Source organism: Mesocricetus auratus, unplaced genomic scaffold, assembly GCF_017639785.1.
Source record: "Mesocricetus auratus isolate SY011 unplaced genomic scaffold, BCM_Maur_2.0 Super-Scaffold_100009, whole genome shotgun sequence".
NCBI lineage: Eukaryota > Metazoa > Chordata > Mammalia > Rodentia > Cricetidae > Mesocricetus > Mesocricetus auratus.
Window position 1 is genome coordinate 42,474,426 of NW_024429193.1, and position 288,358 is coordinate 42,762,783.

The following is a 288,358-nucleotide window of genomic DNA, read 5'->3' on the forward strand; positions in this document are numbered from 1 at the left end:
CCTCCAAAACAACACAGAGAAACCCTGTCTCGTAAAAAACAACAACAACAAAAAAAAGAATAACCATGCAACCACAGATGGACATTAAGTTTGGTATATATTTGCCAGGGAATTCTGTGATATGTGTTGTGAGACTCCATATTGAAAACTTTCAAACTATTGCCATAAAGAAGAAGTATTACAAATATTGTTTGGAGAGCTTTAGAAACATAAAGGAAGAAGACATATATTTCACTAAGATGTTATGATGACATTTCACTCTTTGAATGAATACAATGGAAAACTTTCAGAGTGTATATCTCTCTAAACATTATTGGAGTCTATCTCTGGAAGATTACAACCCCTCTTTATCATGAAGATTTAAATTTTTTTCACAGTAGTTGACACAGTGAAAAGATAGCTTTCATATTTTGTTGCAGTCAATTTCCACCAGAATTTAAACACATGAAATCCAATGTATATGTTGACATCTATGACTCTTAGTTCCAGAGTGTGTATTATTAGGTTATAAATAAATAATTCAATTACTAATTTTACTGCATGTCAACTACTCATTCATTTCTGTACTTTATGAATTTATTATGTATTTTTGGAAAGTCTTGACATAGTACAGTATTTATCCATCTGAATTATAATACAATGATATATTGTGGCAACATCTTAAACATTTTAAAAATAGGTGTCAGCCCTTCTTGGTAGGGATTGATTTTAATGATTTATTCTTTTAATTTCATTTTACATGTCAACAAAAGTTCTTCCTCCCAACCCTAATTCAATCCCCTACCCTCCCCTGCAGCCCACCCCAGACTACTCCTCCTCATGGGTGAGGGCTCCCATGAGGAGTCAACAAAGTCTAGCACAATAGGTTGGGGCTGGGCCAAGACCCTCTCCCATTCATTAAGGCTGAGTATGGCATCCCACCATAGAGAATGGGCAGAGAATGATATTTAATATTTAACTGTATGTGTATGCTTAGTTTAACAGCAAACTTTTCCTAGTACTGAGATACCCATGAGAACCTCTCCATGTGAAATGAGGTGATTCATGTCTTTAATTGCGAACAGTGTTATAAGTTGGTTATACCTATCACTGTTGACATGCATTCTTGATGAACACGTTTATGTCATTTTCAGACAATGCTCAATAGCAATGAATATTTGTGAAACTTACCTAGAATTGATAAAAATATCTCCAAAGAGAACGAGTTTTGTATATCCTAGTTGACCATTTTGGAGGCAAGGCTGAATCTGAGTTGGATGAAAATGTCTCTAAGTTTGATGCCATGGATCAAATCAATCTATGTAGCATAAACTAAGCATTGGTTATAGATGAAATCAACTAGGTATGTTAAGTTTGAAAGAGAAATATTCATTTGGATAAATTGCATAACCAATAATATTCTATTCATTATTTAAGAGACTTTCATAAATCAAATCTACAATTCCTTAGGAATGTAATGGGAAGCTTGTTTTCTTCTATAAACTGATTTTTAAAATTCATGTGTATGTCTGGGTGTTCATAAGTGAATGTGAGTGAAAATGCCAAAGATGATAGATTCCCTAGAGATTGAGTCATATGAGGTTGGGAGTCACCATATTTTAGTGCTAGGTATTCTGCAAGAGAAGTAAGTGCTCTTAACTGTTGAGTTGTTGAGCCATCTTTCCAACTTCTACATATTTATATTTGCTTTTATTCTACCTTTTAGTATATTTTCTATAAAAACATTAGAAGTCAGATTTTAAGCCGGGCGGTGGTGGCGCACGCCTTTAATCCCAGCACTCGGGAGGCAGAGGCAGGCGGATCTCTGTGAGTTCGAGGCCGGGCTCGACCGATAGCCTCGGAAACAATACAGAGAAACCCTGTCTCATAAAAAAACAAAAAAAAAACAAAAACAAACAAAAAAAGAAGTTAGATTTTATTTAATCCCAAATATTCACTGTAGACCATGTTAATGAATTATTTTTAACATTTATGTCACATTAAGTTAATTTTAGAAAAGGAAAACATTTCAGGGTCTTGATCCAGTAAAGATACAGTTTACTGAACTGAAGGATGTCCCGTGAGTCTGGGTGTTTTAGAAGTTACCATTTCTAACTGTAAGAGGTCATAGATTGAGGTTTCATAGCATCTTTGTTTAATCCATGTTCCAAACTTTTAGTAAAAGGTAGACTGCCTTACTATATAGCCTTTCTATATGGTTTATATGTGAAATGATGTATAAATTGACTTTAACATTGAGTGTTCCTTGATAATGTCACAGAAACTTAATTTGTATGTGTGAAAAAGAATATGTGGTGATGCAGTTTTTGATTGTGCTCTTTTATAGCAAAATGCAGTTTTGATTGTACTCTTTAAACTACCCAATTTCTGTAAGGTTTAGCTATATATTCCATAATTTCTCTAATCTGAAGGTATACTTTTTATTTCCCCCCAAATATATTCTTATATATCATTTCCAAAACAACAAGTTGGTGATTATAGAGCTAAGAGTTAGTGCTACTTTTCTTTTAGGAGATTCAAACTTCAGAATTAGTCCATGTACACCACATCTTGCTAGGAGAAAATTCTTTTTGTTGTGATGGTAAGTAATTCACAATTTTATGTGGTTATATTTCAGGAATAATCACTCTGATTGTAAAAGTTGTACTCAGAATTTCGCAGTGACTTTAAAACCTGATGACATGGTTGTGCTTGCTTGTTAATTATATGTGACATCAATACGAAATAATTATTTTCTTAGTTTTTATCACCAAGAGTTCTTTAAATTATAAAGAATTGAACGCAGTGGAGATAACAATCAGGGCTACTGAGTTTGTGACAAAACAAGGCTAATCACTCATGTTTTCTACATACACTGCATCTGCTTCTTCTTTCTCTTATTTCTACACATTGTTAATGCACTGGGCATTACCATTGTGTGAACTTGTAAAAATAAATTTAGATACAGGTAATTAACTTTGTGATTCAAGGTCCACAAATAGAAATAACACATCAACACAACCTGACCACGGACATATTATTTGAATTACACAGATTACTTTAATGATCTGATTAATTTAGAAAATACCAGTTACATAGTTCACTTCAGATGAGGATTTTCTGAGCTTAGATTCTATGAATAACTTTAAAATATGCATTATTCTACTCATAAAATTACTTTATTTGCTGGAGATTAAAAAGGAAACAGTGATTAAGTTCTTATTTATTTCAGGCACAAAACTGAACATAATTTATTAAGGAAATGCTCCTCAACTGTAAATGTTTAATGCAAGTCATATTTTAAGATCATGTTACCCCACTTCTGGTGACAACAAAATCTTATCTTGTTCTAACAGCACATACACTATATATTTGATAGGTGATGAAATCATACATAGAAAACAACAAGGCTCTGTACAAGATGCACACACCTCACAAATAAGTCATGGTCATCCATATTTTAAATGTATGTGATACCACATAACATAACATGAGTGGTTCCTATTAGAGTCTGTCTACTTAAAACTTGATTCATTTCTAAAGCTGACATGATTTTTACCTTATACAGATTGCTATATAAAGTATGAACTGCTTACTTTTGTGATATGTGTAGTTTGACAAATGAATCTCCTAAATTTTCTGACTCTCCTTTGTATACAGGAACTTATGTAAATGTTTGAGAACAGAAGACACCATTATTTAAAAACGCAGGGTGACTGTCAGATCATGCGTATGTTTTGTTGACAAAAAATAGCTGCTACATATTTAACCTTGAGTTTCAAGATTAATTAATTACATTGTCCAATTTTGACGTAATGATATATGAGAACTCTTCACTTGCAGAATTTGAAATGAATTACTATAAGCATCACTATCTGTCTACAGAGTGCTTTGTCTTCTTTATCTTATGCTTATTTTAAAATGTGGTGTGGTATTATATGTATGACACAAAAAGTTAAACTTTATGCTATATGCTATATTTTAGATTATATTTTTAAAATTTTAAAATATACCCTTATTAGTTTCAATAAAGCTGCCTTAGGGGATTTCTTTTTAAAATATAGAAGTTACATTTAGCTCATTGGTTTTATCTTCTGTAGAATTAGTAATATGAATGCTAACAAATTTTTGCTTTTCAGTTTTTTTTTAATTTTGAATGTACTGTGAGACAAGGTTTCATTTTTCTGAATTGATTACTTATACATTTGATACCAAAGGTGACTCCCTGATTCTTTTCATCATTTTCTTTTGTGCAAGCTTACCAATAACACTCTAGGGTTCATAATTTTAATATAGAAAAAAATTACATAAATTTTCTTTCCTTAATAAACTTCATGTGCTTCATATTTTTTATAAGAAATGACATCATTGAAGGTTGTATGTAAAATATGTTAAAATACTAATATGTATGCATATATATAATAACACTAGCAATGATAAATGAATAGGATCAAATGCAGTCTATAACACAGACACATATTTTACAAACAATTTTGTGGGCTACTTCCAGGAAACTGGGTATCACTACATTGAACTGGTGCATTCAATTGGTGAATTTCAAATTCAGAGTCAATGGGAGAATGAACTTGGGACAAAACAGAGATTCTGGATACCTGACTTGATTTTATTTCTTTAAGTTATAGTGCTTATGTGAAAGGGTAAGCCAAAAAGATCTTTCTTGGCCACACTTGAAAACTCACTTGAGTAATTGCTGAGATTAAATTTTAGTGCATTTTATAAAAAATATTACTTTCACAGAAGTGAAGAAATACAATTGTAAGATGGTGGTTACAATGATAGAAATACATATTGCCAAGAAAATGTCAGCAAGACATTTAGAAATGACTGCACAGCACCGCGTCAGAGAATGTGGTTACAGAAATATGACTGATAGTATTTTTCACATAAATAAAATCTTCAAATCTTTTTATAGAAATAAATTTGGGGAAGTGCTTTTCTTTTACCTTAAGTCCTATGAAAATATTTCTGGATGTAGAGCAAGAGACAGTAAAAAATATTGACAGTGCAGAAAAGAAGACATTCATGCATTTAAGCCACAATTAGTCTGATTCTAATACAAGGTAGATCATTAATCTTTTGCAAAACTATGACTCTAGCCACTTAAACTCTTTTTAGTGCTTTGCATGACAAGGGCATGATAGGCCCTATAAATTTAGGTGTTAAGATGTATTTCCAAAATATTAGCTTAGACAAATACTTTTTGAAACTCCAAATATACAATAAAATGCTTTGCTTTGGAGAAACGATGACATGTCAGCCAAGGAGTAAAATTGAACACATATAGGGTTCTATAGAGTTTATCATAAATGACAGTGTAGATAGATTTAAAAATGACGTTTGCCTATGTGTCATCTTCAGTCTTAATTATGTGGAATAAGGTGACATTAAACAGGACCTGGTGACCATTGTTCCAGGCATAAAGAGCTCTATCTCTTGCATTGTAGTCAAGCATGGATATGTGGAAGTATTGATTATGGAAGGGGATGTCCGTGTACTCATATGTGGAAGTTTTTGTGGAATAGGAATAATACACTTTGGCTCCAGTGAGGTGGGAGTTGGTGACATACAGAGTCCCACAAATCATGAAGGATTCCCCTGCACTTCTCTTAGGGTAGCCGGTACTCCAGCTCTTCATCACCTCTAAGGTATCTTGATTAAGCTGGCTGATGACAATATTGCCTGCATTTTGGTTAGTTGCATACACAGCCCACAGGCCAATTTCATCAGCCATTAGGTCGATGTCAGAGAATCCACCCCATGTGTAGGGGTATACGTTGTGAAAGCCAGCATACTCCAGGCTTCTTTGGGCTAGAACTCTCCCTAAATCAAAGCTGTACTTGATGATGATATTACTCTGATACTTGTTAAAATAGAGTGAGCCATTGTAGACAACATGGTTAGTTCCTGCCCACTTGAAAGGGAGGTTGTATGTCCTTGATTCAGCTCCACTGACAAAGTCTGCAATGGACTTGTATTCACGTACTATTTTATTGTTAGTGTAACTGTCCATATACCAGACCTGAAAACAAGGGAGAAAAGCAAATGAAGAAATTAAATTCTGGACTTTTATAAAATTCTCAAATAAATACAGTCAAAGTTACAGACCTAGTTTCAAGGTTTGGATGTCAAATATTCTTTCTTACCCGTTTAAATGTGATAGAATTGCCAGTCCTTTTAAAGACTGGCATGTATGGAGGGCCAGCAAAATGGCTCAGTAGGTAAAGATGCTATCAAGCTATCAAGTTGAGTTCAATCCTCCCAACAGGAATGTTAGAAATCAAGAATCATAGTGGTCCTCTGCCCTCTATACACACATGTAAACATGCAAACACACACAGATACATTAATTTTTTAGAAAAGAGTATTTGTATGGAAAAGAAACAGCTGAATTTACTCCCTTAAAAATTAATTTGCTTTTTCTTTATATTATCTCTGGCAAGTTGGTGCCTATTACTGACTAAACCCATTAAATGTTATTCCAAAGCAAATCTCATGGTATAACAACGTGACCAATGTCAACTATAAGGCTTTATGTTTATTGTGCCCCTTGCCCTAAAAATATGTCTATTTTGTTTTACATGCCAGACCTTTGGTTACTTTGTGGCTACCACAGAACCTTATGGTAACTGCTATTCATTGGATTATCTTGCAAATTTTAGTGAAATCATTGCATTAATTTAATAACATACATCATTTGGATAAAACTATTAAGAAACTTAATTTATAATGAATTCATAAATATGTAGAATTACTGTATTTATTTGCATAATACAGATTTTGCCAACTATGCAAACACTCTCAATAGCTTCAGGTGAATGCCTTTTACAATTATCTCTAGCAATACACTGATTTACATAGTTAATTGGTTCACTACTCAGCGCTTAGGTGATTTTTAATATAAAGACCCTATTTCTTATAGAATATTCAAGAAAATTCATATGCAAGTGATTCATATATTTCAAGCATAAGCCAAGACTAAATTCAATGACAATTAGACTAGATTACTCTGATGAATTGTAAGAGGATCTTATTACTAAAATAGGTTTGCTACACACATTAGATATATTAGTAAGAACCCATATTATGAAGAAAAGGAATGGCCTGGGAGAAAATAGTGTAAGAGAAACCTAATTGTAAGCAAAAGCATTTGAAGAAGCAACATACTCTGTTATGTTTTTCAGATGCTAAGGGATCCGTCATCCATGCACCAAATCGAGTTCCAGATGTCTTGACTGTGATGGGGCCTGTGATCTTCATCAATTTGCCACATGCTGAAATTATAGTAACATAAACATGTTTGTTGAATACAGCCAAGGAGTCTAACACACAAACTCAGAAGAAAGAAAAGGGAGGGTGATCCATGAAATGAATGTCACATGTTCTGAACAGAAGATCATCATGGTGATTATAATGTATTTAACCCTCAAAGGAGACATGGCTTGTTATTTAAATACTCTAAATGTAAAGTGAATTACTCTAGGAAAAATGGTTCATATGACCTAAAAAGAAATAAAGGAGAAAAGTCATTATTGTTATATCGATTAATCCCTGCTGATTGTGAGTAAAAGTTTTGGAAACATTGGCTTCTTTCTTTTCTTTTTTTTCATTTCAAAACTTTATTTTCATTGAAAGACACTCATTCTTAATTGGAAATAGATTCTTCATTCATACAATACATCCTGACCAGTGTCCCCACATTCCTCTCTTCCATTTTCCATCTTCTCCAGTTCCAGCCCCTCTCCATTGTCCTTCAGAAAGCATCAGGCCTCCAAGCCAAATAGAACAAAACAAGATACAGTATAACAAGGTGAAAGTCCCCCTCTCTTGTGTCTTATGGTCATTGAAAGTATATAAGCTAGACAGAACTCTGATGTTTATTTTTCCATTGAACTATATCCTTATATAACACAACAGTGAAAATTCAGTAACAGACTCCCTGAAAAGTATAGAGTTTTGAGGGGCCCAATATACAGATAAAAGAGCTTGATAGCACAGCCATGAACACAGAAAGAACAAAACCTTCAAATTTCAGGTTTTCAGACTTGAAAAGAACTTGTAATAAAAGTTTCAGGAACCCAATATATAAAGAACAACATAAATTTCATGAAAAATATTTTTGTGTATATATATATATATGTAGTCATTTTGGGTTATGAATAGGTCTTATGAATGCTGAAGTTTCATAAATGCCAGAACCAAAACCAAAGGACAAATATTTTTTGTGGATTTTAATTAGCAGAATTTAGCAGTAATTTATCTTACACATTATCAAAAACAATTTGACTATAACTATTTTCCTCTGGTCCAAAAAAAGAAATAAACTTAATGTCTATTTATTATTTTTTTCTTTCTATTTTTTGGGGATCTCATTTCATATTTTTCTGACTTCCTATGGCTAATGTAAAAATTGATAAAAGTCTAGTTCATTGCTACTGGTGCCAATGTCTTTGGATGAAAACACAAAATGCTCCAGGCAAATCATGGGCAAAAGCAACCTACCTTGCAGCATATTTTGATTCATATTTCTTACTACATGTTTCTCATAAGAATAATTTGTAATTGGCAGGATACCAAGGTGCCTAGTTAGGAAGATGAAGTATGGGGACATGTTTGGCTTTGTTATTGCAATAGTAACTACACATTCTATAATCGCTAACATTTTTGGATACCTGAATTTGAATCATGTTCCACTTTCTTTGAAATTACATGTGATCCCACCTTTGTTTAGTTTATCATTTTACATACTCCCAAACCAAGTTTATCAAGACTGGGCTAGTGATTCATGAGATTGCATCCTCTCTCTCTCTCTTTCTCTCTCTCTCTCTACCTACCTACCTACCTATCGTCTCTTTCTCTCTCCCATATATATATATATGCATGTGTGTGTGTGTGTGTGTGTATACATATATATTGGAGAGGGTTATATGTTTTATTTCAGTCTATGTACACTGGAAATATATACATACATATTGCTTATATTGATTGGGTTAAGCCTAATTGGAATGAGAGAGTTCAAATTGTTATCAACACACAAAAACATATGAGCTAAGTATTATCCATCTGAAGTAGAGAAATACAAATATATATTGAATGGACATAGTTCATTAAATGATATGAATATATGGTATGTGATAGTGATGTTTAAAAATGCCACACATAAACATTTGTAAGTGAACAGATGAAAAGACCATGAAATTTTCCATTGTCTGAAGATTGAAATAAAAAGGTGTATCCCTCTCCAATTATACATAGTACAATACTTGTGGCTATTTTATTTTCCCTGAAAGATGAAAAATAATTCTGGCTTGAAATGATGGATTAATATATGCCTGTATCTCCTATATTTTTTTATTTCAATGTAATTACAGTGGAGTACGGCAATAAAAACATGTTTTAAAATTCCAAAGACAAAGGAAAGAATAAAAAGAGCTACTTGTAGAGAACTTTGAACACGTTCTTCAAAGGAACAGATGATGGAGATTGTTCATGGGAGATTAGAACGAGATATGTTAGCGCATGCACGTGTGTGTGTAAACATAATTTTTCCATTATGTTAAATTTGAAGATTTTAATACCAGTTAAACTAATTGTTTTTAAATGACTTTGATCTTTAGACAGACTTCTATTTTTCAAAAAAGATATATCTACTTTATGTGTTTGGCTGTTTGCATGTATGTATGCACCACATGTGAAGTATCCACAGAAGCCAGAACAGGACATTGAATCCCAAGGAACTAGAGTTACAGATGGTTGTGATCCAGAATTAAGTGTTGAGAACTGAATCTGTTTCCTCTGTAACAGTAATAAGTATTTTTAACTGCTGAGGCATCTCTCCAGCATAAGACTGAGACATTCAAAGAAAATTTGGATAGATGAAGACAATGACTTAAGTTTTAACTTCTTGAGACTGTGTCTTGCTAGCTTTGTAGCTCAGTCTGTCCTGGAATTGACTATGCAGAACAGGATGGCTTGAATACAAAGAAATCCCCAAGTCTCTTTTCCCCCAAATGTATACAATATTCCATCTGGCTTACTGTTATATATTTAAAACAGATTTTATTAAATGGCACAGATATTATGGTACTGGATTTATAGAGGAAGAAATTATGATAGAGGACAAAATTATGACTAAGTCCATCACTTAGCTTTCAAGAAAAAATATAACATGATAATAATATTACAAATATTTACATTTAAACTAAAATTAATCAGCTCACAATCAAATTACCTAATAATTAAATGGACACTCAGCTCTGTGATGAAGAGACACAGTTTATCTAGAGATAGCAGAAAAATATACAGTTTATAGTGTCAAGAAATACAATTGTAATAATAGATGGAGTATGGAAGAGTTACTGTCTCCATCTTTAAAACAAGTAGAATTATAAAGCATTTCCCCAATAAAGATTTTAAAAATCTTTGTCTTGAAGTCACATGCATTTTGATTTTGGTAAATATTCATGAGTTTTAATAAAACATATTAGATAGAGGCATATAAAAAAGAAACACAAGCAGGAGATGGTATCTAGATTTTCTGCTAACAGAGTATGAAGTCATTAAACAATGCCTATGATTAACTTTTAAAAGTAGAAACTAAATATTTAAATTCCTAATTTCACCAATAATATGCCCTATATTTAAAATGTTAAATGGGTTAAACTCCGGGGAAAGGAACTAAAAAGAGAATGTTGCTTTCCATTTCAAGCCCTTTAAAAATGTTAAGGACACACAGAGCTTCCCATCCTGGCAGGAGCCATGCAACCCAGATCCCAGATCTTCTCTTCTACCAACTAGACCAGGGAACCAGCTGGTCCAAGTAAACAAGGCCCCACATCCAGGCCTGCCTTCCAGTGCCTGGGGACTGCCTACTGACTGACACAGTACCTCCCAGTCTAGCAGGAGCCAAGTACACCAGATCCCAGGTCTTCTCTTCCACCAACAGGACCAGGGGACCAGTGGGACCAGCAGGACCAGTGGGACCAGTGCCTGGGGACTGCCACAGAGCCTCCAATCCTGGCATGAGCCATGCACCTCAGATCTCAGGTCTTTTCTTCCACCAAAGGGACCAGGGGACCAGTTGGGACACTAAGCACCCCAGATTCCTGGGCTATTTCTCCATGCACAGGACCAGGGCTAGGACCAGGAAGAGAAGAACTATCAGAGTATTGGACTTGCTTGCACCCACTGAAATGGAACTCTGGTCACCTAATCACCAGACCAGTAAAGGTATCTTTCTGCACCCACCAGAAGAAGATATGGGAAAGAGACAACACAAAAACACACTCAGCAACAGAAAAACAAATATGACACCTCCAGATTCTAGAGACTGGAAATAGAAAAGCTGGGCAAATGGTCAGGTACTACTGATACAAGCATTACCAACAGAATACAAGAGATGGAAGAGAGAATCTCAGGTGTTGAAGATACACTAGGAGAAATGGATTCATCAACCAAAGAAAATCTTAAGTCCAACACATCCCTAACACAAAACATCCAGGAAATATGGGACACCTTGAAAAAACCAAACCTAAGAATAATAAGTATAGAAGAAGGTGAAGAAAACCACCTCAAAGGGTCAGAAAACATATTCAACAAAATCATAGAAGAAAACTTTCCCAACCTAAAAAAAGACATGCCAAAGAAGGTACAAGAAGCTTACAGAACACCAAATAGAGTGGACCACAAAAAAGTCCCATTGCCACATAATAATCAAGACCCCAAATATACAGAATAAAGAAAGAATATTAAGAGCAGCTAAGGAAAAAAGGCCAAGTAATATATAAAGGCAAACCTATCAGAATTACACCTGACTTGTCCATGGAAACTCTGAAAGCCAGAAGGTCCTGGATAGATATTCTACCAACACTAAGAGACTATGGAGGCCAGCACAGACTACTATACCTGCCAAAGCTCTCAATCACTATAGATGGAGAAAACAAGATATTCCATGACAAAACTAGATTCAACCAATACGTATCCACTAACACAGCCCTACTGAAAGTTCTGGAAGGAAAACTCCAACCTAAGGAAGTTAACTACAACCAGAAAAATATAGGCATTAGATAATCCCACTTTACTGACAGCCAAAAGAACAAAGAACCACCACCACCAATTCCAAATCAAAGAGGAATGAGCAATAAATGGTCATTAATATCCCTCCATATTAATGGCCTTAACTCACCCATAAAAAGACACAGGCTAACAGAATGGATTCGAAGACAGAACCCATCCTTCTGCTGCGTACAAGAAACACATCTCAGCCTTAAAGACAGATATTACCTGAGAGTTAATGGTTGGGAAAAGATTTTCCAATCAAATGGACCGAAGAAACAAGCGGGGGTAGCAATCTTAATATCTAACAAATTAGTCTTTAAAATAAAATCAGTCAAAAAAGATGAAGGAGGTCATTTAGAAAGATTTCGAGCTTGACATTTAAGCAAAGACATAATTGACAATGACGCAGTCACCTATTGGCTCATGAATTGAAGGGTTTATATGTAGAAGACCAGCTGGGGAAAGGTAGTATTTCACAATGGTGTGTATGAGGCTGTAGGTTAAGTATACCACCTGAACTTGGATCTGGATCATATCCTTACTCATTTAGGACCTGAGTAATTTCTTAACCTTTTATTGTCTCATGGGTAACAGCAGTAATCAAATATCTCTTGAGGTACAGTTGAAAAGATTAGATAAGTAACACATGCTAAGTATTTAGAATACTAGTCAGTACATAGAGAGACGCTATAGGTATATTAACTGTTAAATGTGTTCCTGGTATGGATCTAAGACTGTATAAATTGGGTGTATTTGGATATCTGATTTCAAGGGTAATCTGTTGATGGGAACAGACTTTGGTTTAGATGTGAAGATGGAAAAACAAAAATAAATAAAGAATAATCTAGTGTAACATAAAAATGTATGGCTTTCTCACTTGGGCAGATTTTAGTGCCATCTACTCAGACAAAGAGACAGAGAGGAAAAGGAAAGAGAGGAAAAAATCAGGATTCCAGTGAAGATGATTTTAAGCTGTGCATGGCTTAGTATCTCATGGGAAAGTATAATGATGAAGAGAGCGGATGCCCCTGTGAAAAATGATTTAGACATTTGTGAGTATGGTGATAATAGTGAATGTCTGAGGATGTATTAACTTCATGAAAGACATATGTAAAGACCTGCATGTTCAGAGGAACTCTGCAAATAAAATCTAGGAGGCCCAGCACAGGAGTTCTGGGAGAAGCTATCAATAATACGGAAAATATGAGGCTTTATGAACTCCCAGTTGTGGGAGTAGCTTTTTCTGAAAATGCTTCTTGCCTTCAGAAACTGAACTTTGGCCCAATCTTGCAACTGAGTTAATAATATACCTTGAGACTTTTAAAACTATGTACTAAATCTGTTTTCCTAGTGTGTATTCAGCCTGTTTAAATTGTCTTTAATAAATCCATGTAAACAACCTTACTATGTCTTGGACTTCCCATTACTCAGTTTATTTTCATGTAAGCTAATATATAGCTTCAATCCTATAATACATACTCCTCTGTGCCCCTGGATCAGAATTGTGCTGTGCTGTGTGTGTGTGTGTGTGTGTGTCTGTGTGTGTGTGTGTGTGTGTGTCTGTGTGTGTGTGTGTTGTGCTATTCATTGGCTGAAAGCAGGCATAAAGTTGAAAGGAGCTTAGAAAATAGTAGCAACTATAAATATAGAAAGAACTATGTGAATATGGTTTGGAAACACCTACTTGTAGTTTTGAGTTCTTTTGGGGTGGGGCATAAAGATTTTCCCTGTATACTTTGTTAAAAATAAATTAAAACAAGCGATGTCTTATTCCCTTTGCATACCATACTTTCTGTACTGTTCATTCAGCATAGGAAAAAGCCATTTATTAGGGACAGATGGAAGACAATTGGGAAGAAGTGAAGAATTCAAACTTAGGTTTGGAGTTGGTCTAAATTATCCAAAGAAGATGACTCTTTTTCTTTAACATGGCACCACTAGATCAAGCAAAAAGTTCTTCAGAAGAATGGTATGTCCTGTAGAGAATATCATCTTGTTGACTAACAAGACACTTTCAAAGAAAATATCTATAGTATTTAGTGGAAAGAAATTATTGATGATCACAAAACTTATGTAGAAAGTGAGAAATCATAATTTGAATGGGAGTTAATTTGAAAAATGCTATAAATCAAATGGCAGCAACAGTAGTTCCTTTTTAGGAAAAAGAGGGAGGGAGGGAGGAAAAGAAGAAAGGAGGGAGGGAAGGAGAGAGAGGAAGAGAAGAAGGGAGGGAGGGAGGGAGGAAGGGAGGGAAGGAAGGAAGGAGAGAGCGAGGGACAGGGAAACATGTGGTCTTAAGAACTCCTCCACTGCAGGTGGGAGTGTCAACTTGTACAGCCACTTTGGAAATCAGTATGGAGATTCCTCAGAAAAATGGGAATAAACCTACCACAAGACTCAGCAACTCCACTTTTAGGCATATATCCAAAAGATGCGTTCATAGCAGCATTATTTGTAATAGCCAGAACTTGGAAGCAACCTAGATGCCCTTCAACCGAAGAGTAGATAGAGAAAATGTGGTACATTTACACAATGGAGTACTATTCAGCAGAAAAAAATAATGGAATCATGAGATTCGCAGTCAAATGGATGACACTAAAAGAAAATGTCTGACATTTTGTTATATTGGGGGGCAACGGGGAATTGAATTTCATTCAGGTTCAAGATGTGTTTATATAGTGATGAAGAGAAAGTGGTATCTGTGGTCATGGTTCATCCAATAAGCAAAACATAGGTAAATATCAAGTCACCACTGTGGTCCTGTGATAGCCCTCACTGTACTATTAGCATCAGATAGACAACCCCAGGAAGAAACCAACAATGAAAGAGCTCTTTGTGTTACTTTCCAGGAGAAATTTCCTTTAAATTGGTCATTGATTTCCTAAGCTAAAATTTATCTTGTGAAATAAAATCAGGAAAATTTAATTGGCACATATTTATGAAGCTGGCTGCTTTCCCAGTTTCAATTTTGTAGGTTTTGGTGTCAAGAAAACATAGGCATTTTCACATTCTAAAGGGACAGAAACATAGGAAAAACAAACAAACAATAACACTCATTATTGTTTCGTGACTTCACCTAACTAGCTTTTGCTGAAATGAATCATTGTCTTTCTCATTTTACTCTCACTTTCTAGAGGACAAAGGTAGGTAGTCAGGAAATATAATTTCCTCAAATACCTGTGAGACAAATGTTCCTATAAAGGTGTATGGCAGCAAAAGGGGGGGGGGGTGGAATCTTGCCTCATTGATTTTGCCAGCTACTCTTCTCTGTCTTCAGGAGACCCATGGAAGTATCAGAATTGATAACATTCTACATTCAGAAAATACACTGAATAGGTTATTGAGTAAAGTGGCCATTTTATTTCTCTGATGATTTTATGCATTCCTATTCTATTGTCAGTTACCACCCATCATTGCCTATCATTAGCTGAGGAAAAGGTACCATTTAGGATGCAACATGAGGAAGCTGTTTGGATTATTGATGCATAAAACACATCTACCCTCTTTACTTAGTTCTTTAGCATATGAATGTACTTTATTGTAGTTCAGTCTAATAGCTTCTAACTTTGGATCCTTAGGCCAAACCCATTCATATAATTTAGATAGAGTAGGGAATGTATCTATGGACAGAAATTATGTCTTTCTTCTTAAGGCCAATGGAGAACTCATGTAATAAAGAAATACACATGATTTGATTTTATACTCAATCCATTAAAACTCCTATAAAAAGCTTATCTCTACCATACTTTGGAAGCTCTGTAAAGTTTCACTTATATTATTTAAATGCTACCTTTATGTCTTGTTTTGTCAATTATGCTGCTAAGGGACAGGATTGGGATAGTCACACTGAGATTTTGTGGAGATAGCAACAGTTAAATGTGTATGTAATATCTCATATTTTCTCAGAAAACACAATTTTACTTTCTGAGTCATTTAAGAAATTACTTCAATTCTTCTATTTACCTTTTCTAATAAATATTGAATTAAAATATATCTTAAAGGAGGATTCTACCTAAACTTAAAACTAAATGGACAATACTGTAATGAAAGCCCTGGTAATTTAGAAATTTGATATTTCTTCACGGAATATAGTTGTATCCTTAAGAGATTTAAATATAGTTATAATTTAAGAGCATATAAACATATGGAAGACTAATTATAATCAATTTGCAGTAAACTTGAGTATTTACTGAAATGCTGGGTAAAATAATTTCAGTACAAAAGATCGAAAGAAATTGCCTCAAATGTATGGAATTGGAAGCAGTGCCATTTTATGATACAACTTAAAACTTTGGGGATGTTTGTGACATAGTCTAGCAAATGACTTCAAAGGATTTACTGGGGATTATTTCAATTTAATCTAGAGACATTTTCTCAAAAACTGTCAACAGATTTCTGATTAAAACCTCAGTTTTCCACACCAGAAAGTCAGAGTCTTAATTCTTATAGTCTCTGAGATTTTTGGTGTCTATAGAGTAAATTATTAGGTATTTTTCATTGAAATATCTAAATTGCCCATGTGGAAAGAACATTACCTAGAAACAACACATTGCAAAAACAGGTGAGAACTGATACTGTGGTTTGGTAATCTGCATTTTCTAAAAAAGCTTTCTTGCTTATGAGAGACACTATGTACCCTCCCCCCCACACACAAACCACATATATGTACATGTACACACACTCACACTCACACTCACACACACACACACACACATACACACACACACACACCACCACCACCACCACCACAAAAAAGCAATGCATTTTCTCTGTAAAATGTATAAATAAGCTTAGTGTCCTGGGAGAGTGAGAAAGGGTTGAAGGAACCATGCCATGGGAATGAAACTCTTACAGGAACAGTCAGGGAATGCTGCCCAAAAGTGATTACTGGAAGGTGTTAGGGTTCTAGTAGTTAAGTAGGAAGAGTGTTTTGGGGGAGGGATAAAGAATTAAATGTCTGGGAAGATTAGAATAGACAAACGAAATGAAAGATGAGAATGTTCAAAGCTTGGTGCAGAAGAGTGGTGTATGCTGAGGACTTGGAAGGAGAGGGGAATTGTGCAGTATCCATGTTACTAACATACATCATTCAGAAGTGACTGGATTCAGGTTTAAAGTTAAGTGCCTCAAATACAACTGTAACATGCCCCAATTAGTGCTTGGGGAAAAAACATAGAATAAATACTGAGAACAATAGAGAAGTTCTATCTTCAGCTAAACCAATTAGCAAAGGGGATACTCATTGCAGATTCCAACTGAAACCTGGTGAATGAGGTTCTGGATTTGGGTGGTGAAGATTAGGATGCAGAAAGTTCTGAGAGATGTGCAACGGGAGAATAAGAAGATGTGGTGACATGTGGTAGAAAGGAATTCCAGGGTAAATGAAGAAATAACTGTCTCTCATACTTCCTTCTGGCCACACAGCTGGATGAATGAATGGAGGGTAGTTTTAATAATTAAATTGTATTTCCTGGGTTACATAAACAATTTCTTTTCTGTTAAAAGTAGTTTTACAAAAGGATGAAATATAAACAAGTACCTGCTTTGGGCATGTATTTAAATACGTATACATGGTTAACAAACTTATATTCTCATTAAATGTTTCATTGCATGATAGGTAGAAGACACCACTACTTCCTTGAATGAGGTGCTCTTTCTCTTGTAATTAGCTTATGTTAAAAATCAATAGTAAAATTGTTTTATGGCAAAAAGGGTATCATGTGTAGGAAAGTAATCTGACTTTAAATTAAGGACTTGGACTTAATTTGTTATAATCTTTATATCTAGGGAAGTTTAAGAAATTTGAGAGTGTTTCGTTGCATCAAGGATTAAAACCAATATGTAAAATAGTTGGCATATTACCCTTCAAGCAGTAGGCACCCAATCTTACTGCAATTACCAATTTCTACATTTGCTAATCTTGCTTAAAGATGAGCATGTTTACCTCAGAGAGATGGTCTTTTACACTTCTTGGCATTCAAATACCCAACAAAGTCTTTGCCAGTACTTGTCATGGAGTCAAAAATTTGTTGCGTATAGAAGCATGTATACTGGCACAATGAAAAGTTGGTTTTCATTGTAAAGAACAAATTATCCAAACCCTAGTAAGACTGGTCTCATCACCTTGACCTCCAATGGATGATTTAGTAAAAAAAGATGCATCCCTTGTTTCACTAGAGGGCACCAAATCATTGCCCTAAAATGAAAGCAGCAAGAAGGAGTGGAGTGGTGAAGGGGTAGGGATAGGGGTAAGGTTGGCTATAATCTCCATCAAATAGCTGTTGGTGATCTCAGGGGGTGTGTAAGAGTTTTCACCATGCTTTATTGAACAAATTTTCACAAGCATATAATTATATTCTGCATGTCTTGAAGTCTGATACGATTTAATTAAACGCAGGGGACTTTATTCTATTCAGTCTCTCAGAGGAGAAAGTGAAATAGTTTGGAAAAAGCATCATTGTACTTCACTCAGGCCACAAGGGTGCATTGCTGTGGAAGCTTTGTCTAGTTTCTACTCCCTGCAAACCTTTAATTCTTCCATAGAAATAAACTGACTATTGTCTTTGTAGCCTGCAGGACTTGTGATTCCCTGAAGGCCTTGCTCACCATTTGGGAGTGTCCTTGAAACCAGGAAAGCTAGTTTAATTTTCAATCTTCAGGTTTATGTACTGTACCTTGTGACATTTTACTTAAAACTAACTCCACTGGGGAAGAAAATTGAGGGAAATGCATTTACAATTGTTGCAGTTTGATTCTCACTCCCCAGTTCATTTCTACCCTCTGCTAATCAACTATGTGGTTAGAGGCTCCTGCGAAGAATAGAATGCTAGAGACGGATGAGACTTTTTGCTCATTATTCTATATTGTAATCCCTTCTCCCTTCTCTCTCTCTCTCTCTCTCTCTCTCTCTCTCTCTCTCTCGCTCTCTCTCTCGCTCTCTTTCTGTGTGTGTGTGTGTGTGTGTGTGTGTGTCTTTCTGAGCACTGTAGCAAGTTGGTTTTAGAAGTTTTGCAGTGCTGAATCCATGATATGACCCCCTCTATCCTTTGTGCTAATGGTTCTGTTGTTAATTAACTGCAGTTTTTCCTCCCTCCCAAAATTCTGTTTTGATATTCTGGTGTTTGGAAGATAACAATGATTATGGAGTTAAAAGGATTCTCAGAGATGAAATCATCCAACTTGTACCAACACCAAGAAACGTAGATACTAAGTCAAATATATTTTAATCAAACCCTAACCCAGTGACACCTTAAAATTATGTGCTTTGGTTTCTGTTTCTCTGTACATCCCCCACACCCTATATTTATACAAGTATCGTCTACCCATGTGTGCTTCCACTGGGTGTCTATGTCTGTATTTCTATGTCTGTCTGTCTATCTATCTATCTATCTGTCTATCTCATCATCATCTAACATGTATATCTATCTGCCTTCCATCTATGTTTTTGATTTTCTATTTAAAACCTGTTAAATGATACTCATTAAGTGGCTAGTTGATCTAAATAGTGAGGAGTACAAAATAACATTCTTTTTGAGACAAAACCCATAAGTTTAGTCACTGGTCATTATGCTTACTGACTAGGGGACAATGATTCCTGATAATTGGAAAGAATTCATGAAATAGTAGAACTATGGGTTTCATACATTCAAGTTCAACCAACCAGGAATAAGAAGGATTTGGAAAACATTTTCATCTATGGTAAACATGTATAGACTAATTTTCTTGTCATTTTTACGTAAACCATATTTACATTGCATTTGGACTGCACTGAGCTGTATAAAGAATCTAGGGATTACATAAAGCATATGAGATAGTGTTCATAGGCTATAATTAAGTGCCATACTGCTTTAACAGTTATAAATTTGGATATTTGTGAGGGCTACTAAGGCACTGCTGAGTTTTCAAAGTTTTATTGATACATCTCAGTTAAATAAAAGAACAAGTACCTTTTTAAGTAAGAGAGATGAATATAAATGTTATTGTTTGATTGTTTTAGTCTCTTGGCTGATAGAATACATGTATCAGTGTAGTTAAATTCAACGCATAAATTGTTCTGGGTTTGATTCTCAGGACTAAAAACTAAATAAATGAACACAAATAAAAGAAAAGAAGTGTTTGTAGCTGCTTATTTTCAGCAGACTACTTATCTGAAATCACAGAGCCTTGGCATTGTAGAAACTTAAACAACAGTTCTTAGACATGCTTAACTGACTAAGGAACACTTGGTCTCATGTCTCTGGCCTGACTCCCTCTAACTAGGCCCTTCCGTCTGAATTCCTTCAGTGTAAGGACACTGTCTTCAAGGAAACTGAAGCTCATGACTTTAGAAACCCAAAGAGCTCTACTCACTTAGCTTTTTCATGCAGTCACGTAGCCTGGTCTCTAAGCTGAGGACCCGTTGGTGCAGTTCTTCATAGTCATAGGCACCGATTTCCTCCTGAATCCCAGTGAGTACTGAGGACAGATTCCGAATTTCTTCCTTGAACTGTGTGATGAGCTTGGCATCTGTTTTGTACTGCTCCAACACTGGGATCAGGGGCAGTAGCTCATCCATTTTCTCTTTCAGTTCCTGTGGGAAGAAGGAGAATGTTCCCAAGTCTTTCAAAGAGAAAAAGCTTCTACATTCACTGCATTATAACATGTAAAGGAGTTCATCGAAACAGCTTCAAAGTTCTTCATTGCTTTTTTTTATTGATGTCAGGTAAGCTTTGATAATGCAAGTGACCATGTGACAGTAATAAATCGCCTATCTCAGCTTATCACATAAACTTCCCTTTAAGAGATTACATGCTTCCATATAAAATAAACTGATCCTTATCATAGTTAGAAAAACTTTTTATCATAGAAATTATGATATTTTGTGTTATCTTATTTTTTGCTAGTTTTTATAAAAAGAACAATACATCATATAGTTTGGAAACAAAGACATGATCCCTTTCTCCAATGATGCATTGACTGGTTATAATTGGAAGAGATCAAGCATTCTACTAGAGGGTTGTGAAAATGAATTATCCCACTACTGACTATCCATCCCATGGAACTACATGCAAGAAAAACTGATTCTATGAGTGTTTTCCTTGAACTTAAGACTATTTCTAGCCTTGGCCTTGTACTCCTTTATCTTTTATTTGTGCTCAGGTATTCCTTATCCTTTGGAATATCCTTCTTAGGAAAACTTCAAGGATGGTAAGTTCAACTACATGATAAATCATACAAAACTTCCTAGAGGTTGAGATATACACTGCTGCTTCCATTTTGAATTTTAGTCACACTCCGTTTCCATTTGTCTTACAGCATAGGTAATTTAGGTGTCATTATAAAAGGCAGAGTTGCTTACCCACTCATGTAGTGAATTAACTCCTTATGGGAACAAGGTGCATAGCTTATATAACAGTTGGGCCAGCTACATAGAGCTGTTCAACATTTAAACACTGATTTTTTTGTCAAGGGACCAAGCAATGTATGTTGTCAATCAGTGTCCTCCATTCTTAATCATCACAAGACTAGGCCGCAACTTCATCTTTATCTACAACTTCTGCACTTGTCACCCTTAATCCTTTCCCTTTAACTTGGTAGCTGCTGTGGACAACAATAGTATTGCAGGAGCTTGATTCAACTGTGAATTTATTGCAGATGATGTCATTGGTTGAAGGAGTTCCAAACTTATGATCATTCGAGAATAAACCATAGGTGCTGTCAGAAGCATACTGTATAATTATTTAAGGAACTGAAAATTGCATTTTTAAATTACACTTAGAAAATGTTATTACTATAAATACATCCTAGAAGCAGAAGCTCCCATTGTTGCCCTGATTAATGGGCTTGTGTTTCTTGTTGGGGAATTTTTATGTACTTTATAAATCTGGAAATGTTTGAATTTATCTACATGTACACATTAAATTGGAGGATTAAAAAATCTTGTAATGGAAAAAATTCATGACTATTGACTATTGCAGTCAAAAGGCAGAACTGCAGAACATTTCTCATTTTAGGACTCATCTTGAAATAAGTCCATTAGTTTAAGCATCTTTTGGTACCCCTAAAGAAAATGCAATTGTTTCATTACAATTTTAATGATGAGAGCTCTGCTCATACCATTTGCTGCAAATTATAACAACCACCACAATGAAAGCTTTTCATTTTATAGGTGGGTGTATTCAAAGGAGCAATCTGATATCAAAGTTTTGGAAGTTTCTTTGATGAATTACAAAGGTTTTTAAAAATCTCTTCAAAAAAGTACTAGACATTGACTATTAATTTTGAAGCATTGGACATTTAGTAGAGGGCCAATGATCAGACTATCTTGCCAATAGTTGGTCTCACTGCGATGGGTAGCTTAGCTTTCCTCCTCAAAGATCATAGAAGCAAAAGTTAACAGTGTCATGAGATAAAAATTTCGCAACAAAAGAGAGTTTTGTAACAGAGTATTTTCAGCTTAAACTTGTTTTAGAATGTTCTACTTCTAACATATGTTATCTCGGTACCTAGAGGGAAATGTGATGCATGATGTAATTCAGTGAAGAAATGTGTTTCACTAGCAAGTGCTGAACCTCTAATTATTACTCTGATTTGGGTGCAGGAGGATGAGCTCATAAATGTGGGAATTTGGCCATGTGTACTGGTGTGCATGCTGTATGTTTGTATATGTATGTGGATGTATGAGTATAGGCATGTGTGGGTATGCATGTCTGTGTGAGTGTGTGTGTTTGTGTGTGTGTGTGTGTGCATACACATCATTATGGAGGCCAGACTGTGATGTCAAGTGTTTTTTTTTCAGTCATGCTTATGTTTTTTCCTAAGATAGGGGCTCTCTCAATGGGTAAAGAACTCACCTACTAGGTGCTGGGTGTGGGATAAGACCTGGGAAGAGGCAGGTCTCTCTCTCTTGGGGTTCCAGTTGGGTTTTGGAGAGCAGTGGAGACTGTCAGAGTGCTGACCCTGAGTTATTGGTTTTTCATGTGATTTCTCCCGAATAAAATAACATACAACATCCCTATCCCAAGTATGGTAATCTTCCTCTTCTATAATATGAACAGAAGATTCGCCTCACTTAGTCGATTACTTGCAATACAAGAATAAGGACTTGATTTCAGATCCCCAGAATACACAAAAAGTTGGCAGGGTTTGATGGATGCACACCTGTATCCTCTGCATTGAGAAGTAAAAACAGTCATACCTTGAAGCTCATTAGCTAGTTAATTTAACTTAGTAGGTGAGTTCTTTACCCATCTGCTAAGGATAAAAACAAGAAAACAATGCTTGCCTCACCGAATTGGTCTGATTATTGTAAATTAATAAATATATGAATGTGTTGTGAACTTTGTCATGAATATGTATGTTCAGAAAATGGTTATTGTTGTTTTATTACTGATATTTAGATTTGGATTTCAATATTTCTAACATATTATTTGATTATGTGGACTGTGAAAATCAAATCACAATCACATGGTACTTCCTGAAAATTCTATTTTCTTTTTGGCATCATGACTTTTGCTAAGCAAAAAAACCCTGTTCACTAGGACAAATTTTTTGGGTTCCTTTCACCTTTATTTCTTTGTTTCCTGCATCTACATCCCCAGTCATGCTGACCCAGGGAAGATTACAGGGTTCTTTGGTTCTACCATGTCCTTTGTGCTTTGTATCCTAACATGAAGCATGAGCTCCAGCTCTCTTGTTGCTCTTCTTCCTGGGATTGATTCTCTCTTCCACCTTAGTATTTACAACCTTCTACTTTGATAACAACACAGCTCAAGGTTGTAGATGAAGGTTTCTGTTCTGCCTGGTCCAGCAGCCATTTAGTCCCAAATAAACACAAGGAGGCTTATATGAATTATAAACTGGCCAATGGTTCAGACATCTTATTGGCTAGCTCTCTTGTAACTTTTAACACATTTCTATTAATCTATTTATCCCCACCTTGTCTTGGCTCACTGGTGAGCAAGCACTTCTTCCACCAGCAGCTATGTGCCCTGCTCTTAGCAGTTCTTCTTCCTCCTCCTCCTCTTCCTCCTCGTCCTCCTCCTCTCTCTGTCTCTCTCTGTCTCTCTCATTCACACTCTCTGTCTCTCTGTCTCTCTCTCTCTCTCTCTCTCTCTCTCTCTCTCTCTCTCTCTCTCTCTGTCTCTCTCTCTTTCTCTCTCTTGCTCTTCCCAGTATTTCCTAGCCTGGTAGCTCCACCTATAGTTACTTCCTGGCTATTGGCTAAAATAGCTTTATTCATCTACCAATAAAAGACAGCATTCAGAAGTACACCTCCTATCACCAGGTTCACATTGTTACTTGACCATCTTAAGCATTAAAAGTAGACACTGGGACTCTGTGAATTTCTAGATCATCTCTGGAATTTAGTATCTGGGGAAAGGAGGTCATATCCAGCATGGTTTTCTTAAACACTGTCAAATCTAATTCTTTAGTAGATCTCCAGTAGACAAATGGATAGCACTTCTGTTTGTGCTCTTACATGATGCTGAGGTATCATTTGAGACCAGTCTTTTTTCCTATAGGTTGCCTTTCATGGGGAGAGCTCAGGTTTCATTCCTCCAAGAAGTACCTGATCCTGCCTCACAGAGAATATATTTTAAATGCATTCTAGTTGACATGGATTCCGGTCTCAAATCTTATCTTCCTCTCTGTTTATTATTTCCCCATGCTTTTTTCCTGTTAATCTAGTTCAAAGTTTTATTTCCTATAATCTTTAAGTGCATTATGTCTTCTATGACTTGCTCTAACTCTTTTATTCCCCTTCTGGTCTAGTGTAAGTCTCTCTTCACCTTAAGTTCCATGATTCAACCACTTCAACTTTCTCTCTTGTCAATATCCTCAGCTTTTCTATCTTTTTTTCCTTCATTTGAAATTGATTGTGTATTGATGTCTGTTTTCTATACCTCTGTCCTTAATTTTCAGAGGCTACAAAAAAAATCTAAAACATGATGATTTCTACATCATTAAAATATACCTGGCAAGGATCCTGTTTGACTGTGACTAACTCGTTTGTAGCATGAATAATAAAAACCCAGAAACAAATACCAGAGCTAAAGCTGAAAATCAGAGAAGCAAAGCAGCAGCCTCTGGCTCTTATCTGTGACTCAGACCTAAGGGGCAATCCTGTCCTTTGATTGCATCTCCAGACTCAACTGCTCCTCCTACTACAATTTTCCTCAGACTTTGTAGACTACATCTCTCTTTTGTCTCCTCTTGCCTTAAATTTCTCTCTCTGTCCAGATATATCACTCCTGTCTCCACTTCCTTAGTGCTGGCATTAAATGTGTGAGCTCTGTTTCTCTTTTAGACTGATTCACTTTCATGTAGCCCAGGATGGTCTTGAACCAACAGAGATCCACCTACCTCTGACTCCTGAATGATAAGAATAAAGATTTGTACCACCACTGCCTGGCCTTTGTGACTGTGGCTAGCTTTGTACTCTAATCTTCAGGCAAGCTTTATTTGCTAAATCATAAACAAAATATCACCACACTGTATGTCACCACTATGCTCAAAATCCTTGACCACATGCTTGAATTCAAGTCATTCCTTTTATACTAGGGTTGAACCTCACTCTCTAATTGACAGAGGTAAAAAGATGTTACATGTGAACAACTTTAATGATTTTGAATCTCTGCACTAAGCTTTTTTTAAGACAGATAAATTATTTTAATGGAGGCTCAAGTGTCATTATCAGACCAAGACTTGTTTTTAAATAAGTGACTTGGTTGTATATAATTAATAAAGTCTGCACAGCATGCTCAACACATTTTTCCCATTTCTAGTTTCTAGACAATTGGTATTAAGACACATGTAATCTTTAAAAAGGAAATTGTTTGCATAAACTTAGAAAACTATCCTTTTAAAAATCCTTTTACCAATAGCATCATTTCTTTCTTTAATAATTTACATCTTCAAAAAATTTTAAAAATGGGGGACAGGGGAGGAGGAGAGGGAAAGGGAGCTGGGATTGACATATGAAACAAGCTTGTTGCTAATTTAAATAAATTAAAAAATTACATCCTCCACAGTTCTTATTTCAGCAGTGCATAAAATCATTTTAAAAAGCTTTGATGACTTAATTACTTATTTCATGGGGATATCCTTTTGTTCTAGATGGCAAATTTCTTGTAAATATACCCAGAATCTCCACATGCTTTGGGGTGGGGGCAGGCATTTTTTATAGCAGTTTTCTATGTGTTCCTAGATGCTAATGGTCACTTTTTATTGACAAGACAGCTGACTCCCCAGTGAATCCTTAACTTTGTATACATGGGCCAAAGCATAGTTATTTTTAGCTGAGTGACATGCTAACTGCCTATGGCGCTGTGTTGACAAGATTGGAGGACTCACACCTACCTGAAAATGCTTGGTCATTAGTGTCTTCCGATCATCTTCAATCTGCCGAAACTTGGCCTTCAACCCTTTCATTTGGGTTTCCATTTTTAGGACATACTGGAAATCTCTCTGAGTTCTCAAGTTTAAGACTTCTATAGACTGGGACATATTCTGTACCTATCAAACAAAGTCATTAGTTGTACATCATTTTCTGTTAATGGATGCATGCAATCTCTACTAATTTATCAAAATGTTATTAGCATGAAGAACAGAACTGCCAAATCTATAAATGCATGTCTGCCTGTCACACGTTAAAAAATATTACTTAAAGTAAACATTCAAAAAATAGAACCAAAGAAAATTATACCTATGCATGCTATAAAAACTGGACATGTATTATTAGAAATGACCCCAAAAGCAAGAAGATAGTAGATTAGAAAAAAAAAGAAAAATTGGTTTCATTCCAAGGCCTCATAAGGTTATAATACCCCAAGGTGATACACATTGAGATAAAATGTGTCTGTAAATGCTGTTTCTTACCTTTGAAATATCAGGGGTACTTAGATACAGTGTATGGTAGTAACAGATCCAACAGAGTTAGAGTTCAATCATTTTGAGGCCGAAGAATAAGGAGGAGAGTGAGATTGAGACTTTGTAAAGGATGAACAAAAGTAAATGAAATAAACCACTTGGCAGAGAGAAAGGCTGGTGCCCTCATTCTCCACCACTCAGTTCCACCATCCCAGCAGGTGCAGAGCATCCTCAGACTATCTGAAGCTTCTCTATTGTTTGTTATAATGCTAGCATACATCCCAGGGTGGAGCTTTAAAATGCTAAGGACAAACACAATGCATGAACTATTTTGCAGAGCTGAGTGCCACAGAATATGGGTAAGAAATCCTATACAGATGCAAATGAGCCCCAAATGCAAATGCTTCCAAAAAGCCCAGGATGTAGCACAAAAGCCGGTATCCTTTGTTCAGTGAGACACATAGCTACTGAACTCCCTCCCCCTCTTTGCTCCAAACCACTTCCTCCCTTGAAAACATATATTTTCCTAACAAACCATTTTCTGCCTCTGCTGTATCATGGTGTCTCTTATCAGTTCTTTATTCTAGAACACAGGAGCCTGGATTCCCTCCAGATGAGCTCATTGAACCTCGATATCAACTCATGTTGATTTTAATGCAGTTACATCGTGATGGTTTTTCTAAAGTACTCTGAAGGGTGACACTTGAGTTGGATCAGGACAAGTACCTTGTTGGAACACTTTCTAAATTGCATAGCTCGTGTTTGAGGGACTGGGGAAACGGCAACATCATAAACTTCCTTATAGATAGAAACACATGTAAAGCTGATGGCACTGACCCAGGTTCATTGAGTCCCAGGCTAATTAGAAATAGGAAATAGGTGACCTAGAAAGAATGCAGAGATGAAAGAAAGGCTGCTCTAATTTTTGTGTTAGCAAAAACCTGGAGCAATCTCTAATAGAGGGAAGCACTTGAATGAAGAATTGTATAAATATAAACTATTCTAAAGACTAAAATAGATCACTACACCTCTGGTATTTTAGTACTGTCTTCAGAGTAGCAGCTTTGTCTTCACTCGGAAGATTGTCAGAAATGCAGCATTCCAGAACTATCCCAAAGAGACTCAATTAGTCTGCATACTTATCAAGATTCCCATGTAATTCCTACAGCTGACTTTTAAAGCTTGACATGCATTGTTCATCTAGACAGGGATTCTACATGAGATAAATGTAATGTGATACAGAATTAAATCTGTTGTCACGAATAAAATACAGCCACACATGCAAAAGATAATATAATCTACTAAGAAAAAATTGTGAAGAAATGCACATGGAATAATTAGAAAAATAATTAAGTCTTAATATTAAATATCTAAAAGAGGAAATACCGTTGGACACATGTGTTATACAGTGTGTATATAACATTTTGGTTAAATGGTATTTTTGTTTTCATAGGTTAATACACCAAGAGATGAGCACAAAAAAAGTTGATAGGATTGCAATTATTTCTTTGTTTTAGGTTGTGAATATTTGTTTTCATTTATATCTAAGTGAATATGCACTACTTCATAATTAGTAAAAAGCCAGTTTAATTGATAAAATAGTGAACTATAAATGGATAATATTTTCATACATAGACTTTTCTACCAGGTAAAATTACTAAGATTAATGCACGCACCAGTTACCTATAAAGAGAGCCAAGTTGACAGATTCCTCAGACTGTCATTTTTAGAAAAGCCAGCGAGTTCTGGTGCCCTGGCTTGCCTCAGTTCTTTACCTCTTGTCAGACAAGTCAATTTTTCTTTATCCAAAGTTATCTCCTATGTCTATCCTGTCTGTTTCAAGCATGTCATAGTCTGTCTTACATTAAAAGTCATTTTGCAATGTGTGCTTGGACAATGGTAACAAAAGGCCATTGGTCTCTAATCCTCATCGGAGATTATATTTTACATCTTTTACTTTCAAGATGTTACCCAGAACCAGACACAGAATAAGTATTCAATAAATGTTTCCTGAGTAAAATCATCTTGGGTTTCAAATAGTATAATGGTAATTAGGATCTTAATATTTTAGGGAGAGTTTTTCTATATATAACTGTCAGACACAGCAGTATATGAATACAAATATTTCTTAATTTGAAATTATTATTATATTCAGAAAGCTTTATGTAGAATTTTTCAGTGTAGTATGAAATTAGAGACGGCATTGAACTCATAGAAACTTCATCATGGATGAAAGCATTGCTTTCAACATAATTTTCTAGCCTCACTTAGAGTTTAAGCATGAATAAAGAAAAGCATTAGCATTAAAGAGCCTGGCTACCTATTTAAATATGTAACAGTCTGTGAAGATACCTGTCATTAGCATGGCTGATATCCTCCCAAGAATTTTCTGTGCCTAGCCATATTCCACACAATTAGAAGATTATGGGCAAGAGGAAACATTTTGAATGGAGTTAGAATAATGTCTCTTATTTTATGTTCTATTCTGACATCGAATTTAAATTTTCAGCTTAATTTGTGTTATGGGAAAATGGAGGGGAGAACTTTTGATGAGACTTGGTTGTTGTGACTACATATATTATGAAACCTTGAATAATTATAGGACTACTTCTATGTGTAAATGGACAGGATTTGACTCTGAGTTGCATTTAGCTCTTCCTAGGAAGAGCTTCCTCCTATTGATGGAGACTCACTTGAGCAAGTTTCTTGATGATACTGGGCACTGACTCCATTGTTTGTCTCCAAGGAAGGAGACCTGTCAGTTCTGTTTCTTTTTTTCACTCTGCTACTCTCTGAGGCCACTCTGCAGTTAGGTTTTTACATTTGCTTGGCATTCTGTTATATTTTGAACACTAGATGGCACCTACAAGGTTTGATTTTCAGATTATGGCAATATTTTAAGGCGGTCTGGAAATTTAAGAGGTGGAGCCTAGCTGGAGGAAGTTACTAAGAGTATATCAACAAGGAGTGTGTCATGTCTACATTGTTTCAGTGTCCTCTCTCCCTGATTCCTGTGTGCTGATTCACTCTATCACATGTTTGCATCCATGACATTCTCCTTTGTCACAGCCAAGGAATAACAGGGCCAAATGACCATGAAATAACATTTCTAAAACCATGAGCCAAAATAAATTCTTCCTCTTACATGTTGTTTTTCTAGGTATTTGCACAACTATGAAAATCTACTAAACAACTTCTATAGTGTTTGGCAAGGTCATCTTCTCCCATCTCTGGTAATCTTCTTTTGAACTATTTAAACTGTTTTATTTTTATGAATAAAACACACGAGGTCTTTCTGAATGAACATGAAAGTATTTTTACTCCCAGTTACAACTGTTACTCGGACCCACTTTATAATAAAAAAAATCTATGACTCAATATGTTTGTCTAGCTTTGGTTCAACAAAAGATAACAGCAGTTCCTAGATTGTGGGATGTTTCAGGAAGTATTGTGTTACACTGCTTTTGAAATCTTCAAGGTGAAGTACTGTGTATAGTGTACTGAATTGATTTTATTGTTGAAGATGTTGCCCACATCCTAGTCCATAATTATGTTTTAGGAAATATTGACATAGGCAATGCAGGATACCTGTAGAAATATACAAATCCTTGTAGCTAACAAGTAAATTTTTAGGTCACCAATTTTATTTCTGGTGCATTAAGATACAAGTTATTAAATTAGCTGTATTTTTCAGTAACATACATATTCGTTAATATATCAGACAAAGATAGAATTCCTTAATTAAGTGTTGAGACCACTAGTGATATGGAGAATGATATAGAAACAATATAAAAACAACCTGATATAACTCTACAGCATGCTGACTAAGGCACATTGAAAGACTCATAAAGGAAAATATTTTTATGCAAATTTAGAAAATGAATCATGTCTTGTATAAGGATTGAATAGATATGAAAAAACCTTAAGAAGCTGACATCAAAAGACCAAATAGTCCAATTTTAAAAAATGGGGTACAGATTTAAATGCCCTCCCATGATGGTGAGAATGATGACTACCTTATATGTCATCCTAGAACTCTCATCCAGTGGCTGATAGAGGCAGAGGCAGACACCCACAGCTGTGAACCAAATTGAACTCCTGGAACCTAGTTGCAAAGAAGAGTGATGACCAAAGGAATCAAGATCGGGATAACAAACCCACAGAGGCAGCTGACCTAAACAAGGGGGAACACATAGACCCCAGACTGATGATTGAGGGAATAGCATGGAACTGATCCAGACACACTCCCCCCGAACCTGGGTAACAAAGAGGAGGCCTTGGAAATCTGGGAGACCTGGGAGAGTGGAGCAGTATTTATTCCAGGCATACAGAAGGACTTTGGGAACCCATGCCACGTGGAGGGATGCTCTTTCAGCCTGGACACATGAGGAAGAACCTGAGCCCTTCCTGGGATGATGTGACAGACCCTGAAAATCCCTCATGGAGGCCCTTGCCCTCCTTGGGGAGTCAAGGAGGGGTGGAGTGGGGGTGATGGGTTAGGAAGATTGGGGGTTGGGGAAGGAGGGGGAGGGAGAGAGAACTGAAAGTGACATGCGTAAAAAGTTAAATAAAAAATATATGTAAAAAATGGGGTGCAGATTTAAACAGAATTCTCAACAGAAGAATCTCAAATGTTCAAGATACACTTAAAGAAATGTTCAGCATCCTTAACCAACAGGGAAATGCATACCAAAATGACTCTGAGATTCCAACTTTTACTTGTTAGAATAGCTAAGATCAAAAACATAAACAACAGCTTATGCTGAAGAGGATGTGGAGCAGGGAGAACACCCCTCCACTGCTGGTGGGAATTCAATCTTGAATAACCACTTTGAAAATAAATATAGTGGTTTCTCAGAAAACTGGAAATCACCTACCTTAAGACCCAACTATACCACTTTGAGTCATGTACCCAAATGATACTCAATCGTACCAGAAGGACACTTGCTTAACTATGTTCATAGCAGTTCAACTGAAGAATTAATAAAGAAAACGTGGTTTATTTATACAATAGAGTGTTACTTAACTGTTAAATGACATCAGAAAATTTGAGGGCAAATGGACCAAACTAAAAAATAAATCATCCTGAGTGATGGAACCCAGACTTAGAAAGACACACCAAATCACATGTAAGTGAATATTATCTGTAAACTAAAGCATAACCATGCTATAGTCCTCAGACACAGAGAGGCTAGGTAACAAGGAGGGCATAAAGAGGCATACATAGATTTCCCTGGGAGGGGAATTAGAAGGCATCTCACGTGTGGACTGGAGGTGGGTCGAGATGAGAACTTGAGGTATTGGGTGGGGAGGGTGGATGGAAGAGGAGTGTACTGAAAGAGATGATAGAAAAGAGGGTCTTTTGAGAGTTGAGTAGAAACATAATGCAAGGGAAACTCCCAGGAATCTGCAAGGATGACCCTAGCTAAGACTTCTAGAAATGATGGTTGCATAGCCTGAACTGGCTATCTCTTCTGACCTGGGGACTTCTAGTGGAAGAAATGGGAGACTGCCCCAGCTACACAAACTTGACCTACAGTCTTTCCTGGCTATGGGGTGAAGAGGGGTAAGGGTTGCATGGAGATTGTGGGCATGGCCAACCATTGACTAATCTAACCTCAGACACATATCAGGAGAATAAACATACTCTGAATAATGCCTGGAATGTTAATATCCAGAGGCTAGATGGCCCAGAGACCTAGGATAGAACCAAACACTACCAGAGAAAAAAATGTCAACATAATGATGCCTAATAATATTTTGCTCTGCTAGCAGATAGGTAACAACCTCAGGTGTCATCAGAGAGCCTTCTGACAGAAACAGATGCTGAGACCCACAGCTAAGCATTGGCTGAGCTCAGGAAATACTGCTAAAGAGAGGAAGAATTGGATGAGCCTGTGAGTCAAGGACATCACAAGGGAACCCACAGAAACTACTTACCTGGCCTCATAGGAACTCATAGAGATGAGCCCACAGCCAGGGAGCCTGCATGGGATTGATTTAGGCCATCTAAATATATGTTTGACAGTTGTGTAGCTTGGTCTTCTTGTGGGACTCCTAGCAGTGGGAGAAGGTGCTGTCCCTAATGCTTTGGCTGACTTTTGGGAACTCATACTGGGTTGCCTCTCTCAGTATAATATAAGGGGAGGAACTTAGGCCTACATCAACTTGATGTGTCATGCTTTTTGAACACACAATAAGTAGTCTGCCCCTTTCTGAACAGAAACAGATGAAAAGTAGGTGTGAGGGGACAGAGAGTATATGGGAGAGGGGATAGGAGGAGATGAGGAAGGAGGAACAGCTGTTGAAATCTAAAATAAATTAATAACCTTGATTAATAAAAATAATTATAAAACAAAAACAGGTTACCTCTCCCCTGCCCCAATGCTCCGAGTCTGCTCAGGAGACCTTGCCTCATTCCCCTTCTCTAGGTTATCATGCATATCTCTCTTGAGAACTTCCCTGTTTCCCAGACTCACTGGCAATGAGATTGTAGGCTGGCACTAACCTGATTCATGTCTAAAATCCATATATGAGAGAGTACATACCATGTTTATATTTTTGTGACTGGGTTACCTCACTCAGGATGGTTTCTTCTAGTGCCATCCATTTGCCTGCAAATTTCAAGACTCCATTGCTTTTTATTTCCACTGAGTAGTACTCATTGTGTAAATGTACCACATTTTCTCTATTTACTCTTCAGTTGTGGAGCATCTAGGTTTCTTCCAGGATCTGGCTATTACAAATAGTGCTGCTATGAACATAGTGGAACAGACATCCTTGTTTTATGAATGGGCATCTTTTGGGTATATGCCTAAGAGTGGAATTGCTGGGTCTTGTGGTAGACTGAGTCCCATTTTCCTGAGGAATCTTCATACTGATTTCCAAAGTGGTTGTACAAGTTTGCACTCCTATCAGCAATGGAGGAGTGTTCCCCTTTCTCTAGATCCTCTCCATCACAAGCTGTTATTGTTGCTTTTGATTTTAGCTATTCTGACAGGAGTAAGATGATATCTCAGAGTTGTTTCGATTTGCATTTCCCTAATTGCTAAGGATGTTGAACACTATAAGTGTCTCTCAGCCATTTTAGACTCCTCTATTGAGAATTCTCTATTTAGTTCTATATCCTACTTTTTAATTGGATCCTTTGGTGTTTTGGAGACTTGCTTCTTGAGTTCTTTGCAAATTTTGGAGATCAGCCCTCTGTCAGATGTGGGGTTAGTGAATATCATTTCCTATTCTTTTTGTCTTGTTGACTGTGTCCTTTGCCTTACAGAAGCTTCTCAGTTTCAGGAAAAAAGGGGAGGGGCAGATGAAGGGAGAGGAAGACATGGGGGAGCAGGAAGATTGAGTCATGGGAAGAATAGATGAGAGTTACCATAATAGAGGGTGTCATTTTAGGTTTGAGAAGAGAGCTGACACTAGTGAGATTTCTACAGTTCTACAAGGATGACACCAACTGGCAACTAAGCAATAGTGGAGAGACTACCTTATATGCCATCTTAGAACCTTCATCCAATGACTGATGGAAGCATAGGCAGATACCAACAGCTAAACACTGAACTCTTGGACCCCAGTGACAGAGAGGGAGGAGTGATGAGCAAAGGGGTCAAGACTGTGAGGGTGAAACCCACAAAGACCTGACAGAGGGGAGCTCTTGGACCCTAGATTGATGACTGAGAGACCAGCAGGGGGCTGATCCAGACCCCTGAATGTGGGTGTCAGTCAGGAGGCCACAGCAATCTCTGGGGCCTTGGCTGGTAGATCACTGTTATGGCATGTGGATGAACTATGGGAGTCCATTCCACATGGAGGGATGCTCTCTCAGCCTGGGCACATGAAGGAGGGCCTAGGTCCTGTCCTGGATGAAATGACAGACTCTGGAGATCCCCAAGGAGGGCCTCACCCTCCCTTGGGAATGGTGTGGGGATTGGGGGGGCTGGGTAGGCTGATGGGAGGACATTTGTTTGTATTAGCAAGCTAGATGCTTTCATTCTCCCGGATATCTCAATTTCATCCGTGCAACTTCTTAGTGTCTGGAGTGTGTAATCATGAAAATGATGGGAGATTGAGTAAAGTGGAGAGCATGGTGTCCTCTACAACACATACTTTTGAATTCATCTCTTTCTCTCCATGATACTTAAAATTCAAACATGTTGTTATCCTTGCATCACTCTGACCATCCCAGCTGTCCTACTGTATTCAGAACCCTGCACAGTGCCAGTCTGAATGGGGATCATTGAAAGAACCATTCACTGGTTTGCCCCCTCCTAAATACACATAGACAACCTTTCATGAGCTGACTCCCATCTGTAAAAGGGAACAAATCAAGGGCATTCTGCGTTTGATTGTTGGGGATCCAGTGTAAGTAAATTGTGGAGAGAATGCCATTGAATGGAACTGAAGAGCTTTATGTTCAAAGGAATGATTTAGAAAATGATGATAAATACTTGGAATTATTCATTATCAGTCCAGATAGCTTGCATACTTCATGTCATTATTTTAACTTCCTAGCAAGATGGTTAATAAGAGTCTAGTGTATGAGCTCAAAGAGCTATTTGTGATCCATAGAGCTGAGACTGTATTGATAGCATTGGAAGAATACTCCCTGCTTCCTGAAATTTTGAAAGAGAAACTGGCTGGATGGTAACACGTATGGTAGAAAATCTGTCTCAAGAAAGAACAATTACGAAAGGTAAAAAATGTTTCATAAATGAAATAATATAGCCAGAATCTTGAAATACCTCTTTCAAAGAACAGGAAATGCTTGTGTTTAAAGAGAGCTAAAACCAGGGCAACCACATGATATTCACCAGTCATAGTCCTTTCTAAAAATTATAAATTTCAATAAAAATATGGTCAGGGAACACCAGTCACATACCTTTTCCAGAAGCTGGCGAAGCTGTCTGCTTTTGGCATCTCGGGAACACAGGTTTTGTTCTGGAGCCACCACTGTACAAATGCATCGGCCATCAGGGTCCTGTGCTGAGCTGTACACTTGCCACCCTTCTTTAGGGCTAATCTGAGTCTGGGGGAAACCAACAGCAAACACAAAACAGATTTTCACTATAGAGTAAGAAGACAGATATGTAGTAGCATAAGGAAAGATTTAATTATCTTTTAAAATAGGTTTTGTGTCTTTGTGGGGATTGTTGTTGTTATGTAAGTGTACATGTATACATGTGTGCAGCTCTGACAAGCCCTTGTCTACTCATGATCTTTACACCTTGTGTTGGAGACAGCTTCTCTCACTGGTCTGGAATGTCTCAAGCTAGCTGGCCAGCAATCCACAGTGATCTGTTAATCTCAGCTTCTCCCACAACTGCTTTCTATGTTAGTGCTGAACAAATTCAGGACATCATTTCTGTATAGCAATCAGTTTCCCTCCTCAGCTACTTCCCTAGCCTTTGATTCTTTGAAACTGGAAGAGAAAACATGAGCAATTGACACTGGTAGCAGCTTTATTCTGTTTTACCTTCTTTGCTAATGTCACAATGGAGTTTGTGGTCTCAGATACTTCACTCTTTACTGTCTTTGTAACTCTATCACCATATTTTGTGCAATTTTAGATTTGAACTCTATGTTTAGGCATTTCTACTAACCACTTCCTTGGATCTTACTGGTCTTTCTACATTAGACATGCTATTTTTTCCTTCACAAGAGGAATGTAATTAATAGTATATACTATAATGCATGTTTGATATTCTGAAATAAAGCCCAAAATGGTCTTCTGAAAAAAATCGACATCATACTCCCTTAATCACTGGACATCTGGCTTAAAAAGTAGTATTGTTGCAATCTAATCTGCTTCCTATTTACACTGATAGTTTTACCTATTGCACTGCCCAACAGTAGCCTTCACTCCAGTGAAGTTGGTTTATGTGTGTCTGATCTATTCCTCAGACATTGAACTGCATCATATAGTATTACTATTCATATGATAATTAGCTTATTCTGTATAGAAATGTGAATATTTCCTATTTTTCTTTATAAATCTATTCTATCAAGTGCAAAGAATGTGACAGTTTTGCCTCACTATTGTTTTCTTTTTTCAAGACAAACTTCTGTAGATTAAAATAATGTATATAGACAGAGCACCTCTTCATTCTATGGCACTGGAAATGTCTTTCCTTGACTAGTTCTGAAGCTGCATGAACTGGAAGTGTCTCTGTTAACAAACTTGAATGCTCCAGTTTTCCACCTTTATTTCTTTCTATTGTGTGAGAAGTATTGAGAATGGCTTGGTGTGCCTTCTAGGCACCGTTGTCCCACTTGCTGAGAGCATTAACGATTCTTCTCTAATTGTGCTTTGCTTTGAGGATTTCCTTAACTGAAGATTGATTCCTTGGTGAATTCCACTGGGCAGCTAGCCCCACTGACTTACCGATACAATCATAAAAAGAACCAACAAAGAAGCAGAAAGTGCTGCTACTGCTATTCTTTTCACAGAATGGGGTGTTGATTCCAATTCTAATGTCCTACGTTTCTTACCATGGGCCATTGACATCTCCTACAAAAAGTCACACACTGGGAATGTTGTGAACATATATTGGGAGAGACATAAACTATAAACTCAAGAAGCTGATAAAGATACAACAAGCCTTGTCTTTGCTTTTTGATGAAAGGAGTATACCACCAGACCTATCCTTTAGTCTCTTCATAGTTAACAGATTTTTTTTATTTTTATTTTTAAATTTAAATTAGAAACAAGGTTGCTTCAGATGTCAATTCCAGATCCCTTTCCCTTCCCTCCTCCCATGCCCTCCCACCAACCCCTCTAATATCCCCTCATTTCCCCAGGGAGGGTGAGGCCCTTGGGAGTGTCCATAGTCTGTCATTTCATCCAGGGCAGGGCCTAGACCCTCCCCCAATAGTCCAGGGTGAGAGTGCAATCTCTCATTGTTGTATAGACACCCAAAGTCCATTTGTGTGCCCTGGATAAATACTGATCTACTACCAAAGGCCCCATAGACTCTCTAGGCCTCCTCACTGACACCCACATTCAGGGGATCTTGATCAGTCCCATGCTGGATTCCCAGCCAACAGTCTAGGATTCAAGAGCTAACCCTTGTCAGGTCAGCTGTTTCTGGAGGTTAAACCAGCTCAGTCTTAATAAACCAGCCCAATCTTAACCCCTTTGGTCATCAGCCCTCCCTCTCTGTCACTGGATTCCTTGAGTTCAGCTCAGTGTTTAGCTGTGGGAGTCTGCCTCTGCTTCCAACAGCCATTGAATGAAGGTTCTGTTTCCCAGACTCTCTGGCCATGGGATTGTAGGCTGGCACTCCCCAGATCTATGTCTAAAATCCATATATGAGAGAGTACATGCCATGTTTCTCTTTTTGTGGCTGGGTAACATCACTCAGGATGATTTCTTCTTTTGCCATCCATTTGCCTGCAAATTTCAGTATTTCTTTGTTTTTTTCTGCTGTTCCCCTTTCACCACAACTGCTCCAGAATAAGCTGTTATTGTTGCTTTTGATTTTAGCTATTCTGACAGGAGTAAGATGGTATCTCAGAATTGTTTTGATTTACATTTCCCAGATGGCTAAGGATGTTGAGCACTTTAATAGCACTGAATACTCCTCCAAAGGTTCTGAGTTCAATTCCCAGCAACCACATGGCGGCTCACAACTATCCATATGTAATTAGATCTGGCACCCTCTTCTGGTTAAAAGCATACATGCAGGCAAAATACTGTATATATAATAAATAAATCTTTGCCGGGCGTTGGTGGCACATGCTTTTAATCCCAGCACTTAGGAGGCAGAGGCAGGCGGATCTCTGTGAGTTCAAGGCGAGCCTAGTCTACAGAGCTAACTCATTTTTTAAAAAGGCAATTCCTATGCTATTTTTTATTCCTGAGTGGACTGACTTCTTAATATAACGTCTCTTTCTATACATCACTAATCTTTTCAAGCTCTTACTCCTGCATATCCAGTTAAAGAAAAAGATTTCTTAGGATCGTATATTACTAAAATTAAGTAATATATCAACAAGAAGTTGTTTTAGTTTTAAGAGATTATCTACAGAATGAAAATAGAAATGACTTAACAAAGTAGGTTTTAAGATTTAATTAATTGAAGGCTTAAATTGAGCAGTGATTTGGGGTTAATGTCTCTGGACAGAGCCCCTTTGGGCTTCTTTTAACATTGAACACAAATCTCAAATATTCCAGAAAATGAAAGCTTGGCTCTAGAATAAATGCAGCTTTGGACAAAAGAGCAGGACCACCCATTTGTATTAAAATATTTTAACAGCAGTGCAAATTCTGATTATTAAGGTGGTCAGCATTCATATTGATGTGTCCTTGCTTAGTTCTCTGTAGCAACAGTGCACCTTGTCACATAGGGTCATGGGGTAGTCATTGTCTGTTATTAACACAATTGGAAAGGTAAACAGGGTTTGATGTTTATTCAGTGTTGTCCCCTGCAAACCTCTATTTAATATCAGTAAAGTCTCCAGCCATATTTATTCCTTCAGTTGTCTTCTTCTAAAAATTATTGAAGAGTAATGCCTAGACTGCAGCAATTTTGAATGATTTAAAGTATATACTCTCACCTTTGTGTTAAGAAAACCAAAGTGCCCAGCAGTTCTATAGGTTTTTATACAAACCCCTGTTTTGGGGACAATGACAAATGGTGAATCTTTGTAAGTATTTCTAGCACTCTCTTTTAGGGTTCCAAGCTAGCATTGAAAAGACAACCAAAATAAAACCAACTGTGATCTCAGGTGGAAGGACACATTTAGATATTTTTGGATAGCCAGGACAAAGACATGCTCCAATTCTGACTTACAATAACAATTATTCAAATGTCAGTGAGACTCATGAACCAGGAAGATCAAGCTTTTGTGGATCTCTAACTGCTGTGGGGAGGATTGTGCAACTTACTTTCCCATAATATCTTGATATTTTTGAATTCTAGGTGATATCATTCTGACCAGTCTTGCAACAAAAATGAATTTTCTCACAGTCCCTCAGAGAATAATCAGGAGAATTTGGGTTTGACCATGTATAGTCTGGTCACAAAACATGAAGTTTAAACACTGTATTGAAATATCAATGATCTCAGTCTACCCTAATACATGATGCTGTTCACCCAATACATCATTTATTTGTATTATAGACTAGAACAACAGTTGGACCTGTAAATTGATTACAGTTGATTATGAATGGCCCAAAGCATCCACACAGAGCATCCATTACTGATGCAGTCTTCTTTGAACTCTTTGTGTTAATTAGAAGAACTAAATGAACTATTTAGCAGTTTTTAATATTACAACACTCATGAAATATTTAAGGGATACACTAAATAAGAGAATTAAAACAATCATTTAACAGTTGTATCTGGTTGAAAGTTCTTTGATTATAATTTAATTGCGATCTATGCTTTATAAACATAAAGATACACCTGAGAATTCTCCTGAACCACAGGGATTTGTGTCAGGAAATGTGTATCCCAAGAAACAAAAAAAGAAGATCAATATACATTTAATTTCAATGGAATTTCCTTGTAACATCCCTTCTCTTGTAATTGGGTTCATTTCTTTAGAACCACTTGCCCTTAGAAACAGACTGTGTTTGATGTTACCTACAAGGAAGCCACAATATAAAGAACCTAAAGCAATTTTCTTTCAAGCCACCGTTAGTACCAACATTTACATGTTTTCTACAACTTTCAACCCAGAATTCTCTGTGTTCATCTGCTATAGGTAGATCAGCTATGCCCATTTACTGACAGTCCTATGCCCCCAACACCTGCAGCTGATTCTCAGCATATCACAGGCATTACCTTGTGTGGAAACATGCTCACTGTCACTTCAAAGAAGCAGCAAGGTAAGGGCTAGGCAAACGCATTACTCCAACTGGAGGAACTGCAGTCATTTCCTAGGGCCAAAACAGCATAGAAGGCCAAGGGAAGGATCCCACCGCTTTGAATAGAAGTAAGTTGGCAGGTTGATCATTATTAGATTTTGCATTTCATATTCAATTTGTAGGTACTTCACAAAAATCAAGACAATGCAGAAAGAAATGAGAGTTCAAAGTACCAAAAGTGGGGTCTGACACAGCAGATGGAAAGTAGAAAAACATCCGTTCCTTAAAACCTAGATTTAAGAGTGGCACTGAGTCATGAAAAAAAAAACCCATAAAATTCCTATCTAAGGATGCATCTGGTTGTGGAGAGTGAAGTGGGGTGGAGTACATTAATGACTTTGTTTGAAAAGAAAGGGAAAATGTGAGGACAGGAATTAGAGAGAGGTTGAAAGATCATGCTAGAAGCTATGCTGTGGAGGATGTGTTAATAAAGACGTCACTCTGTAGCAGATTTCGTGCTATTACTTAAAGAATCTTTGGGACTGAAATAAATAACTATTCTTCATTCATGGAAACCTCCAGGTTGAAAGGAAAACTTTCAACCATGAAAATTAAAACAACAATAGAAATAGCAAAAGCATCCTCAACTTTAGGGTAGCCATCTCTGTCTATATTGCTTGAAAATCCAGAAGAATTGGGAGTTGTGAAGGGCTATAGAAGTTTTATGTCATTATATCTTTCTCTAGAATGGAATTTCAGGTAAATGTTTTTGTGCTTCCTGTTGATCTCTTCATGATAAGGACTTGGTGTTTCATGTACAGCTCTCTCACTGCGGAAAAATGAGGGCTGTGATTTGAAATTCTCTCTCCGGAAATTTTCTTATTAGTCCCTACTTGCTTCAGACTCTTAAACCAGAATAAATCCACTCTTGTCTTTGGATGATACTTCTATAAAAAGGAAATTACCATATTTGCTGTTATTCTCAATATTTGCTATTCTGAGCTTCAATCCACTCTCATTTGATTAGTTGTCCTATCACATAACAGACATCACATAATGTTTTGGGAGACAAACAGTCATATTAAAAAATGGAAATTTAACATGTACAACGCCCTGGAATCCTTCTTTAGCAATGCAAAACAAAACCAAAAAAAAGAAAAATCCAACACCCCCAAATTAGTAATAGCTAGTAAAATTAGACATCATCATTCTAAACTACAAAATCATATTTGTTATTTTAGGATAAGTTCCTTGGAGGATTACGACACTATGTTTCAGAGTAGAATAGAACCTTAAACCAACTATTAATTAGAATAGTTGCATTTGGGGAAAAGCCAGATAGATGTCTGAAAACAGTGAAACAAAGGGCTTTTGCCCACAAGTCCATTCAAGTCCTCCTCCAACCACAGCAGTAAGGCTGATATTTGGGAACAGTATCTGCTGAACACTCTCTGCTTTTTTAATTACTCTTTTCCAGGCTATTCTTGGTACGGTTTCCACAGCATGAGGGATTTTTCAGAAGCTGAGCCTCCAGAGGAAGTGACTCTTCATCAGAGAGAAATGTCAGAGGGGGGCTGAGCCTGCAGAGACCTGAGGCAGACTCTCTCAGCTTCTCCAAAGGCTGTGGGCCCATCCCAGTGTGTAGAAGGAGAGGAAAACTCAAGCAAGAAAAATAAGAGTGGTGTCAACATTTGAAGCAAAATAAGATGGCCTTAATGACTTAAACAGTTGTATCTTATTAGTTCTTGGTAACAGCCTCCTGTGAATTTGAATCCCCCCTTAGCTCTTGAAGCAATCACACACTTTCTATTTTGTAGGCACCTGCTTAAACAAATTTAGCTGTCTCTTAACATTTCAAACTTTGAATTTCTTGCTTCATTTTTGGGTCATTTGCAATTGTTTTTTATTAAAGAGAAACTATGATAACATTTGCATAACTGCTTTTTGTTTTTTCTTTCTGTTACAATAATGTGCAAACTGAAACATATTTGAGACTTGTGTGTGTGTGTGTTTATGTGTAGGTGTGTGTGTGTGTGTGTGTGTGTGCTTGTGCCTATGTATGGTATGTGTGTAATTTCTACGCAGTTGCAGGTTAATCTGATTCATGTTAATTGACATAGAGGTAGAACATAGGAGGGGAAAAATTGATGAAGACAGCTGACCTACTACATTTAGCTGTGCGTACTGTACCAAAGAGTGTGTCTCCTTCATCTAATCAATCATTTGGACAGAAAGCTGTGTGGAAATAGAAGCAATGATTCCTTATGGAATTATTTGAAAGGAATCTGGGCACAGAGGTGGGAAGGTCCTTAGGCAAAAAACCCTCTTCACTACTTCCATGATGTCTATAATGCCACTTAGGAGTTTCTTTCCTTTTTTTACTGCAAGAATTTCGAGAACGTTAGGTATAAAGTTCTGTTACATAGCTTTTTTTCTTACTCTATGAGGTCTTGGAGATGAGAAAACATATTTTAAAGGGTAAGGATGCAGGTATGTAGGAGATGGATAAAGGAGAGTCTAGGAACATGAGAAACAGTTTGAGCAAGACAGGGTGAACTTAATAGACATTTGAAGCTGTAAAGGCTGAGGCAAGTGAGATCCTGAAGACATGGCATGCTGGACAGAACTGTGGCCTTTTGGTTTGTTTCTATGTGTTTACTATAGAAATCCCATTTTTCATGTACATATTTTGAATCAGCTGTCCCACCTGTAGAGTGAGAATGTTTGATTATCACACTTAGAACTCAAATTAAATCCCATGGCTCTAGGTTTCTGTGGAGTATCTTCAGTCGAGCAAGGGTTTGACTGTGTGGGTAGCAAACTGATGGTAGAAGCCCAGCTTATGTTTCCCCATGCCAGTTACTTGACCTATAACCCCTTTCACACATTGTATTTCCTCTTCAGTTTTAATTGAAAAAATACTCTTCATGTAGCATTTAAGATTTAATTTTCAACGTAAATAAACAAGTGAAGAAAAAAATGAAACTGCTAATGACATTATGAACACAGCCAGGTCAGGCAGTTTTAAAGGTCTGATAAAATCGACCAGCATCAATTTTCAATTTTCTTTCTTTTGTTTTTTTTGGTTTTTTGAGACAGGGTTTCTCTGTATTGTTTTGGAGGCTGTCCTGGAACTCGCTCTGTAGACCAGGCTGGCCTCAAACTCACAGATATCCACCTGCCTCTGCCTCCCAGGTGCTGGGATTAAAGGCATTCACCACCAATGTCCTGCTCAGGATCAATATTTTATATTTCTCTAAAGATGTATGGAAACACTCATTCTTCACTAGGAAGATTCTAAGATATGAGCAATCATCTTGAATAATTAGGTAATAGACACTAGTTCTCTTTGAAGAATCAAATGGGATAAAATAAATTTTTTGGAATCTAATATTTCTTCATTTCAGGAAATATAAGAATATCATTTACTGATGTGTGATTTTGAACCATAATGAGATCTCCAGCATTCTCTAAATTTTTCTAAGTTTGTTTGTGTTTGTCAAGGATGAGCAACTAAGGTGAGAAGTGACGTATTGGGGTATATCTTTATCTATAACAGTGCTTCATATTCTGATTGACAAATTATCAACAAGTCATCATTCACTTTGAACTGAAAACATACTTGAAATCCTTAAAGAGAAAAGTGTGACTCTTGGAAATTTGGTTCTGTTCATTTAATAACAGTAGAAAGCATATAAGTTGGTACCTATATATATAAAAGAGTATACATCATGTAGTTATTTTGCCAAATTTGATTTTAGCCTGTTGTTTGTTAAGAATAATCTTTCTAAAAGTGTTAATTCAACAATTTGTTTTTAAAATAAAAATCCCTGGAACTTGGAAACAGTTGCTTCAGTAAGTATTAAATAACTCAAAGTTTTTTTTGTGTATAAATGCAGTAATTACACATTGTACTGTCTATAGGACTGTAAATCAACTCTGCTGCCAGGCCTTGCTATGCAAGTTATAAAGAGACACTTCACACAGAAGACATTAAGGTACTGTGAGGGACTCTAGGAAAGTAAGATGGGAAAGGCAGGTCAAATCTAATTCTTATGTACTTCACTCGTGCCTTCATACTGGGAGAAATTGGCAAATTATGTAATTAATTCAGTCACTACATGGTTAATTGTACATCGATTGATAAGTTATTATTAGAAACTGCAAACAATTACTAAAATGGAGGTTTTCTTTTCTCTGCATGTTCCACTAGGATGATGTACAAGATACAAACTTCAAATAAATTATATATATTTTTCTGGATGTCTTATTTGATACGAGGACATTTTTTTAGAATACGTCTTTTATTTTAAATTTTACATTTTCATTTGAAAAACTGGTAATTTATATTTATTCTTAACATATTTATGGCTGTGGACAACCACAAAAAATTTCAAAATACCAGAGAAGACGTTACTAAAATATGGAAAATCAGTACTTACTAATTTTATATGGATAAAGACTATAAAAGACAGATTTATGCCATGAAAAGTCTGTTTAAAATATTAAATAACACAGGAAGAAGTTTTTATGAGGTATGTTTTCTGTGGCTCACGCTCCTTCGTTGTTTTAAATATCTTTTTGGCAGGTTTTAAATTGCTGAGGTCATTTTATAATTCATTTATGCTTAAACGGTGTTGGCTTTTCTGACTGAATTAATTACAAACTGCCAAAGGCATTGCATTCCAAAAGAAGAGCCTGCTGTGGAAAAAACAGATTAGGAAGAATATTCTCTATAGTCTATTCTGTAGGAAAAATTACAAAGCTCTCAGATATTACACGGAATACAATAGTCAGAAATAAAGCATACTGAAATCCTTCAAAATCTCAAGTGAATTTAGTAAATACATATAATTCTTAAGTATTTAATGAGACCATCCCTCCTTTTTATAGCTAATTACCAAGCAGTTGCCTTGCCTTCGTTTCTTGGTGTAATTTTAAAGTCTTCATAAATATCCATGAATAAAGTTATCACACAGATTTTCTACCTTTGAAGTCCACCAATAAAGAGAGCAGCAGACTCCCAGCCTTTGAAATTTACAATGCCCACTGTTTTAATACACTCAGTGTCCCAAGATGGCCAAACCCAACAGAGAGACTTACTAATGTATCTGGAGCCGACAGCCTTGTGGTGTTCAGTCCTACCAGGGATGGGAGAGTTTGGGACATCCAGTTTGAGATCATTGCCATGGTACTGAGCACAGCGCCAAGCTTCAGCAGTGGAGCACTCATTGCTGTGGAGCTAATGAGTTTTCATAGTGACTGATTAGGATCCCGGAGCCCGGCTGGCAGCGGGAGGCGTGACTGCAGCCAGCCACATCTACAGCATGAAAAGAGATCAACAGCCCAGCTCTAATCACCAGGCAGATCTGGAAACCTCCTTGCCCCACCCTCATGGCAAGTGCCTTGCTTCCCTTCTCCTTCCTTCCAGGACACTTAGCTGGACAAACAAAGTAACTTGCCAGGGCTTGGTTGGTAATGCTCACAGCAGAGGTTGGAGGACAGCCGATGGGGAGCTTTTCCAGTCCCACTGTGCTTTTATCGTGAACAGAGTCGTCTCCTCTGGGTTTTCTGTATAATCAGTTTCTCTTCATCATATATAGCAAAGTCAAAAGCCTCTAAATGGGGTTCTGCCAAAGTGCACATTCCAAATGCCAAACTTAATTTATACAGATTTTTCTAGGCAAGACCAAAGTGCCTTCAGAAGGGCAGGAAAACAGTCTGTGAGTAATTTCCAAGATGATCAAGCAGTGCGAACAGGAGATCACTTGTTCAAACAGCAACCTAAAACTAATGTCATCACTTTAAAACCACAGCCAAAGATTAACAGCTACTGCCTGTGTGAATGTTGCCTCTAGGTACCTTACACCCGAACAGACAGAAGAGCCCGCCTTGAAGAAAAACTTGTGTTGCAAAAATTCCTTGTTTCTAGTTTTGCCTTCCAGAGTTCATGCTTTCCAAATCTCCTTTGGAAGATTTTCAGTCCTTCATCAGACCTAGTTAACTCTACTTTCACGTTGTGAGGTATCCCGGAAACAGTGTTGAAAACTGCGACCAGTAAGAATGTGTGATCTATTAAAAGTGGGTACAGGAACTGTGAGAGTTTGGTTGTTGTTCCCTGCTTACCAGCAGCGAACCTAGCTGGTGTCATAATTTTCCTTGATTTTAGTCTTTTCCTATAAAACACAGGGGGTAAGTTTCAGGCTGAGGCCCTTTCCAGTTCTGAAATTCAAATATTACGTGGAGTTTCGTTCCATTCTATCTGCAGATACGACAGGCTACATTTAAATGTTGGGTTCTGGATGGAACAAGTTAGAAGTCACTGTATTATTTTTTATCTGTTTATACATTTTAAAATAAAATGAAAAATGCATCAGGGGAAATATGGGTGAATTAAGATTAAATGGGAAGAACTGAATCATAGAAAGAATAACATCATTGTTATTCCTTGGGCTAATTCTATTGTTTGTATATAGATTTTTAGTCAAATATCTATATCTATATTGATCTATCTATATATCTAGATATAGATATGTGTGTGTATTTTGACAGTGTTAACAGAACAAATAAAATATTTTATGAAGTTGAAAGATATTTACAGCGTGTGTATGCTTTAATTTTAAGGAACTTTAAAGTGGGGTAGATGCCAAGAACCTCCAAATGTTCCTTGAATCCATTATCTTGCAGTCTATACCATATTCATTTCTCCTCAAAATGCATCCAAATAATTTCATTTTGTCTTTGTGTTTTAAAAGTCAAACTCAGAAAACCAGATACTATTTCTTTTTGTCCTTCAAAAGCAATGCCATAGCCGGGCGTTGGTGGCGCACGCCTTTAATCCCAGCACTCAGGAGGCAGAGGCAGGCGGATCTCTGTAAGTTCGAGGCCAGCCTGGTCTACAAAGTGAGTTCCAGGACAGCCTCCAAAGCTACAGGGAAACCCTGTCTCGAAAAAAACCAAAAAAAAAAAAAAAGCCATGCCATCTGAGAGATCAATAGGGATTAAGCTAATCAGTCTATGTATGAAGCAACAAGGAATAATAGTAAAGGGAAGCAATGTGACCTGTTACATTAGTGTTACAGCCGTATAATGCATGAATACAAAATCGCTCTAGAAACCTAATGTTTTGAAAACACACCTGGAACTCAACCAGTTTTAATAAAGGAGAGGATGTCTATAGAAAAGCTTAATATCCACAATTGAAAATTAGTATACATGCAATTATGGGCTAATTTAAGAGGCAATGTGGCAGATGGTAATTGTACTCATTAATGAACTATCAGTTTAACAAATTTAATATCATCTTTTGAAGAATATAGAATTGAATGTCAGAGAAGAATGGCTCTTATTTACAAATGACAAAGAAAGGGAAAATTAAGAAAAGAAACACAAATGGAATGTTGCTTTCAATTTCTCAGAGATGAAAACAAGTGAACCCAACCCACCTACTGAAAAAGAACAATAGTCCAAGTTTATGATTTAGTCATGTTTAGGAACAGCATAATCACTAAAATGTGTCATTATTACAAGAGGTTTAAGTGCCATAAGGAAGTAGAAAATCTCAAATTATAATAAGTATTAATTTTAAGAAATAAAAATAACTTCAATTTGCAAAGATCTATATAGTTTGCAGTACTCTCATAACCTATTAAAGTTATTTCCATTTTAAAAGTTAGCTCTAGTTTCCACAGGGACACTGGGATTTTTATGTGTAGAAGTAAGCAATTTGTTTTCAAAAGAGGAAACCCCATGGTTTTAGAATTTCCATAGCACTTTGTTAGTGGTAATAGAATAAATAGCCAGAACTGCATCTAGAAACAGAAACTGAGGCCAGATCCAAGGCTTCAGAGCCATCCAAATATGTCTAAACTTTATCTACTATACAATGCTAGAGAGGCATAGGTGAACTTTCTCTAGAATGCACCCTTGCTAGTGAGCCGACATTAACAGTATCTCTAAATTTACGTATTCTCATCTATAAAATGTGGAAGGGCTGTGTGGAATGGCTATCCAAAAGACTGGAATAAAGAATGCATTTGACAGTGTCTCTAACATGTCACACTCAGTATATGGAAACTTTTACTTGGTATGAAATGATAACATTGAGAATGACTGAAAAGGGCAGCTGAAAAGAGCAGCTGAATGGACAATGCCATTTAAAGAATCAATGCACAACTTTGCAGACAATCTGAGTAGAGCCTTTAGGACACAGTGCCACGCATTTCAGTCACTGTTGGTGAAGAAAAGTATACAACCTTCCTGAGGGCCATCAAGTTCCACTGCAGATATATTCATAACATCTATTAACAAAGTAGAAGAGAAGGACTAAATGATGTGATTCTTCCAAATCTGATAACCTGTAGTAGTTATGTATTTTTTGTCCATAGCTGCATCATCTTTTTCCATATACTCAATCAACATTTTTTCCTTCTGTCAAAGATATGTTTCTGTGCTCCTACATTAACCTAACTTTCCCCTTATTCATAAAGTCATTCAATACCTTTCAGTTTATTGTCATAATTTCTCAGCCATTTGATAAAGTCCAGATTCCTAGGTGCCAATAGAAGAGTATGAATTAGTTGTAGCAAGAACAAAACAATTTTTATTTCTTACAAGTTCCTGAACAATGTTGATGGTCTTGTATTGGTTCGGTGTTTGGGTAACTACTGCAGATCTCATTGCTTTCCTCTTGTTCAAAGAAAACTATTTTGATTATTTCCTCTTTTTCCAATGTCAGTAATTTATTTTTCATTAATGGCTCATTACTAGAGGCAGACAAGGACCATTTTATGTCTCTTAATTTATGTATGAACTTCTTCTTCAGTGCAGGGCCTGAAAATAGGGCCCATTCAAGACAGACGAGAGCTCTACCACTGCACTACTTCATGAAAACTTTTAAAAATTCTTGAGCCTCGTTTTTCTCAAGTAATTATCTTATCTCTTATCTTTATTAGTGTATCCCCTTGAGATAAGTGTTTCCATTCATCATCTTCAACTTCTGTCTCCCTAATCAGACAAATTGTTGGCATTTTCCTCTTGTAGCACCAATGCAATGCAGCACCAATACTACTCTTTTCAAGCTTCTGATCCAACTTTGCTAAGTGTAGCAGTTGATTCTCAGACTTCAACTTTCTTTACCTTCATCAATATTACCTTCTTTTGGGATGCTTGGCTTCCAGAACACAATTCACCTAGCTTTCTTCCAACTTCCTGACCTCTCTTTATATTGCCTTTGCTGATTCTTCTTCATCTATATGCTAATGACTCCCAAATTCATTTCTTCCTCAAAGACCTTGCCTATCAATTCAGATGTGCATTTCCAATTATCTACTTGACATCTCCACTTTCGATGTTTAATAGGCATATTTAATTGAGCATGTTATAAATGAGCTCTTCATATAGCTTCCTGACCGTGAGCAAACAAAACTAAAGGAACAAAACAAAAATTGCCCAAATAAACAACAATGCCATACTTATACATTATATCTACAAACCTTCCCTTTTCAGTTGTCAGGCATGTCTGGGAACTTACATTCCACAGTTGTATAATCAATGATGAATTATTTATGCTTCAATAGATAGTTCCCCACTCCTGCCCATGAACACAGCCCTGCTTAAACCCAGTGAGTCCCAAAAGAAAAAAATATGAAATTGGGATGAGGACTTAGTGGGGGAAGGGAAGGTGTTTCCTGAAGAGAAGGTGAGGAAATGAGAGTGACAAGGATGTGTTAGATATATGCATTAAATTTCCTTAAAAGACATAAATTATTTTTTCATTTTCAGCTATAACTATTTCCCTCTATATTTCTTGACAGTTTTATTGCTAACCTAGTTTCTACCTTCCAAACATAACTAGAATTCAACATAATCACTTGATTATTATAAGATCAACTATGACCTGAAACCACATAGTTCATTTATAAATTCCTAATCAAAATAATCACATTAAGTCATAATTTGGATTGTGTAGTTTTGCTAAAAAACTAGTAGATTTACACTGGATTAACAGTAAATAGCTTGAATTAGAAAATTATATTTAACACAATTTCTTACAACTCTTAACTGACCTCTTACTTCTCACGAGCTTTCCTTTGATTGCTCCCTGGCTGATCCACAGAGATATAAGGTCTACCTTTGTGGTCTTTTCCCTTTTATGTCTGCTATGATGCATTTTTCCTATTACTATCGCACTTGCTTTTTTTGGTTTTTGGTTTTAAGTTCAGGTCTTTACTGCCATACTATCTTCTCATTCCACCTGCTTGTTTGCTTCAGTCTTTTGCCATTCCCTCTCTCCACAGGGGCTAGTTAAGTATTAGGTAGTATTTTTCTAATTGTTTATTGTCAGTTTGTTTCTCCATAAATCAAGCTCCATGAGGGCAGAGGTACAATCACATTTCTTTCAATTCTTGGGGAATTTTCAGTGTAAAGGAAAGGGTCAGGCATATAGTTCATTCTGAATAAGATATTATTGACTATGAAGATAAATCAGGACTTTATCATTTTGTTTTAAAGAGAGATCACTTTTAGAGTCGACTAACGGCAAAGTCTAATATGGCAAAGCCAAACCAACATAAAATATTAAAGTGTTCCACTTTACATGGGATTTTGGATTGGTGATGTGTAAGATGTCTTTATAACAGTCAAAGAATCAAATATTACTTACAAGTGAATTTTTTTCTTCTTCCAGTTTACAGATTTAGAATGCATGCAATTGTCTTTCAATACAAAACCTACCAGTAAGTCTTGTTCCATTTTCTGTTGATAATCCCCAAGTTTCCTAAAGCCATAACTACATGTAAATGTAACTCTAACTCCTGCCTTTGACCTGTCAAGTTTCCTCTACCACAGCAAATGTGGAAGGAAGTGTAAGTCATAGAAATGGTCTATTATTTAAAAACAAACAAAAATACATTATCTTCTATATGTCTATCACAATATCATATAAATTTTAAATGTGTATGTTAAAATATTGAATAAAAAGTATGATAAATTGGAAATAAAATGTGTTTAATGATCAAGGTCTCATTCATATTTGCCCTTGAAAACCAGAGGTCACACTTTGTTGCTAAAAATCATCCTTAACAACCAACTAGAGGCCACACTTAGCTCCTGGAAAGCTGTGTCTTCACAAGCAGTCAGAGGCAATACTTTGCATCTAGAAGTCGCCCACTGCTCTTCCTGCCTTGAACTTTTAGTATTGTTTTAGAACAACTCAGTAAGGAAAGACTGACTTTAGACAGAAAACATTAGTGTTGTTCTTTGGAGCAGGGATTTTTGTCTTCTCATCTTTGCCTTCCTCTGTGAAGCTGACTGATGCTCTATAAGTTCAGGAGATCCTCCTCTGTCATCTGCTGCTACTTCTTCAAAGGAAAAGAAAATGGGTGTGTGAGCGAGAAATATATTCTGGACTTTAAGAAAAATATTAAGACATTGTAAACATAATTGAAGAAGTAGGGAAATTATGAATCCAGAATTAAGCTAGAAGGAAAAGGAAGACAGAATGGTACAACAGAGAGACCCTTGGTGGTCACTGGCTCTGGGTCTTAAATTCTTCATTCGGGAGATTAAGGCATTCAGGTGAATTAAGTCCCTTCCATACCAGAGTGGCACACTTCTTCACTCTGTGTTGCCACTGTTAAATCTCTCCAGACACAGTTTCCCCAGGTGTAGCCCTTGATGACAGTGAGCCTCCAACTCTTTTGGTATTTATGACGGTAAAATAAACTGTTGTATAAATGTACTCACCGCTGGGCGGTGGTGGTGCACGCCTTTAATCCCAGCACTCGGGAGGCAGAGGCAGGCAGATCTCCGTGAGTTCGAGGCCGGGCTGGACCGACAGCCTCCAAAACAATACAGAGAAACCCTGTCTCGTAAAAACCAAAAAAAAAAAAAATGTACTCACCACAGGGCCAGGAATGTAATAAGCTATAAATCAAGTTTTATCATAGGCACTCCAGGGAAAACTCGATAAGTTGTGTCTTTATTTAGCCCATCGTGGAGGAAGGAAGAACATAGGTATCTTTTTTATTTTATTTTATCCTATGTGAAATAAGAAATCAAAGGCCTCCAAATGTATAGAAAATGGCAAATATAGAGACTTATCTTTTTAATGTGTTTGAAATTTTAACTTTGGGTGTGCAAAATATTCAGGTTTTTAGTATGTGTTGTGTCTAAGGACATTATTCTGGAAACTGCAGGAAACACACCCATTACAAAAGCTTTCCTTTAGGGGTTTCCAGTTTAATCCTTCTGTGTATAATTCTATGGACTTTGCATATGCAACTCCTTTGGAGGGTGATTGCTAATATAACTAAATTATCAGTAAGAAACAAAGCACCAAGAGACAATCACCATAACTAAGCTCATACAGCAAAGATGTGCAAAACCAGAATTAGAACGTGTAGTTGCATTCTAGAAGATATGTTCATAGAAATATGTCTTGCTGACAAGAGCAAACTTAATAACAATATTATAATCTGTGCCAGATTTAAATTTTTCTTTGCAAAAATAGTCAGAATCCTTTGTGAAAGTGCTGAAGTCCAGCTATTGCATTTCTCTCACCTGAGCACAGAACATATTAGAAGCAATCAGTTTCTCTTTGTAAATTTATCCTTAAATAACACAACAGACTCACCAGGGAGACACTGGCTCTCTGGTAAGGTTTAATCTCTGCCTCATTTTCATTGGATTCTAATTTGAAATTTTCCTAATTCACCCAACTCACCAGGGCAGATTCAAGTGTTAAATTATTGCCAAAAGCATCTCAAAAATTGTTTAGAAAGAGAAATCTCAAAGAGTTTGGGAAATTGCCTGGTGATCAGAAAGAGGACTATTTCAGGGCAAGCGTGAAAGAACAAAATTGGATCTTCAAGTGTGCAATTTTCTGAAAAGTTGTTACAAGTTGTTCCATAAAGCTTATCTCCCTCATGGAGATGTGAAATGTGTGTTTTGTAGGAACTTAAAAGTCAGATGGTAGTAAACAAACCCAAACATCAAAATAAGAAAGGGAATTACATTTGTAGCTGCATTTATCAAATTTGCATAAATAGCAGGAGCTCTGCTGAGTTGGTTTTGTGTATTGGCTTCTGCTATAGAGTCTGTCATTACTGTCCCTTCATCAATATGTAAGGTTAAGTTTGCCTTTTGATTTGAAAGCTCTGGGTAGGTAAACAGAGTTCCTTATGAACTTCTAAAAGCCTGAACATTGAGTGAGTTAGACATGCTATTCTTGGAAGTGTCATGAGAGTTGTGGAGTTTTGCAGAAGTTCATCAAACGAGTTTGAGCTAGTCAGCTACCACAGCACTATACAGATGCAACTGTGTGAGCTTGCCTTTAAATTTCTTCTTGTATTTCCAAGTAACCTGACTTAAAAATAAATCTCTTTTGTGAATCCTCATATAACAGCACTGTAGCACAAATTATAATCAGTCTTTTATTTTTCTGAGACAGGGTCTCTCTGTGGCTTTGGAGGCTCTCCTGGAACTAGCTCTTGTATACCAGGCTGGTCTTGAACTCACAGAGATCCGCCTGCCTCTGCCTCCCAAGTGCTGGGATTAAAGGTAGGTGCCACCACTGCCCGGGCCTCTAATCAGTCTTAATAATTAAAAACTCAGAATCAGATATAGTAGTTAATGCTGGAAGATCACAGTAGCAGAGCAGACAGCAACTAGAGAATTCTACCTCTACCAATGCTCAGATCAAAAAGGTGATACTGTCCTCAGACTACCTCCTCAGACTGCATCCTCAAAATGGCTGCTTCAGACTTCTGCCTCAAACTGCCATGAGCTCCTGTCTTCTCTAGCTTTATATTCCTCTCTCTGTTTAGCTTTATCACTCCTGTTTCCATCTTCTTAGTGCTGGGATTAAAGTCATGTCACTCCAGATGCTGGGATCACCTTTGTGTGAGCTGTTTTTCCTTTAGACTAGATCAATTTCATGTAGCCCAGGATAGCCTTGAACTAACAGAGATCTGTCTGCCTCTGTCTCCTCAGTGCTGGGATTAAAGGCGTGTACCACCACTGCCTGACCTGTATGGCTAACTATTTGCATTCTGATCTTCAGGCAAGCTTTCTTTGTTAGATCATAAACAAAATATCTCCACACATCATGATAGTGACATAGAGAAATAAAGCAAACAATGAATAATATGGGAAAGTTTTCACAAAGGTTGCCTTTTTATAAGTTGCTTTCACTTTTTTACATCTTATTCTTACTACTTTTTAATGTTCAAATTTTACAGCTTAACTGTGCATTGTTTGCTGTTGATAGAAAAGCATTTGTAGAACTGTTTCAATTTCTTTTAAGGATACCAGTGCAGTAAACATATTAACCCTTATTTTACGTCATCAACTTACTCTGCTGAGCATCATAATACTAACATATTTGTTTTTGATTTTATCTTTGTACATATGTGTGGGCATATTCAAGGGTGGATGTGCTAAAGCATTAGTGAAATGGTCAGAGAATAACTTCAAGTATCTATTTTCACCTGCTACCTTGTTGAGACAATGTATCTTGTTTACCATTGTCTGCATCTAGAGTTAGGTATCCTATGATGTCCCAGCATTATCCTGTTTCTTCTTTATGTGTTGATACAGGCAGAAATGCTGCATTTGCAGAGACACACTATTGCCTCTGCCACTCTTTACATGGATTCTGGTGATACAAACTCAGCTCTAAAGGCTTGCATAGCATACCCTGGAAGAGGATCCTGCGAGGACCTGGTCCATCCTGTCTCTTTAATACTTCGAGTCATGGTGTGAATAAATTTGTTCCATCAAGGGTTTCAACCATTGCTGTCTTGCACCAGTGTACACATTGGTAAGGGCTATGTACACATTGTTCTTGGACTGGATTCTCTGGAACTGTGAGTTGTAGGTTATTGCCTTGCATATATCACTACTACACAAAAATGACTAATTCAAGGAATGATACCAGGTAAATTTGCTAGACAAAGGTCAGTTAGAAGTAACAATGTAAATATTGAAGCAAAACTAAAGCACAAACATGATAGCTGAGAGAGCAGTTAGGTAGCCATGGCAGTGCTTGTGTAGGAATTAAGAGAAAAAAGATGAGGTATAAGATGGGATCTAAGTTAAGTGTTATGAATTTATTTCATTAGCTGTTATTGCACACAGTGGTACCAGAAAGTCTATTCCCAAAGAAAAGAAGAAACAAGGCTGAAAACATGGCAGTGGAAATTATGTGTTTAGACAATGGTTCAAACTGAACCTTGATAGTGTTCAAAATGAGCAATGCTCTATGAGAAGCATTTAACATCAGGTCTGGGTTGCAAAGTGGACGCGGGATTCTGTTTCCTTGGCAACTACAAAGTTAAGATAAATGTTGAATTGTGTGTCTGAAAAACCCTTATCTGAAGCTTTGCACCTGGATTGAAAATTGAGGCTGCTTCTTGGTGTCAAAGTGACTCAAATCCTCCAGGCAAAAGTGGGCTATTCCATTTTTACTGATCTGGATTCAAAAGGCAAAGTTTCTAATAGTCTGTGATTTTAGAGAACAAAGTACCTTGGTTCTCCATCCTCTGATAAAGCAACAAAAGCAGTATGTAGAGGTTAACCTCATAGACTGGTTGTACAAATGAAATGGGATGAAGCATACGATATGCTGGGCACTGTACCTATCTTATAGGCAAGTGTTATTGTTCTTACCTAGCTGTTCTTTGACTTAGAAAAACCCTAATAAAGTTGTTTAATAGGAGCAGTGCTCAAGCTTTGCATAGTCCAGAGCACAATTTCTAATACCTAACCAGCCAGTAAAGGGATGCACCTTAGGAACTCTGTGCTTTGAAGAGTGGTTTGGCTATAGTTCAATCACTTTTGCCTTCGATAATAAAGATATCTTGACCACATTTCACCAAAATGTCATCTAGTTAATAGGCTTGGAGGGCACATGTAATTGCGCCTTTTACAGGCTCCTGATTTTCACCTGCAACTGAATTTCAGGACACTCCTATACTCAAAGAGTCATGGAGAAACATTATAGGATCCAGCTACTGTTCCCAAATGATGAGGAGAAATTTCTATCAGACTGTGGCTAAAAGGCTGTCCAGTAAAGATTTCATATTATACTACATGCTCTTTGTGACATCTCTAATACATTAATTTTCAACTTGAATACTTTCCATGTTAGCAAAATTCAATACTATGCAATTGAGTCCTTGGCCATTGGATATTTCCAATCATAAGCATGCCCTTGATGCATTCATCCTCTGTTAGTTTCCCTAATCCTGTTTTCCGGTGGACCACTCAAAAGTTACATTTCTCTCTTTTCTGTAATCTTCCATTAGGTATCAATATCATTAAAGTATCTGTTTCTGTGAAGAAGATTCATGGATTTGACAGTTTTTCTGTTAAAATGCTTTAAAGTTTTATACATCCTGGTTATTCTCATCACACTCATTACCTTTGGTCACTATTGAAATGCTTGGAACAAACTGATTTCTTCCATACACCCGAGGTTTGTTTAAATAGCCTGATTTGTGTAAGTACACAAATGAACATGGCAATACACATTTGCTTTTGTAGTGTTAATAGCAATCACCACAATTTAGACACGCCACTCTCACCCTAGGAAGTTACAATTCCAATTGACACACAGGAACATTTCTGTTCTTTTGGAACAAAAGCTGGCTGTTAATGAAAAGGTCCAGCTGCTTTCACTTACGATAGTATATGCTTCACGATTTAGGTGATTAAAATATTCTTATCACTATGCACAAAGACTAAAGATGCTTGATATTTTTACATATCATTAGATATTTACTACCCCAGGATTTCCCAAACAGCTATTGATGCTTACAAAATTCGGTGTCATACAGAACTGATGTCTGAGCTTTTGTTTTTAAAGTGAGTGAGCCTCTGAGAAGCACAGCTTAGAGGTCACCAGTGTTGTTGTGTGTTGTGCTTTCAGGCTTTGAACTCAGGTTGAGATTCAGCCCTCTTTCTTTTGCCTGGTCTGCTGACAATGATAAGCAAGCTCAATTAGTTCATATACAATTGACTTACTGGAAGGGAATGATCATGTCCGTAAATTTATACTGATAAATGCATATTTTTAAATCATTAGTATTTTATACCTAAGTAAAACATAAGCAGGTGTACTATGAGAGCTTATTGTAGCCAGCCTGGTTTTTACACAATGGTAATGTATCTATCTGACCTTGCTTTAGGCTCAGTGTACTCATACACATTGCTGGTTTGCTTACGTAATGCAATCCTCAACTCATCCTTTGCTCTTGTTTCTATAGCTCAGCTGTTTCAGTATTAGCTTCCACCTAGCAAGCCTCAGTGTTTCTTCACACTTAGAATTGCATACTGAAGTTCTTTACTTGTGATCTATGACTGACATAATTATGGTATCACGTCATATTGATTAGATTTCATTCTTGACTCATCTTCCATACCCTGTATTCCTATGGCTTCTCTTGATTTTTATGCATGGTTCAGGAAAGCACAAGGTTCTCCTATAGAATTTGCATTTGCAGTTGTAGAGGGAGCTTAGTGAAGACAAGGTCATCTAAACCTGTTAACTTTACTTAAAGATTTGTCACCATCCTCAATATGGATGTTAACAAGCCTCATTAAAAATGAAAATTTGGCTGCTGACAAAATGGTATACTTATTTCACATTCCTGGATCTTTAAGACTACAAATTTCAGAAACTGGGCAATAAAAAAATTTTCCTGATGATTTTCATTTCTGTTCCTAGCTGTTTGACCTCTAACTCACCATATTTAATATAATCCCATGAGTTTGCCTTATCTAAACTGAAGTTTTTAACTTTTTGTCTGAGTGTGGGCAATTTCAAGGACAGTGAGCAGGAATTATGCAAAGGAGCTGTTTGTCTTCCCAAAGCACAGGAAAATTACAATATCCTGTTTCATTGGCTAAGAGATTCTATCAGAATGCACAGTTGTAATGACCATTCATTTTCTATTTTAAAATATTGATGAAGTTAATAATCTGTGATTTCTAGAAAGTTGTGACTTCAACCAAAAATATTTATGGAAGCATGATTTTTGGTTATTATTTGTACTACAGAAATGTTACTGACCTGCTGCAATTAAATTGTTATACTTGAAAAACATGTTTGTGTATGAGAATTTTGACTGAATGTACGTATCATATGTGTGCCATGTGCTTTTCATGTGCCTATGAAGAAAAGAGGAGGGTGTTGCCATTGGATCCCCTGGAGCTAGAGCTACAAAGAGTTGCCACCTTCTGTAAGGTTAGTGGGAACTGAACCCAGGTCTTCTGCCAAAGCATCAGGTGCTCTTGGCTGCTATACCATCTCTTTAGCACCAACATCATGACTCCATCTTAGTCAATACAATTATTTTAGAATAAACACATTATGGTTTCCTTGAATTAAATAAAATTTCTTTAAATGTGTATATTCTTTATTTTACCAAAATAAGCTACATTCAATATTATTGTTTAAATACTATAATTATGTTGAAAAATAGGTAGCAAAAAGTATAAAATACTTTATGCACATATTTTAGTTCATAGTTACTAGTATCTTAATTTAAATGGTTGCTTTCATAAAATGATAAGTAGTTTGCAATTTGTAGAACATATTGGGAATGTAATTTGTGATGTAAGATCTGACGAATGTTAATTAAAAGTAGCTATAATGAAGATGGAAAATTAAAGAATATTTAATGGTACTTAATAAATTTAGCTAATTATGTAAATAAGCATCTATATTTTCACATTGTTTTAATGCATGCATTTGGGATACTTTTTGCAAGTTATATGAAAATTGAAATGTGTAATGATCACTCATTTATTCAAATATATGAAATTATTTTTCATTTATTTTTACCATAGTTTAGTAAGGAATTTTGCTTCAATTAAATTCGAGTTTTTTTCATGTCATTGAACATATATGTCTTTGACTTTTTACTAAAGATTATGCCAGAGAAAAATCAATATAAAATAATATAGACAGTATATTAAATTTATATAATTTTCCATAAAATACAAATAATAAATAAATAATAATACAAATGATAATATTAATCTCTAGCTCATTGCAATCATGGAAAATGCTGAGTTGCTAGTCTGCACTAATATCAAGTATAGACAGCATTTAGATCATACACTTAGAGAAAACTTCATTTTGTATGCTCATATGAATACTCACATTGCAGTACATCAAACAGACTTTTATGGTCAATTCATATCACAAAAACCATCTTAATGATGAGTAACTAGACACAAAATAAATTTAAAACCATGAACCATAGTCAAATGAAAATATAAAAAATATTTTATCTGATTTATCTAAGAGAGAGTTATGTTTTTTTCTAGTCATATTATCCTAGAACTGAAGACTTTTCAATATTAAATCTTATGATTAACCTAAATTCTATGACTACTTGAACATTCCAAGTGTGCCATGCTCTTCCGGCTACAGTTATTCTGCTATGGGGAATGTTACTGTAGGATCGGTACCTTCCTTAACTTAGACACTGCATATAGATAATGCAAATTCACACTAGAATATCATTGCTAACCCAGATGCTTCTATGCTCTATGGTGCTCTGCTTACTGAATCACATGATGGTGGTGGTAATGTGTCGAAAATGGCACTGTGATTAGGGATGAAGAGTGTGTATTTTCCTTCAAACTTAGAAGAACATTCTGGCTCTACTATCTAACAGCCCTAAGACACCAAGCAGGTCCTATGATCAACAAATACCACAACTACATTATGTGTCCTATATGACTGAAGTACATGCCTCATATTTATCCTGTGAGTTATTAAGAGATAATTGGACATCTGAAATAAATGTTTAGTGTAGTGTCTAAAATGAATTAACATTCATCAGTACATGTTACTGATTTTAGCAGCCCCATCTTATTTTTGGTAAGTATTCCTAATAAGTAGAATGTAGTTCAAGGATAATTATGAAAATATATCTTGTTAATTATGAAATGATTGCCTAACCATACAGATATTATTTCTTTGCACCTGTAAATTTTAAAGGCCTCAGAGATACCAGCAGTTCCAGGGATGTTTTTTATTATGTGTACAATGATTTTATAATTCATCAACATCATGCTCATGTTTGTCTCTGAGTAAGGTTGCAGCTAGAGTGCTTGTCAGTGACTGCTGATGTCATGTTCCCCTAGTTGGCATCAAGAGTGTCATGTGTAAAATAATTGAGTTTCTAATTAGCTACACAAAGCATATTTTCCAAATGATACCAGGATGTGAATTTTTCACTTTTTCATTTGTACTCTTTGACTTGCTCTCAGTTTCTTATTCATGTGTTCCTATCTCAGCCAAAGTCATATTCAGGTCCTACACATCTCATGTCTTTATGCCCTTTGAAATTACTTGCTTCTCACAGAATACTAGTAGACTGCTTCCCTAAAAAATTTCAACTTTAGGTTTATGTATCCCTGAATATTTCCACAACTTTTAATATTCTGCCAACTGAAGGGAGTAGGAGAGAGATCTTTTTTTCTTTCATTTGAGTTCCTTTGAAAATTTGTGTTAAAATGATCATATTTTAGAAGTATATTTGACCCACATGTGCTGAGTCCAAAAATATATAATACAAAACATTTCCCATATTCTTTAACAGCATACCCAATACTTTCTTTTCTTTTGACCCTATAGAGAAATATTGATCTTGGTCTTATATTTCCTATACCTACCTGGTTAATGTAAGTCACAGTTATTTGTAAATGCTTCTGTGTTTGTCAACTTCTCTGCACCCTTGAAGGCATATATTTTGTGTCCTTTTAATTAAAAAATTGCAGTTCCAACCACCTGATGGAAATCAGCATGTTTTTATATGGGTTTATGAATGAATGAATATATTTTAGCATCATGTTCCCTAATTATTTGTCACTAAGCTATAAATCTCAGGTAAAAGAATAAAATGCATGCATTATTTTGTTGTTGTTCAGTCAGAGCAAACAGCCATAAAAAGAGAGTCCAAATATTTCTCTTTGTAACAAAGCACCTGGTTATCACTCACTATCACCATGTGTAGAAATATAAGTAAAGTATAAGGTAATAAGGTTGTTTTTGTGTGTTCTCACAGCAAACTGGCTTTAAAATCTGTGGTTTTGGTTGATATCTTCTAAAGAAAGATTTGTCCTACACACTAAGTTGACAGGCTATCAGTTGACATAAACACTAAAATAGACACAGATCCTAAAATAGCTACACATCTTCACAGACATGTCACTCAAGAGCAATAGAGTAGGACAGAACACCCAAAACCTGTATTTATTATGAAGAAGTTGCATTTAATGGTAGATTATTTTTAAAGGACACTAGAATAAGCTTGGCATATAGCTAATACCTTTAATCTCCACACTCAGGAATTAAAGGCAGGAAGATTGCAGTGAACTTTAGTGATCTTCAGCTACATAGTAATTTCTTGGCCATCTTAGACTGCAACATGTGACTTTCCCTCAAAAATCCTAAAAAAAAATGGGCCAAAAGATGAATCTTCAAAGAAAGGTGCTTTCTTCCAAGCAGGAAAAGAGTACAAATCTCCAGAACCTATGTGGTTGAAGGAAAGAATAGACTCACTCCAGTTGTTTTGTGATATACATAACTACAATACAGCATAAGCATTCCCCCAAAGCCTAGAGAAACATTGAAAACAATGCATAAGAGCATAGATGCATATGTATTGCTGAGTACTAAGCACATGTAAAAAACTACATTACAGTTATTTTACAGCTGTGGGTAGAGCTCAGTAGAGCATGATGTAATGCCTAGCAGCATAAAAATGTAGAATAATTTAGTCTGTTTTGTAGAGGAGCTCAAGCTGTACACAGAATACTGCAATTCTGCATGTACAAGATAGTATAGGAAACCCTGTGCTTAGAAAATGAATGCTTGTTGGGGGTTCTCAACAGGAAGAACTTACCTTAAGCAGAGTAGTTATGAAACACAGAAGAGAAATGACACTTCAGCTGACACTTCTGATAACTGATACACTAGGGGCTGGTTCCAGGGAGGAAAATATCAGATCAAAGAGAACACAGAGATGGAAAGTTAGACACTCATTGTCCTCAGGGCATTTATAAGTGAGATTTGCAGATTCAAGGTTAAAGATTTGGAGTGCTATGTAGGAAATCGTGAGTATATTTGAATTAAAGTGACTGACAATAAATGTACTTCTAAGTTTTTATAATGATAGTGGCGTGATAAGATTCATTTCTTTGTTTATTTCGGTCAAGGTTCCAGTAGTTGAATTGAGAGTGGATTTGTAATCAGTAATATGTTCGTGACAGTAATTCAGCAGAAGTATTTTCAAAAGCTAGAAATTACTGTAAAATACCTGAAGAAATCAATAGCCAAGTGTAACTGCTTCATCTGAGAAATTTGGGTTAGAGTTTTGAAAGCCTGGTGGAGAAGGACATTGAGATTTAAACACTATCACTCATGAGAATGGACACACACCCCTGAGAAAGAGTTAAAGAAGGATAATGGGGGTTGTTACAGATAGAATGTGAGAGAGTGTATGATTTTGGGATCAGCAGAAGCAGCAGCATGCACAGGTGCAGACAGGGGAAGCTAGAAGAGGATCCCTATACCAGAAGAGCCATTGGTTACAGTTGTGGGAAATTAACAGCTCATGGATGTGTCAAAGGGTGATGGCATTGTTAAATCTCATTTCTGCAAGAGACCATGGTCTAAGTCAGAAGTGGTTAAACTATATGTGAGGCTGTATTTGTCAATTATAGACTGGGTGTTTTCCATGTCAAAGGCTTTCCAATATACTTTACTATCCTGTTAGAATAACTTAAGTATGTCTACCTGAAGGTTGGTATTGCAATTTTCCTTAGAGGGAATTTGTTTGTAAAATTAAAAATTAGCAGTTTACTTTTCACCTTTTAAAAAATAGTGTCTGTAATTATTTATTAATCCTCAATTGTTCTTATTTAATCTCATTTCTTTGGAGGTGACATTTTCCAATATAAACAATGAATAATTATAGCATAATGAAACATCTACTTGGTATGAAGAACCAGGCAAAATAGAATGAGTATAAAATTTTTCATCAGATTATTGTAACTTAGTGTTTGAAATGAACAAATTTATAAATTCCAATCCTTTGTCATTTTTACTAGAGTAGCAACTCTGTTATTTCTCACTAGGCTAATCAATATGATGTAAAACCAAACAAGTCCTAGAAAAACATGAAAGAAAAGTTATTGATTTTAAAAAGGGATGCTTTAACTATTATAAAGCTATGGGTGCCACTGAGAGACAAGTTTCTTAAAAACGGTGAGCTTAAGAACAGATCATCAATGAGTGTTTAGAGAATTTATATGATACAATTTAGATTTTCACAAATTCACAGAACTGATAAAATTTTATTAGGTCTTTCAGTGTGTTACCACAAACTATAGCTACTTTAGTGTGAATAAATGTGACACTGTTCTAATTGGTCTCATAGGCTCTGAGATTAAAGCTTGAGCAAGAGAAAGGTAACCACTTATTGGAGGCTTGCTTTCAATTCCTCTCAGTCTGAAAATGTGAATTAATTGATAGGTTATAGGGAGAAGAAGGCAGCCGCCTCAAGGGAATTCCTAAAATTGGTTATTATTATATTTCTGTTCTTTCATACAGTTTTATTTTGTATAGGAAAATATGTCTTTGTAAAGTGATAGGCTAATAAACCACCAAATTTTATATTAAAATTAAGAAAATTGTTGGCATTTTAATATAATCATGCATGCCATGTACCTCATTTTCTTTATCCACTCTTCAGTTTAGGAGCATCTAGGTTGCTTCCAGGTTCTGGCTATTACAAATAATGCTGTGATGAACTTAGTGGAACAGACATCCTTGTTGTATGAATGTGCATCTTTTGGCCAGAATGCCAGAATTGTTGGGTCTTGTGATAGATTGATTCCCATTTTCCTGAGGATTCTCCATATTGATTTCCAAAGTGGCTGTACAAGTTGTCACTCCTACCAGCAGTGGAGGACTGTTCCCCTCTTTCTACATCCTCTCCAGCATAAATTGTCATTGGTGTTTTTGATTTTAACCATTCTGACAGGAGTAAGATGGTATCTCAGAGTTATTTTGATTTGCATTTCCTTAATGGCTAAGGATGTTAAGCACGTTCTCAAGTGTCTCTCAGTCATTGAGAATTCTCTATTTAGTTCTGTAGCTCATTTTGTAGCTGTTTTGTAGACTTGCTTCTGGAATTCTTTGTAAATTTTGGAGACCAGCCCTCTGTCAGATGTGGAGTTAGTGAATATCTTTTCTAATTCTGTGGGTTGCCTTTTTATCTTGCTGACTGTGTCCTTTGCCTTACAGAAGCTTCTCAGTTTCAGGAAGTCCCATTTATTAATTGTCAATCTCAGTGTCTGTGCTACTGGAGTTATGTTAAGGAAGTGGTCTCCTGTACCAATTCATTCAAGGGTACCTCTCACTTTCTCTTCTAAGAGGTTTAGTTTGTCTGGATTTATGTCAAGGTCTTTGACCCATTTGGACTTATTATTTTTTAAGTAACCTATCAAATCCATTTTTTCTGTGTGTATACTCATGGGTGCAAATCATTCCCTTCATCAAAGAAGACCTAATAGGAGCCCCCATATCCTTAAAACAAAAGTAACTGTTACCCTGACCAATCAAATATCAATAGCTCCACACTGAGGGAACACGGTTCATTTGTCCCTTCTATATCCCGGAGTGTTGACTGGACTGATCTTGTTCAGGCAACCACAGATATTAGGAGTTTTTTTTTTTGTCTTCAGAATTCCTATCATGTTCAGAAGACACTGTTTGGTTTCCATCATCTTTCGACTCTGACTCCTAAAGTTTTCAGCCTCCTCTTCTATGAGGGTCCCTGAGTTTGGGGCAGAAGGATTAGGATAATATAGATACCTAATTTTTGTTTTTGATTTTTTTTGCCTGAGCTCCCCATTGGTACTTACTCAATGCACTTGGCCTGCTGTCTACTGAAAAGATAAACATTTCTGAGAGCTGAATTGACCTATGGGACTAGTGATATGAATTTAGTGAACGTTTGATAGCATATCCATTAGGGAAACCATAATGGTAGGTTTACCCCTGGGGAATATGGACTCTCTGGCTATAGGTTCCTAACAAGATTGATAGATAGTATTAGGCAAATGTTTCCTCTTAGTAAGATGATCTTAAATTCAACAGAAGGTAATTGTTTACCCCTATAGCATGTGTGTCACTATTTTACCCAGTGGCATAGTTAGCCAGGCTAGTCTTTATTGTAGTTTACATGTCTCACAGACAGTTAATTGTAATATGTAGTTTTTCTTTGCCAGCTGCTTTGGTTTGTCCCCTGCCAGCCGCTTGGGCTCTGCTACAGTTGTAGTTCCCAAATAACACACAGGAGGCTATATCAATTATGAAGCTGTTGGCTGTTTGCTTGTTTCTTACTGGCTAACCCATAATTGTTCATCTAAGTATTTCTCTTACCGGAGAAAAGGGTCCGGATATCTTACTTCTCTGGTGGGCTACATTGTCTCTGCCTGTGTTTCTCTTTCCCAGAATCCTCCTCGACTCCTAGTCCCACCTATCTTGCTTCCCTATTGGCCAACAATGCTTTATTGACATATACACAGGACTTCCCAATCAGTTAATACTATTGATAACTTCCCACTTACCCTCAGTAGCCCACAAAGCACATTCCTATACTATGAATATTTGTCAGGTCCAACTTTAATTTTTCTTTCCTGTAACCCAAATGTGCCTTTTGTAATAAAGAGATCCAAAGATGTTCAGATATATCATTTTAGCACTTTTGTCAAACTTCAGGGAACAATTGTTGTGGCCAGTTTCTTGTATGTTTAATCTTAGAAGCAGTGTTAATGATGTTATATGCTAAATAATTTGATCATTGGGAAATTAAGTGAGGCAAATAATTCTTTAATATGTTCAAATAAGGAATGTGAAATTCAGTGAAATTAACTACCTCATCTAGGAGCCCATCATGTGTGCTACAAGTATTCTTGCATTTTTTGATAACATGTGAGATATTGAATGGAAGGACATATAGTCTACCTTCAACAAAAAGGAATGCAGACCTTGTCACATGTTTAACTGCCTAAGTAGCTGCTCAAAACTTTCCATAGTTATTTAAATAAAGAAATAAAATTATATTGACAGTCATTATACAACTGTAAATCCCAGCTCCTCCGTTTTACAAAATAAACTTTCTTAGAATGACTATGAATGCCTACATGAATAATAATTTCATTAAGCAAAATTATTTCTGACCCCATAGTTCTGAGTAAAATTAATTTAAATAAATTAGTTTATGAAAGATAGTGATTAAATTCACAGTGAATGAAGAAAAAATGGATGCCTCTATAGACACCAAAAGTTTTAAGCTATCTCCCCTAGCCTAGAAGGCAGGACGCTGAGATGATTATAAATAATTTGAAAAAGCAATTAAGTTCATCTCTATTAAGTCCCTCAAACTAGTCTCTATGATACTGTAAGGATGCTTATACACATTATGCTTTACTCTGACTGGATGCAATATACTACACTGACTGTCAACTCCAATGTCAATTGTAGTTTTCAGTTAATACTATGTCAGTAACATACCATATAAATATGCAATGTCATCAAGAATAGTAGGAGCCGATTCATGCAAGCTAGAAGAAGTATATGAGAACACTCATATTTCTGAGCACTGTAGCTTTCTTTTATGATAAAACTTTTTAAATAAAAAACATGTTTAAGACACATAATAGATTAAGTGAATGAATATAAAGTATATGCAGGAAGTAACACTCTACAAATATTATGTTTGCAGTATATTTTTTAATAATTTGGTTTGTCATAGCACTGTTCCCATGTTAAAGGCAGAGAAAAATATTCATAAATGTATGAATAAAGACAAAATTATCATAATTTTTCACACATGTCTCAGGTGTCTATTCAGAATGGCTGTGCCAATTTTGGAACAATTGCAAGGAAAGATTTTTCTGCAACTGTCTTCTTACAATGGGAACCACCTGCTCAGGGCAGCCTTGTGCTTAGGGAAGTGGAGGGCGTTGCCAAGTGGCAGAAGGCAGTGGTGTCAAATGATAGTCGGATTTATAAGTTCCCTCTTCTGTAATATAAACTTCAAAGCATCTGGCAAAGAATACTTTCATGGAAATGAAGATGTCTGGCCACTCCTCATTGGTCTACTCTCCAAATTACTTTTAAAGTTGTCACTGGCTCTCAGTCTGAAGGAAGGCTAATGTCTATAGTGTTGCACACAGACATCTCCAGTGTCTGCCAAACAAATCTAGCTCTATCCTCCATCTTGTATATCTTTGGTTTTTAGACTGAAATGAGCTTAAGTTCGACAAAAGTTAGAAATATTTTTCAAAATAAAACATGTTATATTATTATTAATTTAGCATGTGTGTCCTTCCATATTTCTTGTGTTTAGATTTCCTTTTCATCTTACTTTAGTTTTGTGTGGCTAAAACTTTAGAGAACAATTTATCCTGATTTCAGTATCACCTGTATGATAGCATATTAATTCCTGTGTCTGTCTTCATACTGCATTGTAGTGGCATTGACTTTTGGACAGATAGACGCCAGGTGTAAAATTATCTAGTTTCTGAAGGAAATCTGTCCACTCACTAGATGTGTTGCTTTTGTAAAATTTTCAGATTATTGTCTAAAAATAGGAGAATACAACCTCCTTACACAATATTTGAAATATAATTGTTGGTGAGTAAATCCTTCATAAAATTATTTTGAATGATACAGAAGTTTATGTATGAAAGTTTTTGTAAAGAAAATAGTGATGTGCATAAATTAAGTACTAAGTATGTAGGTGATTACAACATTGAAAGTAATATCACAAGACAAGACATTGCTATTATTTAATTTGTTGATCATTAGAAACATCTTGAAATTGTGTCAAAACATTATAAAATATAGCTTGTCATTCATTTCAAATAGATGTCAAAGATTGACACCATCAGTATTTTGTGTATAAAACCATATTCCTCTCCAACTTCTTCCTCCTCACTCCCAAAAACCCTCCTGAATCTGGTTATAAACCATTGATCTTTTGTTGTTTTTTCAAGACAGAGTTTCTCTGTGTATCCATGACTGTCCTGGAACTCACTCTGAAGATAAGGCTGTATCTGAACTTATAGAGCTCCACCTGCCTCTGCCTTCTGAGGGCTAGGATTAAAGACATGTGTCACCACCACTCAGTTTAGTCCGCTGGACTTTAATTTTCAAACCTGGGCCCAGAAGATGAAAGTATAGAAACTATATTTTGCTCTGATCAAATATTATCTGGTTTCTTTGAGTTGTGTATTAGAAACTAATTTTTCAAGGAATTGTATTTCAAAAACAATATTATATAGGACAAAGCTGCAGCATAAGGATGACCTTTGTATATTTTAATTACTTGAGAAAATGATGTCTAAATATTTGCAATATTCAGAAGAAATGATAAATATTCAAAATTTATTCAAACATACTATTTTTCATAACTGGTAGTGAAAATTTTTATTTGCATAGTATTATTAGTATGTCATCTTTGCCTAGCATTTGAACATAAATTAGGTTACTACATGACATTGAGCATTGAAATTTAGTGAAAAAAATGGAAGATTTTCTTTATACACTTTTTATTAAGGTAGGTTGATGTTTGATATCATTGTAATAAAAATTTAGTATTATTCTCTAGAATCCCTCAGAGTGTACGAGAAAAGAGTTTACTGTTTGATAATGATGGCATGAGGTATTCATACATGGTGGTGTTGATTTAGATATAGTTCTAGAGCTGAGAGGACTTTATAGGCGTGGTCTCATGGCAGAGTAGGATTGAACTAAGTGCCTTCTCAAGTGCAAGCCATAGAGAAACTACAGTGGGATACCATGATTTTCATTCCACTGCAGTTAGAGGAGACTGTGAGAAATGTGGAAGTCTTTGGAAAGACACAACTTGGATTTCATGTCTTAGAAGAGGCACCATGAGAGAAATAATGGTAATGTTTCTTGAAAAAGAGATTATGTAGAAGATTGCTCATATCATGTTATTATGTTAATAGGCATAGACATTTTGCAGAATTAGGTGTTTTGCAGTAATGCTGTGGTTGATATCTCCGAACAAAGTTCAACAGGGTATTATCTATGGAGTTTCTTCAATGCCACAAGAAAAACATGCTGATTTATCACATAGGGCACAATATACATGGGTATTTACACATGTTTAATCAAAATATTAAATCATCTCATCAGTGGGAAACTATGTTCCAACAGTTCATAATTGTATATTCTTCTACAATAATGTCATAGTGTCATGTGCAGCACTAATATACTGACGCTTCTCTCAGATTGGTGACTGTTGGCAGTATGGGGGTTGATATAAGGAAGGCAAGATTCCTGTGTCAACCTGAACAGTTGCTGGCTGCCATTACTTGTGAACTTGCCTTATAGCAGCAATGCATCCTCTGGCTCAAAGTTTTGGTAAAAATATTGCAATGTAACTTTAGAACACAAAACAATCACTGTCCTGAAAAGATGATTCAGAATTACTTTTGGTGTAAATTCATGTACATTAGGATGATCAATTGAGGTTCAATTAACATTCCACAGTTATAGAAATAACTTTTGGGTATGCCTCTTCACAACTTTAGTTAATTAGTAAATGTTGTCCCTCAGAGGAACCAAATAAAATGCATAATATGTATGTCTGAATCCTCTATGTTGAAATATTGACCATCAATGATTATTAATGTAATGAAGAATCTCAACAATAAAATCAAACTGGACAAGAGATAGTATTGTATAAAATATATCAGTACTTTAGTCTTGAGATTCTAATGAAGTCACAAAGAACTGTGAAACTTCTCTAGAGAGGAGCATCAAGTCCCACTGAGTAACAGTACAATTCTTTTGTCAAGGACTAATAAGAAACTTGTTTTGTCTAAAAGCCAGAAAAAAATGTGATTCAAGGCTTATGAATTAATCACTTAAGTCTTCCTTTCTGCAGCAGTTTTGCAGAGTTTTCTGTGCATGCTTTTGACTTCACAACATAGTTTGAATGACGAGTTTCCTATTTAATTCGCAGTTCTTCCTATCTTTGATGACATCTGCACTTCACACAAATGTGGAACTATTCTTTAAAATAACAATCTTTCAATTCAAGATTTTAGCTGCATTGATGTATGCTAAATTATGTGATGCTATGCTCTTAGTATTTTATATTTCTTTATGAAATACTTTGATTTTGTTATAAAGCCATTTTACATTTCTTTGTAGTTAGTTATTTGCCTTTTGATACAGTATATTGAGTCTTGGTTCCAAATCTTTTTCATTTATCTTACATCATGCCTGTAATATTGCTAACTTACATAAGAAAGGCATATTTATATACAAGTCTGGATTTAACTATGGACGGATAGAATTCCCCTTCAATAGAAAAGAATCTGAATAGACATCTAAATAGCCATCTTTTATGACGTATTCAGAAAAATTAAATTCTCAGAATGCTGAGGAAAGGTTACTCTGTAAATGTATTTAGAAAGTTTCTTCAATATTCTCAGAATCAGAAGGCATTTCAGATATCTGTAACATGCCTTAGAAAGCCCTACAACTTGTTTACCCTACACTGTATTTTTATTGAAAATAAATATTATATAGTGGATTTGTTTGAAAATCCGACAAAATCTCCTGCCATATCCTAAAATATGACATTTTACAAAGAGAAGCAGATACAATAAGTATTCATATCATCTACTGTCAGAAATGTCCACTGTTTTTATGGATTTTGTCTAAAGGTTATATTTACATTCTGTTGATTATGTGCAAAACCTATTAACTGTGTCCTCACTGATGGTCGATTGCCTTACAAACCACAGGAAAATTAATACTAGACAATATAATATCATTTGTCTCATTTGCCAAGCATGAATGATAGTTAAATGATACATGATATATGAATATACATATAATGTGTGAATTGTATATATGTGTGTATGTATGTGATAGTGTCAAGTGTTTATGTACATGTATATAGGAATGTTAATTTCATTTAAATTAACATTCCTACATAATGCTATATATATAACATTCCTATATAACTATAGTCCTAGTGTTGTTTGGGAGGCCACTGTATTAAATGTAAATATTGGTTGCATAATCATCTAATTTTCAGAAATATTGTACCTAAGCTATGCTTGTAAATACCAACAAAAGTACCAGTATATTGTTTTAACCATTATTGTTGTTATGTATACATAAATAAGTTTTATATATACATGCAAACATAAAGCATGCATAAACTTTAAAATGATTAAAAATGCCAAGCGAAAAGTTGTATGTGCATGTTAATAGTCATTTCAGTGTCCTGATCCTGAAGCTGTGTGTCTGTGTAAATGGTAACATTGCTTGGCTCTGTGAGAACTCATGGAACCAAGAGGGCTACTCTGCCTGCCTTTACACCAGTTGAATAAATCTGGCATGGCATGCAGAGACACAGTAAGATGATTGCCTATGTGTTTTACATGTGATTCAGGATTTGTGCAGAAGAAAGCAATCTAAACCCCTAGACAGTACTGGATGACAATGACCAAATACATTTGCCAAGAGACAGTACTATTCATGTCTAACTAATCTCAGAAAATCAGAGATCTCTGCCAATGATGGTGAAACTGTGAAGTTATCTCTGGAGATTTTTTTTCCAGTACAATTCCCTGGAATTGAGTCTTTTCTCTGCTTCTACAGAAACAAGACTCAGAAACTGTACTTAACAGATGAAACTGAAGACCACATATCTTTTTGCAAATGTTTAAATAGCAGTAATATCAGTCCCTGACCCTTCAAGGAAGAATAAATAGCCCATAATGTAAGAGGGTAAAATGGGCACAATTTCTATTTATTTATTATTTTCATTTTATGTAGTAACTCCAGATCTTCCTCCCTCTCTTTCACCCTCCTCCCCTACTTTCCCAGCCCCATGCATTCCTAGGAGGGCCTAATGCCTCCCTTGGCAAGTCAACAAAGTCTGGCATACAAAGCTGAGGCATGACCAAGTCCCCATCACACCCTATATCAAGGGTAAGCAAGGTATCCCACCATAGAGAATGGGTTCAGAAATATCAGTTCATGCCCCTGAGAGGATGAAGGATTGGCACTGGCTTTAGACTAGCACAAAAGTATTCATAAATATCTGGAGTATGTTCCTACAGAAACCATAACAGGGCCAAAATTACATACCATCTGTTTATAAGTTGCTGAAGAACATGAAATCCACCAAACAGATGTTTTTGTAGTTGTTTTGTTTTGTTCATCTAGGAACCCAAGAGACAGAGTATAGGCATGGAAACTAGTTACTCAAGACAAAGTAGAAAAATGAAGGAAACTGCAATCACAGATAATATTTCCTTGCCAACTACCCTGCATTGGTTGTGCCTTGTCCTTTATATGATACCCTGGTCATCACTGATGGCTCAGAATCTCAAGCTGTATTTGCAGATGGAAAAGTGAAGTTTCTGTTGTTGAGTTTCTCCATTTTGATATTTTGTTTTTAATATATATATCTTTCAAAAAATGGCTAGAATTTTTCTGGATAGGATGCCTGTATTTGGGGTCTTGAATGAAGTTAGCAAAAATAAACAGTGAAGATCAAAAGGGCCCGCAGTGGTTTGCTGCAGCATGCTCTGTTACAATGTGAATCTCTGGGGCCTATATCATTGCAGTAGAAGAGAGAATGCATGAATTCTATATTGCGGTTAAAAATAAAGCTCCTATTAGTGTTTTCCCGTGGATCCCATATTACCTATCAAGAATAAAAAATGAATGTTTACTAGCTTTACTTATTGTAAATGTAAGAGTGGATTTTGTGTTTTGATTTTTAATGAAAGCTAAAATAATTTAGTTACAAAAATATGTCATGGCATTTGTTAATTTGCTATGAGCTACCTGACTTCAATGTATCCAGGGGAATAGAGTCTATTGTATAGTAGGAATTCCATATTCTTCAACATGTGTCAGATAAATGCTTCTTATACAATAAACAATGCTCAATTACAAATTTTATGGTGTGCCCACAGCACAAAAAGGGATGCTCTCAGCCTGGACTGTTAGGGGAGTGCCTGGACCCTACCCTGAGTGAAATGACAGACTCTAGATATTCCCTATGTGGAAGGAATTGGCAATAGAGTGGGAGGCTGGGGGGGATGGGGGAGTGTGGGAGGAGGGGAGGGAGAGGGAACTGGATTGACATGTAAAACAAGCTATTTAAAATTTAAAAATTTTAAAAATTAATAAAAAATTAGGAAACAAAAAAACAAAAAACAAAACCAAATTTTATGCTGTTGACTTCAAAAGACATGTTAAGTTTATTGGACTTTTCCTTCTGTGTTACATGAAAATTTTTAAATTGTTATCATTTTATATTGGCAAGAGCAGCAAATAAATAAGAGGAGATATGTAATTATCTAACTAAATTTTTATTTCTCAAGTATCTATATTTTTAGAGTTACAGGTTGCAGGCAGAAAGAACAAAATATTCACAAATACAATTATGACAGTATGTATGCTTTATATATTTATCCATATATCATAATCTTTCTCTATGTATATATAATATAATAGATATAATGTATATACATGGAATACATATGTATATATAACAAACACCAAAGGGCAAGGGACAAGGAAAAAGGACATTTAATCTTTGAAAGGGTAATACAAATGCCCACTATTTTTCTTTTCTCCTAAACTATATTGTCTCTTTGAATCTTTGTCGAGATATCTAATAGCCACCAGATGATTATTAATAAGTAGGAAGCCTACATTTATTGAATAACAGTTTTACAGCATCAATGATTGTCCAGAAGATGATTTTTCTTGACTTTTTAGGTATCTTTCATGTGTCGATCCATATGTTCTTCCTGGAGTCTAAAATTCTCCATGCTTTCTTTACTTGCTTAGTCCCTTTCACAGTTCCCCTTTATGTATTCATAGATTGAATGTCTCAATGCCTGTACCTTAATAATGTAGTTTCTGCTTTTGGATTCTTGGATAATTAGAATGATCACACAATTTCCCCTTGCTTTATATACAGATACCAAAGGCAAAAAAAAATAAAGGAGACTGTGTAAAGACTATTCTTGCAAGAGGTGATAATAATACTTTAGTTGATTTGTTAACCTTTAAGCTGAAGCTGCACTGGAGGCATACGCAAAGCTCAACTCTACGGAGTAGGACTTGTTAGTTTTCCTTCCTGAGTGTATTCAAAACAAGAAAGAATTATTTTCCAGTTGATGTTTGGGATGGAACTTAAAGAGAGGTGAGGGAGAGGAAAAACCAAAAGTGTGTGACAGACATATGAAAGTGAAGCAGTAAAACTTAAAATTAATGACATGGCTTTCAAGTTTAAGTGGCTAGCCCTATGCAAACAAAGCACAATGTTTGTCTCAAGTATGTGATGATCCGGAAAATTTGAGTATGGTGTGCTTGTTATAGTGCAGTAAAAAAATCATGGCAAATGCCTTTATCAGTTACTAATGAGATCATGAGATCATGCTTTCTCTTTAGTAAGTTTCAATTCATTTCAGCAAAAGTTTATTAAATGTCACAACAGCCTCTAAGTATCATAAAGTAAATATCACATTATGTATTTTTCTCTTTGGTGGATCTCTCAATTGTAAATTTTTACTCTCATTGTAAAATTTTCCACAGAAGAAGAGTGAATGAATATTTTAAGATTTAGTTTTTCCCTTTGTAGTGTTATTAATTTTTATTTTACATACCAGCCCCAGGCTCCCTCCCTGCCCTGCTCTGCTCTCCCTTTACCCTCCCTCATCCCACCCTATCAAATTCATCTTAACAATGAAATTTCTACTTTCTGCTTGACAGCTTTTATCTTTCCATCTTTATATGAAGTCAAATAATTTTAGCCTAACTAAATATTTGGATAATTGAAGAATCTGATTTAATAATAATGAACTTTGCTCCAATAAACTGTTAGTGGTTCATTATTTTTCAGAGTAATTTAACTAATTTATCCTCATAATTCCTCTGTTGAACTAGTGTTAACACCCTGCACAGTTCTCAGTGTAAAACAGCATTCCTTCCTGCTCTCTTTCAGGGGTTAGGAGGATGTCTCTAGACTTTAATTTTGTATTAGTTAATCACTTCATGAATAATTAATTTAGCATGCAAAATTTACAGTGTCTATTTGTTGGGTTAAGCAAAGCAATTTAAAATTTGCAGAAATTCAAAGAAGAATTTTCAAAGTGCTCAATAATTTTTGAAGAAAAAATACTTTGTCAATTATTCCATGTGAAAAGAAAAAGATGCTATATAAATAACATGATAGTTATTGATTGTTAAATAGTAAGTTAAAAATAAAATATAAATACCAGAAAATACAAACATTCACAAATTATTAACCCTGTTTCTCATAAGTGTATATTTTAAATACATATTTAAGATAGATATATATTTTGAATGAATGTGTACTTTTCCACCTAGGTTCACAAACCCACTCAATGATTTCATGATGTGATAAATCATAGAAATCAATATGTATGTACGTGAGTTCATCTATATAGTGTCAGTTTCATTTTTATCAGGCTGAGATTGTTTTTATTTTGCCTGTGTGGAGGTATACATGTGCTTATTTATTTATATGCATGGTATAAATGCATGTGATTGTGGGCAAATTTTATGCATATGATTTTAAAGGGCAGAGATCAACTTTGGATACTGCTCCTTAGGTCTATACATTTTGGTTTTGAAATAGGTTCCCTCACTGACTTAGAGATAATTAAGTAGTCTTGGCTCCCACTTCAGCTGGCTCTAGGGATGTGCTAGTCTTCATGTCCAAAGTCTTGGAGTTAGAAGAGCATACCATTATATCAGCCTTTATATGTGGATTCTGTATCTTGAACTCAGGTCCTCATTCTTGTACTGCAAGCACTTTACTGTTTGTGATGTATCACAGCCTAAAATATGTCTTTAGCTGGTAGTGGTTGAATCCAAAGAAGACATGCAGAGCTACCTACATTTAATATTCATTACCAGTATTTAAAATTTCAGGTTTGTTAAGAAAATTGGTGTCCATAAAGTTATAAGATGTAATTACATTTTACTATGCTTAGATTAAGTGAAATTATCCACTTTTGAAGACATAAATGTTGAATATGACCAATTTGATGAGGATTTAAATACTTATTTCTTTCTGAATCTCAAATTTGACTTCATTTGTACTATGGAAAGTAAAATTAGGCATGGGTTTTCAATTTTTAAATAACGACTTAATGAATATAATAAAGCATTTTAATATTATTATACTTTCAATTCCACAACCATTCAAGCTTCATATTTTCTATGATCCCACCAGGGAAGAATGAGAGTCGATCTTCAATGAGCCTCTACTATTCCTTTACTACTATCTGTATGAGCATGTTTGTGAAAGCACCTGTGGAGGACAGCAGAGCTATGGATCCCCAGGAGCCTGAGTAGTGGGTGAGCATGGGTTCCCTAACTAACATGGCTGCTGGAAACTGAACTCAGATCCTCTGCAAAAACAATAAGAATTCTTTTTATAACTGAAATAGAATTGTTCTGTTCAAATATTATATTTTGATTTTTGTTTCCCCTTGCTCATTTCCTTCTAGGTTCTTCCTGTCTTCCCACCCATCCTACACCATGCCTTTGCTCTTTTTTGCTTTAGAAAACAATAAGCAATCTTATAGAATCCAGAATAAAATAAAACAAACAAAGAACATGAGAAGTATATACATATACAGAGGCACATGGGTCCTCAGAAAACCCATAAAAATATAAATTTGGAAATCATAATATATAAACAAAAGACTCTCAATTGCTGAGACATCTCTTTAGCACAAACTGCAACTAATTATTTATTTACTTGTTTTGAGAAATCACTGAAAGAGACAGAGCTTGTTCACAGTACCAGGAAGGTAATAGCAGTATGTACTCCCCACAGGACTTCTAACAGGAAGATGGGCATAAAAGAAAACAGTAGGAAGCCAGAACCAATGTATGCTACCATTCAAAGACACAGTGTACAGAAGTGTATGGGCATCATGTACTGAAATGTGACTAAAATCTGAAGTCTCACATTTACCTAACAGTCAACTTTTTCTAAATTTTCTTGTTCCAGGACAGTTTATAAAATATATCGGTCATCATAAACACAAACTGTGGTGTGTACTCACTCAATTATGGATTTTAGACATGCAACAGGGAATTGCCAGCCTACACTCCCACCGTCAGAGAGTCTGGGAAGGAGGGAGGACCCTAAGAGAGATATGCATGGTAACCCTGAGAAGGATTATGAGAGGAGATTTCCTAATTGGATTGGGAGAAGGGGAGAAGAGGAGGAGAGAGGAGGACACTGGAGAGCAGGAAGAGAGGAGAAGAGAGAAGGATGAGGGATACCATAATAGAGGGAGCCATTATAATTTGGAGGAGAGATCTGGCACTAGTGAGATCTTCACAGATTTACAAGAATGACACCAACTGGCATTAACGTTACCTTAAATTCTCTTCCCTGATAATGAGATTGATGACTACCTTATATACCATCCTAGAACCCTCATCCAGTGGAGGAAGCAGAAGCAGACACCCACAGCAAAATACCAAAATGAACTCCTGGAACCCAGTTCCAAAGAGGAGTGATGAGCAAAGGAATCAAGACCAGGCTGCCAAAACCCATAGAGGCAGTTGATCTAAATGAGGGGGAACACATTGGTCCCCAGACTGATGCCTGAGAGGCCAGCATGGAACTAGTCCAGACACTCTCACCCCGAACCTGGGTATCAGGGAAGAGACCTCTGAAATCTGTGGGACCTTGGATAGTAGAACAGTAGTTATTCCTGGCATACAAATAGACTCTGGGAGCCCATTCCACAGGGAGGGATACTCTCTCAGCCTGGACATAATGGGGAGGACCTAGGCCCTGCCCGGGATGATATGATAGACTCTGAAAATCCCTAATGGAAGCCCTTATCCTCCCTTGTGAGCATAGGGGGGATGGAGTGGGGAGGATGGGAGGGAGAGGGAACTGGGAATAATATGAGTAAAAAGTTAAATAAAAAAATAGTGGTCATGCTTTATTCTTGAGTTGATTGTTTTTCCTTCTCCTGTCACTTTATTTACTGTCCAAGACTATTTGGAATAAATTTTTAAAAAGCCTACTGGTAACTTTTAAAATAGTGGAAAATTAAAATCCAATATGTATGCAGTCACCATTTTGACTGGCATCCAAATTCTCCCTTCCAATACCCTGGAATAACTTCAAGCATTATCATTGCTTCAGCTAAGAAACAACAGACATGGTAAACATCACAAAATAATCTGTTTATAAAGATCTATTTACTTGTTCTTTAATGATCTGTTAGATTAAAGGCAATCCTATCAATAGATTAAGATCATTCTGCTCAGCAATTTTGTCAAAGGTAACAGAAGGACTTGAGTCATTTGTTTGTCTTCACATATTCATATGAGCATATAAACACATGCATGTACATGCACATTGAGCCATCTATGCTGTATTTTTAAACAGGGTATCTAATTGGGAGTTGGAATTTGCTGATTAAATCATACTGGCTGTTCAGCAAGCCCCACATCACTATGTGTCTACACACCCCAATACTGGTATATATGCTTATGATAATGCCACCTTGCTTGACTTTTCTATTTGTGTTTGAGGGATTTACCTCAGGTTTGCATGCTTGTGGGACAAGCTCTTTATGAATTTAGTTATTTGCCTAAACTAAGATTTGAGTTTTTCTAATCAGTACAGTTTTATGATAGGACTTATACTTATTTCAATCATTGATTAAAAAATCATTGATTTCACTCTGCTGCTAAATCTTTGTTTATCAGAATGTAATCTCTTCTGCACTTGAAGTACTTTTAAAGGTCCGTGTAAGTCAAGTTTTCTGTTTCAAGGAAGCTGTTAAGCTGTCAGGATGAGATGAGTGTGGTCATCAAACCATTCTTTATTTTGTCATGAAATATATTTATATTGTATGTTGAGAGCTTGTCAACACAATCAAGCTACAAAGAACCATAATCATAAACTAAATAGAAGGGTAAAGCAATTATTTCCAATTATCATTTTATATTGACAAAAATCTCTTCTGAGATGTTTAAAATATATATTAAGACCCAGAAAAATGGCATATATACTTACTGCCTTATTTAATCCAGATAATTTAAACTATGTGACATAATTTTTCAATTTATTTATTTTATGCTATGTCAATTCAATTATATAATGGTTTTCAGACCACATTACAATTTAAAATCTTATAATTTCAAAGAAAAACATTTATAGAATAAGCAATGTCTTTGTATTTGTCTTGTGGCAGCTCAAGCTTCTTTTATATTCATTGAAACTATGCTTCTATGCTCAGTAAATGTAACTACTACAAATTGCAATGCTCTTTCTAAACTTGAACTGTTTCTTCCATAATCCTGCAAATTCATGGATCTTTAACACTGACCCAAGTAGTAGGAAGGAATGTAAGAACCTGAGCATAGGAGAGAAAACTCTATAGGACAGTACTCTGCACATAGCATGGCTGCTGTACACGACTAACTCACAGCAGCTCCGTCTACTTGCATAAGACCTGCACAAGATTGTGCTTGTTAAAAAAAACCAGCAAACGGGAAGATTGGGTAAAATTATTCAAGGAGATAAATGTACTCATTTTCATTTGGGTGTGATCAGGTTATATAGCAGCTATTTATAACCTCAATTAATGGGTTTATTACTTTGTCTATTTTATTCTTGAACTTAAATAAATTTATCTATCTGTGTTGGGACTCTATTGATTTGTTCCAAGAGAGTCTACTAGAAACCCGAACTTTCTTTCTAGTTGCTAGGATAGTTTGCATAGCAACCCAGTCTGACCAAGTTTCTCTCTGCCTAAATTATAATTTTTACTACAGACTAATGTATTATTCCATATTGGTAAACCTCAAAAATATTTTTGACTTCTATTAAAATAAAAATTCCAGTCATCATTTTAAAGAAATTTGCATTAGTCTAATACATTGACAAGAATTTTAAAATGATTTTACATTTTATTGTAAACTTTATCCACAGGGCTTAAGTTAGACCTTTGATCCATGTCAAGATACCTCACAGGTTAGTACCACAACTATGCTTTACAAATTCTGTCACTTCACTACTGTGAGGCTATATTAAATGAACTTAGTAGGCCATGGAAACTGCATATCCTGGACAAAAATAGAATACAAAATAGTACATAAGATTATAAATATATATAAAATTATAAACATGCTAATACCTACAAAATAAAAAGGAACAGTATCTATATCAATTCATGCCTGTTAAATGTACCAAGAAAGAGTAACAACTGAGTGCTCAGCGCTAAGCAGGATTTTATTATATACCTCTTTAAAACTTGGGATCATGGCAGAAAGAATGTCAGAGCTGGCAATAGGGAGAAAGACTGTGGATTACTATCCTCTGCCCAGCCTGTGCAGTTATGTGCCTGACAAGAATGAGTCCCCATTCTTCTAGGCATTTATTTTCTTACTAGTTTTACATGAAAAAATAATCCTAAAGAAGGTAGTCACTTTTCCCTAATATTTACCTATAAATAATGATGTTCTTTGATTAAAAATATTAGGGATATTACTTTCAGTTTTCGGAGTTTATTTTAGAACATTGAAAATAGGGAATATAGGATTAGATGTAATGTCTCACTTTCTTCACTGGAAGAAGCTTTCAAGTTGAGAAACCTTGCACTAGTACCTTGGTGTTATTCTACTTGCAGAAGAGTATCACCATAAGCTGGATGTTCTACGTCCTGTTTATAATTTAAAAATAATGGATCTCATGCCAACAAACAAACAAAAAAACTTTGCCAAGCTTTGCAATGTTTTTTCCAACAATTCCAAAACAGAAACAGACCTAGGATAATCACAGATATTTAAAAAAATAGTTTCACTCCCACCAACAGTGGAGGAATATTCTCCATACTGCACATCCTTTCTATCATAAGCTGTGCTCAGTATTTTTGATCTTAGCCATTCTGACTGGTATAAGATGGTATCTTAATGTCATTTTAATTTGGATTTCTTGATGACTAAGGATGTTGAACAATTCCTTAAATGTCTTTCAGCCATTTGACAGAATTTTCTGTTTAAATCTGCACCGCCTTTTTAAATTGGATTATTTGATATTTTGCGTCTATTTTCTTGAGTTCTTTGTATATTTTGGAGATCAACCCTCTGTCAGATGTGAGGTTGGTGAAGACCTTTTCCCATTATGTAGCCTGCTGGTTTTTCTTATTTGCTGTGTCCTTTGCCTTACAGAAGCTTCTAATTTTCAGGAAATCCCATGTATTGTTTGTCAATCTCAATTCTGTGGTACTGGTGCTATATTCAGGAAGTGGTCTCCTGTACCAATGCATTCAAGGCTATGTCACACTTTCCCTCCTATCAGGATCAATGCAATTATGTTGAGGTCTTTATTCCACTTGGACTTGAGTTTTTTGTTTTTTTTTAATTTTTAATTGATTTTTTTTAATTTTAAATAGCTTGTTTTACATGTCAATCCCAGTTCCCTCTCCCTCCCCTCCTCCCGCACTCCCCTTCCACCCTCCCTCCCACCCTATTGCCAAATCCTTCCATATAGGGGATGTCTAGAGTCTATCATTTTACTCTTGGTAGGGTCAAGGCACTCCCCTAAGAGTCCAGGCTGAGAGAGCATCTCTCTTTGTGCTATAGGCACATGAAGACAGATTGTATACCAGGAATTGACACTGATCCACAGCTCAGAGCCCCATAGGTTGTCCAGGCCTTCTCACTGACACTCACATTTGGGGGGTCCAGATCAGTCCCATTCTGGCCTCCCCACTGTCGGTCTGGGGTCCAAGAGCACTCCCCTGTTCAGATCAGCTGTCTCTGCTGGTTTTGCCAGCCCATTCATTGCCAATTTGCTCATCATTCCTCTCTCACTGTCACTGGGTTCCTTGGGTTCAGTTCAGTGCTTAGTTGTGTGTTTGCCTCTGCTTCCATCAGTCCCAGGATGAAGGCTCCCGGATAGTTATAGACATCAAGTTCATTATCAGGAATGGGCATTCGAGGTGGTCCTTCCACTATTGCTTAGCTTGCCAATTGATGTTATACCTTTAGATCACTCGAGGTCACTCTGGTGCCTGATCTGTCTTCGATCCTATGATTCCCTCTTCCCCCTATTCTACCCCCACCCCCTCAACTTCCTGTTCCCCCATGACCAACTCCCTTCCTCTTTACCCCCTCTATTCTTCCCAGGTCCCACTACCCCCTCGCCCTGTTCCCCATCCATTCAGAGGATCTTGTCTCCATCCTCTTCTCTTGGGTACTATGCATATATGCATATCTTTTAGGTTCTTTCCTGTTTCCCAGACTCTCTATCTGTGGAAGTGCAGACTGGCACTATCCTGATCCATATCTAAAATCCATATATGAGTGAGTACATACCATGTTTGTCTTTTTGCGACTGGGTTACCTCACTCAGGATGGTTTCTTCCAGTGCTATCCATTTCCCTGCGAATTTCAAGATTCCATTGTTTTTTTCTGCTGAGTAATACTCCATTGTGTAAATGTACCACATTTTCTCTATCCACTCTTCAGTTGAGGGGCATCTAGGTTGCTTCCAGGTTCTGGCTATTACAAACAATGCTGCTATGAACATAGTGGAGCAGATGCCCTTGTTGTATGAACCTGCCTCATTTGGATAAATGCCTAAGAGTGGAATTGCTGGGTCTAGTGGTAGATTAATTCCCATTTTCCTGAGGAATCTCCATACTGATTTCCAAAGAGGCTGTATGAGTTGGCATTCCCACCAGCAGTGGAGGAGTGTTCCTCTCTCTCCACATCCCCTCCAGCATAAATTGTCTTCGGTGTTTTTGATTCTAGCCATTCTGACAGGAGTAAGATGGTATCTCAGAGTTGTTTTGATTTGCATTTCCCTGATGGCTAAGGATGTTGAGCACTTTCTTAAGTGTCTCTTGGCCATTTTAGCCTCCTCTACTGAGAATTCTCTATTTAGCTCTGTACCCCACCTTTCAAGTGGATCCTTTGGTGTTTTGGAGACTTGTTTCTTGAGTTCTTTGTCAATTTTGGAGATTAGCCCTCTGTCAGATGTAGGGTTAGTGAATATCTTTTCCCATTCTGTGGCCTGCCTTTTTGTCTTTTTGATTGTGTCCTTTGCCTTACAGAAGCTTTTTAGTTTCAGAAGGTCCCATTTGTTAATTGTTGATCTCAGTGCCTGTGCCACTGGTGTTATGTTTAGGAAGTGGTCTCCTGTACCAACTCGTTGAAGAGTATCTCCCACTTTCTCTTCTAAAAGTTTCAGTGTGGCTGGATGTATGTTGAGATCTTTGATCCATTTGGACTTAAGTTTTGTACAAGGCGATAAACATGGATCTATCTGCAGTCTTCTGCATACCAGTACCCAGTTATGCCAGCACCATTTGTTGAAGATGCTTTCTTTTTTCCACTGTACAGTTTTAGCTTCTTTGTCAAAAATCAGGTGTTCATAGGTGTGTGGGTTAAAATTAGGGCTTTCGATTCGGTTCCATTGGTCTACCTGCCAATTTTTGTGCCAATACCAAGCTGTTTTCAGGACTATAGCTCTATAATAGAGCTTGAAGTCAGGTATGGTGATGCCTCCTGAAGTTCCTTTATTGTATAGGGATGTTTTGGCTATCCTGGGCCTTTTGTTTTTCCATATAAAGTTGATTAATGTTCTTTCCAGGTCCTTGAAGAATTGTGATGGAATTTTGATAGGGATTGCATTGAATCTATAGACTGCTTTTGGCAAGATTGCCATTTTTATTATGTTGATCCTACCAATCCAAGAGCATGGGAGATCTTTCCATTTTCTGGTATCTTCTTTGATTTCTTTCTTCAAAGACACAAAGTTCTTGATATACAGGTCTTTCACTTCCTTGGTTAACATTATCCCCAGATATTTGATGCTGTTTTTGGCTATTGTAAAAGGTGATGTTTCTCTGATTTCTTTCTCAGTCACTTCATCATCTGTATATTGAAAGACCCCGGCCCAGCACAGGTGGCTGAGGCCTATGGAAAATTCCTTTCCCCCACAGCTCAGCCGAATAGTCATTTTTTTTGATCAGAAGGAAGCTCAGCTCAAGGTCTTTACAGCTGCATAGTCACTACTATCTCTGTCCAGATAGGGGCCCAGGTGTCTATGGTCTGCACAGCCAGCCCAGAAAGATTGGGCAGGCACAGAAACCTTTGTTCTTCAGATAGGGCCAAGGCCGAGAATTGAGTTCTGAGAGAAACCTTAATTGCCTCTCTGTCCAGATGAGAGAAACCTTAATTGCCTCTCTGTCCAGATGAGAGAAATCTCGTTCTGAGCCCCAGCCTCATTTAAATTACCCAATCAGGGTCCCGTAACTAGGCTTCTCGCTTCTGTACTGCGCTTTTTGCTATAAAAGAACCCCTGAGTCCCCAGCTCGGGGCTCTCAGTTCCCGAGACTGAGACGCCCCCGGGTACCCGTGTATTATCAATAAAGCCTCTTGCTGTTTGCATCCAAGCTCGTGGTCTTGGTGTTCCTTGGGTTCGGGTCTCCCTCCCGTGAAAGTCCCCCGCTTGGGGTCTTTCAATATAATAGGGCCACTGATTTTTTTGAGTTTACCTTGTATCCTGCCACATTGCTGAAGGTGTTTATCAGCTCTAGGAGTAACCTTGCGGAGTTTTTTGGGTCACTTATGTAAACTATCATATCATCTGCAAATAATGAAAGTTTGACTTCTTCTTTTCCTATTTGTATCCCCTTTATCTCCTTTTGTTGTCTTATTGCTGTAGCTAGAACTTCAAGTACAATATTGAAGAGATATGGAGAGAGTGGACAGCCTTGTCTTGTTCCTGATTTTAGAGGAATTGCTTTGAGTTTCTCTCCATTTAGTTTGATGTTAGCTGTTGGTTTACTGTATATTGCTTTTATTATATTCAGGTACGTTCCTGTTATCCCTGATCTCTCTAGGACCTTTATCATGAAGGGGTGCTGGATTTTGTCAAAGGCTTTTTCAGCATCTAGTGAGATGATCATGTGGTTTTTCTTTCGCAGATTGTTAATATGGTGGATTACATTGATAGATTTTCTAATGTTGAACCATCTCTGCATTCCTGGAATGAAGCCTACTTGATCATGGTGGATGATTTTTCTGATGTGTTCTTGAATCCGGTTTGCAAGTATTTTATTGAGTATTTTTGCATCAATGTTCATGAGGGAAATTGGTCTATAGTTCTCTTTCTTAGTTGTGTCTTTGTGTGGCTTGGGTATCAAGGTAATTGTAGCCTCGTAGAAAGAGTTTGGCAGTGAGCCTCCTGCTTCTATAGTGTGGAATACTTTGACGAGTATTGGAATGAGCTCTTCTTTGAATTTCTGGTAGAATTCTGCACTGAAGCCATCTTGGCCTGGGCTTTTTTTGTTTGGGAGACTTTTGATGACTGCTTCTATTTCATTAGGGGTTATAGGTCTGTTTAGATTATTTATCTGTTCTTGATTTAGTTTTGGCAAGTGATATCTATCCAGGAAATTGTCCATTTCCTTTAAATTTTCAAATTTTGTGGAGTACAGATTTTCAAAGTATGCCCTGATGATTCTCTTGATTTCCTCAGAGTCCGTTGTTATGTCCCCTTTTTCATCCCTGATTTTGTTAATTAGCATGTTCTCTCTCTGTCTTTTGGTTAGTTTGGACAGAGGTTTGTCTATTTTGTTGATTTTCTCAAAGAACCAACTCTTTGTTTCATTGATTCTTCTCAATGTTTTCCTGGTTTCTGCTTGATTGATTTCAACCCTCAATTTGATTATTTCCTGGCGTCTGCTCCTCCTGGGGGAGTTTGCTTCTTTTTGTTCTAGAACATTCAGCTGTGCTATTAATTCTCTAGTATGACTGTTCTCCAGTTTTTTCATGTGGGCACTTAGTGCTATAAACTTTCCTCTCAGCACTGCTTTCAAAGTGTCCCATAAGTTTGTGTATGTTGTGTCTTCATTCTCATTGAAATCGAGGAAGTCTTTAATTTCTTTTTTTATTTGTTCCTTTACCCAGGGATGGTGCAATTGTGCATTGTTCAATCTCCATGAGTTTGTAGGGTTTCTGCAATTTGTGTTATTGTTGAATTCTAATGTTAATGCATGGTGGTCTGATAAGATGCAGGGGTTATTCCAATTTTTTTGTATCTGTGGAGATTTGCTATGTTTCCTATTATGTGGTCAATTTTAGAGAAGGTTCCATGTGGTGCCGAGAAGAAGGTATATCCCTTTGTATTTGGGTGGAATGTTCTATAGATGTCTGTTAAACCCAGTTGGGTCATAACTTCTATTAATTCTTTTGTTTCTTTGTTAAGTTTCTGTCTGGAGGTCCTATCTAGCGGTGAGAGCGGAGTGTTGAAGTCTCCTACTATTAGTGTGTGAGATTTTATGTGCATTTTGAGCTTTAGTAATGTTTCTTTCACGAATGTAGGTGCCTTTGTATTTGGGGCGTAGATATTTAAAATCGAGACTTCGTCTTGATGTATTTTTCCTTTGATGAATATGAAGTGCCCTTCTTCATCTCTTTTGATTGATTTTAATTTGAAGCCTAATTTGTTAGATATTAGGATTGCTACGCCCGCTTGTTTCTTGGGGCCGTTTGATTGGAAGATCTTTTCCCAGCCCTTTACTCTGAGATAACGTCTGTCTTTGGTGTTGAGATGTGTTTCTTGTATGCAGCAGAAGGAAGGGTTCTGTCTTCATATCCATTCTGCTAGTCTGTGTCTTTTTATAGGTAAGTTGAAGCCATTGACATTGAGGGATATTAATGACCATTGATTGGTGATCCTTGTTTGCGCTTGATTTATTGTTAGTGAAGTTATTTTGTGTAGTTTCTCCTCCCTTTTTCTTTTAGTGTTTTGTAAAGTATGATTCTATATTGCCTGTGTCTTTGTGAATGTAGTTATCTTCCTTGGCTCTAGGTTTTCCTTCTAGCATTTTCTGTAGAGCTGGATTCATGGATACGTATTGTTTAAATCTGGCTTTGTCATGGAATATTTTGTTTTCTCCATCTATGGTAATTGAGAGCTTTGCTGGATATAGTAGTCTGGGCTGGCATCCTTGTTCCCTTAGCGTTTGTAGGACATCTGACCAGGATCTTCTGGCTTTCATCGTTTCCATTGAGAAGTCAGGTGTAATTCGGATAGGTCTGCCTTTATATGTTACTTGGCCTTTTTCTTTAGCTGCTCTTAATATTTTCTCTTTGCTCTGTAGGTTTGATGTTTTGATTATTATATGGCGAGGTGACTTCTTTTTCTGGTCAAGCCTATTTGGTGTTCTGTAAGAGTTTTTTGTATGGTGATAGATATGCATCTATTGGGAGAGATGCGATGGTGGTCAGGAAGAGGGGAGGGAGGTAGAAGTGTTTGGAAAGTAAAATGAAATTAAAAAATAATAAACATAAATGAAATTTAAGAAAATAAAAATAGCTGTTTGATGTTTTCAGACTATAACACAAGTTTTAAATAATTCTTTAAGGAAACTAGTGAATTATTCCATTTAAATATAGGGTAATTGAAAGGAAATTTATATGCTTTGCCCTCTGCATACTAGAGAAAACCTTGTCAGTTCTTCCTTCAACTCGACAGGCCTCCAATGAGCAAATAAAACAGTTGAAAATGAATGGTTTCAAGTGTTTTGTGATAATTCAAAGCTTTATGTTTCTAAATGAGTTATAAAGGTCCTGTATAATTGTATTAATGAAATCACTATGAACCATGTCAACCAGAATGCAGAGCACAGAGAAAATTAGAAGAATGAGCCTTATCTTCAAGGTTTATAAAAGAAGAACCTTCTTTTTCAGAATGTGCTCAGGGAACCTAACTATTGGTAGAATACTTTGGTAGTTGCTTTGAAATATTAATGCACTTAATCTTTAAGAAGCCTCTTGAGGTAGGTAATATAAGGTCATTCTAGTGGGTTACAAAATCAGGGTTTACAAGGTCAAGAACTCACCCGAGGTCATATTCTACTAGCTGGAAGTTGTGTGATTTGATTTGGGGCTGATTCATAACACATAACAATAGCAATATTGTTTGTGAAGTCATTAAAGATTTTCTGGTTACTGTGAGAGACTGACTATAATTCTAAATGGCATGCTGACTTCATTTTTCCATGTTTAGGTGAATATCCTGAGCACTTTGGAGAGCTTTATATCAGTCAGTATTAGCTTCACAGAAAGGACAAAATTAGATGGTTGCATGTAGATGCCATAAAGAATTAGAAGAGAAAAACAAACTATGCTATGAACTGGTTTCTGATGAACAATAAAGTCCTAATTTAGAGATACTGTGACCACCATTCCAGACTAAGGCAAACAAATAAACTATTACAATAAAGTGAATCTCCTGACATTTTTTGTTTTCCATACTAATTAAAACTTTTTCCAATACTCTGGAGTTTATTAGGTATGCTATTACACCATGCTTTGAGACCTACTATATAAATCACTAAAAATATTATATTTCTACAAATGATCAATGATTTCTTTGCTGTGAGAGGATCTTGCTTTGATCCTAGTATCTGCTGACTGATTAGTGAAAAGTGAAAGTCTCTATGCTATTTCTGAAAATAAAAACAAAGGCAACAACATTTGAATCAATGACTGCTTCTTCTTTATGTGAAAGATATCTCTATAACACATAATTCTGTGTGATTGTATTTTACACACTGCAGAACTCCTTTCAAAATTAGAATAAACACTTCCAGACTGTGGTGTTGCCTCAGCAACTTACTTTACCTAATAATCTGAATCCTGTGTTCTTATTTCAACATTTTTTCTTTTTTAGTCTTTCGATACAGGGTTTCTCAATGAATTCCTGCCTTTCCTGGAACTCACTCTGTGGAACAGACTGACCTTGAACTCACAAATATTCACCTTCCTCTACCTCCCAAGTGCTAGGATTAAAGGCCTGTGGCACCACCATTCACAGCACTTTCCCTAGGAATAGATTATATCTGTTTGATCTGCTATTCATTTATGTATGTTCATCTACAAGATGTAACTCCTAGTGTTCAAGTTTTTCATTACTATGACAAAATCACTGACAAAAGAAAACCTTAAAAGAAAGAAGGGTTAATTTTAGCTCCCAATTTGAGGCTTCAGCTCATCATGGCAGAGAAAGCATGGAGGCAGTTACATGAAAGATTTGGTCACATTGTGCTCACAGTCAGAGGATGCTGGTGCTTGGCTCCTTTTCTCCTTTTTATTTGTTCCTGTGCCTTGACCTATGGAGAAGTGTTGTCCACATAGGAAGCACCTTCTCACCTTCACTAACCTAATCCTTAGACTCTCTGAAATATTTGCTTAAATGTCTGTTTCCATAGTGAGTGTAGAAGTCCGGAAAGTTGACAACCAATATAGTTTGTCACATTATTCATTCCATAAAATTTGATCATGAGATTATTGCCTCAAGTTGATTACCTCTTTAGGCTATATGATTAATTCTAGTTCTCTTTCTGCCACATGTGCAGTCACTGCCTTCCCTGAATTCTAGATGGCCCAAAGTCACACATAAAAGAGAATCAGTTTCTTCTAAATTCCTATTAGTGCTGATATTTTGATTCCCTCTGTTTAAACATGAATATTCTTAGTACATATGGCAGTGAATTCTCTCTAGAAATTTCTGATTAACTTTATACATATCTCTGCAAGGTGTTACTACCTAAGACACTGACAGCCTTATGGATATGTTTATTACACAGTGAATATTGAAGGTTCAAATTATATTAGGATTCCTGTCCTACACATGGGCATTATTTTAATAGGTATGAAAATAATATCAGCATCTATGATGCTTAATCTCCGTGACAGACTGAACATTTACCTGTTAGCTGAAGCACACATTTCTCCGATTTATCATGGTAACAAGAAAAATGATTAACACAATTGTGTTGTTTATTTTCATCAGACATGCTAGTGACTACCTGCATTGTCAATAAGTAGCATTATTTCGAAAGATATGTTTTGGCTTTATTCATTTCTGATTTTTAAGTCATCAAATCAATCTTAAAATGTTCAGTAAACCATACTGGATATTCTCACCAAAGACTTGATATTTATTTGTTATACACTTAAAAGACTTGATATAATTCTTAAGGATTCTCTGATTCCTAGTTGACAAGTGAGTGATACTCCAACCTAAAATTCGTAACTGCATTTGACCACCACAGTAAGTTTTTCCTGCCCTGTGAAGCTTAAAATCAGTCCTTCCAGATGTGACATCTTCTAAAGTAAGGCTGTTTTGTCCTCATTGAAACTCTACTCCTTAGTTTAGTCATTTACCTCAGTCATCCTTGTTGGATAGATATTCTTGATAATTCACTGCAGCTTTGATATAAACATTTGTTAACACACTCTTGCTTTTTTTACATTTTAAAGAGAGTTTTTTCCACTGTAAGTTTTGGAAGTCAACCTTCATTAGCCTCCAACACTCTGACTGAAGCTTTTCATTGTCTCAATCGTCACAGAATTAAAAAGACTTGATCTGTAGCTATCTATATCTATCTATCTATCTATCTATCTATCGATCTATCTATCTATATACATACATACATACATACATACATACATACATACATATATTTTTTTTCCTGGATTGTGCTTTGGCTTCAGAGAATGTTGTGGTTGATTTGATTTTATTTTCAGACCACTAAAACTTTATCCAAAACATGTTGACAAGTTACTCTGCCCTTTCCCTCCCTCTCTTCCTTCCTCTTTTATATTTTTGGTTGTGAGCCTAGCCTTTAACGGCTGAGCCATCTCTCCAGCCCTCCTTCCTCTTTTAAATCAGTCATGCATTCATTGGAGTACCTTGGAAATAGGAAGGTCCAAGGGAAAGTAAGAAGTAGCTAGTCAGTGAACCAATACTCTGGGCAAGACAATCTTCAACCAATCAGAACATATTTAACATTCACTAAGGTTTCTGTCTAGGCAGTAATGGTTCATGGCAATTTCCCCAAATTATTAAACATCAAATATCACTGATCATTATTATAATAGCTATGATAATCTTATGTTGAAATATGAGGAGATTTTTCAATGAGTCAGAGACATGTAGAGAGAGCACATACTATAGGGCAATAGACACCAATGATCTTACTGTGTGAATGATTGCTACAAAACTTCAGTTTATAAAACAACAATGTGTTCAGTGCTCAAAGTGTAGGGTATAAAGAATCTTAATTTTAAACAGGAAACATTTCTTATATCAGAGTTTCTGCATCCAGGAATCGGGGCTCAGCTCAGGTAAGTGCCTCTGTCTCAAGGATTCTAAAAAGCTATGTTCAAGACTGGGGTTTTGGTCACATAATGCACAATTGTGGAAAGGTCTGCTTTGGAAACATCCAGGATCTCTAAAATTGTTAGATTGAATGTACTATTTCTCTGTTAATTATTGGACAAAGGAAGCTTAGTCCTTTGCGGTATAGAAATTTCTTAGCAAAGCTTACACCATGCTAGAATCACTTCACCAGATAAGAGGGCTAATAAGGGTAGAAAAAAGGGAGGGATCAGGAAAACAACTGCATTCAGTTTGTAATATTGTCAATTTTGAATATGCTGGTTAATGAACTGATAAAGTTTATATTGACCATCAGTGTTAGCGGCAAAAGTTGCTTGCAAATGCAAGTTAATAAAAATCTATTTGAAAGCCATTCAAAAATGTGAACTAAATAGAGGTACTAAGAAGTCAGAAGTTTGTTACATAAGCTAATTGTTAAACTTGTTAACCACATTTTTTAATTGAATTGAAATTCAAAGTTTGGTTATGACATTTATTGGTGTTTCTATAACCTTTAGTTCTGCTCTACTTTGACTGCATTCTGATGCATAAGTTCATTTTCAGATTTCAATTATTTTTTTAAATATGAAAGAATAAAAAGAAAAGTAAGATAAACTATCTTCTTTTAATACAAGTGATTAGATTAACATTGGCCAAGACAAGCATAATCATCAGAGGCACTTGCTGTTTAGAATATGCTAAGAAGGCAGTTGTTATATCAACTGTAAAGACTTGGGTGCTTTGGAAGTTAGTATTTGAGTGGGGTTTTGTATAATGCACAAAATTGTAGGATTAACATAGTAAAAATGGCAATCTTGCCAAAAACAATCTACAGATTCAGTGCAATCCCCATCAAAATACTGGTATAATTCTTCACAGACCATGAAAGAACAATACTCAGCTTTATATGGAAAAACAAAAGACCCAGAATAACGCTGTACAATAAAGGAACTTCCGGAGGCATCACCATCCCTGACTTCAGGCTCTATTATAGAGCTATAGTCCTGAAAACAGCTTGGTATTGGCACAAAAATAAGCAGACCAATGGAATTGAATTGAAAACACTGATACTAACCCACACCCTATGAACACTTGATTTTTGGCAAACAATTAAAATTATACATTGGAAAAAAGACAGCATCTTCAACAAATGGTGTTGGCATAACTGAATGCTGGCATGTAGAGGACTTAAGATAGATCCATGTCTATTGCCATTCACAAAACTTAAATCCAAATGGATCAAAGACCTCAAAATAAATCCAGCCACACTGAAACTCTTAGAGGAGAAAGTTGGAGGTACCCTTGAATGAACTGGTATAGAAGACTGCTTCCTGAGCATAACACCAGTAGCACAGACACTGAGATCGAAAATTAATAAATGGGACCTCCTGAAACTGAAAGCTTCTGTAAGGCAAAGGACACAGTCAACAAGAACAAAAAGACAACCCACAGAATGGGGAAAATATTCACTAACCCCACATCTGACAGAGAACTGATCTCCAAAACTTGCAAAGAACTCAAGAAGCAAGTCTCCAAATTGCCAAAGGATCCAATTAAAAAGTGGGGCACAGAACTAAATAGAAAATTCTTAATAGAGGAGATTAAAATGGCTGAAAAACACTTGAGAAATGGCTCAACATCCTTAGCCATCAGGGAAATGCAAATCAAAATCAAAGCAACTCTGAGATACCATCTTATTCCTGTCACAATGTCTAAAATAAAAAACACCAATGAAAATTTATGTTGGAGAAGATGTGGAGAGAGAGGAACACTCCTCCACTGCTGATGGGAGTGCCAACTCATACAGCCACTTTGGAAATCAGTATGGAGATTCCTCAGAAAAATGGGAATCATTCTACACCAAGGTCCAGCAATTCCACTCTTAGGCATATACCCAATAGATTCACTTTCATACAACAAGGACATTTGTTCAACTATGTTCATAGGAGCATTATTTGTAATATCCCGGACCTGGAAATAACCTAGATGCCCACCAACGGAAGAGCAGATAGAGAAAATGTGGTACATTTACACAATGGAGTACTATTCAGTGGAAAAAATAGAATCTTGAAATTTGCTGGCAAATGGATGGCACTAGAAGAAACCATTCTCAGTGAGGTAACCCAGTCACAAAAAGACAAGCATTGTATGTACTCACTCCTATATGGAGTTTATGCCTGAAAATAGGGGAGTGCCAACCTACAATCTCCAGCCAAAGAGTCTGGGAAACAGGGAGGACCCTAAGGGACATATGCATGATACACCAGAGAAGGGCAACAGGATAGAATCTTCTGAGAGGATTGGGAACACGGGGAGGGAGGGGGTTGAGGAAGCTGGAAGAAAGGGGGTGAAGCAGAAGGGAGAGGAAGACATGGAGAGCAGGATAGTTGAGAAAGGGAAGAACAGAGGAGAGGATGAGAGATACCATAATAGAAGGAGCCGTTATCGGTTTGAAGAGAGATCTGGTACCAGTGAGATGTCTAGAGACCTACAAGTATGACACCAGCTGGCAATGTAACCAGTACTGGAAAGGCTACCTTAAATGTCCTTCCCTGATAACTTGATTAATGACTTCTCTTTATGCCATCCAGTTACTGATGGAAGCAGAGGCATATACCCACTGCTAAACACTGAACTGAACTCCTGGAACACAGCTGCAGAGAGGGTGGAGTGATGAGCAAAGCGGTTATGACTTGGCAGGTGAAACCCACCGAAACAGCTGACCTGAACAAGGGGGAGCTCATAGACCCCAGACTGATAGCTGAGAGTCCAGCATGGGACTGATCCAGATTCCCTGAATGTGGGTGTCAGTGAGGAGGCCTCAGCATCCTTTGGGGCCTCAGGCTATATATCATAATTTGGCCCTGTCATCCAGATGGACTTTGAGAGCCCACTCCACATGGAAGGATGCTGTCTCTGCCTGGACACATGGGAGAGGGCTTTGGCCCTGCCCAGATCATGACAAACTTTCAAGATCCCCCATGAAGGGCCTGCCCTCCTTGGACAGTGGAGTGGGGATTGGAGGAGGGGTTGTGGGAGGATTGAAGGGAGGCAGGAGAAGAGGGGAGGGAGAGGGAGCTGGGTTTGACATGTGAAACAAACTTATTTCTAACTTAAATTAAATTAAAAAAATTAAAAAATGAGGTACAAAATATACCCCCAACAAGAAAAAGCTTGGAAAACAACCTGACAAATATTTAATAAAGAATGAAGAGTCTACATGTAGTTTGTGAAATTGACATAAAACATGTGCCAAGATTCCAAAACAAAGTAAGACAAGGAGAGAATGAGTGCACAGTAATAAAAATGTGAGTGTAGTAAGACTACTGACTCTTTTTTAATTATTATTTTTAATTAAAATTGGAAACAAGCTTGTTTTACATGTTAATCTCAATTCCCTCTCCCTTCCTTCCTCTACAGCCCCCATACCAATCCCCTACACAATCCCCTTTCTGCTCCCCAGGGAGGGTGAGGCCTTCCAAGGGGGAATATTTCAGGTCTGTCATATCATTTGGAGCAGGGTCTAGACCCTCCCCCATGTGTCTAGGCTGAGAGAGAAGCCCTCTATGTTGAATGGGCTCCCAAAGTCCATTCATGTACTGGAGGTAAATACAGATCCACTACCAGAGGCCCAATAGATTGTCCTGATATCCATTGTTCATGGGTTCTGGAACTTTCCTGTGCTGGTTTCCCAGATATCAGTCTGGGGTCTGAGCTCCCCCTTGTTCAGGTCAGCTGTTTCTGTGGGTTTCTCCAGCCTTGTCTTAACCCCTTTGCTCATCACTCCTACCTCTCTGCAACTGGATTCCAGAGTTAGCTCAGTGTTTAGATGTGGGTGTCTGCTTCTGTTCCATCAGCTACTAGATGAAGGCTTTAGGATTGCATATAAAGTAGTCATCAATTACATTATCAGTGAAGGGCATTTAAGGTAGCCTCTATATTGTTGCTTGGATTGTTAGTTGGGGTCATCCTTTTAGAGAACTTTGAACATTTCCCTAGTGTCATATTTCTCTTTAAACTTATAATGGCTCCCTTTATTATGGTATCTGTTTTCTTGCTCTTTTCTATTCTTCCCCTGACTCAATCTTCTTGCTCCCTCTTGTCCTCCTCTCCCCTCCTCTTATCTCCTTGTTGAACAATATTGAATGTCAACATTTGAACAGATTTGGAGGAAGAACACCAAACTAAGAGGCTACTGCAACATATCCTGTCTGAATTTGAATATATGCAAGAATTTGTGACAGAGGATTTGGATGTGTTAAGAATATAATGACAAGCTCCTTGAGTTCTTCGTATAATTTGGAAAACTGTCCTCTGTCAGATTTGGGGTTGTGGAAGATCTTGAATCTTTAACCAGTAGCTGATGGAAGCAGAAGCAGATACCCACAGCTAAGCACTGAGCCAAAATCCTGGGATTCAATTGTCACAGGAAGGAATGATGAGCAAAAGGGTCAAGACCATGTGGAGGAAACCCACAGAAACAGCTGGCCTGAGCAAGTGGGACCTCATGGACCCCAGTCTGATAGCTGGGGAACAAGCATAGAAGTGTACCAAGCCCCATGAACATGCATGCCAGTTAGGTGGCATGGGCAGTCTATGGGGCCTCTGGCAATGGAATCAATATTTATTTTTCCCTACTGCACAAATGGTATGACAGACTTTGATGATCTCCCATGGGAGACTTCATCCTCTCTGGGGAGTGGATGGGTGGGTGGTATGGGGGAAGTCAGTGGGAGGCTTTGGAGGATGGGAGGGAGAGAGTACTGGGATTGACATGTGAAATAATATTCTTAGTAATTTAAATAAAAATGTATATAATGAAGAATATAATGATTAGAGGAAACGATAAGCATGCAGTTGTGGGGGCACATGGAGAGAACACTGTTAAATGGGGTGTAGGGGCAGGGCTGGGAGGGGGAAGGGGGAGCTGGGATTGACATCTGAAGCATGCATGTTTCTAATTTAAATAAAAAAAGAAAAAAAGCTGAGTTGCACATCAAAAATGTGAGGATACTGATACCTAACAAAGGTGGATTCTCAATTGGAGAGCACTATGCATGCTGAATTTTCTGTTTTCTGATTTATTTGAAAATGTTAAATATAAAGAAGGAAGGTTCAGTATTTTAATTGATTTTAAGCTTAGAAATGCTGGAGTGAGATAATAATTAGTGCTTGAGTTTTATGAAAAAAGAATCAAAATTTTCAGAGTGGATAAAATAATCGGTTATGGCAAGACAGAAGTAAAACTAGAAGTCATCTTGGATAAGAACATTTCTATTGATGGACTGAAAGAGGAAGGTGATCCAATACTGAAAGTGGTCAAAAAATATTTACAAAGAAGGGAGGTGCATGAATTGGGTCCTATGGTAGGAAGAGGAGAGACTTCGAGAAGGGTGTGTCTTGTAACAGGCATGTCAGCAGCAGTACTGAGACAAAGATTTCAAGGTACTATTAGAGACTATTTTCAATACAAGAACCACTACTCCTGTTTTATATAATAATCCCAGACTGAGCCGTGAATTTAAGGCTTAAATTTGAGAAGTAAGAAATTCTAAGATAGTGGAGGCATCATAAGATGATCTATTTCTACAGGTTTGGCATCAAAGTAGGGAACAGATGGCATGGAAGCTTGAAATAGTAGACTCAAAGAGAGGAAATGAATAAATTGAGAATTTGTCACCAAAAAGTAAAAGGACTCTGAGAGAAGGGGGGTTGGTGTTGAATATAAATGAAACTAAGCAGTATATGGAAATTTAGAATAGGCAGGGCCAAAACCACTATTAAAAGAGAAATGTTTGCAAGAAATCATCAGCCATCCTACATACAACAAGAGAAAGGGAAGCTCCAGGAATAAGCAGAATGTTAAGGAAACACCAGTTGGTTGGTTCTAATTGTAGCAATCAATGGGGAAAAAAGACTACTGTTTGTTTAAAGGCTATTACTTGCCAGGACCCAGATTAGTGATTTACTTGTACAAACTCATTTGAACTTTTGAAGATGTCTGTGAAGTGAGCATAGTAAAAGATCCTACTTTAAATGCAGGAAATCAAATCAAATGTTCAATTTCCAGTGAGAGGGAGTTCTCAGAATCCATCCTGTTTCTGGTTCCTTGCCCCATGCTGTAGGCTACAACCCTGGTAGGTGTATAAGACAGAGATGGAACCATGGTGGGACTATGAGCTTAGCTCAGTCTAGGAGGTAAATAATGTCTCATAGCAGCAGTGATGATTCATTTTATGTTTGACTTCAGAAGGCATTTTATTTAGTATGCTCTTGTAACTTCCAACATAATTTAAAAAAGAAGGTATTAGAGAATTCTAGGAGTTATAAGACCAATATTTTGGAAGAACAAAGTGAAGAAAAATCTAATGTGAAAGTAGATATTCATTTGAAATGACTGATAATAGAGTTTAAATTGGAGAATGAAAGAAGGGGTCCTTATAGAGAACAGCTAACTGGATGCACAAATAAAGCCAGAGTGTCTCAAGCACAGAGACAAATAATTTGGTATGAGAATATATGGAAATACACTGTGAGGAGTTTCACAGCTTCAAAAATAGGTGTCACTGTAGTAAGCACAGCAATAGAAAGGTTAATTAATCCTGGTACAGTCTGACAGAAAAGGTTGAATGTGACTGAAATAGAATGAAGGTGGAGTCACTCCCATCAGTAAGCTAAGGAACATGAGGCCAAAGAGACAAGAATGTCAGCCAGTATAACACGTTAACTTCTGAGTTGTTAAGCAACTGACATTAACTTCAGACTATGGAATGGAGTTTGCTCTTGTTATCTCATAATCTTTTCTATGATTCCTGGTACCTAACAACTGCTTGCTTTTAACTCCTGTTTTAAAATCTCTGATTTTTGGCATGCATAAAGAACACATTTTTAAACCATACTTCGAATGTGTGTGTGTGTGTGTGTGTGTGTGTGTGTGTTAAGGAAATTAGATTCCCAAAATATCCTCAAATCAAATATATTTTAAGCATACAATTTTCACAGTGGTAATACTTATGATTCTATAAATTGTTCTCATGAGTAATGAAATGTAACAGGAGCATAGTTACCATCTAGAAATAAAGGTTTGATTATAATTAAGAATGGTGTTTCATATACTAGCATGATGATAAAGACTTCACTCAGCTTTATAAATTAGGATTCAATTGGCTTTCAGAAAACTCTGGATACAGAGATAGGATATGCCTTTATTTCTAAAATCCTTAACTATTTTTAAACAATTAAAAGATTATTATTTATGTATAGAATATTGTGAATATAAGTGCACAAGTGTGGAATCCAAAGGCCAGTGTGTGACATCCTGCTGTCATCATACCATAACGTGGCCCTGGTGATAAAACTCAGGTTATAGGTATTGTTAACAAGTGTCTTTACTCTCTGGGCTACTTCACTAGTCTCCAAAGCTTAACTTTTCCACACTGTTCTTACCTTCAGTTGATTCTAGATTGCAGTCATCATCATCCATTCTGAAGTAAAAAACTCTTATTATTTACCAGAAACTGTGGGCAGCTGTATTTTTTGCTGGCTTGTCTAAACATAGTTCTTATCTAATAAATCTACCATCACACACTTACTTGAAGGAACCTTTTAAGATGATCAAAATTAAATGGAAGAAGCTAGAAGGAAATTTTCTTGAGTGATTGAAGGTGGGAGAAGTTATGATTAGAGCAGTTTGGAGCAGAATTTCAAAACTAATCATGTCAGACAGGAAAGAAACAGAAGTCTTGACTTTATTTTAGGAACTAGTAAGAAGGAATGTGTAGCATTTATCTGGATGTGAGAGCAGAGGGAAGTACATTTGTTATTTCTGAAGATACAGCTGTTGTCTGTTGTAGCTTGAACATGGTCTATAATGTTTTTTGGAAGAATGGGTAAGAACGAGTTTGTTAATCTTTAAGTAAGTCAGAATGCACTTTTTATGAGTAGAAGAAAGTTAAAATATTTTTATATTCAGATTCATAGTTGATAAATACACAAATTCTGCAGCACACCAAAATGTGGTCAGAAATGCAAAACCAAATGCATAGCAACATAATTCAATGATGACAACACATCTGATTTTCTTATGGGAATTACTTCTTGGAAAGTTAAAATTAATGACAATAAAATCAAGGCAGGCAACTTATCTCCTTGCCATTAAAAATAATCATCATATTTTTAGAAACCAGCTGCTCAGGAAACATGAAGTTGCTATAACAACTTCTCCTGCTATCTGTTTATCTCCCCAGTTCCAACACCAATGCTTAGCTAATGTCTCTAATAGGCTCTTTTCATCACTTGGTAGACTTAAATAAAACTTGGAGTCTCGACAGAAGAGAAGGTACAACACAGGGAAGCCTAAGTTAGTGTTTGTCAAATCATCTTGCTCTTGGGTAAGATAAAAGCTGTCTAGAAAATGTGACAAGAGATTTGATTGTCATGCACTCATAAGTACCATCTCATTTGCTGCAAGTGCCCAATCCATGCCTCATTCCTGGACTCTCTACATCTCTGTGCATCCTTCCATTCTGCAAAATGAATGTGACCATGGAAGAGAACACCTCTCCTGCTGTAGAAAGAGTGAATAATCTGAAGACAAGAAGCTTTCATTCGATTGCAATTGAGTCAACTAAACTTCCCGGAACATCAAAATCTCATTAAAAACTGCCATTGAGTAAGAATGTAACTTAAGATTCTCTCAATTATGGATTTGGGCCAACTGTAATTTAATACTCTGCCTCTAGACTGGGTGAGGGAAACTGTTAACTCACACAGGCCTGTACAATATTACACAAAGAGTTACTTTATATATATTTACTAAAGGAAAGTGCCCTCCTGTTTGATCTGTAAGGGTTCCCTTGCAGATTTAAGAAAAATTATAAAGTGAATTTACCAGTGAGTCACTGTCCTCAAAGTATTGGTTTCACAAAAATCATTCATAATGAACTTGAAGTGTTTCAGGAAGTGCTCACCCTGTTTTAGCCCCCTGACTTAGCAGCCTTGTGTCCCAGCGCATGGCCTACACACCTTGCCCTAGGCATGCTATTATGTCTCACACTGCTGCCAGATGCTGTATGAAGCACCCTAACTCAGATCAGATATCACTGTATGCTATAAATTGTGTGCTTTGCTGGACTTTCAAAGCTGCTTATTTTTATGGAAATGTAATGGTCTATTCATAAAAAAATCCACTTTCAATATTTTCCTACCATAGTTACTTAACACACAGCAAATTAACATGTCTATATTGTCTTAGAATGCTTGTTCATAAAACTGCTCTTTAAGTTTCAGATTTCAGAGTTTGATTAAAATAATCTTCAATGAATTTTGGCTTGGGATTGGGAAAATTTTCCAGCAATTTCTGAAATAGCTTTAAACATATTTCTACTGCTTTGTGCTATTTATGTGAAGCAGCATTTCAGCATTGAAAATTACAAAGCCAAAATATTAATCAACTATGAAAACATGGAAGAGGCTTTACATCCCAAAGTATAGAATAGTGAAACAAGATTTAATTATTTACATTAAAAATAAGCAAGCATGCCCCTCTCATTGGTGTGTAAATTTGACTTAGTCTTTAATACGTGGCAAAATTATATGGGGGGAAATAATTTTAAATTTTTATTAGATTTTTTTAATTTTGTGTGTACATGTGTATATGCACGCACTGAATGTGGGCACACAAGTGCTACATGGCACGTGCGAAGATCATTTTTCCCTTGAAGCATATGGGGTGGTGAATGGATAAAGTTTAAGAAGGCCTGCCATATTTTTAATCATTTTAAAATGTACATCTTATTTTTTTTAATTTCAGGAATGCTCAAGTAATAGAAACTCATTGTTTATATGTTTGTGTATATTGCACATATTCCCGTGTTATAGCAATAATAAGAGGAAAACATGCTATGAACTTCAAAACAGAGATTAATATATGAGAGACTATAGGGAAGATACCTGAAATTGGTGGATGAAGGAAAAGTGGGTTGGGATATATCCTATTTCAATTAAAATATATTAAAAATAAGGTTTTGAAAAGAGGATTTGGGGTTGGGGACACTGTTCAGTTGACTAGGCACATGCATGCAAGCTTGGGGATTTGAGTTCATTTTTCCTGTATTCATTTCAATTGATGCAAATGGAGATGTGCCTCTGTAATTCTAGAATTGGTGATGCCCAGACAATATCTCCAGGGTATGTTGTTCAGCCAAGCTAGGTGAATTGGTATGTTTTAGTTTATATGAGACAACCTGTCTTAAAGAACAAATTGGAGCAATATTACCCAATGTTGACCACTGGTCTCCACACAAACCCATATACACACATACTCATATTCACATGAGTACATAAATATACATGTGCAAAAAATATCTTCACTATAAAATAGTATGCCATATTATGTTAACAGCAACCTCATACATTCATGTTTCTCTATCCTTTATTGTATTCTTTTTTCCCTCTGCTTGATTTAATCTCATATGGTTTTATTGACTATGGCCTTAAAATCAATGAGTCAGGTATAAATATAGATAGACCTCTAAGTCTCAAGTAACTGAGATTCATAGTAGTCTCTTAACTAGGTTTGTGTAGGTATACTGAATGATAGTGACACAGTATAACATTAACCCAGCAATGTCCTACTTAAATCATTTTTATATCCCTATTCAACATATGATTATATCCAATCAGTTATAACTGAATATTACCATACATATGTATGCACATACATAAACACATAGGCTTGTATACATGTTTGAAATTAAAATAAGATTCTAAATATTTTCATATTCACGTATCCTACCCTAAATTCACTATTTTGAAAGAAAGAACACTCAGTTTTATCTGACAAAGTAAATTGTATAAATTGAGCGAAAAGATGGTTTTTAGCTATTTGGCACACGATCTTACTGTAGGATTATGCTGTAAGTGCAAATGAAGATTTTGGAATCTCTTTTGATTTTAATTTCGCATTGGGATTCAGATAAATCAAAAGCAGGTGCTTTCTCAGTGATAAGTGTGCTTTCAACTAAATGTGGCATCCTGAGATGAACCCTGAAATCTTACATGGTGGAGGGAGAAAGCCTAATCTTGCAAATTGCTCTATGATCTGCACATGTGCTCCTATACACATAGATACACAGATTAAGGAAAGAAAGGAAGAAAGGAAGGAAGGAAGGGAGGAAAGAAAGAATTAAGGAATAGTTTTAAAAATAATGACTGCCACTGAGTTTTCCCCTCCCCACAGGAGTCAAAGCACTCCAGCTTCCTAGCCTCCTTCTCCACCCACAGGACCAAGTCTAGGACCAGGAAGGAAAACTACCAGAATTTTGGACTTGCTTGCACCGACTGAAAGGGAACCCTGGCCCCCTACCCACAAGTCAAGGAAGAGTCTCTTTCTGTACCCACTGGAAGGAAGGATGGGAAGAAGACAATACAAAAAAACCTCAGCAACAGAAAAACAAATAAGACACCACCAGAGTCTAGAGACTCTACACCAGGAAGACTCCAATATTTAAAAGCAACTGAAACAGAAGATAATGACCTTAAAAACAACTTCACGAAAATGATAGAGGCCCTTAAAAAGGATATAGGAAAATCACTAAAAAAGATTTAAGAAAAAACAAACCAAAAAATCCAAAAAAATGGAAGACATGGAGGAAAAGACAAAGCAGGAATTGAAAGAAACAATTCAATCAGTGCAAGGGTTGAAAGGTGAAATAGAGACAATAAAAAAACACAGTCTGAAGGAATGCTGGAAATGGAAAAGCTAGGTAACCAGTCAGGAACTACTGATACAAGTATAACTAAAAGAATACAAGAGATGGCAGAGAGAATCCCAGATGTTGAAGATACACTAGGAAAAATAGATTCAATGACCAGAGAAAAATCTTAAGTCCAACAAATCCCTAACACAAAATATCCAGGAAATATGGGATACTGTGAAAAGATCAAACTTAAGAATGAAGAACCATGTCAATGGGGCAGAAAACATTCAACAAAATCTTAGAAGAAAACTTTCCCAACCTAAAGAAAGACATGTTAATGAAGTGAAGGTACAAGAAGCTTACACAACACCAAATAGAGTAGACCACAAAATAAAATCCCCTCAGCAATACTAATAAAGAACGCAAATATACAGAATAAAGAAAGAATACTAAGAGCAGCTACGGGAAGCCAGGAATTGGTGGCACATACCTTTAATCACAGCAATTGAGAGGCAGAGACAGGTCGATATCTGTGAGTTTGAGACTAGCCTGGTCTACAAGAACTAGTTCCAGGAAAGCCTCCAAAGCGAAGGAGAAAACCTTTCTTGAAAAACCATTAAAAAAATCAGCTAAGGAAAAAGGCCAAGTAACATATAAAGGCAAACCTATGACTTCTCCATGGAAACTGAAAACCACAGGGAACCTTCTTAAAAATCAACCACATACTTGGCAACATATCAAACCTCAACAGGAACAAAAAATTGAAGTAGCTCCATGTATCTTATCAGACCAATTTGTGTTAAAGTTAAAATTCAACAACAATCCAAATTGCAGAAACCCTAGAAACCCATGGAAATTGAATAATGCACAATTGCACCATTCCTGAGTCAAAGAAGAAATCAAGAAAGAAATTAGAGACTTCCTAGAATTCAATGAGAATGAAGACACAGCATACCCAACCTTACTGGACACTTTGAAAGCAGTGCTACAAGGGAAGTTCATAGCACTAAGCGCCCACACGAAGAAACTGGAGAACAGTCACACTAGAGAACTAACAGCACAACTGAAAGCTCTAGAACACAAAGAAGCAAACTCACTCCAGAGGAGTAGATGCTAGGAAATAATCAAATTGAGGGCTGAAATCAATAAAATAGAAACTAGGAAAACAATACAAAGAATCAATGTAATGAAGAGTTGGTTCTTTGAGAAAATCAACAAGATTGACACACTTACCAAATGGCATAGTGTGAATATGCAAATTAACAAAATCAGAAATGAAAAGGGAGCCATAAAAATGAACCCTGAAAAAAATGCAGAGAATCATCAGGTCATATTTTGAAAACCAGTACTGCACAAAATTCCAAAATGTAAAGATAATAGACAATGTACTGTATAGATATCAATTGCCAAAATTAAATCAAGAATAGATAAGCTATGCAAATAGACCCCTAAGGAAATAGAAGCAGTCATCAAAAGTTTTCCAACCAAAAAAATCCCAGGTCCAGATGGCCTCAGTGCAGAATTCTACCAGAAATTCAAAGAACAGTTTAAACCAATTTTCCTCAAATTATTCCACGAAATAGAAGCAGAAGACTTTTTGCCAAACCCTTTTTAGGAGGGTTCAATAACATTGATACTCAAGTCATGGAAAGACACAACTAAGAAGGGGAACTAGAGACCAATATCTCTCATGAACATTGATGCAAAAATACTCAATAAAATACTGACAAATCAGATCCAAGGACACATCAGGAAAATAATCCACTATTATAAAGTAGGTTTCATCCCAAGGATGCAGGGATGGTTCAACATACAAAAATCCATCAGTGTAATCCAACAAATAAACAATCTGAGAAGCAAAGTTCTTATGGTCATCTCACTAGGTGCTGAAAATGCTTCTGACAAAATCCAACACCCCTTCATGATAAAGGTCTTGGAGAGATCCAGGATAACAGGAACATATCTAAACATAATAAAAGCTATATATAGCAAACCAACAGCGAACATCCAACTAAATGGACAGAAATTCAACATAATTCCTCTAAAATCAGGAGCAAGACAAGGCTGTCCACTCTCACTATCCCTTTTCAATATTGTACTTGAAGATCTAGCTAGAGCAGTATGACAACGAAAGAAGCTCAAGGGGATACAAACTGGAAAGTAGAGTTTAAACTTCCACAATTCGAAGATGATATGCTAGTTTACATAAGTGACCCAAAAAACACTACCAGGGAACTCCTACAGCTGATAAATTCCTTCAGCAATGTGGCAGGATACAAGACCAACTAAAAAAATCAGTAGCCCTACTATATACAGAAGAAAAAAGCTCTGAGAAAGAAATCAGAAAACATCATCTTTTACAATTGTCACAAACAACATAAAATACCTTGTAGTGAGGCTAACCACACAAGTGAAAGATCTGTAGAGCATGAACTTTGAGTATTTAAAGAAAGAAATTTAGGAAGCCACCAGAAAATGGAAAAATATCCCATGCTCTTGGATAGGTAGGATCAATGTAGTAAAAATGGCAATCTTACTGAAAGCAATCTACAGATTCAATGCAATCCCTACCAAAATTCCAGCACAATTCTTCACAGACCTTGAAAGGACAATTCTCAACTTTATATGGAAAAACAAAAGACCCAGAATAGTCAAAACAACCCTGTTTAACAAAGCAACATCTGAGGCATCACCATTCCAGACTGCAAGCTCTATTACAGAGCTATAGTCCTGAAAACATCTTAGTATTGGAACAAAAATAGACAGGTAGTCCAATGGAATAGAATTGAACACCCCGATACTAACCCATACACATTTGAACACTTAATCTTTGACAAGAATCTAAAATTACACAATGGAAAAAAGAAAGGATCTTCAACAAATGGTGCTGGCATAACTGGATTCTGACATGTAGAAGACTGCAGATAGATACATGTCTATTGCCATGTGTAAAACTTAATTCCAAATGGGTCAAAGACCTCAATCTAGTCACAGTGAACCTCTCAGAAGAGAAAGTGGGAGGTACCCTTCAACGAATTGGTGCAGAAGCCTGATTCCTGAAGAAAATAACAGTAGTACAGACACTGAGATCGACAATTAATAAATGGGACCTCTTGAAATTGGAAAGCTTCTGCAGCAAAGGACGCTGTCAACAAGACAAAAAAGGCAGCCCACAGAATGGAAAAACATTTTCTAACCCCACATCTGACAGACAGCTGACCTCCAAAATTTACAAAGAATTCTAGAAGCAAGTCTCCAAAACACCAAAGGATCCAATTAAAAAGTGGTGTATAGAACTAAATAGAGAATTCTCCATAGAACAGTCTAAAATGGCTCTTAAATGAGACACTTAAGAAAGTGCTCAACATCCTTAGCTATCAGGGAAATGCAAATCAAAGCAACTCTGAGATACCATCTTACTCTTGTCAAAATCGAAAGCACCAATGACAGTTTATGGTGGAGAGGATGTGGAGAAAGGGGAACACTCCTTCACTGCTGGTGGGTGTGCCAACTCGTACAGCCACTTTGGAAATCATGCGTGGAAATTCTTCAGGAAATTGGTAATCAGTCTACTACAAGACCCAGCAATTCCAATCTTAGGCATATACCCAAAAGATGCCCATTCGTACAACAAGGATGTCTATTCCACTATGTACATTATTTGTAATAGCCAGAACCTGGAAGCAACGTAGATGCCCCTCAACTGAAGAGTGGGTAGAGAAAATGTGGTCCATTTATATAATGGAGTGCTATTCAGAAGAAAACAATGGAATCTTGAAATTCACATGTAAATGGATGGCACGAGAAGAACCCATCCTGAGTGAGGTAACCCAGGCACAAAAAGAGAAACATGGTATGTAGTCATTCATATATGGATTTTAGACATGTATCAGGGAAGTGCCAGCCTACAATCCCACTGCCAGAGAGTCTGGAAAACAGGTAGGCCCCATAGAGAGATATGCCTGGTACTCCAGAGAAGGAAAGGAGGCAAGTACTCCTGAACAAATTGAGAGCATGGGTGGAGGGGAGAGGGAGCCAGGGAAAAAGAGAGGGTGTGAAGAGGAGGGAAAAGGCAGACATAGGGGAGCAGGAAGTTTGAGTTTGGGGAAGAACAGAGGAGAGCAGAATTAGAGACACCATAATAGTGGCTTCATTATAGGTTTGAGGAGAGATCTGGCACTAGTGACGGGATTTCCAGAGATCTACAAGGATGATAACAAGTGGCAAACTAAGCAACAGTGGAGAGACTACCTTAAATGCCCCTCCCTGGTAATGAGTTATTCGACTTCCTTATATGACATCCAAGAACCTTCATCCACTGAATGATGGAAGCAGAGACAGACACCCACAGCTAAACATTGAACTGAACTCCTGGAATCCAGCGACAGAGAGGGAGGAGTGATAAGCATAGGGATGACTACTGGGCTGATTTAACCCACAGAAACAGCTGACCTGACCAAATGGGAGCTCTTGGATTCCAGACTGATGGCTGAGAGGTCAGCTTGGGACTGATCCTAACCCATTGAATTTGGGTATCAGTGAGGAGGCCTAGGCAATCTATGGGGCCTGGGGTAGTAGATCAGAGTCTATCCCTGGCATACAAATGAATTTGGGTGCCACTCGAAAAATGAGGGATGTTCTATCTTCCTGGACTCTTGGGGGCAGACCTAGGACCTGCCCTGAATGAAATGACAGACTCTGGAGATTCCCCCATGGAGGGCCTCACCCTCCTTGGGGAATGGAGTGCAAATTGGGTGCTTGGCTGGAGGGACTAGCAATGGGCAGGGCAGGAGGGGAGGGAGAATGACCTGGGATTGACATGTGAAGCATCTTGTTTCTAATTTAAGTAAAAAATATCTTAAAAAAATAAGCTGATACCAATAGATATATCAGTGCTTAATGTGAGGAAGGAAGAAATTACAAAGGGATTTTTCAGGTTTTTACTCGTGCATAGAATATACATTACACATGCATACACACATATGTACTCTCTCTCACACACACACACACACACAAATCAACACTCATGTTTAGGAATCTTTATACATGTCAAAATGAGAAATCATCTCAATAACAATTCTGTATTTAAAGACGTTAAATTATTTTAGATCATATTAAAGGCTGACTATGGGACATTTGGTTTCAAACTACACCCTGTTCTGTTAACTGCTTGTCTTTACTTGATGTTGCCAGTGCTGGTTACAGGAAAAAGCAACTTGGGTCATTTTAGTTTTCAAATATTTTTCTATGAATTAACAAACAGAATGTTGAAGTGACCTATGGTACCAGGTGGGCATATATGTTTATCAGAGATAGATCACATCTTTCTTATATTCCTTTTATGTTTCCTCTTTCCCTTCCTTCCCTTTCTCTCTTCTCTTACTTTTTGTTCCTTTTTCCTTACTTCTCTTCATTCTCTGTTTTCATTACACTATCTCTTCTGTTCCCTTCCTTGCTTCAAACCTCCCTTTCTTCCTACTTCCTTCTTCTGGTCTGTTCTTTCTTCCACTTCCCTCTCCTCTGTCTCTCTATTTGTGTCTGTCTGTTGTTGTGTGTCCCTCTCTGTTTCTCATTCTCTGTCTCTGTGTAATGAATAAGTGTAATAGAGTTCAAAGAAGTTGGGAATAAAGATATTTATTGGGAAGTCACTCATGAATACCAAGGTAGAGAACTGCTGAGGTCTTCTGCCCAGAGGCACTGGAAGTAGAATTCCGATCTGCTACCACCACCCAAGAGAGCAACCTTGCTTCTGTTTGTCCTTTCCCTGTACACCTGAGACCACGACTTAAGGGGTTGGTACCCCAAAGGCCATTGTCTGAATGAGTTCCCACATCATCTCTGTCTTTCTACCCATACAGGGACTCCTTCTGTAGTAAGGCTGGCCTAGAATTCTAGAACTCACTATGTAGCTCAGGTGGGCCTCAAAATCACAGCAATCCTGCACAGGAAGTTTCTTTTTTGGATCACATACCATTGGCATTGCCATAGTATGGAATATGTTTTATGTACTGTTTGCTATAACACTGACTTCTAAGGACATGTGGCAAAGTGTCTGATCATTTGGGAAGTTTTCTGGTTAAGTTCTTGGAGATCAGATGACTCCTTTAGCAAAAGGAAGAAGGTAGTTGGATATTTAAAAATTTCCTACACATCTATAAGTTCTTCTTTTTTGACCACCCCAAATATGCTATTTGAAAAGTGTTTCATGAGATTTTAATTTTTAACTTATACACCATTAATCCACTTAGAATTATTTTCCTCATCAAATAGAAAAGATTCAAAATGTAGCACTCTAATCCAATTGTGTTCTACTCATAAAGAGATTTGCATCCTTAATTGCTGCTGGTTCTCTCCCCTTCCTCATTTCATGTTCTGGGGTTCAAACTCAGGTCTTCATTTTTAAAATTTCTATCTTAATGTTACAGTTGAGAAAATACATTATAGAAAATATAGATTTAGCAAATGATAGGATTATATTCTATTTCAGTAACCTCATTGCTTTTGTTTTTCTGTATTATCAATATCAGAAAATATTTACAACTTAAAACACCATGGGTTCAGAATTTTGAGAAGAGTATATTCAAAATAAACAACAGTGGGAGGTATAAATGGTTTGCTGACTAATGAAGTGTGATTTGTTTTCAAACAATATGTGAAGGATAATCCCCCTGAATATGAGAGTCAGTGAGGGGGCCTGGGCAACCTATGGGGTCCTGAGCAGTGGATCAGTGTTTATCCCTCGAATACTAACAGACATCGTGTGTCCATAACACAAAGAGGGATGCTCTCTCAGCATGGACTCTTAGAGGAGTGCCTGGACCCTACCCTGAGTGAAATGACAGACTCTAGATATCCCCTATGTGGAAGGAATTGGCAATAGGGTGGGAGGATGGGGGGAGGGTCGGGGGTGCGGGCGGAGGGGAGGGAGAGGGAACTAGGATTGACATGTAAAACAAGCTATTTAAAATTAAAATGAAAAATGCAAAAAAAAGAAAAGAAACAATCCAATATAAAAAACAATGAAAATGACATTCTGAGTGGATTATAAATAGGTTAGATGAAACTTTGTCTCCTCAAATAACATGAACAGCAGACATTCAAAACTATACATAAAACCATGGTTTGCTGTGTCAATTTCCCTGCTTTTTGTTCTGGTTAGTATTTTACAAGTTTTTTTTTGTAATTTTGCTTGCTAGTGTTTTCTTTGATGGTGAAGTCCTTAGGGATTAGGATCATATTTAAATAATTCTCTTTGTACAGACCTTAATGTAGCACAATTGCAGAATTAGTACTTTAAAATTCTTTTTGATGAATGAGTGAAGTTATGTTTAAATTCTTGATAAAAATCATCATGTTTCTAAATTACATAAAGGCTATGTTTAAATCTTCTAAAATGGGACAATTAGTAAAATCTAAGATCCAGAAAGGCCTTTGGGGAATTTACAAGTATAGTGAGCATTTTTTCCTACCCAAAATGAATGTTTATTTTGCAGATCTATTGGCAATATAACATTAAAGGGTTTGAAAGGAAAACAGTAGAATGGCATACCTATTCATAATGGTAATATTTTATGAACCTCATTATTTTTTCATGCAGAGGATCCTTGTGACTAGAGATAATTTAAATCATGCAGTGATTTACTGGGGAACAACGTGGGTATCCTTTGAATAAAACTGAATCAAATATCTCAAGGGCAAAGTCATAATCACCAGCAATTGAAAAGAAATTCATTTGGAAAGATAACAATAAAAGATTAGTGGTATAAGTGGCAGAAAGTTAGAACAAAATTTGTATTTAGACAAAGAAAGATAATAGTATTTCGAAAGAAATTACATCCAGGAGAATAGCATTCAAGTCTATACTGAGTTGAGGTTACCTGGGAAAATCTTGGTCTATGGTAAATTAATTGGGTAGAGCATCAACGGCTCTAGACCTGTTGCTGGTCATAAAAAGGAGGATTTATTTTAAGAAGTCTGATGATGTATGTCACTCTGTAACATTAGCATACCTGGAAAAAGAGAAGTAAAGATAGCAAGCTCTATGCTTATAATTTCAAGAGTTACTCATATTTTAGCCAGATTTATGGTTTTTAAGACAACAAATGTTATTTGAGTCTAAAAGCACAAGGAAAACACCATTTTGTCTTGAAGAGAAGATGTTTTCATGTGATTCAATGCATTTCTTTTGAGTCATCACATGCGTATTAACTTCTAACATGTCAAATTACTTTTTTGAACCCCTGTATATCTTCAATCTTTAATGTCACTTAACTGGATAATAAAAATATCTGTGTAAATTCCATGCCCAAATTTTATTATTCACATTAACTATGTAAGTTATTATTATTAAAGTTGTTACAGGTATTGAGGTTTTTGTAATAAGACATGGTAGGTCCTGAACCAGGGAATACTGTTTTCTGTGTATCCTTATCTATGGCTAAAAGTCTTTTTTCCTTCACACTTATAGTTATTGCTTTGGAACTAACTAATCTATACAGTTATACATGTATAGCATGTTTCCTGACTGCATCACCTGACCTTTAGGATTTATATTTTGGTATGTGTCTGGAAATCTGCTAAACTATTCGTCCTCGTGTATGCCAATCTTAAAGGGGTTTGCAAATCTTAATCAGTGGGAAACATGCCAGTCAGATAGTTGCTGAAAGATGGATCACCTTGTGCTGCTCACTGAATCTTTACAAGTCTTTTGCAGTAAATTCTACTATTGTTGTTTCTACTTTAAACATGATAAGATCAACCTTTAATTATGGAAAGAGAAATGTTCAGCATCTCTTAATCAGAAATTTGTAGTATGAATTTCATGCTTATACACAGTACTTTCTACCCACAGCCTCTGTCAAATTCATCTATGATTGCTCTTTGTTTTCAGTTAGATATTTTTATGAGACCTTCAAGATCTTTCCAAATAAAAATTTGGAAATTATTATGTTAGTCTATAGATTTTGGTTGTGAGCCTTGCCTTTAATGGCTGAGCCATCTCTTCAGCCCTATGTTAATCTATAGATAGTATATAAGTTGTCCACTATATGAAAGAAATAGTTTTAAAATAATAAAGTTAGGTACATAAACAGACACACAAACGCACACACACACACACATACACACAATCATAGAGAAGAAACTCATCAGAAAGAGAGCTGTAACATCAAGTTTCACTTTCAACTATTTTCTTTAAAGTTCTTCCTACTAGGAACTATAAATGACATGAAATTTCAAGAAAACAAGTTTAATTAGAAGGAAAACCTTCTCATATGAATAGTCTTGAGAGTATTTAAGGGGCAAAGCAACTTCCACAGCAGCACTCCAAGTTTAACTTTCTAACTGTAGTAAGGATCTAAAGAAATATTTATATATCTGGCTTAGTCATAATTGCACCATCTTCTTTTTCATTGAAGGCTACAGATTATGTAACTACAGTTATTGATTTTTCTACATCAGACATTCTAATTGAAAGGTTAAAAGTAAGCTGCATCAGCATAGTTAGAGGTTACTAATTCTGCATTAAATAATTTGAGACATAAAGTCTATCACTAGACAAAAGGCTAAGAAGATTATAAGAAATATTTCACTTCTTGGAAATGGAGAATTGCTTTCGTGAATAACAGATATAAATTTTAAGAATGTAGCAAAATAAATGATTTGAATTCCACAAATTCTTAGGTTATAAAAAGAATGTTTAACTATTATTTATTTCTGTGCATGTTTGTGTTATAGACCACACAAGATCTTACTGCCACTTTGTTACTGGTATTATTTAATTGACATTGACATCTGAGATAATAAGATTAAGTTGATGTCAAGATGGTCATTATTAGCTATTGGCATCTAGAAGCTACGTTTCAATCCTCACTCCTAAAACTCTTACAGAAAGAAAAGATCAATACTCACTATTCAGATGTCAACAATTACTGTTACTCCCAAGGCAGATAAGTAGCAATAGAAACTAATAACTCTCATCACGATTAGGGTTGAAAATCATCTAAAAACTTACCATGAGAATGGCGGTGCTGCAGGGAAAGGCATGAATTGCACAAACACATATGAAATGACAGGGACTAGGAAAGATCAAACATTATTAAGTCTAGACCTTGCTCACAGAGCTTAATGTGAAACTCCATGAATATCCTAAATATATCGAGTGATTACTGCTATGCTTGAGCTACAAAACAAAATTAAACTTGCAAAACTAAATATTTGCTGTGGAACTCGCATAACATTCTAATTATTTTTGTCAATATTTTCCAAGTAGTTTGTATAATACTTACATTTTTCCCTTCCAGAAAGAACTGGGACATGCATAATTAATCATATAAACCTTTAATTGTCAATTATACAACACAGGGAACCAACATCTTTTGTATAACTGTTCTTAGGAAAACGTAGGCAATTATACATTCACCTGTGATGGGGCACCAATGACAGACCATATCAGATAAATGATTCCTGAAAGTCTATCCCGGTGAATCAGTGGGCTTATTAAAGACACTTCTGAGAACATTGATGAAATTTTCTCTATCATAAATGACCCAAAAGCAGGTATTTTGTCAAAATGTCCACCTCAAGATAGGGGATACCTCATCAGAGCTGCATCCCTGGAGTACCCTGCCCAACTTGTAGGCAGTTCATCAGTGTCTCCTTTCTTCAAATAATTTATTAAAAGGGGACCGTGTTAGTCTTTGTATTTTCTAAGCTTCCCAAGTCTTGTAAATTTGGGGAGTTTTAAACCCCTCAAATTAGATTAACTTCCTGAGTTTTCAAGCCTCCGTCTTACTTCCAGGATAGATTATGCTTCAATTTAGTTGAACTAGCGATGCAACACGACCAATAGGTCTTTGTCCACCCGAAAGTTTGCAGTGCAGAAAAATTGGGACTTCTTTGTGATAGCTTAGTGTGAACTGGCTTCTCTGTATTTGCTACCACAGTGTATGGTACACATACAATGTTTTCGGGTATTCTACAGTGTTTTTAAAATGAAAGCTCTTCTTCACTGCCCTTCCAAACTTTGTGGCAACTGTACAATGTTTTTTTTACTATTTTTCATAACTCTCATTCATAGCAGCATTGTTTGTAATAGCTAGAACCTGGAAGCAACCTGGATGCCCCTCAAATGAAGAGTGAATAAAGAAAAGGTTGTACATAAACATAATGGAGTGCTACTCAGCAGTAAAAATCAATGGCATTTTGAAATTTGCAGGCAAATGGATGGAGCTATAGGAAACCACCCTGAGTGAGGTAACCCAGACGCAGAAAGGCAAACATGGCATGTACTCACTCATAAGTGGATATTAGACATAGAGCAAAGAATAACTAGCCTACAATACACAACCCCAGAGAAGCTAGGAAAAAAGGAGGATGCTAAGAGAGACATGCATGGACCACCAAGCAAAGGAAAGGGAGCATGAGGAGAGGGCAAAGGAGGTAGGAGAAAGAGGAGGAGAGAAGGGGAGGGTGAGGAAAACATGAGGGATCAGGAATGTGGAGTTTGGGGAAGAACATTGGAGAACAAGGAAAGATATTCCCTTAATTGAGGGAGCCATTATGGGCTTAACAAGAAACCTGGCACTAAAGAAATCATCAGGGATCCACAAGGATGACCCCCACTAAGATTATAAGCAATAGAAGAGAGGCTACCTTAAATGCCCTTCCCCTATAATGAGACTGATGACTAACTTAAATACCATCACAGAGCCTTCATCCAGTAGGTGATGGAAGCAGAAGCAGAGATTCACAGCTAAGCACTGAGTCAAACTCCTGGAATTCAGTTTCAGAGAGGTAGAAGTGATGAGCAAAAGGGTCAGGGATATACTGGGGAACCCACAGAATCAGTTGACCTGAGCAAATGGGAGGTCATACACTCCAGACTGACAGCTGGGGAAACTGCACAAGACCAAACTAGGCCCCTGGATGTGGGTTTCAGTTCGGGGGGGCTTGGGCAGTTCATGAGGCCTCCAACAATGGATGCATGAATGGGCTTTTTGGAGACCATTCTCTATGGAGGTATACTGTCTCAGCCTAGATACAGGGTGGCAGGGGGGTGGTGGGGAGGTGGGAGAGCCTCAATCATGCCCCAAATGTGACAGAGTTTGATGATCCCCCATGGAAGGCCTCACCCTCTTTTAGAACTGGATGGAAGGGGTGGGATAGGGAGATGATTGCGGGAGTTTGAGGACTGGAGGGAGAGGGAACTAGGATTAGTATGTAAAATAAGATTTTTTTAATTTACATAAAAAATTAAGAAAAGGTGGTTCTTTGTTTAACAGGAGCAATTTTGACATTTTAGCTAATGTTTGTTTATCAGTTGGTACTATGAGTGTATTTCTATTTCATCTTGATTTCATACCATATTTGGTCTATGCTACTTCAAGTAGTGCTAGATAATTAACATTGCAAAGATCTAAAAGGCACACACATTATGAGAATGGAGTTCAGTCTATGCACCTTCCTATGTGCATTAATTGTTCATGATATGTATTGGGAATGACATCATAGCATCTGTTAGAATACAAAGTTGCATACAACAGAGTCAATTTGATGTGTCACTGTATCTAAGAAAATACCAACATTTATCTACATTAGCAACATAATTCTCTCAAGATAAAAATCACTTGATTTTTTGTGTGCTGTTTATTCAAGCTTGTGTTATTACATATAAAATAATATGAAAAGCTTAGATCTTTTATTCTTGTAAGTCATCTCTGCTTTGAAATATCCTTAGCATTTAATCTGTTAAAATATTAAAACAGTAAAAACTACCACCAGACAGTTCTGCTGTTTCAAAGTAAAGAGGAGTAACTGAAATTATGAAGAACATTATCAAAAATTCATAATTATTTTAAAAACTGGGTCTTAGCAGCTTAAAGACAATGATAGTTATTTAATAGAGCTAAAGCACAATAAACAACTCCTGTTTGATTAGAGGAAGTTAAATCTCCCTCCAAGAAATAAGTTGGCAAATGTTCAGAAAATGGAGAAATGGATGAATGCTAAAATAAAGTAGTAATTCTCCTTGCCAGGTAGAATGGCTTCACATTTCAGGGCTGGAAACCACACAGAACTGAGGACATTCCCATTTTTGGCATTCTTTCAGAAGTTTATTTCTAGACACTTGCCAAATCACTGGGAACTTTCTCTCCCTCAAAATAGATCATTATAATGTCCTCAGTAAGAAGAGCCACTATTGACTTAATGCCAGACTTATCTTTGGTTTTAAAATTATTATGAGTGTTAACACAGCTATTAATAACCCACTTTGCAGTTTTCAAAGACCTTGCATTTGTATTGCTCCATTTAATTCTTTCAGCAACTCAGAGACACTTAAAGACTGGCATTATCATCCTTATTATACTTGTGAGAAACTGAGTCACACAGATTAAATTGAGGGTGTCAGTTAAATATATTAAGGTGGAGTTCACACATCAGGAATCTTTTCAATTAAAAAGGTACTGAAACATATTTCTTTAAGGTTTTTAACATTTGTAATTCTCATTCATAATGTGTTTCTGTGCTCTGTATATACACTTTGTCTTATTTAATTTTCCTACCTTACTTTTAATTAGTCCAAATTTTGGAAGTGGGTCTTTTAAGAAGTTAGAAGAAAGAGGGTGATGAATGTGATCAACATACAATGTGTACATGTGCTAAATTCTCAATAATTAACTAAAACATTAATGAAAAACAGAGAAAACTTTTAAAAACATAACTTTTTCCCTCTGCCTTTTCCAGGTGAAGTTACAAAAATCCATAACAGTGAAGAAATTCACTTTTACCTTAGATCTGTCTTGTTTCCAAGCTCAAACTCTTTCCTGTAGATACCACTTCATTTAATCTTTATACCTTCACTATGAAGCAAGTACAATGTCTTTCATGTTTATAGTTTTGAAGATGACCTCAAAAAGGTAACATCATCAAGAAAGAGAGGTTGCATGCTTAACAATCTGGCCGGATGGACATCCAATTTTGTTGCCAGTGACAATACTCTTCAAGTACACTAGTAAACTTCCTATCTCAGGAAAAAATGATTACATAAATACATTTCGAGGTTTGATCAGAAGTTCTTTCAATTTTAAAGTACCAGTTTTTAAAAATTTCCCTGTGCTTATAGGGTATATGGGAAAGGTAAAAAGCTGTATTGTGTATTAATTGACTGTCATAACTAAATAAATGTCTTTCTATAAACAAACACTTAACAATGGATACTTCTATGACTACTGGAGTATTCTGAATAATTGACTTATTCTTATGCTCTTATTATGAGTTAGTTACTAAGCAACACATTGAGATTACCTATGTAAAAGGGAAAGGCTTAGAGTAAAACAATGCAGAAATTAGATTGTTATAATTACAGAAGCATTACACTATCTGTAAATTATCAAGGTATGCCTTTTGTATTTAATCTTGTTTTATGTTCAGAAACCATAGACAGGAACACCATTTAACAGATTCACATTCTTTGTTAAATAAAAAAGAATATTTGGAGCTTGCTGTAGTGGTGCATACCTTTAATCCTAGCATGCAGGAGGCAGAGAAATGTGGATCTCTGTGAGTTGGAGGCCAGCCTGATCTACACAGTGAGTTTCAAGACAGCCAGAGGTACATAGAGAATCCATGTCTCAAAGGAATAAAAAAAATTGAATATTTTTCTTTTGAGCTATTTTTAACAATTATGATTTCAATTGTGGATTATGATTCCCTGTTATATGCCAAGAGTTCTTGTAATGAGAATATCAGAGTTCAAACAAATAGTAAAAACTTAATGATTTTTAAAAATGAATCCCTAATTTCAAGTTTATCTACTTTAGTGCCCAAATTGCATCAAAGAATTGGAATAACAGCATGGTTCAAGAACATAGTAACAAATGTAGTAGATGAAAAGAGAAACTATTTAGCATATAAATATATTTTCCCTTCTTTTTTGTTTTTTGTTAATAGAGCATTCTCCTTTTTTATTTTTAAATTTAAATTTAAATTAGAAACAAGGCTGCTTCACAAATCAGTTCCAGGTCCCTCTCCGTTTCCCTCCCCTCCTATATGTTAATAATAGACTATCATTTCCTTCTTTTCTTTGATGCTGCATGAAAAAACAAAATAAAAATATTAAGCAATACCATAATCTACAAATAACAATCACCATTTATGAAATTGCAAAGAAACAATAAATTGCTGTATCATTGATTCCTTTTTTAAAGTATACAATATTAGAATATAGTTCATGTATAAAACTTTTAGAAATCAAATACTGAATTTCTGCTGATGTTGAGATAGTCTGAGTGAGAATGATCACATAATTTATAGTTGCCTACAATGACTTTTGTTTGTGTTTGAAAATCCATTTATTTTAGGAAGAATGCTGATGTTAAATATCACATTTCATCGTTCTTCCCTTTAGGGTTTCCTTCTACACAGACTTTTAAAATAATTAGTGTTCTGTTTTTGGGTACAATCTTTAAATATTAATTAATTTTCCAAAGAAATTCAACAACCATGTATTGAATAATTACCACTGACATGGTTACTTTGGGGATCCATAAGAAATTGGGGAGGGAGAGGGAACTGGGATTGACATGTGAAACAAGCTATTTAAAATTAAAATAATAAAATAATAAAAAAGAAATAAAGAGACATGGCTGAAGGGGGCTACAGCTTCAGTAACCAACCCCATCTTTTATTCTTTTATTTAAGGCTCACTCCATGAGATTACCATCAGTGCTATGGTAATCAAGAACCTGAGGTTCTAGGTCATGGGAATAGAGCAAGCCTGCTACTATAGTTTTGTTAAAGGAACATAGCAGTGCAATTACTTTTAATCATAATGAAAATGAACAGCGTTACTCAACCATCATCAGAGACTTTGTTATTGCAGTAAATGATAGGGAACAAGGAGATCTACAAACACAATGTACAGGGACTGAGAGTCTTTGGAACATTAAGTCTTAAATGAGATGTGTTTACCGAACCTGTCCCCTCATGGCTCTGGGATATGTGCAGAAGAAGAAGCAGAAAGACTGGAAGAGTCAGAAGTCATAGATGACCCCATAGAAACAGTGTTTTCCAGACACAGTAGAAATGATGCACATTCTAACCCATAGAGTCTATGATGGCATGTACAAGCCCTAGCAGGTTCAAGGCACAGGAAAGCCCAGCACTGAAAGGGGAAGTGTACACATAATGCAACCATAACCAAAAAGCTATTTGCAATTGAAGCCTGTTTAGAGGGGGAAATAATTGTTTTTTCCAATGAAGTATTACTGGGTACTCTCAACCACATATAAGGGCTAGCTCCATGCCCAAGAGTAGTTGGCCAAAACAAAATAGACTCATTTTCTTTTCCTACTTTCCTTTCTTCCTTCCTTCCTTCCTTCCTTCCTACCTTCCTTCCTTCCTTCCTTCTCTCTGTCAGTACTTTTTTGTATGTGCTTCCTATTTTGCTATGTTTGGGTATATTTTGTTTAAATAATTATCTTCTCTTTTTAGTTTCTTTTGGTTTTCTTTTATATTTCCCTGTTTTATTATATTTTAATTTAGAGAGAAAGACAGAGAGAGAGAGACAGAGAGAGAGAGAGAGAACAGAGAGAACATGAAGTAGAACACGTAGGATGAAGTTGGGTAGATAGTTAGATAGGGAGGATCTGGAAGAAGTTGGAGGAAGGACAACAATATGATAAAATTATACTGCATGAAAAAGTAAAAAAAATATATTGAAAAAGAAAAACATAATGTGAAACCCATCTTTAAAGGCACATAGTTTGCAGACAAATACATCAATAACTCTAGCTTGTGGTTTAGTGGTTTTCCATCTCTATCATAAAAAAATGACCATAAAATCAGTGACTTGCAATTCTTCAAGTGAGAAGTCTGAAGTCTCATGGGAAAAAATTCATAGTGTTGATAGTAGGATATGATTCTAATTCTGTTTTAAACAGAGTCTCACTATGTTACTTAAATTTACTTTAAATTGAAAGTCCTCTTGCCTCAACTTTTCTAATTAGAAGCTTCCAACACCATACCCAGTTAGGGTTGTGTTTCTCATGAATGTTCTGTGAAAGGGCCTATTCCTTGCAGTTTTCAGCTGCTGGAGCTTGCCTGCTATGACTTCTTTTTTCAAAGATGCTGTGGCAGTGCTCTCACCATACATCCATAACTCTGTTGCCTTATAATTTTACTTATAAGACCTTTGCAATTGCATTGGATCCAATGGGATAGTATGGAATGAAATCTATGTCTTAAATCCCTTAACTTATCACATGTTCACTTCACATGGTGAAGTAAGGATCTCAGGTCTTGGCTAAATATGCTCAAAAGACTGTTATTCACACTTCAAATTTTATTAGTAAATGTTAATTGTACAAAATGATGCGTTTCATTGTGATGTTTTCATGCAGGCATATAAACAACTTTGATCATAAGCACTACTTATTACTCTTTTTTGTCTCCCAAACTGATCTGTTTGGCTTCTTTCTTCTTTCCAAATGGTCTCTTTTTTACTATGTGTATTTAATTTATTTTATGTGCATAAGTGTTTGTCCACATGTGTGTATGTGAACCATATGTGTGCTTGTTATATCTGTGTAGGTAAAAAGGGTAAGAAGTAGTCCTAACCACTGAGCCGTATTTCCAGCCTCATATAGGTGCTCTAAATCTATTCATATTAAAATGGCTTAAATGTTTTAAGTGTTTCCTGAAAAACTCTGAAAGCAAAAGCATAACATATTAAATGATATAAGCAAGAATAAATTCTTCCATGTTATGTTTTCAAGCAAAGAAACAAAGTTATTTATAAGGGACTGAGTATGTTAACTGAAGCACATACATATTTTCAGATTACTGACATATGTCAATTAACCAAATTTACTTTAGTTTTATTTGAAAATTCCTATGTCCATGGGCCAAACCAAGTATGATAGAACTGTAACTAGATTTAAAATAATAAAATAGTAGACTTAAAAGGAATTTCAATTATTAAATCCCTCAATAAGTATTAAGATGTTTTGTAACCATTATTTAGTTGCACATATGATCCTCAGATTTTATCCAATGTTGACCATATCTAACCTGAAATATAACATGAAATAAGCCATAGAACTCACTCTTCCACTCAAAAGGTATAATGTCAGCAGAGGAGTTTATGTTTTCTGCTCATGTTTATTAATAGGGTCCATGGATATTTAAAGACTTCATAATGGTTAGCAGCTTGATGGAGTTTTTCACTAAGGATTCTTGAGACAGATGTTAGAGATATGAGGTCAGATGCATTTCTGTTCATATTCTAGTCAACCTTTGGTATTTTCTATCCATGAATGAACTTTTGCAACAGCCAAACCAGAGTTGCTCATGTATTTCTATAAATAACAGGGACCATTTACTGGACCCTTCCTTGTTGACAGGCCAACTGCTGCTAACATCCAGTAGGTAGTTCCTATTTGATGCCTACTTTTTAGTTTTGTATGGCTGTTTAAATTCCTAAACCTACTGCTTTCTTTTCTATGTATTATTTCTATTACACAGTACTCCATGAAATTTAGTTGTTCATACAACTAACTATCTTCTGTCCATTGGAAATTTTCACATGTAGATTATCCATATGCAAATACTCTTACTGGTAGTTGATCAATTTTTATCCCTAGTACACGAATGGACTTTGGGAACCCACTCCACTTAGAGGGATACTCTCTCAGCCTAGACACCCAGGGAGGGTCTAGGCCCTGCTCTAAATGATAAGACAGACATTGAAGATCCCTCCATGGAAGCAGAAAGGGGATGGAATAGGGGGTCGGTGAGGGACAAGGGAGAAGGGGAGAGGGGGAACTGGGATTGACATGTAAAACAAGCTTGTTTCTAATTTAAATTTTAAAAAGGAAAAAAAGAAAAAACTTCAATTTAGGTATAGTTATATTTATGTATATGTACACATGCACACACAAACACACATCTCTCTCTCTCTCTCTCTCTCTCTCTCTCTCTCTCTCTCTCTCTCTCTCTCTCTCTCTCTACATATCCCACATATCTCTTTTTGGATTTTTCAAGACAGGGTTTCTCTGTGTAACAGTCCTAGCTGTCCTGGAGCTCATAGTCCAGTCTGGCCTCAAACTCACAGAAATCCATCTGCCTCTGCCTCCCAAGTCCTGGTAATAAGGGTGTGCACAGCCCCTTCCCCAGGCTTTTCCACATAATGTTAATGCCATTAATCTCTCCTAAGACAGCTAGCCATCATCCTTTTTTCTATAGAAAGATTTTTTAGATGTCAGAAAATTTAAGGGTAAAAAATTTGACTTGGACAAATAAACTCAGTGGCCCATATACCAAGGAAATTATTTAGAAAAACGGGATGGTGCAAGTATTTGTCTGTCCTCCATACGTGAATTGTTACACGGCTGTGAAGCAACAAATCACAGGAAGAAAGTATAATTAAACGTGGTATCTTTTATATTTTGGTTATGAAGACTAGCTTCAATGACTGAGCCATTTCTTTAGCCCATTAATGAGAAGGCAATCACAAGGCCTGTATGAGGCTGCACTATGTCTTTTTCTTATATTTCATAGCTGCTTGCTTGATGTTATTTTGGCATTCCTAAGAATGGGAGTGGGTGTGTCTATGACTCTTTTGCCTGCTCTTGGGACTCGTTTCCTCTTATTTACTTGCCTCGTCCAGCCTTGATATGACAGCTTTTACATTATCTTATTTTATCTCATTTTGTTGATGTTTCTTTGAGTGTTTTTCTTTTCTGAAGGGAAACAGAGGGTAGGGGAAATGGCAGAAGGTAGGCGGCACTAGGAAGGGTGGAGGGAGGTGAAATTGTGCATGGGATGTATTATATGAGAGAAGAGTCTGTTTACAATAAAAGAATTGTCATCTTTGAAGGGAACCTTACTCTAAATTCCTTTGAGTAGAACTGATGTTGGAACCCTCAGAGACATTTGGACAACAGAAAATGCCTATATCCATTCACTCGAGATCAGTGGTGCAGCAAACAATCTTTAAAAATCTATAAGCCAGTTAAATGAATCCAGATAGTACAGTTTTTGACTGCAATAAATGCATTAAAGAAGTTATTGGATTTCATCTCTACAAAACCCTATGCAAACTGGAAGTCAAGTGAAAAAATTCTGAGTTAAGGAGAATCCACTAAAATTCTAATACAAAAGAGGACATGGTTTCCACAACAAGACTTCCTGGAGGGGAACACAGATTCCATTTCCTATTATTTGTGCACCTTATAAAAGTTTTAATGATTCTTTGTCTCATTTTTACCTCTCTATAGTGAGTTGGTCCATGTAAGCCAGTCTTCGTTGTGTTCAATAAGTAAAACATGAGGCTTTTTACTTCATTATAGGGATTAAGACTTAGACATTATTGTCCACTGTCAGTCTTTTAGGAGGATGCATTTGGTCATCAGCTGATATCACTGTTAGCATAGAACAAGTGTATCATAATCTAGAGACCAGGAACGTCATCAGTTCACGACTCTGCCTAAGCAGGCAGGTCAGTTTTGCCCCCATCACACTTTGCCTCCACAGTTCTGACAAACTCATTTATTCATGCTTTCTTTGTATGAAGTTGCTTACAACCAAGTATTCTTATGAATTCCTTTATTTCTTATAAAAACAAAACAAATAAACAAAAACCCTTCCATATAGTAAAAATTTATAATGCCTGTAGTAAACTACATCACACTCTGACAAAGTGCTATTTGATAGAATGTTATTTGTAATGCTTTATCAAGCATAACAATGGATCTAATAGCAATGCTCTGAATCAATGCTGTAAAATTAAATGAGAATTATAATTTCTATATTTAGAGAATAATATAAGAGAAGCTACCTTAAACAGCTGTCACAGACAGAAAGTATCTAAATTAGTAGTTTGTAGAGCTCTAATATTGTTAATATCTGGGCCAAAAGAGTATAAAGTCCCATGGCTTAGACAAGGAGGCAGGTGAACTCTATACAAACATATTCCAGATACGTGGCACCCTTGTATACCCGGTAATGCCCTTTATTTCCTATGCATGTTACTTTAAGATGACTGACTTGAATCTGATTGCCTCAGTGAATGGTAATTTTAAAATTTACACAAGAATCTACTTCCAGTGAGAGTATTCTTTTGCTTTGGAATATTTTCTCCTGAATATCTTATAGGGAGACCAAGTAGAAAATAAATATTTCAAGATTCTTCAGTGCCCATTTTTAAAAATCTGTACATTTATAATCTCAATCCAGTTATTTACTTTTACCTTGTATTTTTTGTACAGCAGGGATTTGAAGACATATTTGTGGCCCTGAAATCTGAGAATTCTGGAAACACTGATGTAGCAGCTGTATTCTTAGCCTCACTTTAGTTGTGGAGTAATTAAAATGAATAAAATCTATTGAAAGTTTCATGGGATTAGTAAACCAAAGAAAATCATCTATGTAAATCTCAAAAATTAAATATGTGAATTCTTTACATATGCACAAAAAGTAAAGAGAAAAAAAATGGGCTAATTATAGAAAAGATTGAAGTCTCCAAAGTCTTTGCTGATCTGAATATCTTCAGTTTGAACATGATTCATTCCTGTGATTTCCTAGTGGAGTTTGCAACAGACTTAATGCATTTAATCAGATACAGTCACATTATTTCTCTTATTATTGGTTTTATCTTTTGTCATAGAATTACATTTCCCCCTTCACTTTCTTCCTTCTAAACCCTCAGACTCTCGTTGCTTCCTTTAAATTCCATGCCCTCTTTTTAGAAAAATTATTTTTACATTAACACACACACACACACACACACACACACACACACAGAGACTCTTTCCTAAATATAACCTGTTCAATCTACATATGTAGTTACTTGTATGGATATTTTAGGTCTGGCCATTTGATATTGTCATTTCTCTGGGAAGCATTAGTTTTCCCACTCTCATAATTCTTTAGTAACTTGTGGTTCTTTGTGTAGTACTGTGGCTTGGCAGTCTTTGGCCAGTCCACTTTATCATGTTCACTATTGTCTTTGTTCAGCTCATATGTAGGTAGCCAACTTGGAGAGACTTAAAACATGTAGTTGCTGACATTATTAGGATAGTGTCTCAAGAAACACCAGATGGAGATTGTTACATAAAACCAGAACAAAATCAAATTTCAGAGTTGTAGAGTCCCGTCCCAATGAATTAAAAACACCTATGAAATGTTATACTGCAGAGGATTTTGAGAAAGGGGAATAGTCCTCCACTGTTGTGGGAATGCAAACTTGTACAGTCACTTTGGAAATCAGTATGGCTCTATCTAGTGAAAATGGGAATTGATCTACCTCAAGACCCAGCAATTGCACTCTTAGGCATAGACCCAAAAGATTCATACTCTTACCACAGGACATCTGTTCAACTCTGTTCATAGCAGCATTATTTGTAATGGCCAGAACCTGGAAGCAACCTAGATACCCCTTGACTGAAGAATGGATAAAGAAAATGTGGTATATTTCTCAATGCAGTACTACTTAGTGATAAAAAATCGGTTTCATCCTGAAAATCTCAAGCAAATGAATGGAACAAGAATAAACTATCTTGTGAGTGAGGTAACCCAGGCAAAGAAGGACAAACATGTTATGTAGTCATTCACAAGTGAATATTTGACATAGAGCAAAGGATAACCAGCCTATAATAAACAACCCTAGAGTAGCTAGGAAACAAGGAGAAACTTACATGAACCCCCTGAGAAGGGGAAAGAGACAAGATCTCCTGAGTAAATTGAGAGCACAGGGGAGGGGAAAGGGAAGTAGGAGAGAGAGGAGGGGGAAGGGGAAGGAGGAGGAGAACATGAAGGAGTAGAAAGGTCAAATTAGCAGAAGAACAGAGGAGAGCAAGGAAAGATATAGGGAGCCCTCATGGGCTTAATGACAAACCTAGTACTAGTAAAATTCCCAGGAATCCACAAGGATGACCCCAACTAAGTATATGAACAATAGTAGAGATGGTATTGTAAATGCCCTTCCCATATAATGAGATTGATTACTAACTTAAATGCCACCATATAGATTTCATTCTATAACTGATTGAAGCAGAGCAGAGTCCAAAAAGCAAAGAGGTCAAGACTACATTGGGAAACCCACAGAATCAGCTGTCCTGAGCAAGTGGGATCTCAATTACTCCAGACTGACAGCTGGGGAACCTGCATAAGACTGAACCATGGCCCCAAAGAGTAGGTGTCAGTTTTGTGGCTTGGGCAGTCTATGGGGATTACTGGCAGTGGATTCAGTATTTATCCCTAATGCATGACATGGTTTTTTGGAGCTCCTTCCCTATGGAGGTATACTCTCTCAGACTAGATGCAAGTGGGGAAGGTCTCAGTCATATTCCAAATGATGTAACAGACTTTGGTGATCCTCATGGGAGGCCTCACCCTCTCTGAGGAGTGGATAGGGGTTGGAATGGGGAGATGGTGAGGGTGTAAGAAGACATGAGGAAGGGGAAACTGGGATTGGTATGTAAAAGAAGGTTGTTTTGAATGTAAATAAAAAGGAATCAGTTTTGGGAGGGAAAGAGTGGAATATTCTTGTGGTTATGTGACATAGGGTGCAAGTGATGGTATATAAAAGTACATCAATATTGGATAACCTAATTGGTACACTCTTCCCTGGGGGCAAAGTATTTCTCCCACTCTTAGCATTTCTTAGCTTCCTTTCTCTTTGTATAGGGTTGAGGCCTCATGCGCTTTCCACAGTCTGCATTAGTTTGCCTATTGGTATCATGCTTGTTCATCTCATGTTGAGGTGATCATGTTGGTGAGATGCTTTTGGTGTAGCTTCTTACATTCCTAGGAAATATAAGTAGTTAGTCCTGAAAACACATACATGCAAGTAGCATTTAGTATATTTAGAAATATATACATATATATGCATATAACAACAATTAATGAAAAGACAATATGAATCTGAATGAGAACAAGAAGGGTTATTTTAGAAAATTTGAAAGGAGAAGGAGAAATTATGTAAGTATACATCATCTAATACAACAAATTAAATATTTCAAAAATAGATTGGTAAATATTGTCTTGCTGTGGCAAACATTAATAGTTTTTATTACACATACAAACATACAAACACACATTTATCATCTAAAAAGTATAAGGAAATTAATCTATAGCAAATAAGCGTATTGAAAGCTATATATAACTTGCTGAGGAGTAGTCAGTGGTAGGAAAGGGGGTGTTCAGAAGGGGGAAAAGGGAGAACAGGGGGAACTGGTGTTGGTATGTAAAACGAAGAAAAAATTTTTGAAGGAAAAAAATAAGCTAACAGAAGAAAAGAGAAAATCTCATCATGTTTTCATATTGGGTACCTTTCCCATACTGTCATATTGCATAGTAACATGTACTAACGCAATAATAATAAAAAACAGTATTATAGTAAATGCAATAATAATTCTTTGATATGCTTCAGTACTTAGCTGTGACGTACACTATGAGTAATGTTGGAGAGATGTGAGTCAGAGAGTAATCACTGAAAATCGCAGGGTCTGGATTTGAACCTTGGAGAAGTATTTTGCAGAATTTCATGAATATAGTTATCTTTGTTGAAAATGAGCAGCTTATTGATGAAAGACTTATGACATTTTAATATAATTAAACTACACACAAATACTCTGAACTACTTGCCCATCCATTCTATTTCTATAGCAACAGAGATGGGGCTGATACAGTAATGATGTTTATCTAGCATCTAATTTGTATCTGATAGCGTAATCTATATCAATGACACAACCATCTGATTATATCTTAAAGTTCTTAGCTTTTACAATATAGTTCATTAACCTAAGTCATTTCTATTTATTTAAGTCATCACAGTATCAATTTAAGGTCTTGATGGATGCACACTCCCAGGGAGATTGGTGTAGTAAGAGGATCCCTGCATTAAGATAGGAATCTTGTGTAGACCTGAATTAATCTGCCCTGTGAATTTGAAAAGAATTACTGTAATTTGTTATCAATGCTAAAGATTTCTAATTGATTGGTGGACTTGAATGTAGTATATTAAATACCTACATAGGTAACTGGAATGTTGAAGACATTGAACTTCTCTCTAATCAGTGTTTGAATTTCATTACTTACTAAAGAGGGAGGCTGAGTTATGTTTAATACTGATGTCATCATGAGTGTACAATCCTAAAAGGGTGGATTATAAGCACAGTTCTCTGCTTCAAATAGAGTAGACAATTGTATCTCAAATAATACAGAACATAAAAAAACAAGAACCATGTGAATCCTTCTAATATAAGATGTTAGAAAGTGTTTTGTATTCCTAGTGCATTTCTGGAAGGAAGTCCTTTGGTAGTACCATTGCATTCCTAAAAAAGTACCAGCAATAAAGGAACTGGAGAAAATGTCCAACCACTTTTGCATATCAAAAGGAAAGACTCAGTATTGCCTAGGCTTGAAAAGTACCACAGAGAAATGGAACTTGAAATCCCTTTTAAAAAAATAATTCTAATTTCTAAGAAAGAGTGGATATTACCTTTTCCAGATAGCCACTTTCACATCTTATAAAAGTAGAAGGGACTGCAAATAGCAATGTTCTATAACCCTATGCTGTACAGCCTAGAAAGGAATTGTGAGAAAAGAAGTTGCTGCCTGAAATGGTTTGATATAAAATGGCTTTTTCCCCTAAAATGATTTTCACTTGTCTTACATATTTTAAATGAAATAAAAAGGAGACACCTTCCTATTAATCTATAATATTCCTTTATCCTTCTTTTAAAAATAATCCAAAGATGTCTTCCAGTATGGTGGAATACTTTTCATGCTACTCAAAAGTTTCCCTCTGAAGTCCTGACTGCTCAGGTCAGCCCAACTTTTAAGATGTGAAGAATAATGAGTGTTTGGTAAGAGGATAATCAGGTTAAAGCTGGCAGTTCTGTGAAAATTTCTCTTTCATGAGTCTCCGAAGGCTACTTGGCTTTCTAAAGCATTAAGTCTGCACCAATCCTCTTTATTTTATTTTTAATTTCCCTCTTTCAACTGACACATAAAATTTATGTGTAATTACAGGATGTGATTTGTAATTTTGTAAATGTATGCATTGCATAATGTTTAAGTTAAAATAAACACACATATGTATATATATTTATATACCTTCTTAAATATTTGTCAATATAGCTGAGAAAAAAAATCACTGGAAGTTTTCTTTTAGCTATGTAAAGTATGCAGTATGGTATTGTTCAGTATAGTCACCCTACAAAGTGGAACTTATTTCTCTTTTTTGACTATTCTTAGTACATGATGAGAAAACTTCATTTTAAATTGTACTTAATTCAGCACCTACAAACATTGAAAAGAACTGAATTTAGGGTTGAGTACTATTATTAATCATTATGCTGCACACAAAAATAGTGGCAATTACATTTTTAAAAGAACAGACAGACACACATATATAGGCACATACATTGAAAAATTGGAGATAATTAATATAGCGTCTGTGTGATCATTTGGGGCTGAAGTGGTGGTGGGGCCTAGCCAGGCCAGACACGTTATGTAACAGAAAATGTTTAATAATTTCTTGAATAAATAAATAAAAGCATTAAGCAATTAGTGACAAGCAAGATAAAGACATTTTAGATGCTATTTAAATCTTTACTCAGTGTGAGAATATTTACATTGTTAATTTTTTTGGCTATTGTCACAGAAAAGTGCAAGTTTGCACACTGACAAGTGTGTGCCTTTGGAAATGCAGTGACTGGTTGGGAGATAATGAGAAGAAGCATGTTCATTGTTAGCCTACTTTTTTGCTTGACTCTATGAATTTACTGTGCATGGGAACACATTTTATTCTGGGTCTTCAGAGTGAGAGGAATAGAGCCTCATTCATCCTATCACTTGTCATCCTTTGGGAGAAAGTTTTACTGGGAAATCTATTCAACAATGTTTCTGCAGGATATGTTTTCTTCTGCATATATTCATAATCTCTTTTCCCTTCCCAGCACAGAGGATTAAGTGAAAGCCACTGAGACCTAGAATTTTAGGGTCATTTGTTGAAGTGTTTTCAGGCAGAAGAATTCTAAAAGTATGATGTGTATTAAAGTCAATAACAAGTAATGTATTATGAAAACCATTTATGTAGCTGGCACTATAAAGGTTTTAATTTTTATTCACCTGCTTTTTTTGCATATGTGCATATACATTTGTAAGTACCCAATGCTCTGTCCATATACAGCAAGGGAAGTAGTGGGTGTTGGGTGTCATTATCTATCTCACTCCATATATTCCTGTGAGGCAGGATCTCTCCCTGAATCTGGGGCTTGTATTTTCTCTTAGGCTGGAAAACAGCAAGTTCCTTCATTTGTATGCTACACCTGGAGCAAGGAATAAGCGTCTATGAAGTACTTGGTTTGTTACACAGGTGATCTCATTTCGTAGCCTAAATGAACATTTTAAGAACAATAGTTTCTATTTTTTAGATCATAATAAATTTGCATTATTCCTCCCCTTCCCTTTTGTCTCTGTAATGCCTTCCATGTACTGTCTTGTTCTCCATGAAATTCTTATCCTCCTTCTCTGTGGTGAAATATTGTTTAAGATTTTTTAAAGCTTGCCTGAGGATTCAGAAAACAAAGTCAAGCACAGGCAGTCGAAGCCAGGCACACACCTTTAATCTCAGCAGTTGGAAGCTAGGAGGTGATGGTACATACCTTTAATCCTAGGACTCAGGATTAAGAGGTAGACAGATCTCTGTGAGTCCAAGATTTTCCATATCTACAGAAGAGTGAATAAGTCTAAAGCAGAATTGTAGCTCACACCTTTAATTCCAACATTTGAGAAGTAGATAAGATAGAAGCAAGGCCTAAGGAAGGATATTTTTTGGTTCTACAGCCCCACTGAGGAGAGGCAGCCATCTGAGAGTTGGTAAAGAGCTAATTCATGGATCAGCCCTTTCAGCCTGAGCTAGATGTGAAAGCTTACCGCTGGATGCTTTGCTTTACTGATATTCAGCATGAAGCCTGAACCCCAATATCAGTTTCTGGGTTTTTATGTTTTATATTACACTTCTATTTAATTATTTCATATGTATGTAAATATATAATACAACCTGCTTAGTCTGAATATTACTTGTATGCATGTACAGATTATCAAGGAGAATGAGAATAGTCTTCTCCAGAAAAGAGCATAACAATTGGTTAGCCAATATCAAATGATTAGTTCTATATGCATTAAAATTTAGACTCATCTATAAGAAAACTTCTTAGGGTAGTTACTTTTAAATTCAACTTCTGTTTTATTGAGGCCTGGAGAGATTATGTTTAGATGGAAACGGCTGACCTGACATTCAGATTTTGGTTGCTGCAGATCTAAGTGCATTTGATATTGGGGATGTTTTATTTTGTAACTTTACTACACACTATCCATTGTTACAGTGGCTTCACTTGCCAGTTTCCTCTCCAATACACGAAAGGTTCATGTCTCAGAAATTCTACGGAAATTATAATACAATTCTAAAATGCCAAGCCTCAGATTGTACTCAAACTGTCACATGCTCTCTTGCTGTGATACATGGGTCTGAACTAATTAGTGATAGATTTCTAGTAGCAGCAACCATGCAGGTAAAACTTCTTAACTAAGCAGGTATTCAATCATCACAGCACTGGTAAATGTCATGAGCATTCCCAGTATAATCATCTTTTCATTATTTTGCTACATTTGGATAGGTGAAATCAGAAAGCATTAGAATAATGCCAAACCCCACCAACTATACCCTACGGAATGAGGCTATTTTTTTTTTAAAACCTCCTTTTGTGTTACTGATTTTTCTGGATTCTGATTCTTTAGTGTTAAAGGGTAAGGGACTTGCAGTAAGGTTCATCTGAATTTAGAGGACTGAGTGGTAGAGAAATGATTTTCCCTCTTCTCTCCAGTCACTCACAGCCTCTCATCTGTCTGAATCCCTCAGGCTCCAGGAGTTTGGAAACCTGCCACCTAGCAGGCTCCCTAGACAGTGTAATGAAAGTTAATGGACCTCCAATACAGGTAAATCACATGAATTAAAAATAACTTAGGAGACCATTTAGGGCTCTATAAAATCAAATTGAAAACTCTATGTGCAAAGGTCAGAATGGATCATTTCAAGCATTCTGTCATATAAAATAAATAAAATTTATTTGAAATACCTCAAATAATCAGAAAGTAAGAGTAAGAACAGTTCCCCATTTATTACATAATTAATTGTTTCTACATTTTCTTGCTTTAGCCTTTTCTAAAGGTTTTAAGATCTTAATTTAAATGTATTTATAAAATATAGAGAATATATAAAGAATATCTTTTCATATAATAATTTTATTAAAGTTATTTTTTGATTTATAATAATTTTGTGGAAACTAAAATACAATATAGAATACAATAGGAAGGGAAATGACTTTTGTACAGAAACCACTTAAAATAAGTCAATGAAGTGACAACGAATTTTCTCTAGAAATGACATAATCTCCATGCTTGGACCTTTTAATTCTCTTCTTTGTCAGAAATGGAGCTATGTTTAAACCAACCCTAGAGACTATTGCCACCTCCGTAGAAAGATACAATTCTCACTTCTTCACATGTCTATTTGACTAGAGAGTATACATTCACACACAAAGGTCAGTAATGTGTGAGTTTGTCTTCAACAAATCTGCACTATTGTCCACGGTGAGGCAATTACCGACATCTCACACGAAAGGGAGGAATTATAGTCTTGGCCACAGGCAATGTATGAAAAATTCCAAGAGTTTTCTAAAAGGAACTGACATCAAAAGGAAGGCTGCCTGGCTGAATGTAAAAAAGTATATAGCTGAGGTTTTAATCCTAGGCTTGCCAACTTCTAGTATTTGACCTTTTGGTATTTAAGCCTTCTTATCTATAGAACAATAGTAAAATAATACACTGCAGTGTTGTTTTGTACACGAGTTCTTCACTCAGAAACTCACCAATCCCTGTTTTGGAAATATTTACTGTTCAGTGTTTACCCATATGTCAATATATACAGCCTGAGGAGCAGGTAAGGGTCAGAAAGCATGACTTGTATTAAAATTGAAAGAGCTTGTAGGTTAGACCTGAGTCTTGAAGAATAGTCAATACACCTTAATGGGGCTCTAGGTGATTTGCTTGGAGGACATTGTCATTGCACTTCTTATAAATGGAGAAAATGAAAAAGCAACATTTGAATAATTGTTGCAATGGTGTAAATGGATGGTCCAGACTACAGTATTTTATAGGAGGGCATCAATTCGGTGTTAGTTTTGAAAGGGAGTATCAAATAATCAGACTTAAAGGGATCATATACACCAGTGAGAAGATGCATATTGCAGCATCTCAGGGGTTTGTATACACAGTGGTATTTGATTTGTAATCATGCTTTGCAATTAATAGTGATATATACAAACTCAAAAAGCTGTGATGTAAGGCATATTTTTATATGTGGCTGCATTAATAGGTCTTTTGTTTTCAGATCATTTTCATGGATTTCTGTCATCAAATTATCTCAAGGAAAAGAAAATACACTATTTCTGTTTGAGTTTTAAATTCTCAGAGACTAGAAATTTGGCTAGGTGGGTTAATATCATCTACTGATCTTGCAGGACATCTCCATTCAGTACATGGCACCTATATTTGACAGCTCATAAACACCTATACCTCCAACTCCAAGGAACCTAACACTGGGGAAGGTTTCTCTACATTATGTATGACTTAGTGATTCTCTGTTTCATTTTGTCTCCATCATCAATGTAATAACAGTTCATGCATTTCCTCATTAGCAAGCACAGAAAGAATACACACTATAGTCAAAGTGAGGTTTCACAGAGAAAATGAGGGAAAGATACTGATAGCCACTGTGAACACATTCCTGGAATTTAGTGATTCATGGGAAAAGTGATTTATGCACCAGTCCACCTTGTATGAAAGCCTCTGAAAGACCCTCATAATGGAAACTTCCAAATTCTTGAAGTGCCTAGGAACGCAGGCTCACGATACTTTTAGAAGCTTACTGGATATTAAATTAAATTAAATAGAACCAATATATAGCAATTTCTCCTTGCCAAAAAGTGTATGTTACCACTGGAGATGAATGTTCCTTCATTTATTTATTTATTTATTTGGTATTCACATGGCCAGATAATTTATTTATTTATTTATTTATTTATTTATTTATTTATTTGGTATTCACATGGCCAGATCATACTTCCCTATATTCTGAGGTGTAATTTTTCACCAGTTGTAAAAGGAATCTCATGGGAAAACCTGCATACATGCATGCCTGAAATTATTTCATTCGCAATATGTATGAAAGAAGGAAGGGTATTTTGTTGTAGTTGTTTGTTTTGATTGACTGTAAGGTTTTCAGAATCAAAAACTGATGTTAAACCTTTCCTTTGTATACATCTTATATTTTGTCTGTTGGTTAGGACTTTGGAAACTTTACTATGTACAAAACCTCCTGTAATCTTCACTAAATTGGAGATCAGTGGGTTCACCCTCATGTAATTTCACTTAGTAAGGCCACCATCAATCTCAAAAGTTTTTAGATGTTTTCCTTTTCATTTTACTTTCTTTTCTTTTGTTTTGTTTTCTAAACAATTTCCTAATTTGAATCCTGGCAGCCTCCTTAGTGAAGGATTCCAAGAGTGCAATGTCTGTCCTTCTAGCAATATGAATTTTAAACATGATCGTGAGACAAAAATTATAGATATGACTCTCAGCATCCTAGGCATTGCAGAGAACATTAAGTGAGATAGTAAGCAATTTCTGTGCATAATGTCTGCTTAAGAGATTCATATATATATATATATATATATATTCTATATCCTAATCATAACTACTCTCTGATGTTGGTACTACTGATATTCTATTATACAGGTGAGGGAACAACCATTTCATGTTATTGTCAATTATTTAAAAATATCACAATTAGCAAACAGAGATCCAAAGCCAGTTAATCAGGCTCCAAGACTGGAACTTTATTTTTCATTTGACAAATCTTTGAAAACTTCTTATTATCATGCAATTTTTCCACATACTTGGCTAGAGTTACCCTAAGATATTTTATATTATTTGTGGCTATTGTGAACATTCTTGTTTCCCTAATTTCTTTTTCATCCCATTTATCTTATCTATTGGATAGCTACTGATTTTTTTGAGTTAATCTTGTATCCAGACACTGTTCTGAATGTGTTTATCAGCTGCAGGAGTTCCCTGGTAAAAATTTTAGAATTGCTTATGTGTGTAATAAACAATATGATACCATATGTCATACATGAAAACAATACCATATATCATGTCACTTGCAAATAGCTCTACTTTGACTTCTTCCTTTCCAATTTGTATCCCCTTCATCTCCATTAGTTGCTACAAATTCATGTACTATATTGAATAGATATGGAGAGAGTGGACAGCCTTATCTAGTTCCTGCTTTTAGTGGAATTGTTTTAAGTTTCTCTCCATTGAATGCAATGTTGGTTATATGCTTTCTGTAAAGTGTCATCATTATGTTTAGATAGGTCCCTTGTATCCCTGATCGCTCCAAGATTTTATCATGAAGGGATGTTAGATTTTATCTAAGGCTTTTTCAGCATCTAGTGAGATGATCTTGGTTTTTTTCTTTCTGTTTGTTTATATGGTAGATGACATTTACATATTTCCATATGCTGAACTACTGCCTACTTGATGATGGTGGATACTTTTTCTAATGTGTTCTTGAATTCTGTTGGGTAGTATTTTATTGAATTTTTTCATCAATTTTCATGAAGGAAATTGATCTATAATTCTTTTTTTGTTGGTCTTCGTGTGATTTGGCTATCAGGACAACTTTGACCTTATTGAATGAATTTGGCAATGTTCCTTCTGATGCTATTTTATGTAATGATTTGAAAAGTATAACTATTAACTCTTCTTTGCAAGTCTGGTAGAATTCTACACTAAAACTGCTTGACCTTGGGCTTGTTTTTGTTGGGAGGCTTCTCGTAGTAGAACAAGGACCTCAATTCACCCAGGAAACTTTTGACATACAATTTGTTCTGCCTACAAGACAAGCTGGAGTAACGGTGGCACAGAACTTTTGGGAGTGGTCAATCAATGACTAGTTCAACTTGAGACCCAAGTCTCAAAGGAGAACCCATAACTAACACTTCCTGGATTTCCAAGAACAAGAGGCTGGATAGCCCAGAGACCTAGCATAGAACCAAACATAATTGGCCAAAAAAGTCAATGAAAGATTCCTATTGTCATTCTGCTATAATTATAAATTTGAGCCCAGTCCATTCAATCATCATCAGAAAGGCTTTATCCAGCACCTTTTGGGAGCAGATGCAGAGACCCACAGCCAAACATTAGGCAGAGCTTGGGAAATCCTTCAAAAGATGGGGAGAAAGGATTATAAGAGCAAGAAGAGTGTAGGAAACCAGGAGAACATAGCCCACAGAATCAACTAAGCAGGGCTCAAAGGGGCTGACAGAGACTCATTCAACAATCACAGAGATTGAATTTTCTTGAGCTAGATTCTCTCCATATATGTTACAGTTGTGTAGGTTGATGTTTTTGTGGGACTCCTAAAAGTAGTATTTGGGGTATCTCTGACTCTTTTGCTTTCTCTTAAAACCCTTTTCTTCCTCACTGGGTTGTCTCTTCTAGCCTTGATATGAGAGGAGGGGACTTGTCTTATAAGTTGTTATTCTGTTTAGGCTGGTATCCTTGAAAGACTGGTTGTTTTCTGAAGGGGAACAGGGAGGAATGGATCTGGGAGGAGAGAGAAGGTAGTTGGGAGGATGACTGGGAGAAGTGGAGGGAAAGTAAACTGAGGTTGTGATGCAATAAAAAGAAATAAATGATAAAACCTTTTTGCACCCATTTTTTATTTGAGTGTTTATGGTCAGGGTTTTTTTTTCTAGTGTGTCATGGTCATGTGTGTGTGTGTGTGTGTTTGTGTGTGTGTGTGTGTGTGTGTGTGTGAAGGTCAGATGACAATTTGTGTGAGTTAATTTTTTACTTCTGCTATGTGTAACATGAGGATCGAACTGAAATCATTGGCTTTGTGACAAGTGTTTATGAAGAAGTTTGCTAAACCTGTTTTTTTCACTGTATCATCTATCATGCATTGCACAGTTCATAAGGAATAATTACATTTAATCAATATTTGCTGTGAAAATGAAATAATTATAAAACAGATTTGTAGTCTGAGTTGAGAATTCTTTTTCCTTAAGCAAAATGAAAATAAAAAAGCCTCGTTGATGATTAGTTAGTGTGCTGAGGTGCTCAGAGTGCTGAAGATGCATAACAATCGCCTTTACCCTGTACTTTGCTCACAATTGAAGTTTCCTCTTGCTTTTTTATTTTATGATGAAGAATGAGAGATTACCTGAAAATCTTTCCTATGAAATCTCGATTTTATATGGCTCTTACATACATGAGCGCCGGAGGATTGTTTTACAATCAATCTACCCTCGATCCTATGAAAATGCAATTATTAGTTAGGTGTATGACAAGTGATTTCATATTTTAAATCTATTTCTTAATAGGAGTCACTGAGTAGAGTATACCAGAAACTCTGGAAAGTGTTCAATTTACCAAGAATATAATTTAGGAACATATATATATATATATTCCTGTATATAATTATATATAGCAGAACCCAATAACTCCAGAATTGTTCTTCTTCTTTTTTTATATGTAACACAGTAAAAATTGTATTATGATAATTAACTGCTTAGATTAAATCTTTGTGCAATTTGTTTCTAGGGTATATCTTTATTTATTTATTTTGTTTTGCTTGTTGTTTTCTGTTTGTTTTGTTATTTCCACTAATATTGTAGAATTATTCTGTATCATCAACTATTTGAGTGTATTTTCTGAAATGTTTTTTTCCTTCACGGTTAAACACATTGGAGCTAAGATTCTATTATAATATATTATCATTATTATTATGATTCACTTTCTCTAAATCATACTGGGAAATGAGAGTTTACTCAAGCTAGGGAATGTTATGGAATGTGTTCTTTGCATAACATAAAAAGAAATAAAATAGTCTTGTGAAATCAGCTATCATCCAAATTTTCATTTATTCTCTATTTCCTTCCTTTGGAGATTTTGTTGTTTTTTGCAATATTTTGTTTTCATCTTGATGTCACCTTATAAGATCCTCCATTCTGCTCATGTACACTCTAATTCCTCAAACCCTTTTTCTCTGGACACCAGGAGTCAGAAGACAATATCAATTTTACACAGTCTTTTGCCAAGATTTGTGTATTTAATTTATTTTTAACATTTAATTATATATAAAATCATATCCTGCTGTTGAAGGATGTGAGTTAAAGAGAAAATAATTATATGTCTTAGATATGAAGGAAACTTATGATATGTTTACAGTGATGGGGATATAATAACTACTCAAATCTGAAACTGAATGAATAGATGAAAAAATGGATGAGAGGACTTTCTTTTTAACAAATAATCTTACTGAATTGTTTTATTCAGCTTATTGACTACAAAAAGCTTCATATTGTTTTAATTTTGTATCGTGATAATGACATTGACATTTGGCAGTATTCTGAAATGTCCACTAAATACAAAAACTTTAAATGGAATTACACATTGTTACCCATGAAATACTAGACACTGTTATTATTCTAAATTAATCATATAAATACAGAACGTATAAAACACACAGTAACAAACTTTTTATTCAGTGCCACTCATCTAATAAGTAACAAAAGTATTGAAGCGAGCGATCCTGGTGATGGAATCTTTAAAATTTCATATATGTTTTATAATCTTTATTCACAAATCTGTCTTATGCTTTTCAAATGTAAAAGTTAGTATAACTATTCATTAAATGGTAAGTTGTTGTGTGAAAAAGGGCATTTGAAAAGCTTAATTGCACAGACTGCAAACGCATCATTTACTGTTAGTAGCTTGCATGTGGTTTCCATTTTCTGCTTAGATGTGCCCTTATCATCTACTATAATGCATGGTATGTAGACAATATAATGAAAACATCTTCTGAACTAAAATATCAAGGTCATGATGCATTGACCTGTGCAGAACAAGACCTTTCTTTGTCCTTTTATTTCTAATCCCTAGAAATCATGAATAGATTCCTAATGCATTTTAAACTCAATTCATATTATCTTATGTTGACTTATGTTATTCTTTTCTGCTGGGACTCTGCACATATTCTTTTATTCTTAACAACTAAATCATAATATTTACGAATTCATTAAAATAAGTTTTACTCTTTTTATACTAGATGTAACTTTTTATATTTTATTTCATGGCCCTTTTTAGCAGAGAAATTTCAATATCAAGTGCATGTTGAGGCTGGAGAGATAGCCCAGTAGGAAGAGCACCTGTTGCTCTTTAAGAGAACTTGGTTCAGTTCCCCCATACATATGTCACACCACAACTACCTGTCACTCAATTTCCAGGCGTTTTGACATTTTTAGCCTCTGTAAGCACAGCTATGTATGCTGCATACACATATAAATACAGATAAGACACTCATACATATAAAATATTTTAATTACACATATAGCTTATTTAATATGTTTTACAGTTACCAATGTTATCATTGCTTTGCTGGACTTTATAAACTTTTCATAATACATTCCACAAAACCATGTTTATAGGTTTAAATCCTTCAAACATTTCCTCTATTTTCACATATAAGAGACTTTTCTCTCTTCTCTTCCTCCCCAGCCACACCTCTATCTTAAAGTTCAAGTATTTCATTGCTCTTAGTGGGAACTGTCCCACTCAGAATAATCTCTAATCACTGTTGAGGCTCTACATACTCTCATCTGCTCACTGATACCAGGGGCTGCATTACTTCCTCCCAATTCCTGGCCTAGCAGTTATAGGTAATATAATTTTTCCATTCCTAAAACAGAAAGAGTTCCATTTGCACTGCTTTGCCCTTCTCTAGTCTTGGCTAGGAAGGTTGTATCTCAAATAAATGAAGATTCACTTTTTCCTCTTCAGATATCAAATTTTTTCTTATTATAGTTATATTTTTACTTCTTTAAAGATTTCTTGGTTATATTATCTCTCTGTCAAGTAGTACATATCATATACTTCTTTTGTTCACTTCTTTGTTGTCTCTTTCTCCCTACTCTTATGTAAACTCTTGAAGGGCATGATTTTATGAGTCCTATTTCTTGCTGATCCCTCACTTTCTTGACCTCTGTTTAACACTTAGTAACCACTAACTACTGTGCAATAAATATAAATATTTCCCTTGAATTTCATAATAAGAGGGAGCAATAAATGTAAGTTCTCTTTCATTGTTATTATTTAACATATCACTACAACACTCTTTGGTGTATTGTGTACAGTCTTCTTTTTATACAGTCTTCTTTATTAACTATAATTCTCAAACAATGTATAATATTAGACTTTTAATTTCACTGAATCCACTTTACATTTATTGCTACTTACATGAGCTTTGAAAATAAGGTACTTCTGCCACAATCTATAGCTAAATATAGTCAGTAGAAAAATAAGAGCCCTTTAGTTTTCTTTACATTTGTATGTATTCATTGTGTGTACTTGTATACATGTGTATGCACAGAGCATATCTTGATTATCAAGGTCAAGTTACAGGAGTAATTCTTTTTCTCCATGTAGAATCTGGGGATTAAACCATGATGGTCAGCCTTGGCTACAGTTACTTTTACCTAAGGAGTGGCCTTACAGTCCCTTAAGTCTGTATTTCTAAGCAAGTTATCTCTGGGATCACCTTAGCCTGAAGCAGATGAGTCCTTGGGTGAGCTTCCAGTGAGCTGTATTTGTTTGTCTTCTGAAGGCCTTCCTTGTCACTCAGACTTTTTTGGGCACTAGGTGATGACTTGCCTGTGTTTGTTCCATAATTAATCCCAGCACAAATGTTCCTGTATGTTGTACATCCAGCACATGCTGTTTGTGTTAAGGAAAGGAGCTTTGGTCATCTAAGGCTAAAGATTGCTGTGTTCCTTGCTGTTCCTCCTTCTCACAGCTTTGGTAGTTGCTCCCTAGCACATAATAGAAGGGGCCTTTTACTAGTCCCACCCTATCAGATTGTGTTGCCTCTGTGGTGGCACTGGTAACAAGTTCCCCTGAGACTCAAAAGAATTGGAGTGCCTCCATCAAGTATTCACCCAAAGGATGCTCCCATGCTGAGAATCTACACATGTGCCAGGAAAGAATCCCAGATGGCTCATCTCTCTATTTGGGATGAATTTCCTGCCCACCTGGAATTTTTGTGAAGAGAGGGGGTGGTTCTGTTTTGTTCCACAGTCCTAATTTCACTTCCTCTCATAATGCCAAAGTTGGCCTCAATTTGCAAAATCCCAGCAACACTTAAGAGATTCTTTAGGAAAAAATGCATTTCAAATGGCATTAAGTATATCCTCATTAATAAAAACCCTGTCAATTTAGATATTAAGTCGTTGGTAACTTTTGTGACTAAAAAGCTAATTATATGTTGCTTATTTTTTTTTCATTCTTACATTCCCTACAAACTAAAACTGTTTAATGGAATGATTTCATATGGGGAAGCAAATAGCTACATGAAAATTCTATTCAGAAGTTGAAAATTGCGTATTCATTCAAGTGTTCATCCAAAAAAAGTGTGCATTGCTCATTAGTGATCAAACATGTTGCATATGAAAGTGCAAAATATACTGTCTGTATACATCCTAAATCTAAGTCATATATTTTGGAAGACATCATGACATACTAGAATGGCCTTTATGAATAGGATGACTCTTGAGAAATTATCAGGGACAGTTGAGGGAGATGGAAATACTCAGTAATCACAGAGTATCAGAGGGTATCTGTTGTCATGATGAAAGATTTCCTTGTGACATGACAGTAAGTTCAGTACCTGTTATTTCAGAAGGAAAAATCAGAGAGAAGCAACACTGAGACCACTAATAGAAGATGTATCAAGCGGACTGTAGCCAGATTTTTCTTTGGGAAAATGCATTTCACAAATACTGACACAGACTTATTATTGATTATTAAAGCTCAGCCTTTTGCTTAGGCTTTTTCCAGTAGCTCTTGTAACTTAAATTAACCCATTTCTATTCATCTATGTGTTGCCATGTGTCTTATGACTTTTACCTCTCTTCCTGTATGTCTTGCTCCATCTGTGTCTAACTGTTGAATCTGCGTTTCTTCTTCCCAGAGCTCTTCAGTCCAAAAGTCCTGCCTATACCTACTGCCTAGCTATTGGCTATTTTGGTTTTTGCTAAACCAATCACAGTAAAACATCTTCACACAGTGTAAAATAATATTATTTCCTTAAGAATTATAGAACTCCAAGATGTAGGTCATCGGAAATCTTGAAAGTGCTGTTTTATTCTGTATTTCGGCTAAGTTGTTTTATATATTTGGATGGTCAAACTTCATGTTTGCATAGTATGTCACTTCTCCAATTTATATCTCTTGCATTATTTCCAAAATATAATTTTAATCATAGGTGTAGTAGAGATGTTATTTTCCAGTTGAAGTTTGTAAAAGTTAGCATTTCACTGGGGTCTCCTGGTAATGTGCTACTGGGAAGAGAATGAAAGAGATAGGACTGAGAGACCATTAATGTATTTGAGGTCAGCAATTTCAATAGAATTTCATTGTTGTTTGTGAAAGAGGCTAGAAGAGCAATTCTAAGTAATCTCTGTTACTACAGCAATATATACAAAAACCTACTGATGAAGAATGGAAATTCAGAAATGTTGAAATAACAAAATCCTGGGATCATTTCTTCCCTTTTCAGGAGCATGTGACATTTGATTTGTTTGTTTTGTTTTGTTTTTTTTTGTTTTGTTTTTACGAGACAGGGTTTCTCTGTATTGTTTTGGAGGCTGTCGGTCCAGCCTGGCCTCGAACTCACAGAGACCTGCCTGCCTCTGCCTCCCGAGTGCTGGGATTAAAGGCGTGCGCCACAAGTTGTAATCTGCTGAGAGGTCAAGTGTCTCCTACATTACATAAAAGCTGCTAAGAAGAAGTCATCTCAGTTCAGACACCCAAGGCACTGACATCAGATAACCCAGACTTTCAGACTACTGGTAACATTCCTCAGTGTATAGACCAATGAATAATCTACTTCACGCTGAAGAACATGGAGTTAAAAATTAACATTGGCAAGACATTTCTAATCTACAGAGGAGACTCATATTAATCATCTCATTTATTACTATTGCTGAATTTATTTATTTATTTGCTTGTTTATTTTTGGTTTTATGAAATGGTAATTCTCTGTGTAGTCCTGGATGTCCTGTAACTCACTCTGTAAACCAGGCTAGCCTTGAATTTACAGAGTTCTGCCTGCCTCCTGAGTGCCGGAATTAAAGGTATATGACTGTTGGGCCTAAGAAAGGCTTGGATGTGAGGCCCAGTGCAACCTCCTGAGCCTGGTTGGAGTTAACGACCTGTCTCTAACCTGTAACCTCCATGTGGGGGTGATTCAGCCAGATCTGATGCAAGATTGCCCCCTGCCTAGCTACCTGCTTGCTTGGTGGAATACTATTGGCCCTTAACTCCTCACATCACCCTCCCTATCCCAAGATTCCCATCCCCTACCTCAGTCAGTCCTATATAAGTTCCTGTGTGTTGGAATAAATCGAGATCCTGCTTCGACAGACTCCAGACTCAGTGTGGTTTTTTCTCCCTGGTAACTAATGGGGGGGGAGTCGTCAACACTCACCATCCTGCTCAGCCCCCAGGAAGAGGCTGGCTGGACCGGCCCTTCCACCACCCCCACCCTCACCCCCCCCTGCTCTACATGCAGGGAGGACCCTGCATATGACACCACCTCCGAACTTTATTACTATTTTCTTTTTTAAAATTATTTAATTTAGAATCAATCTTATTTTACATATCGATCCAAGTTCCCTTTCCCTCCATCCTCCCATGGCCCCAGTTAGCCCCCATCCCCCCCTCATCCCCCCCCAGGGACGGTGAGGTTTTCCATGGGTGATCATCAAAGCCTGTCACATATTTTTCCATATATCTGGGCTAAGAGAGTATTCCTTCATGGGGAATGGACTCCCAAAGTCCATTTGTGCTCTAGGGATAAGTACTGGTTCCACTGACAGAGGCTCCATAGACTGCCCAGGCCTCCTAACTGGCACTCTCATTCAGAGGGTTTGATTCAATTCAATGCTGGTTCCCCAGATTTACAACTGTCAAGTCAGCTGTTTCTGTGTGTTTCTCCAGCATGGTCTTGATCCCTGTGTTCATCCATCCTCCCTCTCTAAAACTGGATTCCAGGAGTATGTTCAGTACTTAGCTGTGGTGGCACGGATAATGATTCATGGGACTAGGCTCAAATATAGTTTAAATATAATTTATTTGGGGGAGAAGTCATTTATAGAAGAAGCAGATAGCCACCACAGGTTCCTGCTCTAAGGATCCACACAGGCTGCTCTATGTGACCTGACAGACCTCAAGATAGCTAGTGCACCCGCCCAGACCCCAAACAGTCATGGTCAGCGCTATAGGTTCAGGCAGGGTAGAAATCTGCTTCTGCTTCCATCAGCTACTGGATGAAGGCTCTAGGATGGCATTTAAGGTAGTCATTAATCTCAATACGGGAGAAGGGTATTTAAGGTAGCCTCTCCACTATTGCTTAGATTCTTAGTTGGGGTCATCCTTGTGGGTCTCTGAACATTATTACTATTCTCAAAAATATTTATATTCTAATTTTAGTTACAAGGAAGTTAAGTTCAAAGAAATGAGACCACATGAACTTTTAGGCAAATTATTGAGTTCTGCTTAGCTATGACTACATAATCCCCACTTTACCTTAATGATTATAGGGTGCTGCATTTTTGAGAATCTAAAGCAAGTGATAATCATTCTTTAGAAGACTATAAAAATATACAAAAATGTACCAATGTAATATTCTTTTAGAAACACACCTAGAATATTCAGAGATATTTTGAATGTTTAATGTCTCGCAGTAACATATTGAGGTGCTACAACAATTATGTTTCAATTTTTTTACTAAATGTATGTTTATGTTCAAAATAAAACATCGCAAAGTTTTTAATTTTGTGATTACAATATCACACCTAGAATTCTTGGTTGTTATTAGTAAATATTTCCTCTTACTGTTTTATACTTTTATATTGTATTGTGATGTTTTCTATGTAATTATTTCTTTTCTTGTGTGACTAAAATATATTTCTTATTTTTCTATTCTTACTGACATATCCATCTTGCTGCTATTTGAAGCAGTCCTTTACAGTTCTATTATTTTATGAACTTCTTAGGATATTTTCAATTATGACTAGACAATTGCCTGTCATGATTGGTAGCTATGGGCTGAATTGTCCTTTGATGCATGTTATACAGTATGAGGACTTTCAAATTATTTTCCTCTCACAGTTAATGAATAAATTACTGGAGAGTGATCTTTGAATAATAGAACTGCAATAGAGGAAGCTACACTTCTATCATTGCTTTATTCTTTTTAAAACAAAGGAGAAAATAAAAAATGACCTTTTAGCCTTACAATAATTAGATTAAAATCTCCTCTTTGGCTGAAGACAGTGACTGCTGTGAACAATTATTTACTACTCTCACTGTTTGTGTAGAACCTTATGGTGAAATGATTGCAAATGCCAGTTTAGTAACATACAAAACTGTTAATTCCCCTCAGTGTTCTAGTGTCAAATACCATAACCAAATGCTGAGGCACTGAAATACACTACTGGTCAAACAAATATGGCTGCTTCCACAATGGTTCACTTAAGTGTAGATGTAGGCATTGGTAAACTATTTTGAAGACTTGATAAAACTTCATAATCAGTTGTTTGAAGTAAGACACTTATCCAATAGTTCAGCTGAGTCCAAATCAAGTCACTGAAACTCTGCTAAATGCTTCCTCCCTTCCCAGGCTTCAGTCTTCCCTTCCTGATAATTTGTTCCAAGACAATTATTTTAAAGATGTCTATCATAGGCTTTTTGTTGTCTGTACTTAGCACTTCCTGGTGCAAGGACATGTGTAAATATCAACTGAAGTAGAGAAGTTAGTTCTGGTATACTATTTTATCCATCAAAAAACATTACAGCATAAGGACTGTGCCAAAGTTAGAGAGTAATGTGATGATTCTAAAATATTGAACTGTTCCAGTCTAATAAGGTATTATTTAGATGTATGGTTTTTTAATTATTTTAATGTGCAAATGTGGAATTTATCCATTGTATTGATGGCATTTTCTTAAGTAAACAAGAATGTTTGCAAGTATGTATCTAGGAATGCCTGCTTATGTTTATCACCTATTATAAGTCTACATCTGCATATAAGAATTTTCAAAATGTATTTGTGCTGGATTGTGAAAGAGAGAATTACTGTTTTTATTAGTAGTATATTTTACAATGCCCTATATGATTAAATTAATAAAAATTCAGAAATATAATATATTTATCTCAATTATTATTAGTTTTGAACTGAGATATAAATCATTCCTTCTTTCTGCATCTCTTAATAATGCATGGTAAAGTAAATATCAAAACATGTTGTAAAATCTGTTATTTCAGTATTCATGTTAATAAGAAATAAACTAGAGTTTTCATATATAATATGTAGTAACTTTAAATATAATTTAAATTAAATACTAATATATATGATTTCAAAAGTCATATATAGTAACTTTAAATTATCCATGACCACTACTATTGTATGAAAATTATTTTCATTGCATAGATGATACTTCCTAAATTTTGAAATGCGAAGGACTATTATTATACATGTTCTTTTGAAAACTCAACTGAGAAAAGAATGCAGGTTTTTATAACACAAACAATTTGCAACATTGTTTAGCCAAACTCTTGGAATCCAGTTGTAGAATGGAAGGAGTGATGAGAAAAGGAGTCAAGACAACACTGGGGAAACCCCAGAAACAGCTGACTTGAGCAATTTGGGAGCTCACAGACCGCAGTCTGACAGCAGGTGAACCAGCATAGGGTTAATCAAGCCTCTTGAACATGGGTGTCAGTTAGGAGGCCTGGGAAGTCTACGGGGCCTCTGGGAGTGGAACCAGTATTCATCCTAGTATAGAAATGGACTTTGGTGGCCCTTTTAATATGAGGGACTACTGTCTCAGCCTAGAAACACAGGGGAGGGCCAGAGCCCTGCCCAAATTATGTGAAAGACTTTGATGATCCCCCATGGAAGACCTCACTCCCCCTGGGTAGTCGATGAGGGGTGGGATGGGGAGGTGTCAATGGAGGACATAGGAGGATAGGAGGGAGAGGAAACTCGGATTGATATGTAAAATAAGATCGTCTCTAAATTAAATAAAAATATATATGTTCTTAGTTATGTAGTCATCTGAACATTTATTCCATACTGTATTTAATATCTAGTAATGTATACTTTCAGTATTGTTATTAAGACCTCAGATTAGCTGGCCTTTGGTGGTGCATGCTTTTAATCCCAGCACTCAGGAGACAGAGGCAGGGGAATCTCTGTGAGTTCGAGACCAGCTTGGTCTACAAGAGATAGTTCCAGGACAGCCTCCAAAGCCACAGAGAAACCCTGTCTTGAAAACAAACAAAGAAACAAAAGAAAAGGAAAACAAGAACAAACAAAAAAGACCTCAGATTGAAGAGATGAAATACACATCCCTATATGCTATAAGGTCATAAAATAATATGTGCATACAGAAATAACGTGCTGTATTATGTTACAGTAAGATAGAAATTAAACACAATAGTGACAGTGCATAAAAGTAAAGGCAGAGAAACAAGCAATGAAAGAGGGAATAGGATAGGGCAATAGGTGATCAAAATATACTATAAATCATATGATAATCTCACTGGATGCTGAAAAAGCCTTTGACAAAATCCAACACCCCTTCATGATAAATGTCTTGGAGAGATCTGGGATAACAGGAACTTATTTCAACATAATGAAAGCTATATACAGCAAACCAACAGCCAACATCAAGATAAATGGGCAGAAACTCAACGTGATTCCTCTAAGATCAGGAACAAGACAAGGCTGTCCACTCTCTCCACACCCCTTTAATATTGTACTTGAAGTTCTAGCTAGAGAAATACGACAACAAAAGGAGATCAAGGGGATACAAAAGAGGTCAAACTTTCACTATTTGCAGATGATATGATAGTTTACGTAAGTGACCTAAAAAACTCTACCAGGGAACTCCTACAGTGATAAATATTTTCAGCAAAGTGGCAGGCTACAAGATCAACTGAAGAAAACCAGTAGCCCTACTATATACAGACGATAAAAGGGCTGAGAAAGAAATCAGAGAAACAACGCCCTGTACAATAGCCACAAACAACATAAAATACCTTGGGGTAACACTAACCAAACAAATGAAAGACCTATATAGCAAGAACTTTGAGTCTTTAAAGAAAGAAATTAAAGAAAACTCCAAAAGATGGAAAGATCTCCCATGCTCTTGGATAGATAGGATCAACATAGTAAAAATGCCAATCTTACTGAAAACAATATACAGATTTAACACAATCCTCCTTAATATCCCTGCACAATTCTTCACACACCTTGAAAGAATAATAATCAAATTTTTATGGAGAAACAAAAGATGCAGGACAGCCAAAACAACCTTATTCAAAAAGCTACATCTGGAGGCATCACCATCCCTGACTTCAAGCTCTATTATAGAGCTGTGTTCCTGAAAACAGCTTGGTATTGGCACAAAAATAGACAGGTAGACCAATGGAATCGAATTGAACTTCCTGATATTGGCCCAATAAATGTATGAACATCTGATTTTCAACAAAGATGCTAAAAATATACAATGGAAAAAAGAAAGCATATTTAACAAATGGTGCTGGCATAACTGGATGCTGGCATGTAGAAGAATGCGAATAGATCCATGTCTATCACCATGCACAAAACTTAAGTCCAAATGGATCAAAGACATCACCATAAATTCATCCACACTGAACCTGTTAGAAGAGAAACTAGGAGGCACCCTTGAACGAATTGGTACAGGAGACCACTTCCAGAACATAACTCTAGTAGCACAGACACTAAGATGGACAATTAATAAATGGACCCTCATAAAATTGAGAAGTTTCTGCAAGGCAAAGGACACAGTCAGAAAGATTAAAGGCAACCCACAGATTGGGAAAAGATATTCACTAACCCAACATCTGACAAAGGGCTGATCTCCAAAATTTATAAAGAACTGAAAAGGCAAGTTTCCAAAAAACCAAAGGATCCAATAAAAAAATGGGGTATAGAACTACATAGAGAATTCTCAATAGAGGAGTCTAAAATGCCTGAGAGACACTTGAGAAAGTGTTCTATCCATCAGGGAAATGCAAATCAAAACAACTTTGGGATACTATCTCACTCCTGTCAGAATGGCTAAAATAAAAAAGTCCAATGACATTTTATGCTGGAGAGGATGTGGAGAAAGGGGAACATTCCTGCACTTCTGGTGGGAGTGCCAACTTGTACAGCCACTTTGGAAGTCAGTAGGGAGATTCCTCAGGAAAATGGGAATCAGTCTACCATAAGACCCAGCAATTCTGATCTTAGGTATATTCCCAAAAGATGCACGTTCATACAAATGTCTGTTCTACTATGTTCATAGCAGCATTATTTGTAATAGCCAGAACCTGAAAGTAATCTAGATGCCCCTCAACTGAAGAGTGGATAAAGAAAATGTGGAACATTTACACAATGGAGTACTATTCAGCGGGAAAAAACAATGGAATCTTGAAATTTGCAGGCAAATGGATGGCACTAGAAGAAACCATCCAGAGTGAGGTAACCCAGTCACAAAAAGAGAAACATGGTATGTACTCACTCATTTATGGATTTTAGACATGAATCAGGGAAGTGCCAGCATACTATCCCACTGCCAGAGCGTCTAGGAAACAGAACCTTCATCCAGCGACTGATGAAAGCAGAGGCAGATACCCACAGACAAACACTGAAATAAACTTCTGGAATCCAGTGCCCAAAAGAGAGAAGTGATGGGCAAAGGAGTTAAGACTGGGCTGGTTTAACCCACAGAAACATTTGACCTGAACAAGGGAGAGCTCTTGGACTCCAGATTGCTGGCTGTGTGGAAAACATGGAACTGACCCAGAACACCTGAATGTGGGTGTCAGTGAGGAGTCCTATTTAATCTATGGGGCCTTGGATAGTATTTATCCCTGGCACACAAATAGACTTTGAGTGCCCATGCCACAATATGGGAGGCTCTCTCAGCATGGACTCTTGGGGGAAGGCCTAGGCCCTGCTCTGGATGAAATGAGAGTTACTAAAGATCCAACATGGAAGGGCCCACCCTCCCTGGGGATCAGAGTGTTGATTTGGTGAGGGACTGGAGGACCTGGTGTGGAGGGTGGGGGTGGAGGGGAGGGAGAGGGAGCTTGGACTGACATGTGAAACAATATGGTTTCTAACCTGAATAAAAAATAATTATTATTTCAAAAAACATGTGTGAAATAGCATAATAAAACCAATTATTTTGTACAGCTAATAAATATTAATAAAATGGAAAGTAATGACTATACTAAAATGTAGGTATATTGGCTATAGTGAGATATAAAATGCAGTTATTCTGATATATTAATTATAATGTACTTTTTATATTAGTAATACATGATAACTTATTTTTATGTGCAGAAATCATGGCTGATTATCTATGTCATAACCACACATTCACATGGCCTCATTTGTTCTTAACACACTTACTAATATGTTGGTAGACTTTTGTAGACTATTATGTCTCATTTTTACCATGTTCTCAAAGGTGAAGTCTTATAAATCTTATGAATTACCCTAGGAATGCTTTGCTCATCTACTTTAATGACTTTGAAAATTCTATTTGCTTAAAATATTTCTCTTATTATATGATGTGAATGCTACAGAAGAAATTAAACTTGATGATTTAAACAATTTCATTTCCTTTTTTCAGTAGGTATTATGGAGTTTTCACAACAGGTCCAAAAATTCATATGAAAACCAAATAACTTATGTCCAAAATATACAAACAAGTGTACTAAAATATGAACCATGCAAATTTTTAAAGTGCTGAAACTTTCAAAGGAAGCTCAACAGAATGTATCAAAGAATAAGAATGCAGAATTGAACAAGAATAGATTTTATATCTGTTTATCATTGTCATGTGACTGAGATACATAGTTTAAAATTCTTTTAGTATTATTTTATTTACCTTCAATAGCATATGGTGTTGCTTAAATGGACACAAAGATTGGAATTTGGTAATTAATTTCATTCTGATAACTATTTATCCTTTTCTTTCTAAGGAAATTATTAATATTTTCTAAGGCAATAGGTCTGCTGTCTTTTTTTCTCATTTACATTTGAGTTAGAGTACTGGAGATATGGCTCAGAGCTTAAGATTACTTGTTACTGTTTCAGAGGACTGCTTTGGATTCCCAGCACCCACATGATGGTTCCTAAGGAATCTGACACCCTCTTCTGAAGTCTGTTGGCACCAGGAATTCACATGGAACACATACACACAGGCAGATAAAACACTCACACATATAAAATAAATAGATATTTTACAAAATGATTTTAAAAGATATGGCTGGGGTCATCCTTCTGAATTAATTTTATTTTTGTTTTTTTTTTTCGAGACAGGGTTTCTCTGTATTGTTTTGGAGGCCATCCTGGAACTCACTCTGTAGACCAGACTGGCCTCAAACTCACAGAGATCCACCTGCCTCTTTCTACCCAGTGCTGAGATTAAAGGCGTTTATCCTCACCATTAGGACATGAGTTATATCAGACATGGTGATTTTACCTTGTAGCTTCTTAATTTGTGTTAAATAAAGGTTTTTACATATAATTCATGACATTTCTTAAATTTTAATGCTCACAGTTCACTTTAGAATTGTTTATATTTTCCTAAATTACACTGATAAGTGTCTGTGTGCATGTCTTCAGTCTGTTTCATTGAGGTGAGGCCTAAGACAACTCATTGTCCAAAAACGTATTTTTCCTTCTTTTGAATACACATTTCAAGACCTTGATTAGCATCAGTATAAGGAAAATATGTCTTTTGTCTCAGTAGTTATTTGACTATATATACAAGTATTTCAACAACAATGAAACAAATAAAAATACTGTCATTATAATATTAAATATGAAATGAGGATAGAAAAGCTTATATGCTAATTCTACTACCTAACAATATATGTTTATAAAACTGTTTTGTAATTTATTTCTCTTACTTTAATTTTAATTTTATAGTCTACAACAACACTACTATTACAATATTATCTAAATTGTGGCTTCATTCTAAACATTGAGAATTGAGATGTTCTAAATTATTTTCTCTGTGTGGTTTCCAGGACACCATTAATTTTTCCCTCTCTATTCTATTACTCATTCTTTCTCAACTTTGTTTTCTATTTTCTCAGTTCTTTTCATCTGAATAATGCAGTACTCAATTCTGAGCCTGTAAAAGAACATATCGCCAATTTATTTATTTTTTACTTTTTTAATTTAATTTAGAAACAAGCTTGCTTCACATGTCTGTCCCAGCTCCCTCTCCCTCTCCTCCTCCCCAGTTCCCCCATTAGCACCCCCAGCCCTCCATCCAAAGTCCCTCCATAGGGGATCTCCTGTCATTTTGTTCAGGTCAGGGCCTAGGTCCTTCCTCAATAGTTCAGGCTGAGAGAACATCCCTCATTGTGGGATGGGCACCCATAGTCCATTTGTATGCAAGGGATAAATCCTGATCTACTACCCAAGACCCCATAGATTTCCTAGGCCTCCTCAGTGATACCCACATTCAGGGGGTCTGGATCAGTCCCATGCTGGCCTCTCAGCCATCAGTTTGGGGTCCAAGAACCCCTCTTGTTCAGGTCAGCTATATCTGTGGGTTTGTATTATCAATTTTTATTTGCTGTTTCTAAGCAGAAACATGAGTTTATCATATAATTTTAAGTGTATCATACACATTCTGAGGTTTCCACAAGTAATCTCATTTCCATGAAATCTATTTATGCGCCTTGCAAATTACACACTGCTTCATAAAGTAACTGATACTGGTCCAGAAATTCCTATGTTAATATACACCTTTACTTTTAAAAATAAATGTTCATTTACATGTTTGTAAATGTTTACATTGCAAACTGTCTTGTAGATTCTGGGAACTGAATTCAGGTCTTCTGTAAGAACAGCAAATACTGGGCCATTTCTTCAGCCCTTGCTTCTAATTTTTTGTCTCCCCACCTCCCATATTTTATCTACATTTTATGGCTTACAAGGAAATTAGGGTAATATTTGTAGACCTGATATTTAACAGCTGTAGGTTTGCAATTTATATTGATTTCGCCTCAAATCTTACAGTTTTAAAGGTACTTTTAGAGTTTTGTCTTAGATCACCTCCTAATCCTGAACATTCTCAAAACTCCACTGAGCTTTCTACCTCTTCTTGTTCTCAAAACAAAATAAACCTAAAAGGTTTTGCCTTTCTTCCTCTTAGAATACACCCTGCCTTGAATCCTTCACATTTCCACTAGAATGTCATTTTTAAAGAAACTAGTCATGACCTCAGGAGATAAAATCACACACCAGCTACAATCTTCACCTTTAAAAGATGACTTGTCCTCTCCATATCCATTTTGCTAGGAATAAATATACTTGTGTTTTTAAAACTGCCTACTTGAATCTCCCAGAAGAATAAGAACACTGCTCATTTTGTTGACTGCTTAGAAAAATGGAAAGGTCAGGAAATGAAGCCAATAAGTATTTATTGATTGGACAAAGAAATGAATTCTAGACCTTCAACTTAGAGCACACTTGAGCAAGTTACATAAACACACTGCATTACAGTTACAAAAGGAAATCTAAGTTGCAACATCTACTAATAATGAAACAGTGCTACATATACATGGATAGCAGTCACTAAATGTGTCAATTAATTGAGAAAGATAAATTCTGAAGTAAGCTTGGATGCTCTGTATTTATAGTTTCTTACAAGCTTTTAATGAAATAGTATTATATAAGGAAAACGGAGGCTTTAATCTATGCTGTAGCAAATATACATAAAGAAACACAATGTATGTTTCTCATTTCAAAACTCTGACTATATGCCATTTAGATCTCATTAGAGACTAGACTGACTTATTGAATCATTAATGATTAGTTTAAACTAATCGTCATATTGATCTGAAGTCGCCAAGGGTTCCAGATGTAAAAGAGAATAATCTACTCCCTGTAAGTACTTCAGAATTCTAAAGACTTTCATTCTTTTTTATCCCCCTCTTCAACACTTAGTCACTCTGCAGCCATTTATCTTGAAGAAGTCAAAAAACTGAAAGGTCAGCCATATTCAAGATTTCAAATGCGTCATTTCCTCTGCAAACTTGCTGTCTTCTTGATAGATCTTGAAATATTCTGCATCAATAAATAGGTTTCTCTCCAAATCATAAATTACAGCATCCTCTAGTTTTAAAATAAGGGCATAGTCAGGGACTGAGTCAGCAAAACGATCAGAATTCAGTTTTAGTTTTCCAATACCGTCAAGTACTGCCTTGACTGATAGGATACCTAAGTTTGATTGGGATGATAGTTTCTTATTCTGACCGTAATGAAGAGGCAGTTTACAATGGAAAAATATGTAGTATACTGGAGTAAAGATTTATTAAGCAAAACCAAAATATATAAATATTTAAAGTTTTTCAACAGATCAGAAAAAAGAACCTTTAATAAAAATTTTGTTCCTAGATATCTCTTTCTATTTCTTTTGTTTTCTTTATTTTTATTGTATCTTTTTGACAATCTTAATAGCATCTTTTATTAGTAGTTCCTATTCAAAGAGTTCCCTGCTTTTCCCAGAAACAGTAGCTTCAGAATGAAGATTCCAAAAGACTATCTCTCTAAAGACAGCAGGAATGAGTGGCTTCCTCTTCCTTTACATGACTAAATTATTTATGTGTCAATTTTCTTGGCTAATTTGTGCAATCATTTCAAGTTTTAAGGATCCTGGTATTTAAAAGTACTGCGTTAGAGTTAATGAGTTATTTTAGAGCCATACGAGACATTTTGTGACTGGATGATAATACACTGACTATGACATTTTTAATGCTTTTCTGAAAAGGAACACAAACATTTTCATGAACAGGTGATAAGCATAATGACTGTATTTATGTTGCAGGCTGAGCAATAACAGTTTTTGAGTGTCTTTCTAGGAAGAATAAGAAAAGGTATACAGAAGAGCTGTATAATTACAAGCATATACAAATACTTTTTTCTCTCAAATCTTTGCTTAGAAAATAATAAAAATATGATGTTTAATAAAATATCAAGTGAAGGATGATCTGTTGCCTTACCAGCTATCATTCATTCCTAGGCACACTTTCATTCATTACCTCACAGGTAATGTTAAAGGATTTTGTGAGGAAGAGCTTCCAGCATATGCCTGAGGATATCTTCTGAAATATTGGAGAACTGAAAAAACTCTGGGCTCTGGCAATAGAAAATTGACTACTCTTATAATCTATTTTATAATCTAGCTTCAGAATTCAATGTGATAACTGTCAGTCAATAGTGAATGTCAGCCCCTGGCCTGTACATAGTCACGACAGTGTTGTTGTTATGTTAAATACTTACAATTCTCTAAGATGGTTCTTATTTGTTTATTTATTCACTCATTCATTTATTGTTTATTTGTGTAAGTGTTTTGTTTGCATGTATGTCTGTGCACCATGTGAATACAGGGTGCCCTCAGAAGCCAGAGAGCTTTCAGATTCTTTGAAACTGAAATTGCTAAAAGTTATAAGCTGCCCTGTCACTCTGCAACTGTAACATATCTCAATAATATTTTCATTAATAGCCACTAAGATGATGGATGACCTGTAGGGCATATGAGATAACATAGCACAGTTCTAAAAATCTTTATTTGAACTTTATATTGTGCTATTAGAAAATGGCATACAACACATGATTCTTTTGCTATATAAATATTGAATATTCATTTTCTGGGGCAGAAATTGGCAAAATGATTTGTAGCACAGATTCAACCAATTTCCAGATTTTGAAATGAAATTATCTTACAACAAAATTGTGTTTAATTATGACTTGTATTTTCTTTTTTTTCCTTTTTTTTATTTTCCAGTTTAAATTTAGATAAGAAACAAGGTTGCTTCACAAGTCAGTTCCAGGTCCCTCTCCCTTTCCCTCCCCTCCTCCCGTGCCCTCCCCCAAACCCCCCATTATCCCCTCATTCCCCCAGGGAGGGTGAGGCCCTCCATGGGGGTGTCCATAGTCTGTCATTTCATATAGGGCAGGGCCTAGACCCTTCCCCAAGAGTTCAGGGTGAGAGTGCACCTCACATTGTCCTATGGGAGTCCAAAGTCCGTGTGTATACTTGGGATGGGTACTGATCTGCTGCTCAAGGCTCAATAGATTACCTATCCTGCTATTCTGCTCCAATGGCAGAAATATGGAATACTGACAGATACTCTATAGATACAAATCCTAAAGCCATCAGTATCTGGTTCTTAGAGGAAGCTCTGTCCTCTGCAGACTGCTGCTCTAGAATCTTATGATATTTTGGATTGCTTGAACATCTGCACTACCACTTTACTATGAATTGGACAAACCTCTTGGGAACATTCAAAGTATAGGAGAAAGCAGACATTTGGGTTTATCTAACATGACTCTTTCTATTTTCAGTAGCAATTCCTGAGAATCACAGATAAACCAGAGATTATTGGAAGAGAAAAGATTTTTCAATGGGCAGTAAGCTACAGTCAGATGGGGGTTATAAATGCTGATGTTCTGGTATTTCACACTACAGTGACTCTAGATTACAATAATGTTGATGCATTTTAAAAAGAGAAGCAAGGGTGTGATTATTTTCAACATAAATACTTGATAGTCATTGAGGTCATAGATATGTTTAACTTGATTTGAACTTTATGTGAATTTTGCAGGCTGTTTTGCCTGGCATTTTGGTAGCATGTACAATGTCTATGGTGTAGTGTCACTTAAAGAATTTTTAACTTAAATGTAAAAGATAAATAAAAATGTCACAGCTGTGATACATAGGATAGAACAGCCTGCTTAGGTGCTGAGCTACAGATGCCTTGAGGGAGAGGAAGAAGAGTGTCTTAGATAAGAAAGAAATGAAATAGTTCATTTTTTTGGCTTTTTCTGCTTTGTTCTGCATGAATTACAGTGCTAATATTTTATTTACAATTGTGGGTTTGTTCCTAAGATACGTTCATATTTTTTTGATACGTTCATATTTGATTGTAAGTATTATAACATGGATCCCAGAATAAATTTTACATAACCTTTAGATTATGCAATTAAAATTTGTTTAAAAGATGTGAATATTTCTTGTATAATTAAGAACTGTCCAAATTGATAATTCATTTAAATAGAATTATTGCCAAATATTAATTCTTTACTAGCATTTGCTATGGAATTAAATGTATTGGATTGTCAATTTTCATTGACAGATTTACTTCAAATTTAGCTATAAGAAGGCGTAATTTCTCCTATATGTAATATTTATTTTTAGAATAATATAAATAAATGTATAAAATTTCATAGACAGAAAATAAGCATACAAATAATTCCACAATAATACATATCTTTGTTGAATCAAGTAGTTTCTTTTCAATTCTGGTTATAGGATACATTGTTTCTCATTTATATTAAACATGTAGAATAAATCCTTTCATTTAGGTTTATAGTCATGGTATTTTTATTTATTTCCAGAAAGTACTCACCCTATCAATAATGGCTCTGACTAAAACCCACTGTACTTAAACTCCATATAAGTCACATATGTGAGGGCTGCCCGAATGAAAAGACAAGCAGGAGTCTATCTACAGATTTGTTCTCTGTTCCTATACTCTGTGAGCAGGTTTGTCTTCCCATTCTGCCCTAAGCAGGGGGAATGATGGTGTAGGAGATTACAAACTGAAAGTATGTCATCAGTTAAGGGGTGACATATTGGACCGCTCTCAGGAAGCTCGTTTTGTGTGTCTACTGTGAAGGTTGATCCCTTGCGAATCAAACTTTGGGTCAGAATACATTATGTTGTGGGGATATATGGTGGTTTTCTTTATAGCATATAAACCTGTCTTAATGTTGGAGATGACTGATATTGGTCCTTATAGAGTCTCTACCTGGCTAATTTTTATATGAAAATATTTATGCTGAAACCTCAGGTTACAAAATAAAAGTATGAGTCTGTATTTTTCTGCTGTGACACATAATTTCTGTTAGGTTCACAAAAGACAAAAGAAGAAAATAACAGATAACAATAGGAATCAGAGATCTCTTGTTGCTAAGCAATAAATAATAAGATAAAATTAACCTATCCACAACATAGACTGTCTCTAACAGAAAGTAGCATCAATCTGGACATTTTAACTCCAATAACAATAATACAACCATAGTTCTTGGTACAAAGAAGATTTCAATGTTTTATAAGATAGTTTTGTTGTATCTAACTTGTTGTTGCTGTACAATTGGAGCAGTTTAAATTTTCTAACACCAGTCATCATATTGTTTGATGGCAGGTTGTGGTTTTCAAACATGACTTGACTGCTGCACAAACTTCATAGGTTCAAGTTCTGAATAATTTTATTCTTTATTTACTATTACTGATTAAGACGATGATGCATTCTGACTGGCTTTTATTTTTGTGTTCATTGGTGCTCAGTTCTGTTTGCTGAAATTTTCTCCACATCTGTCTGTTGCTGATACATAGAGTTGGGTTTTCACTTTTCATTTCAACATAAGTGTATGTAGTTTTTCTCATTTATTAAATGTTTTCAATATCCTTCAGTATGCCGATATCCATTAGATCAACATTGTAGGTTTAAACTCAATATAATATATTTAATTGCTTCTTGAACACACCTCAAGGTCTTTAAAAACTTAGGTATCAGGGTCTGGAGAGATGGCTCAGCAGGGAAAATCATGTACTGCTCTGAAACAGTACTGGAGTACAATCTCCAGCACCAATATCAGGTGGCTCACATAAATGTGGGTAAAAAAATAAACCTTATGATTTCTCATTACTAACACACTTCAATTATATTCTTTTTCCTTTACTTTTATTTCAGAAATATTTATTATATGTTTTTCAGTTCACACATTACCAGTCACCAAACTGATAATTTTGCTTCTTGATTCTTTTTACTTCCTACTGTCTGTCCTTTAAACATAATTGCACTTGTTAAATATTTTCAGAGCTTTCCTTTCTGCTACTCATCTTATACTTATTCTTATATACTTATGCCATAGTGATCTTACTTAAATGAAACATATGTAAAACTTTCCATTTGCCCTTAAACATGGGATGTAAATTCTAATGTACCATATCCAGCCTTTTTGCATCAGTGTCTACATTCCATGCTTGTCAGTTTCCCACCTCACCTTGATTCTGATGCTTGGAGTCACTGATTTTTGGTGTCAACTATGTTATTTTTCTCTTGACCTTCAAGCCTTAGTTGTTTTACATCCTATTATGAAGCTTGGCATACTAACCTCAAATTTTCTTCTTATGGAACACATATTTTTTTGTTTTGTTGTTTTGTTTTATTTTCACATATTTTATTTTTAATATGTAGTAATTGTGGGGTTTTTTTGGTTTTATGAGACAGGGTTTCTCTGTATTGTTTTGGAGGCTGTCGGTCCAGCCCGGCCTCGAAGTCACAGAGATCCGCCTGCCTCTGCCTCTGCCTCTCGAGTGCTGGGAGTAAAGGTGTGCGCCACAACCGCCCGGCGTAATTGTGGGTTTTTTCTCACTATTTTTACCAGGAATGCACATAGTGCATTCCTTATGTTTGCAATATATATACATACATATATATATATATACATACATATGTGTGTGTGTGTGTGTGTGTGTAGCCTTGGAAATATTGGAGCATTTTGGCATTTTGGCAGTAGCTAGTAGTTTATTCATTCCACTAAGTTTAAAGCCCTGGTGCTGTACATGGACCTTAATGGTTCTTCAAATGTCTATTTTGTTTATTTAGCAAGGTAATAGGCAACTGTACTTTAACAGTTTTCTGCAGACACGACCTACAGGAAATAATATTGGGACCAGAGATCACAGTGCTGTGCTCATATATACATATAATCTGTTCAGGCAGTATAGCATCTCTTGCTTTTTCCTCTATCTTCTCCACTGGAGAAGGTGATCCTTAGCAGAGATTGCTCATGTTAGGCCTGTGGCTAGCAGGGGTAGTTTTCATTTCACATGCTGATGAGAGGGCAGGTTAATACTGAAAGTGAATCCCTACAGGAAACTCAATTGAGAAAGTAACTGGCAGTGCATTTTTATTCTTTCACAATACACAAGGGCATCCCTGTCTCTCAACAGCAGTTTGTCTCACAATGATACTCAGTGTTCACAGACAGGCTAGGCAAATAAAAGCAGTTCCAGTTTTCAATTACATGATATATTTTGGGATGTCTACATTGGATATAATTTTAGAGGCCAAGTTTATCTCTCATGCACCCCGCTCTTTCATCCTTGTACTAGGAATGGATCCCAGGACCTTACATATTTTATGCAAGTATGGTGCCACTTAGAAATATTCAGGCCTTTTATTTTATTTCTTTTTTTGACATAGGATCTTAACTAAATTTCCTAGGCTGGCCTAGATCCATCCTCCTTCGTTTGACTCCTGAATACATGCAAGTCTAGGCATGTATCACAATGCCCAGTCCACTGTCTAATCTTTTGCATCTAGTATCAAAGGGTTGAGATTCTGTGACTGTTTAGCATCATGCCCAATTTCATTTTGCCTTATTAATGAAAACCTTATAATGCCACTCATATTGCTCCTTACATTCTACTTATTATCTTTAGCTCATACCTGCTAACTCACTGTAGTTATAGTATTTCATATTAAGAAGGATGAAGCAAATGTGTAAAGCAATGAGAGAACTCAGGAAATTTAGCAAGTAAAATAAAATACTTAACTAAAACTTTATGGGAGACAGTAAATGACCAAAAATCAGCTGATGTAACATTAATGTTTTGAACAACTAAAAGGGTGCAAATGTTCACTAAAACTTAAAATATTAGGAAAAGTATATGTTAATGCTAGAAACTAGAAATCCATGTATGTTTATTTGAATGTACTAAATTTGAATTATTCAATGGAGATGTAAAAGAGATTTTTAATAAATGTAGGCTTATAGCTCAAAAACAGACCAACAAACACAATTAATTAATTAATGAGTCAGTAGTTAAAAAAGAACATTACTATATTTGAATTAAGTTTTTGATAATGATTAATACTGAGAGTTGATAATACTAGGATTAGAGCTAGCAAAAAAACTTGGCTACATGTTACTTGGCCTTTTTTTTAGCTGCTCTTAATATTTTATCTTTATTCTGTAGGTTTGATGTTTTACCTTTCCGAATTACAACTGACTTCTCAATGGAAACTATGAAAGCCAGAAGATCCTGAACAGATGTTCTACAAAGGCTAAGGGCACAAAGATGCCAGCCCAGACTACTATATTCAGCAAAGCTTTCAAATACCATAAATGGAGAAAACAAAATATTCCATGACAAATTTAAAAAATACGTATCCATGAATCCAGATCTACAGAAACTGCTGGAAGGAAACCTAGACCCAGTGAAGATAACTACACTCACAGAGACACAGGCAATAGATAATCCCACTTTACCAAACACAAAAAGAAAAAGGGAGGATAACTTACACACAATAACTCCACTACCAATAAATCAAGCACAAACAAGAATCATCAAACAATGGCCATTAATATCCCTCAATGTAAATGGTCTCAACTTGCCTATAAAAAGACACAGACACAGACAGAACCCATCCTTCTGATGCATACAATAAAAAATACATCTCAATGCAAAGAAGGACGTTACCTCAGAGTAAAAGTTAGGGAAAAGATTTTCCAATCAAACGGACAAAAAAAACAAGCAGGTGTAGCAATCCTAATATCTAACAAACTAGACTTCAAATTAAAATCAATCAAAAAAGATGAAGAAGGACATTTCCTCTTCATAAAGGAAAAGTCCATCAAGATGAATTCTCAATTTTGAACATCTATACCCCAAATACAAAGGCACCCACATTCGTGAAAGAAACATTACTAAAGCTCAAATCGCACATAAAATCTCACACACTAGTAGTAGGAGACTTCAACACTCCACTCTCACCGCTAGACAGGACGCCCAGACAGAAAATTAACAAAGAAACAAAATAATTAATAGAAGTTATGACCCAACTGGAATTAACAGATATCTATAGAACATGCCATCCAAACACAAAGGTATATACCGTCTTCATGGCGCCACATGGAACCTTCTCTAAAATTGACCACATAATGGGAAACATAGCAAACCTCACAGATACAAAAAAAATTGGAAACCCCCTCGTATCTTATCAGACCACAATGCATTAAAATTGTAATTCAACAATAACACAAATCGCAGAAACCCTACAAACTCATGGAAATTGAATAATGCACAATTGCATATTTCCTGGGTAAGGGAAGAAATAAAAAAACAAATTAAAGACTTCCTGGAATTCAATGAGAATGAAGACACAACATACACAAACTTATGGGACATTCTGAAAGCAGTGCTGAGAGGAAAGTTCATAGCACTAAGTGCCCACATGAAGAAACTGGAGAACAGTCACACTAGAGATTTAATAGCACAGCTGAACGCTCTAGAACAAAAAGAAGCAAACTCACCCAGGGGGAGCAGACACCAGGAAATAATCAAATTGAGGACTGAAATTAATCAAGTAGAAACCAGGAATCAATGAAACAAGGAGTTGGTTCTTTGAGAACATCAACAAAATAGACAAACCTCTGTCCATACTAACCAAAAGACAGAGAGAGAGAGCATGCTAATTAACAAAATAAGAAATGAAAACGGGAACATAACAATGGACACTGAGAAAATCCAGAATAATCATCAGGGCATACTTTCAAAATCTGTACTCCACAAAATTCAAAAATTTAAAAGAAATGGACAATTTCCTGGATAGATATCGCTTGCCAAAACTAAACCAAGAAAAGATAAACAATCTAAACAGGCCTATAACCCCTACTGGAGTAGAAGCAGTCATTCTAAGTCTCCCAACCAAAAAAGCCCAGGCCCAGATGGGTTCAGTGCAGAATTCTACAAGAAATTCAAAGAAGAACTAATTCTAATACTCCCCAAAGGATTCCACACAATAGAAGCAAGAGGCTCACTGCCAAAATCTTTGACGAGGCTACAATTACTTTGATACCCAAGCCACACAAAGACACAATTAAGAAAGAGAACTATGGACCAATTTCCCTCATGAACACTGATGTAAAAATACTCAATAAAATACTAGCAAACCAGATTCAAGAACACATCAGAAAAATCATCCACCATGATCAAGTAGGCTTCATCCCAGGAATGCAACATTAGAAAATCTATCAATGTAATCCACCGCATAAACAAACTGCAAAAGAAAAGCCACATGATCATCTCATTAGATGCTGAATAAGCCTTTGACAAAATCCAGCACCCCTTCATGATAAACGTCCTAGAGAGATCAGGGATAACAGAAACAAACTGAACATAATAAAAACCATATACAGTAAACCAACAGCTAACATCAAACTAAATGGAGAGAAACTCAATGCAATTCCTGTAAAATCAGGAACAAAACAAGGCTGTCCCCTCTCTCCATACCTCTTCAATATTGTACTTGAAGTTCTAGCTAGAGCAATAAGACAACAAAAGAAGATCAGTGGGACACAAATAGGAAAAGAAGAAGTCAAGCTTTCACTATTTGCAGATGATATGATAGTTTACATAAGTGACCCGAAATACTCCTCAAGGGAACTCCTAGAGCTGATAAACACCTTCAGCAAAGTAGCAGGATACAAGGTTAACTCAAAAAAATCAGTGGCCCTATTATATACAGATGATGAAGTGGCTGAGAAAGAAATCAGAGAAAAATCACCTTTTACAATAGCCATAAACAGCTTCAAATATCTGGGGATAATTTTAACCAAAGAAGTGAAAGACCTGTATATAAAAACTTGGAGTATTTAAAGAAAGAAATCAAAGAGGAGCCAGAAAATGGAAAGATCTCTCATGCTCTTGGATTGGTAGAATTAACATAATAAAAATGGCAATCATGCCAAAAGCAGTCTACAGATTCAATGCAATCCCTATCAAAATTCCATCATGATTCTTCAAGGACCTGGAAAGAACATGAATCAACTTTAAATGGAAAAACAAAAGGCCCAGGATAGCCAAAACAACCCTATACAATAAAGGAACTTCAGGAGGCATCACCATACCAGACTTCAAGCTCTATTATAGAGCTATAGTCCTGAAAACAGCTTGGTATTGGCACACAAATAGGCAGGTAGACCAATGGAACCGAATCGAAAGCCCTAATTTTAACCCACACACCTATGAACACTTGATTTTTGACAAAGAAGCTAAAACTGTACAATGGAAAAAAGAAAGCATCTTCAACAAATGGTGCTGGCATAACTGGGTACTGGTATGCAGAAGACTGCAGATAGATCCATGTTTATCTCCTTGTACAAAACTTAAGTCCAAATGGATCAAAGATCTCAACATAAATCCAGCCACACTGAAACTTTTAAGGAGAAAGTGGGAGATACTCTTCAACGAGTTGGTACAGGAGATCACTTCCTAAACATAACACCAGTGGCACAGGCACTGAGATCGACAATTAACAAATGGGACCTTCTGAAACTAAAGAGCTTCTGTAAGGCAAAGGACACAGTCAAAAAGATAAAAAGGCAAGCCACAGAATGGGAAAAGATATTCACTAATTCTACATCTGACAGAGGGCTAATCTCCAAAATTTACAAAGAACTCAAGAAACAAGTCTCCAAAACACCAAAGGATCCATTTAAAAGGTGGGGTACAGAACTAAATAGAGAATTCTCAATAGAGGAGGCTAAAATGGCCAAGAGACACTTAAGAAAGTGCTCAACATCCTTAGCCATCAGGGAAATGCAAATCAAAACAACTCTGAGATACCATCTTACTTCTGTAAGAATGGCTAAAATCAAAAACACCAAAGACAATTTATGCTGGAGAGAATGTGGAGAGAGGGGAACACTCCTCCACTGCTGGTGGGAGTGCTGACTCATACAGCCTCGTTGGAAATCAGTATGGAGATTCCTCAGGAAAATGGGAATTAATCTACCACTAGACCCAGCAATTCCACTCTTAGGCATTTATCCAAATGAGGCAAATTCATACAACAAGGGCATCTGCTCCACTATGTTCATAGCAGCATTATTTGTAATAGCCAGAACCTGGAAGCAACCGAGATGCCCCTCAACTGAAGAGTGGATAGAGAAAATGTAGTACATTTACACAATGGAGTATTACTCAGCAGAAAAAAACAGTGGAATCTTGAAATTCGCAGGTAAATGGATAGCACTGGAAGAAACCATTCTGAGTGAGGTAACCCAGTTGCAAAAAGACAAACATGGTATGTACTCACTCATATATGGATTTTAGACATGGACTTCCACTGATAGAGAGTCTGGGAAACAGGAAAGAACCTAAAAGATATGCATATATGCCTAGTACCCAAGAGAAGAGGATTGAGACAAGATCCTCTGAATGGATGGGGAACACAGCGAGGGTTGGGGGGGAGTGGGAGCTGGGAAGAAAAGAGGGGGTGAAGAGGAAGAGAGTTGGTCATGGGGGAACAGGAAGTTGAGTGGGTGGGGGTAGAATAGGAGGAAGAGGGAATCATAGGATCGAATACAGATCAGGCACCAGAGCAACCTCGAGTGATCTAAAGGGGTAACACCAATTGGCAAGCTAAGCAATAGTGGAGAGACCACCTCGAATGCCCATTGCTGATAATGAACTTGATGTCTATAATCATCCAGGAGCCTTCATCCTTTGACTGATGGAAGCAGAGGCAAACACACAATTAATCACTGAACTGAACCCAAGTAACCCAGTGACAGAGAGAGAGGAGTGATGAGCAAATTGGCAAAGAATGGGCTGGCAAAACCAGCAGAGACGGCTGATCTGAACATGGGAGACCTTTGGACCCCAGACTGACAGTGGAGAGGCCAGCATGGGACTGATCTGGACCCCCCAAATGTGAGTGTCAGCGAGAAGGCCTTGGCAACCTATGGGGCCCTGAGCTGTGGATCAGCGTCTATCCCTGATATATAAACAGTCTTCGTGTGCCTATAGCACAAAGAGGGATGCTCTCTCAGCCTGGACTCTTAGGGGAGTGCCTGGACCCTACCCAGAGTAAAATGACAGACTCTGATATCCCCTATGTGGAAGGATTTGGCAATAGGGTGGGAGGGTGGGGGGGGGAAGGGGAGTGCGGGAGGAGGGGAGGGAGAGGGAACTGGAATTGACATGTAAAACAAGCTATTTAAAATTTAAAAACAATGATAAAATAAAAAAAATTTATTAAAAAAATAAAATAAAATAAGGGCCAAAGAAGACATTTACAGATAAATCCACTTACAATAAATCCTCAGCACTGTGGGAAATGCTAAGTGAAAGTCAAAGAACACCACATGGTAGCATCAGCCTAGAGTGGAATGAAGACTCAACAGGGAGGAATAAACAGTACCTAATATGAAAAATGGGAAACTGTAAATGGTTATCTGTCTCTTAAAAATTTGTTTCAGAGTTTACTAGCTGCTGAAATAAAAGTAAAACTTGTCTTTAAAAAAAAAAAGAAGTGCTCAACATCCTTATCCATTAGGGAAATGCAAATCAAAACAACTTTGAGATACCATCTTACTCCTGTCAGAATGGCTAAAATCAAAAACACCGAAGACAAATTATGCTGGAGAGAATGTGGAGAGAGGGGAACACTCCTCCACTGCTTGTGGGAGTGCCAACTCGTACAGCCATTTGGAAATCAGTATGGAGATTCCTCAGGAAAATGAGAATCAATCTACCACAAAACCCAGCAATTCCACTCTTAGGCATATATCCAAAAGATGCAAATTCATACAATACGGACATCTGCTCTACTATATCCATAGCAGCATTATTTGTAATAACCACAACCTGGAAGCAACCTAGATGCTCCTCAACTGAAGAGTGGATAGAGAAAATGTGGTACATTACACAATGGAGTATTACTCAGCAGAAAAAAACAATGGAATCTGGAAATCCCCAGGTAAATGGATGGCACTAGATGAAACCATTCTGAGTGAGGTAACCCAGTCACAAAAAGAGAAACATGGTATGTACTCACTCATATATAGATTTTAGACATGGATCAGGATAGTGCCAGTCTGCACTTCTACTGACAGAGTGTCTGGAAAACAGGAAAGAACCTAAGAGAGATATGCATTTTACCCCAGAGAAGAGGAATGAGGCAAGATCTTCTGAACAGATTGGGAACATGGCGAGGGGTGGGGGGAGTGGGAGCTGGGAAAAAGAGAGGGGGAGAAGAGGAAGATATTGTAGGTTATGGGCGGACAGGAAGGTTGATTTGGAGGTAGAATAGGGGGAAAAGGGAATCAGGGTAGAAGACAGATCTGGCACCAATGAGAATTCTAGTGATCTAAAGGGATGTCACCAAATGGCAAGCTAAGCAACAGTGGAGAGACCACCTCGATTTCCCATTCTTGATAATGAACTTGATGTCTATAACCGTCCTGGAGCTTCATCCAGCGACTGATGGAAGCAGAGGCAAACACCCATAGTTAAACACTGAACTGAACCCATGGAACCCAGCGACAGAGAGAGAGGAGCGATGAGCAAATTGGCAAAGAATGGGCTAGCAAAACCAGCAGAGACAGCTGATCTGAACAAGGGAGAGCTCTCAGACCCCAGACTGACAGCTGGGAGGCCAGCATGGGACTGATCCAGACGCCCTCAGTGTGAGAGTCAGTGAGGAGGCTTGCCAACCTATGGGACCCTGAGCAGTGGGTCAGTGTTTTTTCCTGGCATACAAACAGACATCGTGTGTTCATAACACAAAGAGATATGCTCTCTCAGCTTGAACTCTTAAGGGAATGCCTGGACCCTACACTGAGTGAAATGACAAACTCTAGATATCCCCTATGTGGAAGGAATTGGCAATATGGGGGAGGCTCTTGGGGATAGTGGGGGGTGGGGGAGGAGGGGAGGGAGAGGGAACTGGGATTGACATGTTAAGCAATCTATTTAAAATTAAAATAATAAAATAAAAAAACATGGCTAAAACAATATTACCTTTCCAAGTGCAATTCAGACAGGCAGACAGACATACTAGAATTAGGAATTAGATGCTGTGAGGCTATGTGTAAAAAAAGCAAATCACTGAATGGTGAGCTGAAATTTTGTGAAGAGAAAAATGTTAACAGAAATCATGAAATTGTAGCGTCTTCTGGCAGGTATATTGAGCAGTGTTATTTCTAATTGTGTAGAATGTGTAAGTCCTATAAGGTATTAAACTTCACAGAGCACTTAAGATTAACCAGTGGTCCCTTGTGAGAGGAATAAAGCCTGGAGAGTAGAGTCTCTCTGTTTCTCAAATCAAAGCAGAAAGTTCTATTCCTCCCTTTTGTTTCTAATAATCTTACAGTTTATATTTTGACCTCTTCTCTTATGATAAAAACTTATGTTGATAAACTGCTAGACTCAATTGTGGCATCTATTGTCCAAATGATGTCTCTGCAAATATTCTCTGGCTTTGGATGCCTGAATGGATCTGATACAACATTTCAATCAGTTTGGGAACCTTGTTAGCATGGTTCATTATTCTCAGTAGGCAATCTTTGAATTCCTGATGATGTATGTGTACAGACAGGCATTTAAAAGATGGCCTTAGCCGGGCGTTGGTGGCGCACGCCTTTAATCCCAGCACTCAGGAGGCAGAGGCAGGTAGATCTCTGTGAGTTCGAAACCAGCCTGGTCTACAAGAGCTAGTTCCAGGACAGCCTCCAAAGCCACAGAGAAACCCTGTCTCAAAAAAAACAACAACAAAAAAGATGGCCTTAGTACTAATTGGTGTCCGATGAAATCAGTAACTTGCATTAACAGATAATAACTGTTACCAAGTACCACACTTGGGGGTTATCTCTGATACGGTGAACAGAGTCTTTTACTCACAGGTTTGACTAGTGGAAAAAATAAGGCATTTAAAGAACGCAGAGCATGAATATTCTTTTAAAGTATGTTATCAGAGTGGCAAAGGCAGCAAAAATCCTAAGTAAAAACAAAGGGATAGTAGGCAAGCTACATGGAATACTTAATGCAAATCAAATCACCTTAACCTTCAAAATAAATGGAAAAAACAGATTAAATTAAAACTGGAGGAAATTAGTCTAAAAATAAAAAATGCCAACATGATCTTACCAAAATATATTTGGAAAAATTGTAAATCATATAGATTTTATGTCTGGATAGTTTGGATGTGTGATCTTTTTATTTATTTGGAAAATAATTTTATGTTATTCTTTTTGTTTTGCTTTTTGTTTCTTTTCCTTGTTTATTTTAAAATTAGAAACAAGCTTGTTTTACATGTCAATTTCAGTTCCTTCTCCCTCCCCTCCTTCCTTGCCCTCCACCAACCCCTTATCCCATCCTTCTCTGCTCCCAAGGAGGGTGAGGCCTTCTAAGGTGGATCTTAAAAGTCTGTCATATCATTTGGAGCAGGCCCTAGACCCTTCCCCTTTGTATCTAGGCTGAGAGTGTATCCCTCTATGTGGAGTAGGCTACCAAAGTCCATTCCTGTACTAGGGATAAATACTGATTTTCTAAAACCTAGTTTTTGATAATTAGATTGCATTGCTTGATATACTTGAAATCATAACATTCAGTTAGCTAAGGTAACAAGCAATGGCCACAGAAATCGAAGGTCAGCTAATGAGTCAAATGTGAGTTCCCTTTCCTTCCTTGAGAATTATAAAGATGAAATGATACATGAATTTTTCTCTGTGGAATGAAACTTAATAATTAGGAAGTGATGGAATTGCATTTTGGTTCTTAAAAGTTTAGAGACTATTGAAACTGACAAATCGCCAGATCTGAGCATCATATATCAGGGAATGGTAAGGAAGTGAGAATGGAAATTGGAGAAAATTTAGACATTCCTTTCTCCCTAAGTGTATTTAATTCAGGAAATACCCCAGGAGAAAGATAAGGTGGTAACATATTGCATGCATTTAAATGACAACCAGAAGAAAATGCCAGCCCACAGCAGGAAGGGAAGCAGCAACTTTGGAGTGTGTGATGATTAATGTGTATAAATGAGTGAACCAGGGGAGTCACATCCAGCAAAAGTACTGGTAAGTGAGAATATTAGATGACTTACTCTTCCTCTATTTTTCATATTTCCTGCTTTCCAGGAACACTCCTAAAAAGACTAAAACCTATTTGCTTTACTTAGCAACGATGGTTCTCACTACATTTTCAGCATGGTAATTTTAATTTGCATTAGAGTATAATTGGCATTTTACAGTGATATGGAGCATTTTTGGAGTGTGACATACTTATTTTTTTCACCTAAGAATGAGGATGTTTCTGTCTCTGTGAAGTGACAGGGATGTCTGATGTCACTGGTTGTGTTTCACTAGCAGTAACAAGTTAACAATGTCTGATGCTTTACTGGATTCACACAGCTTAGATTACACTCCATGCTAGTTCATGAATTCTATAACATTACACTGTATAGTTGAGACTAAGCAGGGCACAAGATTGGCTTTTCCTCTAGTTTTCTTCAGGAAATAGTAGATTTTTGCGGTTGTACCTTGGGGGACTGTTTGCAGTCATGCTGGTGATGAAGAGCACACCTATAGAAGACACGGGAAGAATTTTCTAAGTGCAGTGTATGTGCAGGAAAGTGTACTGTGGAGAAAAAGCAGTAATTTTTTCCCTAGGAGTATAAGAATAGTCTTTTAAATGACCTTATTTTAAAATTATCTTTAATGTTGGCAACTAATCAGTTTTGAAATCATACATGTACCACCAACAAAGACAGAAGGTTTTGTGGGTGTGGCTCCAAAACAGTAGCTTCTGAGGCAATGTAAGGAGAAAATCTGCTCCATGGTGTGTGTGTGTGTGTATGTATGTGACACACACACATACACACACACACACACACACATATATATCACACACACATATATAAATATATATATCATACATACATAAATACATATATTTATGTTTTTAACAATGATAATCAAATAAAAAGTGGCTGTCAACTTAAGAAGGGGCATGGAAATATTTTGAGGGAGGATAGTTAAGAGTGTTTGGATGGCAAAAAGGTGAGGGAGAGAAAGTGATCTAATCGTATTTCAATTGAAAACTACTTTAAAAGAGAAAAATATTTAAAAACAGTATGCCTCAGAATTCCTAAGAATATACATTTCAAATATTATCATTAGAAACAAAATGTGAATGTAAGGTTATGGATATGTCAAAGACATTGATCATCAAGACTCATACTGTATATATTCCATAAAATATATATTGTATGCTGTGTACTTAGTAAATCTCGTATTTGGAAAAAATAGCTCTCCATTTATCCTATTCTCTTGGCCTTAGACTTATTATTGGCATGCAGCTTCTAAAACATTATTTATAGCCCCCTGAGGGGTTCTGAATTCTCTATGGGTGGCGTTGGAGGCTACCATACACAAGAGTTTTATACTTGTTGCCAGTTTCCTCTTTAAAAATACCATAGCATGGGATTTTGTAAATACTCCTTAATACACTATTACTTTGAGATTTAAATTCAAATTAGATAAACTAGATTCTCTGAAAGAACAACCTTCTAAAAATGCAAATCCACCTTTCCTACTTTCTCATCATGCTTTATAAAGCCATCAAATTTGCAGACATATAGCTGGAAAAGGGCAAGCACATCCAAGACTTTCTCTTCACTTTGAACAATAATGTGTATATATAATCAGGTGACCTTTGCAGACCTATGCCTTTGGTGTATAAATGATTCTATCATCAAGGAAATTATATTCAGAGGCATTAACTGACTTACCCAGAATTGTAGTTTGTAAAATATCTGACTCCAGAGGTACAATAGGGGGAGTGGGAGCTGGGAAGAAGAGAGGGGGAGAAGAGGAAGAGAGAGTAGGTCATGGGGGAACAGGAAGGTTGAGTGGGGGGGGAATCATAGTTTGGAAGACAGATCAGGCACCAGTGTGACCTCTAGTGATCTCAAGGGATGACACCAATTAGCAAGCTAAGGAATAGTGGAGAGAACACCTCGAATGCCCATTCCTGATAATGAACTTGATGTCTATAACCATCCTGGAGCATTCATCCAGTGACTGTTGGAAGCAGAGGCAAACACCCACAGTGAAACACTGAACTGAACCCATGGAACCCAGCGACAGAGAGAGAGGAGCGATGAGCAAATTGGCAAAGAATGGGCTGGCAAAACCAGCAGAGATAGCTGTTCTGAACAAGGGAGAGCTCTTGGACCCCAGACTGACAGCGGGGAGGCCAGCATGGGACTGATCCAGACCCCCTCAGTGTGAGAGTCAGTGAGGAGACCTCGGCAACCTATGGGGCCCTGAGCAGTGCATCAGTGTTTATCCCTGGAATACAAACAGACATCGTGTGTCCATAACACAAAGAGGGATGCTCTCTCAGTCTGGACTCTTAGGGGAGTGCCCGAACCCTACCCTGAGTGAAAGGACAAACTCTAGATATCCCCTATGTGGAAGGAATTGGCAATAGGGTGGGAGGCTGGGGGTGATGGTGGGGGGGGGTGCGGGAGGAGGGGAGGGAGAGGGAACTGGGATTGACATGTAAAACAAGCTATTTAAAATTAAACTAATAAAAACATCTAAAAAAAAGAGCTCCACAACCAAAAAAAAAAAAACATATATTTAAGATTACTTTCTGTAAAGTCCTCTAGAGTAGAACTTTTAAATGATTGGACTTGATTGAACTATGAATTGCTGCTATATATCAAACAAAGTCACAAAACACATATATAATGAAATCATATTACATAGTAAAATGAAACTCAGCAGGGCATTGGTGGCACATTCCATTAATTTTAGCATTTGAGAGGAAGAGGCAGGTGGACCTCTGTGAGTCTGAGGCCAGCATGATCTACAAGGTGAGCTCCCAGATAGTCATTACAGTTACACAGAGAAACTGTCAGAGAAACACTATATAAAAAATACATACCTAATTAAATAAATAAATAGATAGATAAATTAATAAAATGTAAATTTATAATTACTTATTAGAATCTGAAAACATTATTTAAATATTTGTGTTAGAAGAAGCAAAGGGAAAAGCCTAAATATTGGCTTAGATTCACTCACATTTTTCTAAAAAGAAAGTTCAAGTAAAACATGTTTATATACCTGAAGTAAGACCAATGGCTATGGCCTTAAGTTTTCACACAGAGTTTATAATTATTTCTGTTTTAATATGTGTCATAGTCATTATTCTATTGCTGTAGGAGACACTATGATCAAAGCTACATATTTTTAAAAAAGCATTTTATTGGTGACTTGCTTATAGGTTTGTAAGGTTAGTCCATGATCAACTTTGCATGGAATGTGGCAGCAGACAGGCAGGTAGGCAGGCAGTCACGGTGCTAGAGCAGAGTATGACGGCTCTAATCTTGACAATTACATATAATTTTACATCTAGTATTAAGTGGATGAACTCAAATTCAACATACCAGATGATCTATATGCTCTGTAAATTGTAATTGCATAACTAAGATGGATACTGTAACTCCCAATCTTTCTCATTGTGTGTCTAACGACTAAAAGCTATTGTACATCATGTTGGGAATTCTTCTTTTATGGACAACAGAATTTTAAGAAATTATTTTCTTCACAATAGATAACATTTTTCTGAAAATGAGACTATTTGTACATATATTTTGTCTAGAAATTAAATGCAGTAAGAGATAAAACAGCACAGTAACCATTTACTTAGGGATAACATTCCTTAATATGTTAATAAGGAAGGTGCAATAAAATCCACTAAAAATGTTAATGTGACTAAAGTTCTGCATGTATTTGTAATACATGAGATGGAGCCATGCTGCAGATACTGAGAGTAGAATATCTGTTGAAATAAAGCAAACTTTCTTCATAGGTTAAAAGACAACCAAAATTTTTCGGTGCCTGAAATCTGTAACTTAGGAAAAGATTCAAGATACCGGGCATGAAGTTCACCAAAAAGTCAATATTCAGATATAATGTTTTTAAAAAGTAAAATAAAATGAATCCAACAAAAGAAAACTAGTTAGCAATGTATGCACAGAAAGTGTGTAGCTCCAGAGATGTTAGCTCTGAAATGCTGAGCTTATTTTCCTCTGTGCATAGCCTTATTTCATTTTTTAGGCATTTTGAGTTTGAATTCACAATTGTGAGTGTGTATCTATCTTTGTGTGGATATGTCATATGACTATGGTTACCTGAGGAAGCCAGAAAAGTGCATCGGTTTTCCTGGAGTTACAAATTGTGAAATGTCTAACATGGGTGCTGGGAACCAAACACAGATCTTTTACAAGAGCAGAGATCACTCCTAACCACCAGGAAATTTCTTGACCTTCCATAGTCTTCTTTTTAAACCAACAACAGCTACAGTTTTATCCATCAACTTTCCTTGCCAATCTTACCTTCCTGGTCACTAGGACAGTGACTGAAACATAAGGATTCAATAACAAGCAAGATAAACAAATCATGAGCATATTAGAGTTTTAACTTTTACAATCCGAAGTCTGGCCATTGATTCTCTGTTATTTTCCATTCAGTTGGCAGCTACTAATTGTTTAGGGATGAGCCTACCTGATTCTTGAAACAAATTGCAGATAGTCATGGTGGCTATACATGTTCATTAGAAAAATTTTAGAGGAGAGTTCCCAGGAGACAATCAAGTACCAAAGCATGAAGATGTAAGGAACTGGATGTTAAGAAACCTTGAGAATTTACGCAGTTTCTGGGGGATAGGAAAGGCAAGGACCAAAACAATGAATGTCATTGGATGTTTTTATGCCACATTGAGAATATATACTTGATGGTTAGCATAATAGGTTTTTGATGACTTATGAGTGGAAAACAGATTGCGAATAGAATATATTTCCATGAATTTATGAGTGAAAACAACATAGAAAATCCATTTATTGTAAGCACAGTATGTTTTCAAATATTTATCAAGAAATTATTACATTTCATGATAAGATATGCTAATTATTGATTGTACATTTACCAACATCACAACCTTCTGTTTCTCATTTTTACAGGGAAAAATGTAAATGTGTGCTTAAGCTTGCTTCTTACTGACAGAGGCTATCCCCTCTATCTGCAGAAGAGAGGAATCTGGAAATTTTGCTTTCCACTCAAGGTTATTTCTTTTCCATATGTGCTGCTTTACTTCTGAATGAAATGAAGTAAAAGTCAGTATAGAAGCATCAATGTGTCAGCATACTGAAAAAATGCATATTGGGTCTAGAGAAGTCTTTAGCAATAGAGGGTAGATAGTGGAAACTGAATCAGATGAAAGGCACACAAGTCAAGAGGTAGAATTTCAGGGCCCTTTCTCATTTGTTTGAGGGCATATACTATCATGTGGGTAAAGTATAAAGAAAGCTTTCTAAGACAACAAATTATCTCAAGAAACTCAAACATGTGTTTGGCTAAAGGGGAAAAATACTGAGAAACCTCTGAATCATGATGAAGTATAAAAACAGAGAAAACTGGTTGGAGAGGTTGTTAGATTTCAGGAGACAGTGGCATGGTTTCTATCTAGAGGAGTAATAGGAATTTCCATGGAGCTCAGGAAAAAATGGTTTGGGGGAAAATCTTCAGATTACTTGAGTGAATGCAATGATATTTGAATACCTAGGTTAATTAGAATTACTTCTAGGCGAAAATTATGCTTCAAATGGTGAAGGTTGTGCAATTATGAGCTTCAGAACAAAGCAAGTATTTTGAAGGAAGATATTCAAAGCATAAGTTTCTGGAGAATTAGCTATTAAGTCATGCACTTATTATAAGCATAATTACCAATACAATTGCTTTGCGCAGGATGTCAGAGGTTTCACTATAAAACTCCTATTAGAAGTAGATACTACATAAAATTAGCTATCCAGATCTTTGAGCATCCCATACCATCTGGCAGACACATGGAATCCCAGATGTCCTGAGTCTTTATATGGAGTTGAGAGTCATTGGGTATCAAACTGAGCACCACAGACATTTCATTCTGGAAAGAAGTTACACCATTGTCCATTGGATCAATTTAATTTATATTATCATTAGCTAAAATGGAATAACATTTTGATTGGGAACATTCACTCCACTATAATCAAGTTCTTCACAGGTGGATCCGACACTCCATGCAATAAGAATGAGCCATCAGCTTTGTATTGTATGTGCCCATTGGGAGGTAATGGCAGGGCAGATAGAGAACAGTAAAGTGCATACACTATATATTTCATTTTTTGTCTTTACCAAAAGTCTCAGTTGACTTTGGAGCCTATCTCATTGGGATGTCTCTTTCCAGTTAGGTAGTGTTAATTCCTTTCTGAAACCTGGAGGTTTTGCTACTTTCTTATGCCACCACAAGTCTAGAGTTATCATTACCTTTCCCGATGATATTTCATGACTTTTTCCATATTTGAGTAAATACTTTATCCATTCAGTTTCTTTAAATTTTTATTTGAAATTTTACAAGACAGTGAGTGTTAGTTTTTTTCTAACTAAAATGTGAAAGATCAGCTTATGAAAAACATACATGGTATGGCGTTGTGTATATAAACTCTAACAATGTCACTTTTGATTTTCACAATCCCCTTAAATGATGGCTTCCATAAGCTGCTCATATATTCCATCCCTTTCTTTTGACAGATTTCAGTTTAAGCTGTTGAATCAAAAAGAGAATATATAAGTGGAAGAAAGAAAATGTTTTAAGGAAGATAGAGTTTATTTTTCTGTTGTATAAAAGTAAAACAAAATCTGCCATTCACAGATCCTGACAGAGTTCAGTCTCTGTTAGTCATATACACAGTTTCCACCTTTGGATCCACTGGTTGTTCAACACAGTGCTTCTTTCTAGACAGTGAAAAAATTGAAATGAGGAATATGCATTCCCATCTTGTGGACATGGTATAGAAATAAGATAACATGGTAACAGGAAAAAGAAGTAGACTGAGAACTGGATTGTAATTGTGACACTGGTCATGTATCATGCTTCTTCCCATTCATTTTAGTGTTTGTTCATTCTGATTTCTCTAAAGACATAGGACTTAGTAAGTCTGATTACCTTCTCCTCAAAAATCCAGGAGGATATTATACATGTCATTCTTCTGTGCAACATTCTTTAGTTTTGAGCAGCTAGTCATTCTTTCCTTTTTTAATTTAAAGATTCTTCTATCATATCATCATACACCACTTCTTCCGCTCCCAAATTTTCTCCCCCTCCATTTCCTCTTCATAAAACAACAGATCTCTAATAAATGAAAGCCAATAAGAAAAAAGGGTCCCAAGAGCAGGCAAAGGTGTTAGATTGTTCTTTCCCCTTTTAAGCAACAGATTCTTTACTTTAAAATTTGGTTGCTGCTAATTTTGCATGCATCACATTAAGAGCTCCTTATCTTTATTTTTATATGCCTCAGGGATCAGGAAACCAAATAATTCACTGATTCTTTTGTTTGTTATTTGTGCTTGTTATCAATGGGTGCATGAATTGAAAAATAACTTTCCTCATGGTAAGAATCTGTTCTGTTGAGCTACATTCTCATCCTCAATCATTCATTTAGTAGTTGTTCCATGATGTCTCATTTTCAGTTAGGCAAACAAACAAACAAACAAATAAACATGGTACCTGTTCTAGTATTCATGATTATTTTAGTAAAAATAACAGAATAACAGTTTCATAAATTTTTGTTGCTTATATTACTGTGAGCTCATAGCTCTTCTCTACATTTGGCATAGCTTTCACCAGTCTTCCATACTTTCTTTCAATTACTTTAATCATACTGAGAAAACTTCAAATCATAAGGAAATATGTTTTAAGATATTTCTCCAATAATTACTTGGAATTCAAAGAACATACTTTCATAGAAATAATGTAACTTATAAAATAATGTAACCAATCCAGAGAATTACAGTTAATAGCAAGGATAATGTATAGGGATAATAACTGTGGATCTCAGAAGTGTGACTGAGTAAAGTAACTTTTATAAGAGAATATAGGACTTCCTTTTTTTATTGAGGGAAACAAACAAAAAGGAATTTGTTTTGGGGGTCTGTATTACTTTACTTCTTTACTGATGTAGTAAACCTGTAACAACTCGGGAAGGAAAGGAATTTCTTTCTTCTTACACTTCTAGGTAGCAGTCCATCATAGTTATGGCAGGAACCTGGAGGCAGAATCTGAAGCAAAATCCTGCTCACAGGATTGCTCTTCATACCTTCTTCACCTTTGTTCTCATGTAAGCCAGAACTGCCAGCCCAGGGATGGCACGACCCCGAGTGAACTTGGCCCTTCATGCATCAAAACACTAAGAATATGCTCCACAGACTTGCATAGAATTCAATCTGACAGAGGCAATTTTTTTCTATACAGGTTCCCTCTTTCCAAATGATTCTGGATTATGCCAACTTGACAAAATCTAACAGGCACAAACTCGCACATCATCACATAAGGCTCTTCCACCTCCTTCTTTTTTAAAGTTGCTTAAAGGGAAAGCCAAAAATAAAAGTAAGTTAAAAGCCATGCCTGCCCACATATTAAATTCTTACATTCCCTTCTGCTTACCCATTCTTTCAACATAAAATTTAACTGTGCATCCTAGAAATTACTTCAGACTAAGTGATTTCACTTGGAAATCATTTCAATTTCCCAGTGATTACATACTAGTTAGAAAAATGTCACATGACTGAATAAATTCCACCTTTGTGTTAAACAAGAAAAAAAAACAGTAGCTTCTTGACATTGTCAAAGACAATCTTTATTTTTTGAGGATAACAATTTTCTCTATTTTATTTAGCAGAATTTTAACGGAGTAGCAAGTAAGCCAAATGAGATCAGGAAGTTGCAAACCAGAAGCTAACAGTTTGAACAAAATAGCTTGAAACAGCTCCACTCAGCTTTCTCTGCCTTTTGGTTTTGTATGGGGCTACAAGGTTTCTCTTCACTCCACATCATAGTTCATGAATCTTTTATGTTTTCAGTTGTTGTAGTGACAGTAGCATCAATGAGGAAGAATCACCTGCCTTTGTGTAGGATATTGTCCATGTTATGATTTCATTTGGGCTGAATAAAAATCTAAGACTTCCTTATCTTTCACATCATTTTATTTTTGTGTAGAGCCTACACAGAATGACTGATAGAAATGGGTACAGATAAAGATTGTATCAAAAGAAGAGGAAGAAGATTCAAGGCTTTATTTTTCATTTAAATCACCCACCTCTTTCCTCTCTCATTCAGTCAGATAATAGGCATCTAGCTCTAACATGTTAGATTGCATTTTCTACTTCTTTGTACATACGGAACCTGTAAGAAGTTTTTTAAGCACAGATCTTTAATGCATGTACCTCTGTGTTTCAGTTGATTGGTTTTCTTTTTCCATGGTACCATTACTAAGAAATGTCTGTGTGTTCATTGGGAAAAGGGACACTAAAGAGAGTAAGTATGACAGTCAGTTTCAGGGTGGGAGGTGCAGAAAAATAAACTCCACATCATAGAAGAGATTTAAATGTGAACAAGGGCTTCTTATTCTTATCAGGGAGCCACTTCCGTCTCTCATCTTCTCTTACACCCAAGGTAGTACATTGTCATTTTGTGGGGTAAGAGTCTTTTTCTTATCCATTTCAAGACTGTTCTTGGTAATTTTTATTTTGAAGATAATTATGAAAATTATCAGTTTTACAGTTAAAGGAGGAAGAAAACTAAAACCAACATTTTCATAAGGTTACTCTCATAGAATCACTTCCTTTATTATTATGTCCTCTGATCTATTCCTTCTTTCTCTCTTTTTTTCATTTTATTCTCCCTCTATTTCTAACTTGTAATTAATGTTTACTATGTACATTTTTCCTTTAGGATTTCTGCCAGATTCTAGACAGTTAAATAATGAAGCCAGCAGTCTGTTTCATATCTTAAAGATTGGCACATTATATTTGGGAAAGAGTTATAAGCATAAATAGGAAAATAATTAAAAACTAACTTTATGGTGATATTCCCTCCCATCCATTTACTACTGGATTGAATTCCATGCAAAAGGAACAGTTGGAGCTGTAACAGAGTGGGAGTTTTCAAGGAAGAAAAATAGTGAAGATCTTTAGTCCTGTTATCAAGAAGAGCAATGCAAGTAATGTAAAGTGGCAGGATAAAAACATCGCATTTTGAATTTTAAATCACTGCACTGCTGAGTGTAAGGCACGAGGCAGCAGAGTGATGCATGCTGAGCAAAGAACAAACAGTTTATGAAAGTCTTTATACACTGTATATAGGAGTGTCAGTCCTGTGAGGCATTGAAGTACTCTGTAGCCTTTGATTTTGAGATAACTGAATTTTCAGTTATGGTTAGGAAGCCTCTGCCGACAACACTTGTGACAATGGACAGAAGCTTCTTGACTTAGTAAGGGGGTTGCTCAAATTATCACAATCAGTTATGTCTTGCAAATACCAGAAGTAGTAGATTTAGGGTACCTAACCTGTCCCACACCAGGACTTAGCCAAAGTGTCTACTACACAGGTTGGATGAACTGTGGTCACATAACTAACTGAGAACTATTGCTGAATAGCTCAGCATTGCCAGAAAGTATCATATTGTTACTTCTAGGACAAGACTAAATTCTAATTCCAAGCATGGTTTTCACAGAATGCATAATACTTCTGCACTATCATAAAGTCAAAGAATCTTGATGCAAACCACCATCAATCAGAAAGTGATGGTTCTCTGAAAATATAGCACAGGAGACAAGAGATATCAATTGTTCTGGTCTGAGCCAAAGCAGTAAAACAAGATTTCAGGGGAGAAACAGGGGAGAGCCAGGATTATGTCATATTAACAGTACAAATAGGGAGACTGGTGATTATTTGCATGTGATTTTAAGCCATGGGAGACATTTAAGATAAATTTAGATATAAGATGTCCATAAGGGTTTCATTTTGCCTGTTTTCTCCCTAATGTGAAAGTGAATATTTGGAATATTTTAGAAGGCATTCACAAATGTCTGAGCAAAAGAACTTATCTTTAAATGAGAGGGTAGCACTATTGGTTCATATATTGTTTATATCTAGACTACATTTTTAATCACTAAGTGATGTTCAGGAAAACCTGAAGTGAAATGATAAATGAGTCAACTGGAAAGTGTGGTTTTCTTCAGTACTAAAGCTCTTTGGGAGTCTGATCAGATCAGAATTTAGCAAGACATGCAAACGTCTGAAGAGCCACAGCTGACAGAAAAAAACTATTTGGTCATATTGCAATACTAATTTTTTAATTATTGTAACTATGGGGAAAGTTGTTGGGCATGAGTGGAGGATTCCAAATATTAATTCATAAATATCTCATTTTTAAATATTTGATGTGCCAGCAGATTCATAATTTAATTCACTTCTAGTTTAAACATTTTAAATCTTATACATTTGGTATATACCCAAGAACACTTTATGTATATATTTATTTAAAAATATGAAGCTATAAATTAATATTTCAAACACTAACACTTGAGCCTATAACAATAAGGTTTTTTTTATTATATGCATCTATGTGAGTCTGTGTGTGGGTTTGTGCACATGACTGCAGTGCCTGAAGTGGAAAGTGGGCAGGAGATAACCTGTAGCTGGAGTTGTAGGTGGTTGCAATTTGACGGTCTTGATAATGAGGCGAGGACCAAATCAGATATTATGCAAGAGCAGTACTAGCTCTTAACTTCTCAGTTACCTCCCCAGTTCCTAGTGTTTTCATTTGCTTATTTAAAGTTCATTTCTCATGACCCAAAGAACTCTACCAGAGAATTCCTAAAGCTGATTAACACCTTCAGCAAAGTGGCAGGCTACAAGATCAACTCAAGGAAATCAGTAGCCCTACTATATATAGATGATAAAAGGGCTGAGAAAGAAATCAGAGAAACATCACCCTTTACAATTACCACAAACAACATAAAATACCTTGGGGGTAATGCTAACCAAACAAGTGAAAGACCTGTATCGCAAGAACTTTGAATCTTTAAAGAAAGAAATTAAAGAAGCCCTCTGAAAATGGAAAGATCTCCCATGCTCTTGGATAGGTAGGATCAATGTAGTAAAAATGGCAATCCTGCCAAAAGCAATCTACAGATTCAATGCAATCCCCATTAAAATCCCAGCACAATTCTTCACAGACCTTGAAAGAACAATAATCAATTTTGTATGGAAAAACAAAAGACCCAGGATAGCCAAAACAACCCTGTTCAACAAGGCAATGTCTGGAGGCATCACCATCCCTGACCTCAAGCTCCATTATAGAGCTATAGTCTTGAAAACAGCTTGGTATTGGCACAAAAATAGACAGGTAGACCAATGGAATCTAATTGAAACCCTGATATTAATCCACATACGTATGAACATCTATCTGATCTGTGACAAAGAAGCTAAAAATATACAATGGAATAAAGAAAGCATCTTCAACAAATGGTGCTGGCATAACTGGAGGCTGGCATGTAGAAGAATGCGGATCGATCCATGTTTATTGCCATGCACAAAACTTAAGTCCAAATGGATCAAAGACCTCAAAATAAATCCAGCCACACTGAACCTCTTAGAAGAGAAAGTGGGTGGTACCCTTGAACGAATTGGTACAGGAGACAGCTTCCTGAACATAACACCAGTAGCTCAGACAATGAGATCAACAATTAATAAATGGGACCTCCTGAAACTGAGAAGCTTCTGTAAGGCAAAGGACACAGTCAGCAAGACAAAAAGGCAGCCCACAGAATGGGGAAAAATATTCACTAACCCCACATCTGACAGAGGGTTGATCTCCAAAATTTCCAAAGAACTCAAGAAGCAAGTATCCAATACACCAAAGGATACAATTAAAATGTGGGCTGCAGAACTAAATAGAGACTTTGCAATAGAGGAGTCTAAAATGGCTGAGAGGCACTTGAGAAAGTGCTCGGCATGCTTAGCCATCTGGGAAATGCAAATCAAAACAACTCTGAGATACCATCTCACTCCTGTCAGAATGGCTAAAATAAAAAACACCAATGACAATTTATGCTGGAGAGGATGTGGTGAAAGAGGAACACTCCTCCATTGCTGGTGGGAGTGCCAACTTGTTCAACCACTTTGGAATTCAGTATGGAGATTCCTCAGAAAAATGGGAATAAACTTACCACAAGAGCCATCAACTCCACTCTTAGGCATTTATCCAAAAGTTGCCCATTCATACAACAAGTATGTCTGTTCCACTATGTTCATAGCAGCATTATTTGTAATAGCCAGAACTTGGAAGCAACTTAGATGCCCCTCAACGGAAGAGTGGATAGAGAAAATGTGGTACATTTATACAATGGAGTACTACTTGGCAGAAAAAAAACAATGGAACCCTGAGATTTGCAGGCAAATGGATGACACTAGAAAAAACCATCCTGACATAGATCTGGGGGGTGCCAGTCTACAGTCCCATGGCTAGAGAGTCTGGGAAACCGAAACGTCATCTAGTGGCTGATGGAAGAAGAGGCAGACTTGCACGGCTAAGCACTGAGCTGAACTCAAGAAAGCAAGTAACAGAGAGGGAGGACTCATGACCAAAGGGATTAAGACTGGACTGGTTTAACCCCAGAAACAGCTGACCTGACAAGGGTTAACTCTTGAATTCCAGGCTGATGCATGGGAAACCAGCATGGGACTAATCAAGACCCCCTGAATGTGGGTGTCAGTGAGGAGGCCTATGTAATCTATTGAGCCTTGGGCAGCAGATCAGTATTCATCCCGAGTATACACATGGATTTAGGGAGAGGGACTTGGAGTTGATTTGTGAAGCAACCTTGTTTCTAATCTAAATTTAAACTTAAAAATAAATAAAAAATAAAATATGATAAAGACCAAGAAAAAATAAAAAAATTAAAAAAAATAAAGTTCATTTCTCACTCTGTAGGTTTATGCCTGCATCATAGCCTCTTTCAACAAATATTTATTTACTGATTTATTATTATTTGTGTGTGTGTGTGTGTGTGTGTGTGTGTGTGTGTGTGTGTGTGTGTGTGTGCGCGCGCGCGCACGTACATGTGTGCATGTACCATTTTGTCTCTGGACACCAGAGGGCAACTTGAGGATTCTTTTCTTCTACCATGTGTTTCTAGGGATTAAAATCACATTGTAAGACCCAAAAAACAACAAACACTGTTACCAAGTAAGTCAATCCATAGACTCATATCAAGTAAATTTTAAAATTCAACATGTGATTCATTTCAAATAACTAACGTTAAATTTTACAGTTTTCCTATTCTGTTGAGAATGTAACAACAATGTGGCACCTGCTGCTCCTGATGGAAAACAGTCTTGTGTTATTTCAATAATGCTATTGAAGGGTGACTTTATGTTGACTCCATGGCTTTGTGAAGACAACATGCCTTTAGGATAATGCTGCTGGCTTTCCTATTCTTCATATATTATAGTGGCAAAAATTTGAGTGCCTTGATCATGAAGTCAAGGATACACTCCTCTTACTGTGTGATCAATAGTCTTCTCTAGTGGATTATTTGTCTGGGTGAAATACTTTCCATCTTCCTCTGTAATTTTTCAGATCAGATATTAGGGCACTAATGTGGAAATGTTTTGGATGGCTGAATCCAGCCCTTTAATTTTCAGATGACGTCCTCACAGCTCAGGGAGGATTACTCTGTTAGGCAATGTGATAGGTCATGGTTAGAATTCTGGCATGTGGAGTCCTGTCTGGTGTTTTCCCAAGCTGATCCTTAATAGTAAAAATTTATAATTGTGAAAATAATGTTCTATTTAATTGCTCTTATAATATATTGTATTGTCTAAACCTATATTTGAAGCCATCTATTGCTCATTACCTTATACCCTCTTCATTTGTGCAGTAAGTTAAATGTTGCATTGAACTTAGACATGTTTATTTTAAAAAGTGAGTTTCTATACCTATAGGTATCAAATCCTTCAACATCTACTTCAGAAATAACAAATGCTTCTTGTCAGGAAGTTTAAAAAAATTAAATTCAGAGCTTGAGTTTTATAAGTGAATCACATACATGTAGAAATGACTGAAATTATGCTGTTTAAATATTTGAGCAAAAATAAACATGAACTCACATAAACAGTACACAGATAGATCAAGGTAGACACTGAAACACTTACTTAGTTTCAAATTCTCCACATCTGTGAATGTCTCTGACATTGGAAAGGCCATTCTAAAGTCATGAAGTTCACTAAGCATTTTATATTGTAACTATCTTATTACTCTCTTACGATTTTAAATTATAATTACATTATTACCATCCTTCTCTTTAATCTTCCCATAACCTCATGTAATCCTTTTTTTCTATCTTTAATCCATTGCTACTTTTCCTTTAATTGTTGTGTTGTTGGTGTATGTGTATATGTAATCTGAATAGGAGACAGAGCATGCATTATATTTTCTTGTATTTTTTGGTGTTTGAATGATCTTGCTTAACAGTATGGATTCTTGCTTTTGCTTTTGTTTCTGTTTGGTTTTTCGAGACAGGGTTTCTCTATATTGTTTTGGAGATTGTCCTGGAGCTCGCTCTGAAGATCAGGTTAGCCTTTAACTCACAGAGATCTGCTTGCCACTCTCTGGGATTAAAGATGTGTGCCACCAACGAACGGATAATAGTATACATTCTTAATTTATCCATTTTCCTAGATTTTCTTTTTATAGCTAAATATTTCATTCTATAAAGATACCAAATTTATCATTAACTACTCACATGCTATTTCCATTTTCTTGCTATAGTATATAGAAAAACATTAAACATAGATCTGTAAATATATCTGTGGTAAGATATATAGTTTCTCTTGGTATATGCTTGGGATTGGAATGGCTAGATAATATTTCAAGGAAGTATTTTCATTTTAAAAATAAAAATAAAGCCCTATCGGTTTGTATTAGCCAATATTCTTCAGAGAAATACAAATACAGAATTAATAGACCACACACACACACCAAGTCTATATATGTAAATTATATACATGTAGTCTGTGTGAATGCATGTGTGTTTGTGAAGAGACAGAGAGAGAGAGAGACAGAGACAGAGAGAGAGAGAGAGAGAGAGAGAGAGAGAGAGAGAGAGAGAGAGAGAGAGAGAGAGAGAGAGAGATTTGGTTGATTTATAAGATTATAAAGACCCAGAAGACATTCAATGTGCCATCTGCTATATGGAACACATGGAAGCTGGTGGTTTAATTTTCTCTGATGATAAAGGGATAAGAATCAAGAGGTTGAGTCCCACTAGTGCAAAGATGAGGACCTTTCTATCTGACATCTGAGGACTGAGAAGATGGAAAGACAACACAAAGAGAGGGTGGGGTGATAGAGAGGGAGACAGAATATATTTTCTTTACTGTTTTCTTTTACTCAGACTGAATGAGTCTGAGGCCAACACATACTGGTAAGACCAGATCTTCTTCTTTCAGTCTACAACACAAATGCAGTGTCTTCTGGAAGCACTCTCACAGGCGCACCAAGAAAAGCTTGATCAGCAATCTGGGCATGCCTTTAGCTTAGTAACATTTATACAGGAAACTAGCTATCACTAGAGTCACAGAATTTTAAAAGGCTTTATTCCAGAAGTAACAAATAGATGACTGGACCCAAGAAAGATCATAGGATTCTGAGAATTAAAAATGTGTTCTAGGTAAAATGGAAATACTGTGCAGATAAATGGAGATATCAAAGATGTCAATGTTTGGAAATAGCATATCTGTTGATATCACTACAAGAGGAACTATAATGGAATTCCAGGAAGGGAATTGAAATTGCATTGTAAAGGATCTCATATGAATGTCTGCATAGATTTTGAAGAAATTTTATTACTCAGGGTTATAAGATGGGCAGATGCGAAACAGTCGTGATTTGCCTTCTGTTTCTTGAGGGATTTTGAAATCACAGTCCCTATTTGCCTTTACAAGATCACAGGAATATTTTTGATCATTTACTTCTTTTCCATTCAGCTTCAAGTAACATATATTACATTTTTCAATCTCTAATAGCTAGCTCTTATCATTGCTAGATCTCAAAGATATTTTCTTAATATAGTGACTAAAACAGGATAGAAACAGAGAACTACTTGTCAAAATAATCCATTATTGTTGAAACATTTTAACCCACTGCTAGGATTCTGTTTCATGATTCTTTGTCCATTATTAGCATTTTCCAGGTGTAAGTAGCCCCAAAGTATACTGGTTAATAAATGGGTGGAAAGATTTCCTACAGTTTTGATTATTATTTTACACAGTATATTGTCTAAAGTTAGCCTGCTAATTGTTAATTATTTGCAAAAGCTATAACCAGAAGGTGAATAATTTGGCACCATCCCCCCCAAACTTGCCAAAGCTTTGATTACTAACATAATAGCACCATCATACATTTATTTCTTATTGGAAGATGTTTCAATAATGTCTACTTTCTTTTTTGTTTGTTTGTTTTTTTGAGACAGGGTTTCTCTGTATTGTTTTGGAGGCTATCCTGGAACTTGCTCTGTAGACTAGGCTGGTATCGAACACACAGACATCTGCCTACCTCTGCCTCTCGAGTGCTGGGATTAAAGGCATACGCCACCAACGCCCAGCTACCTCAATATTTATATACAACTCTCTGAGCTGTTGTCAAACCTTCCAGTTAGAAGACACTATGATGTCTGCTTTTCTTGGGTTTCTTGTAAGGAATTGCTTTCAAACTTCCTATTGTTGAGACCATTTAATACAATTACTCGTGTTGTGGTGACCCTCAACCATAAAATGATTTTCATTGTGTCTTCATGAATATAATTGTGCTACTCTTATGGATTACAATGTAAACATATGTGTTTCCAATTGTTGTAGACAAACCCTGTGAAAAGGTGTCATGACCCACAGATTGAGCACCAATGCTTTAACCTGATTCATATGGTTTAGTGTATATAGGCCTGCAAAATTTAATTCATCATATGCTATGAAGTCTCTTGATAATTTGCAAATACTACATTTTTGCTATCTATCCATGTCTATCATCTTCCTAGATTTCATATCTTTGCTCTTTGTCTGTCTCTCTCTCTATTTGTCTGTCTGTCTTCTGTCTATCTACCTATCTTTAATTTTTCTAATTTCAGGAGTAAATTTGAAGTCTCCTGAGACAGATCTATAATTTCGGTTTAAATTCTCTATTAAGGAGAGAAAATGAAACAGAAAATGAGCAGGGAAATACCTTCTGTTTTCCAGGTGTATCTTTTGTTACTATTAATGTCACTGATTTCCCTGTGGACCATGTCAAGAAGGTTTCTTTTTCAATGGCAACAACAGGAACCTTGTTTTCTAGTTGATTATGATTTTGACTCATCCGACAGGAAGCCAATATGGGGCCATCAACACCTACTCTGTGAAGGGACTTGCTTTGCAGATGGAAACTAGTCAAGTAATTCCCACTGCTCAATGGGAAACAAAGTAATTCATTATCTGAAATTAACTCCCTATCCAGGTTTCTCTTGTGCAGACAGTTGCTGTTTGAACCCTATAAACAGTGGAGACTGTCACAAATATTTAGACTAACATTGGAAGTGACAGAGTAATACTCCTACATAATCACATGAGTGGTACATAATTATCTAGCTAAACAACAAACATGATTTTGGGTTTCAAAATACAGTTGGATGTCATTGCTCAAAATTATAGAAATATAGCATCCAACAGACATGAAAATTAAGTAAAAAATATGTAAAAATACAGAATAAAGATTTTAAGAGTTTAAAATATGTGTGTTCTTTTTTCTCATTGTTGTTGGCAGAGGAGTTTGTAAGACACATGAAATGATCTGCTTTGTGGTTAGTGAAGAGTTTTTTCAGTGGTTTTCTGACTTGGAGGCAGCATTTTGTTCTTCTCAAACTATCAGTGGTTTGTGAAAGAGTAAAGTTATCTAATTTTAGGATAGCATTTAAGGCAGTCATCAATTTCATTATGGGGGGGCTCTCCACTGTTTCTTAGATTGTTAGTTGGGGACATTCTTGTAGATCCCTGAACATTTCCCTAGTGCCAGATTTCTCTTTAAACCTATAATGGCTCCTTCTATTAAGGTATCTCTTTTCTAATACCACTTAGAATTATAAGTGGCCATTGTCATAGAAGATGTAAACATTTTATCGTTGATCGCTGTAACAACACAATAAGATGCTTGGAGATTTCAGAAGGAATTGTGATTGCCATACTTGGTTTCCAGAGGGAAATGGCAGAACTACATGCAGCAGAGTAGTTCTATGAACAAGGATCCTATGTCTGGAGGAACACGTGAGATATACAAGAATAAGGGACCTGCAGTACACAGGCACAGGGAGGTAAAACTTAAAAGCAGATTGTGAGGGAAAGAGCATAGAAGCAAAGGGAAAGGATGGAAAGAGATGATTTAAAAACTCTGCTGTAAGTCAACCAAAGCCCAGCTGTAAATAAGTGGTCATTATTAAACCCCAATGAAAAATTTAAGTGCTTTCAAAAGGATAAAAGGGGGTGGGTAAACAAATTTAGGATTTAAAAAAAAAGAAAGAACCAAGTGTTAGAACGCAGTATTCAATTAGAATTAATAAACAACAGATATCTGTGTTTGGTTATAATCTTGAAATAAATTAACCTGTGACATGATTAGATAATTATAAATTGTTCTCTTTTGTGTTTAAAGTAGACTTAAGGGAGCGCTGATCTGGCTCTATCTGACAAAGCACCCCATGTATGCAGGTGGACTGCAGTGACCATCTGGTCACTGGACAGAAGCCCAGGACAAGACAGACGTTTCTGATATTTAGTTGTACCCACACTCAGCTACCCAGTGGAGTGGACTTATGGAAATAGAAGCCTAGGAAGGAATGGTTAGACTCAGGTACAAGCTCTAAAGCCAATTGTAGAGTTGCCACAGCAGTTAACATTGCTTTTAGCCCTTTCGGGTGTCTTTGCCACACAGCGTTCCAGCAACTATCAAAAAATACTATCTTGTATACCTCCCACAAGTTTCTTTTCTCCCTGACTTATGCATAACTAAACAAAGGGTCAGGAAAGCTAGTAACTTCTGAAGGTTCTAAAGTTAATTGAGAAAACAATAACTTCATGTGATACATTTTTAAGCCTGCTATATTTTTTACCTATTCTATAGACTCTAAATTTGCAAAATGTAGCATTTGCCATGTGTTTGACTCCATAAAAGAAAAGATTTTTTACTTTTTTCTTTTGCTGATAATTATATATTCTTTTCCCCGTCAATATAGAAACATGAATGTTTCACACGACAGTCCCAAACTCCCTCTCCCACCCTTCCTCCCTTGTCTCTCCACTAGCCCTCCAGCCCCCACCCAATCCCCACATCATTCCCCAGGGAGGGTGGGGCCCTCCTTGGGGGGAATCTCTAAAGTCTGTCATTTCATCCAGGGCAGGAACTAGCCCCTTCCCCATGTGTCCAGGCTGAGAGATCATCCCTCTATTTGGAATGAGCTCCCAAAGATCATTCATAAACCATGATAAACACTGATCTACCACCCAAGGTCCCAGTGATTTCTGTGGCCTTCTCCCTGGAACTACATTCATGAAGTCTGGATCAGTCCCCTGTTGGCCTCTCAGGCATCATTCTGGGATTCAAAGCTCCCCCTTATCCGGTCAGCTGTCTTTGTGGGTTTCATCATCATGGTCTTGACCCCTTTGCTCATCACTCCTCCATCTCTGTCACTAGGTTCCAGGAGTTCAGTTCAGTGTTTAGCTGTGGGTAACTGTCTCTGCTTCCATCAGTCCCTGGATGAAGGTTCTCGGATGGCGTGTAGGGCAGTCATAAATCTTCTTGCTCCCCCATTCCTTCTTCTTCCCTCCTCTTCTCCCCTCTCTTTTCCTTAGTTCCTTCTCTTGAGAATCTGAAATTTCGTTTTACTTTCACTTATAGACTTACCTGGCATGAGACTAAAAATTATATGGAGACTACTAAAAAGATCGAGCAGGCTCTGTTTATATACTTATTTTTATCTGCATATATACGTAATAATGGCATTAATTGTTTCTTTAATAGAAAAAAGATCATGAATTTGAAAGGAGATAAGGAGAGGTTGTTATTGAAGGTTTGGAAGGAGAAAAATGGGGGAGATATAATTATGTTTTAATTTTTAAAAAGTAAAAACAATAAATATTTTAAATGAAATTTATGTATATATTAAGTAATTTTTAATGAAAAAGAATATTTTATTAAGAACATATAGGGTGGAAGGTGGAACATTGCATGTTAGAGTCCCATGTTTCATGGGCAATTTTTTTGACATACTTAAATATTAAAAACTTTCTCTTAGAAAGAGACATGGAAGAAGTTGCAAAGAGGAATTTTGTAAAGAGATGGAAGAAGGAAAGTTTAACAGGCAGTGATATAATTATATTAATATGTAAATGTATAAAAATAAAATAAAAAAGTAAATGCTAGCAACAAACACAAAACAAAAAGTAACTCTTCCTGAGTTATTCACTGGTAACAATTGTTCCAGTGAATATAGCAAACAACAAATCTAATATTAGCCCCTATGGGAATTTGAGCTACATTCAGGACCTATGTGTTTTAGCAAATGTACTAGAGGTAAAATAAACATTATGTATTAAAATGGCAGAATTAGAAACATGAAATTCGCAGGTAAATGGATAGAACTGGAAGAAACCATACTGAGTGAGGTAACCCAGTCACAAAAAGACAAACATGGTATGTACTCATTCATATATGGATTTTAAAGATGGATCAGGATAGTGCCAGTCTGCACTTCTACTGACAGAGAGTCTGGAAAACAGGAAAGAACCTAAAAGATATGCATAGTACCCAAGAGAAGAGGAATGAGGCAAGATCCTCTGAACAGATGGGGAACACGGCGAGGAGTGTGGGGGAGTGGGAGCTGGGAACAAGAGAGGGGGGAGAAGAAGAAGAGAGACTAGGTCATGGGGGAAAAGGAAGGTTGAGTGGGGGGTTGAATAGGGGGAAGAGGGAATCATAGGTTAGAAGACAGATCTGGCACCAGTGTGACCTCTAGTGATCTAAAGGGATGATTCCAATTAGCAAGCTAAGCAATAGTGGAGAGACCACCTCGAATGCCCATTCTTTTTTTTTTAATTTATTTATTTTTATTTATGTGTATGTTTGTGCCTTTGTTTTTTTATATTTTATTTTCCAGTTTAAATTTAGATAAGAAACGAGGTTGCTTCACAATATACTCCTGAAAACAGCTTGGTATTGGCACAAAAATAGACAGGTAGGCCAATGGAATCGAATGCCCATTCTTGATAATGAACTTGATGTCTATAACCATCTTGGAGCCTTCAACCAGTGACTGATGGAAGCAGAGGCAAACACCCACAGTTAAACACTGAACTGAACCCATGGAACCCAGTGACAGAGAAAGAGGAGCGATGAGCAAATTGGCAAAGAATGGCTGGCAAAACCAGCAGAGACAGCTGATATGATCAGGGGAGAGCTCTTGGACCCCAGACAGACAGCTGGGAGGCCAGCATGGGACTGATCCAGACCTGCTCAGTGTGAGAGTCAATGAGGAGGCCTGGGCAACCTATGGGGCCCTGAGCAGTGCATCAGTGTTTATCCCTGGAATACAAACATACATCATGTGTCCATAACACAAAGAGTGATGCTCTCTCATCCTGGACTCTTAGGGGAGTGCCTGGACCCTACCGTGAGTGAAATGACAAACTCTGGATATCCCCTATGGGTAAGGAATTGGCAATAGGGTGGGAGGCTGTGGGGGGATGGTGGTGGGTGCAGGAGGAGGGGTTGGAGAGGGAACTGGGATTGACATGTAAAACAAGCTATTTAAAATTAAAATAATTAAAAAAGATTCACTTGTGAGACACAATCAAATCATTTTCTCAGGCTAAAAACATAAATGTAACCGAAAAAATTCTCAGATGTGGTAACTAACACTATTAAAGCCACTTAAAAATTAACCTCTGCAATCTTTGACCAAAATGAACTGAAATTTAAATCTATCTGGAAGTGTTTTTTCTGTGAATATGTGTTATGAGTCTGAGTAAACATCAAGGGGGCCATTAGCTCAGAAAGAACACAGAGAACCTAAACAAATCAAAATCACAGTATGGAGCACAACAGCTCAGTGGTCCCTCAGTAAGGTGACGCAGAACTGAAACACACTTCTTCCCAGGAGGTCTCGGGTGTCATTTGCTACCCACTTCTCTCCCACTGTGTATAAACAAGGAGAGATGCTCAAGAGATAGGAGATAATCTGTAAGTAAAGACAGAATTTAGAATCGCTTCCTTTTACTATCCATTTGTCAACATTTAAGGAAAATGGATGGTTATCTTGTTGTCTTTGTAGTGACCATTACATTACGAAGCAATCTCTACCAACATGTCCTGTTTAAAGCTGTCTTTGTGTTTTCTCTTTTCAGCCACACCTGGAACTACTTTTAACACCACCATTTTAAAAGACAGGCCAAGTACATTAAACATTATGAGAAGGGGCTAGAGGCAGAGAGAACGTACAAAAAGGAAGTGTGTCTGTCCTTTATCATAACACATAGTGGGACTTACATTATGATGGATAAGATTACCTGAATAAATCCTGCTTAATGGGAAGGAATTTAGGCCCATTATTTCAAACCTAGCTTACTCTCTGTGGTTGATGAGTCCATAGGCCCTAATAGAAAGTCTATTATTGCTACTAAACCAGTGTAATTTCTAACTCCATTCTAAATATGTCTCCATACTCACAGATAAGAGCATCTCTCATCCTCACTGAAGAAGCTTCTTCTCTTCAGCAAATAGAATCATCACAAAAAGCCACAATTGTTCAAAATATGGAGAACAACTGACTCTGACATAGCTAGACCACTGATATCTCTACAACACGGTTCTCTTACCAAGATTTAGAGAAATCTCCAAAGAGGAGGCAGATTAAAAGCATTACCTGAAAAATTAGTATTAGTTAAAGACTTAGAGTGTCAATAAAATTGTAAAGTATATTATATAAGGCACATATATATAATATTAATATACTGAAAACCAAGTGGCTACTTGTTTAGGTATACTGAACCTTTTGAAATGTTAGCTGTCTTCCATGTGGCCTCATGAAGCCTGCATTCTTTTGCCAGTTAAAATATGTGATTTGGAGAAAAGCAGCACACTTCAAGCAACCCAGTTCAAGCAACACGTTATTCATTGTAGTTTTAAACAAGATTAGTTATTTATTGCAATTTCCTATCACCTAGACCACTTAATATCTGTGACAGAGGTTATGTTTTCTTGTCATAAAATGGTAAAAGGAAACATGAAAGTAAGGTTGTGAACTTTATTAAGGATAACAAGATTTCCACAAAGAGTTAAATCAATTGAGAAGACAATTTTAAATCATTCATGTTTTCTTCATCAGTTTGGTGATTATCTAATCACATATAGTTTATAAAATATTGTACAGATCCCTAATAATTCCAATATATGTTATATAAAACTAAATAAAAAGTTTAGTATTAGCATAATGAAGCAATTTGCAATTCATACTTTTTATAAACTTTAATCAACATCATTTTGGTTGCTGAAATTTTGTTCTTTTATCATTGACATTAGATTCTCAGTTTTTTCTTATTTAAATTAAAAAAATTATATTTTGGTTTTTCAAGACAGGATTTCTCTGTGTCGTTTTGGAAGCTGTCCTGGAACTAGCTCTTATACACCAGGCAAGCCTCAAACTCACAGAGATCTGCCTGTTTCTGCCTCCCAAGTGCTGGAATTAGGGGAGTACACTGCTACTCCCTGGCTATTTTCTGATTCTTGACCAATTTTATTATCTTGTGTTTTTCTTTTACTCAATACAACACTATCCCACCGTGAGCTATAGCCATATAAAACTAAACTTAACATTTTTCTTCTTTTATGTTTGGTATCTAATTAGAAAGACATCATGTAATAAATTAAGAGCCATATGTGAGCCTTGTTTCCTTAGGCATATGCTGGAACAGAAAAAAATCATTAACTATAATGAACCTCAAATTTATTTCCATTAATATAATAAGGCAAAATTCGATTTTAATTTTTGTCCAGAGATTTATGAAAGAAGCAAAAGTGAACTCTTACACAGGTTTGGTGAGGAAAACTGTAAGTTATTATGGCTGTGGGATTGTTGCAATATACAACTCACTGTTGCCCCAACAGTTAGACAAAGTGATTTTCTTCTACTGGCTTAAAAATGTCTCTCATAGAATTTTTTGCCTAGTATTTTGACAATATGCTAAAAACACATAACCTATACCTTTTCAACTATTTTCTGCTTCCATACTAGTGTCTACTTCCAGTACCTCACAGAAGGGCCATCCCTTCAGTATGATGTCCCTGGTCATCTAGGTTAAATTTGGATCAGAGTTAAGGGCAAAGTAATGATTCACCTCCCAGATCTTTAAAAAGGTGCTGGTTTTCATCCAGTTATTTCATGGTTCTGTTCATTTTCCACAGCAAGAGAGAACTTGGCTACATGCTTCTCTGCATGAGGTCAGTAAGAAAACATCTAAATACTGGGGAAAACTCAGGCTTACCTTTTAACACACATGGCTATTTCTGCATTATGCGAGAAGCTCACAATCCTTTATGAATGACATTTTTAATGTCTTCCAGTTTCTGTGAAATTTGTTTTACCTTTGGAAGTTCAGTGATACATGATCCTTCCATGAGTACACCTTTCCTAAAGGACTCTTTGCCACACTCTATCACTGCGAATGCAGAGGAAAAGCTGTTCTCAATTTTTTATCTATTTTTATTTTATATACATTGGTGTTTTGCCATGGATGTTGGGTCCCCTGGAACTAGAGTTATAGACAGCTAAAAGCTGCCATTTAGGTCCTGGAAATTGAACCTAGATCCTCTAGAAGAGCAGTTAGTGCTCTTAACCACTGAGCCATCTCTCCAGGCTGCTTTCTCAATGTTAATTTCAGGTTTCAGGTCATTCTTTCTTCTCTATAATGACAACTCATCCTCATCTTTGGGTACTGAATATGCTGCTAATTTCTCAGAGGAAATGAAGAGTTAAGGGGCATTTTCATGTGTTCACATGCCCTTCTCTAAGCTTTCATTTGTACTTAAACTTCCTACTTTCCCAACGTGTTCCCATAGAGAAAAATCTGTGTCCCCACAGAAAAACAAACACTCATTTCAATTGTCATATTAGCATAATATTATTTATCACATTCAAGATATCAAACCAAACAAACTTTCCTTTTGATATAATAGTCTTTAAACATATTCTGCTTCCTTTCTGTGCACAGAAGATCTCCCAAGGTGGCTTGGTTTTGTGTCAGTTTTCTCAAATTGCTCCTATCTTAAGGAGTAATGTGTTAAGTATTTTTATTAAGATAAGGTTTTCATCAGAGGGCCAGAGATTTTCAGACCTACATATCCACAACCAAACCATGTAGTTCCTCTACCATCATGTACCATCTCAGGAAACATATTTCTTTATTACTCAAGCCATAAAAGTAGGAATTGATTGACAAATCCCATTGCTAGCTTCCACATTAATGTGGTTATTGTATTCCTCCTTCCATCCTTGACATGTAAATTAAATCATATGCATAGCAAGAAAGATGCTTCTTTTGACATGTTCATTTACCATGTAACATCCAAGCTTAAACCTCTCTGGATGTACTCCAATTGAATTTGAATCCTTAAAGATACCTGCAGGCATCCACCTGACTGACCTGTGACCTGTTGAATCTTTCTGCTCTATTCTTGGAAGCGCCCTTTGGTCATTCAGTTGATGTTTTCTAGACTTCCTATATGTCTTCAGAGATGCCATAGACACCTGTGTTTCAATGAATTTGTACTTAAAGAATCTTCTTTCCAGAAAAGTTGTTCTCCATACTTATCTTTGCTAATCTTTCTCTTTCCTTGCTGAAGTATCGTACTCACTGTGAAGTCCATTCTGATTATTTGTTCCTATAATGCAACATATCTCTGCTTTTTGCACTTCTGTTTGCCAACTAATAATGTCTCGTGTACATTTTACTCCTTTCTCATATTGATTTTTAACTACTTCATAGTTTTGGTGAAGGCATAAATTTGCATTTTCTTTATTACTGCTGTGTTCTTAGGTTTTAGTATTGCCACGTACATGACAGACAACATAAGGTAACAGTAAACTATGGACCCTTGAGCCCTTGTGGTAGAGTTGGGAAACTAGAGATTGGTGTCAAAATTCTTTTACAAGATTGTTACACTAATTTTTATTTTCTCCTATAACACACCCACTTATTTGGGTGGCTTGAACTACTGAAACTTAACTTTGATGTTACAATAGAACATTTTGCCATTTTTGAAATATTAGAAGAACTCTTAATGTTTAAGCATATGAAAATTGAGGAGATGTCAAAACAAATAATTTTCTTTCAGTTCAGGATAAATCAACAATGATACAACATTGGATATAGAATCTTAAATCACATGCAGCCAGATCAAAATTTTAGGTGATAACAAACTAAAGGTTGATTTAACAGAATTATCTTGTATCTAGATAAGAGCAAATTAAAAGATCATTTATTTGTTAATAATTTAGCAATATTTTAAAGATTTTTATATAGATTTACATCTCTCTCTATATATATATATGTATTTCTATCTATCTTTCTATCTTCACATATGTATATTTCATATATATGTGTGTGGCATTATATGGAAAACAGTGATCTTCTGAAAGAACAATATGTGCTCTTAATCAGTAAACTATTTCTTCTGCTCTGTGTGACACTTTAAATAACTGAGTTACACTTTGTTGAGAAGTTGCAGAAAAAAATCCTAAACTCCAACTAAGAATGCCATGTGATCCAACTAGCAGGATTTGGGTGGGTCAGATACAAACAATCTCAAAGGGCTCACAGCAATACTAAGTTAAGGTGTACAAATTTTTGTTGCCTGAAAGAGGTAAGTGGTTACAAATTTTAATGTCACTACATTTGATGTTACATTTTGATGTCACTACAAGTTAGTGTCACTATATTTTAATGTCACTACTAGCTAGTTAGTAATGTAGCAAGTGAGTATTATAGTCACACTCCGGTATATAGTTGTAGAGATAGAGTTTCACATTACTAGTGCCATAGTTACTTTATGTATTAGACTTAGCAGCAGATTGCACAGATATTTCATTAAACATTATCCTAAACTAGTTTCTGAGGCTGCTTCTAGATAAGAGTATCAATTGGAGTGACAGATCTGATATAAAAAATCTTATTGTGGATTTCCCACACTCAGTGTGTGGAAGGTCTATTAGACCAAATACCCCAAGTGATAGTTGTAACTTCCAGACTACTTTGAGCTGAGACTCAGCTCTTCCTGCCTTCAAACAGAACTGGAATCTCATCTCTTCTTATATCTGTAATCTGAGAATTTGCACTAGAATTACACTGGCATATTTCCTGAGTCGTCATGTTGACAACTGGGTATGTCAACATTCCTAATGGGTTTGTGAGCCTCCATAATCGCATGAGCAAATTCCTTATAATGAATCTGCCTTTTTCATTATGTCTTCTGTCTTAACTTTTCCTGTCTCTCAGTCCCCATCATGCATATTCACTTCATTTATACATTAGTTTTGTTTTTCTTAGCACTCCAAATAATACAAATTAATTATGTCCTATATATTTGATTTCCCATTTTGTGTGAAGTTAAGATAATTAAAATTTCGCAAAGATTGTTCATATGATGTAGATCTTGTATTGAATTCTTCAGATATCATTTCATTGCCATTCTAATGTCACTACATTCTCCTCCTTTCCATCTGCATCCATGTCTGTCTTTTGACATAGTTAGGAATAGAGCACCCTAGTCTCAAAGAAAAGATGTCCCCAGTTTACCCAGGAAATCTCCTCTAACTCCCCTTCTCAGGGCAATTCATTTGTCCATTTTTGGGTGGTCCTTGTTATCTAGCTTCTTTGGAGTTATAGATTGCAGTCTGGTTATCCTTTCCTTTATATCTAGTATTCACTCATGAATGAGTATATACCATGTCACTTATGAAGTCCTGATTTTTGACAAAGAAGCCAAGATGGTACAATGGAAAGAGTAAAGCATCTTCAATAAACGGTGCTGGCATAACTGGATGTCAACATGTAGAAGATTGCAAATAGATTCATGTCTATCTCCATGCACAAAATTCACGCTCAAGTGGATCAATACTTCAAGAAAAATCCAGTTACATTGAAGCTGATAAAAGAGAAAGTGAGAAATACCCTTGAATGCTATGGCACAGGAGACCACTTCCTAAATATAACACCATTAGCACATACACTGAGAGCAGCAATAAATGAATGAGACCTCTTGAAACTAAAAAGCTTCTGTAAAACAAAGGATATGATCAATTAAACAAAGCAACAGCCTATAGAGTGACAAAGGAATGATCTCCAAAATATAAAAAGAACTCAAGAAACAGACATCAAAATAGAAAACAATACAATAAAAAATGGAGTACAGAGCTAACAATTCTCAGCAGAAGAATCTGAAATTGCTAAAAGACATTTAACGAATTTCTCAGAATCCTTAGTTATCAAGGACATGACAGAGATAGCATCTTATACCTGTCAGAATGTCTAAGATCAAAAATGACAGTGACTGTTTATGATGGAGAGGATGTAGAGTAAGAGGAAAACTCCACCACTGCTGGAGTGAGTGAAAACTTGTAGAGCCACTTTGCAAATCAGTGTGGCAGTTTCTCAGAAAACTGGGAATCAATATACTTCAAGAACCAGTAGTACCACTCTTCGGCATATACCCAAAAGATGTTCATTCATACCACAAGACCACTTGCTCAACGACGTTCATACCAGAACCTAGAAACAACCCAAATGCCCCTCAAGCAAAGAATTGATGAAGAAAATGTTGAAGCAAGTACTCTCTTAGGCATCCCTAGTACAAACTCTACTTACTTTGAAAGTTAAAATGGTTCAAAAGGTTTTAAGATTAAATAAACTAAGCAAAGGAAATGTTTTATTTGCTGATAATAAAGAGAGAAGGCTGAGCACACTTTTTTTTTTTTTTTTTGGTTTTTACGAGACAGGGTTTCTCCGTATTGTTTTGGAGGCTATCGGTCCAGCCCGGCCTCGAACTCACAGAGATCCACCTGCCTCTGCCTCCCGTGTGCTGGGATTAAAGGCGTGCGCCACCACCGCCCGGCTGAGCACACTTTTGAAATGTGACTAAGCAGTTCCCAGAAGCTTCCTGGGTCTTTCCTTTGTAACACACTCTTTTTTTTCCTAAACAAGTGACTTTCAGAACTTGCCATTGCATTTGTTTAATCAGATTTTGACTAATAAATGGAAGTCATGGTCATTTTGGTAATAAGTCATAAGTTGCAACTTGACTCTATTGAAAGTAATTGAGAAAGCATTTGTCATCAAATAAACTGAAAATTTCTTTATCGGCAAAGAAATATTAAATGCTAATGTTCAGTTCTTCACAAAAATATCATTTAGTGTGTGTGTGTATGTGTGTTTGTGTACATATTTATTGTTTATGAAAGCACATGCTATAGCATGAGTATAATAAATCAGAGGTCAATTTGCAAGAGCTAGTGATCTCTTGCCATGCCCTAGATCCTGAGGAATAAATTCAGGTTCTTGGTTTTGTTGTCATGCACCCTTATCTTTTGGGGTTATTAGAGTTGAAACTCCAGGATCAGATACAACAGCAAAAATTACAGTTAGTAGGTTGCAAATATCAACTAGGGAAAAATAACTTGTAATGAAATTCAATTTGTTTTTTGTGTAATATTATTAGTGTGCTTGCTAAGCATTTATTTCATTTCTGTAATATGTATATGGCTTAGAAGTTTTAGGGTATCATATTTTCTTTGATTTCTCAAATCTTGATATTAAATCCAGGCCATAGATCTTTTTGCTGTTGTGTTTTGTCTTTATGCATTTTTTTTACTATACTTGCATAGGGAAAGCCATGTAGATACAGTATTGAAGACTTGATTGCACAGTGTAATACTCGTAGGTGGTGGTAGAAATTTAAATAAATGGAACCTGGTAAAAGGTTTAGGCTATTGGATGCTTACAAAGGAAATTTGTAACTCCTATTACTTTTTCATGCTGCATCTATGAGGTGAGCTGCTTTTGTCTTCCAAATGCTCTTTGCCATGATATTTTGCTTCAACACAGGCCCAAGATTAGTGGGATCAATCACAGATTGCTGCTGCCAAAACTGTGACGCCAAGCAATTTCTGCCTCTTTACCAGTTCATTATCTTGGGGATAATTTCATGCAGTAACAAAAAATTTAACTGGAACAATTGCTAATATTGACACTAATTATTACCAGTATGCATACTTGAATATGTTACTCTGCCATGTGAATCCAGCAAAAATGACAAGTTTAGTGGAATATAAAAGATTATTAGAGTCAGAAATCAGGAAGTACCAGATCAAACTGTCCTAAGAACATGATAGGAGTGATGCCCTTGTGAATACACCTAAGTTGTGATTATCTGCACAAGGCAAGCGTATAATCAAACCAGTCAACATTATACCATGGGAGAGGGAGTATCTTCAGAAATCCCCCACCTACAGCAAAGAAGTATTGACAGTTGATGATTACTGGTGAGGGATAATTTGTTTTATTTGAAGATGTTTTCCTTGATAGAATGACCATGTTCCAGTGTATGACCACATAATCATGTAAATATCTGCACAAATAATTAATTTTCTAACTACATCTGAATAAAAGTAAACTTGGTATTTTGGATACTGTTTCATTTCCTAATGTGCATAATATAGACAGGAAGTGGGTGAATATTTGACATGAAAGTATCCTGGGTTTTTTTTTTTCGAGACAGGGTTTCTCTGTATTGTTTTGGAGCCTGTCTGAGAATTCGCTCTGTAGACCAGGCTGGTCTCGAATTCACAGAGACCTGCCTGTCTCTGCCTCACGAGTGCTGGGATTAAAGGCGTGCGCCACCAAAGCCCAGCCAAAGTACCCTTGTTTTTACATTATTATAATTATATCTTCTCTGTGAGACTTTCCTTATGTGTGAAAATACACACACATGTGGAAAATAAGAAAGCTTTTAGAAGCTGGGTCTTTCCTTCCATTGTGGGTGCTTGTGTTTCAAACTCAAATTTTTGAGGTTTATGTGGTAAGAGCTTCCATCAGAAACTCTCTGAACACAGAATTAAAATAGATTAGCTTTCCCTGTTGCTTTATCGATGACTCATTTGTTTTACCTTTGGTATATGAAGGCAGTAGAAACTTTATGACACTTATTCATTCATTTTTCAATTAAATTTTCAAACGTGACAAAAGGGAAAGACACAGAATAAAAATCAAATATATAACATAGCTTGAGGCCTTATTTGTTTATGCTTTTGTGTTTTTAGTATAAATACATAGTAAATCTATGAAGATTTTGCAATACATAAACTATTCATTTTTGCAAATATAAGAAAGTATTTTTAGTTTTGATTTTAATAATTTGGGAAGTTCAAGCAAAGGGAGAGTAGAATAATGATGAACTGAATATTGAGATGCAATATGTATTAGCTTATTGAAAGTTGTATTTTGTTGTTCAATGTGCACATTTAATACTGCAGTAAGCCTTTCATAGATTGCCAAAATCAAGATTTTTAGACTATTCAAGAGGTGGTTTCAGGACACAGATTTCCTTACTACTAATTTCACATTGATCCATTCCATTGCAAATTTTCCTATTTCCTATTAATGTATGGAACTCTCTGATTTGATATGGTTGCTTTCTTCCATTATCTTCATTTTTTATGGTAAATTAGTAATTACTTGCTTGAACCAATTGAGAGAGAAAACAATGTCTTTACCAACATGATTATGTACAAGTAAACATGATGTAATTCAGGTTTTATTGCTTCATTCTTTGCAAATCAAGATACAAATAAGGAAGAGAAAAAGTGCTTAAGAATGAATTCATTTTATTCTGTCTTCTGTTTCTTCTTACTAAATACTAAAGTTTAGTTGAACTGCAGTGACATGTAGTAAGATCTAGTCAGTATGTTATGAAACACCTTAGGTGTGCAAATGCTATCTACTGCTACTACTTGCAGATATGCAATTCCCTACACATCAATAGAGGTAGATCATTCCCATAATTGATAGCATCTACATTAAGGCAATATTTCACTGGTGTCATTTTGATACCAGAGCATCAACATTTTGAATATGAACTCTTTATTTAAAGAAATCCTGCCATCTGGAATTGCTCCCTCTAGTAATTCTATTTAAATCATCCTGGGATAATTCTTCTTAATCATTTTGAACTTACTTGGAACAATTAAAAGGATTGTCTATTCAATTCATGCCCTCCTTTGGGGTTATCTTGATAGTTGGCTGTTTATTTGTGATGTTTAAACAACTTTATTACTGGTGTATAATTTCAGGGAATTTTAACCTACAGAGTTAATGAGAAAGCTTTGTTATCTGATATTAGCAAGTTATAATTCAGATACAAATTACTATGTGTACTTTTTTATCATTTTTTATTTTAATTTTAAATAGCTTGTTTTACATGTCAATCCCAGTTCCCTCTCCCTCCCCTCTTCCCGCACTCCCCTTCCCCCCCCCCACCCTATTGCCAAATCCTTCCACATAGGGGATATCTAGAGTGTATCATTTTACTCTTGGTAGGGTCAAGGCACTCCCCTAAGAGTCCAGGCTGAGAGAACATCTCTCTTTGTGCTATAGGCACATGAAGACAGTTTGTATACCAGGGATAGACACTAATCCACAGCTCAGGGCCCCATAGGTTGCCCAGGCCTTCTCACTGACACTCATATTTGGGGGGGTCCAGATCAGTCCCATGCTGGCCTCCCCACTGTCGGTCTGGGGTCCAAGAGCACTCCCCTGTTCAGATCAGCTGTCTCTGCTGGTTTTGCCAGCCCATTCTTTGACAATTTGCTCATCACTCCTCTCTCTCTGTCACTGGGTTCCTTGGGTTCAGTTCAGTGATTAGTTGTGTGTTTGCCTCTGCTTCCATCAGTCACAGGATGAAGGCTCCCGGATGGTTATAGACATCAAGTTCATTATCAGGAATGGGCACTCGAGGTGGTCCCTCCACTATTGCTTAGCTTGCCAATTGATGTTATACCTTTAGATCACTCGAGGTCACTCTGGTGCCTGATGTGTCTTCGATCCTATGATTCCCTCTTCCCCCTATTCTACCCCCTTCCCCTCAACTTCCTGTTCCCCCATGACCAACTCCCTTCCTCTTTACCCCCTCTATTCTTCCCAGGTCCCACTCTCCCCCGACCCCTCGCCGTGTTCCCCATCCATTCAGAGGATCTTGTCTCCATCCTCTTCTCTTGGGTACTATGCATATATGCATATCTTTTAGGTTCTTTCCTGTTTCCCAGACTCTCTGTCTGTGGAAGTGCAGACTGGCACTATCCTGATCCATATCTAAAATCCATATATGAGTGAGTACATACCATGTTTGTCTTTTTGCGACTGGGTTACCTCACTCAGGATGGTTTCTTCCAGTGCTATCCATTTCCCTGCGAATTTCAAGATTCCATTGTTTTTTTTTCTGCTGAGTAATACTCCATTGTGTAAATGTACCACATTTTCTCTATACACTCTTCAGTTGAGGGGCATCTAGGTTGCTTCCAGGTTCTGGCTATTACAAACAATGCTGCTATGAACATAGTGGAGCAGATGCCCTTGTTGTATGAACCTGCCTCATTTGGATAAATGCCTAAGAGTGGAATTGCTGGGTCTAATGGTAGATTAATTCCCATTTTCCTGAGGAATCTCCATGCTGATTTCCAAAGAGGCTGTATGAGTTGGCATTCCCACCAGCAGTGTACTTTTTTATAATATCTACTGTACTTTAGAGTGCTTTTTGTGCTAGGCTCAAAGAGTAAGATTCAAGAAATCTTGAATTACATTACATAGTACTATGTAGGACCTACCTTCTAGAAGCATAGAGTTTGAGAATCATTTCAGTGAACTAGACTTTTTAAGAAACAAGTAATGTGTTCATTTATCAAACAAGGTGAAGACATTATATCAGCTAAGAATAGCCATGAGAAACACACTCACACACACACACACACACTTTTATTTTTGGATATAAACTACTTCAATTTATAAACTTAGGTACATAAAATGGACATTTTTGGGACAAGAAAAACAAAACAATGAATAAGGAGATTTGTGATCATTGGCTGTACAGTACATGAAATACACAAGACAGCCCCATGAACATACCGTGTGCATCATCCCACAGAGACTGTGCTAAGATGTTGAAGTGGGAGTGAAGATTAATAAAAACTTTACAGAAAATTTTTTCAGAATAGTCGAGATAAATTGAAAGAAAAACCTTAAACCTTTAAAATAAAAGTCCTAATATCAGTCTTTCACCATTGTTAATGTCTTATAATACGGGAGAATTGACTAAAACAGAGAACACAGCTACATACCATTTAAAACAGAATTTAAAAGCATTAGCCTATTCCTTTGTTTTCTGCTCCTGATTTGGCCAGCTCTGGAAGAATGGAGCCATAAGTGAAGAGGACAAAAAGTCTCATTAAGTTGCTACCTTTATCCAGATAATCAGACGATTTACACTCTGAGGGTTAAGAGGAGCCACATGAGCTAAGGGTCTAATCACAAGGGCAAGCCATACATGACAAAACATGATTTTCCATAAAAGCATAGAATCAAATAATAATAGTCAGTTATAATGAATACTCCGAAGAAAGCTCCCTTCTATGCACTATATCTGGAAGGGCCACAAAACCATATTCTAAAAACTATTCTGTGTTTTTGAAGAAAATGGTGTTTCAAGACTCTTGTCTTTTCTTGGAATTTTCTCATAAGCACTCAGAATTCTACTCAAATTACTCCATTATTGAATGATGTTTTGAATTCTTGAATTTATGTATTTGTTTATTCGTTCATTAAATACTGACTATATGGATAAAGAGCTGAGATAGTTATTATATATAGGAAATGATAAAAGAGTGGCCACAACATAGAGCACAGAGGCTGCCCTTAGGATTTAGAACAAAAGGATTTAGAGGATGGTTTTGACTTTGTCTATGAAGTATTTGCCATGGAATTCTAAATATTTGAATTATATCACGAGAACTCACACGAAAATGAATAGTGCAGGGTAGACAGAACCAGAAAGGTCCCTGGAGTATGTCTGTTGGCCAATCTAGTCCAATCAAATGATTGAGATCTAGCTCTATGAGACATATATGTCAAAGAAATAAGGTGGATAGTATTTGTAGAAAATACCAAGTAGATATCTGGTCTGTACACACACACACACACATACACAGACAAAGACACACACACACACTAGAAGATATAGTATGACACACATCTTATGATTTAAAAATTGAGAGACAATTATAAGAGAAAGTATTAGTAAATGCTGCATGAATATTTTTAAAAAGGCTCATTAGAAATTGTATTGTAAATTTGGGAAGGGAAAGAAATCCATTATAGTTCCTATTCACAGACTATTATTTTGTGACGCACATAGTGTCTGTGGCTATAGACATACAGAAAGATAAAGACTGGTTTTTAATGTTACTTTATCGGGATTACTTCTTTTTGAAGTGCAAGGAATACCACATAAGAGTTTGTGGAGAATGTGATATTTGAGCTGCATATTAAACTTAGATAAAATCATGACATATGGGCAAAAAGGAAAGTACTTTTTGAGGAGGGGTGAAACCATGAGTAAGTTTCACAGCATTTGAAAATTCCTCACTAAATTTATTTTTATTCTCCTGAAAGTTTGGTTTGATAGTGACAGAAGGCCTGGCTTGCACACATTGCAACACCTTGTTTTTGAAGAAGAAACTTTATTGTTGTGCCAGCTAAGTTGATGTTGGTTGAGATAAGGTCTGACTGTATAATACCAGGCTAGTGAAGAACTCAAGATACCTGTTTCCCATTATCCTTAGTGCTGGGGATTACACATATTCCACTATACTTAGCAACAAAACTTTTTAAAAAGCATTTAAATAACAGTTTTGGAAATTATTATTAATGCCAATAAAATCACACCAGCTATATTTCTGTGAGTCCTATGTCTGCAACATCCTATCAAAAGTAGCTGAGGTCATGTAAATACCATTATAGTATGGCATGCAAACAATTTGAGCTAACATTTTCTTTTTAATACTTGTTGCTCCTGAACAGATTCTATCAGTAATATTATTTGGTTGCAGTCATATATATGTTGTTCTCCATATAATTTATGAAAGTTGGGGGTAGAAGAAAGAAATGGAGTCATAAATTTCTCTGGTGAATTTATTATTTGATGAACAACACCCACAAACATGTTACTATGTAAAGCAAAATGCAAGGTGATGCCAAGAACTTTCAAGAAATCTCTATAAAAGAATGCAGGATTACAGATACAAGTGAAAAAACACAGAGAAAAAATCTACACCGCATCTCTCTTTGTAAATATGATCCTTTTTCAATGGCCTTCTTGCCTTGAACATTTTGAGATTCAGTAAGTGAGAAAAACCCATTTCCTCACCTCCTTTCTTTAATATCACATTGGACTGTCACAGGATTTTAACTACCTTATTAGTGGCATGCTGTGTGTAGTCACACAAGCCTGTAATTTGCACACTAGGCACAAAACTATAGGTTAGATTTTGTGTTTGAATATCCAGTTTCTCTGTGATCTGCTCACTATTAGCCTAAATACTTTGATTTGTTTTTGGAATTAAGAATATTTTTACATTTTGCTCTTTTTCTAAAAACCACAGGAGAAGTGGCCTGTTGGGTATAAATAAAATGTAGATTTCAGTGTGGTGAGTTGCAACTGGAATTTCCACAAAAAAAACTGTAATATGGCTATCAGGACCTATTTATAAATTGCTGAAAGTTGAGAGAGGGTAAGAGCAAGTGTGCAGGGGCATGAGAGGTACTCTAGGTGATTCTGAGTCTTTAGTGTGTAAGACACAAGGGCTGTAGTTCTGATTAAATATTCACTAACAGAATTACAATATCTGCATGTAATATTGCAGTTTAAATGTATCTTCATATATTTTAATGTTATTAGTGATTCTGTGAGCCCTATTGCCATGCTATTAACATGTAAGTATGAGCTATAGCCCTGTGAGTTGACTATGGACAAGTTTAATGATGAGGAATTAAAATGCGATTCTTATGATTTTATGCTCTTTCTCTGATTTTATATTAGATCAGAAATGTATTTTTAAAACAACATATTGTGCGTCTGTGTGGTAAGTGTGTGTGTGTGTGTGTGTGTGTGTGTGTGTGTGTACTTGGTCAAGCGTACCCATGTAGAGTCTAGACTACTATTTTCTGACTAATTACTTTGAGATGGGTCATCAGAATTAATCCAAAAGCTTGCCCTTTTTTGGCTAGGTAGCTTGAGTTGGCATGCCAACATAGGATCTGACTACCTCCATTCACCTGAGTTTTCAGGCGTGTACACCTATGTTGATGAGACTTTTGAAGTTTAAAGTCAGGTCCTCACATTTGCGCAGTAAGCATTCTTACTCACTGAGTCATCTCTCCATCTCCTAAAATTGAATCTTAAATTTATTTTATAATTATTCTAATATCAATGTACATACCACAAGCAAAAAATTAATTAATTAATATTGCCACAATAGTGTTAACTTTATACAAAAATATCGTCTCCTAGGCTGTAACTGATAAGTGTCACACGCTGAGTTGACAAAGGCCCTATTTTTTGTTGTACTAAATTGTTCAGGAACTACATCTCAGCCATGCATTTTCAGTGTAAACAAGGGTAGTATTTAAAACTCCTTTACTATTACTGGAGCACTTTAAGACCATCAGGATAATATCATTCATCTATGCAAAATCAAAGAACATCTCAGTGACCAAATGCAACCTTACCTCAACTACCAAGACAGTAGTTTGATTTTGTATCTCTTTTCTTAGCTTCATTTTGCAAATTAAGCTTTGATTGCTTTTAGGTAAAAATTTGGTTAATTGACACTTAAGTAACTCAGGTGCCATGCCTTATTATATATGTGCAGTTTTATAGAGTTTCTTGGCATATTTTCTTATTACAAAGCATAGGGTTTTCCTAATAATTCCCAGACTTCAGAAAGTTCATAGACATGTTCTAGCTTGGCAAGAGTCCTCCACAGACCATGTACTTTGATATGGATCACTCTGACACACTTCCCACATCTTTTCAGTGGGAAGAAATCTTTTTAGAGAGGAAATAACTTCTCACTTTGCTTATCAAAGAGAATGTGTTAATAAATAACACGTTTTTTATTGAAGTAGGAAATGTTGGTCTCAGCATGAATAGACAGGTAAATGATTTTGTCAAGTTTGATGCATGATGAGAAAGAAGTCTGAAATTATGTCTCAAGTAACAGGAAATAGGATAACAAGATTGTGGTATAGAGTTCATTCAATTGGAGAGTTCATTCAATTGGAGGCCCTGAATTCCAAACACAAGTTTAAAAACTGCATGCTATTTTCTTAGAGGTTCAGCTTCAGACCTTCTAATTTTGTGATCTCACTAAGTATACCACTTAAGGGAATATACAAATTTTGATAAATTATCAAATGTTATTGTGGAATTATTCTAGGGTGCAAGAAAGAAGTCTTCAGAATATCAAGCTAGGTAGATGGTTAATTTCATAAAGCATTAACTGTGTAAGAGTAGACTCTTATTCCTGATCTTCACATGGTGGGCCTCCTGGGTGCCAATAATCTCAGAACATTCTGAAGGCTGAGACCAGGAATCTTTTCAGAAAGCCACTAGTGAGAACAGTCAAGTCAGCAAGCTCAGGATTTGATGAGAAATCCTGCCTAAATAAATAAAGTGAAGCATGGTCGAGGAAGATGCTCTATATTAACACAGGTACAGACACACATACATTGCACATATATTCCTTTGTATCTGCCCAACCTCATATGAACATACATGTACACATGCACAGGAAACATAGTGTCATGAAAAGAGACACATGTTATCAAGAGAAAAGGCTAGTACATAAATGATGGACCTGGGTGTTTTATTCTGTTAGTGAGTGGTAATCACACAAAAATCAGTTGTAAGATACAGACAATAAGAATTTTTTCAGTTTTCAGGTTGAGTTGTTAATTTTCTTTTTAAAATTAGTTTTTATTTAAATTGCAATCTTATTTTACATTTCACCCCCAGTTTCTTCTCCCTACTAACCTCCCATTCCCCCGCATCAACACCCTATAATTTTTTAAAGAAAGATGAAGGAAATCAGTACCATTTTAACCTTTTCAACTTTCCTGAAAAAAAGAGTAAGAAATAATATTTACTTTTTTGAAGTAAAAGTTCAATTAGATTATAGAAGATTTAGACAAAGTGAGGGTGGGAGGTTTTTGCTACCTTGACTTCTAGTTATTTATTATACCCATGTTTATGATGTGTAACTATAAAGTTTGGCCAAATAACACTGGCCTATTTTCTGTTCTAATTTATGGTGGTCTTTTGGAATGGGAATTGTGAGATATTTAGGATTATGACTATTGAAATTCTCTTTGTTTCCATCACATTCACATTGATTTCTCACAATTTTCTTATTTAGGGCAAGAGTTCTTCATATGCTGCTGTCTTTGCTAGAACAAGACCGTTTGCTGCTGGAGATTATTGCTGAATCATAGTTACAGTTGTGTCTGTGCTGTGAGCAAGCTTCATGATGCTAAACTCAAAACATTAATTTTTAAGCTCAGAAGATAATGTGCTTCTGCAATTCAAGCAGTGTTCCCTTAGCAAGACATTTTGCACAGTATTTAGTATATAACTATCGCTTCCTTAAAGTCTAGCAGTCCCAGCCATGTGTAGATATGTCCATCTCACCTCTTTGAAGTGTTCTTCAAGTCGTGCTTTAGTATAAACTCTGAAGCCTCCTCTGACATGTTTATAACCTCCCAACCTCACGATTCAGAACTGCAGAGGAAAACACTCTGCAGTTCTGATTCATGGGAATAGTATTTTGCTATAATGTTCAAGTAATGATGTGTTTAAATTTTTTTCTTGTAAAAGAATAAAGAAGCCCACTCTCTTATCAAGGTCATTACAGAACTCATTGCTTTCACTTTACAAGCACAGAGATGCCATCTAGCAGCCACTGTCAGGAATTTCCTATCCAGATATGCTGCTCTGTCTATGAAACTGAAAATTAAGACAATCTGGACAGGTCTCAGGTTTAACATTTAGTAATTTTGTGAGATGTTGCCTATAATTCAGAAATCTCATCACAATGGAATGTGTTGGCATCTCTTAAAATTGTCATTGTCATATGTTTATGAGTTTAATTTTTCTAAAAGGATTTGGGAGATTGTTAATTAGACTTTAATTAAGAAAACATAATTCAAATAAATTTACTGAGAAAAAATCAATATTTCCATATGAAAATACAAATAATTAATTAGTGGTGAATTGCCTTCCTTTGGCAGGGAAACACTAATCTTTCCAATTTTGTAATGTACTAAATGAGAAGAAAGAAATTGAGTACATACTTAAAGTGGAGTTCATTCTATGAATATAGATGTTTACACATTTTCAAATTGTAATAAAAATAGTTTCAAAGTAATTTACCATAACATGGGATTATCTAGGTACTTTATCAACTATCATTAAGACTGGTAAACCCCAATCGTGGCACGGGGAGGGCAATTCATAGAGGCAAGCATTATATAGTCTTTCATAAGATGGAATTTGTTAGTAGTGGTAGTACATTATCATCTTTTAAAGAAAATTAAATAAGAAAACAGACAGAGATTTTGAGTGGTGCTATTTGATATAGGCAGAATCTCATATCTTAAAGTTTCAAGAGATCCATCTTCTCTTGTGCCATTTTCTCTGCATCCATAAATATTTCTATTTATGATAAACACATAGTATAAGATGGTAGATCACCAAAGATAATAGACTTGTTTTTGAAATTTATGTTGGGCTAGTGTCCTAACATACTAACATGAGAGCAGAAGGTGGTTAGAGTTTCTAACTATTTCTCTCACATTTCTTAAGAAATGATTGTGTGTCCATAAACTATGGTTATCTGAAGTACTATATTGTTGACATTTTAATTTTAATTTCACCAAACATAACTTTTCACAATTCTGATCTTTAACATCTAAATTTTAACCAGAACAAAACTGAATTAATGTTTACTTTTAGGCTTATTGGCCATTATTTTGAGAACCCATCACAACTATTGAAACATTTTGTTTAATAAAGCTTGATAAGCAAAAAGAGTTTTGTAAACATAAAATCAGGCTATATTCACTCTCATAAAAGTGTTATTTAATCTACAAACCTAAAACATTTACATATTAATTTACTTGGTAGAGTTCTTAATATTCTGTGAAAATTCATGAAAAATAGAACAAAATATCACGATGAGACCTTTGAATATTATCTTGAAACTTCTGAAATCTGAGAGCAGTTTGGAAAGTGAATGGATTGTTCTTTTCCCCTGGATTTCTCAACTCAGTGCTACCCAGCATTCAGAGTTTTGACTGACTTAATTGGAAAGTTTTAAACTACTGAATATTCAACTATGTCATGAAAATAACAAAGATCAAATTAACCAAAGGAGCAATGCTTATTTGGGGAGGTGATCTCTTTATTTAGCATAATATTAAGAAATAACTCTCAACAATAGTGGTACTTATACATTAAAGATCTCAGACACATCCAGTCAATCATATAGCAGGCAATGAGAACCCACACTTCCAAATACTCAAAGAAAGCCATAGCCCACTTCAGTCCAGGAACTTCTTCCGTACTGATTTATTAATTGGGTTTTTAAAAGTATACTTTAACAAGACATTCAAAATCATATATATATATATACATACATACATACATATGTATATATGTAAGAAAATATAGTCACAAGTTTTAGCCAATATCAACTGGAAAGAGAAAATTTAATATATATTGCAGACATTTTATCTTGTGCAAAATGCTTTGCAGCTATACCTTAGTGTTACACAATGTGCCATTAGGCTTATTAAGATGTCTCTCACATATTGTTTGGAGCTTTCAAATGTCAATGTCAGGACATCTATGTTTAGAAAGAAATTGTTTTATTTTCTTTAGATATCTCTAAATATGAAAATTCTGCAGCATTATTATTCCATTATAATTTACACCATCTACTAGGGTAGGCACTGGAATACCCCAATCACACTGATTCATTGTAGTTGGTTACATCTTAGTTATATTCAATTGTTTAATTACACAGACAATGTTAACTCATAAAATAACTTCACAGGATTCAAAATACAGCACTGCATGGTATGGCATCATTTTTCCAGTCATGTCACAGTGCTGATCACCAGCTAGGGACAGAAAACAATAAATTCTTTCCATCCCTTACTCTATCACTTGTCTCATCCCCTACCCTAGAGAACTATGCATTTCTTAGAACGCTTGCCTCTCAGAAATGACCACGCTTTATCATTAAGGCTTTCCTGACACATCGCTGAAAAATATTTTTCTGTCGCTCCCTGCTTTGTACCAGAAGAGCTGAGCATTCACTTTCATTGCTGGATAATTTACAGAGTTCCACAGCTGTATCGTAACTCATCCTTTCTATTACACTCCTTAGTTTAAGAGGCTTCTCACTTCCTGTCTCTTAACACAGATCACCAGAACTTCCTCGGGGTTCCCTAATTTCTTCAGCAAAAGGAAAGAAACACAAAGTCCCTCTCACAACATCTTTCGGCCAGGCAGATAGTGTAGCTTTCCTGCTCTATCGTGGGTTACAAGCAGCCTCCCCAATGTTTTGGACACAAACCGCAGCATGTCTGCGATGGGAGTATTATTGACCAGCATCAGCTGGAAAACGCTTCCCTGCTTTCAACAAAGAGACCACTCACCATCTAACACAGGCTTATAAACTGCATTGTTTCTGCTGCAAACTCCCTTGGATGGCCCGTCCTACTTCAGAAAAGAACATTAAGCAGCTGGACAGCGAATAAGCTAAATTCCCCGGAGAACTGCATTGCCTGCTACCCGTATACATTATCTTTCCTCTGGTCCCTCCTCCCCCCTCACACCAGGACTCTACCTAAAGAAGATAACCCTCTGGTAGTTCACCTTGTTATCTTCCAAGCAGTGTGGATGCATCAAGCACCCCATGGTAGCTGAAGGAACAGTCACCCATGCCGTTTTGGACATTTCCCCCCACATCTCCATCAGGTCATTACATTTTGCACATTTATTTCAAAGGAGTCAATATATTGCCCCTACCTTGGAAGGATCTAATCCAGCAAGTAAAGACAGAAGAAGGAGGTTGAGAAGGCTGGACCTCGCCTGCATTCTGATGTGGGTTTTTGCCTCTCTTTACTCTGTTTTATGTAGCCACTCCACTCACTGCGGAGACCTTTCCCACGTCAGTTGCACTTTCTGCCTGCCAGTCAGAACACAGTGGAGGCAGAGACGGCGGCGGCAGCAATAGCAGCAGCGGCAGCAGCAGCAGCAGCCGCCCTGGGGGGCGATCATTCCGCAGGCATCTCAGAGTAGGGAGTTGGGGAGCTCAGAAGGCTGGGACCGGCTGCAGCGGGCTCTGGCCGAGGTGCTGAAGCGCCTCCACCTGGTGTGCCCAGGTCTACCCTTTTCCCTTCTGTTAGCTATCCAGCCCACCTCAAAAGTTTTGACCCAAGAAGAGAAAGGGAGCAACTGCTGAGAGGTGTGGAGACCTGAACAACGGATATGACATCACTACAGCTCCTGGGGTTTTGTAGGTGGGGGGGTTATTTTGCGGGAATTTGTTAACCAAAGGACTCTCATGCTACAGTTCAATCTTTGCTAGCAACTTGAGCTGCAGAGAGAGTCAGTTGTACACAGCATTATGAAACAGGCACCACACTGGAACCTTCTGTCATTGAACAGAGATCTTGATTTCAAAATCAAGACAAAGTTTGCACCCAGATTGCCAAAATCATATTTTTTTCTATTCAAGGCACATGTTTAAAAAATAGATTCATTTGGTTACTTAGAGATGTGTATGGCCACTTACAGAGATACTTAACTGGAAAATGTTTTGAGTTAGGCAGTGTGCTCTCATTTGGGGAAATTCTGTGATCCTGAAAATACATTGCAGGAGTAAATGAAGTGACTTTGTATTTTTATTTCTAGTACAGATATACTGCATTTAGTCTTCTCAATTGATTTCCCCTACACATACTTTAACGCCCAGAAATGTAGTCTTCTGCTCTACTTGACATAGATTTGTATATGAAGAAATAGATAATGAGGTGGTACACAATGGAATAGCAGAATAAATTAATTTTAAGCTTTGAATTAATGACATTTTTGTTTTCCAGATGAGTCCTGCGTGGGGGAGTTAGTCAGAAAGGAAATGCACCTTGAAACATGACTACACTCAGACAACTTTGTCTGAAACTGAAACAATGTAAATGTCCTCAATGAGATGAACAGGTGGAGAGTATCTGGCAGCAACTAGAAAACCCGTCTGCATACAACACACCTTCTGTAATGTAGCTTTTATTGTTTGAAATAAGTAATATTTCCTCAGAATTAAGTTATGAAAACCACAATTATGTATGGCCTTGCTTACATGTACTTTCACATTAAACATAGAGTTTCAGGTATCAGACTCACACTCTGTACAGAATTTGCCTGTAGCTTTTCACTAAAACTACTCAATTTTTTAATACAAAAAAACACAGTTAGGATTCAAATGTCTAGACAGCTATAATCATGGAAATTTCTCATCATATTATCACATTGTAAGATATTATTAATATCTGCATTTGTGTATATACACCTTAATTCTTTACAAAATGTAGATCATATAAAAATCTACATCTGAAAATTTCATTATGAAGAAGTGAATTGTACATATTAAAGAGACCATAGAATAATAGAAAAGGGATAGAATTACTTAGGGTTTAATTATAACTCAATAATCACAATCACATTCATAATTTCCCACTATTTGTAGCATAAAAACTTAAACTTTTTTATCTTGAAACTAAAGAGTTATGCCCACACACTTTGGTATAACTTTCTAAAGCATATTATAGTTAGTTCTATTTTTATTTACATCTTTTAAAAACTATTTCCATTCTATTATTAACACAGTATAATAAAAACTTCTTTTTTTAGCAATTCATACATGAGTTAGAATTTTTATTCTCATTAATGTAAAATACTTCTGTGAGACTGAAGAGTCAAAAATTAACTTATCAAGTTGTGATGGTTAAAAGACAGAATGTTATTGTATATTATCTAGTCTATTAATACATGTAATAATTTACAGACTAGATAATAGACCTATTTGTACTACTTATATTTATATATGTTTTCTCAACATAAAATATCATGCAGTATTTAAACATTGAAACACAGTTAAGCATTATAAATTTCAGGAACAACAGTCATTCCTGTATCAATATATTTTTATAGAAATAAAATATTTTAGCTCAAGGTTCACAGTATCTATCAGTAATTGGAATAAGAGTTATGTGTGGGGATCTCCCCTCTGTAACTTTGCATTTTGTGTATTTTGCATCACTGGGATAGAATTTGTAAGGCAGGGTCCATACGACTAAGTGTATGACAGCCTACCAAAAAGAACTGATAAGAAAAGATGATGACATCTAGGATTCTAAACTAAGCACTGCATGGTAATTATATCACAAATGAAAACAGATGATCAGATCATCCTTACAGCACACTTCTTTAAGAGAAACTCAGTCATTTGTAGAGAGCAATCAAGTTCAGTAATAAATCAAATCTGTACTAAACCTGCCACTGCACAACAAATGCTCCAAACATAGCCACAGAAATTAACCAGTACCCTTCCTCTCTCTGGCTCCCTGCTAAAATAAAACAGCACAATTGCTTAGTTTCTCGAAGTAGACTTCTATACCTTTTATTTAGTCATTTGTTTTGTGGCAAAGCTCTCTCACATTTCCATATAATCAATTTAATGACATTGAGGTTATGCTGTGCAATGTATCTGTATAGTCATCCATTAAGCATTTCTTGTGCAAGAGAAAAAGTCTATGAAGCACTTTGTGTTTTGTCTTACCTTACTTAATCCAAAGGGGTATTCACTTATAGGAAATAATTGAAGTCACTATTTTATTTATCTTGTGATTTCAGATTTCAGTACTTTCAACTTAGGATATTTATAAAACACCATCATAAAATTGTAAATATTACATATTTCTAAATTTTGAAATTTTGGTAGAGGAATTAAAATACTATATACTTGGAAATACTTCTGAATATTAGCCTGTTATGCCTACATAACATAATTTATGTTGGAATCTACATAGCATTACTAAAATGTATTTAGTAGCATTAAAAGAGGCAGTTTCAAAACTGAAGTTGTATTCATAGGTAATACTAAGAAATATTAAACCTTTATGTACCTGATATTACAGAGGAAGTTTTTTGTTTATATAATGCATTTAAAATACTATTTAAAATATTTCAGTGTTTTTTGGATGAGAGGTACCTTAGTATTTTAGATATGCCCCAGTATGCTAAAAATATAACATATTATATTAGTTTCATTTGATAACTAACATTGAGAGACTTCATTATGCTTAAATAAAAATGAGAATTATCTAAAGGCAGGATAAACCCTTCGACACACCTTTTCTACATTCATTATATAAGTGAAAATTGCTGTTTATTTAATTCCCAATGTCTTCAATCTGTAATGTCCCACCACACTTTTTTTTGTTTTTCTTTCTGCTATTCTCTTTTAGATAATAATTTTCACTGTTTAATTTAAACTATTTCTATCTAATCCTCCATCACTCCCAACTGCTCTAAGACTCTGATAATTATCTATTTATTTATTCCTTTTAAATATACTATTTATTATATGGTTTACTCCTATATTAAAATATATTTTGAGGAGTATCATTTTAGTTCAAACACCCAGAGAAATGCCTTGCATTTATTTGTCACTTAATCAATAATGATTTAGTGATTAAATAAATGAATGAGATAATTTTCCAATTACTAAATACAGTTTTTACATATGCAGTGTTTGCTAGATGCCACTGATTAATTTCATCTAGGCACCTCAAACTCAGTATTTTAAGCCAATGATTTATTTCTAGTGTATGAATTTGAGACACGATTTTTCCTCATTGCAAGGAGGTCTAGATGTCAAAGAAAGATAAAAGTGACATAGCAAGTTAGCAACAACAAATGAAAAAAATATTTAATTTTGTTGTAGAATTCTTGTTTTTATATATTCTAGTGATGAATCCCTGCAAACATTTCTTTTCATGAAATTTGAAGAATTAAAATACTGCCTTTCAATACAAGGAAAGGTTAACATGAGGTAGAGGGTAGTGATTAGTGAGAAAGTCAAGGTCAAAGTGTCCTAAGGGCTGGGCATAGAACCCAGTGACAGCCTCCTCACCATATTAAGGGCCCTAGAATTGGTTCTCAACATCATTGTAGATAAACAAAAAACAGATTAAAATGAAAATGAAAGTTATCAATATATTGTTTTAAGTACTAATTTAATGAAGTAAAAGTCACACTGCTAGCAAGTATCCAGTCTTTTAATAAAATCCTTCTTTTTCTTTCCTTTTTACTTTAATTATTATCAGTGTTTATGTTTGTGTTAATGTGCATGATGTCTGCACATGTGAGTGTATGTGAGTGTGTGTGTGTGCTATGCTGTGTTTGTGTGAGTTTGGATGTATTTGTGGAGGTCAGAGCATAACTCTTTCAAGTAAAATTTCTTTTGTAACATGGGAATTCAATTCATCAAGTTTGTATGAGTAGAACTTTTACATTCTGAGCCACTTCCCCAGACCAAAGGCATTTATTCATCATAATGCTCTCTTATAAACAATACAGACACTTTCACTAATGGAAATCTTAAATCACTCACATAAGGTCCTAAAATTCCTTTTTCAAAAACTGACATGTATCCACTGTTATGGTGGAGAGTCACAAGTTCATTGCCATGCTGCTGGTAATACAAATATATTCTGAACAAATGTCCCCGAAATTCTTGAACTCCTCTTTGTGGTGATATAGTATTTATGATTTATTAAAGCTTGCGTGATGATTCAGAAAGCAAAGTCAACATCCAGCTATAGAGATCAGACAGTGGTGGTACACACCTTTAATCCCAGGTCTCAGCATTAATACGTAGACTGATCTCTGTGAGTCCTAGGCCACCATGGCCTACACAAAAGTGAACAGTAACAGAGCTCATGCCTTTGATACCAGCACCTGTGATCACATGTGTTTAATCCCAACATTGTGGCATTGTATAAGACAGGAACAAGGTCTCAGCACTGGCATTCAGTCTCCGGAGTCTGTAACCATACTGAGGAGAGCATAACAGTCTGAATGAATTTGCAGAGTTGTGAAATCAGGAGCAGTTTGAGGATTGTCCCTTTGGATGGAGCTGAGGTAGTGGCTGGCTGCTTTGTATTTCTGATTTGTAACTTGACACTTGAAGCCCAGTATCAGTCTCTGGGTCTTTTGTTTTTCATACTATCGCTCTTTCTTACAATTCTCACGCTTTAGTCTATTTTGTTCCCTAGACAATTTCATGTGGAATTTCATGTAATATTTAATGCATAATTTTATGCATATATACAAAAGGGAAGATCAACAAATAAGAGAAAACATGTAAAATTTGTCTTTCTGAGATTGACTTAATTCGATTATTATGATTATTATGATAATATCAAGCTATAACCATTTTCCTGCAAAACGACATAATTTAATTCAGTGCATGGCTGAAAAAAATCCATTGTGTAAATGCACCAAATGTTTATATATTTCTATGTTAATATATACCTACGTTGTATTCTAATTCAGCTATTCTGAATGCAAATATTTCTGGGATATGATGAGTTAGTGCCCAGGTAAATGTTCAGTAGTGGTTTAACTGGTCTTTAGTTCTTTAAGAAACTTCCATACTGTTTTCACAATAGCTAGATTAAGTTACATAACAACAAGCTTCTCTTTCAAAATACTTTTGTAATTATGCTTCAGTACTCTTGGGAAATTATTAGGATTACCATCAAACAAGGAAAAGTCATAGTTGGTTGATTATTTATGATTTCTTTAAATGGGCTTTAAAACAAATGTTTGGAGTTACAGAATTGTCATTATATCTGATTGCTTTCAATACTACAGGAACAAGCCATCCATCAGCTTTGACAAAACCTTCATGATTATAGCTACCAGGTAACAATCAGTGTAACTATATGAAAAGCAAATATTGCAAGCCTAATATTATTTTATTTTAAGTTAGCATAGTGTACTAATTAAAGGAAATAAAAATTTGAGAATGAATTTTTAATTGGACTTTGAAGACAAAGTCATTGGTTTTAAAAATTAGCAAAACTTTCCGGGCGGTGGTGGCACACGCCTTTAATCCCAGCACTCGGGAGGCAGAGGCAGGTGGATCCCTGTGAGTTCGAGGCCAGGCTAGACCGACAGCCTCCAAAACAGAGAAACCCTGTCTCGTAAAACAAAAAAAAATAGCAAAATTAGGAAGATTATACAAAAATAAATTTATAACCCTACTACAAGTTTATTTTTTGTCTATCCAACATTTACATTCTTTTCCACCTTGTAATATTCTCTTGACAATGATTGTTTCAGAGAAATTCATAGCTTGACATTATAAAAGTACTGTAGATAAAAAAGTGTGCTGAACTTTGCTGTAGATCATAGAGCCAGACATAGGAACAGCATGAAATTCCACTGGCTCTTGATGGTTCAGAGAGTTTAATGTCCAGTCCTTTAGTATTTATTCAGAAGATAGAAATGTGACTGGTAAGTTTTTAGGCTAATAAGACTAAGCCATGGGTCTTTTTTCTAATTAACTTTAATCTTTGCAAATCCATGAATTCAGGTTCAGCAAAGATATGATCATTTATATAATCACAGCTGAGTGTTTAGTAAGAATGCAAAGATCCTTTCAAAATGCAAATCTGATCCTTCAGAAATCCCTTAGTGGCTCCCCATTGACTTGATGACAAAAATATAAGTCCCTTAGCATAACACACAGGTTATGTGTGTGGACTTAGGTCTCCCTGGAACCAGCTCTCCTAATTGTCAGTTGAAAATATTCCAGCTATATTGATTTACTTGTAACTCTTCAAAAATGCCATGTACTCTTCTCAACAGCATTTTCATAAACAGCACTTTCTTCTTCTAATTTATTTTCCTCCTTCTGTATTTGACTTCACATTTCAATTCACTCCCACCTCCTTCCATGCTTTTAATACAGCCTTGTCTCAGACATGGGATTCCTCTTCCTGCTTTGGCAATTAGTACTGTTATTTGTAATCTTGGATCTCAACCGCCATTTCACTCACTAGTCCTGGAATGCATTAATATTGAGAAATGTATATTTTACATTTCTTCCAACAACCATCACCATACTACCCAAAGCAGTCACTAAGTAAAAGATTGAATGATAATTGCATTCATAGTTCGTAGCAATTTTTGAGGCAGGGAACTTATACCTTTTATATTTGAAGAAAGAAGAAAAAACTCTTTTATTCAATTTAGGATGACGTGGCTAATGAGAGACAAAATTAGAGCACAACATAACCCCTCTACATTTCATGATGCCACTAAATAAATAATAACTAAGCTATAATCTGAAGTCTCAGAGAGGTTAAGTATAGAGGAAGGGAGTAGGGCAGACACATAGATCTTCTTTGAATTGCAGAATAGAATAAATTTTTTTGTGTGGATTGGAGAATGGGTCAACAAAAACAGGAGGATCAGGTGGAGAGGGGAGAAGATTCGGGTGAGGGAGGGAATAGAAGGAGAAACAGCTAGACTGGAGAGTCATTTGAGGAGTTATTGCGAATCCTAGTATAGTGAAAACTTACTAAAATGTATAAAATTGATCATAAGGAAGTCTACAAATAATGATGGATACAGAGTTCAAGCTGGCCATATTTTGTCACCAAGTAAAGCTTACAGTATTGGAACTAGCTTACATTCAAATGAGTCGTTGGCCACCAGAGTCCTGAGAAAACCCCCCAAACAATCTAACTTGTTTCCAAGAGATGATGTTGCTCTCTACACAGTGACAGCAACGTCAAATTGCTGGAGAAAACATCCAGACAATTCACTGAACATGCCGAAGTCAAGCTGATGCCTACATAGGACCTTCACTCCTACATTCTAGTGTCCTTAGTATGGGAAAGTACTTTGTATGCTACCAAAAGAGGAACATAAACAACAACTCAGCCACAAAGCCTTTGAACTACGATCTGTCTTGCTTGCAAAATATGCATGGGCAGTGGTGGCACAATGCTTCTGTGAATAACCAACAAATATCTGATTTAACTTAAGGCCCACTCTACTGCATGGATCCCCTACTTGACACTGCTTAGATGACCAAGAACTAGAGACTAGATAGCCCGAGACCTATGATAAAACCAAATACTACTGTTATAAAAGAAGTAACAATACATCAACTCCTAATATGCTTTACTCCTAGGTTAGCGTATGTCCTAGATTAGTATATTCAGCCATAGATGGACTTATTCAAACAAAGATGTCCTTCTTCAGTCAGCATTGGAGCAGTTTCTTCCTATAGTGTATGGGAACAAATACAGAAACACACAGTCACGCATTACACAGAAAAAAAATTGAACTCAGACCTCTGAACGGAATATCTCCATTAAATTGCACTCCTCACATACACCTAAGGAAGAGAAGGTGGCAAGTGTGTAAGAAGCAGGGACTTGGAAGTAGGAGAACAAGGCCCTGTAAAGTGACTGTGATGTGGACTCACAGAGACTGAAGCAGCAAACACAGGGTTAACACGGATCTGCACCAGATCTTTGACATACATGTTATAACATGCAGTTTAAAATTTTCACAGGATTGCTAAGTGTGTAAACATGGGTCTCTGAAACCAGTGTCTTCTGTTGGGGCTCTTTTCCTTTTGTTTATTTACCTTGTCCAAATTTGATGTTGCTTGTATTTTACTTCATTGTCTTGTTACTACTTCTTAAAGGCCTGTTCTTTCTAAGCAACTACAGAAAAGGAATGGATCTGATTAAGATGGTAAGTGGGGATGAATTGGTGAATAGGGAGGGGAAACTGTAATCAAGATATATCATACACGAAAAAAACCTATTTTTTAATAAATTGGAAATAATTAGCTGTTTGCTTAATTCTGATAGGAGAATTAAAAATCGCACAGGTAACATATCACTCTGGAAGCTTAGAGTGGGCTAGGTGCAAGTTTCACAAGAGGAGAGAACTTAGAAGAGTTTGGAATGCAAAATAGATTTGAGTAGATTTAAAAAGTGGTTAATTTTCTGTGTTACATATCTGACCAATTTATTGTGCTAAAGAAGGTAGTAGGATAATCAGATAGGCTGAATGGTCATGGAAAAAGAATATTTCACAGCCTTGTGGAACTCAGGAAACAAAGATATACTGGGTTTCAAGAACTTACTGAAATTACCAGTTGAGAAGACAAGGTAATATGAAGGATAAGAGAAAAGCAGCTCTGCTCCAAATTCTAGGGTAGCTGCAGTCTGCTTTTAATTCAGTTTATTCTCTAAACTAAAATGCAAACAGTTCAGTAATTTCTCTGCTTAGATTATCTTAGGGATGATTATGCCATATGAATTGCTAAACCTTGTAAACTTTATGTCAGAGATCGAACATATATTCCCAGAAACTGAAACAGATGTGTATGGTTATGATGTAAAGGTATATATACATATTAAATTTTGTTTGGAAAAAAGCTAAACAAAATAAAAAATGGATATTCCCCTATATCAAAAACATAAGCTAGACATGATGTGCCAGAATTTTTTAATATAATATTTTCATTAATTCTTTGAGAATTTTATATTACATATATTTATCATATTAACTCCAGAGTCTTCCCACAGTTTCTCCTGAATGCATGAACTTCCATCATTCCATTGCCTCTCAATGTCTGGTCCTCATTTTACTAATCTTCTTAGCCAAATTTGTGCTGATTATATACATCTAGGTTTTGGACCACCCACTGGACTGTGGTTTACCTACAAGCGATCAGAACCTTAAGAAAAGATGTTTCTCCTTTCCCCAGAAGCCACCAAGTAGATGACTCATAATTGTAATCCCAGGCTGAGGAGGGAGGAACAACGGTAGTTTGAGGTCAGCCTGAGCTATATAGTGACTACCAGACCTTTATTAAAATACAAACAAATTAATTAATTTAATTTAATTACAATTCCACAGAAGATTCAAAACATACTGAAAATGATTTGAAACTGTGTTAGTAAATTCTAGACTAAATGCAAACAGATCAGTAATTTATCTGCTTAGATTATATGAAAGATGACTATGTCATAGGAAAAGCTGGAGAAAGACATACTAGAGGCTAGAAAGATAAATGAAGTTTAAAAAGTTGATTTTACTAAGATGTATGGGCTGCTGTCAAGTACACAGTATGTCTGTGTTTCTGATGTATGTGGAGTCCTAAATTGGTAAAGAAAGGGAGAAGAGAAAACCAGACAAGTGTGCGTGTGCACGCGCACACACACACACACACACACACACATACATACGCACACGTGCATGTGCTTGCACTTGAAAAGAAGTATTTTATCTATGTTACTTTAGAAGTTTATATTTTTATGTGTACGTGGTGTATGAGTGTGCATGTACATGCATGCATGTTTGTATGTGTGTGCATGTGTGTGTGTGTGTGTGTGTGTGTGTGTATGCATGTAGATGTCTGGTAGATGTCTGTGGGGGATTATAAGAGTTTGCCTGATCACCTAGAAACTAAGTGATATGTGTTAGAAACGTTCCTATTGAGCGATGTGAACAGAACTCTGGTAATTCTATTTCATTCAACTTGTTTTATTCTGTTCGGCTTTTCTGAAGGCAAGAGACACATTTGCCTACCTCCTTACATACATAGGTTTCTATTTTAATAACATGTGAGCAATTTAAAGGTGATGTTTAGTGTCAACTTGATGAATTTTTGAAAATGTAGTACTTTTTTGTAAATGAATTGATTAATTTTATATCAGTTTCTGTATTTAAGGAGAGTTAAAATACTTTGTAGCTTAAATAATGATTTTTTCCTAATGGCCAAGTTTCTTTTATTTTTAGAGTACCTGTTAACCTCCAAGAAGTATTTTTCACCTGAGTGGAACGCATATCATTAATGTGTTTTCAGAAAAGAAATCTTTTCTGAATGAAGGCCATGACCAGCCTGGCACAGTGCGCACTGCAGCCTGTCTACTTGTCTTTCCCTTTTTTAGGTTTCCGTGTTCTTATCTACATGTCTCTTGTCCACTTTTCATACTTCTGATCTTTTAGCTTATTAATATCTTACAAATAACCTTTCATTTTATTTATATGGTTATGTATTCAGATAAATGTTTGATTCCTTAGTATTTTTGTAATTTAACCCCTCTTTAGATTTCTGTCGGGATTTTTGACAGATAGGGACTGTATTTTCTTATTCATCCTGAAATCTGACAGCACAATGCAAAAAAGTACCTCATTGAAAAATAACATATAATATATAGGAACATGTATTTGTATGTGCAACAACATGTGATATTAAAAAACTAATAATAAGGAATAGTTGTGTACAACTACATTATTGGCATTATTGTTATAAACTTCTATCCTCTGACAAACTCTCCATGTATTTAATTGATAAAATGTAACAAATATGAATATGAAGCCAAGAAATGGCTAAGTATGTTTATTAGAGTGTCAATATTTTAATAGATTTATCAGTTTGACAGGAATGAATATTTCTGTTATCTCTGAGTATTTACAATCAGGTAGCTAGTTTAGTTTTTTACTTTGGTTATAAATTTGTTGTTTTTATAACTGAGTAGCCTAGTTGGAAAGTAATATTTAATAAAAAACTTCCAGGTAGCTCTATGAATCCTAAATTATATAATGCACACCTTTTTAAATTTTCAGTTTGTTTGTATAATGATGATTGTGACATACATTGTAAGTAGAGAAACATTTCAATTTTGTTGTCTATGTCTCAGATTTTACACATGAAATATGAACATACTTAACAAGTTAATTATGGGTGAAACAAATGCATGTGTTATAGAAATACAAGCCTTAACATTCTGATCATTTTCACTACTGCTGTGTCCTTTGTGGAACCAGGGATTGGCCAGACAGTGTTGGAGAGGGAATGAGAAAAAGACAAACACAGGTATACAGTAAAGATGAGATCCTGCAATCAGTCTCTATGATGTGGAAGCTACAGCATTTCAGAAAATAAACTTTATTATATATAGTGGGATAGGGAGATGGGTTATTGCCTACATGTGAGCAGAAGAGTTAGGTTTAGCGAATCTTGTTAGGAGCAATCTCCACAGTGGAGTAGTCCTTGGGCTGAAAATATCCTGGGTGAAAAAGCTACAGAGGACATATTCTGCATGTACTATTGACATGCACACACAGAAAAGAGGGAAGCTTTTTACGGTTCCTCTGAGCCTCACTGTTGGAGTGAATGCTTTGTCAGTTTTCCCTGGTCCTAAGGCTTTGGTCCTTGATATGCTGGCACATGTCAACACACACCCAGGACTTCACAAATTCAGAGATTTCTTCACCCCCTAAACACTACAATTTCGCTTTCTCTTTATTTAGTTTTCTGTCTCATCTTTAAACGTCTTGTGAACATTGACTTATCAACCAAGGTATCATATTGCACAATCACACATCACTATAAAAATGATATGCTTATATCCTGAGTAGTTACACTAAAATATTGCATAAAGATATATTTAAATGACAAAAACTAATGGGATTGAGTGAAGCAAAACCATACAATATAAAATAAATAGTTTTATAAAAAAATATATACATTATTATTATGGTGAGCCTATTGTATGTGAATTTTTCCCATTTAAATTTTTTTCTTTTAGAATTTCATAAACACAGTGATTTGATCATATTCAGTCCCTCATCCAGCTTCTCCCGGATTTTATCCTCTCAAATTTGTGTTCTTTTTTTCCTAATACATCAAGTATATATGTGGCCATCTACTGGAGAAGTGATTCTCAACCTTCTTAATGCTGTGACACCTTAATACCATTCCTCTTGTTGTGGTGACCCTGAGCCATAAAATATTTTATTGCTACTTCACAATTTTAATTTTGCTACTGGTATGAATTGTAGTATAAATATCTGATATGCAGGATATCTGATATGTGAGTCCCAAGGGGGTTATGACTCACAGGTTGAGAACTACTGTGTAGTGTAATGAACTCACCAGGGGTGACACACTTAAATCAAACTAACTCTCCATATTTCAACAGGTATCAATTGCCATTTGCTCCTCTGCTAGTGATGGGACTCCTTGAATTCACATGTGCAACTTTCCTGCTATGTTTAGCAAATACTGTTTCTTTTAAACCATCTACAGTCTTGAATCTTTACAATATTTCCAGTATTTTTCTGGAAATGAGCCTTAGGAAGGGAGGTTATGAAATAGATATCCTGTTCAGGGATAGATATTCCATAGTCTCTTATTCTGTGCTACTTGTCTAGTGGGTCTCTATATTAATCACCTTCTTTTCCAAATAAGGTCATCTCTGATAAAAACTAATAGATATGCATCTGTGCATAAATTATTAACTCTCAGGAGCCTATTATTAAATTTATTTGGCAGACTAATAATAATATTTTCTTTCTTAGGGCTATGACTTATCTAGTCACACATTCTTTGCTCATATTCATGCCAGATATCAGTTACAAATTGTAGAACTGGCATTAAATCCAATCAGAAAGTGGTTGGTTAATCCTATAAAGCTTGAGCTACTACTACACTAGTGGGACACTCTTGCCAGGCAGGTAGTTGTTATAATTCGCAGGGCTCACAGATGTTTAAGACTAGTGATTCTTATTCTCTTCTTGCAGCATAAAAACTTCCAGCATTATGGAAGTTAGCCATTAGAGATTATAGTCCCAGGAGTGTACCAGTTGTATTTCTCAATGTTCTTTGACTCATGTATGTAATGACCTAAGCAACAGGCTCTTACTGTCAAGTTCTTGGTAGAAACAAAGATTACCGGAATATCCTGTAATGTTTGGAGCTATCTATAGGCCCTACTGTGCACTAACTCCAAAAAGGTAATTCATTCCTGTTAATGAGATTATTTGTAGACCTGTGGTGTTTGGTGGTAACATTGTTGAGTAACTTTATTGAAACTCTTGTAACATAATTGTTTGTATATATTTAGGAAGCTTCTACTGTATTTGATTTCTATATGACTTTTTCAATATGCATTTAGTGTTAGGTTCTCATCTCTGTATCCTCTACTCTGCCATCTTATCCTTTACCCAATTTAACCCATTCTTTTCCTTTATTCTTCCTTAACTATATAATTGTTTTCCATTTTCACTAACCTAAAATCCTCCCCTTATGATCACTTGAAGGGTATTCTATAATGAAAGGAATCGATCTGAAGACTCAATGCTAATATTCGTATATGAAAGAAAACACGATGTTTGTTTTTATGAGCTTGCATTACCTCACTCAGAATTATTGTTTCCAGGTTTATATATTTACTTGTGAGTATCATACTTTCACTTTTCTTAAAATCTGGAAAATATTTCAGTGTGTGTAATTCTTATATGAGATGGATGAGTGTTTATGTCATTGAGAGAAACAGAGTTATTAGCATATGATGAAGGGAGGACAAATATATCATATCAACATTGTTGAATAACATGCATTTTTCAAGTGAAAAATACTTAAATTATTTTATTATTCTGATGCTCAGTGAAGCTAAAAAGTTTTGAAACATCCACACTATATTTCATAAAATACATTTTATCCCTCAGATAAGTATTTTGAATTTATTTTCACTGTTGTTATATGAATAAGTTCCAGAACATGTTATGTATTCATTTATCCAAATTATATAAACAATTGAATATTATCACCTTAGAGTGTCTTTGTCATAATTACACCAGGAACTGATGTTGTTGTTTTGTTTTGCAATACTTCAAAGAAAAACAGTGAACTATCCATTTCCTACTAAAATTTGATTCATCATGAATTATATGATCAAATTCAATATAGCTGTAATTTCAATTTCAATTAAATTATAATGACTCTGTTCAATATGTAAGCCAACACAATTTTATTTTCAAGTAGAAAATCTCAGTGCATATGAAAAATGCTAAAAAGATGCTTTTGCAAAAACGACAGATGCACCAAAGAAACATAATGTGCATTTGTCAAATGAGCAATAAGCATAAAGTTTTTTGTAATTCAAATGTGATCAAACCAGTTTTCTTGATGGAACTTGGGCATCTTATACAATTGTTTGGTTATAAAGATTGAAGGCATAAATCTATATTCATGGTGAAGAAATAAATAAATATATATATACAAATATCACCAACTTTTTAAATGTAAGTTTGATTTTTTTCATTTTAAAGCAACACTTTTTGTTACACAACTTATACTAGCAGAGTGTGTATGGGGGGAGAGAAGTTAAATGGGCACAGTATTGTTTTCAGAAAGAGCGAGACCACGATTTGGAGAAGTACGACTGGCACCGATAAAAATCTCAGAGTTACAATTAGATTAAATTTATCATCACTTTATCCAGTAATCCCCTGAAAATTTACACATAAATTATATAAATAGTTAGTAAGAGCATCAGTATAGTCTTTGAAAAACTGGTGTATATTTTATTTTTTAATTTTTATTTAAAATAAAAACAATTTTATTTTACATACCAATTTTACACACCTGTTTCTTCTCCCTCCAGTCCTCCCATTCACCCCCATCCCCCCCATCCCATTCCATCCACTCCTCAGGAATGGTGAGGTCTCCCATCAGGGATCATCAAAGTCTATCACATCGTTTGAGGCAAGAATTAAGTCCTCCCCCAACCTTGGTATATCGAGGCTGAGAGAGTAGCCCTCCATAGGGAATGGGCCCCCAAAGCCCATTCATGCACTATGGATAAATACTGGGTTCACTGCCAGAGGCCCCATAGACTGACCAGGCCCTCCAACTGATATCCCTATTCAGTGATTCTGTTGGAGTATTATGCTGGAATCCCCAATTGACAACCTGCGGTCTGTGAGCTCCCACTTGCTCAGGTCATCTCTTTCTGTGGGTTTCCCCAGCATGGTCTTGACCCCTTTGCTCATCACTCCTTCCTCTCTATACCTGGATTCCTGGACTTCTATTTCAGAAGCTTAGCTGTGAATCTCTGCTTCTTCTGTCAGCTACTGGATAAAGGCTTTATGATGGCATCAATCTCATAATATGGGAAGGACATTTCAGGCAACCTCTCCACTATTGCTTAGATTCTTAGTTGGGGTTATTTATGTGGATTCCTGGAGATTTCCCTATTGACAGGTTTCTTATTAAGCCTATAATGACTCCTTCTGTTAATGTATCTCTTTCCTTGCTCTCCTATTCTTTTTCCCCAACTCCAACTTCCTGATCCCTCATGTTCTCCTTCTGTCTTCCTTTCACCTGTCCTCTTTCTCCTACCTCCCTTTGCTCTCCACCCCTGTTCCCAATTTACTCAGGAGAAATTGTCCCTTTCCCCTTCTCAGGAGGTCTATGCATGTCTCTTTTAGGGTACTCTTTGTTTCTTAGCTTCACTGGTGGTGTAGACTGTAAGCAGATAATACTTTACTCTATGTCTAAAATCCATATATGAGTGAGTACGTACCATGTTTCTGTTTTTGTGACCAGGTTACCTCACTCAGGATGGTTTCTTCTAGTTCCATCCATTTGCTTGAGAATTTCAAGATTTCATTGTTTTTATCAGCTGACTAGTATACCATCGTGTAAATATACTACATTCTTTTTATCCATTTTTCAGTTGAAGGGCACCTAGGTTACTTCCAGGTTCTGACTATTACAAATCATGCTGCTATGAGCATAACTGAAAAGATGTCCTTGTGGTATAAATGTGTGTCCTTTGTTTGTATAACCAAGAGTGGAACTGCTGGACCTTGAGGTACACTAATTCCTATTTTCCTGAGAAACTGTCATCCTTCTTCCAGAAGTGGCTGTACAAGTTTGCATTCCCATCAGCAAAAGATGAGTATTCTCCTTTCTCCATAGGTCTTCATCTTGATGAAGTCTCAATTCTGGACATCTATGTTCCAAATACAAAGGCAAACACATTAGTAAAAGAAATGTTACTAAAACTCAAATTGCATCACTCCTGGGTCACAGAAGAAATTAAAGACTTCCTAGAATTCCATGAAAAAAAGGCACAGTATGCTCAAACTTATGGGGCACTTTAAAATCAGTGTTAACAGGAAAGTTCATAACACTAAGTGCCCACATAAAGAAACTGGTATTTCTTTTCAATGAATAGAAGCAATTAAACATTTTAGAGCTGATATTAAAGTAATGTCTGACGAAAAAATATGACAATAACATGTGAAGCATGAAACAGTTGTAATGTAAGGTGTGTGAATGGGGAGTTCTGGAATATGAAGGACAAACAAACTAACTAAAATATTAGTGTGTACACCTGCAAGATTGAGATTACCATTTTCTCAAGTAGAAACTGTAATCACATACAACTTCATATGAATTTGCATGTAGTTATCTATATCATAAGAATAGTAGAAAACAGTAAGGTCAGCCCACCAAAATAAGAAAAAAGAGTAAAAGATAGCAGTGATACTGGGCATGATATTGGCCTCTGCTAGTCATCCAGATCTTTGGAGACTTTAGCAAGGCAAGAAGGACCAGGTATGAAAAAGCTTGTCCCACTGCTATTTGATTTAAAGATAAAATGGATGTTGAGCCTTGTGGAGCAGATTGTCTCTAGAATATGATAACAATCTGGGCTTATGGCTAACGAGAAAGTGATTTAGTCTTTTAGAAAGTGTAGAATGTAAATGCGAAAGTGTCCTGAAAGACCTAAGTCTTCCTCGAACTCTCCAGAAGGGAGCCCAGTTTACCATTCCTTAAAAATAAGGAGTGACACATTGTAACACTGGAGTTACACGACACCTAGTATCAAATGACCCTAATATATATTACAGAACATTCTACCCAGATATTGAGAAATAAATATTATTTTCATCAGCCCACAAAACAGTCTCCAAAATCGATCACATTGTATGACAAATTGCAAGCTGCAACAAATAGAGAAAAGTTGCATTCTATCTCAAAGAGGCCAGATAACAGCACCAATTAAGGCTACAGAAAGTATATAATATCATGTAGAATAAACAATGCACTAATGAATGTGAATTGGGTCACTGAGGGTAGCAAGGTGACAATAAAAACTTCCTAGGATTGAATAAAGTGAAACTATAACTTACCATAATCTATGGGGATAGTGAAAGATGTCATATTAGAAAAGATTGTTACTAAGACTGCCTCAAACAGTTTGAGAGTTCTCAATGTAAAACCTAATGGTGCACCCAAGCTCCTCGGGGGACAAAAGAACCCAAACCAGAATTCATAGGTAGGAAGGGAAAAACACTAAATTGGGGCTGAAATTAATAAAATAAAAATAGCAAAACAATGAAAGAATAATGAAACAAATGGTTGGTTCTTCCAAAAAATAAATAAGATGGATAAACCCTTAGATAAATTAATTCAAAGAAAATTAGAGAACATACAAATTAATAAAATTATAAGTACAAGGAAGCCATTGGAACAGATACTATCAAAATTTAGAAACTTATAAGGACATAGTTTTAAAACAAGTACTCCATGAAATTGGAAAAATTTATAGAAAGGGAAAATTTTGTAGATGTATGCAATATACCACTTTTAAATCAATCTGAAATGTAGAATTTATATTGACCCATAACCAGCAACAAGATTTAAGCAGCAATAATCTCCCAAGTAATTAATCTCAGGACCAGTTGGATTTATTACAGTATTCTATCCAAACATTAAAGAATTAACACTAATGCTACTCATATTATTCCATGCAATAGAAAAAGACAGAAGGCTAAAAGCTGATGGGGAATGGTTTACTGTGTATATGTTTATCTTATTGGTTGTTGAATAAAGCACAATGTATTCTGAGAATTGTAGTAAAAAAGGGAAGTTGCCATGTGATCCAGGCAGGAATTGATGTAGCAGTACAGAATCAGTATATAAGCAGGGACAAGCATGTAATCTCTCTTTCCCTCTTTCTGTCTCTTTGTCTCTCTCTGCCTCTCTCCTCTTCTCTGCAGAGAAACTGGCAAGCCACGATGTATACCTCAGTGGAGTAAGGGGCCGGGACCTTTCCTCTGGTAAGATAAGACCATGAGGAAATACATATATTAATAATTATGGGTTGACGATGAGAAGTCTAAGTCTCTAGCCAATAGCTTAAAACTAGTATAGCGTCTGCATATTTCTTTGGGGCAGAGAAGAGCAGTAGGAGCTAACAAGGACAGAGAAAACTCTCATTACCCAAAGCCTTTTTGAAATTCTAATATTACAATGCTAGAAAAACAGATAAGACAAAAATAATTACATGTTATTCTCCTTGATGCATATAGATGTAAAAATTCCCAAGCAAACACTGGAAAACTGAATTCAAGCTAAAATTAAAAAAATCATTCATCATGAACAAATCAGTTGTATTAAAGAAATGCATATATGGTTCAATGTATGCAAATAAATACAGTTATTAATCACAAAAATAGATTAAAAACCCAATCACATTATCATCTTATTAAAGATGTAGTGTAGCATAGCAAAGGCCTTTTAAAAAATCCAGTGTCTTTATGTGGCAAAAGCAATAGAGATGATAGGAATGGAAGGAACAAACCTCAATCTCATAAAATGTGCAAGAGGCAAACATATGAAACACCATATTTAGTAGAAAAAACCTTAAAGAGCTCCCATTGCCATCTGAAACAAGGCAATGATGCCTACCCTATCTACACATTCTCATGATAGTATGTGAAGTCTTAGCTAGTACATCTGAAAACAGAAATGATGCAAACAGGAAGAAAATTTGAAGTATCATTCTTTACAAAGGAAAGAAATCTGTGCATATGAGACACTAAGGCTTCCACCAAAAGTTATGGCAGCAATTCAATAATCAGAGCAAAGTGACTTGATACAAATCATAGCACACAAAAAACCATGGCCTTTCTAAATCAACAGCCAACACACTGAAAAATAAATCAGCGAAATAATCCCACTCACAATAAACACAACAAAGTAAAATTACTAGAAACTACTTAAACAAGGAATCAGATGACAAAAGACATTATGAAAGGAAGACTTCCAATACTCGTCAATTGGAAGAATTAATATTGAAAAATGACTATCCTACCAAAAACTATCTACATAATCATTGTAATCTCAATGAAAATGCTAAAGATAATTTTTCACTGACAGATAAATACAAGCAAAAATACAGGTATCAACGAGCAAGGAGAGCCAAAAATCACTGGAACACAAAAATTACTGTAGAAGCAATCAGTATATCTTATTCCAAGTTATACACCAGCATCAGTATTAAAAAAGAATGACACTCTAACAAAAATAAACACATAAACCAATGAAAAAGAAAAAAAGGTTGAATATAATAACTCCATGCTTCTACAGTTCCCTCTGCCTCTGTCTGTCTGTCTGTCTGTCTGTCTGTCTCCCTCTCTCTCTCTCTCTCTCTCTCTCTCTCTCTCTCTCTCAAACCAATGTATATTCTTTGTAGGAAATATAACATATTCACCAAAACTTCTGGTAAAAATGGATTTCAACATGAAGAAAAATGAAGGCACCATCTCTTACAAAACTCAAAATGAACCAATGACCTCAGCAAAGAATCAAATACCCTGAAAGTACTACTAAAGAGGGGATAAAGGAGCACATTCCAATTTCTATGCACAGAATATGATTTTTTGCCATAAGATTCCAATAGTGTAGTAAAGGAGACCATCAATAAAAAGGTTGTATATCTTGAAACTTCAAAGCATTAGGTAGAGCAGGGGAAAACTCTGAAGCAAACGAGAAGGCAGTTTTTGTAATTGATGAAAGTCTTTTCTAGATATGAATCTGACAAATTCACAATGAACTTAGAAAAGTAAGCAACACAATATTTAAGTTCATTTAAGTGAACAGAAAATTCTCAAAAGACATAATGTAAATGGCCAAAATATGCTTTCTAAAATGTTCATCATCTTTAACTATCAGGGAAAGCTGCTTTAAAATTATGTCTCACCCACCTGGGTCAGACATCATCAGTGCTAATAGAAACAAATTCTTTTGTAAATGTGATAAAAGGGGGACTCTAACACACTGTTGGTGAGAGTGCAGGTTAGTTCATCCAATTTAGAAGTTAGTATGAAGGTTTCTTTAAAAAACGAGAAATAGAATTTTCATAAGATCCAAGTAGACCACTCCTGGGTATAAAGCCTAAGGGTTTTTTTTATTCTACTACAGAGAAAACTTGTACATCCATATTTGTTGCTCGACACACAATAGCTTGAGAAATGAATTAACCTAGAGTCTATCAACAGGTGAATGCATAAGAAACAGTAAAAATACACAATGTAATAAAACTGAGCTGGAAAGGAAAGTGATTTATAAATTTCTAGGATAAAGGGAGATACAATTTACTAAATGAAGCTTGCTGAATAAAACCTTGTATAGTTTCCTCTAAGTTACTCTTCATGGAAGTCCCAGAGATGTTCAAAACAACACAACCTATTGACAATCACCTTGCTTATACACCATAACTACATAGTAAGACTGTATTTCTGAAGACAATACAACTTTGGCTTCAGACATAAAAATGCCAGTTTCAAAATTACCAGGAAAAATTTCCCTGATTGTTAGATTTTGTGGTGTTGGAAGAGTCTATACATCTTGCTGGGGTAGAAAAGGCATAGTATTCTTATCTAGTACGGAAATATATATATATACTATAATCCTGGTCATAATAGTGACACAACTATCAAAACGACAACTAATCTCTTTCTCATTAGATTAGAAGTCTGCCATACAGAAGAGAATTTTATATCTGATATTGTGATTCTAGTAAAAAGTTCACAGATAAAGATGTCATAGGGACCTGGGCTACCAGCTGCTAGAGCTGTTATTTTCATTTTGCTGTCAAATGATTGTCTAAGTGTTTGTGCATGTATCCATAGTCTGAGGTTGCCTTCATTTTTTCACAGATGATTTTATTTTGCAGTGCTCAGTAATCAATAGAGAGATGTGTAACTGGTCAAATGTTGAGAATGACTACACCACCACCAAATCTCAGGAAATGAATGTGAGAGTCAGAAGCTAGAGAGGAGAGCACTGAAATTCTGTCTTCTGTATAAGATTAAACCACTGAAAATCTCTGCATAAATGAGTAGATGATGACAAGGTCCTATGCTTTAATGAGGAACTACTGAAAGTAGATAATAGCTATTCTTTATTTTAGGGATTTTTCCAGGGGAAATTTTTCTGTGCTGTACTCATGGTTCTAAAACTATTCACAGACAGGCAATTTAGTTTGTAATTTAGTTGATTATCATAAAGAGAATAAAGTTGACGAAAACCTGTGCTGAAGGTATTTGGAGGTAGTTGGAGAAGAAAAACATGGGTAGATATAAGCATATTAAATTGTATTCCTGCATGGAATACTGAAAACAAAAAAACCTGAACTAACAAATTAAAGAACTGAATTTCTTGCATGTGAAAGAAAATCAGTAGCTCTCATGTATACAAGTGATAAACCGACCGAGAATGGTATCAGATAATCAACATCCTTCCCAATAGTCACAAATAATATAAAATAATTTAGTGTAATTCTAATCAAACAAATTAAAGATCTGTATGAAGGAACTTCAAGTCTTTGAAGAAAGAAATTAGAGAATATATCAGAAGATGAAAAAATCTTCCAAGTTCATGTATGGTATCATTATCGTAGTAAAAAATGGCTATCTTGGCCTCAGTGCAGAATTCTACCAGAAATTCAAAGAACAGCTTATACCAATTCTTCTCAAAGTATTCCATGCAATAGAAGCAGAAGGGTCTTTGCCAAACTCTTTCTACAAGGCTTCAATAACCTTGATCCACAAGCCACACAATGACACAACTAAGAAAGAGAACTTCAGGCCAATATCCCTCATGAATATTTATGCAAAAATACTCAATAAAGCACTGGCAAATCAGAACCAAGAACACATCAAAACAATCGTTCACAATGATGAAGTAGGTTTCATCCCAGTGATGCAGGGATGGTTCAACATACAAAAATCCATCAAATGTAACCCACCATATAAACAAGCTGAAAAAAAAGATGACATGATCATCCCACTAGATGCTGAAAAAGCCTTTCACAAAATCCAACACCCATTCATGATAAAGTTCTTGGAAAGATCTGGGATAACAGAAACATACTTAAACATAATAAAAGCTATATACAGTAAACCAACAGCCAACATCAAACTAAATGGACAGAAACTCAATGCAATTCCTCTAAAATCAGGAACAAGACAAGGATGTCCACTCTCTCCATACCTTTTCAAAATTGTACTTGAAGTTCCAGCCAGAGACATATGAAAACAAAACGGGATCAAGAGGATACAATTTGGGAAGGAAGAGGTCAAACTTTCACTATTTGCAGATGATATGATAGTTTACATAAATGACCAAAAGAACTCTAACAGGGAACTCTTACAGCTGATTAACACCTTCAGCAAAGTGGCAGGCTACAAGATCAACTCAAGAAAATCAGTAGCCCTACTGTATACAGATGATAAAAGGGCTGAAAGAGAAATCAGAGAAACATCACCCTTTACAATTACTACAAACAACATAAAATAGCTTGGGGTAATGATTACCTGTATCGCAACAACTTTGAATCTTTAAAGAAAGAAATTAAAGAAGCCCTGAGAAAATGGAGAGACCTCCCATGCTCTTGGATAAGTAGGATCAATGTAGTAAAAATGGCAATCCTGCCAAAAACAATCTACAGATTCAATACAATCCCCATTAAAATCCCAGCACATTTCTTCACAGACCTTAAAAGAACAATAATCAACTTTGTATGGAAAAACAAAAGACCCAGGATAGCCAAAACAACCCTGTTCAACAAGGCAACGTCCAGAGGCATCACCATCCCTAATTTCAAGCTCTATTATAGAGCTACAGTCCTGAAAACAGCTTGGTATTGGCACAAAAATAGGCAGGTAGACCAATGGAAATGAATTGGAAACCCTGATATTAACCCACACACATATGAACATCTGATCTTTAATAAAGAAGCTAAAAATATATAATGGAATAAAGAAAGCATCTTCAACAAATGGTGCTGGCATAACTGGAGGCTGGCATGTAGAAGAATGCAGATTGATCCATGTTTATCGCCATGCACAAAACTTAAGTCCAAATGGATCAAAGACCTCAACATAAATCAGCCACACTGAACCTTTTAGAAGAGAAAATGTGTGGTACACTTGAACAAATTGGTACAGGAGACAGCTTCCTGAACATAACATCAGTAGCACAGACAGTGAGATCAACAATTAATAAATGGGACCTCCTCAAACTGAGAAGTTTCTGTAAGGCAAAGGACACAGTCAGCAAGACAAAAAGGCAGCCCACAGAATGGGAAAAAAAATATTCACTAACCCCACATCTGACAGAGGGCTGATCTCCAAAATTTACAAAGAACATAAGAAGCAAGTCTCCAAAACACCAAAGGATCCAATTAAAAGTGAGGTGAAGAACTAAATGGAGAGTTTTCAATAGAGGAGTCTAAAATGGCTGAGAAAGTGTTCAACATCCTTAGCCATCCGGGAAATGCAAATCAAAACAACTCTGAGATACCATCTCACTCCTATCAGAATGGCTAAAATCAAAAACACCAATGACAATTTATGCTGGAGAGGATGTGGTAAAAGGGGGACACTCCTCCATTGCTGGCGGGAGTGCCCACTTGTTCAGCCACTTTGGAAATCAGTATGGAGATTCCTCAGAAAAATGGGAATAAACCTACCACAAAACCCAGCAACTCCACTCTTAGGCATATATCCAAAAGATGCCCATTCATACAAGGATGTCTTTTCCACTATGTTCATAGCAGCATTATTTGTAATAGCCAGAATTTGGAAGCAACCTAGATGCCCCTCAACCAAAGAGTGAATAGAGAAAATGTGGTACATTTACATAATGGAGTACTATTCAGCAGAAAAAAAATTAATGGAATCCTGAGATTTGCAGGCAAATGGATGACACTAGAAGAAAACATCCTGAGTGAGGTTATGCAGTCACAAAAAGAGAAACATGGCATGTATTTTCTCATATATGTGTGGATTTTACACATAGTTCTGGGGAGTGCCAGGCTACAATCTCATGGCCATAGAGTCTGGGAAACAGAACCTTCCTTAGGTGGCTGATGCACTCTCACCCTTAACTCTTTGGGGAGGGTCTAGGTCCTGCTCTGGTGAAATGACAGACTATAGACACTCCCAAGTAGGGCTTCACCTTTCCTGGGGATATTGGGAGTTTGGGGGAGGGCACGGGGGGAGGGGAGGGAAACAGAGAGGGACCTGGAACTGACTTGTGAAGCAACCTAGTTTCTAATCTAAATTTAAATTGAAAAATAAAAATAAAAATACAAAAATAAATAAATACCGTGATAAAAATGGCCATCTTAACAAAAGCAATCAATGGATTAAACAAAATCTCCATTAAAATTATAACACAGTTATTTACAGAACTTGAAAGAACAATAGTCAATTTCATAAGAGAAAACAATAAACCCAGGATAGGTAAAACAATCATGTAATGTTAAAAGTCATTCCAGAAGTCTCATCATCCCTGATTTCAACTGCTACTACAGGAGTTATAGTAATAAAAACAGTATGGTATTGGCATAAAAACAAACAGACAAGTGAATCAATGGAATTGAATCAAAGACCTACATATAAATCCACATAACTATGCCCATCTTATTTTTGACACAGAAACCCAAATTATACAATGGAAAAAAGAAAGCATTTTCAAAAAATCATTCACATATAACTGGATTTCAACAGGTAGAAGACTGCAAATATATCCATATTTATGACACTGTGCAAAACTCATGTCCAAGTGGATCAAAGACCTTAACATAAATCTAGTTAACTGAAATTGATAGAAGGGAAAGTGAGGAATGACCTTGAATGCATTGTCACAGGAGACAACTTCCTGAATGGAAAGAACGTCAGTAGCACAGACAGTAAGATAAAAATTAAATAAATGGGAACTCCTGAAGCTGAAAATATTGTGTAAGGCAAAGGATACTGTAAATAAGACACAATGCAGCCTACAGAATGAGATAAGATCTTCACCAACCCCATATCCTACAGAGGGCTGATTCCTAAATTATATAAAGAATTCAAGAAACTAGACATAGAAAACAAAAAAACTAATTAAAAATTGTGCAGATTTAAATAGACAATTCTCAACAGGATAATACTAAATGCCTGAAAAACACATAAGGAAACGTTCAGTATTTTTAGCCATCAGGGAAATGTAAATCAAAACAACGCTGAGAAACTATCTTATGCCTGTCATCATGACTAACATCAAAAATACAAATGTAAGTTTATGTTGGAGAGGATGGGAGGGCAAGGGGAACACTCACTCATTGCTGGTGGGAGTACAAACTTATACATCCATGTTGGAAATAAATATGGCAGTATCTCAGAAAAATGTAAGTGATCTACCCTACTCAGTTGTACCACTCTTGGGCATATATCCAAAGGGTGTGCCACAATACCACAAGGGTATTTTCTAACTGTGTTCATAGCAGCTTTATTCATTATAGTCAGAAACTGGAAACAACCTAGATGTCCCTCGACCAAAGAATCGATAAAGGAACTATGGTATCCTTACATATGGAATCTTGCTCATCTCTTAAAACAATGAGATCATGAAATTTGAAGGCAAATGGATGGAACTAGGAAAAAAATTATCCTAATTGCAGTAACTGAGACCTAGAAAGAAAAACACGGCACATACTCTCTTACAATCATATATTAGCCATAAAATGAAGGATAACCATGCTAAAATCCACAGACCCAAAGAATACATGTCAAAAAGAGACCTGAAGGGAGAATGCATGATTCCCTCTGGGAAGGTGAATAGAACAGATTTTGTGGATGGACAAGGATGTGTCAGGATGGGAACATGAGGGATCTCACTTTGTGGGGGTGGCTACAGGGATAGAGTACTAAAAGAAATGACCTGAAATGGGGGGGTCATTTTGAGGTAAGGTAGAATCTGGTGCAAAGGAAACTCCCGGGAATCTACACTGAAGACCCCAGCTAAGATTCCTAGCAATAGTGGATACATAATCTTAGCTGGCCATCTTCCTGGATTAGAGAAGACTTCCAGAGGAGAAATTAGGACAAAAACCAAGCTACATGACCTTTGATCTACAGTCTGTCCTGAATATGGAATATTCTAGGTTAAAGGTGGCACAAAAAATGGTAGTGGCCAAGCAATGACTGGTCCAGCCTTAGACTCATATCAAGAAAGTGAGTCTACACTTGACACTGCCTGGAGTACCAGGGCATAGAGACTGGATGACCCAGAGACCTAGGATAGACCAAGCACAACTGAAGAAAACCAAAATGTCAGTATAATGGTACCTAAGGATATGCTCTTATGCTCATAGATTGATGCCTACCTCAATTGATTTCAGAGAGGCTACATCCAGAAGCTGAAGGAAACAGATACAGGGACCCAAAACAAAACACTAGGCCCAGCCTAAAGAATCCTAATGGAGAGAGGGAGGAAGGATTGTAAGAACCAGGTAGGTCAAGGATATTATGAGAAAATCCACAGAATTAACTAATTTGGGCTTACAGATACTGAACTGACAACCAGGCAGCATGCACAGGACCCACCTAAGCCCTATACATACATTTGACAGTTTTATAGCATGCTTTATTTGTGGCATTCCTAAAAGTGGGGGCAGGGGCTGTCTCCAACTCTTTGGTTTGCTGTTGGGAACCTATTCCTTATATTGGGTTGACTTACCCAGCCTTAATATAAGGGGAGGAGCTTATTCCTACCTCAACTTGATGTACCATTTTTGTTGATACCCTTGGGAGACCTCTCCTTTTTTTAACAGAAAAAGGGACAGAAGAGAAGTGGGATGGAGGGAATGGGGGGAACAGCTATCAGAATGTAAAATAAATAAATTCAATTAATTAAAAAGAAGAGTTTTCAATTAATTTAGAAGATAAAGATAACCATGTCCTATATCAATGTCATTGCAATGGTGAATGTTTGATGGTTCTAAGGGCATGAGGCTCATTCGCTTAGTGTGGTTTATCTCTGAGATATCCTGATACTCAGATGAAAAGCAATTCATTTAAAAAGAACGACTTCTTTAAAAATGAAACCCGGGGAGTTCAGGGAAGCAGCTGTTCCTCCAGCAGCATCAGGTAAACAGGCTGGCTTCCCTGCGTTCCAGTGCCTGCAGATCGCCTGGGAACTGCACAGAGCTCCCAATCCCGGCAGGAGCCAAGTACCCCAGACTCCAGATCTTCTCTCCCACCAAGGAGACCAGGAAACCAGAGGAGGCAGGGAGACCAGGGGAGTAGCTGTTCCAGATCAGGTGCAACAGGACCCAGCATAGGGTCCAGGGGACCAGGTAGGAGGCTAAGCGTCCCAGATTCCTGTTCTTCTTCTCCACCCACGGGACCAGCATTTGGACAAGGAATAGAAGAACCACCAGATTATTGGACTTGCTAGCACCCACCAAAAGGGAACTCTGGTCCCCAGACCAGTAAGGGGCTCTTTCTGCACCCACTAGAAGAAGAGATGGAAAAGAGACAATACAAAAACACAGTCAGAAACAGAAAAACAAATATGACACCACCAGATTCTAGAGACTCCACACCAGCAAGACCCCAACATTCCAATGCGAATGAAGCAGAAGAGAACGACCTTAAAAGCACTTTCAAGAAAATGATAGAGGCCCTAAAAGAGGATATAGGAAAATCCCTCAAAGAAATGGAAGAAAAAACAAACCAAAAAATGCAAGAAATGGAAGAAAAAACAAACCAAAAAATGCAAGAAATGGAAGAAAAAACAAACCAAAAAATGCAAGAAATGGAAGAAAAAACAAACCAAAAAATGCAAGAATTGGAAGAAAAAACAAACCAAAAAGGCAGGAAATGGAAGAAGAAATGAAGCAAAAAATGCAAGAAATGGAAGAAAAAACAAAGCAAAAAATGCAAGAATTGGAAGAAGAAACATACCAAAAAAGGCAGGACATGGAAGAAGAAACAAAGCACAAAATGCAAGAAATGGTAGAAAGAACAAAGCAAAAATTCATAAAAGGCAACAAACAGACAAAATGATAAACAGAAAATTGCAAGAAGCAATGCAAACACTGCAAGGGTTGAAAACTGAAATAGAGACATTAAAAAAAAACACAATCTGAAGAAAGGCAGAAAATAGAAAAGCTGGACAAACAGTCAGGCACTACCAATACAAGCATTACCAACAGAATAGAAGAGATGGAAGAGAGAATCTCAAGTGTTGAAGATACACTAGGAGAAATGGATTTATCAACCAAAGAAAACCTTAAATCCAACAAATCCTTAACACAAAACATCCAGGAAATATGGGACACCATGAAAAGACCAAACCTAAGAATAATAGGTATAGAAGAAGGAGAAGAAATCCACCTCAAAGGGGCAGAAGGCATATTCAACAAAATTATAGAAGAAAACTTTCCCAACCTTAAGAAAGACATGCCAATGAAGGTACAAGAAGCCTACAGAACACCAAATAGAATGGACCACAAAAAAAAATCCCCTCGCCACATAATAATCAAGACCCCAAACATACAGAAAAAGAAAGAATATTAAGAGCAGCTAAGGAAAAGGGTCAAGTAACATATAAAGGCAGACCTATCAGAATTACACCTGATTTCTCCATGGAAACTCTAAAAGCCAGAAGGTACTTGATAGATATTCTACCTACACTAAGAGACCATGGATGCCAGCCCAGACTACTATACCTGGCAAAGCTCTCAATCACTATAGACGGAGAAAACAAGATATTCCATGACAAAACTAGATTCAAGCAATATGTGTCCACTAACCCAGCCCTACAGAAAATTTTGGAAGGAAAACTCCAACCCAAGGAAGCTAACTACAACCAGAAAAACATAAGCATTAGAGAATCCCTCTCTACCAACAGCCAAAAGAACAAAGGGGTGAAATTCCACACATAATTCCACCAACAACAACCATCACAAATCGAAGAAGGATGAGCAATCAATGGTCATTAATATCCCTCAATATTAATGGCCTTAACTCACCCATAAAAAGACACAGACTAGCAGAATGGATTCGAAGACAGAACCCTTCCTTCTGCTGCATACAAGAAACACACCTCACCCTCAAAGACAGACATTACCTGAGAGTTAAAGGTTGGGAAAAAATATTTCAATCAAATGGACCCAAGAAACAAGCAGGGGTAGCAATCCTAATATCTAACAAATTAGACTTTAAAATAAAATCAATCAAAAGAGATGAAGGGGGTCATTACATACTCATCACAGGTGAAACCCACCAAGATGAAGTGTCTATCCTGAATATCTATGCCCCAAATACAAAGGCATCCACATTCGTTAAAGAAATATTATTAGAACTTAAATCTCATCTAAAGCCCCACACAGTTATAGTGGGAGATTTCAACATACCACTCTCACCACTAGACAGGAATACCAGACAGAAACTCAACAAAGAAGCAAAGGATCTAATAGAAGTAATGACCCACCTGGGATTAACAGATATCTATAGAACATTTCATCCACATAAAAAAGAATATACCTTCTTCTCACCACCACATGGAACCTTCTCAAAAAACGACCACATACTTGGCAACATATCAAACCTCAGCAGCTACAAAAAAATTGGAATAACTCCATGCATCTTATCAGACCACCATGCTTTAAAATTAGAATTCAACAACAAAACAAATTGCAGAAAACCTACAAACTCATGGAAATTGAATAATGCTCAACTGCACCATCCCTGGGTCAAAGAGGAAATAAAAAAAGAAATTAAAGACTTCCTCGAATTCAATGAGAATGAAGACACAACATACCCAAATCTATGGGACACTTTGAAAGCAGTGCTACAAGGGAAGTACATAGCACTAAGCGCCCACACGAAGAAACTGGAGAACAGTCACACTAGAGAACTAACAGCACAATTGAAAGCTCTAGAACACAAAGAAACAAACTCCCCCAGGAGGAGTAGACGCCAGGAAATAATCAAATTGAGGGCTGAAATCAACAAAGTAGAAACCAGGAAAACAATACAAAGAATCAATGCAACGAAGAGTTGGTTCTTTGAGAAAATCAACAAGATAGACAAACCTTTGTCCAAACTTACCAAACAGCAGAGAGTGAACATGCAAATTAACAAAATCAGAAATGAAAAGGGGGACATAACAACAGACTCTGAGGAAATCCAGAGAATCATTAGGTCATACTTTGAAAACCTGTACTCCACAAAATTCGAAAATTTAAAGGAAATGGATGACTTCCTGGAAAGCTATCATTTGCCAAAACTAAATCAAGAACAGATAAGCAATTTAAATAGACCTATAACCCCTATGGAAATAGAAGCTGTCATCAAAAGTCTCCCAACCAAAAAAAGTCCAGGTCCAGATGGCCTCAGTGCAGAATTCTACCAGAAATTCAAAGAACAGCTTTTACCAATTCTTCTCAAAGTGTTCCACTCAATAGAAGCAGAAGGGTCTTTGCCAAACTCTTTCTGTGAGGCTTCAATAACCTTGATCCCCAAGCCACACAAAGATACAACTAAGAAAGAGAACTTCAGACCAATATCCCTCATGAACATTGATGCAAAAATACTCAATAAAATACTGGCAAATCGGATCCAAGAACACATCAAAACAATCATTCACCACGATCAAGTAGGTTTCATCCCTGGGATGCAGGGATGGTTCAACATACGAAAATCCATCAACATAATCCACCATATAAACAAGCTAAAAAACAAAAATCACATGATCATCTCACTAGATGCTGAAAAAGCCTTTGACAAAATCCAACACCCCTTCATGATAAAGGTCTTGGAGAGATCTGGGATAACAGGGACATACTTAAACATAATAAAAGCTATATACAGTAAACCAACAGCCAACATCAAACTAAATGGACAGAAACTCAGCGCAATTCCTCTAAAATCAGGAACAAAACAAGGCTGTCCACTCTCTCCATACCTTTTCAACATGGTACTTGAAGTTCTAGCTATAGCCATACGACAACAAAGGGGGATCAAGGGGATACAAATTGGGAAGGAAGAGGTCAAACTTTCACTGTTTGCAGACAATATGATAGTTTACATCAATGACCCAAAGAATTCTACCAGGGAACTCTTACAGCTGATTAACACCTTCAGCAAAGTGGCAGGCTACAAGATCAACTCAAGAAAATCAGTAGCCCTACTATATACAGATGATAAAAGGGCTGAAAGAGAAATCAGAGAAACATCACCCTTTACAATTGCCACAAACAACATAAAATACCTTGGGGTAACGCTAACCAAACAAGTGAAAGTCCTGTATCATAAGAACTTTGAATCTTTAAAGAAAGAAATTAAAGAAGCCCTCAGAAAATGGAAAGATCTCCCATGCCCTTGGATAGGTAGGATCAATGTAGTAAAAATGGCAATCCTGCCAAAAGCAATCTACAGATTCAATGCAATCCCCATTAAAATCCCAGCACAATTCTTCACAGACCTTGAAAGAACAATAATCAATTTTGTATGGAAAAACAAAAGACCCAAGATAGCCAAAACAACCCTGTTCAACAAGGCAACGTCTAGAGGCATCACCATCCCTGACCTCAAGGTCTATTACAGAGCTATAGTCCTGAAAACAGCTTGGTATTGGCACAAAAATAGACAGGTAGACCAATGGAATCGAATTGAAAACCCGGGTATTAACCCACACACGTATGAACATCTGATCTTTGACAAAGAAGCTAAAAATATACAATGGAATAAAGAAAGCATCTTCAACAAATGGTGCTGGCATAATTGGAGACTGGCATGTAGAAGAATGCGGATCGATCCATGTTTATCGCCATGCACAAAACTTAAGTCCAAATGGATCAAAGACCTCAACATAAATCCAGCCACACTGAACCTCTTAGAAGAGAAAGTGGGTGGTACCCTTGAACGAATTGGTACAGGAGACAGCCTCCTGAACTTAACACCAGTAGCACAGACAGTGAGATCAACAATTAATAAATGGGACCTACTGAAACTGAGAAGCTTCTGTAAGGCAAAGGACACAGTCAGCAAGTAAAAAGGCAGCCCACAGAATGGGAAAAAAATATTAACTAATCCCACATCTGACAGAGGGTTGATCTCCAAAATTTACAAAGAACTCAAGAAGCAAGTCTCCAAAGCACCAAAGGATCCAATTAAAAAGTGGGCTGCAGAACTAAATAGAGAGTTTTCAATAGAGGAGTCTAAAATGGCTGAGAGGCACTTGAGAAAGTGCTCAACATCCTTAGCCATCCGGGAAATGCAAATCAAAACAACTCTGAGATACCATCTCACTCCTGTCAGAATGGCTAAAATCAAAAACACCAATGACAATTTATGCTGGAGAGGATGTGGTGAAAGGGGGGACACTCCTCCATTGCTGGTGGGAGTGCCAACTGTTTCAGCCACTTTGGAAATCAGTATGGGGATTCCTCAGAAAAATGGGAATAAACCTACCACAAGACCCAGCAACTCCACTCTTAGGCATATATCCAAAAGATGCCCATTCATACAACAAAGATGTCTGTTCCACTATGTTCATAGCAGCATTATTTGTAATAGCCAGAACTTGGAAGCAACCTAGATGTCCCTCACCCAAAGAGTGGATAGAGAAAATGTGGTACATCTACACAATGGAGTACTATTCAGCAGAAAAAAATAATGGAATCATGAGATTCGCAGTCAAATGGATGACACTAGAAGAAACCATCCTGAGTGAGGTAATCCAGTCACAAAAAGAGAAACATGGCATGTACTCTCTCATATATGGATTTTAGACATAGATCTGGGGAGTGCCAGCCTACAATCCTATGGCCAGAGAGTCTGGGAAACAGAAACTTCATTTAGTGGTTGGTTAAGTACTGAGCTGAACTCAAGAAAGCCAGTAACAGAGAGGGAGGACTGATGATCAAAGGGATTAAGACTGGGCTGGTTTAACCCCCAGAAACAGCTGACCAGACAAAGGTTAACTCTTGAATCCCAGGCATCAGCCTGGGAATCCAGTATGGGACTGATCAAGACATCCTGAATGTGGGTGTCAGTGAGGAGGCATAGGTAATCTATTGAGCCTTGGGTAGTAGATCAGTATTTATCCCGGGCATACAAATGGACTTGGTGTCAGTGAGGAGGCCTAGGGAATCTATTGAGCCTTGGGCAGCAGATCAGTACCCATCCCAAGTATACACACGGACTTTGGACTCCCATAGAACAATGTGAAGTGCACTCTCACCCTGAACTCTTGGGGAAGGGTCTAGGCCTTGCCCTATATGAAATTACAGACTATGGACACCCCCATGGAGGGCCTCACCCTCTCTGGGGGAATGAGGGGATAACGGGGGGGGGTTGGGGGGAGGGCACGGGAGGAGGGGAGGGAATGGGAGAGGGACCTGGAACTGACTTGTGAAGCAACCTTGTTTCTTATCTAAATTTAAACTGGAAAATAAAATTTAAAAAAATGAAACCCAATTTAATCCATCAGTTGTAACCTGTTCTGTTCATTTAGTGATCTTAGGTATTAGGTAAACCTGGCTTGGTCATTTTTTCATTCTCTGTCATTTGTAAATGCTTAGGTTTTTATCACATATTGCTTTTAGAATGATACTCTATGAATAAGTCCAAGAAATGTGCTATTTGAGTGTGTGATTTAAGAAATTATAGTGAGCCTTTCTCAGTACCTCTCATTTTAATGATATTCTTGTTGTGGGGATTGTGGTGCTGATGGTGCTGGTGGTAGTTATGTTTGTCCCTGTGTGGATTTGTATATGTGAGTCCAGTGACCATGGAAACTAGGACAGGGAATGAGGATCCCTGGAGCTATAGCTACAAGTGTATATCAACCTCAGTAAATAGATGTTGAGAAAAAAACCAAAACAAAAACAACAAAAAAAATGTGGTCCTTTGGAATAACAGGGAATGCTCTTGACCTTAAAGTCATCCCAACAAATGGCATTGTTTTTATCTAATCATGAGAAAATTGCTTAATGAACATGGTTAGCTCTCCAGTTCTCAAACAAGGGCAAAAGTAATTCATCAAAGAGTAAAAAGAAATTCAATTAAATTTGACTTTGTCTCTGTCTGCTATATGGATGGATGGATGGATGGATGGATGGATGGATGGATGGATGGATGGATGGATGGATGGGCCACTTTGTCTCCATTATTCAGGCTGTGTGTGTGTGTTTTTGTGTGTGAAAGAGAAAGTGGGGAAGGGGGTTGGGAAGGAGAGAGAGAAAGAGAGGGAGGTAAGGGAGAGAGAGAGAGAGAGAGAGAGAGAGAGAGAGAGAGAGAGAGAGAGAGATCTACCTGAATGTTTACTTTTTCACTAGAGAATAATTATGGAACCTGGGTCAAAATAGCAGAGTGCACATGCTTGTTTGCTGCTTGTACATCTCTTGCTCCTTTAAACATACAGGTTATGATGCTCCCTTTAAATAACATTGTATAATGTAAGGAAAGGAGTCAGTAAACAATACAAGGTAAGGGGCACATAAATGTTTTAAGGGATGAAGACTGGAGAGAGTGGAGAGTGATCCATGGGCGGGAAGAGGAAAACCATAAACTTTTCATGTTAGCTGAGGGAATTCTTCATCTTGTTACTCCTGCAATGGGTGAAGACAAGGGGATTAATTAATGATCTGTGTAGAACAAACTGCTTCGTATTCTGCTCTCACAGCCTTGGCTGACTGAACTAAGGAGCTGGATAATTACCCCCAGGATAAAAACACACTCATATAAGAGGGGTGCTCTACTAAACACAAAAGTATCTTGGGAGAAAGAAAGAAACTAACCAGAGAACTGGAAGAAAAACTTAAAGTTTCCTAAAATATATTATAGCTTCACAGTTACTATACACACACATACACACACACACACACACACACACACACACACAACCCCACAACCTCTCATATTATCACTCTAAGAGTCATTACTTGTAGAGAAAACTTTTAATTTTCTTACTTATTTTTGTTTTTTAAATACATTTATTGACCTAGAATATTTTATACAACTAACAAATATACCATGTAGAAATGAGAGTCAAAAAATCCCATTACAGGAACATTAAGTTAGAACACTGGTCAGTACTTTTATTTACATCTTACTCTTCTCTGCCTCAATACCAACAGAATTCTAAATTTGGGGTTCGTGCTTTATTTTTCTCAATTGCATTGCTATTTTACTGCTACCAACAGAGTATTAGAAATATTCCCATAGCTTGCATCATTCAACATATTACTTTGTTACAGTCTTCTTATTCATTGTTACTACAATTTATGAAGTTCAGCTATACTGATGTATCATTAGTAATTAGAGTATCCAAATTTAGTATTGCATATTTATATGTAATAATGTTTTAATTAGGCATGATGAACACTGGTAATTTTTGAGATTTTTGTTTTGTCAATGTGATTAATTCTTTTGTACATGCTCCTTCATATATTCATGTACACACAAGGTACATGAGGACATTTATTCATATAAAGCAGATAACCCTCCCTCTCTCAGAAGGATTCAAATTCCAGTAGCTCTTCAGATAGTGTTAGGATTTTGTATCCACTTTCATCTCTCGGGGCTGGCTTGAGCTTGTGTTTTGAGCTGGCTGTCACAATCACTATGAGTTCATAGATACAACTGCCCCGAGTTGCCTGGAAAACACTGCTTCCTTGACTTTAATGAATATCTCTTGATCTTTCTTACAGTCTTTCATCCCTCTTGTCTTCAAATATCTCCCAGCTTTGGAGGAAGGAGTACAGTATGTGTGTGTCACATCTGGGGCTAAGTACCGCACAGTCTATAATTTCCAAATGGGCCTCAATTGCCGTCTGCTGAAGTGAACCCAAAAAATGTTCTGTTCTAGTGTTATGGCATTAAGTCACTGGGAGTATTTTTAATTCTATATCTAGAATAATACTATTGAGTTCTTCCTTGGGGTTTGTAACTATCTAACTACAGGTTCTTGACTCCTTGAACAACCCCAGGTATGAAGTCCATCTGATGGATCAGGCCTTAGAGTCGATAAGAAAGCAATTAGCTAATTCTGAATTATTCTTGACACTATTACACACTCGTGCATGTATTGTCTGGCCAGTTTAATGTACTGTTCTGATTACAGAATTCGAGAAGATATAATGAAATGGAGACTTAAACATAATTTGTGTGTCTTAATCTTCAACTTTTTCATTTAATTGTTTTTTTCATATAATATGATTTGAATATATTCATTCTCTTCTAACAACACCTCCTGGATTCTCCTCATTTCCATACACACCCAATTATATGTTCTTTTCTTTCTCTAAAAAAAACAATCAAGAAGAAAACAAACAAAAACAACTCACACACACACACACACACACAGAGCAGAAATTTAGATTTTTAAATTTCCCACTGAGCTGTCCTGGTACTCCATTCAATAGTATTTTAGACTCATGGTTACATCCACATGATTACACAGGAAAAGCTACTTTAATTAGTTTTAACTATGTGTGTTATTTAAATTAAATGGCAAATAGAATTAAACATTCATCAATTTTAATCGATATTGAGGTCCAACAAAAACTTGAACAAATCAAGTACCATAGTATATAGAAAACACTTTTTTTTTCTTTCTTTCTTTTTTTTACATGTCAATCCCAGTTCCCTTTCCCTCCCCTCCTCCCACACCCTCCCACCATCCCCCCCCAGCCTTCCACCCTATTGCCAATTCCTTCCATATAGGGGATATCTAAAGTCTGTCATTTCACTCATGATAGGGTCCAGGCATTCCCCTAAGAGTCCAGGCTTAGAGAGAAACCTCTTTGTGTTATGGACACATGATGTCTGTTTGTATTCCAGGGATAAACACTGATCCACTGCTCAGGGCCCCATAGGTTACCCAGGCCTCCTCACTGACTCTCACATTCGGGGGTCTGGATCAGTCCCATGCTGGCCTCCCAGCTGTCAATCATCAGGAGGAGTTGTAACTTCTTTATTTTTTAACTATAGTCATTAATGTTAGGAATGGTATCCCTAAGAAAAATGTAAGTGCTTAATTAAAATCTCCATTGAACTGAATTGAATATAATTAGTAGACAAAGGAGAACCCATAATTATTATTTCCCATATAGATTTAAATGGATACATTTATACATTATAGACTAGCCTAAAAATCACCACACAGTAGTATGAAGAGACTCTGGTGAAATTCAGTTCGTGGCTGACTGAACAAATTAGCCTTGTTAACATAAAGTGTTTCACTCAAATACTTTACATTGTCCCTCTGTCAAGATGCAAACTTCATTGTTTCTCTATCCCACGCATGATTATCTTATTAAGTAGGGAATATTGAATAATCAGTACTTTTGATGTTTGAGGTAATGTATGGGCTGTTAGTGATTTAGTAGGTCTTTATAAAAAAAGTTCTTAGATCACTTGAAATGTATATAAAGTAATAGTTCAGTATTTTTGTAAAATAATTAATATACTGATTTGTGTATACAACTGTATATTTAAGTAAATTTGCAAAGTATATTAATTTGTATGACATATTCACATTAATTTTTTATAATTTCAAAATTGAAAGAATATCAAAGTTACTAAATACAAGAATTTTTTAATTGTGCAAGTGTATGCTTGCTGGGCTTCCATGGCGCACACCTTTAGTACCAGCACTCGGGAGGAAGAGGCAGGCGGATCTCTGTGAGTTAGAGGCTTCCTGGTCTACAGAGCTAGTTCCAGGACAGCCTCCAAAACAATAGAGAAACCCTGTCTCGAAAAACAAAAAAAAAATGTATGCTCATTGTCTTAATGATCTGGATATATTTCAAAACTGAATTGTATTAAGTACAGTCACATATCATTGTGTAATTTCACTACATCAGTTTGTGGTATTCTGGATCCATTTCTAAATCTTCTTTATTCACCATGATTTACTTCTGCCTGTGATGTTAGAGGTTTTGGAAAGGAAATAGAGTTGTGAATGGGATTTGACAAGTTATAAAACTGTCATCCAGAAAAAAGAATAACTCATAAATTATGAACTAGAAGAGTGAGAACACAGTCAGTAGCATCTATGTATTTACTTTGTGTACCATTCATCTGACAGGCAAAACTTCTGCATATTAAAGTCTGAAATTCTGAAAACCTAAAATACAAATTTCTATACCATTCATTGACAAAAAAACCTGACTCCAAATGTTCTTCTCTGTTACCTCCTGTATGTCAGTCTTCTTTCTGTTCTTATTTTCTTTTCGTTCATTTTTTCCTCTTCTAAACCATGTGTGGAAAACATCAAGAAATAATGCCTTCTTGTCAGTAGGTAAAAGCCAAACTATCTGAAAGTTGTTCCATTTACCCTCTTATGTCTTTTCCCTTTCTTCCTGTTTCCACTTCTAGTTTTCATTTCAGGTGTTCTTACAATATTATCACAAAAGAAATTTAAGACCGATCCTAGAGGGTTATAGTACATAGAGAAAGGCATATGAATAGTCCATAATACTCAGTGTAACATCACAAATGTTTCACAGTACTGTTTTGTATAAAAGACTGTGCTCAAAAATCATGCTTAAGTCATGGTGAGAAATGAATGCCTATTAACCCACTAATTTACAGGAATTATACTTCCTGGACATTTAGCATGCAACAACTCAGACTGTTCTATCAGAGGATGACAAATAAATAAGAGGTCCAATTTCCTCCTTTGAAGCAGTTTACATTCAGCAGTGTAGAAATGGAGGGCAAAAGCTTTGAAGGTTCCTTAAGTGAGATAGGCAGAATTACGATGGAAGGAGATAAATTTGTGTAACTAAGTACCAAACAGAAAGAAGCCGCAGAAGAAAAGTATTCCAAGGTTCTGTAGTGGGGTCTCCTGGAGGCTGGTATGACATGACGCATCTCTCAAATGATTATAAGACTAGTGAAACTGTTCCTAATGTCCCTACTATGAGCTTCTCATGATACAAGTCATTATACCTTCAGTTTATCTGGAAATCTTGAAACCCATGTGCATGACCTATATGTAGAGCAAGCTGGAGAATGCTGTGCTGAACCGGGAAAACAGCCTGAAAAAGACTCAAGGTGATTATAAGCAATCTGTGGTTCAGAGGCAAACCCAGCAGTAAACACAGAAATGCACTATCAAGCAATGCTAGATTTATAACATGTGTCAAACAAGTAAATAACATAGATTTATGTTGTAAATTTATACCTGTGTCAAGCAAGTATATAACATAGAACAGTCACATGTAGAGTTAAAAGCAATCAGTAGAAATAGATACGGAAATGAGAAGGAACTGCCAGATCATAACAGTTGGACAGATATTGAGAATACACTTAATGTGCTTAGAAATTAGACATGTGAATGAAAGGAGAAAAATGAAGAAAATAAAGGTGAAAATGGAGTTTCTAGAGAAGAGCAAATATAATACTTGCAACAAAATATATGGTGGGGTTAAAACAGATTAGTTACAGCACAAAATTAATTAATGGCTGCAGCTACAGATGAAGATGAAGATTCTGTCCCAACTGGTCTCACAGCACTTTAGTTCCAAATAAACACACAGATGCACATGTTAACTAGAAACTGTTTGGCCAATTGTTCAGGCTTCTTATTGGCTAACTCTTTCTTAATCATCAACCCATTTCTACTAAAATATATATTGCCATGCAGCTTTGACTTACCTGTAATGCTCAAGCATATTACTCCTTTGGTGGCTACATGGTGTCTCTTCCTCTGCTAACTGCTTCTTGCCTTTCCTCTTCCCAAATTCTCCTAGTCTGGTATCCCCTCCTATATGGCCTGCCTTGCTACTGGCCATTCAGTAGTTATTTACCATCCAATAAGAGAAACATATATTTACAGCATAGAGAAGGACATCCCCCACCATACAACGATTATGATATTTACAAACCAAGCATAGAGATGATAAAAGTAAAAATGGCAAAAACAATTAGTAGTTGCAGAACAAAAAAAATCTAAAAAGGAATAGGAGAATAGTCCTGTTTTGGCACAGGGCTCCTAATTCCTGGTTCTATGCTCATCACATATCTGTCTATAATCTATCTATGCCTACCTATCTATTTTATTCTATCTATCATCTATCTATCTATCTAACTATCTATCATCTCTTCCTCCATCTCTTTGAAGTAAGGGCTGCAGTAAGTATTCAAATTTTTGTGGGAGAAGGGCACAAATCTTCCATTTTCTATAGTGAAATTGTGTCTTAACCTCAGAATACCACAACCAGAGTCAGGAGGATCACCATATTTAAGGTCAGTCTTGTCTACTTATTGTGACTATATTTTTAAAAATAAAGACAAACAGCAAGCCTTTAGAAGCCCAAGATAGATCTGGTCATTAAGGGAAAAGTATTTATTAATCAGAGTTAAATGCCATAGGAATTAAATACCTTCATTCTCTTACTTGATAGGTCGTTTCTATGGCTCCTGGGTCAGAATGGAGAGGTAGTGTGGTTTTGATCAGTGAAGCCTCATAGATGGTATGTCGAGAGACCTCACTTTAAAAAACTAATCTTAAGTCCACAGACAGGAAATGTTGTAAAGTCTAGTCTAACAGAAAACCTGGGAGAAAAGGCCATGGGGAAGGCTGTTCTCCAGCCCCTCATAACACACACCAGGTGACCCAGATTGGTTGAAGGAGAGATTTCCCACAGGGGCATAACCAGGGGAAGGCAGAGAAAGAAGTGGGTAACAAAGACACTGCAAAACTTTACTATCACAAATGTAATGTGAATTATGTGGATTTAAATCTTAACTCTCATAAATCTATCCAGAAAGACTTACAGAATCCAAGAGGACATCTAAAGTGTAGAAAAACATCATCCTAGAGATTCTTGACCTTAACAAGGAAGGGTTTCCTTATGTTCAGTGGATCTGGTGGTCACAAAAATGAAACTTTTCATACAGTGCATGAAAAGTTCCATCCATTATATTCACATAACAGAATGATTGGGGAAAATGGCTTTGGCAACATGATTTACAGAACTTGAAATTCATGGGACCAGGGACCAGTTACAGCTGTTGTAAAAGCTCCATTAACATCCCCATTTAGAAGAAACAATGCAAAACCTGAGCAAGAGTTTTGCTAACAGGGTGAAAAAAAAGATTATGTGTAGGGACAGGCAGTAAAAGAAACATTCATTAAGGTCAGGTGCTTGTCATCTATTTCAAAATTCTTCCGTATTAAATATAAAATGTGAAGTATCATGGAATCCTAGATGTGTTTGCTTCCATAACACATTCCTGAAACTGGCTTCTACCCAGTTTATACCTTTATGCCATCTGATGGCAGGTTGTACTTAAAAAACATTTCTTACCCACAGACCATTTAATATACAGGTTTTTTTCTCGCACAGCAAAGTGACTTTCTGCACAGCAAAGTGGCTAAAATCTTATTTTGGACTTGTTTCTTAAAGCTGCATCAGCTGGTGAATACTTATTTTCCTGTTCCCATGTGCTGCTCAAAAATCCTTCCCGTGTCATTCAGCATTAAGCAATAATTTTGATTTTGGTTTTGCTTTTGTTTTTTCAGGTTAGACTTTCTCTGTGTAACAGCTCTGGCTGTCCTGGAACTCAAGTCGTAAGAGCAGGCTGGTCTCGAAGATTCACCTGCTTCTGCCTCTGGAATCCTGGGAGTAAAGGCATGTGCCACCACTTTCCGGCAATGAAGCAATAGTTTCTGAGGCAAAAATTTCAACCAGTTTTCTCAATTTTTTTTCTCAAGCCTCTCCATAGAAGTAATTGTCAGATGCATTTGCTGAACAGAGTACATTTTTGTTACTTTGGAAGTGTATGAAAGAGCCATGTTCTTAAGCAATTTTCATCCTTTTCTGTAGTTCTATTTTTTAAATATGTTAAACTGCAAAGCAGACAATGCTCTAGGGGGGAAAGTCTGGAATTGTCCAAATACTCTGAACTGTCTAGGTAAGAAAAGCATCCTAAATCAGAGGATCACTCAAGGCATTCAATTCTGTCTGACCACTTTATCCTTCTTAATTGCTACTATATATAACTCACTGCATCATTAGCTATAAAATTATGGATGGAACTGTTCATCATATCACTCAACCAGGATGTCTCATATAAATCTCTGATATTGGTTTAAAATCAGTTTGAGAAAGTAAGTGCTTTCTTGTGCGCTGCTTCACTCTGTTTTAAAAATGCACTAATATGATACTTGTGATTCATTTATCTCTCCCGCAAAATAAAGGACCTAACACCAAAACACTAGTAAAAATTCTCTTTTCCAACAGTTTTGTTTTCACATTTCTATTCCATGACTTTACTGCTTCTGCTTTTGTTGCTACGGTAACTCCTCTAGATTTGATGCCAGCCCTGGCAGTACAGCAAGATCCTGTCCCCAAAAAGTATGGAAATATTGGAGTTAAATTTGAATCTGAGGTTCCCCTATGCTTTATGTTGCAGCTTCAAATGTCTATTAGGATAATGTTAGGCTAAAATGAACTCGATAATCTTAAGATTTCTAATGATATTACAATAATATGTTTTTATTCTGGTGAAGATTCTGAGACAGAAGAGAAACCTCTAGTAATTTCTAGGATACACTTGATATGTTAAATCTGATTTCTCATCTTACCACTGTGAGACAGTGATGTAAATTTTCAGTATTATTGCAGGTTCTGGTTGCTTAGTGTGTGCATGTGTGTGTGTGGGATTCTATGCATTTGATTACTTCTTACTGTTAGAATTTAGGTATTTGTACTTGCCTGCCTTTAGAGTTCTAACAGGATATGATGCCCTCAGCTGCTGCCACTAAGAGCACCACCTTTGCCTATTCACTGTGTTCCCTTTTAAAAGGGACCTGTCCATCTCCCATCCATTTCTCTTTCTCTCTCTCTCTCTCTCTCTCTCTCTCTCTCTCTCTCTCTCTCTCTCTCTCTCTCTCTCTCTCTCTCTCTCTCTCCTTCTTTTTTTTTCGAGACAAGGTTTCGCTGTATTGTTTTGGAGCCTGTCCTGGACCTAGCTCTTGTAGACCAGGATGGCCTCGAACTCACAAAGATCCGCCTGCCCCTGCCTCCCGAGTGCTGGGATTAAAGGCATGTGCCACCAACGCCCGGCTTCTGCCTCCCTTCTTTCCTATTACACCTATCCCCAGAGGCCAGTGTCCCCCCTACCCTTTCCACTTTTTATGATCATTTTCCCTTGATTAAAAAACCCTCCTCCACTATCCCCAGAGGCCAGTGTCCCCCTACCCTTTCCCCTTTTTATGACCCTTTTATCTTAATTAAAAAACCCTCCTCCACTTGATCTCTGTTACCTGGCAACTTTGGCTCTCAAACAACTATTTTAAAAAATTACAATACTTACTAAAATGACTAAATATGTTTTATATTCATATTTTGTCCATTTGTGAGGTACTATTGAGTAGATTTAGAGAAGAGAGTTATAGAGAAGGGGATTTTATATTTAAAAAGAGTTGAGTGCATGAAAGGACAAAGAAGTATTTATACCTGTATTTGAAAGAAAGTCTTATGAATTTCACAATTGTGTTTGTAAACTTAAGAGTAAAATCTAAAAGAATAAATATTATTGTGTGTTGTGGTTTGAATACCTCCTCTGAAATCCTAGTGTTGCCAATTAGATTCTACCCAGTGGTGAGATGTTTAAGAAGAAACTTGGCTGTTGTAGCTCTCCCTCAGGTTCTTGTTAGGGGATCAATGGCCACCAGTTAGATCCTGGAGTTCAGCCAGCAATAGATGATGTTGTCCTTCTACATCTGTCATATGAGGCTGTATATTCCTCCTTTGTATAGCAGTGCTTCTCAACATTTCTAATGCTGTAACCTTTAATATAGTTCTTCATGTTGTGGTGATCTCCCACAATAAAATTATTTCATTGATATTTCAGAACTGTAATTTTGCTGTTGTTATAAATCAAAATGTAAATACCTGAAATGCATTATATCTGATATGCAACCCTGTGAAAGGGTTGTTTGACTCCCAAAGGGGACCCAACCCACTGCTCTAGAAGATGCAGTGTCAAAGCAAACCAGACCTCATCAGACAAATCAACCTACCTCCTGGAATTTTCAACCTCTAAAACCATGAAGAAATATAATCCTATTCCTTACAAATTAGCCTGTCTAATTACTTTGTTATCACAGCTCACAACATACTAAGAAAGCTATTACCAGATCTATAGAGAAGTTACTTTGTAATAAGACAGAAATTTGGTTCAGGTTGCACCTAAGAAAATTTACCCAAATTTCTTGAAATAATAAACATATTACTTCTTGATACCCATAGCTAAGAATGCTTCAAGTGACCTATGGCAAAAAGTGCAGGGGGCAATAAAGAGTTATTTTCTGTGTGTGGTGTATAAATTTCATGTAATCTGAAAAGAAAAGAACATTTGGAGAGGGATGTCTTCAGTTTTTAGTTCTGTAACATTAAGCACCTGCGAGTAGTAAAGAGGAGATACACATTATGGTAAAACTAACTCTAAAATTCTTAAAGAATAAATGCCATTATATAGCTTTCAGTTAATACTTTCAAGAATGATGTGATAAAATTGATTGTACATCAAGCATTAGTTATTATGTTAATGAACAAACTTCTAACCTATGTGGATCATATTCAAACCAAATACTATATAATGTTCCATTAGAAGATACAAGAATAAACGACAAGTTAGTGAAGATACTGAATCATAATGTAAAAGCTATATCATGTTATCTGGATTCACTTTTAGAGACATTCATTTAGACTTCCTCTCAATAAGGAAATGTATAATGGGCTTTACTAGTTTTTCCTCCCCAGAGTCCTGGGTAAGTCATTAAAGAAGGATTTTGCACTGCCAAGTTCTTACTTTATATTTTACTTAATTGCTTAATTCAATTTCAGTCACCGGATATCATTATCTTTGAGGATTGCTGCCTGTCCTCTGCATAGTTGGAAAGAGATTTTCGCCTGAATTTCTTCATTCTTTTATCTACATTTCTTTAATGGCACTTTGAAATTAACTCTATAATTTTAATTATAATTGGTTATGTTTTGAATTATTTAAACTATCACATATTTTTAGGGGGGAGTTGAGACAGGATTTCTCTGTGGCTTTGGAGGCTGTCCTGGAACTAGCTCTTGTAGACCAGGCTGGTCTCAAACTCAAAGATCTGCCTGTCTTTGTCTCCTGAGTACTGGGATCAAAGAAATACATCACCACTTCCCAGCCAAAATAAACATTTCTCTTTTTTTCAGACTTATCTATTTAGTATGTATTTAGTGCTCTGCCTGCATACCAGAAGAGGGCACCAGAACTCATTACAGATGATGGTGAACCACCATGTGGTTGCTGGGAATTGAACTTATGACATCTGGTTACAGCAGGCAGTGCTCTTAACCTCTGAGTCATCTCTCTGCCCTAAGGTAAATGTTTTTTTAAACTATCACATGTTTAATGAAAGGGTACCATTGCACATATGTAGGCATGCAATAGTTTGTTAATGCATTCTGTCTCTATGACAGAACAAATACTTGTGAAGTAAATTTCACAGTAATTTGTATGTTTGTCTTTATTATGTGAATTCTTATCTCACCTTTCACAATATTCAGTTTGTAGAATCTCTAAAATCACACTATCATCAACCCCAAAGAGAAGACATATATGGTAATACATCTTTACAGATAGTGTAGAGCTAGACAGATTGTTTTTCTTCTATGATTTTCCCTCTGATCTGCATATTGTTTCCTTGAAAAATGTTGGAAACCTGGAAAGTAAATAAATTTAGTGAAGAAAGCAAACTGTAAACCTACAACGACATATTTATAACCAATTCTTTTTTCAATAAATTAAATGATGTTAATCTCATGGGGATTTTCATCTCTATGGATATAATCAATAGTACGTTTTGGCATTGTCTTTTATTAGAGTCTGTGGACTAAAGTAGGAAGCATGAGGCATTCTCTTTCCTGTTGATGAATCAACATGGTTACCTGACCAAGGATGTGGCAAACATAAAGTTCTTAGTCCACTGGGCTAACCATTTGTCAAGACAATGTGTCTTTGAAGATGTTATCTTAATTTATATTTCTTAGCATTTCAGACTTCAGTTGACTTGTCTTGAAAATAATTTTCTGATCCATTTTTCATCAGTCTGTGGTTTTAGAAAAGGTATGTAAGGAGCTGTGATTCAAGCTGATATTTGCTGATTCCATTTGCATTACTTTCATATATGTATATATTTTAAGAAGTGTCTACTGTAATAAGATTTTCCATATGGCCCCTCAAATGGGGTTGAGGTTTATATGTCCTACTCATATTCCTTTTCTTATCCCTTTCTCACTTCCCCTCAACATTCATCTTCTTATTCCAGTCCCACCCAGTTTTTCCATAATCATGTAATCAATTTCTCTTTCCTAGACAGATGCCCTGAACAGTTGTACACTCTAAAACCAGCATCTGTGGTTATATAAACTCCAGGCTGCCTATCAAACATTTAATCCACACATAAGTATATTTGTACCATGTTTGTCTTTTTGATTCTGGGTTAAGTCACCCACAATATTTTTCTAGGTCATTCTACATGAAAATTTCAAGATTTCACTTTTTAACAGCTGAATAATATTAAATTGTGCAAACGTATGCATTGTCCAATTTATTGTTTTTTTGTTTTCTTGATCTTGGCCATTCTGACTAGTGTAACAGAAAGCTCAAAATAGTTTTAATTTTCATTTTCCTGGTGACTAAAAGTGTTGAGCATTTCATTTACGAGGTTTGTTTTTTGTTAGCTATCGTGCTTCATATGGATGCTTTTCATAGTCACTTTTCAACCTGTGATGTTTTGAGGGATATTAGACACCTTTTAATTAATATAATATGTGATTAGATATTAAATATCTTAAAATATAGCTTATTATAAATAATAATTTTAATTGTTTATTTTCTTACTTAAACTGGACCTCCATTAATGAAATAGATTTGGCTGAACCTTAAAATAGGCAAATACGAAGTCAAGAATATCTTTATATTTTATCTAAAGGCTATAAGAAATGCCAAACTAAGTATCTTGGGAGAGCAGAAGTGAAGAAAAGCTCATAAGAGTCCATTGCTAAAACAGACATTGACCATGGGCTGAATGTGTGAGAACCTAAAGATCGTGTTAGTATCGACTTGAATAATAATGTCAGAAAAAGAGAAATTTTCAGCTTTAATGTATTTTTTAACCTCTATTACACTCTTCAATAGTGTAATAAAATATGAACATTTCAGGCATCTGGGAATCTTTAATAAAGGCAGTACTTTATAACACTATGTACATTTTTTAAAATGTAAGCATTCACTTCATGGTTATGTTAAATTGCCATAAACAGCTCCCTTTATAGACAAAAAAGAAAAAGACAACTGTACATAGCACCAACAGTTTGCCCAAGATGCTGTTACTGCCGCAACCTTGAAACCTGCTCACCTCTGATGGAGTGGCATAGTCATTTACTGATTTGTTAACATTTTCTTTAACTATTCCAATCTACTGCAGTGAGACACATTGATGTTTTGCGCTACATGTTAGGGATTGTTTTCTATTCCATATTCAAAACCACAATTACAAATATGAGGCAGACAAAGCAACCAGTTAAAATATGTCTATTGGCTCATCTTTATTTTTCAGCTAGAATCAGAAAGTATCTGTCAAGACATTAGAATTAAGCAACTTACTTATGAAACTCTATTGAAGAAATGTTTTATTTCTCTACCTTATTATTTACCATTTTTCTTTTCATTTATTTCATAATAAGAATACAATATCTACTACAAAATATTCACAAACTACAGAGAACGTAAAAATGTTCTCTGCTGGCATGTCAATTGGAAATAGATACAGAGGTTGTGCTGGAAACAGCAATAAACTTGTACACAGAGCATTTCAGAAATTTATTTTGATGGCTATTGGGAAACCAGTTCACAGATGTGTTTCTTTTCTTTTTATACCAAAGATTTTTTATTTTAATTTTAAATAGCTTGTATTACATGTCAATCGCAGTTCCCTCTCCCTCCCCTCCTCTGGCACTCTCCCATCCCCCCCCAGCCTCCCACCCTATTGTCAATTCCACTGCTCAGAGACCCATAGGTTGCCTAGGCCTTCTCACCACGTGCTGGCCTCCCCGCTGTCAGTCTGGTGTCCAAGAGCTCTCCCCTGTTCAGATCAGCTGTCTCTGTTGGTTTTGCCATTCTTTGCCATTTTGCTCATCACTCCTCTCTCTCTGTCACTGGGTTCCTTGGGTTCAGTTCAGCACTTAATTGTGGGTGTTTGTCTCTGAAGGCTCCCAGATGGTTATAGACATCAAGTTCATTATCAGGAATGAACATTCTAGGTGGTCTCTCTACTATTGCTTAGCTTGCCAATTGGTGTCATCCCTTTAGATCACTAGAGGTCACTCTGGTGCCTGATCTGTCTTCTAACCTATGATTCCCTCTTCCCCCTATTCTACCCCCCCCACTCAACCTTCCTGTTTCCCCATGACCAACTCTCTCTTCCTCTTCTCCCCCTCTCTTCTTCCCAGGTCCCATCCCCCCCCGACCCATTACCATGTTCCCCATCCTTTCAGAGGATTTCGTCTCAATCCTCTTCTCTTGGGTACTATGAATATCTTTTAGGTTCTTTCCTGTTTCCCAGACTCTCTATCAGTGGAAGTGCAGACTGCACTATCCTGATCCATGCCTAAAATCCATATATGAGTGAGTACATACCATAGCTTCTGTAAGGTAAAGGACACAGTCAACAAGACAAAAAGGCAGTACACAGAATGGGAAAAGATATTCACTAACGCCACATCTGACAGAGGGCTAATCTCCAAAATTTACAAAGAAGTCAAGAAGCAAGCCTCCAAAACACCAAAGGATCCAATTAAAAGGTGGGGTACAGAACTAGAGAATTCTCAATAGAGGAGGCTAAAATGGCCAAGAGACACTTAAGGAAGTGCTCAACATCCTTAGCCATCAGGGAAATGCAAATCAAAACAACTCTGAGATACCATCTTACTCCTGTCAGAATGGCTGAAGTCAAAAACCCCAAAGACAATTTATGCTGGAGAGGATGTGGAGAGAGGGGAACACTCCTCCACTGCTGGTGGGAGTGCCAACTCGTACAGCCACTTTGGAAATCAGTATGGAGATTCCTCAGGAAAATGGGAATTAATCTACCACAAGACCCAGCAATTCCACTCTTAGGCATATATCCAAATGAGGCAAATTCATACAACAAGGGCATCTGCTCCACTATGTTCATAGCAGCATTATTTGTAATAGCCAGAACCTGGAAGCAACCTAGATGCCCCTTAACTGAAGAGTGGATAGAGAAAATGTGGTACATTTACACAATGGAGTATTACTCAGCAGAAAAAAAAAAAACAATGGAATCTTGAAATTCGCAGGTCAATGGATAGCACTGGAAGAAACCATCCTGAGTGAGGTAACCCAGTCTCAAAAAGACAGATGTGTTTCTTGATGATTACAAATCTTAGTTACAGGTTACCACAAGCATATTCCTATGGCAACATCTATATTGAAGGAAACAATTTCTGTGTTGTCAAAATTTTATGAATCAAATGTCAGTCTCCTTTCAAGATTTCCTGTCTGATCAATTATGACCCAAAAGCATTGCAAAAGCTAATTGCTCTTGTAGTGAACATCTATTTGTCTCACTCCTGTGAGCTACTGGCAGCTTGCTATTGATACATCACACTCCCATTGAATTCTTTCTCATTTATTCTTGCTTTCATCAGGGAAATAATGTGGGTCCTGTGCCAAAATTCTTTTCACTTTAAAGATGGTTTTCCTTCAGTCTAAGAGGTAGTAGTCAATGTCAGCTTCAAGTGTCTCTCATTGGTAGAGTTATTGCCTAGCACCATATAAAATCCTGAGCTTAATTCCAACACTGCCAAATAAATGTATCAATTAATTTTCATTTTCTATATCTCCATAGATTTAAGCCTTGCTTTCACTGACAACTGATCATTTTACAATGCACAATGAAACATATATCTGAAAATTTTCAAATACCATGGATAACTGGGGGTGCATTTTTCATTATAAATATTTTATGTGGTACTTAAAGTTTGCATAGTGAGGACATATGTGTATCTAAAGAGGATTATATGTTTCCTCTTTGTATCAAAAGCAAGGAATATGTATTTCCTCCAGTTGCTTAAAATTGAAATTATTCTCTGTAAACACATAGAACATCCTGCTACATAAAATGTTTTATTGCATAGAAATATCTTTTATTTTATATTTATTATTTTAAATTATTACATTATTTTAACTTATATTATTTTAAATTAATAATTACAATTACAATACAACAAATTATACCTGATAATATTACTCATTTTCTTTGTAAGTTAATTAACCACTTGAATCATTTATCTTTGAAGTCCACCTTCACTAACATCTAAGAAAAGATGGCAAATTACGTATTTTGATTTTGGCAAACATGAATGCTGGCAAAGAACTTAGGAGGTGGGTCATGCAGTATTGATGTCAAGCCAAATCAACTGTCTGGGTTAATACATATACTATTTGCGAACAGTATTATAGTGGCTTGTTGCTTTGACAGAGAACTTCTGTTGGTGGCCACACCCTATGGGTATGGTTTCAGGTGTTCAGACATGACACTTTATAAGGTAGAGGAGGGGCTGGCTGGCTCACTTGGAGGTGCAGTGAGAGCATCAGAAGGCCAGAGACTCTTCTGAATGAGGAAGACCACAGCGGTGGATGTTTACTATTATTTGGGTAATGGCTTCCCTAATAAATACCTATTTATCATTTATATTGGATGTAATGAACTCATTTAAACACTGCCTTCACAGGATGGAAATAACAGAACATAATAATTGAACTATCTGTTTTTGTATTTCACAGTTGATGTGAAATTTGCTATAAACCATAGAAATTCTTCAGAAAAGGCGTGCTCTTAAATCACATAAAACTTTCATTGCATGTCCAATTTACTATTTCTTCTGCTCTCAAAATTGTGTGAGCTTAAAAACAAAAAATGAAATCTTTTGCACATTTCTGCCAGTTAAAAATGAAATAAAAAAGAAGCCAAAACAAAAAACCAGGTAGTTTACACAAGACATTTTCTAAGTAGTTCACTTTTTGAAAATCTCAGTAGTTTTTTTCAAAAGGAGTTAGAGGTAAATGTATAAAAATACAGTATGAGATTGAGATATTCAATTACTAAAAATATTTATTTAAAACATTCCATTATAAAATTAACTTTCTATTTTCATTTTATTACTTTGATTTCTATAAACATAAAACATAAAATGATCTTAATAGAAATATTTTTGTAACCCCCAGAAACAACTGACCTGACAAGGGTTAGCTCTTGAATCCCAGGCTGATGCCTGGGAATACAGTATGGGACTGATCAAGACCCCTTCAATGTGGGTGTCAGTGAGGAGGCTTAGGTAATCTATTGAGCCTTGGGCAGTAGATCAGTATTTATCTAAGGTATAAAAATGGAGTTTGGACTCCCATCCAACAATGTGAAATGCACTCTCACCCTGAACTCTTAGGGGAGGGTCTAGGCCCTGCCCTGGATGAAATAACAGACTATGGACACCCCCATGGAAGGCCTCACCCTCCCTGGGGAAATGAGGGGAGATTGGGGGGTTTGGGGGGAGGGCAGGGGAGGAGGGTAGGGAAACAGAGAGGGACCTGGAACTGACTTGTGAAGCAATCTTGTTTCTAATTTAAATTTAAATTTAAAAATTTTTAAAAAGAAATATTTTTGTTTTTAAAATTTTCTTAATATAGCCAACCTTTAAGAGGGAGTTGATTGTGAATGTTCTACACTCAGTTTAAATCCCATTCCCCCTTTATGTACTTGATTTATGACAATGATATTAAATATATTCTGTATTATAATAAGTTACTTTGTAAAGAATGATCAACAACTCTATGAAAAGTGATATTCATAAATACAAAATTGTATATATCTACATTTAAAAAGTACCTACTACACTTTTTTACACTGTAAAGAAGATTCATATCTGGATCACTGAATTTTAGAAATGATTTATGAGTTTATGTTAACCATTCCCTATATCATAATGATGCATAATTCACTTTACAGATATATGTCATGGCTATTCCTGGGATGCCTGCCTTTGAAGTCTTATTCAGGGTCACTTTCTCTATATGATAATTTTGGATTTGAACAGTATAATAATGGAAAGAAATGTCTCCATTTCTAATAGTATCAAGCCTGTAAATTATATTAATTGGATAATAGTTACTATGTACAAAAAGACATCATATATTATTTCTTGTTTTCAAACCAGTATCATAAAATCTCATAAAACCTGGTTCTATTGATCAAGGGCACTAATGGTCCTTAAAATGTCCTTTTCAAGACTGTTGATTCCAAACACCTGCTACTAAAAAAAGGATTTTATCTTGTACTCCCCATGCAAAATATTTCCACTTTGTGAAGTTTTATCACTTAGAGTTCAAAGGAAAACTATTTCCCAACATCAAAGGAGTGTGAAATATGAGAGAGTTGTAAGGTCATTTTTCATGTCAAATTTTATAAACATATTACATTTATGATTTTACATTAGCAGGTTCATTTATTATAGAAAAATATTAAACATAGATATAGTTATTGGTCATTTCCCTACTTTCTCAGTAAAGATAGAAACTTATAGAATGAAATCACTGCCTTAATGATAAACTATTTTATATCAAACGATAATAAGCAGTCAACATTCAGCTGTATTATTTGTATGCTTTAATACTAACATATATATATTAGCATATTATTATATATACTTGTGTATAAAGTATATATATATACTTTAGTATGTATATAATTATTTTTATTAAACATTCAGTAAACATATATAATTGTATATGCATATACATATGTTTAATATGTCTACACATGTACACAGAAATCATGCTATTTAAAAATATGTAAAGCTTTTGAGTTATTTAAATTTGGTGTTTATTTCTTGCCTCTCTATTAAAGTACTTTACTTATAAAATGTTGTATAGACTTTCTAGGGAGAGTCATTATTGTTCTCTCTAAAGGCAGTTACTGAAATGTCCATGTGACACAGATTATAGCAGCTGTCATAAGAGGAAAATATTAGTAATGGTGTGTCTCCCTGTCATTAAAATCCTCTTTCTCAATAATTCAATTTTCTTTTGCAAGAATCTTGCCATTACTGCTAGACGACTTGACCTTTCTGATTTATGAGCTATTTTTATGTGAGTATTGTCTTAAAAGATAAAACGCTTTGACCAATTGCCAGGTAACTCATCTAGTCTCCTTTCATTACCCTGTTAATCCAGCACATTAAATTATTTCTAATTAATTAAGCATATTACCATGAATCTCTTTTTCAAGATTTGAAGAAAATATATGACATCTTATAAAAGTAAAGACAAAAATATTATAAAGAAGTGCAAGTTCTGTGGGAACTTGTCTTTATACAGCTAAAATAAAAAGGAAAATGTTTGAAATAAGATCTTGATTTAGAAATACAGTTTCCAAATGTGGAGAACTTTCTGAGGGATGAAAAATAATTACATTATGATCATTCAGAAACAACTAAGCAAGAAAGTGGTAAGTTTGACTTCTGAGAAATTAATACAATCTAGTTTCTAATTAAATGATCTGTTATTAATCTCTTCTACTTTCAAGGAAGAAACAACAAAATGCAAAACTAAACTGTGTCCATGAGTAAACTCTATGTGAGCATGATCTAGAAGCACAACATTCATAGAATGAAACAGCATTTCTGAACGATCACTATAAATTCATTATGAAAAATTATGTCAACTATTTTTAAAAATATTTTATTGTCATCCAGTGATATTGTCATGTGAACTGGGAAAGGCTGCCTTATTAGTCAGATTTTGGAAACTATGAAATATTCGATGAAACTAGTGTGTTTGCCAGTGTGTGGTGTGTATTATAAAATATAATGACCTGATTAAATTTTAATATATTTGCATTTATTTACAAATAGCTACCAAAATGTATTATTTTTAATGTTGAGTTAACCCTATTTACTATTTTAATAACTCTTCTTAAGAGGTGGTCTTTCTTTAATTGCATTAATTGTTTTTTTTTGTTTGAAGAGATTTCTTGTGTATCTTTTCTAAAATGAACAAACAAATAGACAGCATTTGTAGAGAAATGTATGTGAGTATAGGAATATATACTCTAACCCAGTTCATTATATAGTTCTGTGTCTCTATACCAATGATACGAGATGAAAGCGATGGTGGTGATACATAATCAGGTAGCTCAGGTGGAGACAACTTCTGACAAATGATGTGGTGGCTCTCTGGTGATTAGGTAGAAATCCCATTGGATACTGCAGAATCTGTTGATAGGTGATGCTGTGAATGGAAGCATAGATGAGGTGACAGTAAATATGGCAGGTATAACTCATCCAAGAATCTGGCAGCAGGTAGCAAGTGAAGGCACTGGAACATGGAAAGACAAGTTTCTTCTCCTTTGTAATCAGAAATTAAAACCATTGTTTTATGTGTCATGAGGCAGAAAAGAATGATAACATTTTTCCCTGTTGGGTTTCTATGTTCTCAACTGTAAAGTCAAATTTACTCCCTCTGTAGACCCCTTTAAGTAAATTTATAAAATAAAAGTACAGACTAATCTCCTTGTCAGCCACTTCTCTTCTGATTGTTAATACTGTTGTCTTTAAGTCTCAATCAGCAAGATTTGAGATAAGACAGTTTATCTTACTTTCCTGTTCTCTGGAACAAATATTACAGAAACACAAACCTATTATTTTTATATCTTAAAAATCATTTGCTTCATGGTAAATGCTTGGAAGTGTGTTAGGCAGATCAAACCTTGATTTTAGGCCTGTTATGGTCCCATAACCTACAAAAACCCTGCAGGGCAAAGACTTTCTAATGTAGTAATTGATTATAATAATAATAGAAAGTTCTGTATCTCTGCACCCTATACTAATTTGCAAAACAAAGATTTAGAAAATTTGAAACTAATGCAGGTCTTCTTTTCACTTAATTTCACATAACTGCCCCTTGCCCTTGAGGGAAGTTCTTGTTGTAGAATGGGTATGGGATTTGTTGTTTGATTATGGAAACCTGAAGCTTCCCATTAAACTAAGAAGACATCTACCAGCAAGTCTTGAACTCACTGTTGCTGTCTTTAAAATGGTGACATAATAATTATATGCATTAAGAAGATTACTTCGGTATAAAACTTAGTATTTACTAAAGTGGTTTAGATGAGGGGGAATAGATTCCACTAAATCAATCTATTCAAAAATGCCACTATGGTGTCTAACACATTGTGTGTCGATTTTAAAATAAAATATTTAAAACTCAGTCAGTGAATCTTGTCCCAAGTGTTTGGAAAAATAATGCATAGTTTACTCTTCATTAAGGCAAGAAAAATGGCTTAATATCTTGTTCTAAAATGTTTGTTTCTAAATTCATGAAGACATGGATTGGGCTTCCTTGTCTATATTTATTAGGCCTCAGTCATGTCTGGCTTGTGTCATCCAATTGAGATTGATCTGTAGGACAGTTTCTTTTAAGAAACCTTGTGTCAGACACATTCTCTTATACAAAGAGTGAATATTTTATCCAAGGGACTTCCTCAGAGCTTCTGAATTACACTAAGTGGATTTCTAACTCTTCTCTGCATCTACCCAATGTCCATGTCCTTCAGATTCTATTCATGAATGTTAAGTGTGAGTTTCCCATACTTTCCATTTCTAGAACTTAATGTGATCTCAATGACCAGAATCATGCAATTTGCTATTTTTGTCCTGTTTCATTTTTATTTTTCTTTTCTTTTCTTTTTTTTTTTGGTTTTATGAGACAGAGTTTCTCTGTATTGTTTTGGAGGCTGTCGGTCCAGCCCTGCCTCGAACTCACAGAGATCCGCCTGCCTCTGCCTCCCCAGTGCTGGGATTAAAGGCGTGCGCCACCACTGCCCAGACCTGTTTCATTTTTCATACTGCTAAAAGCTAAACCAAGTCTTAGAATCTTGTTTCATTTTTTAAATATTAAGCAATGGTTGCTAACCTAGCTCCTACCCACCAGGAGAGTGAGTGCCTCAGACCCACCTGTAACCATAATGAGACTAATCAAAGTATTGGACCTGTTTGCACCCACTATAAGAGAACTTTGGTCCCATATTCAACAGGAAAGGAAGAGAACCCACCTGTACCCACTGGAAGAAGGGATGGGAAGATGAAGATATAAGAACACATTCAACAACAGAAAAACCAATATGACACCACCAGAGTCTACGGACTGTACACCAGCAAGAACTGAATATCCCAAGAAAGATGAAGTAGAAGAGAACAACCTTCAAAATAGCTTCATGAAGATGATAGAGACCATAAAAGATGAAATGAGAAAATCCTTCGAAGAAATGAAAGAAAAGACAAACCAAAAATTGCAAGAAACAATTCAAACAATGCAAGGTTTGAAAGCTGAAATAGACATAATAAAAAAAATTCTCAGTCTGAAGGAATGCTGGATTTAGAAAAGGTGAGTAAATGATAAGGAACTATAAATGCAAACATAACCAATGGAATACAAGAGTTGGAAGAGAGATTCTCAGGCGTTGAAAATTCACTAGGAGAAATATATTCATCAACCAAAGAAGATCTTAAATCCAACAAATCCCTAACACAAAACATCCAGGAGATATGGGACACTGTGAAGAGGCCAAATCTGAGAATAATACGGATAGAAGGTGAAGGAACCCAACTCAAAGGTGCAGAAAACATATTCAACAAAAATCATCGATTAAAACTGTCCCAACCTAAAAAAGACATGCTAATGAAAGCACAAGAAGCCTACAGAACACCAAATAGACTAGATAACAAAAACATAATATGGCCACATAATAATCAGAACCAGAACCATACTGAATAAAGGAAGAATATTAAGAACAGCAAAGGAAAAAGGCCAAGTAACATATAAAGGAAAACCTGTCAGAATCACATATGACTTCTCCATGGAAAATCTAAAATCCAGAATGCCCTGGATAGATATTTTAAAAACACTAAGATACCGTGAATGCCAGCCCAGACTACTGTTCCTAGCAAAGCTTTAAATCACTATTGATGGAGAGAACAAGATGTTCTTGACAAAACAAGATTTAAACAATATCTATTCACTAATCCATTCCTACAGAAAGTACTGGAAGGAAAACTTCAACATAAGGAAGGTAACTACCCTCACACAAATATAGGCAATAGATAATCAAACTTACCAAAAGCCAAAAGAAAAAACAGGGTAAATCCACAAACAATAACACTACCAACAATAAATCAAAAACAAGTAAGAACTGACACTCAATGTTAATTAAGCTCCCTCAATATTAATGGTCTTACTTACCTATGAAAAGACACAGGGTAGTAGAATGGATACAGATATGGAATCCATCCTTCTGCTGCATGCAAGAAACTCACCTTAGCTTCAAGACAACATTACCTCAGAGTAAAGAGTTGGGAAAATTTGCCAACCAACAAATAAGCTGATGTAGCTATCCTAGTATAGAACAAATTAGACATCAAACAAAAATCAATCGAAAGAGATTAAGGTCCCTGGGTATTGGTGGCACAAGCCTTTAATCCTAGCACTTGGGAATCTCTGTAAATTCTAGGGCAGCCTAGAACAGAGTGAGTTCTAAGACAGCCTCCAAAACAATACAGAGAAACGCTGTCTAGGAAAACAAAAAGTAACAAATAAAAGAGATGAAGGTCATTTAATAATCACAGGAAAAATATATCAGGAAGAAGTCTCAATTCTGAACATCTACGCCCCAAATACAAAGACACCCATGTTCATAAAAGAAACATCACTAAAACTCAGATCACACATAAGATCTCACACAGTTATAATGGGACACTTCAACACCCAACTCTCACCACTATACAGGATCACCAGACAGAAACTTAAAAAAGAAACAAAGGAACTAATAGAAGTTAAGACCCAATTGGTTTAACAGACATCTATTGATCATTCCATTCAAACACACAAAAAATATATTTTCTTCTCAGCACCACATGAGACCCTCTCTGTAATTGACAATATACTTGGCAACATAGCAAACCTAAACACGTATAAAAATATTGGAATAACCCCCGGTATCTTATCAGATCACCGTGCTTTAATGTTATAATTCAACAACAACATAAATTGCAGACACTCAATGAACTGATGGAAATTGAAAAATGCCCAATTGCACCATTAATGGGTAAAGGAAGAAATAAAGAAATTAAAGATTTCCTAGAAGTCAATGAAAATGAAGACACAACATACCCCAACTTAGGGGACACTTTAAAACCAGTATTAAGACGGAAGTTCATAGCACTAAGTGTTCATATAAAGAAACTAGAGAATAGTCACTGTAGAGAATTAACAGCACAACTGAAAGCTCTAGAACAAAAAGGAACAAACTCACCTTGGAGGAGTAGAAGCCAGAAAATAATCAAATTGAGGGTTGAACTCAATAAAATTGAAACAAAGAAAACAATACACAGAATTAATGTAAGAATTGGTTCTTCCAGAAAATCAACAAGGTAGACAGAGCTTTGTCCAAACTAACCAAAAGACAGAGAGAGAACATGCAAATTAACAAAATCAGGAATGAAAAGGGGTCATAACAACTGATACTGAGGAAATCTAGAGAATCATCAGGTTATAAATTAAAAACCTGTACTCCACTAAATTCGAAAACTTAAAGGAAATGAACAATTTTCTGGATAGAGATCACTTATCAAAGTTAAGTCAAAAACAGAGAAACAATTTAAACAGATCTATAACCCCTAATTAAATAGAAGCAGTCATTAAAAATCTCCCAACCAAAAAAAAGCACCGGCCCAGATGGCGTCAGTGCATAATTCTAACAGAAATTCAAAGAAGAGCTAATTCCAATGCTCCTTAATGTTTTCCACAAAATAGAAGCAGGGGGTTTGTTGCCAAACTCTTTTTATGAGGCTACAATTACCTTGGTACCCAAACCACACAAAGACACAACTAAGAAAGAGAACAACAGTCCAATATCCCTCATGAACATTGGTGTACAAATACACATTAGAAAAATCATCCACCATGTTCAAGTAGTCTTCATCCCAGGGATACAGTGATCGTTCATCCTATGAAAATCTCTCAATGTAATCCACCATATAAACAAACTGCAAAAGAAAAACCACATGATTATCTCAATTGATTCGGAAAAAGCTTTTGACAAAATCCAACACCCCTTCATGATAAAGGACCTGGAGAAATCAGGGATAACAGGAATATACCTGAATATAATAAAAGCAATATACATTAAACCAACAGCCTACATCAAACTAAATGGAGAGAAACTCAAGGAAATTCCTCTAAAATCAGTAACAAGACATGACTGTCTACTCTCTCCATTCCTCTTCAATATTGTACTTGGAATTCTAGCTAGCATTATAAGATGAGAAAAGAATGTCAAAGGGATACAAACTAGAAAGGAAGAAGTCAAACTTTCACTATTTGCAGATGATGTGGTAATTTCCATAAGTGATTCAAAAATCAACATGGGAACTCCTACAGATGATAAATAACTTCAGCAAAGTGGCAGGAAACAATATCAACTAAAAAAATCAGTAGCCCTATTATATACTGATGATAAATGGCCTGAGAAAGAAATCCGACAAACATCACCCTTTACAATACCCAAAATCACATAAAATATCTTGGCATAATGCTAACCAAACAAGTGAAAGACCTGTATAGCAAGAACTTTGAGTCTTTAAAGGAAGAAATTAAAGAAGATACCAGAAAGTGAAAAGATCTCTCATGCTCTTGAATAAGTAGGATCAACGGAGTAAAAGTGGCAATCATTCCAAAACAATCTTCAAATTCATTGCAATTCACATCAAAATACCGACACAATACTTCACAGACCTTGAAAGAACTATAATCAATTCTATATGGAAAGGCAAAGACCCAAGATAGCCAAAACACCACTGCAAAATAAAGGAACTCCCAGAGGAATCACCATCCCTGACTCAAGCTCTATTATAGTGCTATACTCCTGAAAACAGCTTGGTATTGTCACAAAAATAGACAGGTAGATCAATGGAATCTAATTAAAAACCTTGATATTAACACACACAACTACGAACACTTGATTTTTGATAAAGAAGATAAAATTATGCAACGGAAAAAAGAAAGCATTTTCAACAAATGATGATGGCATAACTGGATGCTGACATGATCTATGCAAAAACTTAATTCCAAATGAATCAAAGACCTCAACATGAATCCAGCCACACTGAACTTCTTAGAAGAGAAAGTGGGAGGTACCTTTGAATGAAATGGCACAGGAGAATGCTTCCTGAACATAATACTAGTAGCCCAGGCACTGAGGTCAACAAGTAATAAGTGGGATCTCCTGAAACTGAGAAGTTTCTGTAAGGCAAAGGGCACAGTCAGCAAGACAAACAGGCAGCCCACAGAATGGGAAAAGATATTCACTAACCCTACATCTGACAGAGGGCTGATCTCAAAAATTTACAAAGAACTCAGGGAACAAGTCTCCAAAACAACAAAGGATCCAGTTAAAAAGTGGGATATAGAACTAGAGAAATCTCAACAGAGGAGTCTAAAATGGATGAGAGAACTTACGAAAGTGCTCAATATCCTTAGCAATCAGGGAAATGCAAATCATTACAATTCTGAGATACCATCTTATTCCTGGCAGAATGGCTAAAATGAAAAACACCAATGACAGTTTATGCTGGAGAGGATGTGGAGAAAGGGCAACACTCCTCCAATGCTGGAGGGAGTGACATCTTGTACAGCCACTTTGGAAATCACTATGGAGATTGCACAAGATCCAACAATTCCACACTTTGGCATACACCCAAAGATGCATATTCATACAACAAGGACATCTGTTCCACTATGTTTACAGAAACATTATTTGTAATAGTCAGAACCTGAAAGCAACCCAGATGCCCCTCAACTGAAGAGTAGATAGAGAAAATGTGGTACATTTACACATGGAGTACTACTCAGCTGAAAAATAACAACAGAATCTTGAAATTTGTAGTCACAAACAAAGACAAAAATGCTATGTACTCACTCATATATGGATTATAAACACGGATCAGGGGAGTGACAGTCTACAATTTCACTTCCAGAGAGTCTTGAAACAGGTAGAACCCTAAGAGAGATATGCATGGTACACCAGAGAATGGTAATGGGACGGGATTTCCTGAGTGGACTGGGAGCATGGCAGAGGGGAGAGAGAATAGGGGGGAAGTGAGGAATAGAAGAGGAAGGGAAAAGAGGACATGCGAGAGCAGTAAGGTTGAATTGGAGACGAATAAATGACAGCAGGATAAGAGTTACCATAATAGAGGGAGTCACTATAGGTTTGAGGAGAGATCTGTCACTAGTGAGCTTTCCAGTGATCTACAAGAATGGTACCAACTGGAAATCTATGCAATAGTGGAGAGGATACCTTAAATGCCCTTCCCTAATAATGAGATTGAAGACTACCTTGTATGCCATCCTAGAGCCTTCATCCAGTGACTGAAGGGAGCAGAGGCAGATACCCATAGATTGAACTGAACTCCTGGAAACCAGTTGCCAAGAGGGAGGAATGATGAGCAAAGGCATCAAGACCGGTCTGGTGAAACCCACAGAAACAGCTAGCCTGAACATGGGGAGGCTTATAGACCCCAGACTGGTGACTCAGAGGCCAGCATGGGACTAATACATACCCCCTGAAAGTGAGTGTCAGTGAGGAGGTCTCGGGTACTAGATCGGTATTTATCTGTATGTACTTTGGGAGCCCATTCCACATTGAGGGATGCTCTCTCAGCCTGGACACATGGGGCAGGGTCTAGTACCTGCCCCGGATGATATGACAGACTTTTGAGATCCCTGTGAATGGCCTCACCCTCACTGGAAAATGGAGTGGGGATTAGGTGGCAGGTTGGGTGGTATGGTGGGGTGGGGTAGTAGGGGAGCAAGAGGGAGCTGGGATTGACATGTAAAGCAAGCTCGTTTCTAATTTAAATAAAAAATCAAAAAATTAAGCAATGTTTCCTACAAAAATATTCTGGAAATTATGAAGAAGTGCTCACATAGTATAACATTTTAGTTTTCAATTTCAATCTCATTTGCTTTTATTTTTAAATAAACACATATTCACCTTCTTTACACAGGCTCAGTTTTCTCATTTAAATAAGGGCTGTATTTTTATACGTGTATTCCCCCTCTAATAGATAGGCATTTTCACTTAAAAGTTTAGTACCACTGCTACTTTTTATTAATTAATAAGCCTATGCTGAACATGTTATTACATGAAAAACAATGATAAGTAAAGTAGATAATATGGATTGCACCAATGAAAGCAGAAAATAATTTCTTCTCTTGTAGAAACCAACATTCAACTTCATATTGATTTTCTCTGTTACTATTAGAAACCATGGCATTTCCATTTTAAATTTTGAAAGATTATATCAATTTGTTATGATAAAAACAGATATTTCCTTAATTTTAACAATATTTTTTCTAAAAGTATATCCTTGTTTATCAACATCACAGAAATATCAGATAGCTTTATTACTAGAAAGAGATCTATTATTAGGAGAATAATGTAGTGATTACCTTCAGCTTAGCTATTCAGATACTAGCTAGTTTGTGCCTGCATAGGAGTTGCTTGTGAGACTGAACGATTGTTCCAGATAGAATTCAACTCAATGTTAATTATCAATTTTAAGTTTACTTAAGTTGGGTTGAAGATTCAACATTTTTCTGTAAAAATTTCCCATGATAAGAAATTTTAGATGTCTAGGAAAATTTAACACCTAACTCCGATGTTAAGTCATAATATATATGCAAGCCAGACATTGACAAAAAAAATTATATTTACAACAATGCTTAACATTATAGAAGACATAAATGAGGATACACAGGGTGCATTATTTAAATCATAACAAATGAACAAGTATTCATATATGAACACAAACACAATATAGGCAAAATGTAAAAAGTGTGAATTTATTTGGGGTAAATATTTCAATGAAGGTTCTAACTCCTGCCTCATAACTTATGGGATCATTTCCTTTTTCTAGTGAATATGAACTGTAGGCATTGGAGCCTTAGTGAAAATTCAGTGTTTTTGGTTTCACAGGTGGTGTAGACATACAAGGTTCTTTGAACCTACACTGCACTTTTTAGAATATAATTAGCATGTAACAATGGTGGAATTTTGAGTTTTCTGGAGTTTCTTCTCTTAATTAAGGAATATAATTGAGTGTCTGAAACACAATTAAGTCATGGAAATCAATTATAAGATCCTTAATTTTCCTATCGGTTGTTCTCAAGCATATACACCCATCATAATTTCTCAGTATCTCCTCTCCATAGTCACCAACTTCTCTACCAAGCTACTGGAACATTTCAGTGCAGAATGTCAGAACATGAGCCTGAGATTTCATCTTCTTCTCTTTATTTTAGCAATTTTGCTTCTTGCCATGAGGATGTCTCTAAAGCGTAAGTACAGAGACCCAAACCAGGAAATTATATTTGAAGCTTCCTTTAATGGAAATAACACATCTCTAATTGAGAAAGGGGACTTTTAAGCCTAGAGGCATTTGACTGTCAGAAAAATTACTGGATAATAAAAACAATTTGTAGAAGTTCTTCTTGTGATATTGGTATGTATGAGAATGTTGAACTATTGTGAATTTACCCCCATTTAAATTAAAAATGTTGCTCAGCCATCTAATTTGAAGCTATTTTCCAGATTAGACTCCATTACCGCTTCTGAAAACAATCATCAGCTTTAATCAAAGAGGTCAGAAAGCATCTTTCAAGACAGCAATCAACCCCAGCTGAAGAAGTATAAAAAGAAACCTGATTTGTGAATTTTCTCATTGAGATTTGCTCTTGGGAACATTAGCCTCACATCATGGACACTCAAGTATTAAAGTGAATGTATTTGACCTAGTGAAGACAGCAAAGGGTATATTTGACTCTACAGATCATCCAAATGGCACTTGGGAAATTGACAATTTAAAGATCTCAAATAATTACACTGTGTCCATTTAAAAAGAAACAAAAGACATGATTTTAAATAGCAGTAACTTCAGTATATTGAAACAGTTCTGTCACTAATAGGCTATTTTATAATTATTGTTAACTAGGCTTTAGCTGTGCCTTTCTATACATCTACTGGCCAATACATATACCAGACTCTTCCAGGGAACTGAGTATTTGAAGAAGTGTATATCATAAAGTATGTTGTCAAGATTACTCTTCCAGTAAATTAAGGATTAAATGTTCTCATCTTCAATCATTAGAGGAGTAAAGAAGACCATTTTAGCAGTATAGACAATTTTATACAATATCTGTAAAGGTAGTAAACTTTAAAGGCATAGAAGATACTTTTATGCTTTCTTTCAGACAGCCAGTGATATTTGGAGGATATACGTAAGATTTTTTGTTTTTAAATAAAAAGACAAATTGGGATGTACTTCAGTAGTTAGAGTCCTTACCATGAATACATGGACAGTGATTGCATCTCCAACACTGTATAAATGGTGTGGTGTATACACTCAATTGTTGGTTTGAAAGTAAATGGCCAAAAAAGGAGTCCACTATTAGGAGGTGTGGCTTTGTTGGAGTGAGTGTGGTCTTGTTGAAAGAAGTGTGTCTTTGTGAAGCTGGTTTTAAGTTCCCATATATGCCCAAACCACACCCTGTGAGACAGTTTAATCCCTGTTGCCCTGCAAGATGTAGAACTTTCAGCTACCTTTCCTGTACCACGTTGGCCTGCATACTACAATGTCCCAACTTGAATCATAATGGACTGACCTCTGAACAGTAAGCCACCCAATTAAATGTTTCCCTTTATAAGAGTTGCCATTCTCATGGTTTCACTTCACAGCAATAGAAATCCTAACTGAGACCACTAATAATCCAAGAATTTAGGAGGGAAAGGATCAGAGTTCAGGATCATACATGGCCACATATTGAGTTCAAAGCCATTGTAAACTAGAAGTTACTCAACGCTAAAAGATAAACAAGTAAATAAATAAATAAACAGCATACTTAAAATAGTACATGGTATTTTTATTAAAATATCCAATAAAATAGTAATTATCTTAATTAGTCCATATGAATTTGGGTTAGAAATGCCCACCAAAGTCATGCCACATTGTAGTTTTACTGAATAAATACTCATAACAGGTCTAGTTTTTAAATCAAAAGAGTAGGGAGTTATATGAATTGACTATGACTACACAGATAAGAAAAATAGTGCAGGATTTCCATTGGTGGCAGTCACTTATATCTTCTGAGGAAGAATTCTGGCAAACAGAAAACTGTCTTTTCTAACTTAGCTTTTTGTTATATTAAAGTCATCAGAAACCTGCTGTGCTGCGGCAGAACTGAGATGTCCACAAATCAATGCCTCAGGTTTCCCCTGTGATGAGGAAAGAACTTTGTGAACTTGTTTTTGAGATGCATCAAATCATTTTTTCAATAAATAAAGCAGAGTTTTAGGAAGTTACTGAAAGTCATATACTTAGGAAACATCTAGTTGTATAAAAAAAATTTTAGTGTATAATGGCAAGTGAAAATAATAATTTAAAATGACATGTAAATTGAAATATTTCTTCAATTATTTTTATACTAATGAACAGAAGATTAGAGTCAGGCAAGGTGGGACTGTAGGTAGAGATGCCTGCCATCATGTCTGATGACCTTATAACCTCAGAATCCACAGGGTAGAAGAATAGGAACAACTGACACATTCAGGATATCCTAGAACCCTATATGGTGCACTGACACGTACACATACATGCATATGCACATGCATGCACACACAAAATAAAGATAAAAATAACAGATATATTTCATGAAAATTGTGATATTACTTTCAAAGTTTGTAGTATTTCTTTCAGGGTAAATATTATCTTGAGTTTTCAATATTTACTATCTACTCATTATATATTCATACTTCTTAAATAGAAGGAGGAATAGTAGTAGTCAACTAATCATTTTACTTTTTCTTATATTAAAATTACTTTTTCTCATATTATACCATGATCATGATTTTCCCTTCGTTGACTCACCCCAGTCCCTTCCTACCTCCCATCACCACTGGATTCAATCCCTTTCTGTCTTTCATTAGAAATCTAATAGGCTTCTGAGGGAGTATATTAAAATAAAATAAGGTAGAACAAAAAGTAACACATTGGAATAGGATAAAACAAAAAAGACAAGGAAAATAGCCTAAGAAAATGTAGAAAAATCAAATGCAGACACAGATACCTAATACAATAGGATAGATAACCAATTTATTTTATTTTAATTTTTTTCTGGGGATGATCAACCCCAAATATGAGCATGTTTTCAGGATGCGTCTTTGTTATATAAATTAAATGTATTCATATTTTAAAGATTTATTTTCAATTATATGTGTGCATGCCTCTCTTTGTGTGTATGCTTATGTGCCTGTGTGGGTTGATGTGTGTGTGTTTGTGTGTGTGTGTGTGTGTGTGTGTGTGTGTGTGTGTGTGTGTGTGTGTGTGTGTACAAAAGTGACAGTGCCTGTGAAGGTATGAAGTGCCGGATTACCCCTGAAGCTGGATTTACAATAACCCTGAGCACTGAAAGCAGGTAAGCAGGTGTCAGAACCATACGCATGCCCTCATAAGAGCTGTGTATATTTGTATTCATTTGAACAAGAAATGTCTCTCATAGCCTCTCATATCTGAACACTTAGTCCTCAGTGGTTGGTGCTGTTTGAAATGTTATGGGAAGTACGACTTTGTTGTAAGAAGTCTGTCACTGGGAGTGGGCATTGAGAGTTTAAAACCTCATCGCGATTCTAATTTACTCTTTCTGCTTCTTGTTAGTAGTTGACAATGTGATCTCTCAACCTCCTGCTCTATGTTTTTTTTCTTTTTTATTTCTGCTATTTCTCCTACATCATCATGGACTACCCCTCTGAAACCTAAAGCCCTATAAAGTTTCTTCTTTTTCAAGTTGTTTTGGTTATGTTGCCTTATTGTAGCATAAGACAAATAATAAATTCAGGACTCTTAACCAAGAAACCATTTTAGTTGTACTCTTAAAATGTAAGTATATATGTGTAGGTACATGTATGTTTATGTAAGGATGCAGGTGTTTAGGTTGGTTTATGTGTGTTTATATGTATATGAAAGTGTGTGTGGAGGGGGGAGATGTGTTTGTGTAAGCCAGAAGACAACATCAGATGTCTTTTTGCAGGAGTTTCTAATATATATATATATATATATATATATATATATATATAGTTTTACGAGACAGGGTTTCTCTGTATTGTTTTGGAGGAACTCTTGGTAGACCAGACTGGCCTCGAACTCCCAGAGATCTGCCTGCCTCTGCCTCTGAGTGCTGGGATTAAAGGCGTGCACCATCAACACCGGGCTCTCTACCTTATATTTTGATACCAACTATTTTATTTCTTTTCCTGGAAGTCACCAGCTACGCTAGACTGACTTACTAGAAGCCTAAAGTTCCATTTGTGTCAGTCCTGAGTAGTGATTACAGTTGTTTGCCACCATTCTTTTCTTTTTTTTTTCCTTTTTGTAAATCCATAGGTTCTTGGGAAACAAACCAGAGCCTCATATTTTGAAGGCAAATGCTTTACTGAGATGTCTCATAAGTGCATGTGTTTACATTCAGCTAAACAACTGCAGTTTGTTGCAACATATCATATGTGTATATTTGAAAATGTTCTTCCCAACATATGCCCTGCAATTCATTGCATTCTTATTTGTATTACTGACAATTGCTCTACCACATTTCACTCAGAGACTTCCCATGTTTGTCACTCTCTGTTATGTATCCTAATATTGATACCTTTAAAAAAGAACACCATCTATTTGCTATTAATCTAACTTCAGATCAATGTGAACATGAAATACTTGAATTATTTTCTTTTAAAAATATTTTTTGCTCACATATATAATGTACAGTGATTATGTTCTATTATATTCACCCTGTTACCTCTTTTAAGTCCCTTTGATTCCCAGCAATCATCTTTGTCTTTATAGTAAGTCTATTTCATTGAGGAAAATTACCTGCCCCATTGTAGGGATGTTCAATCATACCACAAGGACACTTGCTCAACTGTGTTCATAACAGCTTTATTGATAATAGTAAGAAACTGGAGACAACTTAGATGTCCCGCAATGAAAGACTAAATAAAGAATATTTTATATTTTCACAATGGAGTATTACTCATTTATTGAAAAAATATTATGAAATATGCAAGAAAATAGATGGAATTAGAAAAAATCGTGATTGACATAATTCTGACTCAGAAAGACAAACGTTTACCCACTTCTAGGTGGGTATTGGTTGTATGTAAAAGTTAATCATGATATAATCCACAGACCTAAAGGGGCTAAGTACCCAGAAGCACTCAAGAGGGTGATGTGTGAAGCCCTCTGGCTGGGAGAAATACATTAGATTTTGTGGGTGGTTGGGGATATGAACAAGAGGGATCACGTGGGGGAACATGGAATGAGAGAGTACTGGATATGACAACTGAAATAGGGCAGCACTTTGGGGGTGATGTAGAAACCTAGTGCAATGGAAACTCACAGGAATCTATAAGTGTGCCTCTAAATTAGACTCCTAGTAAGGGGGAATAAAGATCCTGAAATGTTCATCTCCTATATCTAGGCAAACTCCCAGTGGAGGGACTGTGACATCAACATAGTCACATAACCTTTGACCTAAAATTTGTCCTGCCTGCAAGATGAACTGTGATAAAGTTGGCACAGAAATTCTGGGAGCGGCCAACTAATAACTGGTCCAGCTGGAGACCCTTGTTAGAAGAGGGATTCCACCATTGACAATGCTTGGAGAGCCAGGAACCAGAGGCTGGATAACCAGGAGACTTTACTAGAACCATGTAAACATGACTGGGAATTTTTTTAAAATGTTCATGAAATGAGTCCTAATGATATTCTGCTATACATATAGATTGATGCCTACCCCAATCTTCATGGAGAGATTTCATTCAGCAACTGATGGAAACAAATGGAGAGACCCACAGCCAAACAATAGGTGGACGTCAGGGAATCCTGTGGAACAGAGGGAGAAAGGACTTTAAAAGACAGAGAAATCAAGGACAATATAAGAAAACCTACAAAATCAACAAGCTTCTACTCATAGAGGCTCTCAGATGCTGAACCAATAATTAGCGAACCTGTTAGGGCCACTGAATATAAGTTATGATTGTGTTGCTTTGTGGTCTTATGGGACTTCTAACAGTGGAAGCAGGGGCTGTGTCTGGCTCTTTTGGCTACTTTTGGAACCCTTTTACTCCTACTGGTTTGCCTTTTCTGTCATTAATATGACAGGAGATGCCATTTGATATGCTTGGTTTGGTTGATATATTCAGGACAGTCACTTTCTGAAGGAAAACGGATCTATGGAAAGAGAAGAGGTGGAAGGAGGAGAGGACAGGAAGGGGAGGGCAAGGGGAACTGCAGTTAGGATGTAATATATGAGAGAAAAAATAAATATTTTTTAAAAAATCATTTGATTAAGGAATTTGAAATAATTATGACTCAAGAGCTATATACACACACACACATATACTTATATATATTCTAGACATAAACACATCATCAGTGACAAACTGACATACCTTTTTCTCTCATATCTCTATCTTGTCACTTGTCTCTTATCTTAAGAATGGAGGCAGAATAAAAATACTTATCTTGTCCTTGAATTATACCCATGCACTCACAATGTAGAGAAACCTTAAGTCTTGAAATAAAATGTGAGAAAAAGAGTTTGTTGTAATTCGATATAAGTTTAAAGAAAGCTTTAATTGCCAAGTTGCAGAAAATAGACAAATTGTTAACTGGATCATAGACACTTAATTATATCTTTTGGTTTCATAGTAGATATTATAAGGAACATATGTGAGTCACATCACTAAGTTAGTGGAGTGGTTAACTAAATGACAGTGGCAACTATGGCAGTTTAGGGAATGAAGTTTTTCAGCACAACTGTTCTTCTAGTTGCCTGGGATTAAGTTCTCACAGGATTTCATACAGCCTTTGTAACTCTACTTCCAGGGACTTTGATGTCTTCTTCTAACCTCCTTGGTTACCAGGAATGCAAGTGCACAGACATACATGCATGGAAAAACACCCATACACATAAATAAAATTAAAATAATAGTATTATAAAAAGTTGTGAATGGAAATGCATGTTCCAATAGGTCTTTCATTATTTATTTATTTATCTATCTATTTATTTATTCTTAGTCTTTGAGATGTGTAGTGAATAAGGCATAGTTTCTCTTGTATTCATTTTTTAAATCTTTGCTTTTAAAAGTATGTATTCTTCATTTGAGGATGATATTATAGAATATATACTTTTTTCATGAAGCACAGAGGTGGTTGAACAGGTTAGCTTAGGACAGGTGCTCCTAGTGTCCCACCAACTTACCTTACAAGTCAGCCACTCACTGATATGGGCACCACACCACTCCTCTTTGAAGCCCTTTTGTCTGACCACAGAGGCTACACTTCTCTATGACTTGAAATAAGAAGCACTTTATCAATGTCTGCACACTGCTTGACCTCTTTTTTGCCAAGCCACTGTTCCCTCCCAGAATTTTTCCAATGAGCTAATAGGGTCATGAACAGAAATGGATCTAAGGCACTTGAAAGCCTCCTGATTCCGCTGTTCAGCGGTCTAGTTTTTTTTTAAGCAGCAAAACTCTTTATACCAAATGAAAAAAATTGTAAGAAGTTAAATGTATAAAAGTGGAGCATATCTATTTGAAGCACAGGCATTCTACCTTCATTTTTAGAAATTTTGTTCCTGTGGAATTTCTAAAATTATTTTTAACAACTTCTTATCTTCATTATTTGTGTTTGAAAGATAGCATTGAATGTTGAAAATAATAGAAAAGCAGATACTGTAGAAAAGAATGGAGGTAAGTTTTCTGCCTTTTCCAATATTTAGATATAAAACATCATTTGTGAGGCCCATATTGTGTCTGCATGCTGCACACTGAATGAGTCTTTGCTGTCAATTCCTATCTGAATACTCACCCTTTCTTCTGAGGTCAAATTTCCACCCCCACCTCTGTCAATATGATGAATGTATGAGATAAAACAACCTATAAATGGAAAATGGTCATTTGTTTTGTATGTATGCATGCGTATTTGTGGATGAATGGGTGTGTGAATGGGGTGTGTTTGTGGTATATATATATTTGTGTGCAGCTCTGCCTTCAGGAGTGGTTATGTAATGGCGAACAAACACCAGAAAGGGAAGTCAGGTATTCTGCTCAGTGCCTTTCTGCTGTATTCACTTGAGACAGTGACCCTCACTAATATTGAAGATAAGGAGGCTGCCAGAAACCTCAGTGATCCTCGGTTCCAATAGCATGGTGTTAGAAGGTCACCCAACCACACTCAGATTTTTAGGAGTTCTGGGGCTTTGAACTCATGTCTCATCCTCATTCAGAAAGTTTTCCTCTCCACTTCTCCTCTCTCATCTTCCTAGTTCTAGGAAGTTCTGAGTACAGTTTTGGATGTTTTAGAGATCATCTTTAGCTTGTTTCTTCTGAGAATGTAATAAGGCAATGCATAGTCATAGAATATTATGGCAGAATAAATTGCTCAACTATGGTGAGAACCAGCAAGAGGGAAAGAAGAAAGTCCTAGGTCTTATATATCCTTTAAAGACATTCCCATAATGACTGTAATTCTAACAAGCGCCATCTTTTAAATTTTCCTCCATTTTCCAGTAGTACCATGAGCTGAGACTATACTTTTAAGATGTAGCCCTAGGAGCAAACGTATCAAAAATAGAGTAGAATGCATTATTAGAAAATCTTCCTAGTGATCAAAAGGTATGACACCAACTGGCAAGCTAAGCAATAGTGGAGAGACCACCTTGAATGCCCATTCCTGATAAGGAACTTGATGTCTATAACTATCCCGGAGCCTTCCTTCAGTGACTGATGGAAGCAGAGGCTAACACCCACAGTTAAACACTGAACTGAACCCATGGAACCCAGTGACAGAGAGGAGCAATGAGCAAATTGGCAAAGAATGGGCTGGCAAAACCAGCAGAGACAGCTGATATGAACAGGGGAGAGCTCTTGGACCCCAGACTGA

The 288,358-nt window shown here is 36.2% G+C and overlaps 1 protein-coding gene across 2 annotated transcripts; it reads right to left on the reverse strand.

Annotated features, from left to right (window-relative positions):
* Positions 1 to 3,014: 3,014 nt before the first annotated feature.
* Positions 3,015 to 215,587, reverse strand: Olfm3 (olfactomedin 3). Of its 2 annotated transcripts, none has more exons than XM_040752001.1 (6): positions 215,157 to 215,587; positions 35,786 to 35,932; positions 26,395 to 26,550; positions 20,404 to 20,623; positions 7,165 to 7,271; positions 3,015 to 6,019 (listed from the first exon to the last, which is right to left on the reverse strand). In XM_040752001.1, the coding sequence occupies exons 1-6, from the start codon at positions 215,223 to 215,225 to the stop codon at positions 5,342 to 5,344; spliced, it is 1,377 nt and encodes a 458-aa protein (XP_040607935.1). In that variant the 5' UTR covers positions 215,226 to 215,587; the 3' UTR covers positions 3,015 to 5,341. The 2 variants fall into 2 exon arrangements, with proteins under 2 accessions (XP_040607935.1, XP_040607934.1); XM_040752000.1 differs by lacking the exon at positions 215,157 to 215,587 and adding an exon at positions 45,821 to 46,011.
* Positions 215,588 to 288,358: the final 72,771 nt, after the last annotated feature.

Excerpts from the sequence above, each read along its gene's own strand:
- Olfm3 (XM_040752000.1), bottom strand. The coding sequence starts at position 45,949 with ATGAGTGCTCCACTGCTGAAGCTTGGCGCTGTGCTCAGTACCATGGCA. Across the intron at positions 20,624-26,394 it reads TAATGACCAAGCATTTTCAG|GAACTGAAAGAGAAAATGGA; the intron begins GTAGGTGTGAGT and ends TTCTTCCCACAG. Across the intron at positions 6,020-7,164 it reads CATCTGAAAAACATAACAGA|GTCTGGTATATGGACAGTTA; the intron begins GTATGTTGCTTC and ends CCTTGTTTTCAG.